We start from the raw sequence: 282,540 nt of genomic DNA on the forward strand, positions 1-282,540 counted from the left end.
AAGTCCGTAACAGTGACTCCAAGCATGGCAATTACAGGAGATCTATATCTTAATTTAGCTGCATTTCTGTATTCTTCAAATCTTTAGCAATGAGTGTGTACTACTCAGGGGAAGTGAAGTGAAGTCGCTCAGTCGTGTCCAACTCTTTGTGACCCCATGGACTATAGCCTACCGGGCTCCTCCGTCCATGGGATTTTCCAGGCAAGAGTACTGGAGTCGGGTGTCATTTCCTTCTCCAGGGGATCTTCCCGACCCAGGGATCAAACTCGGGTCTCCCGCATTGTAGGCAGACACTTTACCCTCTGAGCCACCAGGGAAATTCAGGGAAAAACCATGTAAAAGAGGTGGTTTGGGTGAAGAACTGAAAACGAAAGGGTACCAACATACTTGTGACCGATTCTGCCCAGGAAAAAAAGGAGAAGTAAACAAGCCCAACACTTCCCCACAAATGGGGTACACTTCAGCTGGGGGGCTGGCACCTGCCGGAATTGCAAAACCAGGGAGCAGCTCACTGTGGGTGGGGCCCTGGGCCAGAAAAGGAAACCGTGAAGCAGAGTCAGGACTTCGGGGAGCGAGCGGACTGGCAGCTCCTGACGGCGCCTTGGTGGTTCCCCACCCATCTCCCCCCAGCCCAGGGGCTCCTCTCCCACTTTAGAGAGTATTATTGCCACGTATTTTAATTCTATGTAAATACACACATTGCAAAAGACACGGACATGGTCACTGCCGTCTGAACAGTCAGCTCGTGTTTACACTGGCGGCCAGATGTGCCACTTTCATCACTCTTCACTCCTGCTGGCATCTCTGGGCTTCTACCGCAGGGTGGCTTTCTTCTTGTGCTCAGTGGGCTCACCCGTGTCTGACTCTTTGCAACCCCATGAACTGTAGCCTGCCAGACTCCTCCGTCCATGGGAATCGCCCAGGCAAGGATACTGGAGTGGCTTGTCATTTCCTTCTCCACGGGATCTTCCCGACCCAGGGATCGAAACTGCATCTCCTACGTTGCAGGAGGATTTGTAACCACTGAGCCACCAGGGAAGCCCCCTCGAATTTATCTTTTGAAAGTATGCTGTGTCGTGTACAGTTCTAGTTTCCCACCAGAACTGTTAAGCTTTGCAAGTTTCCCCCTTGAACGTAGTAAGCACACTTGTCTGAGCGTCTTGGACTTCCCGGGTGGCGCAGTGGATAAGAACCTGCCTGCCAGTGCAGGGGACGGGGGTTCCAGCCGAAGCATCTAGAGCCTGTGCTCCCCAGCAAGGAGAAGCCCTCCTCTCGCTGCAACTAGAGAGAAGCTGGAGCAAAGCAACAAAGACCCAGAGCAGCCATAAATAATTTAAAAAAAAAATTTTTTAAGAGTCTGTGTCTCATATATTTCCATTATCCAGAGCCTCCAAGGGAATGTTTTTCTTGTTTGTAATGTCTGCCGAGTTCGTTCTTTTGCCTCACCTCATGTCGTGCTTATCTTTGATTACATCCTGGACGTTGTATCTGAAAACCATTACAGAAGTGATTTGTGGCCTAGGGTGCTCTCTTCCTCCAGGCAAGGTTTCTGTTTGCGATGCTCGTCTCCTTGGGGCATCAGAAGCCCTTGGCCGTCTTGATCCACGCCCCGCTTTTGGAGTCCTCTGGACCACCCATTTCAGCGGGCTGGGTTACTTCCAGGTCACCCTGGCCCTGAGGTGGAGAGTGAACTGACTGGGACCCCAATCTCGGCATGCCCTGGACCAGGCTTTTGTTCTCCGAGCCCCGGATTAGTTCAGCCTTTCAGGAGTCTCAGGGCTCCCAAGCCCCTGAACAGGAGCAGCCCTGGTGTCTGGCTCACCTCCCCAGGTCCCCCGTGCCCTGGCTTTCAGTTGCTCACTCTCTCGACACGTGTTCATCAGGAGGGTAGTGCACCCTTGCTGTACAGGGAAGTTCCTCCTGTAAATGTGAAATAGGATGCTATTGAGGGTGGTCATCTTTCTGTTATTCTTTTTATCATGAGTGCCTCTGTGGCGTAAACCCTCCTCCAGTAAGATGCTGTCTCTGGGTAATAAATGTATTTTATGATGCTAAAGAAGTATTGACTGATTTATAGTTTACCCTTGAAAAACCATAGGGCTTCCCTGGTAGCTCGCTGGTAAAGAATCCACCTGCAATGCAGGAGACCCCGGGTTGATTCCTGGGTCAGGAAGGTCTCCTGGAGAAGGGCTACACTACCCACTCCAGCATTCGTGGGCTTCCCTGGTGGCTCAGCTGGTAAAGAATCCGCCTGCAATGTGGGAGACCTGGGTTTGATCCCTGGGTTGGGAAGATCCCCTGGAGAAGGGAATGGCTACCCACTCCAGTATTCTGGCCTGGAGAATTCCATGGACTGTATGGTCCATGGGGTCACAAAGAGTTGGACACAACTGAGCAACTTTCACTTGAAAAAACATGGGTTTGAAATACATACGTCCACTTATATGTGGATTTTTTGCAATAAATACTACAGCATACATGGTTGATTGAATCCATGGATATGAAACCACAAACATAGATCAGAGGACTATAAAATTATATGCAAATTTTCAACCCCACCCAGTGTTGCGAAAAGGTCAACTCCATTTTATCAACTATACAAACGTGGGTTGAATTTGGTCAAATGCCTTTATGAAAATTACCTATTTTTCCTTTGGATCTATTAACATGATTTATTATGTTACTGGATGTCCTGATATTGAATCATCCATATCTTATTAAAATAAACCCAGCATTTTGATGTGGTACTTTATAATGTGCTGCCGGATTCTGCTTGATAATATTTTAAGGCTAATAAATATTCTGTTCCATAATATTTTAAGGATAATGTGCTTAGTTGCTCAGTCGTGTCCAACTCTTTGTGACGCCATGGACTGTATGCAGCCTGCCAGGCTCCTCTGTCCATGGGGATTCTCCAGATAAGAATACTGGAGTGGGTTGCCATGCCCTCCTCCAGGGGATCTTCCCAACCCAAGGATCAAACTAAGGTCTCCCACACTTCAGGCGGATTCTTTACCATCCGAGCCACCAGGGAAGCCCTCTAAGGATAAGATTCTGGTAATATTTTAATGACTTTGTATTAATAAAAGACAGTGGTATAGACTTTCCATGTAAGGTCTTTGGTAAGATTTGGGTGTCAATTTATACTTGCTTTATAAAAAGGAGTGGGAAGTTTTCTTCTTCTTCTATGTATTCTCTGGAACATTTAAAAGCCATTGACATTTATCTGCTCCTCAAAGGTTTGCTAACATTCCCTGTTAGATCATCTGAATCTGGTGATTTTCTGAAGGGTAGCACTTTGGCAACTTCATTTCTTATCCTGAAATTTGTCTAGATTTTCTATTCTACTTATGGTTAATTTTGGTAAATTATGTTTTCCTAGAAATGCATTTCATCCAGGTTTTATGTTTATTTTCATAAAATTGTACATAGTATTCTGTATCTTTTATTACCTCTCTGATTTACTCCTCTTGTAACTTTGTGTATTTGTATTTTCCCCTTTTGTTTTTCTTGATTAGGTTAGATATTGATTTATTTTATTGATTTTTGAGAAAAAATGTTTTATCATTTAAGCTGTAGTTTTTCTCTTTTATAGCTATTACTTTCTTTCTTTTTTTCTGCTTTTCCTGAATGTATTTTTCAATCCTTTTGAGTCAGAGGCCAAATCCATCTATTGGGGCACTTAGCTTTGCTGATATTAAGAGCTGTACATCTCCTCCTGGAGCACTGCACTTTAGGTTTATCCCACATCAGGCACGCGAGTCTTGTTCTCATTTCTCGAGGCTCTGCAGCTCTGCATTACATCACCTCCTTAGCCCAGAGGACTTCGTAGAGGTTATTAGCCAGGGCCTTTTTGTTTTCCGATTTTGTTATTAATTTGTAGGTTTATTGCATTTGTAATCACATACTCTACTATACTTAAATCTTTTCAAATTTTTTGTTAGGATTTCCTTTCCCCCTTTTTTTAATGAGGATTTTCCAGACCAAGTCCCTGCTATTTGGTTCAATTCTCCGAGGTCTGGACCTTGGATCCCACACAGCAGGTAGCAAGAGCTTCCCAGCGAGCCAGAGAACAGTGAGGGTGACTGACCATGAACCCAGGGCCACTGGCAGGGTCACCGGACCCAGGAGGCTCCCACCTCCTCCCCCAACCAGCTCTCCCCGTTACCTGGCGCTCTGGCCCCGGGAGGCCCTGCCAGGGTGGCACATACCAGGCCACCCCCCTGCCCAGCTCCAGCACCAGCGGCTCTGGGGACCCAGGCCCGGAGACTCACAGACATGCTTCCAGCCTGACAGCCACGCCCTGACCTCAGGGTCCTGAAAACACCCTCTTTCCAAGGGCAGACAGGAGCGCCCTGAGATGCCCCACATACGGTGGGCGGCAGAATCTCAGCAGGAGGCACGGGAGCTAGGAACACGAATGCAAACGGCCAAGACCTGCTAACCCATGCTGACGCCCACCCACCCACACCCAGAGGAGCTCGGGGGGTGCCTCAGGTGGGTGAGGAGCAGCAGGGCCCCTTCCAGGCCTCCCCTCCCCTCTCTGTGGGGACACGCCACAGGGCGTCCACACCCGGGGCCTTCCGGGCATCCCAAGTCCTCAGGTGGCCTTTTGTTCAATCCACCTTTAGAGAAACACCAGTTCAGGCATGAACGCAGAAAGTGGGACAGACTGCTGAGCCGTCGTGAGGTGAGTCCCACACGTTTATTACAGGTCGCAGATGGGATGGGCCCTGGCGCGTGCTCCCGTGTGGTCTGGCCGCGCAGCACGTGCTCACCGTCTGGAGGACACCAGCTTCTTCTTGCTGGAGCCGGCGTTGAAGCAGCCCTGCAACACAGGCAGAAGGCTGGTCAGGGGCTCGCTTGCCTCATGTGTGCGTGTGTGTGCAGGCATGTCTGACTCTGTGACCCATGGGCTGTAGCCCACCAGGCCCCTCTGTCCATGGGATTCTCAAGGCAAAAATACTGGAGTGGGTTGCCATCTCCTTCTCCGGGGGACCTTGCTGACCCAGGGATGGAACCTGGGCCTCCTGCACTGCAGTAGAGTCTTTACCACTGGGCCACCGGGGAAGACTTAAGTGCACAGAAACTGTGGGGAGGAAGTGCGGACTTCCAGGCAAGCAAAACCTTTAACCGTCCCCTCCCACGTGCTTCACGTGGTGAGGATGCTCGATTCAGCAGAGATGGGCGCCGGTGTGTCCCACTCCCCCGACTCACACAGCTCGCCCCATCCTGCGCCCACTGCCCACTGAGCGCCTCTGAGCAGGCGGGGTGGACAGCTTCTTCCTGTACGACTGTGTGGAGGGTCCCCCTCACGGTATGTGAGGCCCCCACAGCATGGACTCAGCAACGACTCCCACTGAGCGACGCGAGACACGCAGAGGAGCTCAGGTTAACTGCTGCCCGGCCCCGCGTTCTAAGAGGAGACCTGGCCACATTCTTTGGGTTTACACTGAGACACGGTGGATGAGATGTTCAGTGGATGACCGAGGCAAAATCCCTCTGGAGCGGACAGGGTATACGGCAGGATGACCCACTGGTCCAAGGAGGCCTGAAACCATTCCTGAGTTTAATGCTACCACAGAAAGCCTCTCCAAACACTCTTCCACATTCAAAGGAGAATCAGCTTTCCCTGTGATCGCGGGTGAATGACGCAACAGCTCTGAGAATCAGAATAACACCAGGCAGAAACTGAAAGGACTTTCATTCTTTTACATTGGTTCTTCACAATGCTTCACGAGCCTAGTGCGGAACGCGTTCTCATGGACAGCGGGGTCTCTTTTCAAGTGCTGGAGCCATTTCTTCTTTTGCGATCAGGACAGAGTTCATACCAACGGCAAACACCCCTGGGAGGGCTCTTCTCGCCGGGCTCAAACACACCGCATGGGTAGCTTGCACACTGTATACAGCCCCTCCTCACACAGCAGGCACTGCAGAAAGAGCACTGAACAAAGAAAGGTCTGCCGTGGTGAAAGACACCTTGTAACAGGTCACATTAAAGTAATAACAACACAGCGACCGCCACCCACCTCACACAACAGGCACTGCAAAAAGAATGCTGAACAAAGAAAGCTCTGCCGTGGTCAAAGACACCTTGTAACAGGTCACATTAAAGTAATAATAACACAGCGACCACCACCCTTACCCCTCTGGAAAAGAGTCTGTAGAAGAAGCCTCTCTTCTGCCTGGGAACTTGCTGATCTGTCTTCTCATCTGGCTCTAAAACCACAACTGGCTCGTTTTCACTTTCGTTGATGTCCTTGAAACATTCAGACTCGATCATCTGCACCCACAGAAGACCAGGACAGAGAAGTGACGGAGGTCCGCGTCCCCCCCGGTCCCCAGCCCAGCGTTCAGCAGCCACTCTGCTCCTGTCCCCGGTTCCCACTACCCCCTGCTTCCTGACCTCCTCCTGGGGTAGGTCACGTGTCTGCCAGTGTGACCCCCCGCCAAAGCATGACCCGTGGGAACTCAGAGAGCAGCACTCAGGTTGGCAGGTACCCAGCGGACCCCAGAGCCACCTCTGTCCCCTTCCCGAGGAGCCAGGGGCAGCTCCTCAAGTAATTTTACCTCCAAATATGCGCACATGCGCACACACACACACATAAATGGATGTGTGTGCAGAGCAGCTAAAGAGCTATTTCAAAGCAGAAGCTGTTCACTTCTCGGGGGCAGTAAGTAGCTGCGGTCTGCACCGCGGGAACAGTACCTCGTTCTGCCAGGGGATGGAGACACAGCCTGTGACGAACTCGCTGTAGAAGCAGCTGTCGGTGCTGTCCAGTTGGATGCCCCGCACCGTAGAGAACTGCTCGATGTCCAAGATGTCCTTGCAGTAAACTGCCTGCGGCTGTCGGCAGGAACAGAGGCGTGGCTGAGAGTTTCCCCCATCACGCTCATGATGCCCGAGGCTCACACAGCTGCGCACCTCCGCTCCGCGCTCTCATAACTCTCAGAACCACAGGCCCCTGCTCACCCACCGCGCCCGGCCACGAGGCCCCGGACGGCCCCCCTCTCTTTCCTGCATGGAAGCTGGGTCACAGCAGAGGCCGGGGATGGAGGAGGCGGACAGGGTGCTCTGGCTGGAGCACCAGCCCCGAGCTGGGACAGGAGCCAGGCCCGCAGCCCCACCCGCACTCATAGCTGGGGGCGCGTGGGAGCCAGGCCCCGCCTCTGGAGTGGGAATCGAGGGCAGGACCCAGGGCCCCTGGTTAGGACTTGGCCATCCCACCAGGCAAGGAGCTGGGAGTCCCGGGCGGGGCGGCCCTCAGGGGGCTGTAGAGGGGACTAAGGGGAGCACTGAGGTCGTAGGTCAGAACCCTGTCCTGGCCCCACACCAAACCGCCCAACACTTGTCTCGGACGCCACTGTTCACAGCCCCGGCCCCTGGTTACATGCAGGAGCTGCCCCAGGACAAGCCCGGCGCCTCTGCCCCTTGGTCCAGGCACCACCCGGCGTGCCCTCCCTCTGCCTCGGGATGGCCACCTTCCCGGCCTCCACGGCCCGCAGCCGGCAGTACCCAGTGCCCGGTGGGAAAGGCTCCAGGAGGCCCCACCACTTTCCTCATCCTGCAGCCCATCTGGCTGCCTGGCTCAGCGAGTCCAAGCAAGTTCTCCCGAGATTCTCGGGCCTGGAACCGAGGCTCAGGAACCACATTTTGCGAGGACTCACTCAGAGGACCAAGCTGTGGCCACAGCACATTCCACATAAACACTGAGTCCTGACTTGCAGAGCCAGAACGATTTTAATGGCACGTCTCAGGTTCATAACAGAATATTTCATGCAAAGTTGGGCACAATAAAGGACTCAAACCGTATGTACTAACAGAAGCAGAAGAGATTAAGAAGAGGTGGCAACAATACGCAGAACTGTACAAAAAAGGTTTTAATGACCCAGATAACCATGATGGTGTGATCACTCACCTAGAGCCAGACATCCTGGAGCATGAAGTCAAGCCTTAGGAAGCATCACTATGAACAAAACTAGTGGAGATCATGGAATTCCAGCTGAGCTGTTTTAAAGCCTAAAAGACGATGCTGTGAAGTGCTGCACTCACTATGCCAGCAAATCTGGAAAACTCAGCGGTGGTCACAGGACCACTGTCAGTTTTTCATCCCAATCCCAAAGAAGGGCAACGCCAGAGAATGCTCAACACCCGCCATCCCCGCCCCCCGCCCCCCGCCACAACTGCACTCATTTCACATGCTAGCAAGGTAATGCTCAAAATCCTTCAAGTCAGTCTTCAACAGTATGTTAACAGAGAACTTCCAGTTGTACAGGCTACATTTAGAAAAGGCAGAAGAACCAGAGATCAAATTGCCAACATCTGTTGGATCACAGAAAAAGCAAGAGAGTTAGTTCCAGAGAAACACCTGCTTCTGCTTCATTGACTTCCTTTGTTGTGGATCACAACCAACTGCAGAAAATTCTTCAAGAGACGGGAATACCAGACCACCTGACCTGCTTCCCGAGAAACCTGTATGCAGGTCAAGAAGCAACAGTTAGAACTGGACATAGAACAACAGACTGATTCCAAATAGGCAAAGTAGAGCATCAAGGCTGTATCTTGTCACCCGGCTTATTTAACTTATATGCAAGGTACGTCATGAGAAACGCTGGGCTGGAGGAAGCACAAGCTGGAATCAAGATTACCGGGAGAAATATCAATAACCTCAGATATGCAGGTGACACCACCCTTAAGGCAGAAAGCGAAGAGGAACTAAAGAGCCTCTGGATGGAGGTGAAAGAGGAGTGTGAAAAAGCTGGCCTAAAACTCAACATTCAAAAACCTAAGGTCATGGCATCTGGTTCCATCACGTCATGGCAAATAGCTGAGGAAACAATGGAAACAGTGAGAGATTTTATTTTCTTAGGCTCCAAAATCACTGCGGACAGTGACTGCAGCCATGAAATTAAAAGACGTTTTCTCCCTGGAAGAAAAACTATGACAAACCTAGACAGCATGTTAAAAAGGAGAGACATCACTTTGCTGACAAAGGTCTGGACAGTCAAAGCTATGGTTTTTCTACTAGTCATACATGGATGTAAGAGTTGGACCATAAAGAAGGCTGAGCGCCAAAGAATTGATGCTTTTGAACTATGGTGCTAGAGAAGACTCTTGAGAGTCCCTTGCACAGCAAGGAGATCAAACCAGTCAGTCCTAAAGGAAATTAACCCTGAATATTCACTGGAAGGACCGATGCTGAAGCTGAAGCGCCAATACTTTGGTTACCTGATGCAAAGAGCTGACTCACTGGCAAAGACCCTGACGCTGGGAAAGACTGAAGGCAGGAGGAGAGGGGACGACAGAGGATGAGACGTTTGGATGCCATCACCGACTCAGTGGACATGAGTTTGGGTAAACTCCAAGAGTTGGTGATAGACAGGGAAGCCTGGCATGCTGCAGTTTTTGGGGTCACAAAGAGTCGGACACGACTGAGCACCTGAACAACGACAGGTTCATCATATCCCACAGAATGAGCGCATCGCCACGCTTCCTACTTCGTCTTCGGTAGCCCAAGGCCACCATGGGGACGCTCCTCCCAGCTCCGAGCTTGAGGGCCCCACCAGGCTCTAGGGATGTAACCCTCCACGGCTCCACAGCACACTCACCAGGGCCGCTCCACGGCCCGCAGCACAGAGCCAGGACCCGCTGAGACCCAGCGTGGGGAGGCACATTCAGGGCTACAGAAGCAAGGGTGCCAGCTGTGACAAGGGAAGGGCCCTTGCAGGGTAGGTGGGGAGGGTCAGGGCTGCCGAGGTTCCTGGCAGGGCAGTGACCCGGGGGGGTGGCTGCAGCTCAGGCAGAGGGGCCAGGAGGGCTGGGGAGGAGGCCACCCCGTTGCCCTTGACAACACACTTACATCAGGGTGGAAAGGCGGGTCTAACATGTGGGCCTCCAGCCGCCTGAAGTTGATGTCCCTGAACACAGGGTGTCCCTTGACTTCAGCCGCCCCTTCGCCCCTGCAGCCCAGGCGCTGCTTAGGATCCTTAGTGAGTAACTGTGGAGGAGCACAGATGAGTCAGCCAAAGCTCCAAGGATAAAAGAAAACCCCTGAATCTCCACAATCATGGCCAAAGAATTAGGGAGGCAAAGAGCACCTCCAATGGAACAGTCACTCAGATTTCAAAGAATCAGCCAAACCTCATCACTGCAGATTTTACCGATTTCAAATACGTAATGCTTCCAAAAGGAGTTCAAACTAAAGTTCTGCCTCTGAGCTATCAAAAAAACTACAAGTTGACTAAATAAATCCTTAAGGAAAGTTTAACCCTGTAAAAATTAGGGGATGTTTTCTCAAGAAATAGAAGCTGTCTGGGAACTTCAAAGACACCACTTCCATGCCAAGTGACATGGATAATTAGAAACCATTTTGATTTATTCATTAAACAGATCACTAAGGACTTCAGATGAGGCAAAAATTTAGCAAACCTAGTTCTAAAAATTGTATATTCTTAAAACTAATAGTGTTTCCTTCAAAAGTATTCCTTACTTATACATTTACGCAGGCAGACCTCTGACAATGGCAGGGTCGGATCCAGGCAACAGCAACTGAAGTGAGGACTGCAATAAAGCAGGTCATGCAGGCTTCCTAGTTTCCCCCGTGCTTACACAAGTTCTGTTTACACTGTTGTTGTTGTTCAGTCGCTCAGTCGTGTCCAACTCTTTGTGACCCCATGGACTGCAGGCAGCACGCCAGGCTTCCCTGTCCTTCACCATCTCCAGGAGCTTGCTCAAACTCATGTCCATCGAGTCAGTGATGCCATCCAACCCTCTCATCCTCTGTCGTCCCCTTCTCCTCCTGCCCCCAATCCTTCCCAATCAGGGTCTTTTCTAGTGAGTTGGCTCTTCCCATCAGGTGGCCAAAGTACTGGAGTTTCAGCTTGAGCATCAGTCCCTCCAATAAATATTCAGGATTGATTTCCTTTAGGATTGACTGGTTGGATATCCTTGCTGTCCAAGGGAGTCTCAAGAGTCTTCTCCAACATCACAGTTCAAAAACATGAATTCTTCAGCGCTCAGCCTTCTTTATGGTCCAGTTGTCACATCCATACATGACTAATGGAAAAACCATAACTTTGACTAGACGGAGCTTTGTTGGCAAAGTGATGTCTGCTTTTTAATAAGCCGTCTAGGTTGGTCGAAGCTCTTCTTCTAAGGAGCAAGCGTCTTTTAATTTCGTGGCTGCAATCACCATCCTCATTGATTTTGGAGCCCAAGAAAATGAAATCTGACATTGTTTCCACATTTTTTCCAATCTATTTGCCATGAAGTGATGGGACTGGATATAGTCTGTTAAGTTTGCAGTAGCATGATATCTAAAAAAAAGTACACATTTAAAAGATAATGCTGCTGGGGAAACAGCAATAGGGGCTTCCCTGGTGGCTCAGTGGTAAAGAATCCGCCTGCCAATGTAGGAGATGCAAGAGACGCAAGTTCAGTCCCTGGGTCAGAAGATCCCCTGGAGGAGGGCATGGCAGCCCACTCCAGTATTCTTGCCTGGAGAATCCCGTGGACGGAGGAGCCTGGCGGGCTGCAGTCCGTGAGGTCGCAGAGTCAGACGTGACTGAGCACACACACATGCCTATGCAGACTTTAACACAGGGTTGTCACAAACCTTCAACTTGTAAAACCAAAACACACACACACACTATTTGTGAAGCACAATAAAAGGGAGGCATGCCCGTCATTGGCAAAAACCAAATGGCTTTCCTCCAGTTTCCAACCAAAGAGATCTGCCTCGGCTCAAAGGCACACGACGACGATCTGGGCCTTGGTAGCCCGGCCGGGGCCCGGGGCTGGGAGGTGCTGCCAAGGGCTGGGCCTGCCCTGTAAGCGGGGTCCTGTGGGGCAACGCCGGCTGTGAGCTCAGGCATCTGGGTGTTGGCAGCGCAGGACAGCGCCACAGACACCCGCATCCGGCGCCTCCCAGGGAGGCCGCCTGCCCCGCGGCCTCGGCTCTCAGCCGGAACCCACGCCACTCCCTTCTGCAGACGTGAAGAGCAGGCCTGCACACCTCGGAACACCGAGGCTTTGTCCCAGCCCGTCCCCCTTCCTGGACCCCCCCCACAACCTCTCCCCAGCTCCCAAACCCTGCAGGTGATGCCTCCCCAGCCACCCAGCCTGACCGCTCCTCACCCACCCTGCCAGCACCCAGGGCCCAGACCCCCAACCGAATCACCGCAAAGCCCTGGCTGGCCCCCGCTTTGTCCCCGCCCATCGCCCCCTGCCCTCTGCCCGCAGCCCACAGCCAGCCCCTCCTGTTGCTCCCTCAGGCAGAGCCAGGCCTCAGTCACCCACCCCAAGCAGATGAGAGCACCGGGCGTGCGCATGGAAGGGGTTAGTGCTCACTGCTGGGGAGGGGCCCGACGGGGATTCTCAATAAACCCTCCTGAATGCAAACCAAGTTTAAAGTTCGCTCGGGAAACCCTTCATGTTGGCTTAAGAGAAGCAAGTGACAAGGAGAGCGTCTCTCTCTCCCTTACTGCCGGGACGTTCTTGAGGCTACAGGGGCAGACACGGAGTCAGGCGCTGCAGAGTGTCCAGAAGGGCCTGTTGCCTGTCAGTGCCCCGTGAGGTTGGCCAGGACCCAGCACTGTCCTGCCCTTCAGCAGCGCCTTCGGGGACAGCAAACAATGGCCTCTGCTCTGCTCTGCGGGATCAGGGACCCTGAGAGGAGGCCCCTGCTCAGCCCGAGCGCACTGGGGACGGCTGCGTTTCCCTGCCCCCTACCCCCGCCCAAGCCGACCCACCATGCTGCAGATGGACCTGGCGTCCTCGGAGAACTTCTCGGAGTACTGCTCTGCCTCTTTGTTCACTCTCCGCTCCACCTCCTCACGCTTAACCTTCTCTTTGTATTTTTTGAACGGAGAATGTCCCTCAATCATCTCGTATATCAGACAGCCGAGCCCCCACCAATCAGGACTGAATGTATAGCTCTCAGAGTTGATAACTTCCGGAGCTGCACAACAAATACAGGAAATTTAAGTTAAATCTCCTTGTGCTGAATGGCAAACAACACAATTTAAAGTTAATGCTTGTTACTATACGGATGAACTCAGGAAACACGACGCTAACGAGGCAGACACAAAAGGCCAGACAGTGTGTGATTCCACTTAGATGAGGTAGAATAGACAAGTCCACGGAGACAGAAAGCCCATTAGTGGCTGCAAGGCTGGCAGAGAAGGTGAGGAGCTGGGGTGACTGCTGGCGGGTGCGGGGCTTCTTCTCTGCAGGGATGGGAAGGCTCTGAAACCAGGGGCGGTAGCTGCACTGCTCTGCCCGCACTGAGAGCCCCTGGACGGCACACTCCAGACCGGTGGACTGCGTCCAGGGGACACGACTGTGCTCCCACCGCAGGCAGCGCCGGTTTGACTCCTGGTTGAGAACTAAGATCCCACATGCTGCTGTGGAATGCCCAAAATGAACATTCGTGGATTTTATGGTATGTGAATTATATTTCAGCAAAGCTGTTATTAGAAACAGTTCCTACTGTTCAGAGCACGAAGTGAATCACGGCAGAGTTAACTACGGTGGGAAACGGTGCTCTGTGGGAGGACCCCCGCCTCTCCACCAGACAGAGCCAGGTCTCCAGGCTCAGGCCCCAGCAGCCACAGTGGACGCGGGGGTCAGCGCAAAACTACCCCCGCCTCTCCACCAGACAGAGCCAGGCCTCCAGGCTCAGGCCCCAGCAGCCACAGCGGATGCGGGGGTCAGCGCAAAACTCAGCAGAGGCTCCCGGCTCACTCATATCAGGCGGCCCCTACTTGGGCAGAGCCAGGCAGGGGTCCCTGCTCAGAGCCGACCCAAGGCCAGGCCTCTGGTTCACGAAACCTTCAGAATGACTTGGTCACCTTCAGGAGGGGTGTGTGGAGCCAGGAGGAGCGAGGAGGCCACTGTCCTGTCCTGGTTCTTCTGCTCTGGGCAATAAGGGCAGGTGGGGGCGGGTACAGACCTCAGATACCACTGCGCTACCCCACAGCGGGCCAGGATGACCCCAGGTCCCTCCACACGGCCAGCTCTCTGCGTCCTGAGGCCAGGAGTGCAGGGAGAACTGGGAGGCCGGTCACGTACCCATGTAGCCCAGCGTTCCGACTCTTCCACTGATCTTCGCCCCTTCTGGGATCTCCAAGGCCAAACCAAGATCTGAAATCCGGATGTGTCCTACATGCGGCCAAACACACGATACAAATCATGGGGGCCGGCTGACACTTTGACAATAAATAATGGAAAAAAATCTAAAACACAGGGATGGAAGTTACAGCAATTCCTACTTGGAAACATTTACATCTAAAATTACATGACGCTTGTTCCTTGGAAGAAAAGCTATGACAAACCTAGACAGCATATTAAAAAGCAGAGACATCAGTGTGCTGACAAAGGTCCAGATAATTAAAGCTGTGGTTTTTCTAGTAGTCATGTATGGACGTGAGAGCTGGACCATAAAGAAGGCTAAGCGTTGAAGAATTGATGCTTGTGAACTGTGGTGTTGGAGAAGACTCTTGAGAGTCCCTTAGACTGCAAGGAGATCCAACCAGTCCATCCCAAAGGAAATCATTCCTGAATATTCATTGGAAGAACTGATGCTGAAGCTGAAGCTCCGCTGCTTTGGCCACCTGATGCAAAGAGCTGACTCACTGGAAAAGACTGATGCTGAGAAAGATTGAAGGCAGGATGAGAAGGGGACGACAGAGATGAGATGGTTGGACAGCATCACTGACTCAATGGACATGAGTTTGAGCAAGTTCCAGGGGTTGGTGAAGGACAGGGAAGCCTGGTGTGCTGCCGTCCATGGGGTCGCAAAGAGTCGTACATAACTTAGGGACTCAACAATGACAACAATTATAGAATATGCAAACATAATGCGGTTTTCTTCATCAACTCAACCACCAGCTTCATTTCATAAAACCAAATCCTCCTTAAAGTTTGCAAAACAAACTGTCCCATATTCAGAATGGGCAAATGGTAAATGTGCCTTGAAATGTAGAAGAACAGGCGACAGCTTTTTTTTAAACCTAAATTCAATACAAATATCCAGTCGTACTTGACACATGAAAACAGAAAACCTAACAAGCTGTCTATAACGAAGAAGTACTTGAGGACAATGAAGAAGTACTTGAGGACAATCCTATTACTCTTACGGTCTATGGCTCACTGGTGGAAAATTAGTTCTTAAGAAGTTTAATTCCATAACAGTAAAAATGCTAAAGTCAATTGCATTTTTTAAGTCTGAGAAACTATAGGTAGAATTACATTGTTAAAAATTAAAAAACAGAAAAACACAAAGAAAAGATTTAAAGTCTCCGGAAATCAAGACAAGCACAACAAAGCCCTGTCACTTCCTTCTGTTCTTAACGGGAGCGGGACCTGGCTCCGGCGCATAAAGAACAGGCACAGCAGCAACTGCCGCAGGAGCCATGCTGGCTGCCTGCACGTGGGCAGGACGGGGCACATCTGCACCACTCCTGGCCACAGCTGGGAGCCACAGGACCAGCCAGGATGGACAAAACATCTGAGCGGGAGACCCGCGCTGAGGCGCTCTGCTGCGGCAGCAGGAGCACTGGCAAAGCCAGGTCAAGCCAGACACTGCCGACCGGGAGTGGGGAACGCACGGAGGCTCCCCAGCCGCTCCCACCAGGACACTTTCCAAGGCTGGGAGCAGCTGAACCCAAGAGGGGAGACGTCTGGACCCCTAGTGGCTGCCGTGTGGACACGGACACCCGGACAGGTTCCGACGCTTGTGCAGAGCCCGACGGAGAGACTGTGCTGGAGGTGCGCTTCCTCCTGGGACTGTCAGGTGCCAGAACCAGCCACCCAGGCAAGGGCAGCATGATCTGCCCAAGCGGGACTCATTTCAGGAATGACAGATTCGTTTAACACTGGAAAACCAACTGGTGGATTAACCATATTAAAAAACAAACAACATATAGTCATTTGGGGAGAAAACGCACTGACAAAATTCAAGTGTTATTTTTTAAAAAGAAAAAATTCTTAAATCTTAATGTCTATAAACGTACTAAGCATGGATTTCCCTGGTGGTCCAGTGGCTAAGACGTCACACTCCCCTGTATTGTTAATCCCTGGTTTGGGAAAGTGGATCCCACATGATGTGACCAAAGACCCCACGGGATGCAACTATTAATACAAGATCCGTGTGCTGCAATGAAGACCCAGCACAGACATACAAACAAATATTTAAGTACGACAGCAGATTCCATACTTCATGGTGATATACTAAAAAACTATCCCTGAGATCAGAAATAAGCAAAGAATTCCTGCTGTTACAACTTCTGGTAAACACTGGGTTGAACGTCCCACCTGGTGTCCTGAGGCAACAAACAGAAACCAAAGGGTCAGGAACTGGGGAGGCAGAGAGAAAGTGGTCATCTGCCACAGGTATGCGGGTATATGCACAAAGCCCAGCAAGTCTACACCCTTCCAGAATTCAGTGGCGGTAACACGGTCACAGCCATGAACTCAACTGCGATTGTAACTGCAAGTACAAACCATGAAAGAAAAAAATTAGAAGTTGACTCACTAACTTAAAACATTTATATTTTATAAAGGACTGGCGTAACAAATATACAAAGAACTCTTAAAACTCAACAATAAGGGGAAAAAACAATTAAAAATGGGCAGAAGACTTGAAAAGACACATTACCAAAAAAGATAAACAGATGGCAAGTAAGCCCATGAAAAGTGTCGTCAGGAAAATGCAAATCAAACAAGAGCCCACGCCGCACCTGTGAGAACGACCGAGCAAGGAGGGCATGGACTCAAGCCGCTGAGATTAAAGCATGGTGAAACAGGAAAGAAAGAAACAGAAGAGAAGACGCCGCTCTTACTGCGAGTTAAACTGCAAATCAGAAGCACCTCTGCTCCCTGCCTAGACGAAGGGGGATGACGGTGAGAGCCCCGTTCTGTTTCTAGGAGGGCATCTCCTGCTGCTATCCCCTGGCCTCACTAAGTGGTAGGTCCACCCTGACTTGAGTCCGTCTGAACAAAGTCTACAGTTGGCGGGAAAGGCTCGCTCACCGTTATCATCGAGGAGGATGTTCTCGGGCTTTAAGTCCCTGCAAGGCAAGGAAACAACACCACAAAGTCAGTTATTTGGGGCGGAACACTGGGCTCCACCAGTTCCAGCGGAAAGACCCGCAGACACTTCCCCGCTCTGAGAAATGGCGAGGTCGGCAGGTAACGGCGCCTCCGTCTGTGGGTCTGTGGGAGCCCTCGTGTTGCCACAGCCTCCAGTGGCCATGAGGAGGAGCCGGGGCAGGGGGGCTCTACAGACGGCATGCACGGCGAGGGCGCAGAGCTCACCGCTCCGTGTGGGGGCGTGGGCTTCGCAGGAGGCGATCCAGCCGTGAAACGTGCAGCTCAGCGGTGAGGAGTTAGTCCTTGACGAACTCAGCTCCATTTCTCTCACCATTAATAGACTGTCAAAAATTTCAACGACTGGAAATCCCCGGCCAAGAAGAATTCCATCTCAGGGTCAGATCCTGGCTCTGCCCACCGTCCTCACCTGGAGGACCCGCGCGCAGAGCCTGCTTCCAGGCTGGGCAGCATTCAGGGAGGCCAGGCCTTGTGGGGGAGCGTGTGACCCGTGGCACTAACTGTTTATCACAGTTCACGGCCAAGCAGGGCAATGCCAAACTTCAAATACGTGTGTGTCACCAAAGACTAAAATATCTAAATGTGATATCTCAAGCTACTTGTTTTTTTCCTTGGCGAGGAAAAAACCTAGTTTTCAGAGGATTTCTATTTAGCTCTGACTTCACGTGTGGTCCTGTCACAGTGACCCATCTCCCTCAGCACAGCCGCTCCATCTGCAGCCACGTCTCCAAGAACCTGCAGAGGAGACCGAGGTCAGCACAACGGAGCAGCCGTTCCGAGGCACTGGTCCCAGAAGAGCCCCGCAGAACCCCATGCCAGCGCAGGGGGCGGGGGCCGCAGACACTGAGATGCCCTGGGGTAGAAACCGCACGCCCAGAAGAGAGCAGAGCGAGAACGTAGGCGTGGGGCTCTGCGCGGAAACCTTCCTGGGCAGACATCCCGACACTGTTGCTGGTGGCCCTGGGGAGCAGGGGGCGGGAACGGGTGCCCTCTGCTTGCCCTGCCAGCCACAAGCAGTCTTGTTTTCTCTCTGTATTTAAAGAGTCCTGGTAAATGCTGTTGACAACAAGGTAACCCTCCTTGACATGGGACGTTCACAGGCACGGCCACATGCACAGGACAGCCGCCCGCCCGCCTCACCGCAAACGTCTCACCAGGCGCCCTAAAGCCCCACTGCTCCACGCAAGGCCAGCACCGCTCCAGGGCAGCCAACCCAGGGCCCAGCCAGAGACCCACCGACTCCCGGCCGCCTCCTTGCCTGGTGTGGGAAGCTGCCCTAAACCACTCCCACCGGCTCTGCCGTCAGCTGTCAATCAAGCACCAGTCACCTGCTCTGAAGGGAGACCCGCAGCATGTACTGCACAAAATACTAATCTGTAGCAGTAACGATGGGCTTCCCAGTGGCTCAGTGGTAAAGAGCCTGCCTGCTAGTGCAGGAGATGTGGGTTCAGTCCCTGCGTCAGGAGATCCCCTGGAGGAGAGCACGGCAACCCACTCCAATATTCTTGCCAGGACAATCCCATGGACAGAGGAGCCTGGTGGGCTACAGTCCACGGGTCTTGAAGAGTTGGACACGACTGAGTGACTTAGCACAGTGGTAATGACATCAGCCACCCCCTGGCGTGCTCACTGGATGCCAAGACACATGCTTAAGCGTGTTACACACAACGCCTCCTGGGACTGTCACAGCGTCTCCGGAGGGTGTTTAGACACTCTTGGGTGTAGGTGCCACTCTTAGGGTGCAGCCATGTCACTGAATCACTTGGATGCCAGGCGACAAGCTGAGACCAATTCCAAAGCGGCCTGCTCACACCCTGCCCCACACCACACACTGGCATCTGCCAGGGCAGAACGCCACAGCTCAGGCTACAAAGTGTTGTCCTTTCTCGAGCCTTCCCTCAAAAACCACTCCCCAGGAAGGAGCCTGTGGTCCCGTGGCTAAGACTCTGAACTCCCACAGCAGAGGACCTGCAGTTCCATCCCTGGTCAGGGAACTAGGTCGCATACACTACAAACAAGGACCCTGCCTCCACTACTGAGACCTGGCGCAGACAGAACACGCAAATAAATAAATATTTGAAAATGATAAACGCCCATCCTGTGTGTCTCTTCCTTTTTGATTTTGGAGCTGCTAAAATAGGAGAGCATTTTTATTTGTACTACCTCTGTGCAAAGAGGAAGACACTCTCTCTAGGACCTGGTCTGACGAAAGCTGTCAGTGGTGGTCTCTGAGGAAAGGCAAGGGGACACGGGCACCTTCCCCGTGAAGCGTGTGTGCAGTGCCTTGGAGGCGGGACAGGCCGTCAGAGTCTGAAGGCCATGGCTCATGCGTGCAACAGACGCTCAGGGGTGCCTCCTGATGGCAGGTCTCCTGGACGCAGCAGGCACAAGACAGACCTGCTCAGTCAGAGGGCAGGCGGGAGCCCAGGGTAGAAGGCTGGGGAACGGAACCGTCTGACCAGTGCAGGGAATGCATCTCAACACGAAGCAGGCCAAGGCGGCTCAGCTGGACTTAACTGTAACAAGCTCACTTCCTCCAGCAGCCACGTAGCAATCAGAGCTCCTCCAGCCGCCCCCGTAAGTCCCAGAGTAGCAGCCTGTGCCCCCACCTTCTGCACAACTCATGGTAGGTGGGACCGTCACCCATCAGCCCAGCCTGCTGGGAGCTGATCCTCAGGAGATACTCAACTTGGCTCTGGGCCACAAAAGACAAAGAAGAAAAATCACATCAGAATTGGGATGGAGAAGAGGAAGGTCTTCTCGGAAGTGAGCCAGCCAGGGGGACCGGCCCCAGGATGGGCAACACGGAGCACTCTGAGGACCAGCCAGGGAAAGGGGCTTCTAGAAAGTGGGTGTCTGTGCACTAATTCTGCGTGACGGCAGGAGGGGGCCGGAAAGAAAGGCCCCTGAGAGGGCAGACGCACGAGCAGGGCAGGCAAGATGACGCCAGACAAGCTCCGGGAGAGCAAGCCCATCTGAGGAGGACGTGACCTCGGCCACTGACCACGGGAAACACAGAGGGATCAGACAAATATGCTGGACTGATCTGGGGACCAGATTCAGGGAGGATGTGGGCTAGAGGGGAAGGAGTGGGCAGAGCCCTTGGGAACTAAGAAGGCCAGCTAGACGCACCCACTAGGGGATGAGCGCACACGGCCCGCAGGTGGATGCACTGGGCTGAACGCAGGGAGTGGCCTGGGGCGGCCCCGAAGAGTGTCAGCGCTCAGGACCCCCAGCTTCTAAAGGTGGAAGAGGGACTGCTGTCCCTAGAACCCAGATTTATGCATCACACAAAATTCCATCCACGGCACTTAATTTTCTCTACTGAATTCTAAGATGAAAAAAGTATTAAAATAAGTACAATTATTTCAGAACATTTGTTATTTTGTTGGAACATCGTCCCCAATCCTCGGAACAACTATCGAAATATCTAAGGACTTTGGAAATGGGTTCCTCTCGTGCTTGTGAGCAGCACGACCAACTTAAATGAAAAGTACTTACCGGAGAGAGAAGAGAACTAAAAAGAAAACCGAGGTCTGCCCCTGATTGGCCATACTTCCAATGGTGAGGGCGCGGCCCCAGGGATCAGGGCCAGGGCTCCCCACTGGCCCTCCCGCCCCAGCCCCCACGTGGCCCATGAGAGCCGCTCAGGGCGGACAGGCCTCGAGGCCCCGGGAGTCCTGTGCCCCTACCTGTATACAATGCGCTCCCGCTGCAGATCCTCCAAGCCACAGCACAGCTCGGCCGCGTAGAAGATCGCTCTCTGCTCCTCGAAGCCGGGGTCGCCCAGGTTGTGAATGTGAAACTTCAGGTCCCCTCCGTTCATAATGGTTAGCACCAAGCACAGGGACTTTTTGGTTTGGTATGTGTAACATAAGCTAACCTGAGGACAGCAGTGTTGTAGGAAAGAAAATGCAAAAACCTGCTCGTTAATTGGCGATGCACTCTATTTGTGAGCAACAGTCAAAGAGTCCGTGTACACAGTGAGAGCACCGAAACGCGGCCTGCTTTGGGGGAGAAGTGCACCAGCACCATCGCAAACCTCTACCTGATGAAGCGCTAGCAGCTGCTCAGCGCTGAAAGCAGAGAACTTCCCAAGTGCGTGCGCGCTCGGTCACGTCCAGCTCTTTGTGACCCCATGGACTGCAGGCCGCCCGGCTCCTCTGTCCATGGAATGTCCCAGGGAAGAATACTGGAGTGGGTTGCCATTTCTTTCTCCAGGGGATCTTCCCCACCCAGGAATCAAACTCGAGTCTCCCACGTCTCTTGCAGCAGCTGGTGGATTCTTTGCTGCTGAGCCACTGGGGGAGCCATGTCTAAGTGAGTAGGTGTCAACCTTCACAAAGAACTTGGGGTGGAACTCCTCAAAGCTACATTCTAGCCGTCGAGCACTGGCACCCCATGCTTGCGGACTGTCTGCGCTCGGCATGGGAGTCGGACGCCTCCGGCGGAGCAGAGGGGTGCAGAGCTGCTCAGCTCTCCCAGTGCCTGTGCCGCCAGCCATGCCCTGAGGCTTCGGCACTCTCCTGTGGTCTCGCCGCTCGCTCCTCTGCACACGCAGGGGACACCTCTCAGCCATGCCCAATACTGGTTTTGTGAGCCTCTCTCGTGAAGTGCCTGTTCAAGCTCTTCACCCACTGTCCTGCTGGTCTGCAAGTCAGTTTATACCCGTGAGTACACACATACACGCCCTTCTGGGATTCTGGCTGGGCTGCATTTCACTTGTCTTACGGCCACCACAGTCCTGAGGCTCCCACCCGTGAGCAGGGCACCCCACCGTTTGTTCAGGGCATCTGTAGTTGTGTGTAAATATTGTTTTACAGTTTCCAGTGTAGAAGTCTTGCACATTTCACTGGATTTTTGTCTAGATTCTGATGTTTCTTAATGCTATTGTAAATGGTTTCAATCAAAGTTTTTCAAACTGTTTCGTATCTAGTTGGTGCCATATCTAATAACTTGGCCAAATTCTCAACCAGTTATCTAGAGAGTCTTGGACTGCCTTCACACAGTCATGTTGTGGTGGGGGGTTGGGGAGGGGCTGTGAGTAGGAAGAGGAGATGAACTCCACAGAAGTACCAGTCAGGACCCCCTGAGATTGGCCATAAGCAGGAAGTAATGAACAGATCAAGGGCAAGGGAAAGTATTTCCAGGATCCTGGCAAGAGGCCAGGAGTACAGAAACCAAAATATTGTATTTCAGTAGAACAAACCATAACTATTATCCATGTCCCTTTTGCAGCGCTAGACTGTAGATTTTGGTGTTTGGAGATAGTTACACAAATATGTTTAAAGCGACGCTAAGATAAGCCCATTTTATCAAAGGTTTTCTTGTAAAGCACGTACAGAAGGCTGACACGTCGCACACACAGCAAACCCTTGCTGTTAAACTAGGTGACAGCTCTGAAGGCCTGTCTGTCTTGGAAGCTTTGTGCCCAGCACGAAGTGCTGACCTCAGAACTGAGAAGTAAATGACACCATGAAGCCTTTTATAAGTCGTCTTTCCCTCTCTTCCTTCAACATGTAATTAGGTGGAGGAAGCAGCTGTGGAGATGAAAACCCGCTACTTAACGCACAGCCTGGACCCAGGACCCCTGGGCTCAGCCCTGACCCATACAGTGAGGGTGGAGTCAGGCCTCACACAACTCGGCTCGCTGGCTGAGGGCGAGTCGTGAACCTGCGCCGTCAGAAAGAGGGCGGAGGCGGACACAGACGAGGCCCGAGTGAGGGGCCGGGCAGAGAAGCGCTTCAAGCCTCTCAACCAGCTGGGGCTTCGGCCAACCGCAGGGTGAGCCCAGCCACTGATGCCACCAGAGAGGGCAGAGGGTCAGCGCCAGACTGGGCAGTGGGGACACGGGCGGATTCATCACAAACCACCTGTTTGAGTCCAGGGAGGGCTGGGCAGGGCAGTGGAGGGCTGCTCCTGCTCCTCTCCCCTCAGCGGCGGGACAGTGAACCCCGAGCACACTCGGCTGGGGTGGGCTTGTGTCCAGCAGCACACGCACTGGACAGACGCCACTTGCCCAGCTCGCCATCCCAGGGAGGACAGAGAAGATACTTACTACAAACCTACTGTGCACTTTCTCTAGGATTCTCTTCTCGCTCAGGGCCATGGCCTCCCCTTTCCTCCTCTTTATCCTTTTCTTCTCCAGCTTCTTACAGGCGTACATCTTTCCTGTAGCTCGCACTTGACAGGCACAGACCTAGTTTTTAAAAAAAAAAAAAGACACAACACAACAGTTCATATCCACTTGGCAGTTCTCAGGCTGCCAAGAGAAAAAGAGTGTTCTCCATGACAGTTCCCTCTGGTCAAGAGCAGCGTGGACTCTGTGGGGCCAAGACCACGGCCATCACAGCCATGGCTGGGTCCCCCTGGGCACTTCCCTCTGACCCTCGGGTCCTTGTTGAAGAAGGGAGCTTATGAACCGAGCACAGTGCCGGCAGAACTCGCTCTGTGAGATCCTGCTGCATCTGCTTAAATATATCTCCCTGTATCTTTCTACTTTCTGTACAAAAACAAAAGTTTCTGACAGTAAATATTCTTGATTACTTTTAAAATTCAAGAATATGTGTATTTCATAGAATCCATAGGCTTTCATACCTTTATTTTACTTAATTAGTTCTTAAAGTAATATTTATATATTACTTCACATTATGAAAATTTCCAAACCAAGGTAAGTGAAGAGAACAGTACAATAAAGCTCCCAGCTTCCAGCCTTCCCTGGTGGCTCAGTGGTAAAGAATCTGCTTGCCAATGCAGGAGCTGTAGGAGACATGAATTCGACCCCTGGGTCAGGAATATCCCCTGGAGGAGGAAGTGGCAACCCACTCCAGTATTCTTGCCTGGAAAATCCCACCGACAGAGGAGCCTGGCGGGCTACAGTCCATGCAGTTGCTGAGTCGGACGCAACTGAGCAACTGAACAGCAACCAGCCTTCCAGGTTCCAGGCTATCGACACAGGCTGTCATGGTTCCTGACTGCCACCTGCCCACACCCCACACCTGCACACACACACGCCACACGCATGCACAGAGGATTACTTTATTTTTTAAATTTTAATTAAATTAATTTTAAATACTTATTTATTTGGCTCTGCCAGCTCTTAGCTACAGCATGTGGGATCCTTGTTGCATCATGCAGGATCTTGAGGTCAGATCAGATCAGATCAGTCACTCAGTCGTGTCTGACTCTTTGAGACCCCATGAATCGCAGCACGCCAGGCCTCCCTGTCCCTCACCAACTCCCGGAGTTCACTCAGACTCACGTCCATCGAGTCAGTGACGCCATCCAGCCATCTCATCCTCTGTCATCCCCTTCTCCTCCTGCCCCCAATCCCTCCCAGCATCAGAGTCTTTTCCAATGAGTCAACTCTTCGCATGAGGTGGTCAAAGTACTGGAGTTTCTGGGGTGTGTGCAATCTTGTTCCCTGGCCAGAGACTGAACCCGGGCCCGCTGCACTGGGAGCGTGGAGTCTCAGCCATGGACCACCAGGGAAGCCCCCCAGAGGACTACTTTAAAACTGAATACAAGACGTGATACGATTTTATCCATCGCCCAAAATAATTTTGATGGTAAAATATAAACCTCATTGTGAAAAATATTGAAAGTATTAATAAAGACAATGATAAAAAACCCCGATTCTAAGATAACTCTCACTGATACTGTACTGTATAAGCTTCAAAGTGCCCCCTTTGTACATATATCTGCAAGGATATATAGCTTGCTCCCCCTCAACCTCTGGCTTTTAGGGGAAATTGGGCTTATGTTACAGAACAGATAATATTTTATAACTTTTTCATCTTACTGTGTGACTATCTTCTCAACATTAAACGTTCTACAAATACGTGACTATTCCAAAACGCAGTTCATCATTTTCCAACCACGAAGTCTTGGCACATAGTCTTCGCACATCTCTTTTATCATGCATGCACTGAAGACAAATTCCTTCAGGTGGAGTTGCCAAGTCAGAGAGCGAGAAGGGAGAGGGGGTGGGGTGGCTCTGCAGCCCCTCAGCTGCTCCTCACAGAGATGGTGAAGCAGGGCTCATGAGGCCTCTGCAGGAGACCACCGCGGGCTCCCCGATCGCACAGCTGGAAGTGGAGGCACAGGAGCCTGACCTCAGGGTGCGTGGGTCCCAAGGACGTGCTCTCTCCACCGCCCATCAAGCAGGCAACGCTGCTCACCCAGCCCCTGCCCATTGCACCGGCCTCAGGACCCACCAGGGCTGCCTGGAGGGCTCAGGGCTTAAGTGAAAGCACTGCTGTTGACCAAATGAGACCAAAATGTTGGCCTTTCACACTGCCAGAAGAGGTGCCGGCATTTAGCAAAGGTAAACGCGCTGCCAGCATTTGGACTGGAAGGGCCCCAGGCATCTGCCTCAGTCACAGGGGTCTAACTGGCATTCCCGAGAGAAATGGACCACCCACTGACCCCTGCCCCGGGCCTGGCGCAGCGCAGCACTCCCAGAACACGTCTGTGAAAAACCACAACCGTTTCTCTGTCCTCCCAGCCGATTGTTTGGGAGCACCAGTCGATGCATTTAAAAAGTGCTGTGAGATCATAAGCAAACCGAGTCTTTTCACGACAGTGAAAACTTGCCGACGTGTTTCTGCTGAGTCCATTGTTAAGACCTCTGTGTGGCCAGACCGCGGGCTTCACTGCTTTGTAGACACAAGAGCCCGGTGCTGGAAGCTTCCTTCCTCTGTCCTCACGAAGTCCGAGCTCTGTCCCTGGAGGCAGTGTGGGGCCGGCGGCATGGACCGAGCGCTCCGGAGGCGCGTCAGGAGATGGACTCCTTGCAGATGCGTCTCCCGCCGAGGGCCCAGCGCGCTGGGGTGGGGCTCACAGAGCACCAGGCAGCCTCCAGGGCCACAGCGGGCACCCCACAGGCTCTCCGGAGGCTGGCACACTGACCAGTCCCTCTCGTGGCCACTGCGAGTGATGACAGGAGGCCCCAGCAGTGTGACTCCTCCCGGGCTGGCGCTGGCCATGGCTCTGGACTAGAATTTGGGAGCACACGCCATGTGAATCTCACGCAGACGGTGGCCCGGCTCTGACCCGGCTCTGGGACTTAGGAAGGCTTGAACTCAAAGTGACTGCTCCACACACTCAACGAGGCCGTTAGTGTCTCCTTCAGCTGCTCCAGAGAGCGTGACGGGACTCTGAACACCGACCACAACCGTCTCCAATCCCATTTAAAGACCATCTCTCGTGAACCTGTGGGTAGTGTCTTTAGGATTTTCCCCAATTTCCATATTTTCTAACACCTTTCGAAGTAGGTGTAAGGTACATACACATCCAGAGTTGAGTTAAATAAGCATATTCAATAATATTTAACAAAATTTAGTAATATACTCTGTACTAATGTGAACTTCCAGGCTAGTCCTCAGTGATAAGAATGGAATAACAGAAACTCCACCAAATGGAAACAGAACAATCTTTTCAGTCAGGATAACCTTACTAAACTTGAACACTGAAAACATGAACTAAGAACTGAAATGTAAAATCACAAAGATAGTGAATCATTCTCCCCACTGCATCTCTGAATTTTTTAAGAGCATGTACCTTTTGCTCAAAGTTCAATCTTAATTCTCGTGGCTGCTAAAAGTATTCTTAAAATACACAGTAAAGAAATAAATGGATTGGTAGAGTCGATACATTACCTGAACATCTCGCCTTTCCGTGACCCCCTTCGGCTTTTCTAGAAGTACTGCTCACAGCTGTCAGGTACGACTTACCTCTCCAAACCCGCCTTTCCCCAGGACTCTGTAGTGCCTAAATGTGCTCTTTGTCACCGGTTGCCTAATTAATGACAAGGGAAAAAGAAAGCCTCAGGTCTCACATCACATTGCTATTTGGAAAGAGAAAAACCTACCTAGCCGCTGGCCTGGCCTGAGAAGGGGACCCTGGGGAGGGTGCCCAGGACCAGCTGCCTGTGCTCAGAGAGGGGCTCCTCAGCGGGACAGCTTTCAAGAGACAAGCACGCTAACATTTAAAACTGTGAAAACACTGAAGACAGACGCAGAATGATCCTGCTATCCTTACTGACTGAACTAAACACAAGTCTGCGGCCAGCCCACACTAGGAGAGCCCTCTGTGTTCTCTTTGGCACAGCTCCTGGGCCTCTCAGAAGGCTGGGGAGGGAAATGACATTGACAGGGAGCTGCTCTTTGAAGAAAGAGCCTCAAAGGCGGTGTTGACACCGTAGCAAAAGAAACCTGTATGAGCTAGAACTGAAATTTAATAAATCAACAATCATTGTAACAACGCTGGTAGCAGCTAACACAGAGGAGGAGACAGCTGGAAGGCATCACCGACTCAATGGGCGTGAGTCTGGGTGAACTCCGGGAGTTGGTGATGGACAGGGAGGCCTGGCGTGCTGTGATTCATGGGGTAGCAAAGAGTCGGACACGACTGAGCGACTGAGCTGAACTGAACACTTCCTGAGCATGTGTGTTGTGCACCGAGCCCTGTGCTGAGTGTTCCACACTCGTTCCTCCGGTGACTCCAGCGTCCAGGGTGGTGGTGGTGGTTTAGTCACCAAGCCATGTCGGACTCTCTGTGACCCCATGGACTGTAGCCCACCAGGCTCCTCTTGTCCACGGGATTTCCAAGAATACTGGAGTGGGCTGCTATTTCTTTCTCCAGGGGGTAGGTCACCCAAAGCCCATGCAGGCCACGTCACTGAGGACACACAGCTAGTAGGCGTCTGGGTAGCGGCTGAGATGGCAAAGAGCCGAGCACCACGTCGGGTTCTGTCTCTGTGAACCCAGGACACGGTTTACTGTCCCACGGTGGCACCAGCAGGGCTAACTGTCATTTTAACAAGAGGAAACAGGGCCCACTGGATCAGAAGAAATTGTACAATATTAATAATAAGATTTCCAATAGTATTTTGACAGAAAGGTATACATCGGTCAGAATGCAAATGGAAGTCACGATTTGTTCACTGAATGTCAGAGGAGAACATACCTTTCCAGCCATTTCCACTGTAAAAATCGAGAAAAATATGCACTTTCTTGGTATTCTTCAAATGCTTCTTCACTTAAATGGTCATGGACAATTCTAGAAAGAGATTTTATGCAACTATGTACATCTGGCTGCAGTACAAAATGAAGACAACTCTGTGATTTAATGCATGAGTGAGCGCAGGATACGGGAAAATGAATCATTACCCACAATTCAGTATATTGAATTTTGCAACTACAGAATCTCACACTAGTTTCCAATGCTACCAGTGAAAACATGACCGCAAGAATTCAAAAGAAATAAAACCAATTTACCTTTCTAAAATCAGAGGTACTTTTTAAGTATTAGAATATCAGTGAAGTAATTACTTGATAAAAATAATCTTCCAGTAGAAAAACAATAGTTTAAAATATACTCAAGGTGTGTGTGTGTGTGTGTGTGTGTGCGCGTGCATATGTGTGCCTGCACACATGGAGGCACATGTATTTCAGGAGGGAATGTAAACAGTTTGCAATTACTATTGGTGTAAATGTATAAGTGATAACAGTCATAGGGTAGAAACTGTTAATATGTGACGTCACCTTTTTTTTAAATATTAAAAATAAAGCTCTCGAGGACTTCCCTGGCGGTACAGTGGTTAAGAATCTGCCGGCCAGTGCAGGGGGCATGGGTCCGACCCCTGGTCCCGGAAGGTCCCACACGCCGCAGGGCAACTAAGCCCGTGAGCCACAGCACGGAGCCCACTGCACTGCTGAGCCCGGGTGCCTAGAGCCCGTGCTCCACACAAGAGAGGCCAGCACCGCGAGAAGCCCGGACGCCACAACGAGGAGCAGCCGCCTCCCCGCAGCTAGAGCAAAGCCCCGCGCAGCAAGGCCCAGCGAACCAAAGACAATAACACAATTAGCCAATCAGAGCACTCGATACATCGTTTGATGCTACACGTTTCTTGAAGAAATCTTCTGCAATGAGCCCTGCCTCTTAGGTTTATTTATGACTCTGTGATAGTAGGAATACAATTGGTCCTTGGGGAGTCGGTGAGGAACAGGACGCAGCCTGCCCTTTAAAACGGCGCTGCAGTGGATCAACATCTACGGAGCTGACGCTGGAGGGACCATCCACAGCCCGTCCTGACGACCCTGACCGCTCAGTCAAGGACACAGGTGAGTTGGTGGCGTCCAGCTTGGGACGGGGGTGGCCAGGGCCCTGCGGCTGCAGCGCACTAATCCTGGGTGGGGAGCAGACGGAGCCCTCCTGAGCCGCAGTGGAGTCACCGACAGAGAGAGAGGAAGCCATCCCCTGGGCGTGGTGGAGTTTAACCGGGAGTGACCACAGCCTATCTGAGAACTGCTAGTAGGTCGTGAGTGAGGAGGCTGTGAGAATAATCCCAGCACCATACTGGTTTCAGACTTCTGAGCAAATCACTTGATTTGCTTCCCTTTATTTTGTACAAAGAGGTTATTTAGATGTTCCTGGATTGACTGATGTTATAGCACAGCACTTCTCAACTTGTGTTCTGAGGCTCCCTACTTCCGAGACCCTGGAGAGGGAATCGGGGCTTCCCTGGTGGCTCAGCTGGTAAAGAATCCGCCTGCAGTGCAGAGGACCTGGGTTTGATCCCTGGGTTGGGAAGATCCGCTGGAGAAGGGAAAGGCTACCCACTCTACTATTCTGGCCTGGAGAATTCCATGGATTATATAGTCCATGGGGTCGCAAAGAGTCAGACATGACTGAGTGACTTTCACTTTAGAGGGAGTTCAGTAATGACGTGTGTTTATAAATGCACTAAGTCATCCGTTAGCGTCTTAAACTCTCATTCTCACGGAAGGGCCTACCAGAGGCCACAGGCCAGGGGACCACGTCACTGCTCTGCAGGACAGCAGAACATCGGTGCCGTCACATCCCACATCAACACGAACTCCGTCAGTGACACTGGGTGCTGAGAGGCTGCCACTGCAGTCCTAGAACTAAGCCTGTCCCGGAGGCCGGGCCCTCACACCCCCACGTGTGAGCAGGGGTGGCCCTGCCCTGGGGCTCCTGTCCCTGGCGAGCACGTGGGCAGCTCAGCTCCAAACACCTGTGACCAGTCAGGATTCTAACACCGTCGGCTCAGTTAATCCCCTTTATAAAGGTCCCTCGGTGTCTCCGTGAAAGAACACAAACACTGCCTGATTCTAACTCGTTTGTGTGTTTCACGGTCTGTATAAATTAGTAAGGTCAACGGCTAAGTCAGCTTCCCAGGATGTCAACTTTACTTCCCAATACTCCTTGCCTCAAAGCAGCAGACTCTGCGCCACTGCCCTAGCCTGGCACATGAACCCACCGCATACAATCTGTGAATTCATGACACTGAAAACCGCGCATCAGCTCATCACTGGTTTCTGATGTGTTCATCTTCACACTCCCACTAACCGTCACGTGCGGACTCTCACCAGAGCTTCGTGTGGGAAGCAGAGAGGACCCACTTAGCTCACTACGCAGGACCAGGATTCTGGGAACCAAACTGAGAAGGGAGGGCTTGGGGGAAATAAAGGCCATGACAAGACAGGGATGAGGCAGAATAACAAGAACCCAAACTCCTAGAGGCCACACGATGTTGTGCTGCCGTCTCCAGTGCCGATGCCACGTGCAGCGGATGGTAAATGACAGTTAATAAACATGTAGGAGTGGAGAGCCACCTGTCAAATGAACTAACCAAACAGATGTCGGAATACCAACACCTGTTTAAAGATTATCAGCTGTTATGTCCATCTCTTGAAGTTTCTGCACAGAGAAGGCAGAATTTCGGACCAGTCTCTTCAGTCATGAGCAACTCCCACGGTTTTCAACATCAGAACAGAGTTTCAACAGCAGAAGCAGGAAGGGCAAAGAAGGAGCCTCTCTGGGGTGTTCAGACACTCGGCCCTGCTAACAGCCTGCCCTCAGCTCCGGGCTCCTGGGTCAGCCTCACCTTATGGCCGCCACAGGGAGCAGACTCCCGTCCCGACAGGGCAGGGCTCAGCGGGCGCGTGTTGAGGGAATGACTGACACCCGTCTGCTTACAAACAACTCCACGCCTGGGGCCAGGTCACTTCAGCTACCACTCTTTCCTCCTGAGCACGCGAGGAAGCTGAACTCAGGTGACTGCTTGGACTCGGGATGTTCCTGTCCTGACTGCAAAGGTCTGCAGAAGAGATATTTTCAGTGCCCGCTCTATGGGGCTAGGCAGAGGGGCCGGGCAGGCAGCAAAGCCACGCTCGCGACCTGGCGCTTCAGGGTGCCCCTGTGCATGTGTGGTCATCACTCCTCATCCGCCTGACGGTGGAGGGGACCGCCCTAATCCAGCGAGGACACGCCCCCGCGCAGAGGCTGCGGGACCCCGGCCCTGGCAGAGCCCCCGGCCGCGTGCACCCACTCACCTGGTGCACTCCTCGAAGATGTCTTTGGATGGGTCCTCCCACAGTCTCTGCCTGCACTTGAGCACCACGTGTTCAGGTATTTCTGGAAGAGGGGCTGGCGAACCCTTCAGACGGCACAAACCAAACGCGACAGTTAGTGATTTCATGAATGACCAGCTGAAGGCAGAATCTCGTGCTTATTGACAACAGCCACACCGTGAAGGGGATGAAGGGACGGTCTGGGCGCCCCCTCTGCCCCCACCAGCCTCGCTGTCTGGAGTGCCGTGTCAGCTGCCTCTTCCAGCCATCCCCTGCAAGCCCCAAAGACGCCCGTACAGGCATGTGCGCAGCATGGTCCCCGACACTGGAGGCACAGGAGCCACCCAAGTGCCCAGCAGTGGGGGATGCAAACTCAGACACTGATATTGTTCAGCCTCAAAAAAGAAAGGAATTCTAAGACCTGTTACCACATGGAGGAACCTTAAGGACACTACGCTAAGTGACATAAGCCAGTCTCAAAAAGAAATATACTGTATGATTCTCCTTACATGAGGTCCCTGGACTAGTCAGATTCACAGACAGAAAGCAGATGGTAGGGGGCCAGGGGCTGCGGGCAGGGGCAGTGGGAGTTAGTGTTTAATGGGGACAGAGCCACAGTTGTGCAAGATGAAAACCGTCCAGGAGACGGGCGGTGGTTGACAGTCTGCACGTCAGTATGAACGCACTTAACTCTACTGAACTGTACGCCTCGAAATGGTTACGATGGGAAATTTGGTTTTTTTTTAATCACAATTGAAAATGTAAACACACACACTCAGAAACAGACACATCTTCCCCCCTCACAGAAAAGGGATAAATACATGTATAGCGCGGTAGGTATATGCTGACACCCACAGAGCTACCCTGCTTCCTCAATGACTGCATGGCTTCTAGAGAATGGGCTTCTGCCCCCTCAACAGTTCGTTGCCAGTTCTCGCCACGGCAAACATCACTGCTGTGAACGTTTTCCACAGCTGTGTTTTATAAGGTAGATTCCTAGAGGGAGAAATACTAGCTCAAAAGATACACACATTTATAACACTGGTATTTATTGCAAAACTGCTCTGCAAAAAGGCTCTAGGAGTCTATATTCTCAACAACATCCCCACACACCAGCTCTCCCCTCTCCTGACCCTCACGAAGAGGATTCTGGAAAAAGAAAACACACAGCAAAACTGCTGTCCTGATTTATTGAAAAAAAATACACAGATCACATTCAACTGTACATTGAACTTACTGATTTCTGGCTGTGGGGTAGCTGAATAACCACAATACAACTTTTTGTTTTCTACAAATCAAAGTTCATTATCAAAGATGCTGAACTGCTGCCGCTGCTAAGTCATGTCAGTCGTGTCCAACTCTGTGCGACCCCAGAGATGGCAGCCCACCAGGCTCCCCCGTCTCTGGGATTCTCCAGGCAAGAACACTGGAGTGGGTTGCCACTTCCTTCTCCAATGCATGAAAGTGAAAAATGAAAGTGAAGTCGCTCAGTCGTGTCCAACTCATCATGTCCGACTCGTAGTGACCCCATAGACTGCAGTCAACCAGGCTCCTCCATCCATGGGAATCTCCAGGCAAGAGTACTGGAGTGGGGTGCCATTTGCCTTCTCTGCTGAACTACTGGTAGACATATATAAGAAGTAAACTCACATTTCCCCCCAAAACCAATAATACTGTTATAACTAATAATGATTAATAGCTGTCATTCAAATTGCCTAAAACAACTGATGCATTATGTCATTTAGCCTCATAACAACCTGATGGAAGAGGCTTGACAAACTACGGAACGTTCTGGTGCAGCCACAGAAACAGCAGTGGAGCCTCACCTGAGCAGTGTGCCCCCAAGGCTACTTTCTTCCTACACGGAGAGGCTACGATGAGGGTAAACAAGTTTGGTCACTCACTGACTCATCAAATGCGCATTGTTCCAGGCACGGGGCCAAACAGAAAACAAGACAAAATTTCCAGCAGACAAAGCCATTAAATTCCAACACTTGTCTCAAAAATACACGTTTTACAGACATAGCTCTTAGGGTTTTCCATAGTATTATTTCCCCTCCAAAGGTCTCAATTTCCTAAAGCTAAATTAAACAGCAGGTTAATTCTATGAAGACTATTTAATGACTTACTCCAAATAGAGATCCTTCCTTCAGTGTCTTAGAAAACACACTAACAGAAATCTATTTCCACAGGAAGGAAAAGCAGTGCTCAGATCCCCCATGAGCAGAGACATGAGGCAAGCTAAGTGCAGCAAGCTAAGGATGGGACCACTGGCCTGATACCAAGCACAAGGAAAGCGGAATAGAGATTCCTTCTGCGGCTTTAAATTAAGGAACAATACTTATTTTTCAGGAAAGGTAATTGCCAGCGAAAATTTACCAAAGGACCCAGTGCCTTACTTTTTAAAGTTTTGGACAATGAGAACTCTGATGGGAAGGTCCACCAGTGGGGACGGAGAGGGGGTAGATTTTGCAGATATATGCTTATTATCCTCTGTTAAAAACACAAACCTGCATTATTTTTAAACTCGGGCTGTCTTCTACTGTTGGACTCCAAGAGCTGCTTACGCATCTTGGGTGCCCGATCCGAGTCCGACACTGGCCTGCTCGTATGTCCCCCACTCTCTTCCGCCTCTCTTCTTCACGGTGCTCTTTGAAGCACTGTACTTTGATGAAGTCCAGTTTATCTGTTGTTTTCTTTTGTTGCTGTCCTTTCAATGTCACATGAGAACCCACCGTCTAAATTGAGGTCGTGAAGCTTCACACCTGAAGTTCTACAGCTAAGAGTCACGCCTGAGAGGCTTCCTCTAGGAGCAGTACGGTGTTCACAGTCAAGTTACTTTTTGTATACAGTATTAAATAAGGGTCCAACTTCCTTCTTCTGCACATGGGTACCCGGCTGTCCCGGCACCATTTATGGAAAAGACTCTCCTTTCCCCGAATGAATAGTCCTGGCAGCCTTAAGTCAACTGACAGCTTCCAGACTCTCAGTTCTGTTCTGTTGATCTATATGTCTGTCCTCATGCCAGGACCATACTGTCCTGTAGCCTTGTAGTAAGTTTTGAAATTGAGAGGTGTTAAGTCCTCCAACTTTGCTTTTTAAGATTGTTGTAACTATTCATGACCCTTTCAGTATGTGTATGGATTCTAAGATCTACTTGTTAATTAATTAACTTGTGAACGCAGGATGCCTTTCCATTTTATTACAGTTCTGCTTTACTTTCTTTGAATGATGTTTTGAAGTTCTCGGTGTGTTAAATGTTGCACTTCTTTCGTTATAAACAATCACTGCTAACTCGTCTACTCTTTTTTATGCTGTTGTAAATGGAGTTGATTTAGTTTCATTTTTGGACTTTAAATGATAGTGTATAGAAACACAATAGAAGTTTGTTTAGTGACCTAGGATCCTGCAAGCTTGCTGAATTCATTTACTAGCTCTCGCAGCTTTCTTTCTCCCTAATGTGTATAAATACTCAGGATGTCCTATATACGACTGCTCCAATCTGAATGTGTGCCCCAAATATGTATGTTGAATTCCTAACCCCCAAAGTGATGATACTGGGAGGCAGAGCCTTGGGAGATGCTTAGATCAAGAGGATGGAGCTCCTGTGAGTGGGGCTGGAGCCCTTATAGTGGAGGTTCCAGAGACACCTCACACCTCTTCCACCACTTAACGACACAGCAAGGAGGTGCTGGCTATCAGCTTCCAGATGTGTGAGCAATAAATTCTGTTGTTTGTAAGCCATCCTGGAGTGTGAGGTCAAGTGGGCCTTAGGAAGCATTACTATGAACAAAACTAGAAGTGATGAAACTCCAGCTGAGTTATTTCAAATCTTAAAAGATGATGCTGTGGAAGTGCTGCACTCAATATGCCAGCAAATTTGGAAAACTCAGCAGTAGCCACAGGACTGGAAAAGGTCAGTTTTCATTCCATTCCCCAAAAAAGGGCAATGCCAAAGAATGTTCAAACTACCACACAGTTGCACTCATCTCACACACTAGCAAAGTAATGTTCAAAATTCTCCACAAGAGGCTTCAACAGTATATGAACAGAGAACTTCCAGATGTACAAGCAGGATTTAGAAAAGGCAGAGGAATCAGAGATCAAATTGACAACATCCGCTGGATCACAGAAAAAGCAAGAGAATTCCAGAAAAACATCTACTTCCGCTTCATTGACTATACTAAAGCCTTTGACTGTGTGGATCACAACAAAATGTGGAAAATTCTTACACAGATGGGAATACCAGACCACTTTTACCTGCCTCCTAAGAAATCTGTATGCAGGTCAAGAAGCAACAGTTAGAACCAGACATGGAACAACAGACTGGTTCCAAATTGAGAAAAGAGTATGTCAAGGCTGTATACTGTCACCATGCTTGTGTAACTTTATATGCAGAGTAAATCATGCGAAATGCCAGGCTGGATGAAGCACAAGCTGGAATCAAGATTGCCCAGAGAAATATCAATAACCTCAGATATGCAGATGACACCACCCTAATGGCAAAAAGCAAAGAGGAACTAAAGAGCCTCTTGATGAAGGTGAAAGAGGAGAGTAGAAAAGCTGGCTTAAAGCTCAAAGTTCAAAAAAGTAAGATCATGGCAACCGGTCCCTTCACTTCATGGCAAAGAGAAGGGGAAAAAGTGGAAACGGTGACAGACTTTATTTTCTTGGCTCCAAAATCACTGTGGATGGTGACTGTAGCCATGAAATTAAAAGACACTTGCTCCTTGGAAGAAAAGCTATAATAAACGTAGACAGCATACTAAAACACAGAGATATCACTTTGTTGACAAAAAGTCTGTATAGTCAAAGGCCATGGTTTTTCCAGTAGTCACATACAGATGTGAGAGTTGGACCATCAGGAAGGCTAAGCATGAAAGAACTGAACTGTGGTGCTGGAGAAGACTCCTGAGAGCCCCTTGGACAGCAAGGACATCAAACCAGTCAATCCTGAAGGAGATCAACCCTAAATATTCATTGGAAGGACTGATGCTGAAGCTTGATCTCCAATACTCTGGACACCTGATGTGAAGAGCTGACATTGGAGAAGACCCTTATGCTGGGAAAGATTGAGGCAGGATAAGGGGCTGACAGAGGATGAGATGGCTGGATGGCACATGAGTGTGGGCAAACTCCCGGAGATAATGAAGGACGGGGAAGCCTGGCAGGTTGCTATTCATGGGTCGCAGAGAGTCAGACACGACTGAGCGACTGAACAGCAGCAGGAGCAGGCACCGCTGCCCCTCCCGCTTCCGTACTTGTTGTGTCGACCAGGGCAACTCTTCACACTGCACCTTTCTCCTTGACAACTTCCCTTGCTATTTTAGTTTTTCTTCAGAGAAGGTGAGGAAGAAAAAAGAAATTAATAAAAAAGATTTAAAAGCTACATAAATGCAACCTCTCCTCTACGCTCTCCGTGGAACGTCTAGTGGGCACAAAGATAGTCCCACAGTGAGAGAGTGGCAGAGGTGGTTCAGACCCAAATGGGCTTTGACTCCAAAGTAAAATGGAGTCATTTCATTACTTACTTATTCCAACGAAGTAAACATGGCCATGTGCTCTAATTATTTAAGTCATTTACAAATCTTTATGCTAAAGAAGGGAACGCACCTTTCCCCCGAAGAACTTGTCCAAGACCAGGAGCCCACAGTGTCTTCGGTCCTCATCAGCGGCCACTTCATATTCTGCCTGATTGCAGAGACAACAGAAAAGAAAAATGTTAGTTAAGCTTCTTTGTGGACTTTTTAAGGTTTCAAAAATCCTCTGACTTGTGGAATTGACTTGGTGCCTTGAGAACCAGTGAGCAGCTCTTTTGATCAAGTATCTGCAGCTCTTCTTTGTAAAACTGATGGCCATGAGGGGAAAAACCGGCCTGTTTTTAAAGGATCGATAATGTAGTAGGCTTCCCTTGTAGCTCAGTCGGTAAAGAATATGCCTGCAGTGCAGGAGACCTGGGTTCAATCCCTGGGTCGGGAAGATCCCCTGGAGAAGGAAATGGCAACCCACTCCAGTATCCTTGCCTGGAAAATCTCATGAACAGAAGAGCCTGGTGGGCTGCAGTCCATGGGGTTGCAAAGAGTCAGGCACGACTGGGCAACTAACACAGTGTAGTAAGGAACACGTGCACAGTGCTCCCTGTATCCTACTGCATTTTCAGCCCTTAAGTGTGGCCAAATAGAATGGAGTAAGATGAACAACTTGGGCTGGCCTAGGCAACGGTGTTTCAGGAAAGCCCAAGAGGCACTCAGACACCTATGTGCAGTGCTCCCAAGGAAGTCAGTCCGCAACACCTGAGCAGGAGCCATTCACACACACGTGTCAGGGATCAACCGGAGGGCAGGTGACAGCACCCAGGCCAGAAAATGAAGTCACAGGCAGCACCTGATCAGTATCTAAACACCCATCGAGGATGAGCAAGGAACAAGGAATGGGAAGACAGAGAGGAGAGAGAGAGACAAGAGGGAGATTGCCAAGGCCGAGATAAGAGAATTTCAACAAGTTGTTCCGCAGAGTCCCCAGCCAGGCAGACAGGAGGATGCAGAGGCCTCACGAAGCCCAGGTTCTGCAAGTGGGGCCCTGAAGAGCAGTGAAGCCGAAAGCCAGATGGAGTTGAGAGAGGCGGGGAACGAAGACCCAGGGAAGCTGCTCTACTGAATGCACAGAGAGGACTCCAGGATGGAGGGCTCGTGCCAGCAAACAGCCTCCTCCCTCGCACTCTGCTCAGGCCTGGCACAGGGGCCGTGGCCTCGGCTGGCTGCCCTCCCAGAGCCGACTTCACCCTCTCCATTCAGGGCATCACACTCACCAGCACACTGGCTGGCACACTGTTTATGCAAAGACTGCTCGACTCAAGCTCCAGGAGCTCCAGATACGACACAACGGGCAATCGATGGGAGAGAAAGTGCTGCGACTCTGTTCACGCACGGACTGCTCAACTCAAGTTCCAGGAGTTCTGGATGCAATACAATGGACAACTGATGGGAGAGCAAGTGTTATGACTCCGTGATGGCCTCTGACGTGCCAACCAGACGGGTGGCCAACTCTAGGTACTCAAACACTAACCCAGTGTTGCTGGGAGAGAAAGTGTTGTGACTCCATGATGGCCTCTGACGTGCCAACCAGATGGGTGGCCGTCTGCAGGTGCTCAAACACTAACCCGGTGTTGCTGGGTGTTTGTAGATGTGGCCAAGTCTCTCTCGGTTGACTTCAATCCCAGGTAATCTGGGAGGGCCTTGTTCAACCAGCGCAAAGGCCTTTCAAGCAGAGCTGAGGCTTCCTCGAGAAGTTCTGCCTGAGGAGAGCAGTTTCACCCCACTGCTGGAGAGTCCTATCCTGCCCTTCCTGATGGTCTGAGCAACGGATTTCCCACCTCCAGCCAGATCACACCGTCATGTATGCTGATTCCTTGCAATAAATCTCTCAGCCTATCTGTTACCATTTCCATGTCTTTCCTTGGCCCCTGACTGATATAATTCATTCAACAAACACTGACACCGGAACAGAGCGAAAAACCATGTCAGCGGCCAGGGGAAGGAAATGGATAAGATGCCATCTGTCCACTCAAGGAGCTCAAAGAACCTGGCATCACCCATACAAGGAGAGACGGAGCCACAGTGATGCCTGGTGGCATACGCTGGTGTGGCTTATGCACCACAAGGCTACCATCGAAAGACTAATCCTGCTGCCACAGCCAGCAAGCCAGGCACCTAGAAGCTAAAGGGGTCACGATTCATCGGAAGACTCGGATGCACACCTGAAACTAATGCAGCGTTTGCATCGACTGCAGGCCAGGACAAAAGAGAGAGTTTAAAAAAGGGAGCACGCATGCTCAGCCACTTCAGTTGCGTCCAACTCTGCACAACCATATGGGCCCATGAACTGCTGGGCTCCCCTGCCCATGGGACTGCCCAGGTAAGAACATAGGAGTGAGCTGCCACGCCCATGAACTGCTGGGCTCCCCTGCCCATGGGACTGCCCAGGTAAGAACATAGGAGTGAGCTGCCACGCCCATGAACTGCTGGGCTCCCCTGCCCATGGGACTGCCCAGGTAAGAACAATGGAGTGAGCTGCCACGCCCATGAACTGCTGGGCTCCCCTGCCCATGGGACTGCCCAGGTAAGAACACTGGAGTGAGCTGCCACGCCTTGCTCCAGGGGATCTTCTCGACCCAGGGATGGAACCCGTGTCCCCTATGTCTCCTGCACTGGCAGGCAGGTTGTTCCTTACCACTAGTGCCATCTGAGAAGCCTTCAAAAGGAAGCTCTGACTGTCTCCCTCACAGCCATCTCTCAGCCCAGTCCAGGCACCAGAGAGGAGAGCCGGGGAGCTCCCAGAGCACGAGCAAACAACAAAACAGGCAAGGGCCCCACACAGTTTTCCGAAAGAATACATATAGGTACGTATTTCTAAAAAGCTAAGTCAAGGGGGAAAAAATGACTAAAATCCCCATGATATAGGCTAGTCCTTTGCATACAGTATGGAGTCAATACACATTTGCTCATGTGACTGGGACAGGCCAAAGCAGCGAGGGAAGTGTCATAATCTGGGCACAACTCCCAACTGTCCATTAAGCCGCTTCTGAATTTTATAGTGTTGAAGCTTCTAGTCTTGCCGGTGCTATCTATATGGTTTCAGAAACACAACATCTCCTAACCTAGAAGGAAATCAGGGTGAACGTCGAGCTGGAGACACAGAGATGTCAGGCAGACTTAGAAGGACGGTCAACTCCATTCACTGTGACTCTGCTTCCTGCGCTGGCTTCTTCCCTGTGCGTGCTCTGGGTGGAAGCGTCTCCAAGCACTCAGGGCGCCTGGAGGAGGCGGCTCTCAAGCGCTGCCTTCACCAGCTCTTTAGCCTTCTTGCAAGGGAAAGCAGCACGCTTCAAAGCTACATCGTAAACACCTTTGACTCTCCGAAGCTTGGGAAGCAATCTGTATGAACTACGACTTTATCCGCTTTAACCCAACAGGGCGCGCCGTCAGGACCGCTAGTCTCTGTGCCCTCACCGCGCTGCAGGGTCTGATCGCCTGAGAGAGCCCTCAAGCGAGTTTTCCATTTTTTTGAAAAGCCCGGGCTCGGGCGGCTCAACGCGGCGATAAATCACTCACCACTGCATCCAGGAACTCAATCCGCCTCTTCAGATCCCCTTTCGTGTCGCAGAACTGCCTGAAGAGGAGTCTTCCGATCGGCTGCTTGTCACAGAGGCTGCTGTAGTCCTTCTCTGGGTGAAGAGAAGACAACACACACAAGCTTTTCTGAACCTCACTACTTTTACTTGACACAGTGCACAGCAGAAACAGCACTCGCAGTGTTATTGTTGAGACCACAGTTTTGTTTACTAGTTCACACTGGGTTATCACGGATATTTAAAATTAAAGTGCCAAAGGCAGTTGGAAGAACAGATGAAGAAAGGTGTGTGGAGACGGACTGGGAATTCCCTGCTCCCCACCAGAGGAAAGGGGGGGGTTCCCTGGGGAACCCAGGGGCAGGAAAGGGCGCTGGGTCGGTCCTCCCACGACTCCACCCACTCCGTGTGTTAGGCACAAATTACACGCATGTGAAATTCATCACAGGAACATACTACTTTAGATTTTTGAAAACTTTTTTGTTTTGATACATTTCTATTCTTTCACAAGTTAACAAATATATTTTTAACGATTTTTTAACCATTTTTTTTTTGCTCTCTGGTGGGATAATATATTGTATACCTTACCTTACCCCAAACACTCATATTATCTTGAGAACAAGGCACTAAAATTTGGCAAAAGTGTCACAAGGACTATAAGGCAAAATCCTATGTTCAAAATAGGTCGATTTAAACTTCAGCAAGAAAATCAGTTGCTCTTTTAGCAGTGGCTCTGAACTTGAGCATAATTATGTTCAGATATTCCTATGGCTCAGATGGTAAAGAATGTGCCTGCAAAGCAGGAGATCTGGGTTCGATCCCTGGGTCGGGAAAATCCCCTGGAGAAGCGTATGGCAACCCACTCCCATATTCTTGCCTAGAGAATCCCATGGACAGACAGTCAGACAGAACTGAGCAACACCTTCACTTTTTTCACATTCCTAAACCAGCTATAAAGGTGAAGAATTAAGTGAAACTCATGAAAATCAAGCAGGCCCTAACAAACTCTTCAACTGAAGGGTTTATTAATGCCAGGTATAAGTAGGAACGAAATCCTGTTTAGATCACTGAGTCTGCATGTGGGGAATGCAGCCAAGGATATAAAACCATGTTTCCCATTGCACAACTGCTTGTTTCAACAAATGTCAGCAGCAGTTTGGCAAAAATTCTGCCACCCACTTTATCCAACTCAGCTACCACATTTTATTTAGGGATACTCACTCATTTCATTTAAAAAACACAGGATATAAAGTAGTTAAAGGGGTGATGTTTTTAAAAGTTGAGAGGTTTTTTGGTTTGTTTTTTGTTTGTGGCTGCACCTCGCAGCAGGTGGAACTTCTTTGGGGGACTAGGCTTCCAGCCCTCGCCCCCTGCAGTGGAAGTGTGGGGTCCTCACCACTGGGGGACCAGGCATCTAACCCGTGACCCCTGCAGTGGAAGCACGGAGGCTTAACCCCTGGACAGCCAGGGAAGTCCAAAGCTGGGAGCTGTAAAGGCTTTGCCCCCACACTCGGAGGTTCGTAGATCTTCCCGGTTTCCAGCGGGGTGGCAGATGGAGCACGGGTCTGCCGGCCTTCTCACCCAGGCTCCTCCTCCAAGGACCACAGACAAAACCACAGCGGAGGATGAAGCCTGACGCGGAAGGAAGGATGCAGGCGTCCCGGGGGTCAAGAGACCTGACGCGGAAGGAAGAATGCAGGCGTCCCGGGGGTCAAGAGACCTGACGCGGAAGGAAGAATGCAGGCGTCCCGGGGGTCAAGAGACCTGACGCGGAAGGAAGAATGCAGGCGTCCCGGGGGTCAAGAGACCTGACGCGGAAGGAAGAATGCAGGTGTCCCGGGGGTCAAGAGACCTGACGCGGAAGGAAGAATGCAGGTGTCCCGGGGGTCAAGAGACCTGACGCGGAAAGAAGAATGCAGGTGTCCCGGGGGTCAAGAGACCTGACGCGGAAAGAAGAATGCAGGTGTCCCAGGAGTCAAGAGACCTGAGCACTGCATGGGCTTCCCACGTGGCTCAGCGGTAAAGAAACCGCCTGCAATGCAAGAGACACGGGTTTGATCCCTGGGTCAGGAAGATGCCCTGGAGGAGGAAATGGCAACCCACTCCAGTATTCTCACCTGGGAAATGCCACGGACAGAGAAGCCTGGTGGGCTACAGTCCATGGGGTTGTAAAGAGTCAGACACACACACACAACAGTAGGACCCGACTGAGCAACTGAACAACAGGAAGAGAGAAAGCCAACAGCGCAGGACCGATAAAGGAGCCACCAGCGAGTCCTCAGAGACCAGGAAGCCCGCCCAGGCCTGAACACAACTGCAGTCCAGGGGACTTCAGGCTGAAGCCACTTTGCAGAATGTGGGTATCTGACAAGAGAGACACTGAGACCCCAGGGAGGCAGAGCCCGGCTGGAGGAACTACACGCTGAGCTGGTAAAGTGGGGCAGCGCTGTGGCCCCTGGAACACAGGCTCCGTCCAGATGGACCTCGCTGACCCACCCACCTTCCAGAACCCCATGCAACAGAGGGGTGCCCAGGAAAGTCGAACCACGTGACCACAGAGGAAGCCCCTCTCTTAAATTAGACACATATTAAACTTTATAATTAAGCATACATAAGTTTTATAATTAAATATACATTAAATTCTCCCAGGCCCAAGATTAAAGGCTCCAGTAAATGCTAAACATGACAAAAGAAGGTTGATTCAGAGGTAGGGACGTCTCAGAGGCATTCCCAGCAGCTAAGGAGAGACAAAACCTCTAAGAAAGAACAAAAAATTAACTGCAAAATGCAAAGATCCAGAGGGACACAGTAAGCAGTAACAATCACTTGAGGGGCTGTAATAAGAGAATAAGAAAGAAATCGAAGAGGACAAAATGGAAACCAAAAAGGATGACTAGTGAGTACAACGTAGAAGGAGCAAAAAACAGACAAACTAGAAACCAACAGCTCCATGCTCCTCGGCGGAGTGTGAGTTCAGGTCAGAACAGTTTCTTCTTTCTGGCTCCAGCCACACTGAACAGCTTCTAGATCGCATGGACTACACATCCCCTATAATGCTATGCTACTGTACCAGATTTTAATTTGTTAGGACCATCTATGGACCAAGATACACAGAGGCAAGCGACTAACCCCACAAGCAGTTCAGAGAGGCTGAAAGACGACACGCAGGGAGGCCAATGTGGAGGCAAATGAAGCTTCAAGGGGAAAAACAAAGCTCACAGCTTCAAAAGGCCTAGATGCTATACCAAGGAGTCTCCCTCCTTCCTGGAAGGAGCAGGTAAAAACAAACAACAGGAGAGAATTTCCTCCTCTCACTGTGTGCCAGGGCACCTGTAAGTCCTCTCCGTGGATCGTCGCGTTTGACCTTCACAGTTATTCTTACAAGTCGGGCATTTTGAAGACATCTGTGGGACATGCTCATGTCCGAGGGCCATCTGGAAGGACCCGGGCCGTGGACAGGGAGAGGGGCAGTGCACTGGGGCCGGGGCACCAGCCTGTGGAAGAGCACTGGTGACCTGAGGGAGGCGGCAAGCATGGGAAGGAAGGGCCTGCTGCTGCTAAGTCGCTTCAGTCGTGTCCGACTCTGCTCGACCCCATAGACGGCAGCCCACCAGGCTTCCCCGTCCCTGGGATTCTCCAGGCAAGAACACTGGAGTGGGTTGCCACTTCCTTCTCCAATGCATACAAGTGAAAAGTCAAAGTGAAGTCGCTCAGTCGTGTCCGACTCTTAGCGACCCCATGGACTGCAGCCCACCAGGCTCCCCCGTCCATGGGATTTTCCAGGCAAGAGTACCGGAGTGGGGTGCCATTGCCTTCTCCGAGGGAAGGGCCAGTTTCTCACAATAAAAGTGTCTCAGAAGGCAACTGGTTCCAGTTCCAAGTCCCTCAGCGGTGAGGAGGCAACGACAGGGAGGGCCGCTCTCGGGGACGTTGAGGAAATCGAGGGCTCAGAGCAGCTAGCCCCGAGCTGCAACAGATCTGCGTCATGTAGGCAGCACAGGGCAGACAGAGGTCCTTCTCAGACACACGTACAATCTCCAAACAAACACCACTGAACTTCACACTTCAAAACGGTTAAAGTGGCCACTTCTGTTACGTTTATTTTACCACAATTAAAAAAGACTTGTACATGAATAACTTTGGCCACCTGATGTGATGAACTGACTCGTTAGAAAAGACCATGATGCTGGGAAAGATTGAAGGCGGGAGGAGAAGGGGAAGACAGAGGATGAGCTAGCTGGTTGGATGGCGTTACCGACTCAATGGACATGAGTTCGAGTAAACTTCGGGAGTTGGTGATGGACAGGGAGGCCTGGCGTGCTGCAGTCCATGGGGTCGTAAAGAGTCGGACACAACTGAGCAACTGAACTGAACTGTAGCCATATTATTCATAACAGACAAAAAATGGAAAACAACTCAATGTCTATGAAATGATGAATGGATAAGTATAACATGTACAGTGGAAGAGTATTTGACAACAAAAGGAGGTAAGTACTGATCCACGCCACACAGCGCAGGAACTCTGAAGAGATGAGGTTAAGTGAAAAGAAGCCAGTCACACAAGCCCACAGAGTGTACAGTTCCCATCTATATGAAATGTCCAGGATCGGCAGATCCATGGACACAGAGGTGGATGCGTGGCTGCCCGTGGCTGGACGTGGGGGCGGGAACCGGGAGCACTACCAGGGAGCACGGGGTTTCTTTCCAGGTGATGGAAATGTTGTAAAACTGAAAAACTGACTGTGGTAATGGTTGCACAACTCTGTGAATATATTAAAAACCACTGAATTATACACTTTAAACAGGTGAATTATAGGGTATGCTAATTATATCTAAAAAAAATTGTTGTTTTTAAAACATAATGAGAAAAAAGATGTATTGAGGTTAAATAATAAGGTTGGATATGTTTTTCTAGGGGAAAAATACTCTGACTTTATGCTATCTGAAGTTAATTTTGATAGTTAAAATATTTAAACTTTCTTTAAAAGGAATTATAATGGTACTAAAGAAAAAACAGATTAAAAAAAAGTTATCTTGGAGTAAAGGTGTCTTCCCTAAATACAACAAAAAGTTCAGAGGCTAAGAAGAAAAATATTGATATATTTGTCTACATAAAAAATTAAAACGTCCATATTGAAAAAATACTGCAAGTCAAAAGGCAAGAGCAGAAATAGAAAATGTATTCACATTGAATATAAAAGGATAACTCATTTCACATACAAAGAAATTTTACAAATGAATTAGAAGAAAATAAAATTGAAAAACCCAAGGAAACTGCTCAATTCCATCCATAATTAAAATGAGACCATTTTTCAAATTACAATTTGACATGAATCTGAGCAAACTTCAGGAGACAGTGACGGACAGTGAGCCTGGCATGTCGCAGTCCATGGGGTCACAAAGAGTCGGATACAAATAAGCGACTGAACAACAACAAAAAGATGAAAAACACTGGCAACAATCAGTGTTAGCAAAGTCCCAGGCAAGGGAAAGGTGACAGAGTTTGCAGAGGCAACTTGGGAACATCAACACTTTGAATGTATATCCTTTGAACTGGAAATCACATCTCTAAACAAACAGTGATGGCTGCCCTCACGCACGGCTCTGCACATGAGTTCTTGGCTCACGTCAGGACCTGTGGCTAACACTCTCACAGCTGTAGAGTGGCCCATGACACTGACGCATCTTATTGTTTATCTGACCACTCTTTTCCTGAAGTTCCCATCAAGAATTCCTGTCCACACGCATAGAGAACTGTTTGGAAGAAGAATGGAAAAGGGTTACCAGCGTTCCCCTCTAGAGGGGATGATTGCCACATTTCTCTTCAGTTCTATCCAGAACAATGGGCCTATACTACATCTTACAGAATGTTCTTAATTTTATTTATTTATTTGGTCGTGCTGCACAGCTTGTGGGATCTTAGTTTCCCGACCAGGGATCGGAACCTGGGCCCACAGCAGTGAAAGAAAGTGTGGAGTCCTACTCACTGGATCACCAGGGAATTTCCAAGACCTTTTTAATGAAAAAGTCAATAGCCATATACTTTATGTTTCTAACGCACATTAGAAAACCCATGCGGTTTCTTCCTGTGAAGAATCCCGATGGTATAAGGAGAATCTATCATAGAGGATTTGAAACAAACAAGGCACTCAAGAGAAAATAACATCCAACAGAGGGAAACATCACGCACTAGACGCGGCCTCCGGAGAGGCAGGCGCGCCTCCGTACTCACCGACAGACTGGCGAAGCTCGCTGCACTGGCTGACCGGGGGAAGTCTCAGCATCTCCCTCCATTTCTTACTGCGGCCACTTTTCTTGTTAATCCCTCCTAAAAAGAAAAAAAAAGGATTTCTGTAACATTCAGAACTACGCATTTCTAACAGCTACTTACTTCCACTCAGGTGATCCCTGGGTTGGGAAGATCCCCTGGAGGAGGGCATGGCAACCCAGTCCAGTATTCTTGCCTGGAGAACCCCATGGACAGACGAGCCTGGTGGGCTACAGTCCATAGGACTGCAAAGAGTCAGACGTGACTGAAGTGACAGAGCACACGCGCACACGCACACGCACACACACACAGTGATAAATGGTGTGAAACAAAACCAGGCCACGCAAAGGCGGAGGGTGCTCGTCGGGCTGAGATGGGACCAGGAGAGGCCTCTCTGGGCCACACATGAGCAGAGACCTCGGAGGTGAGGATGCAAGCCTCTGAAAGGCCTAGGAGGACTGTCCCTAGCAAGACAAGAATGGTAGGAAGAGCAATTAGATAATAGTTTAGAAAGATGTTTTTATTTATTATTTGGCTGTGCCAGGTCCTAGCTGCAGCCTGCAGGCTTCTCTCCAGTTGCAGTGCCCAGGCTGCAGTGAGCAGGCTCAGTAGCTGAGGGGCAGGGGCTTAGCTGCCCCAGAGCATCTGGGATGGTAGTTCCCCAAGCAGGGATCAAACCCCCATGCCCTGCAATGGAAGGCAGATTCTTAACCACTGGACCACCAGGGAAGTCCCTTTCATCTTTACTGTTGATGACCTTCCTTCCTCTGAAGTTTCAGCTGTGTGGACGGATACAGGCACTCCTGTTGTCTTCTTGGGGCAGGGGCAAAGAACTGTGCTATTTGAGTACAACTGAACACCACCTGCAGCATGAACGGATTTCAAAAACAATCCTGAGTAAAGGAAAGTGAGTGAAAGTTGCTCAGTCGTATCCGACTCTTTGAGACCCCGTGGACTATTATACAGTCCATGGAATTCTCCAGGCCAGAATACTGGAGTGGGTAGCCTTTCCTTTCTCCAGGGGATCTTCCCAACCCAGGAATCGAACCGGGGTCTCCTGCATTGCAGGAGGATTCTTTACCAACTGAGCTATCTGGGAAGTCAAAGGAAGTTGGACACAAAAGAATTCAGACAGTATAATTACACTGATATCAATTTCAAAAACAGCTGAAACTTACATAAATCAGAGTAATAGTTACCTATGGGTAGGGGCCTGGTGTGCTGTAGTCCACAGGGTCACAGTCAGACACGACTGAGCGACTGAAAAACGACGATGACAACAAGGAAGGTAGGCTGATGTTTTTATTGGAATATAACTGCTTTACAATGTTTTGTCAGTTTCTGCTGTATATCATCAATCAGCCACGTTGCATACACACATCCCCTCCCTCGTGAACCTCCCTTCCACCCCACCACCCCACCCCTCCAGGATGCCACAGAGCACTGAGCTCAGTACCCTGACAGAGGAATGGATAAAGATGGTGTGGTATATACATACAACGGCGTATTACTCAGCCAAGAAAAGGAACGCAATTGAGTCATTGGTAGCCATGTGGATGAGCCTCAAGCCTGTCATACAGAGTGAAGTGAGTCAGAAAGAGCAATACACTGTTATTATTCCGTTACTAAGTCATGTCTGACTCTCTCTGCGACCCCATGGACTACAGCACGCCAGGCTTCCCTGTCCTTCACCATCTCCCAGAGCTTGCTCAAACTCATGTCCATTGAGTCAGTGATGCTATCCAACTCTCTCATCCTCTGCCACCCACTTCTCTTCTTGCCCTGTCTTTCCCAGCATCAGGGTCTTTACAATGATAGGCTCTTCACATTAACACATATATACGGAATCTAGAAAAATGATGCTGATGAACCCATTTGCAGGTCAGGAACAGAGGCGAAGATTCAGAGAATGAACTTGTGGACACAGTGCAGGAAGGAGAGGAGACAAGCTGAGAGAGCAGCATTGGCTTCTGAGCACTATCACGTATGAAACAGACAGCTAGTGGGCGCCGCTGCGCAGATGAAACGGACAGCTAGTGGGGCGCCGCTTCGCATATGAAACAGAGCTAGTGGGGCGCCACTGCTGCGCATGAAACGGACGCTAGGGGGCGCCGCTGCGCAGATGAAAAGGACAGCTAGGGGGCGCCACTGCTGCGCATGAAACGGACGCTAGGTGGCGCCGCTGCGTAGATGAAACGGACAGCTAGTGGGGCGCCACTGCGCACTGCTGTCTTTCGACAAGTGTTGGCACGGTGCATCTTTCTCCGTCTCTGTCTTTAACCTAAATGCATCTCTGTATTTAAGATGGCTTTCCTGTAGACAACATAGAGTTGGGTCTTGTTATTTCTTACACTCTGACAACCTCTTAGAATCGGCATACTTAGACCACTCACATGAAAAGTGATTACTAACATAGTTGGATTACCATATACAATATTAGTCACTCTTTTCTATTTCTTGCCCTTGTTCTTTGTTCTTGTTGTCTTCCATTCTTTTTTTTTGCCTTTCAGTTATAATTGATATTATGAAACAATTTTCTCATCTTTCTTAGTATATAAATTATACTTCTCTTTAAATTGTTTTTAGTGGTTGTTTCAGAGTTAATAATATATATTTATGACTAACCCAAGTCCACTCTCAAATAACACTATGCCACTTCACAGGCAGTAAAATTACCTTATCAAAAAAACTGCAAAGTAAAGACTGAAGTCAGGAGAAGGGGACGACAGAGGATGAGATGGCTGGATGGCATCATCAACTCGATGGAGTTTGAGCAAGCTCCAGGAGTTGGTGATGGACAGTTAAGTCTGGCGTGCTGCAGTCCATGGGGTCGCAAAGTCAGACATGACTGAGCGACGGAACTGAACTGGAAAGTCTATGTTCTTCATTTTTGAGGGATATTTTCGTAAGAAATTCTGTGTAGTTTCTCGGAAGTCAGATGCAATTCCTATCTTTCATCCTCTGGAAGTAAGGTGTTCTTCTCTCTGGCTTCTTTCTGGTTTTTTTCTTTACCTTTGAATTCCGTATATTTGGGGTTGTTTGTTTCTTGGTAGTTACCATTCTTATTTTGTGTGTTTGGTGTGATTTCCATGTCTTTGAATGTGATTTGCCTAGGTGTAGTTTTGGGGGACATTTCTCCTATTTGGTGTTTTCTGAGCTTCCTGGATTTTGACTTGATGTCTGACATTAGTTTGGGGAAATTTTCAGTTATTATTGTTTCAAATCTCTTCCACTTCTTTTCTCTGTTTCTTCCCCTTCTGGTCTTCCCTTATATGCATGTTACACTTTTTGTAGCTGTCTCACAGTTCTTGGGTGTTCTGATTTCTTTTGTCTTTTTTTTCTCCTTTTCAGTTTCAGAAATTTCTACTATCACATCCTGAAGCTCAGTCTTTCCTCAGCCCTGTTCAGTCTACAAATGAGCCCACAAAGGCATTCTTCATTTCTTTTAAAAAAAAAAAATTTATTTATTTTTGGCTGTCCTGGTAATTCCAATGTTTCTACTTTTACTCAGACTGCAAAGCCATGAAGAAGGTAGAGAAGGCTGACACCCAACATGAACTTTAACAGAATCACGCTGGCTGGTGTGTTGAGAACAGACCACTGGGTCAGAAAGGCAGAAGTGAGCCGAAGCAGCAGCAACTGCAGTCTTCCAGATGGAGGTGGCAAGAGGTCAGAGTCGATTACATTTTGAAGAGAGATATGAAAATAATTGTCCAGTGACTGGAGATGCTGTATAACAATCAAGGCAATTCTAGGATTTGGGGCCTGAGCTTCAGCTGAGATGCTGAAAGGAAAAATTGGGGCAGGAGAATTAAGATTCTAGTTCTGACTGTTTTGTGTGCACTGAGGTCTAGGAGCACTGATGCCTAGTGGGCAGGTGGAGAGTCGATTTGCAGATCCATACCACTGAGGCTGCCTCGACAGGTCACCACAGGTGGCACGACTCGGACAACAAGCACCCATTTCTTAGGGCTCTGAGGCGGGACATCCGAGATCAAGGCGCCAGCAGATCTGGTGCCTGGTTTAGATATGCCTGTCCTTGTTCTGTCCTCACACGGCCGTTCCTCGGTACATGCTCTCTGTTTATAAGGGTGTTAATCATCAAAAGCCCCCGCTCCCACAACCTCGTCCACACACAGTTACCCGCAAATGCCCTGCCTCCAAATCCCTTCCCAGTGGGCCCCCGAGCATCAGTAGGTGACAGTAGGTGACTTTGGGGTGGGGGCAGGGAGCAGGCATTGCGTCCACAGCAGCAGGCTGGAGACACAAGCTGGAGAACCGTGATGGCCACCCAGCCTGAGAGTGCAAGATGACACTGAGACAGAACAGAAAACCAAGGCATTTTCCAACAAGGCAAAACCTGCATTTTTGAAAAAACTTATTTGGCTGCATGAGGTCTTAGTTATGGCATGTGGGGTCTTCAGTTGCAGCAGGTGAACTCTCGTTGTGGCATATGGGATCCAGTTCCCTGAAACCCGGGCCCCCTGCATTGGGAGCTTGGAGTCTTGGCCACAGGACACCAGGGAAATCCCGAGGGAAAAATTGCTTTCTCCCACGGTACCGGCTCCAGAGGGCCTCCCAGATGGCTCAGTGATAAAGAATCTGCCTCTGAATGCAGAGACTCGGGTCAGATCCCTGGTTTGGGAAGATCCCCTGGAGAAGAAAATAGCAACCCACCTCAGTATTCTTGCCTGGAGAATTTCATGGGCAGAGGAGCCTGGCGGGGCGCAGTCCATGGTGTCACAAAGGGTCAGACACGACTCAGTGACTGAGTGCACACACACCAGTTTCAGAGGGATCACGCAGATACAGTGAAGTTATCGTCACCTGAGGAAACTTCCCCAAACGTCCTGGACCATTCATCAGCTCAGTGAGGATGAGAGTTGGGAGGAGGCCTCGTCAAACAGGGGAACTGATCTCTCTCATGCTGTGTCTTCATGCTGACCGTTTGCAGCCAGGGCAGCTACCCTGCCTACTGGAAGCACTGTCTGTGGTCCCAGACCATGGAGCCCTGCATCCAGGTCTCGCCTTTCAGACAGCAGATCTGCTGCTAGGTCCCAGGGGATGAAAATGACGTGGAGTTAGATGAAGTGCTTTACAAAGATTCCTGAGCATCTTAGGTCCTGATGACCGCAGCCAATAATCAAAGTTTCAGGCTGGAGAAAATGTATTTTCCCTTGTCAGAAATTAGTGGGAATTTCACATTAATGTGAATATGGCCAGCATTGTTTTTAGTATACTTAACATGAAACTATTTTTAAAAGTCAATAGCAATGAGTAATAGAACATTAATTAAAATGGAGGCTATCACCAAGAGTTTCAGCTTAACTCTGTGTTTCAGCTATTCCTCCCCCAGGCTGGTCTTTCTGCTTTGCAGTTTAAAGTAAAGTTAATCAACATGAAATATTATGTCAGACACTGTAGCTTTTGATGGTTAATGGACTAAAGCCTTCTATATAGGATTGAAATGTTGTAATTCAGCTGATTTGTTCCCATCTCTGTTGTTCGGTATATCCCTCACTTATGAGCTTAAGATCCGATAATCCGTTAAGTTAGAAATTACTTGTCTATTGGTGGCGTCTGCTCTGGAAATGAAATTTGGGCTGAAGGTTGGCAGATGATATCGGTTAGAAACAGGATTTTTTTTTTTTTAAGCAACAGGAATTTAAAATTTATTTATTTGGCTATGCCAGGTCTTAGTTGCAGCATGCGGGATCCAGTCCCCTGACCAGAGATCCAACCCGGCCCCCGCATGGAGAGCACGCAGTCTTAGCCACTGGACCACAAGGAAGCCCCACGGAAAACGGCACCCTGTGGGGGAGGCCTGGTTATAATCAGAGACCTGGGAGGCTTCCCAGGCCCTGCTCTCTCTCTCACATCCCACAGCCTGCCTGCCGCCAGGTCCCATTACTTCCGCCCCCAGATCCTCTAGCGTCTGCCCCCTCCTCTCCTCGTCCTGTCGTCCCTTTTGTCCAGACTCAGCATTTCTCAGGTGAACTGGGCAAAAGCCCCACCCTGACTTCCCTTGCCTGCAGTCTGTCTCTCTCAGACTACGCCAAGGTGATCTTACCGAACACAAAACTGGCCGTGAAGCCCCCTCCCCAGTTGGTGGTTTCCAGCCTCTGCTCTCCGGGACTCTCCTCTGTACCACCTGTGTGGACGCCACACGGCTCCCTGAGCACGGCCGGCTTCTTCCACCCTTTGCACCCCGTGTCCTGCTCTTCTCTGGCTGCAGGGCTCCTTCCTCTCTGTTCGTCTGGGAAACTCCTGTTTGTCCTTCCAGGCTCAGCTCGCCACGATCTCCTCCTCTGTGAAGTCTTCTCCGTGTTCCCAGGCAGAGTGGGTCCCTTCACCTGTTTAAGCAGCTCTGGCCACGTCCTCCTTGTCACATTGCCCTGCATGTCAATTATTGTCAACCTACCCCTTCACCAGCCCGTGAGCTCCAAACAACGGGGACAATCTTTATACTTCTCACACTTTAGTTCAGTTCACTTCAGTCGCTCAGTTGTGTCTGACTCTTTGCGACCCCATGAACCGCAGCACACCAGGTCTCCCTGTCCATCACCAACTCCCGGAGTTTACCCAAACCCGTGTCCACTAAGTCAGTGATGCCATCCAACCATCTCATCCTCTGTCGTCCCCTTCTCCTCTTATCCTCAATCTTTCCCAGAATCAGGGTCTTTTCCAATGAGTCAGTTCTTTGCATCAGGTGGCCAAAGTACTGGAGTTTCAGCTTCAACATTAGTCCTTCCAATGAACACCCAGGACTGATCTCCTTTAGGATGGACTGGTTGGACCTCCTTGCAGTCCAAGGGACTCTCAAGAGTCTTCTCCAACACCACAGTTCAAAAGCATCAATTCTTCGGTGCTCAGCTTTCTTCACAGTCCAACTCTCACATCCATACATGACCACTGGAAAAACCTTGACTAGATGGACCTTTGTTGACAAAGCAATGTCTCTGATTTTTAATATGCTGTCTAGGTTGGTCGTAACTTTGCTTCCAAGGAGTAAGCGTGTTTTAATTTCATGGCTGCAATCACCATCTGCAGTGATTTTGGAGCCCAATAAAATAAAGTCAGACCCTGTTTCCCCATCTATTTGCCATGAAGTGATGGGACCAAATGCCATGATCTTAGTTTTCTGAACGTTGAGCTTTAAGCCAACTTTTTCACTCTCCTCTTTCACTTTCATCAAGAGGCTCTTTAGTTCTTCTTCACTTTCTGCCATAAGGGTGGTGTCATCTGCATATCTGAGGTTATTGATATTTCTCTCGGCAATCTTGATTCCAGCTTGTGCTTCTTCCAGTCCAGCGTTTCTCATGATGTACTCTGCATATAGGTTAAATAAGCAGAGTGACAATATACAGCCTTGACGTACTCCTTTTCCTATTTGGAACCAGTCTGTTGTTCCATGTCTAGTTCTAACTGTTGCTTCCTGACCTGCATACAGGTTTCTCAAGAGGCAGGTCAGGTGGTCTGGTATGCCCATCTCTTTCAGAATTTTCCACAGTTTATTGTGATCCATACAGTCAAAGGCTTTGGCATAGTCAATAAAGCAGAAATAGATGTTTTTCTGGAACTCTCTTGCTTTTTCGATGATCCAGCGGATGTTGGCTCACACTTGGTAGACACCAAGACATAAAGTGGGTGTTAGAGAATTATATTTTTAAAATCTAAGGTACTGAAATTTATTAGATTGCTAATGGTAATTTATATTGACAGAAAATAGTTTAGCTTAAAAATTAATATTCATTTGGAGGACTTTACTTCTTTAGCACTTTTTTTTTTTTTTTTACTTTAGAAGAATATTTTCTCATTTGTGAAGGAAACACTTTATTTCAGGACCTACGTTTCTCCTCATCCAGCATGCAGCGACATTATCATTGTTTTCTAGAACTGTGCTGTCCAGCATGAGCACGACGAGTGGCCGCTGGCCGGACACACGGCCAGGCTGAATGGGGAAGTGCTCATTCAGATTCTATTTAGTACAACAGTGAGAATTTTTTTGAATGAATTAGTTGATTACATTCAGATGTGTTTCATTTGAAACATGGATCCCTCTTTTTTGGGTAACAGAATATGATTGGGATGCTTTATGCACAAGAGTAAAAACACTGAAAAGTGTCAACTGGGCTAAAATTGGACATCCCCACTCATATTGTATATTCAGTGAGAAATGGGAGGGAAACAATATCAACAAGGGGTGAAACAACATTACTGTCCTGGTGAGAAACCATAAGGGTTACTTCAACCTGAGTGTTAAGGTGAATATTAATACAGCTGACATGTCTGCTGGTCCAAAACAGTTCAACAGTAAAATTCCTGAACTTCTACAGGTCCAGGAGCTTGAGCACTGTAGAGCATTAGAACTCCCATCTCTGTTGTTATTCTGTCAAAGGAGAGCATTTAAAAGGCACTCCCCAGCTCTTCAAGTGTAAACAGAACACAGAATCAACTGGCAGAAGACCCAGGATAAGGTTCTACAGTTCAGGGCAGTCAGGGGGCTGTAGTGTCTCAGGCCTGGAAGAGGGCCTTTCCCTAATGACCAGGAACAGGCAGCGACCACTGTGCAGGGATACTGGAAAGGGGAAAGCCCTCACCATGCCAGTGACGATGACAGAAGGAAGGCCTGGAACCCAGGAAGTGAGCCAACACAACACGAGACAGTGATCGTCTGGTGAGGGCACAGTCCAGGCAGAGAAGAAATAGTTGCCCAATCTGAACAGAACAAGCCTTACTACTGGGGAACTGGAAACACATGACTGCTGCCCATTCTATACAACTGTGCTTAATTTAACCAGAAAGTAACCTGTCTGAAGCCTTAGCTCATCCAAGAGCAGTGCACTGATCACAAAGTCCTACTGAGTAAGAGACTGATAAATAAGTCTAGGCGTGGGAGACTGGATGCAGACGCTCATTCGTTTCTGGTCCCAGATCTTTTACTTCTTTCAGAGATGACTTTCTATTAATCAGAGTGCCTTTAGTCTCAAGTTAGGACACTAATGTTCAGCATTTGCCTGTCACCTCCTCAAAGGCAAATTTTCTGCTGAGTTCATGGTTTACTCACAGTACCAACCACAGTCTCTAGTATAAAATAAAATGGTCAATAAATTCCTGATGAAGGAATGGAAGAAAAAAGAAGAAATGGATTAAGCATTCAACTCAAGAAGCTAGAAGCAAATCAAAATCAAAATAATAATATAAGTGGAAATTAGTAAAATAGAAGGCAAACATACAACAGCATATGAAACCAAAAGCTGATTCACTGAAAAGATTAATAAAATAGAAAACAGAAAAATCTTTTGCAAGTCTAATTAAAAATGACAGGCACACACAAATAATACTCCAAATTAAAAAGATCACAATTGTAATTATAAAATAGTATGAAAATGTTACAAATAAAATTTATGCCAAATAAGTTTGAAAATGTAGACAAGAATTTTTTTTTAGAAAATATACATTACCAAACATAAGAAGAAACAGGAATCTTGAATATCAGAATAACTATTAAAGAAACTAAACAGATAATAAAAAGAACCAATGCCAGCCCTTCTTCCAGAGAAGGGACAAGGCACCAAACTCAGGCATGTTCACAAGCAAAGCTAACCAAGCCTTTAGGGAACATGTTTTAGGGAAGATCACGCTGTTGACAGGATTTGTGTCTTTAACCTTCATGGTGACCTCTGACACTTGCTCACCTGGCTGCCCTGGTCTCACAGAGGCAGGGAGGCTCCGTGGCTGTGTGTGGCTCTCCCCTGTGGCTCCCGGGCTTCTCCTGAGTTGCAGTGCACGGGCTGAGCTGCCCTGCGGCAGGCAGGGTCCTCGACCAGGGATCAAACCCATGTCCCCTGCACTGGAAGGTGGATTCTCAACCACTGGACCACTAGGGTAGTATCAGAACATTCTATAATTTTTTTTCCTCTAAAAACAAAACTTGTACCAGATATAATTTGCACAATAATATGCACTAATCTTAAGAATATTGTTTGACGAATTTCTATGAACGTATGTGTGCAATTACCACCCAGATCAATAAACAGGGCGTGCTCACCATCCCCCAAAGCTCCTCTTCTGTGTCAGCCCCTCCCCTTCCTCCAGGCAATCACCACTGTGATGACCATGGATTATTCAATTTCTCTTCAAGCTCAGGAAATCATGGAGGACTGCAGCTTCTCCTGCTCTTCCCCTCAACACACGCCTAGCTGTTGTGCGTGTCAGTAGTTCTCTCTTCTAAGGCAGCACGGAATTACGGAGCTTCATGGCTTGTTCATCCATTCTCTTACTGATACCCTTTGGGTGGAAAGGTTATTTCCAGTTTGAGACGATTATGAATAAAGGTACTATAAACATTCCGGTACTAGACTTAACATTTACAAGTATGGGGTCAACTGATGCCCCAAAGTTGAATAAAATCTCAGGTCTCGGTCCCTATTTCCAGACTGCTAGTCTAAAGTGAAGTTGCTCAGTCGTGTCTGACTCTCTGCAACCCCATGGACTGTAGCCTACCAGGCTTCTCTGTCCATGGGATTTTCCAGGCAATAGTACTAGAGTGGACTGCCATTTCCTTCTCCAGGGGATCTTCCCAACCCAGGGATTGAACCTAGGTCTCCCGCATTGTACAGACGCTTTACCGTCTGAGCCACCAGGGAAGTCTAAAAAGACAGCTTATTTTGAAATCTCAATTTCTGGTTCTTACCAGTACTGAGGGACTTTCTGAGACGTGCTCTTCTGTCCTCAGCCAGCATTTGGCATTTGCAAAGAGACTGAGCGCTAGCACAGTGCTGGGTGCTGGTGAGCCAGGAGAGGAGACCCAAAGCTGTCCCAGGCATGCCCAGCGCAGCGAGAGTGTCTCCTGGGCACAGCAGGGGCTGGAGGGAGGCAGTGACCAAGCCTTCTGCACAGCCTCGGACATTTCCCAGAACAGACTTCCTGGAACAGGAAGGAAGAAGAAGACTTTGCCAGGCAGGAGAGAAAAGCCCAGGGGCATGAACTGGTGTGACCCACAGCTGCTATGCACAAGGAGAGGAGAGCAGGCCAGTGGTCAGGCAGGACCCTCTGGGCCATGATGAACTAAGGCATTTGGATGTGACCCGGGATGAAGCTCCAGGGCCAAATTTTAAACAGGAGATTATTAAGGAGAACAACTCTGTGTTTTAGAAAGAGTGTTCTAGCAGCCTTGGGGATTATAAAAGAGAAAAAACTCTGAAAGTAGAGACCAGCTAGGAAACCACTGCCCTCAGTCAACTTAAGAGGTGTAGAAAATCATCTAAGGGGGTACTGGGAGAAGACACAAATGAAAAATGAACAAGACAAATAATAAAGCTCAAGAATAAATGAGATTCAAGGACCTCCTGCACGTGGGGACTCAGGAAGAGAACGCCGAAGAATGAGACAAGGAGCCAGGTTCGAGGTCAACTAAATGATCACAGGTGCAATGTGTCAGCTCATCATCAAGGTTCTGGACATAACAAACCTACAACCACAACCACCATGATTATTTACTGAGCACTTTCTAAGTACCAAGCACTCTACCACATTAATCCACGCAGCCCTCCCGCCAACACTGTGAAGGAGGGCTGTTCGAAGTCCCAGCTCTGAAGAACAGGAGAATGAGGTCTAGGCCGAGCTTGGGTAGCGCCCAGAGAGAACTGAGCGCGCTGCCTGGATGCTGCAAACCCCCACTAACGCTACCTGTTCTCAGCTATCAACCATCAGGCTCTGCGATCAAACCTGAACACGCCTTAAGCCCTCCGTATCAAGCCAGTCCTTTAGTTTTCAGCACAAATTTCACCTTCTCTTTTTTGAAATTACCAAATTGCCCCCCTTAATCTCCAACTGTCGACTAAGTGCCAATTACATGGCCAGCACAGAAAGGGATAAACAATAAAAGTAAGAGTTTGTCCTGTTCTTACAACAGATGACAATTTAGCCGAGAACCACTGGCTACCCCGTGCTGTGAGCTCCAAGTTCCAGATTCCCAGCGGGCAGAGAGTGCCTCTGAGCTGGAAGACCAGAGACACGGACAAGGAGGATGAAGGTAAAATGGCCCTGAAAGGAGGAAAGAACCAAACGAGAAAATAAGAAGAGCCTGCTGCACAGAAAGTTTGAACAGTAAGCATACAAGAGCATGTCCAAACCAATTTCTGGAATTGGAAGGTATATAAGCTACTTATAGAAACTCCTTGCAACCAAAAACCCTGATGAGGAAGCTTCAGCAAGAGATAGCATTAATGATAAAAGGTATATCAACTATACGTCAGGTGCTAAACAAACCTGTAGATAAAACTACAACCTGAAACCTCAACAGAATTGCTATCAGTTCAGTTGAGTTCAGTCACTCAGTTGTGTCCGACTCTGCGACCCCATGGGCTGCAGCACTCCAGGCCTACCTGTCCATCACCAACTCCCGTACACATGACCAAAATCCACGTTTAATGTTCATATCATATCCTCCTCCCTGCGCGTTTATAAGGTTAATTTCTGTAAGAAGACAAAATAGAGTTAGTCTCCTAAAAGCATGATGTGAAACAATTTCAGCTTCTCATTCGAAACAATTAAAGGCCATCAGCTGCTTCACAAATGTCCCGCATGGGGAAAAATGCTGAGTTTCCAAAGAATCGGTGACTTCCGTACTTTCCTATATGAATAACATGCTCCTTTCATACCTCCTCAGGGTGAGCCTGGCATAGTGACACACACACAGTTCTTTCCAATGAGACATCATCTGCCGACACTCCTGAGAAAGGTGAAAAGATCTCAACAAACCTGAGGCCAAAAAAAGAAAAGAGACTGATTTTACTTGAAATAAATCTAAGAAATGACTGGACTGACAACACTGCAGTTCCCAGGGCCAACATGTGACTGCAGGCTCCGTCCACTCATTTCAGAAGTTAATCTCCTAATACGGAGCCAGAGGAGCTAACGGAGGAGTAAGCAACCATGAACAGACAAGTGTCCAAGAAAGTACTTTCTGAGAAATACTCTACAAGCTCCTAAAGCAAATAAACAGTTTCCAACTTGGGTAAACAACCCTAAATCATAACCAACATGCAGCACTTAATATTCGCATCTTTCTGACATTTCCTATTCAACTTCTCTAAGCATTAACCACACTGACGTAGCGACTCCTTTACCACAGGAGGAAACACTCCTGCTGCTGGGGGCAGGCCTCCTCAGAGTTATAAAACCACAAGTTCAGAGTTGCGGGAACAAACTTAATACAAATTCCTTAAGCAATTATCGACATGGTCCTAGGCTTTATGGCAGAAAACAGTGGTTTTATGTTATTTAGCATTTATAGCACGCTTACATGTGCCTCCTTACCTAAGCTCCACAGCACTGTAAGGCAGTCTGTTTGGTACAATATTCTCTATTGTACAATATTCTCTATTCATTCATTATACCCAGATATAAAAGCAGAGCAGAAAGAAAACAGGTTTAGCCTCAGTCAGATCTGATTTCCATGGAGCATGGTCCACTTCTACGATCAGTGTTGAGTTCAGAGTGAGGGGCGCCAGATGACAATCAACACCCCATCTTACTCAGGACTCCCCACGGCCTGAACGGCAAAGCAGGACCCGGCTTCTCCCTACCCGTCTTCCGTTCTACGCAGAGGGGTTCAAGTGAGCACACAAAAATATTGAGGTCTTGATTTTCAACTCCTAATACAGCAAACACTTTACATAACAAAGTTCACTACGTCTGAACTCAGAATCCCTCCGTTGTAACCCCTAATTCTCTGCATCACTCACTGTGACTTCAAGAATTTCCTGCACAGTGTTTCTGATGCAGTCTCCAAGGTGTGAAAAACCATGCACATTTTAATCAAGATCTTTCTTCTTGAACGGCTGAGGATACAAATGGGAAGGAGGTGGCTTAAAAAGAGAACTCCCCAAGTCTGATATTCCAGTTTAATTTCTCTTACACAATGTTAAGCACTAATCACAAGATGAACTGATTGATGCTTCTCAGCAGCATCACAGGTCACCAGGACTTAGCCAACATGTGCACCCAGGACTGGAACTCTGAAGCCCTGGGAGACAGAACACAAAATACTTCTTCCAGATTGTATTAAATACACATCCTTAGGAGGGCACGTACTCTGTTGCCAGCACAAAGATGAAGCGGCTGACCCCACACCGAATCCCTAAGAGCAAAGGGGCTGAAGAACTATGGGTGGGCTCTGCCTCCAGCTCTCCCATCTCTCCAGGAGCAACAGAGGGGTCACCTCCCCAGAGAACTATATTCCTAGGGTCAGCAAGCAGAAGGGCTGGCCCAACTGCTGCTTCTACATGGCGACCAGCATGAATTCTTCCTAATGTGTTCAATCTCTCCCTAAAGATTTAGCCCTAAGCCGGGCTAAAACCCACTCTACACAAGTCTGGACACCATCAAACCTCAAACCCAAGAAGAGATGCTATGGTAACAGTCCCCCGCTCTTGCCTGGGAAATCTCATGGACAGAGGAGCCTGGCAGGCTACAGTCCACCGGGTCGCAGAAGAGTCGGACACGACTGAGAGACTGAACAACAACAATAGACACTTAAGTGAAGGGTCTCCCAGGGTGGTTCACAGGATTCCCTTCGGGGGCCCTTTGAAGACCACAAAGGCACGGTTCTTTGCCGCTGGCTTTACTGGTTGGTCTGGCCTCCTCTCTTGGGGACAGATCACACTGCTAGCCCGACGCTGAAGCCACACTGCGTCCCGAGGTTCCGGAAGGAGGGCAGGACAGGGGATCAAGAGCAGACTGACTGGAGAAGCGCGCGGGCTTCCTTCACGCGGGTCCCGAGGCGGCGCCGAAAGGCGACGGAGCAGCTTAGGCGTTAGGTGCCCGGGCTGACCACTCGCTGACCGCGCACTCCAGAGAGTCAGGCTGCGCGGGCCCGGGGGTCCGATTCCGCGGAAAATCCGGGGGCCGCGGCAGGGTCGGTGTTCCCGGCAGGGCTCGGGCTGCACGGGCTCAGGACCCGGGCGGGGTCGGGGCGCCGCTGTGCACCCACCTTGGCGCGCTCTCAGCAGCATCGTGTTGGCCAAGAAGTTCTCGAGCTCCATAGACGACCGCCGTCGTCTTCGCCGCCGCCGCCGCCGCCGCCGTCGCCTGGCTCTCTCGGCGGGAGGAGGCGAGGGCGAGGCGGGGGCCAACCGCGGGGCGGCCCCCGAGCATCGCTCGCCCGACTCCGCGTCGGGTCCCGCCCTGGGCCGCCGCTCCTGCACCTGCTGCTTCTGCCACGGCCCCGGCCACGGCCACGGCCACCACCCTTGCCGCCGCCTCTGGGTCCGCTTTCGACGCCGACGCCGCTTCGTACGCTGAGGGCGCCCGGCCGCCTTGCCTCCGGGGCCGGGGGCTGCGGCCGCGGAGCTAGAGGGCCGGTTCCCCGCGGTCACCGCCGCCGCGCCGTGGCACAGGCTTCCGGCCCCATCGCCCTGAGAGCTGTTCACTGGCCGGGGCACGGCCCCCGGCGGCGACGGCTACTGCCGCCGCCGCCGCCGCCGCCACCTACTAGCACAGCGGCCGGCTTCCCCGCCAACGGCTCTCCAGACGAGGGAGCCAGAGCGCCCTGAGGCGGGGCTGGCGCCTCGCGGGCCACGACCGCTCCCAGAAGGCCCCGCGCGGGGCGGAGGTGCCGGGCGCGAGCGCGGCCTGCTGGGAGTTGTAGTCGCTCGGCCTGTGGGCGAGAAGGCTGCGCGGGGGCGTGGCAGTATTTTACCCAACGTTCCTACTTCTCGCTGCCTCAGTGATCGCGAGATGCGGGCGGCTGTCTCAGGCTGCGAAGCCGCACGTGTCTGCTGAGGGAACCCGAGCCGCGGCCGCCTTCTCTTCCTCGTCCGCACCCTGAGGTGTGGCGTGTGTCGTCATGGGGAAGGCCAGGTCCGCGGCGCGCGGGAAGGCCTCTGCGGCCCCGGCGGGCGCGTTGGGGGGCCGGGCGAGGCCGAACCCCAACCCATTCGAGGTGAAAGTAAACCGGCAGAAGTTCCAGGTTCTGGGCAGGAAGACGCGCCACGACGTGGGCCTGCCCGGGGTGTCGCGCGCGCGGGCCCTTCAGAAGGTCAGCGGGGAGCCGGGCCTTCCGGGGAGGGGGCGTCCTCCGAGGGGTCCCCTGCCCTGCCTGCCGGCCCGGACCAGCCGCGCGGCCCTGCTGTCCCAACCCCCTGCGGCAGCGCGCGGGCGACGGTGCTGGTTCCCCTTGTGTACATAGGATGTGCCAATGGTACCTACCTCCTGGGCGGGCGGCTGGAAGGGTGGGACGCGTCCCCTGAGAGATCCCTCAGGACAGCCCGGCGCAGTTAGACGCCGTGTGTGCGTAGTGTGTCGGCTGGAGTGTGTGCACCTTCTTGCCTCTGCTTCTGCGTGTGATGGGGCGACATCGCCCTGCAGAACCGCTCTCGCTCCTTGGAGCCCCAGAGCACAGGTCCAGCCTCCTCTGACATAGCTAATCACTTCTGTGCCGCCCTGGTCACCGTGGGGCCAGCTTAACCGCCTTCCTTGAGACTGAGCTCTGCTGGTTTAAGGATAAGGGATTACACAGGCTGCTCAGTAGATGCTTGGTGAAGGAATGCATCAACATAGGACTTCCCTGGTGGGCTCACACGGTAATAATCCACCTGCAGTGCGGGAGACCCGTGTGCGAGCCCTGGGTCGGGAAGATCCTCTGGAGAAGGAAATGGCAACCCACTCCTGTACTCTTGCCTGGAAAATCCCATGGACCAAGGAGCCTGGTGGGCTACAGTCCATGGGGTCGCAAAGAGTCAGCACGACTGAGCAACTTCACTTTTGAAGCACATGACTGTCCTTTGCAAGGTAACTGAAATGCTAACCTTTTTGGAAAACCTCACAGCCATCCCTTTTCTTGTGTTTACTGTCCCAGACTATTCTGTACTTTCAGATTCCATTCTACTTGCATTCTCTATGTAGCTTCTGAGACATGCTCATTGGGTGGTTTTAACTATTTATTGTCATCCTGAGGAGGAGACATTAGTAGGTTAGTGAAAAAATGAAGGCACGGAAAGGACAAGTAAATTTCCTACAGTCACACATTTGGTAAGGGCTAGGGTGTGCACTGGGTTTAAACACCTGGGAAAGCTTGGCACACCACTGAGCGCTCTTGTTTAGGCTCTGTTCTGGCAGGTGAAGGGGTAAAGGTGGAGTAACCCCTGACCCTGTCTTCATGGGCTCATAAACTGTGCTGTCCCAGTGTGCGATCCGACTGATCTTTGAATGGAATCAGACATCATCCTGACTTGAAGGAACTGGCAGTAGTGGAAGACAAGACAGTTTTACCGCTGACTCCGCCATGCCCCCACCACACACCTCAGGGCAGGCTGGGGCAGGGTGGGGGCAGCAGGAGCTCCAGAACAGACAGATGTGTCTTCCCTACTTAAGCCTCAGTGTCCTGTTTTCTCCTTAGGAGACTGAGGTAGGAACTGCCATTCTCTCCTTTTCAGATGAGGCTGTAGGCGCCTCCCGGAGCCCGCACTGGGAGGCGGTGCTGCGGTGGGGTCCCAAGTCCTCACTCTTGTCTCCACCTCCTGGGCAACACATGCGTGTCCACGAATGACCCAGAGAGCACTGTGAGTTTTGGTTTGGGAGCTCAGCGGTAACGAATCTCTTTGCAGTGCAGCAGATTCGGGTTTGATCCAGGTCTTCCCTTCCCATGGAGGAGGAAATGGCAACCCACTCCAGTATTCTTGTCTTGAGAATCCCATAGAGGAGCCTGGCGGGCTACACTCCGTGGGGTCTCAGAGAGTCAGATGTGACTGAAGCAACAGCACACACACACAGATTTTAGCAATCAGTTCAGTTCAGTTGCTCAGTCGAGTCCAGCTCTTTGCGACTCCATGAATCACAGCACACCAGGCCTCCCTGTCAACCATATATACAGATACTGGCACGTATATGAACATAACCAGCCGAAGACAGGCAATGCTGCCGCAGTCTCTGTAATTGATGGTGGTGGTGGTGTTGACATAAAGAGCTACTCAGCTCCTGGTTCCCTGGCTTCTCTTTCTCTCAGCTACCAACCTCAACTCATCTGGCTGCTTCACCTGGCAGAGTGACCTCTGAGCACTCGTTTGTTCTGCTCTTTTCTGGTTGCTGTTGTTTTGCTGTAACCTTGGGTGTTAGGCACAAGGTACCAGCACTCCCTAGCGAATCCCCTGGGTTCCTGGTCTCCTCTTGACTCCATTGTCTGGCAGTTTCCCCTCAGTAATTGAGATCAGTTTTTGTAGCCAATAGATTGGTCTTTCTTGGACTGTTAGTTTCAGTGGCCTGAGGCATAAAAAATGGTGTCTTCCAGTTCATTAGACCCGTCAGTGTGTCCCATTGCGGAAGTGGCTCCATTCTGGGGACCCAGATTGCCAAGCATCAGAGCTCAGAGTTGCCAGGACCAGTGAGAGACAGTTCTGTGATCTGCTTTTCAGCGCACCCAGACTCTGCTGAAGGAGTACAAGGAAAGGGATAAGTCCAACGTGTTCCGAGATAAACGCTTTGGGGAGTACAACAGCAGCATCAGCCCGGAGGAGAAGATGATGAAGAGGTTTGCTCTGGAGCAGCAGGTAGGGGAGACGGGGGAGGGTCCCCTGCTGTCTCCTTGCCCAGAAGTCAGGAGGAGGAGGCCAGTCCCCCTCGTTCAGTTACGCTTCTGTGGGTGACAGCGGGGAATCATGAATGGTGTGGCTCGCCTGGCTAGGCCCAAGGGGAAGCAGCCTTCTGCACACACCAGCTGGGCGGAGAGATGCCTCAGCCAGAGTGCACAGCAGTGACGCATCCTGGAGGGGGTCCGAGTGTGGTGGTGAGGTCCTAGTGCCATTTCCCAGCGCCTTAGATGGGCCGGTTGATTTATTTACCTTCTGTAGGTTCTGTTTCTGTCTGAATCATTGCTCAAATGACCCAGAATCATCTTAAAGCAGCATTGACGCATTGCACAAAAATGAAAAAAGTAATTTTTTTAAAACTTTAAATGAATATGGAAATTTTAGGAGATGGACTTTTTTTCTGTCCTGTTAGCGACAACATGAAAAAAAAAGCATCTACAACCTAAATGAAGATGAAGAATTAACTCATTACGGCCAGTCTTTGGCGGATATCGAAAAGCACAACGACATCGTCGATAGTGACAGCGACACTGAGGGCCGGGGAGCGCTGTCAGGTGAGGCCCGGGCACCCGCGTGCTCTGCTCCAGGACGCTCTTCCTGCCATTCCTGCCCAGACTCCGAGAAAATGCAGCTGCAGACCTTTCAAAAGGTGTATGCGTCCATAAGATATACAGACTTCTGTAAGCTGAGAAGGCACTTCTGTATGCTTTCTCTTGTTCAAACTTTACCCCAGCTCATTTTACCCATGAACTCAGAGAATTGGGGAGATTGTCCATCCGTTGTAGGTAAAACCCACCGTGCTAATCCCTGGACAGCACTTCTGTGCAAACCCACTCTGCTTTGCTACCACTGAGTCATTGGTTCTGACCAAGTGTGTTCCAGGACAGTGTTTATCTAGTTCTCTTAGGCTTTGTTTACTCCAGAACCAATTGTGGCAGTTTTGTGGAGAAAGGAACATTGAGCTGCTTATTTATAGGTAGTAATGAAGGAGATATACATTGAACTGAGTTAACATTGACATGCAGCTGAACTGAGTTCGGAGTCAGCTCAGGTCTGATCATCTTGGGCCCTTCTATAAGGTCGGGGTCGTGTCACTAGGATTTCACCCTTGTAGATTAAAATACCCTCTGTTCAGCATCTTCAGAAAAGCTGCTGCTTCCTGGTGTGTGGAAAGCCAACACATTAAACCCATGACCGCCTTTTGGTTTGTGGGTGACGCGGGGGCAGGAGGCCTGGGAATGAGGGTGGCCCGTGGATCATCCACAGTACCAGGAGGTGGGCACGACTGCTGAGGCTCTGTGGTTGAGAGAGAACGTAGTTCATCTCCAGAGCCTTTCGTTTTGCACTTTCTGTTGTTCAGAGCTCTTCACACTTCACTGTTAACGCACACTCACCTGCACTGTGGGTGAAGGGCCCGTACGTTTGATGGCATGACCTTTATCACATAGTCGGCAGCCCCCCGCCATGTTGCTTCGAGGAGCTGTGGTGTTAGGTGGCTGGGGAAAGTGAGCGTCCAGCTCCAGGTGTTGGTCCTGGGGACTCAGCTGTTCCTTTGAGGCTTCCTGTCCTCTGGTTTTTATAGCAAGCTCATCAAAATCTAAGTAACTTGTACGAGAAAAGCCTGTTAACTTCTAAAAATATATTTACTGTACCTTTAACAATGAACCATTAGGAAACATTCTGTTTTGTTCAACTACATAATACGTGTTCTCCTTGCTTAGGAGAATTCCATCTTAAAAGTCAACTCAAATTTTCTAATTAAATCCTGTACTAAGTGCGCCAACAGATTTTATTTTTCCTTTGAGAATCCTTTCTGGGATCTTTCATGTCCTAGCACCTTGTTTATAAATTTTTATTTTCAGAAAACATTGTGAACAATCTTGAGTTAGTAGAACACTACGTGACTGTGGTTTCTAATGTGCAGAGCATTCTGGGAAGCAGAGGGACCAGTCAGTCACTGACCCATTATTATGTGCAGAGCATTCTGGGAAGCAGAGGAACCAGTCAGTCACTGATCCCTTATAATGTGCAGAGCATTCTGGGAAGCGGAGGAACCAGTCAGTCACTGACCCATTATTATGTGCAGAGCATTCTGGGAAGCAGAGGAACCAGTCAGTCACTGACCCCCTTATAATGTGCAGAGCATTCTGGGAAGCAGAGGAACCAGTCACTGACCCATTCTTGTGTCTCTGGGCTTTCTCAGAGGGGCTCGTCTGGTTTAAGTGCCGCTGTACCTATGATCTCAGTGACCACCCAGTGAGAATTTCCTCTTGAACGTGGAATGGGTTCTCAGGACCGAGCTCGGAGAAACACCGGCAGAGCAACTACAAAACCCGCTTCTGGGGGGGCCTGGGCTTCACGGGGTTCTCTGCTCCATTTGCAGCCGAGCTGACCGCGACGCACTTCGGAGGCGGAGGCGGGCCGGTCCCCGGGAAGGCCGCCCAGCAGCCCAGCGGGGGCGAGGAGCCACCCAAGTCCCGCAGGGAGCTGATTGAGGAGCTCATCGCCAGGTCCAAGCAGGAGAAGGTGAGCAGCTTCCTTCGTGCCAGGGCAGCTCTGCCCTGGGACTCAGCGCTGGGACGCCCCCGCCTTTTCTCGCTGGGCGGTTTTAGGTTGTATTAAAACTTTCTGTGAATGTAATGAAAGTGGTCACTTGACTAGGAGCACAGGATGCGTGGTAACGCCATCGGGCAGGTACCCTGATGGTTTCTTGTGTTTGGGAGTTTGATTTGGGGGACGGGTGTTTTGAGTTGGTTTTGGCGCATATCAGGAGTCGAGGAACAGCCTCACAGCGGGGACTTGGTTCTGCCTGGTGGGCTCCTGAGAGGCTCCTTTCTCATGGTCTGTTTGAGTCGGCAAGGTGGGTGTTGGCTGAGCGGTTGTCCAGTGGGGCCTGGACACCGACAGTAATGGGGTGTGTTCCATCTGTGTTTTTTCCCCAGAGGGAGAGACAGGCTCAACGGGAAGATGCCCTTGAACTCACAGAGAAGCTAGACCAAGACTGGAAAGAAATCCAGGCTCTCCTGGCCTGCAAGACGCCCAAGTCTGAGAGTGGAGGCGGAAAGGAGAAGCCCAAGGTGGGGCGGACACGTCTCGCTTGGCCTGGCCTCGAGCCATGCACTTCTTCCACAGATAAGGGGGAGCCGGGCATCTGCTCTCCTTTCTAGGACCTGAGTGTTTTGTTGAACTTTGATATTGAGGTAGTTGATGTGTGTTCCGTTGGGGTGGAAGTAAAGTGGAAGTTATTTCAATATTTACTCCAGAAAAATGACACTAAAGAAAATGGTGGTTTCTTGGTATCAGGAAGACTTGGGGTGGGGGAAGACCTTCAGGGGGTATCCGAATTTTAGTGTAAGTGTTGAAAAAGCTGCCGTCTTCTGAGTCACTGGTTTCTAAGAAATAGTAGTATTTCACCAGCCTCCCCTGTGGCCGTCTGCACATCTGTGCGTCGACCTCCCTGTTCTTTCCTCAGGACCCCGTTTGGGGACTTAATGCCTAAATGGGCAAGGGTTAGTTTTCTTAAAGCAGATGTATTTGGAGAAGAATTTCTGTATGTGGCCCAGAAGTGTCTGCCAGGCCCGACCAGGACCAGTCACACAAGCAGAAAGACTCAGGACACAGTTTGGCCTCTTCCATAGCAGCGCGCAGCCACGGTCGGCACGCGTGCGGAGCTAATCGTGCACGTCTTTTCTATTTAAAAAAAATTCTTCTGTCTGCCCTAGCCTGATGCATATGACATGATGGTTCGTGAGCTCGGCTTTGAAATGAAAGCGCAGCCCTCTAACAGGATGAAAACGGAGGAGGAGCTGGCCAGGGAGGAGCAGGAGCGTCTCAGACGCCTGGAGGTACTGGCGGGGCTGGGGGCACTGCCCTGGGAAGCCTTTTATCAGTGGGCTCTTTATAGCCTACGGATAAGTTTCTGTTTGTTTACTGTGGTGATGAGGGTGATGGTTTAGTCCATAAGTCCGACTGTTGTGACCCCATGGGCTGACCCTGTGGACTGCAGCCCTCCAAGCTCCTCTGTCCATGGGATTCTCCAGGCAAGAATACTGGAGTGGGTTGCCACACCCTCCTCCAAGGATCTTCTGACCGAGGGATGGAACCGGGTCTCCTGCACTGCAGGCAGATTCTTTACCAACTTAGCTATGAGGGAAGCCCTGAAATACTGTTTTACTATATTTTTGACTATAAGCAAAAAAAAAAAAAAAAAAGCAGATAATACCCAGTATAACAAAAATGACATTTTTTCCTAATTCATTTACCTCAAAACAGCTGCTGGCGATACAGTGCACTCCTGTCTCACGTTTTTCTCTTAAAAGTTTTTTAAGTTTTCCGTATGTTACAAACAAACACAAAATAGAGGCTTGCTCCTGCGCTTCTGGCTGTTCCTGCTCCCACCGGGGGCCGCCTGCGGTGTTTGCCGCTGGTGCTCAGGTGTAGACGGAGCCGGCCACTTGTGTCGGGCCTCAGCGTGGGGTTGGGCTCCTCTCCTGGGGTCTGGCGGCGAGTGAAGTTCACTCTGGTTGGCGGGCGTCACTTGGCCAGAGAAACCTCAGTCTAACAGGGTTTTTTCTTCCTTGTGCCAGAAGTATTTCTGCTGCGATACTTGTTTTTATTTTTGTTAAATAAGTGTTCCATACGATGCGTGCCGAGGGCTGCCTGTCTGGCTGAAGACAGAAAGCAGAGGGCAGGCCTGATGCAACTGCGAGGCCGGGGGCGCTGGGCGGCCTGCGTCCCTGCCCGGCGCGCGCTCAGCAGTGACCCTCCTCCTGCTCAGGCCGAGAGGCTCCGGAGGATGCTCGGGAGAGACGAGGATGCGCACAGCAAGAGACCAAAGCACCTGTCGGCCGACGACCTGAATGACGGCTTCGTGCTGGACACAGATGACCGGCGCTTGCTTTCTTACAAAGTGAGGTGTTTGCCTTCTTTCCTGGTTTTCATTTAAAGCGGCAGATTTTCTGGTTTCTCACCTAATAGCTTTACCACAGACGGAAACTGTCTTTCTAGAAACAGCTAGCTTCTCTGCCCAGAGTTCTGGTGGCAGGGACCACAGAGCGCGGGTCCCAGGCCTTGAGCCCACGGACGCGCAGCGGTCTCGAAAGGGTGGGAGAGGCCCGGTGCCCCCAGGCCCCTAGCCCTCGGGCACGGCCACAGCCATACTGGCTGCTGTACCAGAGTACTGATGTGTCTGGTGTCCGCGCTCTGTTCGCAGGATGGGAAGATGAACGTCGAGGAGGAGCCAAGTGGGGACTCCAGTGGTGGGGAGAGCGGAGAGGAAGAAGAGGAGGAGGGTGAAGGCTGGAGCGAGGGGGGCCCGGAGGACAGTGACAGCCCGGACGGCCACTCAGACCTGGAGTCTGACGCCAACAGCGAGGACGCCCGCAGCGCCGACGGCCTTGTGGGCCGGGAGTCTGACGCCGACAGCGTGGAAGTGCGCACGCAGCTCCAGGGGGATCAGCATCCAAGCCCTAGAGAGCGGCTGCCAAGGGACGACCGGGCGGCAGCCAGGGCCCAGCTGCCCTACACCTTCGCAGGTTGGCAGACCCCTGGCGTTGAGGTTTCCGAGTAGCAGGGGGACCTGGCGAGGCTGCCCGGCTGGGCTGTGTTAGCAGGGGGGAGGAGCCAACCCGGCCACACCCCCACCCTGCCTGTCTGTGCCAGCCTGGCTCGCAGAGAGACTCGGTCATCCTTCTCCACAGCGTCCCCCGGGCCTGACCCCAGGGCTCCGGGCGGCCTCTTGGCCGTTGTGTGACTCCGCAGTGCTGAGGGCTGCCAGGGGAATCTGTCCTCCAGGGAGATCTGTTGGAACTCGTGATACTCACATAAGAAGAGGGTTTCTATGATGTGGGCGGAACTGTCTCCGTGGGGGAAGCAAACGGAGTTCTGTTGCTTAGTTTGTGTTCAGTATTCCTGTTTGTGTTACCGGAAATGTGAGTAGTTCTCATTTTACAAGATAAGTGTGGAGCGTGTTTTGTGCTTTTTGTTTGTTATTTTGATAGTTCCCGAATCCTGCGAGGAACTGAAGTCTTTACTGTCCGGAAAATCGATGGAAGACCAGCTTTTGGTTGTGGAGAGAATTCAGAAATGCAACCACCCAAGCCTCGCAGTGGGGAACAAAGCAAAGCTGGAAGTACGCTGGCTGTCCCCCTGCGGCACCAGGAGCGGGCAGAGGCCTGGCAGCCACGGCACCGACGGCCACCGAGCGCTCGCCGTATTCGCGGCCGGCTACTTTCCATGGGGGCGGGCCAGCAAGCAGGGCCTGGATGGGTGTCGGCTCCGGGTCCGTGGCAGGCCCGGGGGTGTGAGGGGAGCCCCGGCACTACCCACCATGAGTCTACCCCGCACGAGGGTTCCGGGGAGTGGATGCTGGGCGTGTGCCTGTCCTCTCCCAGTAAAGCCGCTCCCTGACCACAGCGGGGCTGGTCACATTCTCCATCCAGGAGTCTGGTGTTGCCTCCCGGCCGAGGGAGCCACACCCGGGCCCTGCATGCCCCGCCCTGCAGCCTGCCTCCCATCTCGCACCCATCTCTGCAGCCCTCGACACCGCCGGCCATTCGAGGGTGTGGGGGCGGGTGTCCTGGGTGGGGCTCTCTGGGCTCGCCCTGGGCGCTGACCTACCCTGTTCCTGCAGAAACTGTTCGGCTTCCTTCTGGAATACATTGGAGACCTGGCTGTAAGCGACCCTCCAGACCTCGGCGTCATCGACAAGCTGGTTGTGTGAGTGAAAATTGGGGGTTATCTGGAACCAGGGGCCAAGTTGAACAAATTCTGTGCCATTTAGCAAAGTCGTAAAGTGGCTTCGGCAGCGGGGAGGCCGCCTTGGCCCTGCACCCGCAGCGAGCTCCGGCCCTCAGTCCTGTCCGCGTGTTCCCCACCGCCCTGGACGGTGGTGTTTTAAATGCCGAACAAATGGGCCTGTGACAGCTGCGCCCCTTCAGGCTTGTTTGGAGTATTTGCTGGCTCATCTGTTCCATTCGCTGTCTGCTCCTGCCCCCGTGGGAGCTCTGGGCTGGGTCTACACCCTGTGCAAAAGGGCCCCTGCGGGCAGAGCTACTGGCTCCGGGGCCCTGTTGGCTGGAGCAGGGTGCAGTGGCCAGGGTGCTGAGTCGGGGGCGGGGGGTGATGACAGCAGATACCCCAGGCCGGCCTGGGCTGCACGCCCTCCCCTGTGCAGCCTCTGCCCCCAGGAGAGCTGGCGAGGCATCCGTGGGTTCAGGACGCGCGGGACCTGCTCCCCGGGCTGTGACTTGGGCAGACGGGACTCATTCTGCCACCACTGCCAGAAAGTCACAACCAGGATTCTAGGACAAGGTGAAAATGAGTCCAGGTTATCACAGACACTATTGGAAAAGTTCCTGGGTCACCAGCACGGCCTGTCAGGCATAAGAGTCAGGGCTTCCGGCTCCAACGTGGTAGGCAGCTGACGCCACAGCAGAATGGTGAATGTGAGGTTTCTTATCTTTGTTCCCTGCAGACATCCTCCCTGACCTGTGTTTCTGATTAACAGGCCATTGTATAACCTTTGCCAGATGTTTCCTGAGTCTGCAAGTGACGCTGTGAAATTTGTCCTCCGAGACGCCATGCACGAGATGGAAGGGACCGTTGAGACCACAGGCCGGGCAGCCTTCCCAGGCCTGGACGTGGTGAGCGGGGGCTTGCAGACATCGGCCGTCCTGTGCGGTGTCCTGGCACGGAGGGGTGGGGGCTTCTAGGGGGTGTCTGCCCAGCGCCTCCAGGGCCATCCGGGGATCGCACAGGACCAGGCCCGGGAGGAGTGCTGACCGTTAACAGTGAGCTGCCGTGTGCTTGGAACAGAGTTCCTGGTTTGCTTTCTCTGTGAACAGAGCCGTTCACACTGGGTGCGTGTTTTTCTGAGGACGCTTTGACGGCTCTGAGGTTTCTGAGGTTTCACACACTCCAGGGCTGTTGTCCTGTCCGCTCACTGGAGGGATCCTGCTCAACTATCTCATTCTTTGCTCTCTGGGTTGAAAATGAGCTAACGGTGCTGGCAGGAACCTGCGAGTCCAGGCTTCATGTTGGTGGTTAACAGGCTCCTCAAGCAGGGGCCTGAGCCAGGGTCCGTGGCTTCAGTCCTCCTGGGAGCCGCGGCCCCTTCCCTGTGGAGCCGTGTCCGAGCGGACCCAGCTGGCCTCCCTGCAGCGACTTCCTGCGGGGCAGGCCGGCATTAGCCGGCCACCTGGGCTTCACCCCAGTCCCCATCTGGGCTCTCGGGCCGGGCCTTCCCCACTGCGGGCAGGAGCAGTGGCTGCAGTGCTCCATGACCTGTAGGCTGGCGTGAGGGTTTAGGAGTTGATGTCACCGAACCAAATGGGTCCACGCTTGTCCTATGCTCGCAGAGCCAGTGAGCGGTTGTGGGTCCTGGGGAAGGACAGCACAGCCTTTACTGCAGGCGCCGGACAGGGACGGGCTGCTCATGCTCAAGAGACCCAGACTCCCGATGGGTTTCTGGGGAGGGGTTTAAAGGCAACTTTGAGGTGAGGGTCGCGGCTGTGTGACCAGCTCGTGGCCTTTCTGCTGACTGGTTGGTGGCGAGCCTGAGGTGTCAGCCTCTGCTTCCCGCCTGTCTGGGGCCTAGTGTCCTGGCAGCGTGGGTCACTGTCCCCAGCGAGTGGGGTCTGCTTCTGTGATCAGCACAGAGGCGCACAGCAGGCTGTCCTGTGCGTCCCTCCTCTAATCTGGGTGGTGGCCTGCTTCTCCAGCTCATTTACTTGAAAATTGCTGGGATGTTGTTCCCAACCTCTGACTTCTGGCACCCGGTCATCACGCCTGCGCTGCTGTGCTTGAGCCAGCTGCTCACCAAGGTACGTCAGACAGTCCTCATCAGAGCCTGCTCCCCTTGGAGTGTGCAAGGGCCGTGACTGAACAAAACCCCCCTGCAAGGGCCTGCGAACACAGCAGGCCGGCAGTGCCCCTCCCAGAGCCCCTGGACAGGGTGACAGGGCGTGGCATCAGGCCGGCGGTGCCCCTCCCAGGGCCCCTGGACAGGGTGACAGGGCGCAGCATCCCGTCAGACCCCTGCTGGCTTTAAGAGTCCAAACTGTTCCTTCTCCTCGATGGGCATGTGGTCGGTGCCCGCTTACTGTGGGGGTTATAACTGGTTCCCCACGAGCGGTGGACCTCGTGGTCACAGAGCCCCGTCTCCGGGGCCCCTCGTCCACCTCTGCTCCACCGCGGAGGCCAGAGTCCTAGGGAAGCTGGGTGCCTGCCAGCAGGCGTTCCGGAACATTCCTGACCAGCCCTGCACTCCTCACCAGTGCCCTGTGCGGTCACTGCAAGACGCTGTCAAGGGGCTCTTCGTGTGCTGCGTGTTCCTGGACTATGTGGCTCTGTCCCAGAGGTTCATTCCTGAGCTCATCAATTTTCTCGCTGGGATTCTTCACATGGCAACTCCAAACAAGCAGAGCCAAGGTGAGTTGGTTCCAGGAAGCTTTTTCAAGTATATTGTGCTTCAGAAATTTAAAGTCTTGGGAAATAATTCACAGTCAAAAAAGTAGAAAGCTCAGAGCGTGGGAAAGTTAGAAGACAAAAGCGCTGTCGTCCAGAGCAGCCTTTCCGCTCGTGCGGACGCGCGCACACAGCCTCACTGTGAAGTCAGGATCACACTGGGCGTGCTGTGCACAGTAGCCGCTCTCCACGTGGCACAAGTGAGCCGAGTGCGGGTAAAGGACCCCCAGGTGGCAGACTCTGCGCCAGAAACGCGCGAGCGTGGTGTTCCGGGTCGGTCGTGAGTGGAAGCAGTATTGGGGGTGGGGATGGAGTAATGGTTACGGTTTATCGAGCCTTTCACTTGTTTTCATATGGTTAACGCCATCCTGCCCCCGCCCGGCCGGCTCTCCTGAGGGGCCCCTCACCCTCCTCTGCTTTTCCTTGGTCTGTCGCTTCTTGCTGATGCTCAGTCCAGCGTGCCCACGAGGGCAGGGACTGCCGCGCTTGGACTTGGCCCAGGTGCCCCTGCCAGAGCTGCCCCTCATCTCTGGTGGTAAACACAGTGCATGCTTGTCCAGTGAACTTCCGCAGGCTTCACCCTGCAGAGCCTGCCTGCAGCCCGTGATCTCAGGCCGTCTCTCCCTGTCCCACCCGGAACCCAGGTTACACTCTGGTGCACCCTTTCAGAGCACTTGGGAAGAACTCGGAGTTGCTTTTGGTTTCTGATGAGGAGGACATGGCCACGTGGCAGAGGAGAAGCCTCCCCCTCCAGTGGGCAGGCGGCCTGAAAGCCCAGACTGAGACGGAGGCCAATCACACCAGGTACATGCAGGCCCGGGGCTGTGGGCTGTGGCACCAGCCTGGACTTCAGAGGCCAGGCCAGGAGCCGGACAGCACCCAGCACTGTGAAGATGCCCTGCGTTACCGCTGCTCACTGGGTTTATCTGTGGGAAATCCTCAGGGTTCCGCAGAAAGCTATTAGATCTAACAAATGAGTTCAGCAAAGTGAGGTTTATTTAAGATGAGGGCTTCAGCCGTCATAGTGAGTGAGTCAGTTTTCCTGGGTCTCTCTCACGTATGTGGGTTGTTCAACTTGATACCAAGGTGGAGCCACTCTTCTCAGTTGTCACTGCGTGTCCCGAAGCCTTCTTCCTGCTCGGGAACACAGGATGTCATCTTCAGCTCCTGCCGTCCCCCGCGGCCGCTGCTCAGGGCACATGTCTGACCTGGAGGCCCTTGGCCCGCGTGGGGGAGGCCTCCACCTCCAGGGAGCTGCTGGCTCTGGGTGATGGGGCCACTCTCGTCCTGCAGGCTGTCCTGCCTGGCCGTGTGTCTGGCTCTGGTGAGGCGCTGTGTGCTCGCCTATGGCGCCCTGCCCTCCTTCCACGACATCGCGCGGCCCCTCCAAGCCCTCCTGACGGAGCACCTGGCCACCCGCTGCTGCCCGCCCACGCTCCAGGTGAGGCCAGGTCTGGGTGCGGGCGGGTGGGCAGGTGTTTCCGCTCAGAGGCTCCAGGGGGCTGCCCCTCGCCACATGCTCCCAACAGCCAGAGCCCCCGGCCAGCGGGGTTCTGCGCCTGCCGCTGTGCGACAAGCAGCTGGGAGAGGAGCCCTCCTGGCCCGGGAGCGCCCGCGTGTGAGTGGGGTCGGTCCCCGTTGTGCGCTCCCCACGGGCCACCCCGCTGTCAGGCTCCTTGGGGGACAGGGTTCAGTTCTGTTGCTCTATGGGTCTCAGTGGGCCCGAGGTCCCACCAGGCCACGCACTGAGGCCGCCGTGGCCCACAGCCCCGAGGGGCTCAGGGAAGGGGCGGCGGGAGGGCCGAGCACCGGCCCATGGGTGGGCCGCCTGAGTGAGCTTCTCGGCGTCGCAGGAGCTGAGTCGGAGCATTCTGACAGAGATGGAAAACCAGCCGAGGCACTATCGGCCACTGGTCTGCGAGAAGAGCAAGCCGGTGCCGCTGAAACTGTTTACCCCCCGGCTCGTCAAAGTGTGAGTGCCGAGGGCCCAGCACCCCAGCCTGGGGAGGCCGGGGGTTTGGGGGGGCCCGGGCGCCAGGACAGCCTCCTGCATCGGTCTCTGCACCCTTAGCCTGGAGTTCGGCAGGAAGCAGGGCAGCACCAGGGAGGAGCAGGAGCGGCGGAGGCTGATACACAAGCACAAGCGGGAGTTCAAAGGCGCCGTCAGGGAGATCCGCAAGGACAACCAGTTCCTGGCCCGCATGCGGCTCTCGGAGATCATGGAGCGGTGAGCGGGGCGGGCGGGGCGGGCACTCTGATGGGGGGAGGCCGGGCCCTCCCGCAACCCCGATGCCAGCGCCCCGTGGCCAGGCCAGGGCGGAGGGCAGCCTGGGGGTATGTCCCACTCACTTGTCCTCCACGTGTCCTGGACTGAGTCACCAACCCCACATGGATCTCACTTGCTGGTTCAGATGTGAAAAAGGGCAAGATGTTCCCCAAAAAGTAATCAAAAGGTGGGTTTTTTTTTTTAAGGGATGCGGAAAGAAAACGAAAAGTGAAGCAACTTTTTAACAGCCTGGCCACACAGGAGGGTGAATGGAAGGCTCTGAAGAGGAAGAAGTTCAAAAAATAAATTATATGTTATAAAAAGACAAGGAGATACTGTATACTGAACACCGAGGGGCTGCTGTCTGAAACGCAGTTTTCTCCTGTACTTCGTTCCTGTTAAAAAGCCTCTCCTGACGAACTGCACTTGTGGAAGTGGGACCAGGCCTCCACGGGAGCAGCGTGCCGATAGACTGCGTGGTTACACAGTCTGGGCATGGTTACAGACAGTCCTGAGCTCCATCATGGGGCTCGGGGCGGCGGGGTCCTGGCCAGCATCTCTGCTCAATCAGGCACACGCGCCTCTGTGTGCAATTTGCCGTGGTATTTATAACGTTACCTGATTTTCAGTTATCAGTGAAACAAGTGTGCACACAGTTTGGAAGTCAAAAAAGAAAGAAGTCACCTGTTTCCTGGCACCCAGCAGCTGTGATTGGTGTCACCCTAATCCAGCCTTGGGTGGCTGACCACTGGGGAAGGTGGAAGGGGTTGGGCTGTGTCTGTAAGGACACAGGAGCTGCCTGCCAACCCTTGTGGCCCTGGGGCTGCAGCCTTGCACAGAATGCTGCCTCCCTGCCCGCCCCAGTCCCCCAGGGTCCTGGCTCCCCACGTGGCCCCAGGGCACGTGGCGGAGGCCTTGGAGCTATAGATGGCCCTAGAACTCACATCGGAGTCTGTCCCTGAGGTCACGAGCCACAGAAGTGACCACGAGAGATCTGAGGATCAATCGGCCAGACTGGGCATGTGCAAGATGAGAAAGAGGGTGACCAATTCAGACCTCCCCAGCGGAGGCTGGTGGGAGTCGAGTGATTTGTGGAGCTGTAGGCAGTGTTGGGGCCAGAGCGCCCCCTGGGAGCAGGCGGAGGGGACTGGGGACGGCCTCAGCAGATAAGCCTGCGTCCTCTCCGCTGTCCCCCCAGGATTGTTCCCGTAGGTGTCCGCCAGGTGGGCGACTCCACAGATGTCAGGCCCTGGTGGGTGTCGGGGCCACGGGTGGGGCTGGCTTCTCGCTGTGTAGCCGGCCGGCTGTACAGCCTCAAGGTTCCACCTCATGTAAACTTACACTGCTGTCGCTGCTATTTCGCTGGGCGCCGCTGGGCGCCCAGGTGCTGCTGCCGAGTTCTGTGGGGAGGGGGAGCGGCCCCAGCTCCGGGTTCTGTGTCACCCTGCATCCCCACCTCGGCCCGTCCCGGGCTTCTGCACCCCGTTGCAGCCCTTGCCCTGGAAAAGGTTAGTACCAGGCAGAATGCCCGCCTCAGCCCTGCCTCCTCGGGCCGAGGGGGAGCTTAAGAAGCTGGTGGTGACAGCAGCTGTGACCGCCTGGCCAGGCGCCAGAGAGGGCTGCTCTGAGAGCCAAACGCTCGGCCGCTTCCCCAGCCACCTCAGCTCCGCCGCCACGCCTCAGCCGCGCCTGCTCCTCGGGGAAAGCGGACTGGTACTCAAGGGGAACAGCTGTACGCCGGGCAAAGGGACTGCCGTGAGGCTTATTTGAAGTTCGTGTCGTCTACAGGGGAGTGCATTAGTGTTGAGCGGACAGGACGGGGTGGCCTGTCCTGGTCGGCTCGACCACACACGCCTGCATTTCAAGAGTCGGAGGGGAAGCGGGAGGTGCAGGCAGGGCCTCCGGCTGCCAGGGGAGCCCAAGCCAGGTCCGCAGGCGCCATGCGGGCAGCTGCCCCTCCCCGGTGACCCCGGGCAGGCGGGGCGCCGGGCAGTCCCGCCTCCACGCCTCACCGTCCCCGCCGCGGCCCGAGTGCGGGCGAGCCCGCGCCCCCGCGCCGACTGCGCGTATCCGCAACTGTATTTCGGCCGCAGGCCTCTGGCCGGGGCGGACGGCGCGAGGAGGGTCCGGTCAGGATGGACCCCGCCCTCCGGACGGGTCACCCAAAGCCCTGGGGTCCTCAGCGGGCGGGTCGTCCCTCGGGCGCAGAATCTAGGGGCAAATGGGGCTGCGTCTGTCAGGCGCCCCCGATCTGATCAGTTCCCGCCAGGACGCCAGCCCTGGCCGGAGCCGGTGAGGCCAGGCCCAGTAGCCGGAAGAGGGGGCGCGGCGGCCCGCCCACTTCCGGATTATGAAACCACGCCCACTTCCGAGCGGGGAACCACGCCGGCTTCCGGGTGGGCGGGGCGGGGTCTGCGCGCCCGCCCCTCCCGGCGGTCCTCTGAGCGTCTGTCCGTCCGTCCGTCCGTCCGTCTGTCTGTCCATCCGTCCACCCCCTGGTCTGTGCTGCGCGCGGCCGCGGCAGGGGCGGGGTGGGAGGGGGTCGTTCTCCGGCTCGCCAGGCTGCCCCTTGCTTCCGCCTGGGCCTGGGTTTCCCCGACCGCTCCTCCCGGGGCCGTGGGGCGGGGGCCGGGAGGTGCCGGGGCCACGATGCCCCGCCCGGCCCCCCTCGGTCGGCCTCCCGGGCTGGCCGTTTCTTTGCGTAACTCCCCCACAGCTTGCGTTTCCTGCTGCCCAGGGTCGGGGGCAGGGCGCACAGAGCGACAGCCGGTAACGGGGCAGGCAGATCCTTCAGGGGCGCTCTGGCAGTGAGTGGGTTGGGGACACTTCGCGGGCGGAGGGATCCTCTCCTCCCGAGGTGGGTGGGCGTCAGTCCGGGTAACCGGACGTGCCTTCGTGCACCGTGCCCTCGTGCAGACCTGCCACACGCTCAGCCGGGCCTGATCGGAGCCGCTCCCATCATGGGCTGTGGAGCCGGCGGGAGCTGCACGCCGCGCCCGCCCATCCGCCAGCAGCAGGCACCAGAAACCCGCGTGGTCGCTGTGGTCTTCCTCGGCCTCTTGCTGGACCTCCTGGCCTTCACCCTGCTGCTGCCCCTACTTCCCGGGCTGCTGGAGAGCCACGGCCGTGCCCACGTGAGCCCCTCCCCGCCAGCCCCATTGCCCCTGCACCCCGCCATGGCTGCTCCTGGCTCCCAGCCCCTCAGAGACGCCCGAGTTCGCCACGCCTCCTTGTCCCCCAGGACCCCCTCTACGGCTCCTGGCAGCGCGGGGTGGACTGGTTTGCAGCAGCCATCGGGATGCCAGCGGAGAAGAGGTACAACAGCGTCCTGTTCGGAGGTAGGGTCCCCAGCTGGGCCGGGGCCTCCCCCACACCTTGGTTCTCACCTTCTCGCTCTGGGGCATGGTCCGCCCCCTCTCCCCGCGGAGCGTCCACTTCCCTTGGGGCCCCCCCGGGCCGAGTGGTGACCGTGAGCTCTGTCTCTTCCAGGTCTGATCGGCTCCGTTTTCTCCCTCCTGCAGTTCCTCTCCGCACCGCTCACTGGGGCCCTGTCTGACTGCCTGGGGAGGCGCCCGGGGATGCTGCTGTCCCTGGTACGCGTGTCCACCTGGCAGCCCTCTGGGAGGCAGCTGTGGGCCCTCCGTGGCCCCTCACTGGCCCTCACTGCTCCCTGGGGGAGGTGTTTGGGGGGAGCGGGGCTTCTGGAGCTAAGCCAGGGTGTGGCAGAGCTGCTCCTGCCAAGGGGTCACTGGGCATACAAGTGGCCTTTGGCTGCTGCAGAACAGGGCAGGGTCCCAGGAGTACTGTTTCAGCCTGCCAGCCCCACTGTGGGCCCCTCCTGGCCTCAAGTGACGGCACCTGCCCTGGGGTAGGCAGGTGTGGCCACCTCGTACGCCGTGTGGGCTGCCTCGAAGAGCTTTGCGGCCTTCCTGGCCTCCAGGGTGATAGGCGGCATCAGCAAGGGGAACGTTAGCCTCTGCACCGCCATTGTTGCCGACCTGGGCTCACCGTCTGCCCGCAGCAAGGGCATGGTGAGTGGCCCTGGGGCTTAGGGGTGGGGGTCTCTGGGGCTCGTGTCTCCCTGCTCGCTCAGGCACCCTCTTTTCCCCAGGCAGTCATCGGGGTGGCCTTTTCTCTGGGCTTCACTCTGGGCCCCACACTGGGAGCCTTCCTGCCCTCGGATACAGTGCCCTGGCTGGCCCTGCTCTTCGCCGTCTCCGACTTGCTGTTCATCTGGTGCTTCTTGCCAGAGACGCTGCCCCCAGAGAAGCGGGTAAGATGGGAGCCAGACAGCGCCCGGGCTGAGAGAGGTGGGGATGCCCATCATGTGTCCCAGCTCCAGGTGCTGGGAGGCCAGGCTGCGCCCTCCTGGTGTCCAGATGCTCTTGAGAGCACAGCGCCTCCTGGGACCCCGTGGTCCCCAGACCCCCCCGGCCTTGCTGGGGCCCTGCAAGGTGCAGGGGCCGAGCAGGTTCGTCAGGCCCACCCCCAGACCCCCTAGCAGGCCCTCAGTGCTGTCCCCCGCAGGCGCCCTCCGTCACCCTGGGGTTCCGGGCCGCCGCGGACCTGCTCAGCCCCCTGGCCCTGCTCCGCTTCTCCGCCGTGGCGCGGGGCCGAGACCCGCCCACTGGAGTCAGTAAGGAGCCGGCCCTGGGGGGTGGGGCTGGGGGGGTCCCTCAGGCCGCCTTGGGGGCTGCATGCGCGTCAGGGCCACTGCCCCTCCTCACCGCCCCCCAGGGCTTGGCAGCCTGCGCGGCCTGGGCCTGGTCTACTTCCTCTACCTCTTCCTGTTCTCCGGCCTGGAGTTCACACTCAGCTTCCTGGTGCACCAGCGCTTCCGGTTCAGCAGGTGGGATGCCCCGCACCCCGGTGGATCCCCATCTCGGCACACGCGTGCCCCGGGCCCCGCCCAGAGTCCTGAGACGGACTGCGCAGCTCCCAGAGGACGGGGACCGAGGTCACCCCGGCTGCCTGGCCGTGTGAGGGCAGCACCGGCAGGGCAGGGGTGCTGACGGCTCACCCCTTGCAGGGTAGAACAGGGGAAGATGTTTTTCTTCATCGGTCTCACCATGGCCACCATCCAGGGCGCCTACGCCCGGCGGATCCGCCCTGGCAGGGAAATCGCGGCTGTGAAGCAGGTATGGAGTTCCCCGGGGCTGGGGGCAGGCGGTGCCCGCGCTCTGCGGAGGCAACAGGGGCTCTCAGACGGGCTGTACCGCCCACAGGCCATCTTGCTGCTCATCCCCGCTTCCCTCTTCGTCGGCTGGGGACACACGCTGCCCATCCTGGGCTTGGGGCTGCTCCTCTACTCCTGGGGTGAGTGGGCCGGCGGGGCGGGGGCGGGGCCTGTGGGGTGGCGAGGGCGGGGCCTGTGGGCGTGAGGGCCGGGGGCGGGGCCGGCGGGTGAGGGCGGGGCCTGTGGGCGTGAGGACCGGGCGGGGCGGGGCTTGGCCCCTCCCCCCACATCCTCTGGCCTCTCCCCCGACTGACCAGCGTCTCCCTGGTGTCCTCCCAGCCGCAGCCGTCGTGGTCCCCTGCCTGTCCTCCGTGGTCGCCGGCTATGGTGAGAGGCCCTGCCCTGGCGCGAGGCCAGCCCCTGGGAGGCGGTCTGAGGGCCCCTGACGGCTGTCCCCTGTCGCCCACAGGCTCGCCCGGGCAGAAGGGCACGGTCATGGGCACGCTGCGGAGCTTGGGCGCCCTGGCCAGGGCCGTGGGGCCCGTGGTGGCCGCCTCAGGTGAGGCCGTGGTACGGCACTCGGGGCATGCTGGAGGCCCGGCCAGACCGGGGCTGGGGGTGTTGCTGGGCGAGCTGGAGGGGGCAGGTGGGCCCGGGGCACCGTCACCTCCCCCGTTGTCTCCACAGCGTACTGGCTGGCCGGCGCCCGTGTCTGTTACACCGTGTGCGCGGCGCTCTTCCTGCTCCCCTTCTCCATCCTGCGGACCCTGAGCCCCCCGGCGCGGACACTCAAGGCCGAGTAGCTGGGCCGCCCGCCTGCGATGATGTGAGGATGGGGGGCTGCGCGGTAAGTGCGGGCCTGGGCCAGGACAGCTTCCCACTGCCCGCCTGACCCCCTCCAGCCCCCTCACCCCCGCCCCCGGGGTCCGGGGCTTGCAGCTCTAGGGTGCAAGATACTCCAGCACGGACCTGCCTGTCAGGATCAGACTCTAAAACCTTCCACACTTTCTTGTCTTCTGTTCTCAGTGACACAGGGCCTCAGCCCGGCCTCAGCATGACAAAGCAGCTGTTACAGACCAAGTGCCTTCCTGCAGCGCACATCCCGTCCCCCCACCTCCCCCAGGCACCAGGGGCAGCAACTGGAGTGACAGCTGTTCCAGCTGCACTGACCACAGGGTGCCAGGCTCTGCCCGGTGGTTTCCCGTCTGCCCTGGGGTGGGGGTGGGGAGGCCGCCTGACGCCCCTCCCCTCTCCCAGGGCCCTGGCCCGAAGCCCCCAACACCGCCCTCTGGGGAAGAGGAAGGCACCTGGGGCAGGGTGCTTCTCAGACTGTGTCCCCCATGGTACAAAGTGACAAACTCTGCTGGATCAAGAGATAAGTGCTCACTTTGGAATCTTTGGAACATTAAACTTATGAAGTCCTATTTTAAAGGAGCGAACAAAAGGAATTTAGATGCAAGACTGCTTCCCAAGATTAGACAAGGAAACTGCGTAAAGAATTTTATTTGTGAGTAAAACATGTTACAATGAAGAAAGGCCGTAGGACCTGTCCTCCCAAGCCTGTGTCTGTATATGCAACTAAACTTCATGTTGAGATACAAAGAGTTAAAATAAACTACAAAAATGAAATTAAAGTCATTGCATATGTGGGGTGAGAGGAAGAGAGGGCAGGAGGAGCCTGTGGTTAACTGAGTGCAGGGTGAGGGTGGGGAGCTCGACCACCACCAGGACAAGACAACACAGAGAGCAGCTTGCCAGGAAGCTCTAAGCGGAGGTCAGCGCCATGCAGGCGGCCTCAGGTCCCCTCACCCCAGGGGCCTGTCGGGACAGGCTGGCTCTGGAGCTCCTGGGACAGCCCACTGTCGAGGAGACCCCGGCCACCCCAAGTTCCAGCCAAGCAGCCCCCGGCTCTGCTCCACGGATGCGGCGCTGGAGGGCGGGAGGGGCCTTGGGGTGACTGCAGGACGTCAGTGGACCTCTGGGGCCTACCCCCACCCTGAGCTGCCCTCTAACCAAGGGAATGAGCCTCCCAGCCAAGCTGAGCTCAGGTGCAGACCCGCCTCAGTGCCAGGCCCTCCCCAGGACAGAGAGCAGAAGCAGAGTGCTGCCCGTGCATGCCGTCGGGGCTTCGGGAGCTGCAGGTCCGCAGGACCACCCCCCGGAGGCGCCATCCCTATGACGACGGGTTCAGGACGCTTCAGGGGGGAAGCGAGGCCCCTGGTCTGGTTCTGGCTGAGGGGACCGGGGACCAGCACCAGCTGCGCCATGAGCTACTGGGGCGCCGGCTCAGCCCTGACCCTCTCCAAGGCCATCCCGGGGGCCTGGGCTGTTGGGGCGCTTTCACAGGACTGAGGCTGTGTATCTGAACAAGGATCACCGAGCAGGCAACACCAGCAGAAAGCTATGGGTCTGATTCAGTCACCTGAGACCTAGGGGTGAAGGGAAGCCTAGCAGAGATGGGGCGCGGGTTACTTCACGAGAGGAGAGCAGGAGGGGTCAAGGCCAGAGTGGGCAGGTCTGCCCCCGTCCAGCTGGGACCCTGACTCGGCTCCCGGGGGACAGTGTCCTTGAGGAGCTACAAGAGGGGCCGAGGTGCTGACCCCTGCAGGGCAGGGCTGGCTCCGAGGTGGATGTGGAGGCCGCGTCTCGCCCAGAACCCGAGGCTGCGGGCCAGGCCGCTGCACACACGCGAGGTTAGCACCGGTCTACGTGGGGGTTGGTCACACCGAGGGAGGCGCTGGCTACACGGGGGCGGGGCGGGGGCGGGCCTCTGCATTCCATTACACGGGACGGGGGCGCGACCGGATGGGGGGCGCGGCGCGGCGTGTGCAGGAAGGGCCTTCAGGAGTCGCTCCTCTTCTTGCTCTTCTTCAGGAAGGAAGGGGTGCGGAATTTCTTCTTTTTTTTGGATGGGGACTTGCCCGGAGACCCATCACTGCCAGCGTCCTCGGCTGCTGGGGAGGCAGCCTCCTCAGCCACCTGGGCTGGGGCTGGCTCGGGGCTGGCCACCGGGGGGGACCTGGAGGGGGACCCGGAGGGGCTTGGAGGGCCCCCAGCTTCACCCAGCCCCTCCTCCTCCTCCTCCTCCTCCTTCTCCAACGTCGGGAAGCCGAGTGCTTCTGAAGGCTCATCGGGGGACAGGTCGGGCAGAGTCGGCTTGAAGGTGGCAGCGTCACTGTCGTCTGCAGACGGAGGCTCCCGCGGCAGGTCTGGTGGGGGGGCGGGAGAGACACGGTTACAGAGCCACCGCCCGGCTCTCCGGGCCTCCCAAGGGCCCTGCACAGACGCTGCCCTGGAAGTGACTCTAGAGCAGAGTAAGGAGCTCTCACCAAGGTCTACTTTACTCCAAGGCTGGATGCAGCCCACAGTGTGAGACGTGGGCTCGGTCTCACGGTGATTTTAGCTCCTTCTCACGGACAGCGGGCTGACAAAACCAGCCTCAGTCCCGGGGCTCAGTCCCCAGGCGTGGACAGAGTGACGAAAGCCCGTGGAAACAGTCTCAGGACTGCAATGTTCTGCCTTAAACACTTGAACCATTAGAGGACGAGCATTAGTGGTCCTGAGCTTACGCCTAAGCGTGCATCCATGACACGTGGTCCCCCAAGGACAGCACTAAGCCGTGGCAGTCCACGGAGAACCCGAGTGAGCACTAAGCCGTGGCAGTCCACGGAGAACCCGAGTGAACACTAAGCCGTGGCAGTCCACGGAGAACCCGAGTGAGCACTAAGCCGTGGCAGTCCACGGAGAACCTGAGTGAACACTAAACCATGGCAGTCCACGGAGAACCCCAAGTGAACTCCCAGACTGGCGTCAACATCACCACCAAAGGCCACTGTAGGCTAGAGAATTCAAAAAGAGATGAACTCCGAAAATAAAAAAGAGAAAAGGGGGGAAAAAAAGAGAGATGAACTCTAACGTAAAGGACAGGCAAAAAATTCAAGCCATTTTAAGAAGCTGAACTTGGAAAAGTGAAAGTGACGTGTCCGTCACTCGGTCGTGTCCGTCTCTTTGTGACCTCACGGGTTGCAGCCCACCAGGCTCCTCCATCGATGGGATTCTCCAGGCAAGAGCGCTGGAGTGGGTCGCCATTTCCTCCTGCAGGGGTCTTCCTGACTCAAAGATCAAACCTAGGTTTCCTATACCGCAGGCAGATTCTTTACCAAATGAGCCCCCAGGGAAGCCCCTCAACATGGAAACATAAACGTAAGCCAAACGGCACTGACTTTAGAGAAACAGTCTGAGGCCTGCTTTCTACACGGGCCCTAGGGGAAACCAGTTTCATGGATTTTTTAAACATAGTCTACAAAGTTACAAGCCACTGGGAGGTTAGGCAACACTGGCAATCTAGCGAAACCTCAGGAGGTGACAGGGAGCAGAGGAGCAGGAGGAGTGCGGGCAAGGGCGGCTCCGGGAGGCTGGCGTGCCCCTCCCCTCCGCCAGCCCCTCACCCCGGGTCTTAGGAGAGCGAACCGCGTGGCTCAGCTGCACACGAGGCACTGGGGATCCGCTCTTGGAAACAGAGGCTCCTGCGGGTGCGCGGGGCGACTTTTACCGCTGGACCAAATGCCACGTTAAACAAGAGCAGTGATGTCTCCCTCCCACCCCCTCAGATTTAAGCTTAAGCACCCAGCTTAAGCAAAGATCAAAATACATGCAACCCCCATGCAAAATCCCAGCCTGTCTGAGTCTACTCTAGACTCAAGTCTGGTCTGACAGAGCAGAGCTCTCCACTGAGCAGCACCAGTCTCGAAGGTGAATAGGACAATGTGGTCCCTTGGGACTTCTGAGGCCCAGAGTGGTCTGAGCAGCCCCACCTGGGATCGCAGGACTCCAGGACAGGCTGCCCACCACACAGCTCAGGTGACCCAGCCCTTTCCAGGAGGGTCACTACCCACAGTGCAAGGACAGGGAATGGGGGGGCGGGGCGTGGGGGGGGCTCTTTTTATTTTGAATCAACAGAAAACAAAACTTAACAAGCAACAAAGAAGCAGAATGAGGCAAAGCACAGGGAATTCCGATTACCAGCAGAGGGCCAGGCGGCAGGCGGTACTTACTATGGTAACAGGTACTCTTTAGCACATCCACCTCCTGCTTGTCACGCAGCCACAGGAAGAGAAAAGCACAGGTAGAGAGTCTGCGCATCAGTCACGGCCACTGGGTTACGGACAGAGGGCGGGGGGGGGCCAAGGCCCCGGACAGGCAGGGGAAGCACCACGCACACGATGGAGGACAGACACGGAGGCCATGGGCCCCAGACACAGGCAGGTGGTCTGGGAGACCGCCGGGGCCCAGCACTCTCCATGGGCTCTTCGTACGGCCAGAGAGTGCGATCCAGGGGCCTGGACATGACGGAGGACGCTTCCGGGGCAACCCAAGCACAGGAGGGTGGAGGAAATGTGCAAGCAGTGGGCAACACTGACGTCACGGACGCAGGCAGGCTCTGTCCCCGACCACGCGCACCGCACTTATGGGTCTGCGCCGCCTGCAGTTCTCAGCGCAGAGCTGGCACGGCACAGAGGCGTGGGCGCGCAGAGCCAGCAACGCACTGGCCCCATGCAAACGCATGCTGGCCACTGGTGTCAGCTCAGCTCCTGCCACACTCAGCTGCTCTTCTTCCACAAAGTCAGGACACTTGCCCCCTCCCAGCGAGGGCGCCCTGGGCAACCATGTACCCTCCCCCCGAGGGGTGGCCTCAGGCCCACCCCCAGCCAGCGCTCACCTTCCTCCAGCTTGACAGGGGTGCTGGGGGGCGTGTGCGGCTCCGGAGGGCTCTTCTCTTTCTCTTCTCTTGCCTGGTCCAGATTCTCTGCAGATGCACAAACCACGGGGACAGCGTGTGAAGAGCTGTGAACCCCAGGGCCTCCCCGTCACCCTCCTCCAAGGCAGCCGGGCTGGCCTGCCCTGCCCATGGGGCCGCCTCCAGGAGGGCACAGGCCGGAGCCTGGAAGACAAGAGCTCGCAGCCACTGTCCTCAGCTTTTCCCAGTCGCTGTCTGAAAGAGGATGAAGGAAGCCCACGAGGACTGGAGTGTGGACCTGCATCTCGGGATCACCAGAGCTGCCTCTGTGCTGTGCTGACCAGGGACCCCTGGCCGGTCCCCCAGTGAGGAGCCCCCTCCCCACATCCTCAGCATCCCACTGCTGAGGAAGAGCCCAAGGTCCCAAGCACCCACACCCTACCTGCCACTTCAAGGGACACTCCATGAGCACAATCTTGGTTTTAATCTTTTATTTAGAGCATTTTCTACCAATACTTTAAACCTGGCAGCTGTAGGGACTGCCCTGGTGGTCCAGTGGCTAAGACTCCACACTCTCAATGCAGGGGCCCAGGTTTGATCCCTAGTCAGGGAGCTAGATCCCGCATCCCACACGAAGCCTGGTGAAAAAGTGAAAGTGTTAAGTCGCTCAGTCGCGTCCGACTCTGCGACCCCATGGACTGTAGCTTGCCAGGCTCTGACCATGGAATTCTCCCAGCAAGAACACTGGAGTGGGTTGCCAGGCCCTTTCTCCAGGGGATCTTCCAACCCAGGGATCAAGCCCAGGTCTCCCACACTGCAGGCAGACTCTGAGCCACCAAAGAAGCCCCACTAAGACTGGCACAGTGAAATAAAATAGGTATTAAATAAATAAAATAGATAAGAAATACATAAAACAGACATTAAAGAGGAATAAACTTGGCACTTGTAATGCGTATTTTTTTTCCTAAAGTAAAATGCTCTAAAACCCAGAGAAAAAAATCACAGGAACTAGGATCCAGAAAATTCCAAGTCTACCTCTCATTTAGGGAAAAGTGTATACCACTGTTACCCTAGTTCCTAGAATCTCCCGTCTCACTGTCACTTTTCACGTTAATAGCTTAGGGCTAGTAAGTGCCGTATTCCCTACACCTCCTAAACCTACAGCTCCCTTCCTGAAGCCAGGTGTCTACGCACAGAGGCCGGCACATCTCCTGCCGGAGGACACAAATTCCTTCCACCAGGAAAAGAGGCCAGAGGCTTTCTTCCCTGTACCTGAAGTGCTCACCTTTGACACAGATGCCTGAGTCTCACCTGCAGCACGCGCTACCGCCTCCCGCCACGCCAAGGGCTGGCAGCAGTGCTAGGCAGGGGTCTCCTGGCAGGGCCCCTGGCTGCCACTCCCATGCTGACAGGTCTGTGAGCACACAGCATGCTCACAGCTGTCCCCACACACATCCACCCACTCACTCCCTCTAACATCCCTCCTGACAGAGCCTTCACGTGCGGAGAAAGCTCTCATGCCTTGTGGTTAAACTAAAAGAAAAAAAAAATCCGGGTTTCCCAGACACCGGGAGGGGCCAGAGGGCAGACACACGGCTCTGTGCACAGGAGCTGGGATTAGGCTACAGGACCGGGGGCTCAGGCCCACACACGAGCTCTCCTTCTCAGTCCGTATCAGGGCTGTGGCTCTCACAGAGCTTCCTGCAGGCCGCCTGCACTGCCCAGGAGGCAGTCAGAATCAGCGCTGTGACCCGAAGATCAGGCTCCCCCTGCATCTATGTGTACGGAGTCTTAACTTGAACGCACACAGAACAGAAAGCGACAGGCACCGAGGACTTAACAAGCTGAAAGGCAATTCCACAGCAGCCTTTTTCACAACTCAAATGTCAACAGCAGCCACAGATGCATATGCAGCTGACCTAAAACAAGACTAAAAAGAAAAATTAAGTTGGGGGAAATCAGAGAAAGTGTTTGAAGCAGAAATGGCTCCCAGGACGGTCCCTATCGACCCTGGAGGGTCACCGCGGGACGTCCCCTCCAGGAGGGAGCAGTGTGCACACTGAGGCCAGAAAGGGCGGCACGAGCCTCCTGGAGGGGACGTCCTGCCCCAGGGGCTGCATGGCAACCGACCCAGGGCACTCTGGGAGAGCGGTTCAGACTCCTGAGCCTTCGTGTCAGACACAGTGGAAGGCCGGTTTCTCTCCTGGCCATCACGATGCCTGAGTCTGCTTTTAAAAACCTGAAGTGTGAAAAAAGCTGCTCCAGGAGGCTCTGGCTCTCAGAGCTGTTTACTTTCCTCTGTTGCAAAGTAGTCCCAACATGTTTTACAAAACCATGTCCTCCTAGCCTGTGAGCTGCCAACAGGAAGACAGCCCCAGCCTGGGCCCCCTCTGCAGGGTGGGGAAAGGGGCCACTCGAGGCCCTGGGCCTGTGACCATGCCCGGCCAGGGAGCGCTCGGGGCTTAGAGAAAACCCTGGGCCGTGACTGTGGCTGAGATGAAGGTGCGGAGACTGGGTGCCGGGGTGTGGGTCAGCCCTAGGCGGGCCTCTGCCGCACCCGGCCTTGTTCTGGGGAACAGGTGTCTCTGCTCTAACCAGTGAGAAAAGACCCAGCTCTCAGGGTTACTGTGAGCTAACAGTCCTGAAACACAGGAACGCACAGCACTCACAGGGCCTGCCACAACCTAACTGCTCAAAAACGACTGGAGCGTGAATGAGACCAGACGGTTCAGAGAAGGCCCCTCCTCGGGGAACTGTTGACAATGAAGTACTACATACATCAAAGGCGGAATGCATCTTAAAAGTAATACTCAGACTGGTCTGCCCACCAGCTATCCCAGGTTAATTGATGCATTCTTCTTTGGCCGTCCTGAGCCCTCAACACAGACGGCTATCCAGCTAGGAGACGGAGCACTGGCTGGCACGGCCCGGAACCTGGACGGGAGCGGGCCTGCCAGGGCTCCCGAGGCCACAGAGGCCCACGGACTCCTTCCCTCCCTTCTCGCCCACAAGAGGCTTCACAGCAGCACTGACAAGCAGGGCTCTTTTCAGGCCCTGCCTCGTGCTGGTGCGGTGCTCAGACCAGCGGGGGTTCCCCCCGACCGCGTCTGACTGCAGGCAGGACCTCTCTCACGCGAGGACTCCGGGCCCTCCCGACCAGATTAATTAGAGCCGTGATTACCCTTGACGTCCTCCAGGACTAGCCCGGGGGAGGTCAGGACGCGCACCTGAAGTCCCCTCAGGACAAGGCGCCCGCAGGGACAGCGCCTCCTCACCTTCGGGGCCCTTCTGCTTGCGCGCCACCTCCCTGCGGTACTCCTCCAGCTCGCGGTCGGTGAGCGTGGTGAAGGGGTTGGGGCCGGTGGTGCTCACGATGACGTGGGGCTGGTATTCCTTCTCGATGATGGCCTTGGAAGCCGTCACTAGCTCACCCTGCAGACAGAAAGGGACAGACGGTCTGCAGGGACCCCCAGGACTCTCCCTCCTCCCAGGCGGGGCGGTGGCGGCGGACAGACAGATGACAGGGGACACAGCATCCTGAGGGGCGCCTGAGGCTCAGGTGGGGCAGCAGCCTGCAGCGTAGAGGAGAAGCAGGACTTTGATGCTACAGACTGAAGGTGCCGAGAGAGCGGATCCTAAGGAAGCCTCCAGACTTCAGGTGCAAACGCACCAAGGTGCAGCCGGAGCGTGGAGGGCGCCCCAAGGGGGCCAGGTCCTCAGACAGGGATGCAGAAGGATTTCTCCAGCCCGTCGCCCTCCTCCCCGCTGGACGCCGTTCCCCACAGCGCTGGGGCAGGTGTGCTCGGAAACGAGCGTCTGCTCTAAGAGCACAGACAAGCTCTGCTCCTTCGTACGTCTGCTGAGTAACTAAAGCCTGGAACTTGTTTCCAGACACGAAGAGATGACAACGTAACACACAACACCAGTACTTGTCTGAGGAACCTGGAAAACTATAAGAACTTACACAAAGGAAGAAAGAAAGCTTAAGCACAGTGAAGCCCACGGCGGCCCCGGCTGGAAGGAGGCCAAGCGGACAGGCCCCACGGGCAGCAGCAGACAGGCCGCCCCCAGGGACGTGGGCGGCAGGCAGGCCGCCACACAGCCTGCCTGCTTGGCCCCACATGCTCTGCAGCTCATGTCCGAGAGAGGCAGGCAGAACCCAAACACGTCCGGTGACTTAACAATAACTTTGGAAACAAGTGAAGACAGGAGGAGCTGCACTTATTCAGACGTCAGGCCCAGCCTGGCAGCACTCTCCTCAGGGGCGACACCGCAGGCAGAGGGCATGCGAGCGCCGGGCACAAGGGACAGAGTCAGGCCAGCCCACGACTTTCAGCTCACCAGCCAACCGCTGCCCTGGGAACCTGGGCTGAGGGTCACTGTCCAGCGACATGGACCCAGAAGGGGAGAAGGACTGGGAGCCCACAGCCTGTGCTCAAAGAGCCTCCAGATTCGAGATCAGCTGCCTAGATGGGGGTGGGGGGCTCCTCCTGAGCAGGCCTGACCCTGGGGTAGTCCTGGCTTTTCACCCAGAAGGAGCCTCACCTCCCAGACAGTGATGGGGTCATCGTCTGCCCTGAGTCAGCTCTGTGCCCTGAGACAAGTCCCTTCTTGTCTACTCTCCCTGAGAGGGGCCTGCAGTCTGACCGAGGCTGAGACAGGCTGAGCCCTGACGTCCTCGAAACTGCAGCAGCTAGGGAGTGGCATCTGCATCCTGGTATCACTGCCAGTGAGATGAGTGAGAGTCAAGCTCTCAGAGGAACACTCACATTCATTTAACCTTATGTTCACAATGAGTAAAGGAATAAAATATCAAGAATCAAGCCTGGTTACGCCCTGCGGTCAAGCAAGGCCCTTTCTCCGGGACACCTGGTCCTCCAGGTGCAGCACGGCTGGGTCCTGCTCCACCGGCAGGAAGCTCCCTCTTCCAAACTCCTCAGCTGAGGGCTGAGCTGCCTTCTGGAAGCTCTGACCAGACCCGGGGATAGGGGACCCTGTTACTCCAGAGGGAGGGGACGCAGAGAGCCCCAGGCCTGCTGCTGGGCAACAGGGTTGAGGAACTGGGATGTGGAAGGGCTGCTCCCTGCAGCAGCCCCGAGAGGTTCTCACCCCTCCATCCTGGGAGGCACCACGCGCCCAGCAGTGATGTCTGCACCTGACCGATGGGGTCTGGGTTGGGGGACAGTTCCAGCTCCAGAACTGTGCAAACCTGGCCCAGTGCCCTGACCTGAGCACAGGTTTTCACCAGTGAAACCTGTTCAGATCTGAGTTCACATTCCAGGTGCTGGGCCACACACACGGTCAACACCAAGTTCCTGAGCGAGTGCACCGGGCGGGCTGCAGGCGCCTCACGTCTGCAGCGCGCAGCGGGGCTGCATATGCACGTGGGCACAGGGAGCCTTGTGTTGCACAAGCCAGACGGCATTCAGCAGATGCACACCCCCTGGCCTCTAACAACTCAACTCATGACAAAACCCAGAGGGGAGGGCTGGCCCACCCAGCACTGGAGCCAAGTGTGCCTGCAGTCGGGCTCCGCGGTCCCGAGTGTCGGGTGTGGCTGGGACCCGCTGCCCTGCTCACCAGGGTGTCAAAGACATTGGCGCCGTGAAAATGAAGTACACTGGGTGGGAAGAAGACCAGGGTGCAAACGTGAGCACCAGGAGAGGACGGTGGAGGAGAAGCAGAACACACACCTGCCGCCGGGAGCGGCGTCCTCGGCCACCCGCCCTGAGGCCGCACTCACGGGTGAGTGTCTGCCACTGAGGCGGGGACTCCGGAGCAGCCAGGAACCTCCTCTCACAGACTTTCAGCTTCCCAGCCAGGCATCCAACTCTTGACGAAGCAGCCACAGGGCACTGTGACGCACTTCCAAGTCTGCGAGCACCACTGGGCACAGCGAGAGCCAGACTACACCCGGACGAGCGGCTGGCCACGAGCGTCCTCTAACACGGCTCACAGGTGCACCCCCAGACAGCCCTCCCAGGGCACAAACAGAAGCCACCAAGCACAAAACAATGCCAGAGAGACAGCACAGCAATGACTGCCAGCTGGCTTGAGCCCACGAAGCCAGAGGGAGATTCGGGTTTTCATGGTTAAGCGTCCTGGGCTCATGGACTCAACACACTTTGATGTATCTGAGAGAAAAAATTATGAACTAGTAAGATCACAACAGCTTATGGCCCAGATGAGCAACATGAAAAACAGCTGGGAGGGATAAAAAGACAACTGTTCTTCCTCGCCGGGAGAAGCCCCTCCAAGTACCTGGTCCTTCATTCTAGGGACAAGGAGACTGGGCCGTGGGGTCGACGTGCAGACATGCGGAAGGGCTGCACCAGCAGGCGAAGTGGTGCGAATCTGATTTCAACTGGAGCACTAATAAATATCTGCATCTCATTAGAGATGTATTAATTCAAAAAGGCCCTGAAAATTCCCTTTGCACACAGGGTACACACAAGTCAGCGGTGTCTGTCCTTGACACCAGCAGCCTTGAGTGCGCACAGGCAGTTTCCTTCCACCTGGGCAGGTCATACAGGATACATTCCCCACTGACTCTACGTACCACATACACAGAGAAATTACAATTTGGGATTTCAAATTTTGCTAAGTCCTTTTCCCCCTTGCAACATTCAAAACAATTATCTAGGGTTTTTTGGTTTTGCTTTGTTTTAGGTAAAAATACTGATGGCTTAGATGGTAAAGGGCCTGCCTGCAATGTGGCAGACCCAGGTTCGACCCCTGGGTTGGAAGATACCCTGGACAAGGAAATGGCAACCCATGCCAGCATTCTTGCCTGGAGAACTCCATGGACCGAGAAGTCTGGTGGGTTATGGTCTATGGGGTCACAAAGAGTCGGACGCGACCGACACTTTCATTTTCACATTTCATCAACAAGGGTTGGCAAAGACTGTCTTGTTTTATTTACCATTCCTCTGAAATGACATTTTTCAATCATACAGCCTTTGACTGCCATGTTCATTACATTCGGATCACAGCTGAGCAAGCCGAGAGGGGAGGTCTCTCGGGAGAGCCGCCACACTGCTCGTGGTCGACCCATGAGCCTTCTGCAGCTGGCACCTTGTAATGTAGGCAAAGTCCTAAAATATGCACCGACCAAAGTCACATGCAAATCTCGAGAAACATCACTAAGATCAACCACTTCTCAGCACAACATAAAAATGCTGAAAAGTATAAAAATAACCTCATACAAAATGTTAAATTAAAGAACAGAATGGACAGAACAGAACCTCTTATACAATCTCACAAATAGCTCAGAGACTCCTTTAGAGCTCCTTGGTACCTAAGACAACACCAGGCGCAGCGACAGGAGGGGGTGGGGCGGGTGACAAGCAAGGGGTGCCGGCAGGTAGCGGAGGAGGGGCAGTGAGTACCTTTCTAAAAGAGAGAGACTTAGCGGGACTAAAGGTCTGCTCTGTACGCTCGAGCCCTTCGATTCTTTCCGTACAGTCAGAGAGGGGTGCGTCCTGCAACAGTAAACTGAGTGGTCAGAGTCCACCAGGCCCAGCCGAGCACCTCACCCAGAGCGCAGCACGGAGCAGCAGAGAGCATGCAGCGAGACGGTCGTCAGCAGCCTGGGCAGGGGGTGGCGCTGCGACGTGCAAACACGGGCCACAGAGCCAAGCGCTGGCCCACACCGCAGACAGCAACCAGTCACCTACCCTGGCGAGTCGAGCCTAAAGCATCGGGCGGCAACTTAACTGTCCGAGATAACTACTCACACAGTTATCTTCAGGGTGCCACGAAGGGCAGTCCTTCTACAGAAGTGAGTGTACATGTGCATCACATTTACAGGGACCCGCTGCACCTTTCCCAAGCAGCACGCTGTCGTGGACAGCAACAGACAAGAACCACCGTCCACCACAGCCACCCTCCTCCCGCGTGTCCCACAGCTCCTGCTGGAACCAGGTAAACCCGGGCCCCAAGCAGGCAGCCTGCATTGCCCTCACCCAGGCGTGCACAACGCAGAGCAGGCTTGGGGGACACAGCCCTGGGCATGCTGATGCTCGGTCTACAACTCAAGGAAAAGGGGCCGATTACTTCTTACCACGAAGACTCTAAACAAAGGGAACTGGGTGCCTGGGACACTTACCTCACAGTCATCCTCTCCCAACTTAAGAGTAACTTGGAGTAGGCGGTCAGTGCCACCCACTAACGGCAGAACCGTTCTGAGCGCTCACCTGGACAAGGCTCCTGTCCATCACCACACCAGACAACACCTGGGACTGGGGTCCAGCTGTCTTAATGTCCTGCAGGTTCTGCTCTCGAATCTGAGGATGGCAAGGAGAGAGACATCAACAGTACAGAGACCGTTCGCTATGCCTGAAGCTGCTGTGTGCGCTCAGCCCCAGCCACGCACAAGCTGCTCTTCTGGGCTGCCCTGCTCCCCGGCGGGCCCTGCACGACTACTCTGCCCGCCTAACACTGCTCGTCCAGCCTGATTAGTAACTCAAGACTCAGAGGGTTAGACAGACCCTCCAGACTTGCTGCTTCTTCCGGACAAGTTCAGCAGGCATGGCTCTCACTGCCCTCGCTAACTTGAGGGGAGACACCCTGTGTGCCCATTTCTAGGGACCCTGTGAACACTGGTGGGTCTCACGTTCCAACACACCAAACATTCACAACTCTTCAAATGGACCTGGCAAGGCAGGGGCAAAGGCTCCTCTCGCCAGGGACTCTGCCGTGCTGAGGGAGGGGTGTCGTTCAAGCATCGGGCCCAGAAGCGCCCGCTGCTCACCGCCGTGCACGGCACAGCAGGTGAAGGGTGGACCCGGCAGTCATGGGACAGCCGCCGGCCGCCCAGGGCTGGCGCTCTCCCCGCAGCCACAAGCCACCTCCTCCCCACACGCGTTTCCAGCGAGTGCTGGCAGCGGTCAGTACGCACCTTGTTCCTCATCTCCTGGACCTCTTTGGGGTTAGTGTTCAATGGAACAAACAGGTTAGGGACAGCAGAGGTGGAAGTTCTGTGTCCATCCTCTTTAGTCCACTAAAACATCAAGAACAGTTGAGAAGTCAGAATCGTGACAACAGTAAGTGACACCACAGCACCCAACTTGTCCAACTCATCTCACATCTGGTCATGCACTGACCCTCACAGAGGATGAACCAATGACCACACCACAGTGTCACTGCAGTGGCTGGAAACCAGTCATGCAGGGAGCCAGAGTTGTGACTGACGGGCAAGGCCCGTCAATAAGCCCAGCTGAGACCCAGGCATGACACAGGCTGCTGACAGAGCTACACCCATGACGGCCTCGGACTAGTCGTGGAGGACCCCTCAGAGCACATTGGTTCACTGCTCGGAGAGACCCCAACACCAAAGCCGGAGGGAAGCATGAGATGACAGGGTCATGAGAAGCGGTATGATGCGGCTGGCCCGGTGAGGGAAGACTGTGCGGTGAGGCAAGAGTGGGCATCACCAAAGTTGGCATTAAAATAAACTCCGCATCAGAATGCACTGTTTGCGTAGCTATTTCAACCCAAGAAAATTACTGTTATGAAGACTTATACAGTAGCTACTGGTGGAAGAGTTTGGTGATGTCAAGTACTTTATATAGTTAATGCTTCTCTGGGTGTTACAACAATGTCCCACAAAAAAATAAAGCTCGCGAGCCCTCACTGGAAGGCTGTTTTAGATACCAGTGCACGTCACCAGCACATGCGCCTTCCGTGCATAGTTTTTTTGGGACCTCCAATCAAATATGAGATTTTTAATCAAATTCTAACCCTCAGGCATGAGTTGGCACTGAACACTAAAACAAGCCCGTGGTAGAGAGCAGATGTTATGCCTTTCAGAGTATTTTCAAGAGGCAATAGAATAGCCATAAACCAAGAGATTCTGAAGAAAGCAGCAAAACTGTCCAATGCTGGGCCGCTGTGCAGGCAGCGTGGGATGGGCATGGGCTGCGAGGTACTCACTGCCGTTATCTCCTCAGACAAAAACAACTCCAGCTTCTTATCAAACATAATGCTTAGTCAAACATTAAAACAATCACCTCAGAAGCTTGAACACGTTAAAAAACTTAAGAACGATTATTATAAATTAACATACCAACCTGGGAACACTGCAAGGAATTCGTATTACTCCAGAACAGTAAGAAACAAGTTTAAAAGCTGAACAAAGTCTCCCCTTCAACTTATACAGTGACTAAAATACCTAAAGCAAGTTAATATTTTTTCAAGCAAATAGTAAATAAGGCTCAAAGCTGCTGTGACATATACACTTAGGAAAAATTCCTCACAGCAGTTCAGCACTCTGTATGTATCTGGTCAGCAGAAAGTCATTTTTAGGCCCACTCCCTTTAACAAGTAAACTAAATTAGAAACTAAACAAATAAAATAAAAATAGAAAAAAAGGGACAGAGAGAAAGAGAAGGAAGGTGAGGAGGCAGGAAAGAGGAGACTGGCTCCAACTTGGAGCCCGGCCATGTGCACGCAGAGTCTCTGCCATGTGACACGCTCCTCAGGAGCACAGAGGCTGTCTCACCAGCTGTGCCTCAGGAGACACCAGCCCCACCTGGGGAGACAGAACGTACTTCTTGTAAATAAACTATGAAGCAGGAGCCCTTTCACAAGGGAAGCAGGATGGCCCGCTGGGCTTGCGTGGGGTCCCGTCTCGGGACGTCTAGGTTGGTTTCCCCTCTGCTCCTGCGGAACTAACCACGCAGAGACGCGTGCATCCCGGCCCGCGTCCTCGTGTGAGGCCCCACCTAGGCCTCACCTACCGGGATGCAGGGCCCAGTGGACCGTCCAGGGCCAGGGCTGCCCAGAGACGTCTGAGCACCAGGACCGCGGAGCAGCCTCCAAGGCAGCGCTCCTCCTGACACGAAGCTCACCTCCCAACGACTGGGGCTGGCGCTGGCAGGTGGCCTGCTTGCCCTTGGGCCATGCCGCACCCAGCAGGAGCCAGAGACTCCACTGTGGCTGTCTACTCACATGCAACAGTCCATGCAGAAGGGGGCTGGCTGAGAGCGTTCGGAGGCTCTGGGACCACAGCAAGCGGGGAAGGAGGCGAACGAGAGGGCCAGCTGAGAAGATGCCCGTGAGCCGTGAGGGAAAACTGCTTAAGAAAACACTAGGACTTTAAAGAACATGCCTGAGTTAGCACCTAAATCAAATAGCTGAGCTTATGACATTAAAACAGCAGGCTATGCTCCAACTACATCTGTGTCATGAAGTATTAAAGATTCTTCAAATACGGTTTGAACTGAACGACAGCTCCCACTCTCAGGTTAATCCACGCAAGTGACGTGGTATTTCTGCTGTGCACAGAGTTAGGTAATGCTGGAATTACTGCAGAAGCACAATACATCTTAAGCAGTTTCAAGCAGAGTGTATTACTTGAATTATAGCTGAAGCAAAAGTGGATTTGAATTCAGGCTGAAGAAGGTTAACGAGGAAGGTTTGCCTAAAACCTAGGTCAGAGGGTGAGAGTCCCAGAGCCTCCGAAGCCCCAGCGAGCCGACTTGCTCTACGTCATCTAACTATGAACAGTAAGTAGGCACAGACCAAGCAGTTGGTAATACAGCTTGGCACGCAGACACCGGACGAGAGAGACTGCAGCAAGGGTTTGACGTGATCGTGTGTAATGTTCGTCCACACCTTAGTCTTCGCCTTGGGACTGCTTCCGTTCTGCCCTTCCTCAGAAGCATCGTCGCCCCGGCCAGAGTTCAGCCACCTTGTCTTCTCTCGCTGTTGCTTCTGAAAACTGTGTCTGAGAGGGGAGCAAGTGCCCGAATCACCGTCACTAGCAAGCGAGTAACCTGTGACACTGGCAGGAGCCTCCACATCGCTGTGCTTTTTAGATTTCTCTCTCAGAGCAGGGTATCGGTAAGGGTAGCCAGTTCTATAACCCTAGGGGCCGAAAAGAAAGAGACAGTCACTACTCCAGGTCTCAAAATCAGTGCTTCACTTGAGAAAGCTGGAAACGCCTATACAAGCAGAGTATGCACACCCCATGGACAGGGCTGCCCAGGAGAACTGCAAGTGTGTTCACAGGTACGAAAATGCCAACAGCAGCAGGATTCCCAACGCCCCAGAGTAAAAACCCACGAGTCCACCACCAGTGGAAGGGGTGAACTGTGGTCCATTCACACAGCAGAACGGGACACAGCAGGGAGAACACACTGTTACCAGGGGAGACATCTGCACGAATCTTCACCAACTCGACACTGATGAGAGAAACCCAATGTGGAAGAACAGCCCATGCGACTCCATTCACAGAAAGAGGAAAACCAGTCTGCGCTGTTAGAAGGAGGGACCGGGGTCACCCCTGGGACGCAGTAAGAGACTCAAAGTGGGGACAGGAGGTTCTGGGTGCTGGAATTGGATATAGGTGCTGCTTACACAGTATGTTCAATTCTTAAGAATTAATATAGGTACCCTGTTGTTTATATATATATATGTATCAAGAAAAAGTTAAAATTCAAAAGGCAACCTGGGTTTACCTGCTGTTGGCTACAGAACAAGTTATATTAATCAACGTACTTAACACTTTTTTTTTAACCGTTTCAGTCGCAGTTGAAATACTGTGATAATCTTTCAGGAAGACCAAACACCTCAGACAGCTGGTACCTGGCAAAATCGCTTCATCCCTAAACGCAGCAGCACTGGAGTGAGCCTTCAACCCCGGGCTCCTGCACTTCACAGCCCGCAGCCTGCTAACTCCCACCTCCGTAACAGCACCAAGCCCGTGTGCCCGCTGTGTGCTGAGCCCACAGACAGCATCTCCAGGCCAGGATGATGCCTCACTCACCAGTCTCCAGAACTGAGTGTCCGGGAGCCTGACCGACACGACTGGCCCCAGGGCCCCCACCGCCATAAACCCCTTCCCCTGTGCTATCAGCGGGACCAGGGCCTGCTTCAAGGCAGAAGCATTCGGCCAAGGTGACAGGCTTGCTGCAGGAGAGTGCAGTGCTCACCCTGAGAGGGTCTCCGGGTCCACTGCTGGCACTCAAAGAACAAGCTGCCCTGACGCCTGAGCGGCAAGAACATCAAGTCTGCCCACCATGTGCAGAGCCCGGAAGTGGATCCTCCACCATGAGAACCTTCTGCTGAGAACCCAGCCCAGGCCAACACCCTGACTGCAGCCTTGGGAGGCCCGACGCCAAGGACCTGACTCAGCCTGGACTGTGCCTGGACTCCCTGTCATACCTGAACCAGGTGAGGACACCTTCACTGTGAATGATGCCTTCACTGTGAATGATGAGGGGGTTCAGGTTTGAAAGGATCACACAGGGCTGGTAGCCAGGATGAGTCAGTGGCTACATGCCACCTGCCAAGCTACTTCAGAAACGTTGCTCTCAATGTGGGGATTCTCCTTCCCCTCTGGGAGCTCCTCCTCGTTGGAGGCCGCCTTCATTACAACCATTCCCTTAAAACAGTCAAAGCGCGGTGGTAATGACCCGAGTGCAGTTGGCCGTTGTTTACTTTTGTTTTGTAACTACACTCAGGAAGACAGGTAAGTGTCTTCCCTTTTTAACACGCTTTTTTCCCATTTACGAACATGCTTTGTTGAAGAATAAAAAGTAACACTGTCTTCTGAAACATACAGTTCTTAATTCATTCAGGTTTCCTCTTGCTGAAAGTCAGGGCTCTTGAGTAATCTTCAAGAATTCCAAATAAACCATCCAGGACGTCACTAACTTTTATTCTGAGGGGGTGTGGCGTGTCTTTCTTTATTCTTCCCCTTTAAATGCCAGACCAAAATCAGAGCAAAACTCAGACCTGAGATGTGCTGTATGTTAAAAATCGGCTTTATTCCTTCTTTTGAGAAGCTGGAATTATATCTTGATTTTCTGGGTAACAAGTTAGCATTTCTTCTGTGTATGCCAGAAATGTTTATGACTATCATATGAAATATTTCCTACAGTGTGAGAATCTTCAACTACTCTCTACTGACTGAGTTATTAGCAAACATATACAGTTGATCAGATGATAAACTAAAACACAGACTACAGTCAGTGATTGCTGTTGACGTTTATTTCTCATAAACCACAGAGCCTCTAATATTAAGGATAACCTGTGCACATTAAGGGCACCAAATAAATATCCTTGCTGTAATCTCGCTTATCTTCTTTCATCCTTTATCTCCGCCCCCCTCAAATTAGAGTTACCAACTCTAATTCTCTCTCTCTGCACCTTCCAGAATGTACTGAGTGCAAAAGATGTGGCAGGCTGGTGTTCTCTTGACTTTTACTTCTCCCTCCCATTCCCATTTGGCTTGTAGGTGTAAGAGCAGGGAAAGGTCAAAGTGTCTGCCCGAGGGAGAGAAGGCGGCATGGTGAGACTGGAGCCCCCACGACCCCTGCTTTGCCCGGCTCCTCTGGTGCCGGACCATGGGTCAGATGCCAGGGTTACGTCCCCACTCTCAGCCTGCTCTGGGTGACTTTCCTGAGACTGCACTACCCTCCCTGCCACTTCCACTGATCACCTCCATGAGCTCAATTCCCTTCCTGTCCCCGGGCCCAGTCCTGGCTCAAGCCCCATCTCTGTCCTGGCAACTGCCGTCGTGCTCTGTCAGGCACACGTCGAGGTCTGGGCTACATGTGGGATCTGTCTGTCCATTTCCCGACAAGGCCATGAACTCCCCGAGGGCAAGACTGTGTCCCCGCTCACGGCTAGAGTAGACAGTCCGTCAGCACAGCCCACCCTCCCTGAGCACACGAGCTCAGCAGTCAGGAGAGTCTGCTCTCCAGGCACCACCCTCCTCAGTGATACCCACGCTGTCGTCATCACTGCTTAGCCGTTCACTCCCAGCCCTCCCTTTACAGCAACATTCTCCTAAGTCGGAGAACTTCAGGGAGAAGAACCTTCTGAGGACACTTAGCACACGCTGAACCAGATCCATGAGTTGTTCTCTTCAGAAAAGTGAAACTTCCTGCCTCCTGAAGCCACCCATCCCCACCAAGACCTGGTCCAATGGTGGGAACTCACGTGAAGCCGGCACCAGCCCTTTCAATGGCTTCTCTGCCCCACACGCCCACTACTTTATGTCCATGTGGCCGCAGGACGGACCCCTGAACCCTATCTAAGAGATGTGACGCTGCAGCAGCAGAAGGGCCCAGCACCGAGCCATTTACCTTTACTGAGGTTGCTTCGACCCTAACATTTAAACCGACTGGTGAGATCAGAGACGGACCAGAAAGGCACGGTCCTGCCCCTTGGCCAGGCTGTCCATCGTGCCCACGGCTGGGTCTCCGGCTGTGCCCATGGCCATGTTACAGTTGCCTCGCTTTTCCCAGTATAAGCTGTCACACTTTGACCTCTTCTTTGAGGTCACTCTCAAGGGTCACCCTCTACAAAAATTTCCTCTATGATCCTTGCAAAAGGATGACATCCCTCACTGCAACCAGACAGGCCACATCCTGCCACAGACTACTTTAACATGCCTATTAAGCTGAGAGCCCCATGGTCGCACTCTGTACCACACTGGGCTCCCTGTCCCTTCAGAAGGCAGCAAAGGGTCTCCCATGTGACGTATCGGCAGCAAAGTATGTGAAACACAGCAGACAGGCCCCACGTGGCTAGAATTTACTGTTATAACAAACAAGACGCTCGGCTAACTGACTGATGCAGAAAGGCCCCCTGGACAGCTTGCTTTCGGACTGACGGGTCCTGAGCTGACCCTGCTACTCAAGGACTCAGTTACTGAGCAAAGTACACTATCCTCTGAGCTACTATCCCCACACAGTCCAAATGATGCTATCTTTAAAAACAAAAGGAGACAAGAAACCCTCACCTGTGTATTCAGTCACAATTTAGCTTAGAACTTAAACTGCCCTGGTACATATTCATGGTTCTGGAGACACAGCATTCTGACACTGCCTGAAAACAGTAATTTCATAACACCATCCACTAACTCTAGAAACCCCAACATTTGTGCTCTTAGGATGAAAGCAGTACCATCGAGCGGTGACCACATTCTTACCAGATTATCCAGCATCCGCATGAGGGCTTCAAACTCCTGCTCGCCAATCTGCCACTTGGGCGGTGATCCGCTGCCTTCCCCTGCCGGGGACCCAGGGGCCCGGGACTTGGCTTTGTACTTCCCAGGATCCAGGAGGACTAAATTGTCTGGCCCTCCCGCACTCGCCAGAGTTCGAACCTTTTCCAAAACAAGCAAACACAACGGTTGGAGTTCCTTACTGATCAAGCAGGTCAGATGACTATGAGAGATCACTTCAATAGAAATGGAGGTGTCAAAAGAAACCAAATCACTGCAAGAATAAAAAATGCAAGATGGAAGTGACAGATAAATCACAAGACTATTTTCAGAAATTTGTCTTTAGCATGAAAAAATACTGGGCACTCATACTTGAAGAATAAATGGGAAAACAAAGCCCCTTCCAAGGTCATATAAAGGAGACTGGCAGCTGCTACTACACAGACATACGTCAGGGTAAATACACAGATGTAAGCCGGGTAACAATGAATAATGTGCAAACGGGGAGCTTGGCAGACCTGGCATAAGCAGCACCTAGAGCTGTGAGACTGTGGGCAAAGCTCTACTCCCTGCGCCTACTTCTCAAAAGAAGTGCCTGGGTTCAAACGAAAAGACCCATAACAACATAAATAAGCACCTGATATCAGGGCCAGTATATGCTAGCCCTCCATAAATGGTAGTGACTTATGTATTTGAAAAATTAAGTTAGAAATGACCAGACCACATGGAACGGCCACTGCCTACCTGGATCTCACAGGCAACCACAAGGTTGTGGATGTAATAGAAGGCCTCCTCAACGCTCTCTCCAACAGACACAAGGCCGTGATTCCGGAGAATAAGAACCTAAGGGAAGAATCAGGAAAGTTCTAGGTACCAGGCAAGAAGATAGATATGTTTTCTTCTTCCCTCGATAATTTAAATACCAGATTAGATGCCTACTGACCTTGCTTTTAGGCCCCAAATTTTTCTGAATTAAAATTTTTTCTTCCTCATCAACCAGAATCCCATGATAATCGTGATATGCCACTTCTCCAAGGGAAAGTGCCTCAGGGGAGATGGGCAAGAGGCCACACTTCATCGCAGAGACCTAGAGAACAAGAGGCAGCATCAGTGCAGACGAGTCAGGAGTGCACACAGACTGACAACTGGCAAGCGCGTTCCTCAAACTGTTCTTTCAGAAATAAAGGAGCCCATGAAATTAAGATAAGCCTTAAGATTACTTCTGGGTCTTATTACCAATCCATACTTTAAAAAATCAAAGCCACCACTATCAAGGAAGACTTCAAAAAAATTTCACATCTTTCTGGATTTCTCCCACACGGACTGTAAACAAGAAGTGAGCTCAGATTTAATAAGATTAGTCCCAAAGCTGCTGCAGGGAGAGACAGTGGCCTCCTCTAAATGAGGCACAGCGCTGCAGAGAGAGGTTTCTGAAGAGCCGAGAGGTTTTGTGTACTTTTCACCTTAGTTCGCAGGTGCGGTAGAACACCTGAAAATCAGGTAAAAGGAAATTTATAAAGGTTTAGGACAAGTATACTGTACAACTTCTCTACATTAAGTGAAAAATCTAAGTGTCCATATAGCCCTTTAGTTTCCTTAAATTTTCCAAACTGACCTTAGAATATGCTAATTTTAAATGTCTTCTACCTAGACGAACAACCTCCAGAGATTTAAATTATAACTGTAATAATTTCTTACAGAGAAGTTAATCTAAAAACACAATACCCCCAAAAAAGGCAATATCATTATTTAATTCCTTTCACAGTAACAGTTTTTCTATAAGTATTTCATTACAAACTAAAGTTACTTTGTTAAGTTTTAAAACAAATTACATGCTAGATATTTGTAACAACCATATTCTCAAAGGTACCTCTAACAGTTCCTTTGAAAGCATGGATTTTTCTGGGTTGGAAGACCTGTATCACTTGGAGAATGATATCTAATAAACTGATGCCAACATTAAGACCTGTATCTTCAAAGTAAAGCAAACAAACCAGATTCTCACATTCATCCATACAAGCAAAGATCTATGACATTAAAACATCCAGATAGAGTAAAATCCAGTATTTCTTAATCAATGAGGTCATCTGTCAAAGAAACCAACCCAGAAAGTCATTAAAATACAAAACTGGTGATAAAAAGCCAATTCCAGCTAGCTCTTGAGTGTTTGGCTCTCACAGGGCTGTCAGAAAGCCTATTTTTCATACTGAGGGGTCTGAGGCTTTGTCAGGTGGCTTGTTTGTACCAGAGGGCCCAGACTTGGTCATCAGCATGGGGAAGGCTCCTGGCCAGCTCACGGCTGGAGCTGAGTCTCCTCTAAGGGCCTGGACCAGTTACATCACACAGCTCACAAGATCTCAGCTCCCCAACCAGGGACTGAACCCAGGCGACAGCAGTGACCACATGGCGTCCTGCCCACTGGACCAGCTAGGACCTCCCTTCCCTTGGCTTCTTACTCCTCCCAAGTCACAATCAACCTAGGTTCCGCTGACTCCAGGCAGGTTACCTGTGGACCGCTGGCTGGGTTTGTCTCTAGGCCTCAACCTCTCCACCTATACGGGGCTCCTTCCCACAGTCCATCAAGCAGGCACAAGTCTCCTATACCCTACTGGCCCTTCCACAGGGAGGAGCCCACAGCTCCTCCCCCCACCACCCCATCTCCCCCACTCCTCCTCTCAAACAAGGAGCCTCCACTCACTGCTGTCACTCTGCACTTCCCACACAGCCTCCCAGGCACCGAAGTCTCACTCCCCTCTTTAACACACCGATTCTCTGTTAAGTCTTACGACATTTTCAGATTTATTACGTTTTTCAAAATTAAATAGCTGGGCCTCCCTGGTGACTCAGTGGTAAAGTAAAGAATCCAACTGCTAACACTGAAGACACGGGTTCTATCAGGGAATTCCGACACCACATGCCTCCGGGCAACGAAGCCCGTGAGCACAGCTCCTGAGCCTGTGCTAGGGGCCTGGGGGCCACAACTAGGGATGCCTGCGCGCCGCAGCCACAGCCTGTGCGCCTAGAGCCTGCGCGCCACAGCAAGAGAGGAGCCCCCAGTGCGCCTGGAGAGAAGCCCACGCAGCAACGAAGACCAGCACAGCCAAAAATAAATAAAGATAAAATTACAAAAAATGAAGTTTAAAAAAAATTAGTAAATGGACCCCTTAAATACATATACATATATATAATATATATATATTCTCTTAATAAAGACACACAGTAGTAAAAGAGTTTTCTAATCCAACGAGATGAAGGGCACTGACTTGCTGCGACAAGGGAGGGCAACTCGGAGGAAAGGTGAAGCCCTGCTCCCCGAGCACCCTCTGACCTCAGGCTCTGCCAGAGCAGCACACACTCACCGCAGCCCCGGCTGGCGTGTGGATGTGCACGACACACCTCACGTCCGGGCGTGCAGCATAGATGGCCGAGTGCAGTGTGAAGCCAGCCTGGTTCACACCGAGGTTGGTGCTCCCACGGTCCACTATGTCTCCTTGCAGGTTGACTTTAACCTGCAGTAAGAAAACAGACCAAGTATCATGAGGATTTCAAGTTGTCCTAACTAGAAATTATTTAAAACAAAGTTTAAAGTGTTAATACCTAAAAGTTTTCCCGTGAGTTAATCACACAAAACAGACTTTGCCCTCTTTCTTGAATTTTATGTGTATGCCCAAGAAGCCAAGGACATTCTTACCAAACTGGATGCAGTCACTTCACTGTAGAGAAGTCCAAAAGGTACAATGAGGAAATGCTCCTGCTCCGAGCTCACTCTGGTCTGTGGGGAGAATTACCAAATTAGCTCAAAAATCCTACTGAAATCATCTGCATCTCTTCCTGTCCATAGACTTACAAGTTTTCTGTGAACATTAGGTGTGCTACACAGGAATGCACTTAATTATAGGGCCTATCACAAAGCTAAGAGGTGATCTGAAAGCTTTCTATTATTACACTGTAGTAGCTTATTAGGTATATAAAGTGTGCCTTGATCATATTCATGATAATTAACCTTATGAAGAGAAAAACCTATAGGCTACCAAACCAGTACCATGTATAAAAAGCTGATCTCCTCAAGAGTGTAATAATGAAAACCAAGAGTTTTTTTTTTTTTTCCAAGAGTTACTTTTTAAAACTCAAAAAAAAATATTTTTTTTTTAAGTACTCAAAACCTAGAGGGTAGCGAACAATCATAAAAATCATGAATAAGAGGAAGTTGTTCTCTGCTTGATGAAGAGTTTCTACACATCGCACCCTCACTCCTCAGGTCTATTTCTGCCTTCCACAATATAGTTCTCTTTCAACAATTCGTTCAGTACAGATCTGTCACATATGATGGATTTGTGCGAGATGCTAGTTATGTAGTTAAGAAAGGGAAAAAAAAACGAGACCTGTCCTAAGAGAGGAAAAAAAGAGTCCTGTCCTAATGAAATGTAGTCAGATTTTTAATGATTTGGGAACAGACTCAAAAGACTTTGCAAACCTACTGGGATGGAATACGTTTACTCCTGGGCCAAGAATTCTAACTAGCGTCAGACGGATGGAATTCAGTGGTTGCTGGAAAGGCCTCACGGCATTTGGTCAACTTCCTCACCAGCACAGTGACTTCTGCAGGGGCCCAAACAGAAATACACGTGGGGTCTGTGTGGACAGTGGCAGCGACATCCTCATATGGCCTGCCTCGCTCCTTCACTCTGCAAATAGTCCCTGGTGGGCTACAGTCCATGGGGTCGCAGACAGTCAGAATGAAGTGACTTAGCACACACGCACACCCTTTTCTTACTGATAGTTCTGTATCTAGTCTGGATACTAATTTTTTGTTAGCTACCCATGAGGCAGAAGCAGAAGATATTAAAAGAGGTGGCAAGAATACACAGAACTATACAAAAAATATCTTAATGACCCAGATAACCACGATGATGTGATCACTCACCTTGAGGCAGACATCCTGGAGTGCCAAGTCAAGTGGGCGTTAGGAAACATCACTATCAACAAAGCTAGTGGAGGTGATGGAATTCCATCTGAGCTACTTCAACTCCAAAAAGCTGACGCTGTTAAAGTGCTACATTCAATATGCCAGCAAATCTGGAAAACTCAGCAGTGGCCACAGGACTGGAAAAGATCAGTTTTAACCCAATCCCAAAAAAAGGCAATGCCAAAGAATGTTCAAACTATTGCACAATCGCACTCATTTCACACACTAGCAAAGTGATGCTCAAAATTCTCCAAGCTAGGCTTTAACAGTACATGAACTGAGAACTTCCAGATGCTCAAGCTGTATTTAGAAAAGGCAGAGGAACCAGAGATCACATTGCCAACATCTGATGGATCATAAAAAAAGCAAGAAAGTTCCAGAAAAACATCTACCTCTGCTTCATTGACTATACTAAAGCCTTTGACTATGTGGAACACAACAAACTGTGGAAAATTCTTCAAGAGATGGGAATACCAGACCACCTTACTTGCCTCCTGAGAAACCTATATGCAGGTCAAGAAGCAACAGTTAGAACTGGACATGGGCAACAGACTGGTTACAAATTGGGAAAGGAGTTCATCAAGGCTGTATACTGTCACCCTGCTTATTCAACTTACATGCAGAGTTCATCATGCGAAATGCCAGGCTGGGTGAAGCACAAGCTGCAATCAAGATTGCCAGAAGAAGTATCAATAACTTCAGATATGCAGATGACACCACCCTTATAGCAGAAAGCAAAGAGGAACCAAAGAGCCTCTTGATGAAGGTGAAAGAGGAAAGTGAAAAAGCTGGCTTAAAACTCAACATTCAAAAAACTAAGATCATAGCAACCTGTCCCATCATTTCGTGGCAAATACTTGGGGAAACAATTAAAACAGTGAAAGATTTTATTTTCTTGGGCTCCAAAAACCCTGCAGACGGGGACTGCAGCCATGAAATTAACAGACGCTTGCTCCTTGGAAGAAAAGCTATGAAAAACCTAGACAGCACCTTAAAAAGCAGAGACATTACTTTGCTAACAAAGGTCCATATAGTCAAATCTATGGTTTTTCCAGTAGTCATGTATGGATGTGAGAGTTGAACCATAAAGAAAGCTGAGCACTAAAGAATTGATGTTTTTGAACTGTGGTGTTGGAGAAGACTCTTGAGAGAGTCCCTTGGACTGCAAGGAGCTCCAATCAGTCAAGCCTAATGGAAATCAACCCTGAATCTTCATGCATTGGAAGGACTGATGCTGAAGCTGAAGCTCCAATACTTTGGCCAGCTGATTCGAAAACCTGTCTCATTGGAAAAGACCCTGAGGCTGGGAAAGACTGAAGGCAGACGGAGAAGGGAACAGAGGATGAGATGGATGGATGGCATCACCGACTCCATGGACGTGAGTTGAGGAAGCTCTGGGAGATGGTGAAGGACAGGGAAGCCTGGTGTGCTGCAGTCCATGGGGTCACAAAGAGTCGGACACGACCAAGCAATTGACAACCACCAGCACCCGTGAGGCAAAATATTCTAGACTGTAACCTTTATTTTCATTCTTTTTATGGTGTCTTTTAATGACAAGGAATTTGTTTAACATAGTCAAATTTATCCATCTTTTCTTTTTTTTTTTTTTTTCATCTTTTCTTTTATGATAAGTGCTTTGGTGTCGTAAGACAACTTTCCTTTGGCCAGAGGTTAAAAGTCAATTTTTTCATTTATATTGATCCTAACCTGGCATGCTGAAGTCCGTGGGGTCGCAAAAAGTTGGACACAGCTAAGTGACTGAACAACAAAATGATTAAAGTATTATTTTTCACGTGTAATCCTTAAATCACTGGAATTGCTTGTTAAGCCTGTACTGTATAAGGGAAAAATCCGATACAGCTTTCCCACTCTGACTTCTCAAGCCCGTTGTGCCGGCACCAACCATAGCCTGGTCTATCACTCCCTTGCCGATCTGCAATGTCAACTCTTGTGTATCTGCTTTCAATGGACACAGATTCAGTTCTGGGTTCTGTCTCACTGATTAATCTGTTTTTTCTCTTGCCTAAAGAACACTGTTTTCATTATCATCATAAGTTTGACACTTGATAGGAAAAAGCACATTACCTAGTTTGTCAGGAGTGCTTGTCTCTTCTAGGCCTTTTCCCTACACATAAATTTTAGAAGCATGATGTCAGGTCCCACATTAACAAAAATACTACACAGCCAGTTGTAATCACTTCTTTTCTCTTTGTGTGTATGTGTGTGTACAGACACATAATTCATATAGGTATAAACAGTATACATTTTATACTTTCATAATATTCATGTTTTCACATGGTCTTTATAATTGTTTTTCGTAATATGTAATAGTCTCTCAAACTGATGTTTAATAACTGAGCCATTTCCCACCCACTGCAGGATATTAAGACTCAAATATACTTATACTGTTTTCTTCCTTTTTTAAACTTCTGGCTGTGCAGCACACAGGCTTCTCTTCACTGCAGTGTGCGGGCTCTCAGGGCGCAGTGTCTGGGCTTAGTTGCCCTGTAGCATGTGGGATCTGAGTTCCCCAACCAGGGATCGAACTCCCATCCCCTGCATTGCAAGGAGGATTCTTCACCACTGGACCACCAGTGAATTCCCCGTGTTTTCTTCTTTGACTTCTTTCCTAACCATATTTTTCCAAGAGTGAGTTCAACAGATCTACACATTTTAATGGAAAAAGCTTAAAACATACAATTTTCTGAATTGCAAACAAAAAGGAGAAAATGCTAAACACTAAGCCCCAGAATGAAAAAAAAAAAAAAAAGACATTTCAAAGAAAGTTTTCTAGTCCCCAGTGGACTAGCACTGGTCTCACTTCATGTCTCCCACAGTAAATACCCCTTTTCTGTGCACAAGGAATGAGTGTTAAAGTCTTTCACTCAAAACCAAATACACCTGACTGTTTCCGCCCCCACCCTGAAGCTCCCCACCTCAGAGGGTTAACACATTTCGTGGAATGCAGGATGGAGGTGAACCCAGCACTCCACTGACACCAGGAGGCATTCAGGGACAGAAAGGCCCTGCCATCAGCTAAGTGCCAGCAAGAGAGGAAGCCCAGCTGGGCCATCCTGGTTTTTGACACCCTCCACCACCCCACCAAAAGCTTTTCTAAATCCAAAGCAATCTTAAGATAGCAATGTAATTCAGACAATCATCCCCAATCCTCTAACACCTGTTAGCACTTTTAAATCCCTTTAGCGGGTAATCGCTATTGCCCTCTTTCAGAGAAAGGGCACAATGACCTCTGAGGGCATTTGGTTGTACTGATACTGTTAATATGTCTTTTCTCTTAAATCTCTGTATGAAAATACCTAGACTTTGAAATAAAAAAAGGCATGCCATAAATAGTTAGAAAAACAAAAACCTTCTTTCTTAAAGATCCTATAGCTCACAAGCTATAAGAAGTATTTTTTGGTAATTTCAATTTCTTTTTTTACTCAGTGTTAAGTCCCAAACAGAACACTTATAGAAAAGTTAAACAACTAATGTTTTAATTCTGCCAAGTCCTAAATAATTAAAGGGGGAAAAAGGAGCAATTTAAGCAATTCAAACTTATTTAAATAGCATTCATAACAGGACTAGCAGTAAACAGTTTTTAAAGACCCAGAGGATGTAAGGTGGCATTAAGCCAAGGGTCACAGCTCCTATTAGTGCTGCAACGTTTCCATGGAACTAATTTTTAGGCAACCATTTAGCAGTACATCTCTACACAAAGCATTTTGTCAAACATGATTAGTCACAGAGGCCAGCAATTTCCACACAGGCACAAGTAAGAGAGCCGGCACTTGTGGGAGGCTAACTGGATCCACTGATCAAACACCAAAAGACGCTGTGGAGGGCCTGTTTCATAATTTTACTGAAGCAGAATTTCAGTTCAACTGCAGATTTCACTGCATCATTCCATCCGAGAGTTCACCGCATTCCTTCCTCAGGTGCCCAGCACAGGAACTGGTCCTAGGGACACAGCCAGAGGCTCCCGTCGTGGAGCTGATATAGACACACAGACATGGACGACAAGCAAGCACAGTGTGGACGACAGTAACTGCCGTCAGGGAGGCAAAGCGGGAGTGCCAGGTGGAGGAAGCACTGCGCAAGCGTGGCAGTGTGCATACAACAGGGCCAGATTCGCGTTGTCAAAGGTTCACTTTGCAGCAATGCAAAGAACAGACACAGGGGAAGTTGCCTCAGTTTCTCTGGCACAGATCCCTATTGCAGCCCAGAGGCACAGTGCCCTGCTCACAGAGGTGGGCCTCAGGCCACCACCATAAAGGCTACTGTTTTCCGGAGTCGAGAGTGGAGCAGAGGGCTTCTCTGACGGTCCAGTGGCTGGGGGTCCACCGTGCAGTGCAGGGGAGATGGATTCAACCCGGGGCCCCAGAAGATTCCACACACCACACGCTGAGCCCCCATGCCACAATTACTGAGCCTGCGCTCCGGAGCCGCAACCTGAAACCACTGAAGTCCGCACGCCCGTGCTCGGCAGCGAGAGAAGCCACTGCAGAGAGAAGCCCGCACACTGTGACTTCAGAGCAGCCCCTATTCTCCACAACGAGAGCAAAGCCTGCATAGCAGCAAGGACACGGTGAAGTCAAAATAAATAAATAAATATTGTTTTTAAAAAAATAAAAAATGCAACTATTAAAAAAAAAGAATAGAGCTGAACTAAATACCAGTGGTTATGAGACCACAAGTAAAACACACCTACACACGTGTGTTAAGTATTATTTCCTGAGTGTGTTAAACATGCAGAAAAGGGTAATCTAAATACATCTAAATACCTGTTAATGCCGGTTATTTCAAGGGGTTAAAAGTACTCAGAAGACTATAACTTCTTTTATATCTGTGTGAGGTACATTTGCCACAATAAATATATATATTTAAAATATTCAATGAAAGAAATTATAAAAAACAGATGAGATCAAGTGGTTCAAACAAAGAGATCACCTCCACAAGAGAGACAAGAAACAAGAGAGAAAAGGGGAGGGAAAGGAGGGGATGGGAGAAAGCCAGAAACCTCACAACACACTGCTGCCGTTCAGTCACTCAGTCCTGTCCACCTCTTTGCGACCCCATGACTACAGCACGCCGGGCTTTGCTGTCCATCACCAACTCTCAGAGCTTGCTCAAACACATGTCCATTGAGTCCGGGGTGCCATCCAACCATCTCATCCTCTGTCATCCCCTTCTCCTCCCGCCTTCTACCTTTCCCAGCATCAGGGTCTTTTCCAAAGAGTCAGGTCTTCGCATCAGGTGGCCAAAGTATCAGAGATTCCGCTTCAGCATCAGTCCTTCCAATGTATATTCAGGACTGACTTCCTTTAGAATGGACTGGTTGGATCTCCTTGCAGTCCAAGGAACTCTCAAAAGTGTTCTCCAGCACCACAGTTCAAAAGCATCAGTTCTTCAGTGCTCAGTTTTCTTTATGGTCCAAGTCTCACATCCATACATGACCACTGGAAAAACCATAGCTTTGACCATAGGGACCTTTGTCAGCAAAGTAATGTCTCTGCTTTTTAATATGCTGTCTAGGTTTCTCATAGCTTTTCTTCCAAGGAGCAAATGTCTTTTAATTTCATGGCTGCAGTCCCCATGTGCAGTGATTATGAAGCCCAAGAAAATAGTCTTTCACTGTTTCCATTGTTTCCCCATCTATATGCCATGAAGTGGTGGGACCAGATGCCATGATCTTAGTTTTCTGAATGTTGAGTTTTAAACCAGCTTTTTCACTCTTCTCTTTCATAATGCATTAGGAATCTAAAAAAAGTAGGAAGCAATGGAATTCCAAGCCAGGAAACAAAGTCTGACCTGTAGGCAGGAGTCAGGACACTGCAACAGGTGGTCAGGAACAAACATCAGGAAAGAGGTGCCATTTTCTTGGCAAGACGACATGGTCACTTGTGGGGAGCAGGGGTCAGGAGGTTTGAACAAAGGAAAAGACAGTGGAGAAATCTTAGTGAGGTTGTAAGAGAAACGTCCAACAGCTGTCAGATAGCAGTGTGGGTCTAGTTGAGCCTGAGGTTGTAAACCTACGGAGAAAGCCAGCAGGCTCTGTTTTGAGGCTCTCAGCACAACCGGATCTGGCTTCTCAGGTACAGGGAGGAAGAGCACAGTGTCAGCCAAGAGTGTTACTGAGATGATGGACCCTGAGAGCCAGGCTGGACATAACGGAGAGAACATGGCTGATGGGCTGAGAGACAGAAGGAAAACCCCAGAAAGGCAGGACTTGTCTCCTTTACTGATACATCCCCAGAGTCAGAAGCATGCCCAGTACAGAGCAATAAATAGTTACAGTAGGTGCCCAGTAAAAACTCACTGCAAGAATGAACTGAAGAAAACAAGAGGTCCTAATAATGTTGATAAATGGCTAACTGGAATTGTTGCAAGAAATAAGTATGAAAGACAGAAGGCTTTTGTCAAAGTAGGAAAGAAAATATCTTCATTCTTGGCATTTTAGTCATTACAACTTTTTGTTGTTGCCCTAAGGCACTAAGTTGTGTCCGACTCTTTGCAACCCCACGGACTGCAGCATGCCAGGCTTCCCTGTCTCTCACTATCTCCTAGAGTTCGCTCAAACTCATGTCCATTGAGTCGGTGATGCCATCCCACCATCTCATCCTCTGCTGCCCTCTTCTCCTCCCACCTTCAATCTTTCCCAGCATCAAGGTCTTTTCCAATGAGCTGACTCTTTGCATCAGGTGGCCGAAGTGTCAGAGCTTTAGTTTCAGCCATCAGTCCTTCCTGTGAGTATTCAGGACTGATCTCCTACAGGATGGACTTGTTGGATCTCCCTGCAGTCCAAGGGACTCTCAAGAGTCTTCTCCAACACCACACAGTTCAAGAGCATCAGTTCTTTGGCATTCAGCCTTCTTTATGGTGCAACTTTAAAGAGAACTTTAGGAACTGCCTATAATTTGGTTAACACTCATTTATTAGGTTATCATCAAGAAAAGAGTTTTAAACAACTACTGTCCTCATAACTTTAATTCAAACTGGCTAAATCTCCGATTAGTATACGGTGCCGTCAGGAATCAGAAGGAAGGTATCCCAAGACTTACTCTGGCTCAGCCAGATTCCCTCTTTCTTTTAATGAAAAGAGGTTGTGCAGACACATAATATTCCACTTTTCGTTCAGTTATGACCCATTCAATACTCACTGTGATATGATTGTAGATAAGCTGAGACCATCCAAAGAGATCCGCTAGCCTATAAAACGCTGCCAGTTTACACCGCAGTAACTTCTCCCCTTTGTCATAGGCAATAGAATCAGACCCTCTAAGGTCATTCACAGGAGTCACCATACCAAGACCTGGAATATAAAAGAAAAAAAAAAAAAAAGATTCAAAGTCTTAACGTTTCTTGTCAAATGTAACTCAAACAGTTGAGATACTAATCCTCCCACAATGGGTCAGGAGGTAAGTCTTGAAAATGTCCAAGACTATTTATAAAGGCTATGTTCCCCAAAATTAATACAAAAGTTAGGGTAGAAATCAATAACAAAAAAGTATCAAATCTGTGAGACGCAGTAAAGCAATACTTAGGAGAAAACTTACACTATTAAATATATAGATTAGAAGGGTTTTTAAAAATGATCTAGGTTTCTACCTAATAAATCTGCAAATTAAGCCCCAAAAGAAAAAAAGAGCAATAAAGATCAAGCAGATAGGAATCAAACAAAAACATAGAGAATAGCTGATTTAATCCTGAGAAGGTTAAAAAAATAACAAAATGAAAAACAAAAGGAAATAAAATACATTTCCAGCCCAGACTCATCAACAAAACATAGCAAAGACAGAAATTACCAATAAGCAAGAGGGAATATCACTACATATCCTACAGACATTAAAAGGATAATACGAACATCTATGACAGCAAATTTTTAAACTTAGATGAAACAGACAAATTCCTTGAAAGACGAAAGTTTTTAAAGTTCACTCTGAAAGAAATAGACATACTGAACAGCCCTATTCATTAAGCTGAATTTGCAAGAAAAAACATTCCTCTAGGGAAAACTCTGGGCCTAGATGACTGTGGTGTCAATTCTATTGCTCACTTAAGGAAGAAACAATATCAATTCTGTACTAATTCTTCCAGAACACTTCCCAACTCATTCTCTGGCCCAGCATTACCTTGATATCAAAACCACACAAAAACATTATAATACAAGATATTACAAGAAGAAATAGACAAATATCCCTCATAAACACAGACCAAAAATACTTAACAAAATTTTAGCAAATAATCCAGCAACATATAAAAAGGATGTGACTTCTCAAAGTGGTGCAGTAGTAAAGAATCCACGGGACAATGCAGGAAGCACAAGAGATGTGGGTTCAGTCCCTGGGCTAGGAAGATTCCCCTGGAGTAGGAAATGGCAACCCACTCCAGTATTCTTGCCTGGTAAGTCCCATGGACAAAGGAGTCTGTCGAGCTATAGTCCACGGAGCCACAAAGAGCCAGACACAACTGAGCATAAACACACACATACACATATAAAAAGAGTAACACCTCATAACTCAGGGAGTTTATCCCAGAAAGAAAGACTGGCTCAGTATTCACAAACCAATCAATATAATCACCATATAATCAACTAAAATAGAAAAATCATGGAATCACTTTAACAGATGCAGAAAAAGTATTTTGCAAAATTCAACATTCATTCGGGGTAAAAGCTCTCAACAATTTAGGCATAGAAGGGAATAACCTTAATTTGATAAGGGACATATACAAAAAAACTACTAAAAATATCAAACAAAATGATGACAATGTTCACTCCTAAGATCAGAACAATGCAAGGATGTATGTATACTCCTGCATTCTTAATAAATACCATACTAGGGACTCTAACCAGTGAAATAAGGCAAGAAAATAAATAAATAAAAGTTAAAAAAAGAAGAAAATAAAAACACACACTGGAAAGGAAGAAAAAGAAAGTATTTGACTGCATGATCATGCTTGGTCATGACATAATTATCCCTGTTATATACTGTCTGCTAAGTCAATTCAGTCATGTCCAGCTCTTTGCGACCCTACGAACTGCAGCCTGCCAGGCTCCTCTGTCCATGGGATTCTCCAGGCAAGAATACTGGAATGGGTCACCATGCCCTCCCTCCAGGGGATCTTCCCTGTTATATACTGCTGATTTGATTTTAATCAGGAATTATGAACTGTCTCAAGCAAAAGTACAGAGAAAATAATCTGTGGAAACTGGAACCCAAAGTGAATAGCACAGGACTCTCTAAAGGGGCGGGGAGTGTGGGAGTGAGAAGAAAAGAAAACAAAAGAAAAGATCCAGATAAAAAGAGTAAGGAGAATTGAATAAGCTGCCATATTTCAGCACTTCACAAAAACAACAGAAGAGGGAGCCCTAGAGTCACGATTCCTGAACCAGAGTCCTCCAGGAAAATTAATTTAATGTAAAAATAAACAGAAAAATACCATGATCAAATACCACACAAAAATTATTAAAATAAAAAGGAACAAAATCACATTCCTACACATAATGAAAGCACACAAGAAAGAAATGTCCACAAAACAAATGAAAACTATAACCTATTATTTCATAAAAAATAAAGAAAAGCATTAATAATGAAAGTCAAAGCATTAGTTGCTCAGTCATGTCTAACTCTTTGCAACCCTTCAACTATAGCCCACCAGGCTCCTCTGTCAATGGGATTTCCCAGGCAAGAATACTGGAGTTGGGTTGCCATCCCCTTCTCCAGGGGACCTTTCCAACCCAGGGATCAAATCCAGGTCTCCTGCATTGCAAGCAGATTCTTTACCATCTGAGCCACTAGGGAAGGTATGAAAAAATTTTAATATAATTGGAAAAATTCAGAAATGAGGGATGGAATGTAAACGTAATTAGATATAAATGAAAAACACTTTTAAAAATAAATACTAAAAAGGAGCATAAAGGTGAGAAAGAAGAAAAACTTTTTAAATCATAAAGAAATGAAGAAAGTAATATAAAAAAAAAAGACCTGAAAAAAAGTGACAGTTAAGACAAAAAAAATCCAACAAACAAAATCCAGTGGGTATACCAGGAAACAAAAGCAAGTGAACAGAACAAATATTAAAAACTAACTCAAGAAAACACTCTGAAAATAACAGATTCGGAAGAGAAGGGCACATTATTGAGAAAACTGGCAAAATTTCTGGACTCTAAAGAAAAAAAAAAGGCAACCATCAAGGAAAGAAATCAAGTAACTTATACAGAAACACTGTCTTCAAATTCCAAGAAAATGAATTATGTATTTAAGATACACAAAATAGGAAAGGAGAAATATCAATAACCTCAGATATGCAGATGACACCATCCTTATGGCAGAAAGTGAAGAGGAACTAAAAAGCCTCTTGATGAAAGTGAAAGTGGAGAGTGAAAAAATTGGCTTAAAGCTCAACATTCAGAAAACGAAGATCATGGCATCCGGTCCCATCACTTCATGGGAAATAGATGGGGAAACAGTGGAAACAGTGTCAGACTTTATTTTTGGGGGCTCCAAAATCACTGCAGATGGTGACTGCAGCCATGAAATTAAAAGATGCTTACTCCTTGGAAGGAAAGTTATGACCAACCTAGATAGCTTGGTAAAAAAGGGTTGGAAAAAAAGGGTTTTTTCCAGCAGTCATGTACGGATGAGAGAGCTGGACCATAAAGAAAATTGAGCACGGAAGAATATATGCTTTTGAGCTGTGGTTTTGGAGAAGATGCTTGCGAGTCCCTTGGACTGTGAGGAGATCAAACCAATCCATCCTACAGGAGATCAGTCCTGAATTTTCATTGGAAGAACTGATGCTGAAGCTGAAGCTCCAATACTTTGGCTACCTGATGAAAAGGATGGACTCAGTGGAAAAGACCCTGATGCTGGGGAAGATTGAAGGCAGGAGGAGAAGGGGACGACAGAGGATGAGATGGTTGGATGGCATCACCGACTCGATGGACATGAGTTTGAACAAGCTCCAGGAGATGATGATGGACAGGGAAGCCTGGCGTGCTGCAGTCCATGGGGTCGCAAAGATTTGGACACAACTGAGCAACTGAACTGAACTCTTCCTATATGAACTGTACCATGGAGTAAGCAAAAGAGCTGAGAGGAAGCTTCATTCTGTGTGCGGACTGAGCGCTGATTCCCAGTAGACTGCATCGAGGAGGCTGCTCTGCTCCGTAAGAAACCCTGACCAAGAAGCAGGCCACCCATGAGCGGCTGAGCACCAAGCTCCCTGCAGTCATGTGCTGAGTGACAGAACAAAGCAGCGCCCTTTCTGCTCACTCACCATTTCCCAGGGAAGTTTCTCTTTACAGAGGTATTCTAACTAGTAAATACAGAAGAAGGAATGACAGAATTGAAACACCACCATCTTGGAACTTTTGTTAAATTAATGGGTCCAGGCACTGAGCACGCACGGCTGCTCCAACACAAATGGCAAGGAGCAGACATACACACCTGCTGACGGGACGCAGTGACGCCCATCTGGTGGGCTCAGCAAAGAGCAGAATCCAAACATACCCAGGCTTGCAGACCCAGTTACCAATTCACCATAAATATAAGGACAAAAGGCACGTGTTAGCACCACGGAGATGGAATCAGCAGAATTCAAGCTGCAGTAAACTCTACACGTCAATGAATCCCATTTTCTTTAAAGTGTGAGGAGAAAAAGAGAGATAGAGGGGCAATTTGCAGCTTTAAAAACACTTATGAGACAATAAGTAAAAAAGACAAACACTAAACCATCGAGCCAGAGAAGGCAATGGCACCCCACTCCAGTACTCTTGCCTGGAAAATCCCATGGATGGAGGAGCCTGGTAGGCTGCAGTCCATGGGGTTGCTGAGAGTCAGACACGACTGAGCGACTTCCCTTTCACTTTTCACTTTCACGCATTGGAGAAGGAAGTGGCAACCCACTCCAGTGTTCTTGCCTGGAGAATCCCAGGGACGGGGGAGCCTGGTGGGCTGCCGTCTACGGGGTCGCAAGGAGTCGAACACGACTGAAGCGACTTAGCAGCAGCAGCAAACCATCAAGCTTAAGGATAACCATTTGGGTGATAAAACTATAAAGAAAAGAAAAGCAGTGACACCATTCAAGTCAAGATGGTGATTAATTCCTTTTAAGAGGGCTAACAGGGGCAGGGTGAGCCACCGATAAAACTTTAAATCTTAACCAAGGTATTGGTTATAAAGGAGTTCACCTAAAAACCATTCATTAATTATATATATTTTTGTCCTACGCCATCCACATGTGCTATATTCCACAACAAAGGTTAACATTTGCATAAAAATTTCATATTTAAGAGACAAACTATTAGATACAATTAAAATTAGAATTTTTTCTTCCTTCTTTTTTTGGTGTAGCACTATTAAAATTTCCTTTATTTCTGTCTATTAGTAGACAATATATGCTTTTCTGGTAAGCAGCCTGAGGTAACCTCTAAAAATGGTTCCCTATTCATTTGATTCAAAAAACCTCACAAAATCATTCAAATCAAGAGGCTCAAATCTTCATGTACTTTGAATAGTCATGAAACTGCCCCAGCGATTAAGGGCACGCATATCCGAAAAGCCACAAAGTATCTGAAAGATGTCCCTTTAAAGAAGCAGCATGCCATTCTGACGTCATCACAACGATGGAATTGGTAGGTGCGCACAGGCCAAAGAGTGGGGCTGGATCCAGGGTCGGTGGCCCAGAAAGAGTGCTGAGTTTTTCCCGCTCAAAACTGCAGGGTGTGATGCTGAACTTAAGGTGCTCGATGCAGAGTCTCTGGTTACTGAGCACATCCAGGTGAACAAAGCCCCCAGGACTTCCAGAGCTCATGGTCGGATCAACCCATGCACGAGTTCTCCCTGCCATACTGACATGATCCTTACTGGAAAAAAGAGTACACTGTTCCTAAACCAGAAGAGAAGGCTGCACGGAAGAAAAAGATCCCCCAGAAGAAACTGAACAAGCAAAAACTTAGGGCCTGGGAACAAATGCCACAAAAAATAAATGCAAATAAAAGAAAAAAAATATGTGAGTAAATATATTAATTGTCCTTTATAATCCAATTCATATAAATATCACTAGACTCTCTTAGAAATCCATGTGAAAACATGGAAACCTAATGACTGTCATTCGACTTCGGGATGGAAGTGTGAGTTAGTAACTCATGTGTGATTCTTAACACTCGGTGGGTATCAACGATGCAAACACTTGCGTGAAAGTCAATTAACTTCCAAGAAGAGAGAACGGACAGGAAACCAGCAGGTGGCTCGTGACCCAATGGAAACCAAACCCTTCAGTCAGTCAGAGCTCATTATCCAGCGCATCAAACGGATTCTCGCACAGTGCACGGAGGCTGAGACAGCTGACCTGCAGGGTGCCCAGGCTCCACCTGGCCTCGTGCATGCTCACAAATTCAACAGCCACAACAAAGCGCCATCTCTGCACAACTAACCATTCTGTGCTCACATGTACCCACCCAACATTTTCCTTCTGACTTTCTATTGGAATTTCTCTGTTTCTCGTTCATTTGCAAACAGCAGTGAAGAATGGTAAATAAGAAAGGCTGGCTTGGCTGAAATAAGTTCAGGCAAAATCAACATGCTTCTCCGCAAGCATTATTTCTGATTAGTTTTTTTCTTTTTAATTCACAAAGGGTCTGAGAAGCCACATATTAATAAAAAGCCATCTGCCTAAGAAATAACAGTCTCACTGGCTCCTAACAAAAGGAGCCCTCTGCAGTCTGGCTGATGCTCGGTCAGTAGAGACGCCTGCAGTGCAGAGACCCAGGCTTGGTCCCTGTGTCAGGAAGATCCCTGGAGAAGGAAATGGCAACCTACTGCAGTATTCTTGCCTGGAGAATTCCATGGACAGACAAGTCCGGTGGGCTAAACTTCACGGGGTCGCAGAAGAGTCAGACACGACTGAGCAACTAACACAGAGTTAAGATATTTTCAGGCCTATCTTTTATTATAACTGAAGTTCAATTTAAAAGAAAAACAAAACTCAATTCCATGCGTTACACTATGAGTGCTCACCTATTTGACTTAACAAAGACCTAGGAAATTCGACCTGGAAAACGGCAGAGCATGTGCACAGTCAGAAAGTACTCACTCATGTTCAAGGCCGCCATCCCTCCTTGTGGAGCTGCCGGGTAGACATTGGGTACGTTTGTGGTCATGAAATCTGCAATCTGCTGCAAGGCCAACAGGCCTGTGGGATTCTTCCCCTTCTTGAACTGTTCCTGTATCATTGACTCCAATTCTTCACAGAAAGCCTAATAAAAGGCAAATTAAAACAATGAGACACCTTGAGACACACAGCAAGGCTCACTATCACACAGATCAACTTTTTTTTGTTTTGTTTTCATCCACTGCTGCAAAGGCAGATGGGTATTCTCACACATCACTGCTTGGAACAGAAATTAGTACATTCTTTTTGGAAAAGTAATTTAACAAGGTAAAAGCTAAACAATCTGAATAAACACTCTATTCCTAGGAATCATTTCTAAAGAACTAATCAGAGATGTGCTCAAAGGTTTATTCGTAAGGATGTTCATTCCAGTATTACCAATAAAAGGGAAAAGAGGTAACAGTCTACATTTTAAACAGAAGAGAACTGATTAAATACACTCAGTCGCCTTACAATGTAATTCTATGCACACATTCAACATGAAAGGCCAAAAAATTAAAGACAGCAGGCACTGAGAACATACAGATACTGGGGGGAAAAAAACTGCTTTGTCATCAAGGAACTTAAAGCTTAGTAAGGGAGATGCAAACAGAAAAAGTCCCTAGTACAAGGGACCGACCGTCTGTCTCAGCAGCATTCTGGATGAGCCGTATGTGCAATACAGGGCCGAGCTTAGCTGTGAGCAGTGAGCCTGGAAACACCCACCTGGATCCCAGCCTCTGGTCCCAGTAAGCAGTCACTAGCAATGAGCTTGTCTGCTGGCTTGGTCCTAACTCCTGATGGTCCAACAGGCACACTCCCGCCTCTCAGCCCTCTGACAGCCTCTCCCCAGTGACCACGTCACTCAGTTCACTGTGGCCTATTTCCACCCTCATGCCCGAGACCTCCTCATTCCTAGCAACTGCGCCCCTCTTTGACCTCGGAGCCAAGCACGTGCTCTCCACACACCCTCTCCTAGTGTCTAGCTCACCCTCCTTTCAACCCCATCATGGTCCTAAGACCTCATGGCAAGCCAGCATCGTCCCCTCACTCAGCTGAGGCCCTTGGTTTAACACTCTAAGCACACCCTTGCTTACAGCTCTGATTCCCTGCCATTTCATCTGGCAAAATCCCAGCCCCAGGTAAATTCAACTCTTCACCCTTTCTATTCATGAGCACTGGCCTGAGCGCATCCTTTTGAGTGCGTTCCCAGCTTCTCTACCGCCTCCCTCATCTACTCCTCTACACCACTCCCCGTGCCCACTCTGAGCAGATGACTTCCATGGTTACTCCGAGGAGAACAGAGAATCCTGAAGGCAACTTCACAGGTTCCCTCTCACAGCCCCCAACTGCTGGCATCCGCACGCACAGAGAGGGCCTTCCCACCCCTGGCTGCAGCTCCTAAAACGCAAACACCAACACTGGGTCCACACTACCCAGGGACCTCCGGACTTACCAGCCTTTTCTCTAGTGTCCTCCTCTTTCCGGACCTCACAGGGCACGTGGGTCAGCAGCGCTCTAACATTGACTGTGTTCGCAACACCCCCGGTGCCCCGCATGGTGCCTGGCACACACCCGATGTTGAAAGTTTAGTTTCTTCACTCTCTCCTCAGTGATGTTCACTTAGTTACTTATTCTCAAGCCAGGTCTAGATGTTGTCCTGATTCTTTCGTTCCCTCTCTCAGCTCTTCCTCCACGTCCATCAGCAAGTCCTACTTATCCCACCTTCGAAATACACAAAGGAGCCTACCTCTCTCCACCTCCACCACCATCGCCCTGGCCAAGCTACCAGACCTCCTGTTTGAAGACAGCTTCCTCTCTCGTCCTGTACGATGCTCTCTCTCTACCAACCCAGAATGACTCAGACTGAACATCGCCATTCCCACCTGCAGCCCTCCAGTGACCCTCTGCTGTGCTCTGAATGCAAACACTTCTGAGCTGAGCTTACAGGCCTCCTAGGACCGTGCCCCGTGCCCTCCTCCCCTCCAACCACATCGCACCTCCTCCTCCCTCTCGCTCCCTGTGCCCACACCGCACCAACTGCCCTTTCACTCCCCAAACTCACTCCTATCCTAGGAATTTCATCTCTGCTGCTCCCTCAGCCTGAAATGCTGCTCCCCCTCCCTGCAGGCTGGCTCCTTCCTGTCATTCAGAGTTCAGACTCCAGACTCCCTTACTCAGAGAGGCCTGTTCTAACTGGTCACACACAATCTAATCAGCCAACTGTTCCCTGCACTGCGTTATGCTTGTTGCTTCTTGGTTATCTCCTTCAACTAGAATGTAAAGTCTGAGACTTGCTCTGGGTGTTTACACAGGTGTGACACAAATGTCACAATTCACCAAGGTGTGTACTTAAGACTTGTGTACTTTATTGTAAGCTATATTATTGAGGAATTATATATGAATAATAAAAATCAAACACAAAAGCTTTACATGCCTTGTTTATTGCTAAATGCCCAATTCCTTGCAGATAGAGATGATCAACATATAAAAAAAAACTCAGTGAGTTATCTGCCAAGTGACAGCTCAAATACTGAGGAAATAAAACAGTGGACTAAAATGATAAGACGAGTGACACACACACAAACGCAGCGTCACCGACACGAGCAAACCGTGAAAACGAGACAGAGCAGGCCCGCATGGCCCTCGCCCCCACCGTGTCCTCTGCCTGCCTCAGCCAGTGGGAAACTTTAGCCAAAGAACAAGTTTAATCAGAGATGGGAGAAATGCTGAAACCGAGGAAAACAGTCAAAGGAGACTAACTAATAACAACATAGTCATTAAGCATAGTCAAGGACCTTTAGCTGTTTCTCAAGGGCTATAGATAATACCCTGTGAGCTGTCTTATAGATACTAAAACCCCAGGTGGAGAAGTTAACTACATGATAACCAGACTGTACCCAGGACATGAGCTGCCAATTTCAAAACGTGACCACAGAGAAACGGGAACCAGTGCGCCCCAGAACTGAAGAGGAGCTGCACCTACAGCAACCAAGATGGTGCTAATCTGACCACTGACTACCAGCTGAACATGACTGTTAGAGATCACTGCTGTTTCTGCATATAACCTCCCCTCACTCTATAAAAGCTCTCATCCCCTGCTTGTGGGGGGCGGGGCAGGAGTCAGCCTTTGGACAGATGTCCACCACTCTCCCCACCAGTTGCTGGCATCTGATAAAAAGCAAACGTTCCTTTCCACCAACCTGGCCTGCTTATTGGCTTTGGAATGGCGGGCAGCCAGACCCCCCCCCCCCCAACGCATATGTTTTGGCAACAAAAACAGCACTACTTTACCTAAAGATGCAAAAAGGAGACACTTAGTTGGGTGTGATTGTAGTTCACATGCCGACCATAATTAAAGGTAAAACCAATCAACAATCAGATACTGACTGCTAAGGTCTACTAAATGCCCAGCACGAAGCCAGGTGTTTTGGAGGAAAGGCTAATTTTTAAATGGTCCCAATATATATACAGCCTTCCTGGAAAAGCAGAGAGAGTATAAAAAGGAGAAATAAACATCTCCTATCTTTTATGATATTGAAACTTTTTCATTTGTTTTGTCTGATAACTTGAACTAAACTTAACTCTTCAACAGCCATACATATACATACATAAGGCACTAACTCCTGTGTTCAGATAAATGGACTTCTAAAAAACACAACAGAGCAGACGAGCTGAAGAAGTGGAAGCAGACAAGGGGCCCAGGGCCAAAGAAAAGCCTTACGGGACTCTGCAGGATCATGGACACCCGCTTCTTCTGCTCCATCATGTTGAAGTCCTGGCGAAGGTCTGGCGCCATGTTCCTTTCTCGCAAGTATTCTGGATTGTTCTCATCCACTCTGTCGAAATACCGCTCTTTGTGAGGGGCTGTGGTCGGGGGTGGTGAGGTCACCACTGCAGCCTGAGTGTCACCATTCATCGCACAGTCCTTCTAGGTTCCTACAGAATCAAACAAAAGAAAGCACTGTTTTGCATGCGTGCCCAGCAGCATTTCATGACAGTGCGTCAGCCTGATAAACGGTCTCCAGCACGAGGGCACCCCAACTGACCCACCAGGCAGTCATGACGGGCGGTGCTTGCTCATGGCTTCGCACGCCCATGGCTGGCCATCATCCCCCACCCTCCCACCAACCAGGGGCAGTTTTGTCCTTACCACTGTTCTTCAGCAGACAATAGGAGAACAACCTAACAAAGCTACCGTATCCTCTGACAAACTCTTTAGATATTAAAAATTTGACCCCAAGATAAAGTCACCACACTGTCCCAAACAAACAAGATCTTCTAATAGCAGCACAGTTAATTTCCAGAGACATTTGATTCCTGACATTTTCCCCAAAAAGTACTGGTGGCGACTCTGCAAAGGATTCTCCACACAGGTCAGAGGGAAGCTGCTTATCCATCTGTATTCACACAAATGGGAAATGGTCACCACCACCACCTTCTCAGTTCTGAGAACAGTAACACTGGGCTCTGAAAATGTCAATATGTCCTTGAGTTGGTAAGTAACCTGAAAAGATGCCCAAATGGCTCAAATTTAACAGTTTGCTAATATAGCTACTTACTTTACACTCTTTTTATCCCAATCCTTTATTTGAAATGCTGTTTGAATGCATAATTTAATATTCATCTTTTAACTACTAAATCTCTAAACAGCACCTTTACTAATCATACAGACAGTTCAATTTCTCTTCTGCTTCTATAACCCACTGGCTCAGCGGTACAGAATCTGCCTGCCAATGCAGGAGATACTGGTTCAGTCCCTGTTCCAGGAAGACCCCACATGCTGTGGAACTAAGCCCGTGCACCACCACCACCGAGCCCATGGTCTGGAGCCTACAGACTGCAACTACTGAGGCCCATGCGCCCGAGGGCCCACGCTCAGCAACAAGACAGCAGCCCCTGCGAGCCACCACCAGAGAAGGCCCATGCAGTAGCAAAGCCCTAGCCCAGCCAAAAATAAATAAAAAAGAAGAGGCAGCAGAACCAGCATCCAGCGGTTTTCAGCATATAGCAGGTATATAAATTAAAATTTCTGTATAAATTACAAAGAAGGAAATAATCTCAGAACCCACGGGCAGAGTTTTAATGGAGAGTGAGCGAGCAACAGTTCCTCAAGCCACAGAGGCTAAGCAAACTAGGGATTTAAAAGAGGTGATTAAATCAGCAACTAAAAAAGTGAATAGTGCCCCTTTCTTACACTGTATAGAAAAAATCATTCCAAATGGAACACAGATCTAAATGTAACAGCAAGACCATACGATTCTTACAAGAAAGTGAATAAATCTTTGAGACCTTGGCTTAGGCAGTCTTATATGACACCGAAATAGCAACAAAAGAAAGAAAAAAAAAAGATAAACTGGCCTTCCTAAAAATTAAACTATTTGTGCTTCAAAGGATATATAAAGTGAAAAGACAACCCATAAAATGTGGAGAAATTTACAAACCATGTATCTGAGAAAAGATTTACATCCAGAATATACAACTTACTTCAAAAACTTGAAAGTCATCAAGCAACCTCAGTAGATGCCACAATGAACAGAACTGCCCGGTTGAGCCTAAATTCCTGACCCTCAAAATCATGAAATATGAATAATAAAGCAGAGATTTTAAGCTGCAAAGTCCTGGAATGGTTTGTTGTGCTGCAACAGATACCTATAATAACGTTCGTGATACGGGGAAGGAGAATGAAAGCAGCCAGAACTGCAAGGGAGACACTGTTCTTTACTCGTATTTGAGCCTCTCGCCTCCCCTGTCTGATTGTCCTCCTTACATTACAGGTCACTCAGCTAGGAGGCCAACAGGGCTAGGGTTGTAACACCGGACTCCTGGCTGCAGAGCCCATGTTTTTAACCTCTAAGCTGTACTGTAATTGATGATGACCACAGGGAGGGAAAACAATGTCCCCAAAGGACGGCACGGGGTGGAACTGAGGGCACAGATGCCTTGAACAGGAGGACCCAACCTTGGGAATCTGGGGCTGGCGCCGTTAGCTTTTTAATGTGCATGTGAATTGCCTAGAATCACGTCAGGGCACAAATTCACAGCATGAGACAGAGCCAAGATCCTGCGTGTCTCGTGAGCTCCCTGGTGACACCAATGCCAACGGACCTGGACCGAAGTTTCAATGTGTGTGTTAGTCGCTGGGTCACGCCCGACTTAAGACCACAATTTCAACAGTAAGTCTTCAAAGAATAACCAGTTGAAGAAAACATCTTTTTTTAAAGAGAAAGATCAATTTTGATACTGCTTTTCTGACATCTAAAGATATGACAGCATACTTAAAGTAACACTATTTTGAGGACTTCAAAGTATAAAAACAGTGACTAAAAGACAATAAAACATAAGGGAACCAATGGCCTACAAACTTACTCTTCTCTGAACATATCCTTTAAAATGTTTGTTTCATCTATTTAACCTAGTTTGTTCTATAAGAAGGACCCAAAAAACAAAATATTATTCATGGTTGTCTGACATTTCTTCATTAGATATAAATGGAAGCTGACCATTCTGAGCCAATGATAAAAATGTTCCGCTTGAATGTTTCGGGGAAAAATATACAAAAGATTACACAGTATTAAGAGTTCTCTATTACCAAATGAGTCCCAATTTTAAATCATTTTCATAGGTAAATAAGAGAGGGGAACATTTTAGTGGCAACTACAGCTGCTTCCTGGTTGCAGAGCTGACTTAAAGAAAACAATCTTTGTAAAACCAACACGTTAAAGATAAGGCAGAGATTGCTCTGAATTTATTACAAATTGCCATGTGAATGGGATAAGATAAAAAACTGAAGACTAAATGTACATGTGCTCCATTCCTTCAATAAGGAAGACTATAAACTTAAGTCAAAATATACATACTCTGAGCCCAAGAAACAAGAATAAACATAATTCCACTTTTAAAGTACAAAACCTGTATTTTTTTTATCAATTATAGCTTCAAGTTTCATTGATGCAATTTTTAAGCGTGTGTTAAGACAGCAAATTTTTCTAGGAAAATCTCTACGAAGAAGTCATTACTTAACCCAAATTTTTTAAAAAGAAATGGAAAACATACAGATTAAAAAAACTTCCTGCAACATTAGAATAATTTTTAAATAGTTTAAAAAGATCAGTGTCCAACAATACATGAGTGGTTGTAATGTAATCTGTTCAACACAGTACTATGAAACTACGAATATTCTTTAGCATAATGTACCTGAGATTATATAACATGTTTAAGTGAAAAACTATAATTTCCTATTCTACTACATAAAGTTGTCAACATTATCACTGTAGTCACACACAGACAAGATGATACAATGGCAAGTAAGCTGAATAAACTGATTCAAGAGAAGTGAGGATTAATGCTCCCCTAAGGATAATGTTCCCCTATCGCAATATTATAAAGTTGCTATAATTCAACCTGTGTAAATATTTTAAGATTTCACCAATCTTAAAATGTTGATACCCCAATCAATGAAATCTGAGAACAATACTTTCAAATAAACAAACATACACACCCAACAGAATCCAAAAGTCTGGAAGACCCATGGAGACAAGTGTGGCCTGCCCACAGGACCCTTCATACTCATCCACTTCTCTCCATCTCTACCACATGGCTCTAACCTAGACAATTAGCACTCACCTCCTGGACACACAGTAGCCTCCTCATTAACTTCTCTACTGCCCGTTTCTTTGACATTGCCCCCACCAACCCATTTTTCACAGTGAGTACAGAGTTTCAAAATGTAAATCAAAGCATGTTATTCACCCCTCTACTTAAAACCTGACAAGGTCTCAGGAGGAACCTTTGCCAGATCTTGCTTCAAATAAAGTGTAAAATAAAAATCTAAAAATAACATTCAAGGCAATTAGAAATTTGAACAATAACAGGAATTGGATAGCTTTAAGTAATTACTGTTAATTTTAGGTCTAATATTATGGTTATATTAGATACATATAGAAATGTTTACAGACAAAATAATGACATATGGAATTTGCCTAAACTGTGCATGGGATAGAGGGAGAGTAAGGGTTACACAAAATAAACAATACTGGCCAGGGGTTAATAACTGCTGAGACCGGACAAAGGATAAACAGAGTTCACTATACTGTTCTACGCCGTGCGAGGCTGAAATGCTCCTAGAATAAAGTGCCTCCAGATCTTACATAAGCTGCTCTCCATCTGCCTTCAGATGAGCACATTTCAGCATGCTCTTTCAGACAGATATGACTGATATTGGGATGAAAGGACATTTTAAGATTAACTTTCCTTTTCTACTAACATCCCATCTAACCACTCTGCCGAGAATGTTATTCAGGAAATAACAGAAAGTGTGCCCTGGAATATTCTTTCCTAGCAAAGGTGTTCCAGCTCCAGTATGATTCACCTGCACTAATGTGTAACTAAACCTCAGATCAGAGACCAAACACATTTCTGCGTCTCTAAAACATCTAACGAGCTAATTCTAAAGCTCTGGGGGTAGATTCAATTACTTCTTGGCATCTCCCTTCTGGCACACACATTTTGAGAACTATTCCAACCATTCACATGATTTACTTTTGAAGTCCTAAAAACAGAATACTCAAAGCAAAGGCTGAAACAAGAAGGTGGCCATGAACAAAACTCTCCAGGTAAATCGAATGCCAGAAGACCCAGAGGGTCTTTTCAGTTTCTCACTGTTCTTAAAACGAGCTCAGAAAGCATGAAGACGAGGCAAATACACCCGGGGGAGCAAACACGCTCACGCAGTGTGGCCGCGGCGGCCTCTGCTGGTGCCCGAGGCCCCTCACCCCCAGCTGCAGACAGCCTTGGGAACTGTCAACAGGAAAACAAGGAAAGAGGTATCTGTCTCTGCAGTTTCCTCCTTCACGGCCACTCCCTCCTGAGGCTTCATACATCTCATCAGAGCTGCTTTCCACACCACGTGCAAGGCACCAGAGACAAAAAGTTACAAAATGAGCAGATTATAGACAAGTAAATGCAACTAAATATCCTTCATGCCATGAGAAATCTACTCATGTGTCAGCAGGGCAAAAGTGTCAGGGGAGGTAGAAAAGCAGAGCAAGGATGTTACGAGTTGAATCGTATGCCCCTAAATTCATGCTGAAGCCTTAACTCCTACTCCTCAGAATGTAACCTTATCTGGACACAAGTCACTGCAAACAGAATTAGTTAAGACAATGTCATACTGGAACAGGGTGCGTCCTGGATTCAATACTGATCTCAATACCGATCTCGGGTGGCCTCGGCCAGCAGCGGCCTGAAGCAGTGTTTTGGTCCCTAGCCAGAGACTGAGGTTAGACCACGGCAGTGATAGCACTGAATCCTAACTTCTAGACCACCAGGGACCAGTGGCCAGTGATGAGGCCCTGGCCCATCAGCTGTGTAGAAATGAATTTCCACATAGAGACAGAGGATAGTGAGACAAGTATAGTGTTTATTAGGAGAAAAAAGAGTGCACGTGGATAGACACACGGGTAGGTTCAAAGAGACAGTCAGGCCCTCACGAGAGCTGAGTCACTTTTACGGGGCACTTCTTCCGGGTTTCCTTTGGCCAATCATCTTGCTTTGCCTGGTTCTGAGTCCATACCTGGTTTATCTTTGGGTCCTCCCATGCGCAAGAGCATCTTTCAGTCAAGGTTGTTGCTACTGCTGCTGCTAAGTCGCTTCAGTCGTGTCCGACTCTGTGCGACCCCATAGATGACAGCCCACCAGGCTCCCCCATCCCTGGGATTCTCCAGGCAAGAAAGAACACTGGAGTGGGTTGCCATTTCCTTCTCCAACTCAGTCAAGGTAGATTTTAGCAAAGAGGACTGTGGGTGGGCTGACATCGCTTACTGTAGAGGGGAGGCCCCCTCCCTTTTGACCTCCAAGGAGCCCTTCTGGGCATGTGCAGTCAGGGAGGTTCCCCTGACTTCGAAAAGGAGGGATATGTGGTCTCTCTCTCCTCTGGACAGGCCTCCGCTCTCCTCCTTCTCGCTACTTTGGAATGTCTGTCCACAGGGGAGGAACTCCGGCCCCTCAGCCTGGGGCCCATCCAGCCCCCGCCTCAATCTGACTGGCGTCCTTACGCAGGCGGGACCTCGGGACACAGACATGACTACAGGGGGAAGGCCACGTACAGAGGCCCCCTCACTGTCTCAGAAGGAACCTGCCCTGCTGACACCCTGACTGGGCACGTCTGGTCTCCAGAACTGAGACGATAACCTCCTGGTTCAAGTCACCCAGGCTGCGGGGCTATTCATGGCAGCCCCGGGACACTGAGAGAGAGGGCCGCCAGGAAAGCTTCACAGGAGAGACGCTTTTAGAGCTAAGTGGCACTTCCAGGCTGGCCTGGGGCAGGAGGCGGTCAGTTAGTCAATGAACATCTCTGGGAGGGCTCCGTAACATTTGCACCCAGAATGAAACGACACACTCCGTTAAACAGAAGCTGGTCTCACCAAAGAAAAGGGAGGGGGTGGACAGCTAGATGAGGTGATGTGCATGTTAAATAACTGGATTGTGGGAATCATTTCACAATGCATATACACATCAAATCATCACGCTGTATACTTTAAACATATTACAGACAAATGTACCTCAATAAAGCCAGAAAAAAGCATAAAACAAAACAAAAACAAGTGGAGCCTTCACTGGAAAGAGTGACAAGATTTTAAACAAGTTTGGCGGAGCTAACACTGAAGGCTGAGCCCAGGCAAAGCGCTGAGAACAGTGCGGCACAGAGAGTCCACACCCTGCCCGGCGCCTCGGTGGGGAAATAGAAGGGACAAAGAAGTCCCCATCAAAAATTCATTGCAAATTCTCAGAATCCTTCCACTGTGGAAGGGGTGCTCAGCCAGGCAAGGAAAGGGGAAGTTCTAACATCTCCTGACAAAGGAGCCCGGCACTGGAGCCCCCTCCCAAGAAAGATAGAGCACCACCACAGTGAGCTACACCTCCCACTGCCTATGCTACTACCGGCCCACCCACACAAAGGACAAACACCTGCCTGTGTTTAAAATTCCTCTTCACAGCTTCAGGAAGTTCTGTGCCCTGCCTGGGGCCCCGCGGCTCACCGAAAGCCTTTAAGTACTCTGATCAGATCCCTTCTATTTCTGGGTCTCCAGATGTTCCCATGGAGACGGAACTGCTCAAAAGTTCAAGATAAGCTCTGCTTACTAAGTGGTAAGTACTGATCTAACTCATTTCTTACGTGTATTAACTCATCTTCCCTACAGATAAGGAAACTGAGAGGCACGAAGCAGTGAAGAGCCGACAGCAGGGTTACTGGGATCGTAACTCAGGCTGCCTGGCGCCAGGGCACCTGCTTTTAACACTAGCACACGTCACCTCACACCCTCACGTGTCCACAAGCTCAAGGTAGAAAAAAATGGAAAGGTAAAATTGAATCAAAGCAGTGCTGCCTAGCCGAGCTACCTACTCTCATGCTCCTTCCAGTGAGGAACTATATGGGTGGGCCCTCTTGCTTCTCTCCTTTAGGATGAATGATTTAACAGGTTCCCAGCTTAAATCTTCCACACTTTGTAACATTTCTACAGTTATATAGCTGCTGTTTTCCTTAACTGTAGCATTTAATCAATTTTTTGGTGTATTACAGAGATTCCAATTACTTGCTGAAGGTTACACAGCCATGGTGGGAAAGCATGACTCTTAAATTAAGACTATGGTTTAGAGACTGCACTCTTATTGCTTCTACTGAACAGCCCCTCTGTGCTGAGGGAAGGCTTCTTCCCTCTGTGGACAGTAATGGGCAGAGGACAGACCCCTGGGCTAGGTACCAGTGGTTAGTCCCACTCGTTCCACCGTATAATTTCAACACTTAGGGAGTCCTCACCCATGAAGTAAAAATACCTTCTTAACCTAATGGTTAAATGAGAAAATGTATCTGAAAGCAATAAAACAGGATAGAGGCTAGTCACCATCTCCATGACTCACAAACTCCATCATATTCCCCAAGCCCAGCTGAGGAAATGCAGCTAGAAAATGCAAGGGATGAGAAGAGTGACTGATGCGTGAAGGGGACAAGGACAGCGCCACGGGCCACTGCGGAGGACGCACTCCCACAGAGACCAGCTCACTCCAACAGCCCTGCAGGAGTTCCTGAGGCCTCCGCTAAGTAGACGGCCACTCAGGACCTAAACCCAAGACCACCGGCTCCAAACGCCACGCTCACCCACAGCTGCCACACAGGAAGTCACAAGGAGGACACTGGCCAAGGGCAGGCAGCACACTGCAGTCTAGCCCCCCCAGCGACGGCCACACGACAGGCCTCAACAAAACCTAAGTGCGTGGATGGTGGAGAGGCATATAAAATCACTTTCCATTACTAATTTCACAAAATTCTGCTAAATTCACTAAATTACTAAACTCACAAAATTCATCCAAGCAAACAAAAAAACGCTATTTCAAGTAACACCCATTACTTTCAGATAGCACGTACAGCAAATATTAGCCAGCATACTCTTAAGCACTTTCAAGAAGTAACTTCACAAAGCAAACTACAATTCAGATTTCATGAGAGGAATCCAGGAGAAATAATTTTATGTGTTGCTGTTGTTAAGTCGCTAAGCCATGTGCGACTCTCTGAGACCCCATGGGCTGCAGCATGCCGGGCTTCCCTGTCCTTCACTACCTCCCAGGTATCTCACAAACTAGCAAATACCTACCCCTCCACAGGACGGTCTCCACCAGTTACTATACCGATGCACATATTCTGAGATGTTCATGCCCAGAACACATGCAGAAAAAACAGAATTCAATTTTATCCTCTGACCACGTCAACCACTTTCTCTATTTTAGTTCCTTCATGATACTGTTAACCGTCCTTCAATTACCTTACTATTTTCATTTTTTTAGCTATATTTTTCCTGAATCAATGCCTTTCAAAATTTACAGCTTAACTGAAACAAAACATTTTCTCAATTTCATTCCATGAGGGCAACTTACTTTTATCTTTCTGGGAAGGAGGAGGAAGGTACCAAAACTTGGCAGGGCTGTAAGCAAGGAAGGTTAAAACACCACAAAAACAAGCAAGCAGCTTTTTCAGAATTTAATGGTAACTAAATGTTCCAATTTGTGAACTAACTGGTTTTGTGGAAGACAAATGATAAAAGAAAGCTCTGAAGGCATGACTCAGCCAAGACTAATAAACCGAGAACAAAACTGTTGAGAATGCTAACATATGCATACTCTGTCCACACAAACACTGGGACTTCTGAAAACGGTGTCAGCTTTCCCACTTTAGAGCAAGAGAGGAAGTATTTAAAATCACAATAATCAGTCTCAGTAAAAATCTGCCACAGGTTTACTCTCTGAAAAGTATTAACATTTACATCAGCTGATGGAGATTGGAAACCCTTTATGCTATGAAATAATTATGAGCACACAAATTCTTAGTGGTCTCAATTTCACAAAAATAAGGATATACTATTAAGTGAAAAAAAGCAAGGTACAGTGCTCACTTCAGCAGCACATATACTAAAACTGGAAAGATACAGAGAAGATTGGCATGGCCTCTGTGCAAGGATGACACACAAATTCATGAAGCATTCCCTATTTCAAAAAAAGCAAGATACAGAGAACAGCGTACCTAGAGTTCCTCTTGAGGCGGGAGGAAGGATACAAAAAACACTCATATTTGCTTGTATTTGCATAAAGAAATGTAGGAACAAATGTACTAGAAATTTAAGATGGTGGTTTGCACTTCTAAGGAATGGAGGGATCCGGGTAGACGGAGGACAGAGAAAGCCAGCAGAGTCCTTGTTGTACAAACATACATTTTTAAAATTAAATTCATAAAAAGAAAAAGTTTAAAAATAAAACACCATAAAGCACATAAATAAAATCCTAAGCATCCCTGAAGGTATAAATCAACAGCATACACAGTATCTTGTCCTTCCAGCAGGGTAATGACATCAAGCATTTGTCTTAAAGTTTTATAGTTTAATATATAGTCTGTTGGGCATCTACCGACCTGGGCAGTTCATCTTTCAGTGTCATCTCTGAATGATCATGACTAGGTCATGGCATCCGGAGAAATATCAATAAGCTCAGATACACAGATGGCACCACCCTTATGGCAGAAAGCGAAGAGGAACTAATAAGCCTCTTGATGAAACTGAAAGAGACTGAAAAGGCTGGCTTAAAACTCAACATTCAGAAAACTAAGATCATGGCATCTGGTCCCATTACTTCATGGCAAATAGATGGCTAAACAATGCAAACAGTAGAGACTTTATTTTCTTGGGCTCCAAAATCAGTGCAGATGGTGACTACAGCCATGAAAATAAAAGACGCTTGCTCTTTGGAAGAAAAGGTATGACAAAACTAGACAGTATATTAAAAAGCTGACAAATCACTTTGCCAACAAAGGTGCATCTAGTCAAGGCTATGGTTTTCCCAGTGGTCATGTATGGATGTGAGAGTTGGAGCATAAAGAAAGCTGAGCGCCGAAGAATTGATGCTTTTGAACTGTGGTGTTGGAGAAGACTCTTGAGAGTCCCTTGGACTGCAAGGAGATCCAACCATTCCATTCTAAAGGAGATCAATCCTGGGTGTTCATTGGAAGGACTGATGTTGAAACTCCAATATTTTGGTCACCTGATGTGAAGAACTGACTCATTGGAAAAGACCCTGATGCTGGGGAAGATTGAAGGCAGGAGGAGAAGGGGACAACAGAGGATGAGATGGTTGGATGGCATCACCGACTCAATGGACGTGAGTTTGAGTGAACTCCAGGAGTTGGTGATAGACAAGGAAGCCTGGCATGCTGCAGTCCATGGGGTCGCAAAGAGTTGGACACGACTGAGCGACTGAACTGAACTGAACTGATATATACCGTTAATAACTTTAGCAGGGTGGCCCTATCCTGACTTTCAGGTGATAAATGTAGGCTCTAAAGAGACTATCTTATCTCAAGGTAGAAATATTAACCAAACTTTCAAGTGAGTTAAGAAAGTATTCAGTTAATGAGCCCCTCATAGTCAGTCTTCCAAAATGATTCTGTTCCCATCAGAAGTATTTATGACTGAATATTTCTTTAAATCAGTACTGGCTCCACTGTGCAGCCACTGCATATTTCCAACTTACCAAAAGCAATGGAGTTCTTGGCCTCTAAGCACAACAGGGCATTTCATCCCATAAGGAATCCAGGGAATATGAAGTACCTCCCTTCCCAAGTTAGGGAATGACAGGCAAGGTTTACTGCTGAAGCACAGGGCACTCAGCACACACCTTGAAGTCCAAAGTTACGAGGGAAATCCAGTCATCTTGTTCATTCCGAAAGCCGACCGGGCTTTCCACGGGTCCACAGTCTGAGCGTCTCACACTGCTGTCCGGTGCTCAGGAGGGGCTGGGAACAGTGTGAAAAGCCCGCAGAGCTGCAGGCAGCACAGCAGGCCTGAGGACCTTGAGAGCCGTTCTGACGCAATGCTATGAAGACCTCCGTGGTAGTTTAAACCTAACCCCTTCATTTCAGAACTATGAAAACTGAGGCTCAGAAACAGCAGAAGATGGACCTGGGCACACTGGGCATCACGGGCAGAGAACAGCAGCCCGGTGTGTCTGAGGTCAGGCTGAGGGCAAGCCAGAGGTCCAACGCGCAGCTTGCCGCTAGATCCTGAACTTCTGAAGTCGCTTAACTTCTCTCTGAAAATCAGTTTCATCACCTATAAATGAATGCTGTCATGGAAACCTCAAGGGATATTATAAGAATCAAAAATGCTACTTAGACAGCATTTAGCAGTGTTTGCCAGTGGACACATATTAAAGGGCGGCTATGATTACTGGACAAGGCTGGGTCCAAAGTGTCCTGGTCAGGTTTTATGGACATTCCACAACACCAAATTCCTTCTTGCTTGCTTTATTTTTACTATTGGTTAGAAATAACTGAAAATTTCAGACATCTATCACAACTGCAACTGGTTTCAAAAACATATTAAAAGATATTTTCTTGTATGTATAATTTCTCATTATTACCACCATAGGAATTTCCTATGTTAATATCCAAAATACTTCTGAAGGCTTTAATAATCCAAATGATATTTGAAAGGGAAAACCATGAAGGTCTTAAAGTGAATAAAATGGCCTAATTTTCATTTTCTCACAATAAGGGGAAATGGCCAAAACCAACTGAAACAAAGGAAAATTATGCCTCAAACTGCATATATTTTATTAGTCTTTATTTAATCAAAATGTGCCATTTCAAACAAACATGACCCTACTGAGGTGGGGGCAGATTTCAAACTCTCAAAGGCTCCATCCACACTTGGGCCACAGAAGCGACAGATCCCAGAAATAACTTTTCAAATGCAGCTGAAGCAGAAGCTGAAGGATATCCTCCGTGAACGCCTACCGAGCTCCTCCTGTTGTCGTTCAGTCACTAAGCCGTGTCCGACTCTCTGCAACTCCACGGACCGCAGCATGCCAGGCTCCTCCGCCCTTCACCATCTTCTGGAGTTTGCTCAAACTCATATCCATTGACCTGGCAATGCTGTCTAACCATCTCATCCTGTCGCCCCCTTCTCCTCCTGCCCTCAATCTTTCCCAGCATCAGGGTCCTTTACAGTAAGTCGACTCTTCACATCAAGTGGCCGAAGGACTGGAGCTTCAGCTTCAGCATGAGTCGTTCCAGTGAATATTCAGGACTGATTTCCTTTAGGATGGACTGGCTGGTCTCCTTGCAGTCCAAGGGACTCTCAAGAGTCTTCTCCAACCACAGTTCAAAAGCATCAATTCTTTGGCACTCAGCCTTCTTTACTGTCCAACTCTCACATTGATACATGACTACTGGAAAAACCATAGCTTTGACTATACGGACCTTTATTTGCAGAGTGATGGATGCCTCTGCTTTTTACTATGCTGTCTAGGTCTCTCCTATCTTTTTTCCCACAGAGCAAGCGTCTTTTAATTTCATGGCTGCAGTCATTCTCTGCAGTGATTCTGGAACCCAGGAAAATAAAATTTGTCACAGATTCCATTTTTTCCCCAACTATTTGCCATGAAGTGATGGACCACATGGCATGATCTTAGTTTTTTGCTCCTACCATGAAGCTAACGCAGGCTAGGCACTGTGTTAGCTTCAATCTGGATGCTTGGAGACTCAATGCACAAAACAGAGATTTCTGCCTTCAGCAAACATATACACATAGCAGAGGGGGCCAGGCAATAAGTGAGCTACATAAATAACTTACACAGTGCCATGGGCAGGGGACTGGGAGGATGGGGGTGGGGAGGTCAGTGGCAACATTAAGGAAGGGATCCTGAGGTGGCATCAGAGGTGGTGAGAGTGACAGGCACTCCAGCAACATCTGGAGCCAGGCCAGGAGTGAGGAGTGGCTTTGTTTGGGAGTGGAAGAAGGGGATGAAACTAAATCTGCTTATCATCATTTTCTTTAAGAACTGAGATATTTCAGTTACGTCTTGGTAAATAAGCAAAAAAAGATATTAACACTAGGAGGGCCCTTCATACCCATGTCCAAAACAGAACTCTTAATCATCCCCCAGCCTAGTCTCCCTGCTTGGACTTAAACTCCTATAACACATTCTCCATAAAAATACAATCAAATCAGGTCCTCCTCCTACCTGATTCCTATCAGTGACTTCCCACAGTCCCTGAGTAAATCTGAACTGCTGATACCAGCCAGCAGGGACCTTTCCAGCTAGGGCCCAGCAATCTTTTTGCCTCCTTGTCCCAGATAAACTGGCCTCCTTCTTCTGCAAAAACACCCAGCTCCTTCCTGCCTCAGAACCTTTAGACCCTTCTCTGCCCAAAACAAATTTACTTCAGCTACTTTGAGCACCTTACTCCTTATCAGTCAGGTTTCAGGTCATGTTTCACATCCAAGTTTTGAGAAGTTTCCCTCACTGCGAGATTTAGAGCAGCCCCTCTTCCCAGCTCTCTCACATCACCCAGGGTTTTCTTCCCTTTCGAGGCATTCATTTGTACTTTCAGAGTACAGACTCTGGACTTAAACTGCTTGAGTTCAAACTCCAGCTCAGCCATTTACTGGCTCTGCAGTTGTTCCAGTAGCTAAGTTGTGTCCAACTCTTCGCAACCCATGGACTGCCAACAGCACACCAGGCTTCCCTGTCCTTCACCACCTCCCTGAGTTTGCTCAGACTCATGTCCATTCAGTCAGTCGTTGATGCCATCCAACCATCTCATCCTCTGTTGTCCCTTCTCCTGCCCTCACTTTCCCAGCATCAGAGTCTTTATATGACTCTTCCCATCAGGTTGGCCAAAGGATTGGAGCTTTAGCATCAGTCCTAACAATGAATATTCAGGCTTGATTTGCTTTAGGACTGACTGGTTTGACCTCCTTGCTGTCCAAGGGACTCTCAAAAGTCTTCTCCAAAGAAGAAAATTAAAAAAAAAAAAAAAAAAGGTGGGTGGGGGGAGTCTTCTCTAGCACCACAATTTGAAGCATCAATTCTCGGGGCTCAGCCTTCTTCATAATCCAACTCGCATGTCTACAGGAAAAAGCACAGCTTTGACTAAACAGACCTTTGTCATTAGAGTGATGACTCTACTTTTTAATACACTGTCTAGACTTGCCATAGCATTTTTCCCAAGAAGCAAGAGCCTTAATTTCATGCTTACACTCAGCATCTGCAGTGACTTTGGAGCCCAAGAAAATAACATCTGTCACTGCTGCCACTGTTTCCCCTTCTATTTGCCATGAAATGATGGGACCAGATGCCATGATCTTCATTTTCTTTTCAATTTTAAATTTATTTTTTAAACCAAAGGATAATTGCTTTACAGAACTGTGCCGGTTTCTGCCAAACATCACCATGAATCACCCATAAGTATATATATGACCTCTCCCACTTGAACCTCTCTCCCATCTCCCTCCCCATCCCAGACCTTAGGTTTTTCGAATGTTGAGCTTTAAGCCAGCTTTTTCACGCTCCTCTTTTACCCTCATCAAGAGGCTCTTTAGCTCCTTTTCGCTTTCTGCCATTATAGCAGTATCATCTGCCTATCTGAGGTTATTGATATTTCTTCCAGCAATCTTGATTCCAGCTTGTGGTTCATTCAGACCATCATTTCACATGATGTATTCTGCAAATAACTTAAATAAGCAGGGTAAACTCCTTTCCCAATTTTTTTTTTCTTTCCCAATTTTGAATGAGTTTGTTGTTCCATATCTAGTTCTAACTGCTGCTACTTGAACTTCATACAGGTTTCTCAGGAGGCATGTAAGGTGGTCTGGTATTCCCATCTCCTTAAGAATTTCCCATAGTTTCTTGTGATCCACATAGTCAAATGCTTTAGCATAGTCAATGAAGCAGATATTTTTCTGGAATTCATTGCTTTTTCTATGATCAAAATGGATGTTGGCAACCTCATCTCTGGTTCCTCTGCCTTTTCTAAATCCAGCTTGAACATCTGGAAGGTCTCAGTTTACGTACTGTTGAAGCCTAGCTTGAAGGATTTTAAGCATTACTCCCCTAGCGTGTGAGATGAGTACAATTGTGCAGTAGTTTGAAAATCCTTTGGTACCACCTTTCTTTGGGACTGGAATGAAAACTGACCTTTTCCAGTCCTGTGGCCACTGCTGAGTTGTCCAAATTTGCTAGCACATTGAGTGCAGCACTTTCACAGCATCATCTTTTAGGATTTGAAACAGCTCAGCTGGAATTCTATCACCTCCACTAGCTTTGTTCATAGTGACACTTCCTAAGGTCCACTTTTCTTCATATTCCAGGATGTCTGGCTCTAGGTGAGTGATCACACTATCACGGTTATCCAGGTCATTAATACCTTTTCTGTATAGTGCTTGCGTGTATTCTTGCCACCTTTTCTTAATCTCTTCTGCTTCTGTTAGGTTCTTGCCCTTTCTCTCCTTTATTGTGCCCATCCTTGCATGAGATATTCCCCTGGTATCTCCGTTTTCTTGAAGAGATCGCTAGGCTTTCCCATTCTATCCTTTTCCTCTATTTCTTTGCATTGGTCACCTAAGGCGGCCTTCTTCTCTCTCCTTGTTATTCTCTGGAACTCTGCCTTCTGTCGAGTGTGTCTTTCCCTTCCTCCCTTGCCTTTAGCTTTTCTTCTCTGCTCTCTGTAAGGCCTCCTCAGACGGCCACTTTGTCTTCTTGCATTTCCTTTTCTTGGGGATGGTTTTGGCCACCACCTCCTGTACAGTGTTACAAACCTCCATCCACAGTTCTTCAGGCACTCTATCAGATCTAATCCCTTGAATCCATTCATCACCTCCACTGTATAATAAGGGATTTGATCTAGGTCATACTCAGTCTAGTGGTTTTCCCTACTTTCTTCAATTTAAGTCTGAACTTGGCAATAAGGAGCTCACGATCTGAGCCACTGTCAGCTCCCGGTCTTGTTTTTGCTGACTGTATAGAGTTTCTCCATCTTCAGCTGCAAAGAATATAATCAAGGCAATTTCGGTATTGACCATCCAGTGATGTCCATGTGTACAGTGATCTCTTGTGTTGTTGGAGGAAGGTGTTTGCTATGACCAGTGGGTTCTCTTGGCAAAGCTGTTAGCCTTTGCCCTGCTTCATTTTGCACTCCAAGGCCAAACTTGCCTGTTATTCCACGTATCTCTTTTCTTCTACTTTTGCATTCTAGTCCCCTCTGATGAAGAGAACTTCATTTTCTGGCATTAGTTCTAGAAGGTCCTGTAGGTCTTCACAGAACCAGCCAACTTCAGCTTCTTCAGCATTAGTGGTTGGGGCATAGACTTGGATTACTGTTGAATGGTTGGAATGGTTTGGATGTTGAATGGTTCAGAATCAGTGAACTACAATGGATGGGAATGGGTGAATTTAATTCAGATAACCAAAACATCTACTACTGTGGGCAAGAATTCCTTAGGAAAAATGGAGTAGCCCTCATAGTCAACAAGAGTCTGAAATGCAGTACTTGGATGCAATCTCAAACACGACAGAATGATCTCAGTTTCCAAGGCAAACGCTCTGTAAGCTTGGGTAAATTTCTTAATTTCCCTGATCTCACCTCCCACATCTGAACTAATGAGGCTAACAAACGTGCCCCTCATAATGAGTGCAAAATGTCTAGCACGGATGTCTAACTAACCACATACTAACACACCAAGTGCCAGTTATCAGTACTACCTTCAGAAATCCACTGTCTCCCCGGTTAGAATGTAACCTCTCCAGAGAGCAGGAGGCTTACCTCCCTCACTCACTACTGTTTGCACATGGCTAACACCTAGTAGGCCCTCGATAAACATATACTGAGGAGCAAATACACACTCAGGTCTCACATTCTGGACTGGCAATGCTAATCTAAGTCTGGATTCCAGAGGCATCTGACTGTAAGAAAAGTCATCACTTTGCCCCATCCAATCAAAACTGACGTATGACCAAGAGACTCTGGGGATACAAGCAGTTAACTAAACAAACTCCAAATCTCAGTCCACCACTCACAAGGAAGTTCCAGGCTGCAAACCAACAATCTGTGTGTCAAACTGGGTTTTATATTTCAAGTAACCTGGGTATTATGTTTCTAAGAATTACGTCAATTCCCAAAGTTGGTAGACAAGACTAAAGCTGCATCCGTCTCTAGCTGACTGAATTTGGAGACTCAAGCAAGGATAACTCCCAAGGTCAGGAATTAAGAAAAGGAGAATTCTAGACTCATGGTACCAGAGGCCCAGAAAGACCCAGACAAGCAAGTCAGGAAGCACAGGCTGACCAGACATATGTGAGTATAGAAAATTCTATACAGACTTCATATGGAAGTTACTCTGCAATCCAGTTAAACACATGAGGAAGGACTAACAACATGAGCCTAAGACGAGAATGTTTTTACCTTGAATCGACAGTTAGCCAAGCAATACTATCACTGTTAACCAGAATGTGACCCAGTTTTAAAACGATCAAATAAACTGTTCTTTCCCAAGTATGTTATACTGCGGGTCTAGGAAAACCTAGGCACCTTGGCCTTGCAGCCTGACCTTCTAGGGTTAATAAAGGAGAGAAATGGTCCATTTAGTCAACTGTTCAATCCCAAGCCTCATATGAATAATCATGCTTCCTTCATTTACTTAGGGGAGGCAATTCTCCTCAGGGCCCAAAAGTGTGACAATACCTCAAACTGATTTCCACACAACAGTTCAGAACATTCTGAAAACCTACAGCATACTTTCGAGTGAACATCAACATTTTAGGATTCAGTGAACTAAAATGGACCAGAGTAGGTGAATTTAATTCAGATGACCAGTATATCTACTACTGTGGGCAAGAATACCTTAAAAGAAATGGAGTAGCCTTCACAGACAACAAGAGAGTCCAAAATGCAGTACTTGGCTACAAACTCAAATACGATAGAATGATCTGTTCATTTCCAAGGCAAACCATTCACTATCACAGTAATCCAAGCCTATGCCCCAACCAGCTGAAGAAGCTGAAGTTGAACGGCTCTATGATGATCTACAAGACCTTCTAGAACTAACACCAAAATAAAAATGTCCTTTCCATCACAGGGGACTGGAATGTAAACGTAGGAAGTCAAGAGATACCTGGAGTAACAAGTTTGGTCTTGGGAGTACAAAATGAAGCAGGGCAAAGGCTAACAGAGCTTTGCCAAGAGAACCCACTGGTCATAGCAAACACCTTCCTCCAACAACACAAGAGACGACTCTACACATGGACATCACCAGGAATCAGCTTGATTATACTCTTTGCAGCCAAAGATGGAGAAGCGCTATACAGGCAGCAAAAACAAGACCTGGGAGCTGACTGTGGCTCAGAACACAGACTCCTCATTGCCAAATTCAGACTTAAATTGAAGAAAGTGGGGAAAACCACTAGACCATTCAGGTATGACCTAAATCAAATCCCTTAATGATTATACAATGGAAATGACAGATTTAAGGGACAGAGTTCCTGAAGAACTAAGGATGGAGGTTCGTGACACTGTGCAGGCGGCGATGCTCAAAACCACCCCCAAAAAAAGCAGCAAAAGAAAGCAGAACGGCTGCCTGGGGAGGCCCCGCAGACGGCGGAGCAAAGCGGAGAAGGAAAGACGGCTGCCCGGGGAGGCCCCGCAGACGGCGGAGCAAAGCGGAGAAGGAAAGACAGGCTGCCCGGGGAGGCCCCGCAGACGGCGGAGCAAAGCGGAGAAGGAAAGACGGCTGCCCGGGGAGGCCCCGCAGACGGCCGAGCAAAGCGGAGAAGGAAAGACGGCTGCCCGGGGAGGCCCCACAGACGGCCAAGCAAAGCGGAGAAGGAAAGATGCACCCATCTGAATGCAGAGTTCCAAAGAATAGCAGGGAGAGATAAGAAAGCCTTCCTCTGTGATCAATGCAAAGAAATAGAGGAAAACAACAGAATGGGAAAGACTAGAGATCTCTTCAAGAAAATTAGACACTAAGAGAACATTTCATGCAAAGAAGGGCTCAATAAAGGACAGAAATGGTATGGACCTAACAGAGCAAAAGATATAAGAACAGGTGGCAAGAATACACAGAACTATACAAAAACGATCTATATGACCCAGGTAACCAGGATGGTATAACTCACCTAGAGCCAAAAGTCCTGGAATTTGAAGTAAAGTGGGCCTTAGGAAGCATCACTATGAACAAAGCTAGTGGAGGTGATGCAATTCCAGCTGAGCTACTTTCATCCTAAAAGATGCTGCTGCTAAAGTGCTGTGTTCTATACGCAAGCAAATTTGGAAAACTCAGCAGTGGCCACAGGACTGGAAAATGTCAGTTTTCATCCCTATCCCAAAAAAAGGCAATGCCAAAGAATGTTCAAACAACTGCACTCATCTCACACGCTAGCAAAGCAATGCCCAACATTCTCCAAGAGAGGCTTCAACAGTATGTGAACCGAGAACTTTCAGATGTTCAAGCTGGATTTAGAAAGGGCAGAGGAATCAGCAATCAAATTGCCAACATCCAATGGATCATAGAAAAAGCAAGAGAATTCCAGAAAAACCATGTACTTCTGCTTCATTGACTACACTAAAGCCTTTGACTGGGTGGATCACAATAAACTGCAGAAAATTCTTAAAGAGATTAGGAACACCAGACCACCTTACCTGCCTCCTGAGAAGAATCTGTATTCAGGTCAAGAACCAAATGTTAGAACCAGACAAGGAACAATTGACTGCTTCCAAATTGGGAAAAGAATACATCAATGCTGTATACTGTCACCCTGCTTATTTAACCTCTATGCAGAGTACATCATGCAAAATGACAGGCTGGATGAAGCACAAGCCGGAATCAAGATTGCTGGGATAATATCAATAACCTCAGATATGCAGATGACACCACCATTATGGTAGAAAGCAAAGAGGAACTAAAGAGCCTCTTGAAAGTGAAATAGGCGAGTGAAAAACTGGCTTAAAATTCAATATTCAGAAAACTAAGATCATGGCATCTGGTCCCATCACTTTATGGCAAATAGATGGGGAAACAATGGAAACACGAGAGGCTTTATTTTCTTTGACTCCAAAATCGGTGCAGGTGGTAACCACAGTCATGAAATTAAAAGACGCTTGCTCCTTGGAAGAAAAGCTAAGACCAACCTGCTGCTGCTGCTGCTGCTAAGTTGCTTCAGTCGTGTCCGACTCTGTGCGACCCCATAGACAGCAGCCCACCAGGCTCTCCCGTCCCTGGAATTCTCCAGGCAAGAACACTGGAGTGGGTTGCCACTTCCTTCTCCAATGCACAAAGTGAAAAGTGAAAATGAAAGTGAAGTCGTGCCCGACTCTCAGCAACCCCATGGACTACAGCCCACCAGGCTCCTCCGTCCATGGGATTTTCCAGGCAAGAGTACTGGAGTGGGTTGTCATTGCCTTCTCCACGACCAACCTAGAGAGCATATTAAAAAGCAGAGCTATTACCTTGCGGACAAAGGTCCATGCAGTCAAGGCTATGGTTTTTCCAATAGTCATGTATGGATGTGAGAGCTGGATCATAAAGAAAGTTGAGTGCCGAAGAACTGATGCTTTTGAACTCTGGTGTTGGAGACTCTTGAGAGTCCCTTGGACTGCAAGGAGATCAAACCAGTCTATCCTAAAGGAAATCAGTCCTGAATATTCATTGGAAGGACTGGTGCTGAAGTTGAAGTCCCAATACTTTGGCCACCTGATGCGAAGAACTGACTCACTGGAAAAGATCCTAATGCTGGGGAAGATTGAGGGCAGGAGGAGAAGGGGACGACAGAGGATGAGATGGTTGGATGGCATCATGGAATCAATGGGCCTGAGTTTGAGCGAGCTCTGGGAGATGGTGGTAGACAAGGAAGGCTGGTGTGCTTCAGTCCATGGCGTGTAAAGAGCTGGACACAACTGAATGATTGAACTGAACAGCATATTTTAACAAGCCAATAAAAATACAAAGCACTCTCAAATAACTGCAACAGCATAAATAAAATAAATAACCCTCCAAACGTTCAGTTCAGTTCAGTCGCTCAGTCGTGTCCGACTCTTTGCGACCCCATGAACCGCAGCACGCCAGGCTTCCCTGTCTATCACCAACTCCCAGAGTTCACTTAAACTCACGTCCATCAAGTCAGTGATGCCATCCAGCCATCTCATCCTGTGTCCTCCCCTTCTCCTCCTGCCCTCAATCCCTCCCAGCATCAGACTCTTTTACAATGAGTCAACTCTTCGCATGAGGTGGCCAAAGTACTGGAGTTTCAGCTTTAGCATCAGTCCTTCCAAGGAACACCCAGGACTGATCTCCTTTCTCATGGACTGGTTGGATCTCCTTGCAGTCCAAAGGACTCTCAAGAGTCTTCTCCAACACCACAGTTCAAAAACATCAATTCTTCGGTGCTCAGCTTTCTTCACAGTCCAACTCTCACATCCATACACGACCACTGGAAAAACCATAGCCTTGACTAGATGGCCCTTTGTTGGCAAAGTAATGTCTCTGTTGTTGAATATGCTATCTGGGTTGGTCATAACTTTCCTTCCAAGTAGTAAGCGTGTTTTAATCTCACAGCTGCAATCACCATCTACAGTGATTCTGGAGCCCCCAAAAATAAAGTCTGACACTGTTTCCACTGTTTCCCCATCTATTTCCCATGAAGTGATGGGACAAGATGCCATGATCTTAGTTTTCTGAATGTTGAGCTTTAAGCCAACTTTTTCACTCTCCTCTTTCACTTTCATCAAGAGGCTTTTTAGTTCCTCTTCACTTTCTGCCATAAGGGTGGTGTCATCTGCATATCTGAGGTGATTGATATTTCTCCCGGCAATCTTGATTCCAGCTTGTGCTTCCTCCAGCCCAGTGTTTCTCATGATGTACTCTGCATATAAGTTAAATAAGCAGGGTGATAATATACAGCCTTGACGTACTCCTTTTCCTATTTGGAACCAGTCTGTTGTTCCATGTCCAGTTCTAACTGATGCTTCCTGACCTGCATATAGGTTTCTCAAGAGGCAGGTCAGGTGGTCTGGTATGCCCATCTCTTTCAGAATTTTCCACAGTTTATTGTGATCCACACAGTCAAAGACTTTGGCATAGTCAATAAAGCAGAAATAGATGCTTTTCTGAAACTCTCTTGCTTTTTCCATGATCCAGCGGATGTTGCCAATTTGATCTCTGGTTCCTCTGCCTTTTCTAAAACTAGCTTGAACATTTGGAAGTTCACGGTTCACGTATTGCTGAAGCCTGGCTTGGAGAATTTTGAGCCTTTTAAAAAATCCTAGTGTGGGACCTTGCCTAGAGTGGGAGCTCAAAAAACAGTTGCTAAATCAAACGGTGTAAATTGGAAAAGAAAATTTACAGCAAAAATAACTCTCCACATGGGTTAGGATGAAATAAAAAGTTTCAGTTCCTTTTAAGCTCACATACTCTGAAAAGGAAGCAGAGGTATCAGAAAAATGTCCCTTATTTGATGGATCGGAAGTGGCTGCTTTATTTGGTATTTCTCTGATTAGCAGGAAAGGATGAATGCTTTTTATATGTTTATTTACATCTGAAATTTCCATTACTGTCTATTAATTTCTCTGTCCACCTGCCTATCTATTGAAATCTTGATGTATTTATTCCTACAAATTTGAATTAAACTGTATATTTACAATGACCTTTTGTCATATTTGACATTTCCAGAGTATTATCTTCCATAGTTTTATTTTTCAGTGAGCAAACATTTTAACATTTTAATATTCTGGTCTGCAAACCTCTTCCTTCGAATTCTTCTCCTTTTAAATAGAAAGTTATTCCTTCATTGGCACATGTATGAGAAACTGTTCCAAGAAAGTTTTAGGAATTATCTCTAATAAACATTACTTTGCTTTTTCTCTACAGTCCTTGTAATTTTAAACATCTTTCCTGAATCCATCTGGAATTTACTGGGATGCTCTTTTCCAGTTATCTCACTGCCTTCTCCCTGGACACTGAGGGGTGTGTTTCTCCCTCCCCACCAGGCCCAGTGGTGAACGTTTCAACTGTGCACCAGCAGCACCCGCTACCGCCTCACATCCTCACTGTCATCTTTTTCACCTCAGTTTCCTCATTTGTAATAAAATATACTCAAATCACGTTTCAAGGCTGTGTGGACAATTAGAAACAGCGAGTGTAAACCATCTAGTGCAGTGTCTGGCACGGTGAGTGCCCGACAAGCAGGGAATATTGTGATGATCTAGTATCTGATGAGAATGTGAAAGCAGCTGCTAAAAACGTTCATTTCAAAAGCTTCAAGAACATTAAGTTTAACCAACTAAAAGTTAAAATACATTAATTAAAAACATTCTATTAAAAGTACTGTGTTCTATCAACACATGGAGCACAAATAAAGAAGTGAAGTTTCTCTAACTCAATTTCTAAATCAATACTGTAGTGTAGGTTACTGAAAGAGATTTGGGTGTGGTTTTAAAAACAACTCTGGGTGAGGCAGCCAAAGATAAGCCAACCAACCATCTGTTTAACTGAACAAATTTAAGTGAACTGTAATGCACCCTATTGTGATTATATTTCCAAAATCTGAGAGATAATATTGATACACAAAACATCTGGCTTGGGTCTTCATAAAAATTCCGTTAGCCTCTCATTGCTGATTAATAAATGTGCTCAATTCATATCTAGAGTAGAGACCCTCAAGCCAAGCCTCCTGGGTTCTGATCCCAGTTTACCATTTTCTAGCTGCATAACCTTAGCCACATTTTTAATCTCTCTATAAACTTGTGGCTCAGCGATAAGGAATCCGCCTGCCAATGCAGGAGACACAGGAGAGGTGGGTTCGATCCCTGGGTGGGGAAGATCCCCTGTATAAAGAAATGGCAACCCACTCCAGTATTCTTGCCTGGAAAATTTCATGGACAGTGTGCAGGCTACAGTCCACGGGGTCGCAAAGAGTCCAACACAACTAAGCACACACACGCGCACTCTATGCGTCAGTTTCTTCACCTGTCAGTGGGAATGATATTATTATTTACTTCCTTAAGATTAAATGAGTTAATTTACATCAAATGTTTCATACAATGCTTGGCACACAGTAAACAGAATAAATGGTGGTTGTTGTTGCTCATCATTATTATTATTACAAGCAGCATTAGCATCTTTAGACTGAGAGCCTCCTTGGTAGCTCAGTGATAGAGTCCACTTGCCAATTCAGGAGACAGCGGTTTGATCCCTGGTCCAGGAGGATCCCACATCTGTGGAGCAGCTAAGCCCACACACCACAACTACTGAGTTTGTGCTCCAGAGTCTGGGAACCACAACGACTGAAGCCTGCGTGCCTTAAGAGACTCCAACAAGAGGAGCCACTGCAATGAGAAGCCTGCCCGCCACAATTAGAGACTAGTTCTTGCTCGCCACAACTAGAGAAAAGCCCTCGCATCAATGAAGACCCAGCACAGCCAAAAATAAATAAATAAAAATTATATACATATATTTTAAAAAGAACACTAGAAGAACATTCTATGATGGGCACTGTGTTCTTCAATACAAGCACAGGGAAAGCACAGCAACACCACTTTTTGAGTTCCCTCTTACAGATATCTCACTGCTCTGTACTGTCAATTTTCAATACAATTCCTAGACTTCAAGCTTACTGAAGCAGGGAGCTATTAAATGCTTCACCTTCCAAAATTCCCAACACAATTCTCTAAACACAGATTTTAAATAATGCTGATTAAATTAACGTAACAGACATAAAGAACAGTGAGACAAAACCTTATAAGTACACATTTTTAGCACCAGAAAGAACTTGAGAAACCACGTGATCATTTTATAGATGAAAAAACTGTGCACATGACTTTAGCCAAGTCTCATATGCTGGTCAAGCTGTAGCTCATTCTTTTCTGTACCAAAAACATTAACTCCACTGACCTTCAAACTATGCATTTTAGAATCACCTCATACTAAGTTTTACTAAGTTTTATACCAATACACAACCACTATTCCCATTACTAACAAATACCATTTGGAGAACTCAAGTAAGAAATAAAATTTTAGAGTCCCCACCACTCAAATAAGATGTTCTATACTGTTATTTTCTAAATATTATTTGCATGTAAGAAATACATAAAACTTCCAAGGGCAAAACAACAACTACAGCAATAACAGCCAAAACCTTGAGACTGAAACCAGAACTCTGAATTGGAATTACTCACAGAAAGTGACATGGCCAGAAGTCAGATGACAAAATCTCAGTTGGCAGAGGCAAAAAAAGGAGCAGCTGATGAGCTGAGCTCTATCAGGGGTGGGAATGGTCTCAGGCTGAATAACTCTGGGTCACAGTAGAAGACAATAAAATCATCTCAGGGAAAAACATCCTCAGGTTATCCCACAGGTTGTTGCTGCTGCTGCTAAGTCGCTACAACCAAATATGGGGTCCAAGTTAAAAATTCAATAAACCCAAAAACAATCTCCATAAGTGACAATCACTGAAGAAATAAATATCTTATAGGTCAGGGCCTCAAAGACTTCAGATACTAGAATTACCAAGCAAGACACAGAATAATTATGTATGAAGTGCTTTAAAAATAAATTAATCATAAATATGACACTCCCCAGGGACTATCTAAAACAAGCAAGAAGAGCTGAAAAAGAAACCAAACAACTTTTAGAAATGAAATAATTTAGAAACAAAGTTTAATCAACAATGAATTAATAGCACCTTTCATTCAAACAGGAATCAGTGAATTAAAAGACAGATTGAAAAGAAATTAACCAGAGAACAAGCACAGAGAGACAAGGAGATGCAAATTATGGCAGAAGACAGAATGAGAAATGGAGAGGGAATGGCTGACAAGCCTACGTAACTGAAAGACCTGAGTCCACAAATGTCAAGCAAAGTAAATCTCTGCCTCATAAATACTGTAATCATTTTGCACAATAGCTAAGGCAAAAAAGTTTTTTCTAAAAGCAGACAAAGGAAAAAAAAGACATCACCTACCTAGGAATAACAGTCAGACGATCAGCAAACTTGTAACAGAAACAACAAAAGTAGAGAACCTACTGCAAGGGAAATACCCGGCAATCTAGATTTCCATACCAAGCAAGACTGTTTTTGGAGAATGCCTATGAGATAATGTCATTCCAGATAAAAACAGAGTTACTACCTATAAACCTACAGTAAAGGAGTTTCTAATGAAGAAAAGGGATTCCCTGGTGGCTCAGACAGTAAAGAGTCTACCTGCAATGCAAGAGACCTGGGTTCGATCCCTGGGTCAGGAAGATCCCCTGAAGGCAATGTCAACCCAACTCCAGTATTCTTGACTGGAGAATGAAGAAAAAAATAATCCCAGGGTAAAAATGAGACTAGTAGTAAGCATCATGAGTAAAGAAACTGCTAAATGTGAAAGCGAATCTAAACATGTTTTTGAAAAATATAATGATGCTGTTGTCCAATCTAGGAGTTTAAAAAAAAGGCTAGACTAAAACACTGGACAAAGTAACAAGTAACCTGATCACTGGATTTAATTGGAATTAAAGTATTTTAATGTCTTTGTTTTGTCTGACAGTGGAATATGAAACTAATTTCACTTTGTTAAATACACATGGCAAAATTTCAAGGACAACCATGAAGAGAACATAACAGATTATGTAATCCAAACCAAAAAGGAGAATACATGATGAAAAACAAGCCAAACAACCTGGTTGTTCAAAAAGGCAAGAATGGAGGGGGGAATTACAAATAGAAGACAAATTGTAAGATGACAGAAAAAGTACAAATCTATCAGAATCACAATAAATGGAAATGTTATTACACCAGTTAAAAGACAGATATAATAATACCCACTGTGGTAGGTTTGGTGACGATCCCCAGAGAAATCAGTCCTAATCCCTGTTACCGATCAGATCAGATCAGTCGCTCAGTCGTGTCCAACTCTTTTCGACCCCATGAATCGCAGCACGCCAGGCCTCCCTGTCCATCACCAACTCCCGGAGTTCACTAAGACTCATGTCCATCGAGTCAGTGATGCCATCCGGCCATCTCATTCTCTGTTGTCCCCTTCTCCTCTTGCCCCCAGTCCCTCCCAGCATCAGAGTCTTTTCCAACGAGTCAACTTTTTGCATGAGGTGGCCAAAGTACTGGAGTTTCAGCTTTAGCATCATTCCTTCCAAAGAAATCCCAGGGCTGGAATGTCAGGTCCATGAATCAAGGCAAATTGGAAGTGGTCCAACAAGAGATGGCAAGAGTGAATGTCGACATTCTAGGAATCAGCGAACTGAAATGGACCGGAATGGGTGAATTTAACTCAGATGACCATTATATCTATTACTGCGGGCAGGAATCCCTCAGAAGAAATGGAGTAGCCATCATGATCAACAAAAGAGTCCGAAATACAGTACTTGGACGCAATCTCAAAAACGACAGAATGATCTCTGTTCGTTTCCAAGGCAAACCATTCAATATCACAGTAATCCAAGCCTATGCCCCAACCAGTAACGCTGAAGAAGCTGAAGTTGAACAGTTCTATGAAGACCTACAAGACCTTTTAGAACTAACACCCAAAAAAGATGTCCTTTTCATTATAGGGGACTGGAATGCAAAAGTAGGAAGTCAAGAAACACCTGGAGTAACAGGCAGATTTGGCCTTGGAATATGGAATGAAGCAGGGCAAAGACTAATAGAGTTTTGCCAAGAAAATGCACTGGTCATAACAAACACCCTCTTCCAACAACACAAGAGAAGATTCTACACATGGACATTACCAGATGGTCAACACCGAAATCAGACTGATTATATTCTTTGCAGCCAAAGATGGAGAAGCTCTATACAGTCAGCAAAAACAAGACCAGGAGCTGACTGTGGCTCAGACCATGAACTCCTTATTGCCAAATTCAGACTTAAATTGACGAAAGTAGGGAAAACCACTAGACCATTCAGGTATGACCTAAATCAAATCCCTGTTACCAATAACCTTACTTTATGTTGCAAAGATTCTGGAAATGTAATTAAGGTACTGAGAATGGTGAGATTATCCTGGATTACCCGGATGGACCCTAAATGCAATCACCAGCATCCTTACAAAAAGGAGGCAGACAGAGATGCTGGCTACAAAGACAAGAGAAGAGGGCAATCTGACCAGGCCCTCAGAGAATGGAGTGATGCCACTACAGCCAAAGAATGCTGACAGCCATTAGAGTCAAGAACAAACTCTCTCCACTACAACTTGAGGGGAAGTACGCTCCCATCAACACAGAGATTTTGGCCTGGTGATACTGGTTTTGGATTTCTGGACTCCAAAACTGTGAGAGAAAATCTCTCTTGTTTTAAAGCACCAAGTTTGTGGTAATCTGTTAAAGCAGCCACAGAAAAAACAACTAATATAATCATAAAACATAAGAACAAAACATAAAAAGTTTAAAAGTAAATGGATGAAAATATGCATACCAAGCAAACAACAACCAAAAGAAAGCTGGAATATCTATATTAATGTTGAGATAATAAAGACCATGGAAAAGAAAACCATTTCTTTAGAATGGTAGCGCCATTCTAAAATGTGATAAAAAAAATTTTCAAGTTAACAATAAAATATTCATATATATATGCCTAATAAAATGGTGTCAACACATATAAAGCAAAAACAGAAACTGAAAATCTACCATCATAATGGTGGGCTTCCCAGGTGGCTCAGTGGGAAAAGAATCTGCCTGTAATGCAGCAGACGTGGGTTCAATCCTTGGGTTGGGAAGATCCCTGGAGGAGGAATGGCAGCCCACTCTAGTATTCTTGCCTGGAGAATCTCAAGGACAAAGAAGTCTGGCGGGCTATAGTCCACAGGGTCACAAAGAGTTGGACATGACTGAACTGACTGCACACGCATGCATGCACCATCATAATGGGTAGTTTAACCCATAATGTAGAGATTAATACCAAATCATTAGCTAATTGTTAACAGGCAAAACAGTAAAAAAAAAAATCAGCAAACAGTAAACAGAAAAAAAGAACAATGTCATCAAAAGATCATGAGAATAGGACCTTGCAGCTCCCTACTTTCCAAAACAATTACATTTCATGGGAGTCCCCTGGTGGTCCAGTGGTTAGGATTCAGCACTTTCACTGCAGTGCCAGAATTGAGTGGGGGACCTGAGATCCACGAGCCTCACAGCAGGGTCAAAATAAATAAGCAAATATTTTGAAAATGACATCCTTAAAAAAATTCTTCTCTAGAATACTATGAATGTTTATTAAACATTCACCTCACATCTGGATGGAACTAAAAATCTCAACAAATTCCAGCGAATTGGTACATACAAACATCACTCTGCTCACAATGTAATTAAAACAAGTCGATAACAATCTTTTAAAACATATATTTGGATATTTAAAAGCATACTTTTAAATAATGTCAGGCCAAAGAAGAAATCATAATGAAAATCTGAACACACATAATAAAAATATTATACTTTGAAACTGCTGGGTTTACTAAACACCTACTTCTAGACAAATATACAGCCTTCAACGTTTCTACATAAATGGATAGCCCTCAACACCTCTATTAAAAATATGTGATCAACTTCTTACTAAGAAGTTAGAAAAAGAATAAACTCCAAACCACTTAGCAATCAAACTATATATAATTTCTAATCCTTGAAACTACTCTGAAAGTTAGATTATAGCTCAGATTATATAGCTACAAATGTTCTGCTTATCTGAATTTAAAAGCACCAACCAAATTCGCTGACCATCTAGTGGTTAGGACTCGACGCTTTCACTGCTGGGGCCCAGGTTCAATCCCTGGTCAGGGAAGTAAGATACTGCAATTCATCAGATGTGGCCAAAAAATAAAAAATAAAAGCACAATCCATACGCTCGTTCAGGGGGAAAAAAACATACATCACATACGATGTAACTCATGTATCCTTGCAACTCTCATTCAGTCTTGATTTTTACTGAGACTAAAGATGACATCATGGCTGTTTTCACAGCACAATAAAATCTGGGGTCAACAGCTGAAATAACATACAAATAATTCATTTTAAAAAGGTACTGGCAACCTTCCATAGCTGTAGTCAGCAAATTGTGCACTATTTTCCTGAGGATTCTACTTCACCCCAGGGCATTATGAAGACATCAAAATGGAAATTATCCACCAAGAAAAAGTAAAACATACTTTAAAACTGCTAGCTTGATTTTTATAAAGTAGAAATAATAAAATAACTGTGAGTGAGTGATATGTAACATTTCAGTGATCTGGAGAGCGCTCCTGTGCCTACAGAGAAGCCCCTAGCAGGAGTCTCCGTGTCCTCATCCTCATGGGCTTCCACGCTCTCTGATCTGACGAGCCACGAGCCCTTGAAGTGGGCCCTCTGTTCCTGTTGTGTTTGATGCCCAATGTCCACCCAGTGCAATGCCTGGCACACTGAAGGCCTTTCTAAAAGTTCCATGAATTAATAAGTCTCCTAAATGTGACTACTATCATTACAAACTAGAGACAAACAAAATTCATACTATTACTGTCTGACAAAAAGCCGGAAATGTTTCCCTGAAGAAATTCCCTATTTTTCAAAATAATCAAACACCCTGGGCAGAAAGCGGAGCACATTCAGTATTCCAGACATTCTAGGTCAGGGACATTCCTGGTGGTGATGCTGTCAAAGTATGGAGTGTTTCAGTTCCCGGGGACAACTCTCAGAATAAACTTAGCATGTGGATGACCGGGTCACCCAGCTCCCCAACAAGGGGCAACTATCTTCACATCTCTCCTATGGAAGCAGACACTCAGTCCTAAAGGGAGTTCATTCCATGAGACTCAGCACCATTTCTACCCTCCCTTCTTGACTGAAGGTCTGTGCAATAATAACCTATCACCTGTGCAATAATAACAAGGCTGGCCTCTTAACTGAAATATTCTTAAATCTTGGAAAGGACGGTTAACCACACCACAAAGTTCGTGCTAAGCTGCAAAAGCTTACAGCTGAAACAAAGTTATCTCTACACAGAAATTTACTTAAAAAAGAAACAGCTGGGAGTAGCTAGTAAGCGGGGCTCTTTGCTGCCTGTCTCTGCCTCCCCTCCTAACACCTGCTTCTCCCTGGTCTGTGCCCTGGGAGAGGAAGGAGAGGACATGCACGCTGACAGCAGCCGACACGCCACACGTGCTCAAAAGCCCCACTGCGGCCCCACAGCAACTCCAGGTGGACAAGACTGCTGTGATCACTGTTTCTGTTTCAACAGGAGAAAAAAACGAGTTCAGAGAATTTCATCAACTTGATCAATTTCATCAACTCTAAAGTTTAAGTGGCAAAATACATCCAGATGCCATACCCCTAACACCCAGCACTGTCCTAACAGCTGACAATTTAGTTACTTCAGTGAGAATAAAAATGCCTAATGCAGCATTCACGTTTTTACAGCTTCACTGGTGTGTATTCACATATCACACAATTTACCAACTTAAAGTGTGCAGTGCAGTGGGTTTTAGTATATTCAGACACATACAACCGTCACCACAATCTAATTTTATGACATTTTCATCACTGAAGAAGCCCCACACACACTGGCAGTCCCTCCCCATTCCTGTTCCTCCCCTCCCCCACCACCCCTTCCCTGGCTTCTTTCATTTAGCGCAACATTTCTAAGTTCAGCCATACTTAGCACGCATCAGTATTTCATTCTCTATTATTAGGTTTGTTTCCACATTTCAGCTATTAATAATAATACTTCTATGAACACTCATGTACCAATTTTTGTGTAAATGCTTTTTCATTCAGCATTTGCATTTTCAAAGAGTTTTCACAACATGTGACAGAAAAATCTGAGGCTAGGCGCAGTTACGTGAGTTCATCACGCAGTGCTGGGTAACCCTCAGGGACCCTGCAGTAAACTCACACCTCCTGACTGAAGAGCTGCTCCCTCCTTAGCACCACACTGCTGGTCTCCTCTACAAGGAAGGTCAAGCAACAGCATGCAGATGAGAAAACCTGCTTCTCAGGTGAGGCGCTCCCTGAATCATTCCCAATGAGCCAAACCATAAGGCAAATTTAAATTAAGCCTTACCAAATTAAGAGAAGGGGAGAACAAGTGTCAGAGGCAGGATATTCTAAAGGGCCCTCCCAGAGGACAGCCTCCTCCTCCTATGGATACACAGAAAGTTGCCAGCTGCAGAGACACACAGGGAGCCAGCATCTACTGCCCCTGGCCCCTGAGGGCACCCCGGCTATTATCTGCATGTGCCTGTGGGACTGATCCCAACCTCAGCCTGAGGCCCACAGGCCCCCAGAGCTCCCAAGGCCTCGGTGCAGAGCTGAAAAGGGGACAGCATTTGGGGGCACATATTTCTATGGTTAATTTTATAAACCCCTTTTCCAACCTCCTGAAATAATTTCTAGGCTTATAATATTTTTGGTAATAAGGTTCAGAAATATGGTTAATAATTATATTAGTAATATATAACAGCCACTTCCTAGGTAGCATTTAATTCATTTAAACCTCATCAGTTCAGTTTAGTCACTCAGTCATGTCCAGCTCTTTGCGACCCCATGGACTGCAGCACGCCAGGCCTCCCTGTCCCTCACCAGCTCCTGGAGTTTCCTCAAACTCATGTCCATCGACACAGTGATGCCATCCAACCATCTCATCCTCTTGCGACCCCTTCTCCTCCCGCCTTCAATCTTTCCCAGCCTCAGGGACTTTTCCAGTGAGTCAGTTCTCACTGACTTTGGCCACATCAGGTGGCCAAAGTATTGAAGTTTCAGCTTCAGCATCAGTCCTTCAGGAGTGATTTCCTTCAGGATTGATTGGCTAGAGCTCCTTGCAGTACAAGGGACTCTCAAGAGTCTTCTCCAGCACCACAGTTCGAAAGCATCAATTCTTCGGCGCTCAGCCTTCTTTATGGTCCAACTCTCACATCCACACATGAATACTGGAAAAACCATCACTTTGACTAGACAGACCTTTGTCGGCAAAGTAATGTCTCTGCTTTTCAATATGCTGTCTAAGCTGGTTCTAGCTTTTCTTCCAAGGAGCAAGCATCTTTTAATTTCATGGCTGCAGTTACCATCGGCAGTAATTTTGGAGTGCAAAAAAGTCTCTCACTGTTTCCATTGTTTCTCCATCTATTTGTCATAGAGTGATGGGACAGGATGCCATGATCTTAGTTTTCTGAATGTTGAGTTTTAAGCCAGCTTTTTCACTCTCCTCTTTCACTTTCATCAAGAGATTCTTTAGTTTCTCTTCACTTTCTGCCATAAGTTCAGTTCAGTCGCTCAGCGTGTCCGACTCTTTGCACCCCGTGAACTGCAGCACGCCAGGACTCCCTGTCCATCACCAACTCCCGGAGTCCACCCAAACCCATGTCCATTGAGTCACTGATGCCATTCAACCATCTCATCCTCTGTTGTCCCCTTCTCCTCTTGCCCTCAACCTTTCCCAGCATCAGGGTCTTTTCAAATGAGTCAGCTCTTCACATCAGGTGGAGTTTCAGCTTCAGCATCAGTCCTTCCAAAGAAACCCCAGGACTGATCTCCTTTAGGATGGACTTCTTGGATATCCTTGCAGTCCAAGGGACTCTCAAGAGTCTTCTCCAACACCACAGTTCAAAAGCATCAATTCTTCGGCGTTCAGCTTTCTTTATAGTCCAACTCTCACATCCATGCATGACCACTGGAAAAACCAGAGCCCTGACTAGACAGACCTTTGTTCGTCTCTGCTTTTCAACATGCTGTCTAGGCTAGTCATGACTTTCCTTCCAAGGAGTAAGTGTCTTCTAATTTCATGGCTGCAATCACCATCTGCAGTGATTTTGGAGTCCAGAAAAATAAAGTCATTCACTGTTTCCACTGTTTCTCCATCTACTTGCCATGAAGTGATGGGATCGGATGCCATGATCTTAGTTTTCTGAATGTTGAGCTTTAAGCCAACTTTTTCAGTCTCCTCTTTCACTTTCGTCAAGAGGCTCTTTAGTTCCTCTTCACTTTCTGCCATAAGGGTGGTGTCACCTGTGTATCTGAGGTTGTTGATATTTCTCCCTGCAATCTTTTTTTTTTTTTTAGCTTTATAATAGTCTGTTTTAATATAAACAATTGTTGGAATCAATCAATGTCCACTTCAGGAAGCTTCTTGCCTGAACCCGAAGGCACAGCTTTGTCTGTACCCTGCTCAGCAGCCTGAGGCCCCGGGTTGTCTCCTTGTCCATCCCCGCAATCTTGATTCCAACTTGTGCTTCACCCAGCCCAGCATTTTGAATGATGTACTCTGCATATAAGTTAAATAAGCAGAGTGACAATATACAGCCTTGACATACTCCTTTCCCAATTTGGAACCAGTCGGTTGTTCCATCTCCTCTTCTAATTGTTGCTTCTTGACCTGCATACAGATTTCTCAGGAGGCAGGTCAGGTGGTCTGGTATTCCCGTCTCTTTAAGAACTTTTCACAGTTTGTTGTGATCTACACAGTCAAAGGCTTTGGTGTAATCAATAAAGCAGATGTTTTTCTGGAATAATCTTGCTTTTTCTATGACCCAGCAGATGTTGGCAATTTGATCTCTGGTTCCTCTGCCTTTTCTAAATCCAGCTTAAACCTCATAATAATTGTAAGACAGGTACCATGATGTTACACATACACACTTTCTTATGTGGGGAATACAAGCAGTTGGTGGGTGTACAAACTGGTACAGCTCCTTAGGAGGGTAATTTGGAGACAGCTATGCAAATTAAAGGGAGTCTTTTGGACAGCAAAGAGATCAAACCAGTGAATCCTAAGGGAAATCAACCCTGAATACTCCTTGGAAGGACTAATGCTGAAGATGAAGCTCCAGTATTTTGGTCATCTGATGAGAACAGCTGACTCACTGCAAAAGTCCCTAATGCTGGGAAAGATTGAGAACAGGAGAAGAGGGCGTCAGAGAATGAGATGGCTGAATGGCATCATCAGTGCAATGCACATGAACTTGGGCAAACTTTGGAGATGGTGAGGGACAGAGGACTCACATGCTATAGCTCATGGGGTGGCAAAGAGTCAGACATGACTGGGCGACTGAACAACATGCAAACCATCCTTGGGCCGAGCAGTTTCATTTCCGAGTCGATATCTACACATATACTTCACAGTGCCCAAAGACACGGAATACTAACCTTAGAAATCTCATAACAGTAAAAATCTGGAAATAAATACCTATCAATACAGCAGTGATTACATAAATTATATAAGTAAAAGAAAAAACCTGAGCCTATTAAAAAGAATGATATAGATTTGTGTGCTGCTATTGAGCATTTGCCAAGATGTATTAAAGAGAAACAAAATCAGTATAGTTATGTATAACAATTTTAACAATTTATTTTTTAAAGGAGGTAGGTACAGACCACTACTCCATCTGTGTGCTCTTGGGCAAGTTTCTTAACTTGCCTCATGGCTTCCTCGTCTGCAAAATGGTACAATAATCCTCCCCACAGAGTGCACAATAAAAATTACCTGTGGCTATGGCTATAACTTAATAATTATTTAATAATGATACTACCACTACTAATTTTGTCATGATTAGATGGGCTCCACCAAAAAAAATTTACTTCATATCTGCACTACGCAGTGCCAGGCACTAGGCATGTATAAAGGGCACTGGCAACAGCACCTGCCCTGCTCCCTCATCTAGTTCACAGCCCATAAGGGCTCTCTTTTCCCAGATGTCTAGCCTACATTACCTGCCCCCACCAACCGGCAACAAGAAACCGTGGACAGTAAGATGGGTCTCCACTGCCCAAACGCTCTCCCCCAGATGCACAGATTCCATCTCTAACCAAATGCCACCTCCTCAGAGAAGCCTCCCTCACTCTCCCATCTACAACAGACCCTGCTGCCATCATCCTCCATCCCCTGTTCTGCTTCTGTGCTCTTCACAGCAGTTATTACTACCGACAGTCGACCTTTATTACTTCATCTCTCACTCTAGAACCGAGGCTCCCAAGACAGGGACATGCATCTTACCCCCTTGCTCTGTTCATCGTGCCTATAGCAGTCCCCAGCACAAAACAGGTGCTCAATAACTATGCGTGAAGAAACGGGATCCAAGTTAAAGAACGCTACAGGATGGAAAATATCCTTGCAAAATAACATTTTAAAGATTACTGTTGTCACTTTATCCTGGCAGAGTAGGTTTTCAAGATACTGTTCACTTAAAATTTAAGTGTCCTCCAGACTCCACTCCTACTGCATTTAAAAATGCTATTTTTTTCCCATGTAGGAAAAATGCTATTTTTTTCTTATGTATATTTTAAATTAATATAAAATCATATCAAATTATGCTCAACACTTTTAAGCTAACAGATATCAAAAACAATGTTATACATTAGGCACAACAATTGTTTAAAAAGGTACTTCTGGAATAAAGCTCAAAAGACAAATGAAATTAAACCTGCTTCCCTTCACTCCTTCCAACTCAAGCCTCCTGTACGTAGAAGGTTAGAACAAGCATGAACTATTAAACAGCTCTGTTAAAGTTTAATATTATGCTATGTCAAAGTTCCTAAATATTTTAAATATTTGAAAGAGCCATGTGACAGCTAGTAAGCACTGAACAAACTGAGCAGGTATCAGCATATTTAATCTGCTACTTAACCCAGTCTCAGATTCAGCTTTTAAAACCTCAGACTAAAGGAAATTCAAAAAAGGACAGCCCTCTACTTACCAAAATAACTTGCCAAAGCATAGGGGAAAATAAAAACAAAATGTTCTATCAGATTCACAGGTAAAGCAGGTAAAATTTTGCTGTTACTGTTGCTTCAGTGACTTTCCATTCTCAAGGAGGCTAAGTGAAGTTGCTCAGTTGTGCCAGACCCTCTGCGAGCCCATGGACTGTAGCCTGCCAGGCTACTCCATCCATGGGATTTTCCAGGCAAGAGCACTGGAGTGAGCTGCCATTTCCTTCTCCACAGTAGGCTAGGAGTTTATGTGTAAAAGAAAATGTTGCCATTCACCATCTACAACATAGTAAAATTTTAAAGTCCTACTGCTAACAAAATAGAGCAAACAAGGCTTAAGAATGTTTATAGGAAGAAATAATGATTCAGAACCCAACAATGCAAAATTCACAACATCTGCAATCCAATAAAAAATTACCCAACAAGCAAAGAAGCAGAAAAACAAGATCCATATTGGAGATATAAATCAATCAAACTAACCAAGAACTGAAAGTCAAGTTAAAATTAGTGGACAAGGTCACTAAAACAGTTAGTACAACTATATTACATACATTCAAAACCTCAAGTAGAAAGATGGAAGATATAAAAATGACACAAATCGAAATTCTAAAGATGAAAGCTACACCCTGTAAGATGAACATTTACACTGAACAAGATTAATGGTAGATTAAACACTGTACAAGAGAGTAGTGAATTTGAAGACAAAGCAATTAAAAAAAAAAAAAAGGCAAAGGAAAAAGACAACCAAATAAATGAACAGAGCATTCCTCAGCTGTTGGTCAACTTTAAATAGTCCAACATGAATGGAACTGGAGTTCTCAAAGACAACATCGAGAAGCAAATATACATGAAAAGATAATGACCAAAATTTTCTCAAGTTTGATGAACAAACCCACAGATCTATAAATCTGGATCTATAAATTTGGTTCTATAAACCCAGAGATCCAAGAAAGCTGGTCAATGAACCCCAAGCACAAGAAACATGAAAAAAAAAAAGAAAAGAAAAACCCACTGAATTCAAAAGCACATCAAGGGACTCTCCTGGTAGTCCAGTGGCTAAGGTTTCTTGCTCCCAAGGCAGGAGGCCCGGGTTCAACTTCTAGTCAGGGAACTAGATCCCACATGCCACAACCAAAGATCCTGCATGCCACAACTAAGAACTGGTATGGTCAAATAAAGAAAGAAATTAAAGAAATAATTGAAATTAAACTGTTTTAATCAAAATCAAATTGCCAACATCCGCTGGATCATGGGAAAAGCAAGAGAGTTTCAGAAAAGCATCTATTTCTGCTTTATTGACTATGCCAAAGCCTTTGACTGTGTGGATCACAATAAACTGTGGAAAATTCTGAAAGAGATGGGAATACCAGACCACCTGACCGGCCTCTTGAGAAACCTATAGCAGGTCAGGAAGCAACAGTTAGAACTGGACATGGAACAACAGACTGGTTCCAGATAGGAAAAGGAGTACATCAAGGCTGTATATTGTCACCCGCTTATTTAACTTATATGCAGAGTACATCATGAGAAACGCTGGGCTGGAAGAAGCACAAGCTGGAATCAAGACTGCCTGGAGAAATATCAATCACCTCAGATATGCAGATGACACCACCCTTATGGCAGAAAGTGAAGAGGAACTAAAAAGCCTCTTGATGAAGGTCAAAGAGGAGAGTGAAAAAGTTGGCTTAAAACTCAACATTCAGAAAACTAAGATCATGGCATCTGGTCCCATCACTTCATGGGAAATAGATGGGGAAACAGTGGAAACAGTGTCAGACTTTATTTTGGGGGGCTCCAAAATCACTATAGATGGTGATTGTAGCCATGAAATTAAAAGACGCTTACTCCTTGGAAGGAAAGTTATGACCAACCTAGATAGCATATTGCAAAGCAAAGACATTACTTTGCCAACAAAGTTCCATCTAGTCAAGGCTATGGTTTTTCCAGTGGTCGTGTATGGATGTGAGAGTTGGACTGTGAAGAAAGCTGAGCGCCGAAGAATTGATGTTTTTGAACTGTGGTGTTGGAGAAGACTCTTGAGAGTCCCCTGGACTGCAAGGAGATCCAACCAGTCCATTCTGAAGGAGATCAGCCCTGGGATTTCTTTGGAAGGAATGATGCTAAAGCTGAAACTCCAGTACTTTGGCCATCTCATGTGAAGAGTTGACTCACTGGAAAAGACTCTGATGCTGGGAGGGATTGGGGGCAGGAGGAGAAGGGGACGACAGAGGATGAGATGGCTGAATGGCATCACTGACTTGATGGACGTGAGTCTGAGTGAACTCCGGGAGTTGGTGATGGACAGGGAGGCCTGGCGTGCTGCGGTTCGTGGGGTCGCAAAGAGTCAGACACAACTGAGCGACTGAACTGAACTGAACTGAACGTCTCATTTGTCCAGATGAGCTACAATATGTATAGCATAGCTTTTTCAGCACAATCTTTCACACCCAAAGGCATGAGATAAGTAATAGATGGGGGTGCATTTAAGAGGAGTTAATGCACCATTAGTAATGATTTCTCTCTCGTTTTTGCCCTCAAGTATATTCTAAATATGTGATAATAACACACTTAAGCAGCACCTATAGCTTACAAAGTACTTTTTAATTTAATCATCATACCAATTCTTTTTTTTTTTAATATTTATTTTTATTTATTGGCTGCATTGGGTTGTGGTACACAGGCTCTCCACTTGCACCTCCAGAGCATGCAGGCTTAGTTACTATGCGGCATGTGGGATCTTAGTTCCCTGACCAGGAATTGAACTCATGTCCCCTGAACTGCAAGGTGGACTCTTAACCTGTGGACCACCAGGGAAGTCCCAAATCATCATACCAATTCTTTGACGTACTTATGGAGGGCATTACCATACCCACTGTACAAATGAGGAAACTGAAGTTCAAAAAAGGGAAGTGATGTGTCCAAGGATGTGAGGTGGAGAAAGTGATGGAGGTGAGGGTAGAAAAGGAGCTTTGCCATTTCCTGGGTTCTTCCTCTGGGCCAGGTACAGTGCTAGCTTAAGATTAACCTAGCAAAACTTGCAGCAACAGGGAGGGACCTAGAAATGATCATACTAAGTAAGGTTAAGACGGAAAGACAAATACCATATATCACTTATACGCAAAATCTAAGAAGATAATAATAATGAACTTATTTACAAAAAAGAAACAGATTCACAGACTTCAAAAACAAACTTACAGTTACCAAAAGGGAACGGCGGGAGATAAGTTTGGAGTTTGGGATTAACATATACACACTACCATATATGAAATTATCAGCAAGGACCTACAGTATGACATAGAGAACTTACTGAATATTCTGCATTAACCTATATCGGAAAAGAATCTGGAAGAAAAAGGATATATGTACAACAATCATTTTCCTGTACACCTAAAACTAACGCAACATTGTAAATCAACTATACTCCAAAATAAAATAAAAATTAAACGCAATGAAAGACCTATTTAGTGAAGAAAGTTAAACAACTAGGTATAATCAGGTCTTTCTAACTCCAAGTAGTGCTCACTATTAAACCACAGCTGAAATGTATTATCTAAAGGACAAACATTCATTGTGGGTTAGAACTAGAATAATGAAGCTGAAACTTCTACTCAAAGAAAAGTAAAGCAGATTTCCTGAACAATGGGGAGTCTTTATTTCATTTACTATAATGGATAAAGCCCACAACGGTAGCCCTGCAGCCAATATCACGTGGCATCTCAGGACAGTGCTTCTCCTCCGTAGTTCCTTACCGCAGACCAAAGCAGGAAGCAACAAAACAAAGTCCACTGGCAAACAAAACAAATAAGGGCAGAAGGCAGATGTCTAACTTGGTCTAACAAAAAAATTTAAACTCCAGGCAGAAATCAGCAAATGATGCTCCACCTGAAGCCAAGTCCAGCCCACTGCCTATTTTTATAAGGACCACAAGCTTTGATTTTTAAAGGCTAGAAAAAATAATATACGATGGACATGAAAATCAATTCAAATGTCAGCATCCATAAATAAGGTTTTATGGGACAGCAGTATCACATACAAATGACCTATGGCTGCTTTCACGCAACAGCAAAGCTGAATAGTTTAGCTGCAACAGAGACCATATAGCTCTCAAAGCCTAAGGAAAGGCCTGGCGGCTTGGCTGGTAAGGACTCTGCCTGCAGCGCAGGAGACCTGGGTCCCATCCCTGGATCAGGAAGATCCCCTGGAGAAGGGAATGGCGAACACTCCAGTATTCTTCCCTGGAGAATCTCCTGGACAGAGGAGCCTGGTGGGAGCTCAAGTCCATGGGGTTAAAGAGAGTCGCACACGGCTGAGCGACTAACACTCACTCAAAGCCTAAAATATTTATTATCTGGCCCTTTACAAAAAGTCTGTCAACTTCTGCTTTGAGGGAACATATGAGCCTTTAATAATTTGCCATGAACTTTATTTCCCACAGCTAAGCTTCTAAAAAATTAACTGAAGATCACTAATGCAACAAATATTTCTTAAGGACCTGCTCTATTCCAGGCACTGTGCTGGCCTCAGGAACAGGAATAAACAAGGCAGAGCCTCTGCCCTCACAGGGAAGACGGGAGCCCACAGTCATAACGAGGCGACTGAAGCGACAGGACTGAGGCAGTGCGCACAAGGCAGGCAGCACAGCCTGGTGCTGCAGAGCGTCATCTCCAGAGTCAGACATCCTTGGTTTGAATCCCAGCTCCACCACCTCCTATGTGACCTTGGCAATCACTTAAACTTTCTTGGTTTTCCCATCTGATGAGATGAAAATAGTATCCACTCAATAGGATTGTTTTAAGGATTAAATTAGATAATATTGGGCTAGCAAAAAAAAAAAAAAATACAGGTTTTTCCATAACATCTTACGGAAACACCTAAACAAACTTTTTGGCTCCCACACATAAAAAGTACAATGGCTAGCACACAGTATTTAAAAAGATAAAAATTTAAGCTTATAAACTGGATTTAGAAAACCTGTGTTGCCACTTAAAAGCATATCCCTATTTTGAATAGTCATTTAAACAGAGGGAGTGACAGATATTGAAGGAAAGTCCAAAGGCATTTAACCACAATGTATGCACTCAATATGGACTGTAACCCCACCTTCACAAGCTCAGTAAAAAAATAATAATAATAATAAGAGCTAGACAGGTTCTAGAAGGCCACGTAAATGCAGCAAAAATGGGCAAGTGGAAGAACGTAAAAAAGTGAGCTGGGCGATCATCCTAAGAAATCTGGGGGAGCTCTCCGACTCGGTGGTTAGGACTCAGTGCTCTCACTGCCAGGGACCGGGGTTCAACCCTTGGTCAGGATCATTCCCCCAAGCCATAGGGCCACAGACAGAAAAAAAAGAAGAAATTTGGATTTTGTTCTAAGTATAAAGGGAAGTCATTGGATTGATTTGTTTGTAAAATTGCTTAATTTATTCTGAGTACATAATCCAATTACATGAATCAAAACTCAAAAAGTTTATTTATGAGGTAATCCAGTAAAATGTAAGGCTTCTTCCCACTTCTATCCCACAGCCACATTGTTACCTAAAGGCAACTGTTAATACTTTACCGGTCTTTGAGCAGTTTTAGCCAGGCAGACCACGATCTAATTTCCATTGTATGTACATCACTCTGGCTGCCAGGTGGAGATAAAGTAGAAAGGACGGACCTCGGGGGACCAGCTGCACGCTGCTGTGGTAGTCCAAGAGAGCAATGACAGCCAGTGGGCCCCAGGTGCTAACAGTGGTGACGGGACAGAAGGACTGATGCAGGACGTATTCTGAAGGTAGAACTGAAAAAACTGACGTCACCAGACAGCATTAATGACTACAGCTGTAAGCACTGGTTTTCACACACTGAAGTCTGCGGGTCTAGTATTTTAGACTTTAATGGCTAAATACTCAAGAGTTCAGTGATTATGAAGACAGGTAATACATGAGAGAATAGATAACAGAAAAAGATTACTAAAACATGATATTTACAATATTGGATTAATATTGTGTCAATATGAATTAGATGATTTTATGTTAGAAATGACATTTTTGAAGCCAACTCCAAACTGTATTATTGCAGCTGAGGGACTGAAATAGCAACTATTAAAAAACAAACAAAAAAAAAAGTAAAAGTATAACATCAGTATTGGCTAACTACCACATGAGAGAAGGCTGAAGTCTTCTCAACAGAACAGAATTCAAGAGTATGACATCACACTTATGTGAAGTACTTCTTACCATTCTGATCACTTCAAATGCATCAGAAAAATTTCACCAAGTTACAGTATAAGTGAAAAAAATAGCCATTAATTGACAAGAACATTCATTAAAAAGCAGTCATATCTTCCTGAATAAGTATGGCACACCATATACAGGAGCACAATGCAACTGAAAGGAATGAGAAATACGTCTATACTAGAGTCTGGCGCAGATGCCACAGGTTAAGTGGGGAAAAAAGCCTGATGGCATCAGGGAAGCGCAAATCAAAACTACAAGCGACCACCTCATGCCCATCAGGACGGCCACTGTGGCCACGATCAAGAAAAGGAAACAAATGTTCCCAAGGATGTGACAAAATTGGGAGTCCTTTTGCTCTACTGGTGGGAATGTATCAATAAAATGGTACGGCCGTTGTGGAAAACAGTACAATGGTTACTCAAAATTTTTTAAACAGAATTACCATCTGATTCAGCAATTCCATTCCTGAGTACAGACGCAAAGAACTGAAAGTAGGGTCTCAAGGAGGTATTTGTACATTCATGTTCATAGCAGCAGTATTCACAATTGCTGATTTATGGAAGCAAAACAAATATTTGCAGAGGGATGAATGAATAAACAAGTGTGGTATTTACATACAATGGAATGTTACTCAGCCTTAAAAAAGAAGAAAATTCTGATACTTTCTATAACATGCATGAATCCTGAGAACACTATAAGTGAAATTAGGTCAGACAGAAAGACAAATACCACATGATTCCACTTATACATGGAACCTCAAAAGAAGACAAAAAGCAATTCCTTAGCCAGTATTTTATAATAACTATAAATGGAGTATAACCAATATTCCAACAATTATTAAATAATAATTTAAAAATTATTTATCACTACACTGTATACCTGTAACTTACATGATATTTCTTCAATTTGAAAAAAAAAAAGAAAAAGAAAAAGCAATTCCTAAACATTGAATACAAAATAAAAAACAAAAGAACACTACACATCCAGTGGTAGCAAAATCATGCAGTAACTACTACTCTAAGCAATTTTAAAACACAGTAATTTGACCGACTACGTATTCCAAATAAGAATACAAAAAACCCTCTTAAACACCTTTTATTAGTTGGTGGTAGTGTTCATATTATTCTTCTGATACTGAAATACAGTGCATGATAAAACAATGAGTAATTAGAGTCAAGACGTTTGTCTTAGAAGAAAAAAGAGACACATATAAGATTAAAAAGGTTAAACAGAATTCTGTCATCTTGCTTTACAACTAAAAGTGTCAGTAATCCGCCATGTGTGCACTGAAAAGACCTACAAACAATGATCAACTTAGCAGCAAGAAACAACTCCACGGCACAGACTGTAATTACTAAATATTATTTATTCATTAAAAAAAATCAAGGACGCTTGGAGAAATGATGATTCCAGGGCTGGGACAAAAAATGTACAACATGAGCCTGGTGTGGTTTGTCATACCAGAAAAAAGAGCAATCAAAGACTTGTGTCTAAAGGATTTAGGAGCCAATTTGAACAGATTTCTATTACACAATGATGGAACAATTTGAGTCTCAATAAGGATCTACGATGAACTGAACCATATAAATACGTTTAAATCCATGAATTCACAACGACACAAATACATATACACAACTCACTGGCTACTTTCGGAGGATGCCAACTCATTATTTTGAAAACTAATATAAAATGTAGCAGGCTTTAGCATTTATCCTGCCTTTCCTAAGAGAGTTACAATTCAAGGTAACCAAATAATGAAGGAAGGGAAATTGCTCTTTATAGAAATACTCCAGCTAATAAATGATGAAGTTATATAATTAAAATAGCAACATTTTTAATACCTAATGAAAGAATGACTCTAAACATTGAGCATTAAGGGATCCAAACATGAAGAAAGACTACTTGCAGCAATACTGATTGACCTAAAGATTATCATACTAAGTGCAGCAAGACAAGGAAAGACATTGTATATCACTTCCGCGAAATCTAAAAAATTATACAAATGAACTTATTTACAAAACAGACTCACAGACTAAACAAATTTATAGCTGCCAAAGGGGAAAGAGGGGGCAGAATAAATTGGAGATTTGGGATTAACAGATACACATTACTATATAAAAAACAGATTTAAAAGTACCTACCATATAGCACAAGGAACTATATTAAATATCTTCTAATAACTTATAATGGAAAGAAGGTGAAGAGAATATGTATTTGATATACACATGATATATATACCTGAAACACTATAAATCATCTATACTTCAACTTAAAAGACTACTAATCCTTATCTGTTACTAACCTATAAAGTCTTCTTGCCAAAAATAAATCAAACCTGAATCTGATAATGCCTTTAGCTCTAACTAAATTACATTATGTTTACAGCAAATACTATGTAGATAAACTACAGAACAGAATAAAATCCAGACTGGGAGTAATTCCACAGGACAAACCAACAATTTCAGCAACAAATAAATCACAAGCGACAACAAAAGATGGAGGAGGAGCCTATAGATTAAAACATGTCACAATGTACGCATTTGGATCCTGATTCAAACTGTTAAAAATCAAGAAAATATTCATACAGAAATATTTAACAGCTAAAATCATATGACATCTTGAGTATGAGGATACAGGTAAAGCAAAATTAGCCATGAGTGAAGTAACTACTGAAGCTAGATGAGGGTAGAGAGGTTTATTATACTAGTCTCTCTACATGTGGTGGGAAGAATTAAACATGTAAAAATAAATAAATAAATAAGTCCAATTTAATCTCTAAGTTTCATATAATAAAATGTCTTTTTGATATTAGCTCTCAAACTGTTAAAAATTATGACAATCAAGAAAATGTTAAACCGGTTGGGTATCTGATTATTTTTTTTTAATTTTTTTAAAGTATCTTTTAAAGCACTTCAGTATTTACTGATTCAATACAAGGACAACTTGAAAGAACTAACTAAAGACTAATAATCATCTAAAGAAACACCTTTTATAGCAAAATCAATAACAACTGAATACCAAACACAACCTTACCAATATCAGACAACATCAAAGAGTTAAAGGAAAAAATGGCTAGCTGTATAAATTATATTTTAGAGAGGAAACTATCCCACCTTTTGAAGACTGGGTAGAATTTAGCTTCACGTCTTTCGGTAAGCCTCTGTAACTGAAACCACACAAGTAATTTGTCCTGCTGTAAACCACATCAAAACTCTGAAAAACAGTTGGGACTGCCAAAACCATTCACTTCCTTAAAAAACAACTTTACCATTCTAGTGTAACCCACAATCAGAATACCAAGATTCTGGATTTAAATAACTAATTTACACGTGGGCTGGCACCTGCCCGCTAACTAAAGACCCCAGCTGTACAATCCCACCCTCATACAATTCATCTTTGCCTGGGGTGCCCTCCCCTCTATGGCGCTCATCGACTCCAGCTTCACTGGGCGCCTTCACTGATGTGTTTAAGACGACAGAGTAGACCTTTCAACAGCTTATTTCCTATCATTAAGAAGTAACATTTTTCACCCGCAAAAAAAAAAAAAAATCCTTCTGTAACAATTTACGAGCAGCATTGCATACAAAGCTCAGCTATGTTTTTGGCCCGTGCGGATATGACAAATTGCTTTCTGTCATTTAGGCACAAAATCATGTGGTCACACCACTGCTGGCAGTTTCAGGTTAACCAAAAAAATACTTATTTTAAGGTAAGAATGCATGAAGTGAACGCAAAAGCTTACGAAATCTCCTGACCATGAATTACTCGAGCAAAAATACAACGGTTAACAGGCAAGAGACCCTCTGACACTCCCCGAGACGAAAAAGAAAGAGAGGGCGAGGAGGAGCAACAGTCCCTTCCCTAATCAAGTTGCAGGACAGCCCTATTACCGTCCGCAGGCAGATGTGGCTTCTCTCTCACGGCAGAAGCTGTCGTTTTCTTAAAAAAAAAAAAAAAAGAGCAGACAGCTGGCACGATCCGGATGCCCGCGTCTGCCTGCGTCTGTGCACGAACCCTGGAGCCGTTGGCACCGCGGGGCCACGGGCCGGGCCACCGTCCAGCCCGCGCCCTCCTTCTCCACAGGGACCCCCGAAGCCCACCACCCAGCCCACCGACAAGCTGTCCAGCCGTCTCCACAGACCAGCCCCTGGGGCCAAGGGTCTGCAGGATAGAGGCACCCCCCACCCCGCCTCCGCCCTTCAAGGCCGACGGCCGAAAGGCGGGGACCCCTCCCAAGGCGGCCCCCGCCCTCCGTGCCGCAGCCGAAGGCCCGCCGCTCTGCCTGCAGCCCCGAGGCCGCCGCCGCGCTGCGCACCAGCCTCACCTCAGAGGCGAATGGCGGGCAGCGCGAAGGCTCCTAGGTCCCAGTGCGACAGCCGCCCGTCCGCTCCGGCGACTCCGGCTCCGGCTCCGCCCCCTGTCCGCCGCGCGAACCCCGGCCCGCAGCCCCGGCCCGCCCGGCCTCCCGCCCCCTCAGCCCTCCTCACAGCCCCAGCCGCCCGAGCTGGGTGCGGCCTGCGGCGCCGCAGCCCATCAACGCGCCACCCCATAGGCCCAGCCCTTGCCGCACCTCCCAGCAACCCATGCTGCTATTGGCTGGGCGCGGGCGGCGCCGCGGGGCGGGGCCGAGGTGGCGAGGGGCGGGGCCTGAGCGGGCGGGGTTGCCGCCTGTTGGCAGACTCGGACTTAGGCCGCCCAGCCCCAGCCTGGACCGGGCGGGGTCCAGCGCGTGGGGACGGTCGCTCGCAGGCCCACATGCCTCGTCGCTGAAACAGGTCGGGCCGGCGTGCCGGTGGCGCCTGCTCACCCGAAGCCGCTCGGCCACTCATTCATTGTCGATGGTGAGGCTCTTGGAAGCCTCATTCATTTGTCGTTGGTCAGGCTCTTGGACGGAGAAGGCAATGGCACCCCACTCCAGTACTCTTGCCTGGAAAATCCCATGGATGGAGGAGCCTGGTGGGCTGCAGTCCATGGGGTCGCGGAGAGTCAGACACGACTGAGCGACTTCACTTTCACTTTTCACTTTCACGCATTGGAGAAGGAAATGGCAACCCACTCCAGTGTTCTTGCCTGGAGAATCCCAGGGACGGGGGAGCCTGTTGGGCTGCCGTCTATGGGGTCGCACAGAGTCGGACACGACTGAAGTTACTTCACTTCACTTAGGCTCTTGGAGGGCAGGTTTGCAGGAAGCGCAGGAGCTCGATCCAAAGGATCCGTTCCAGGCCCTTCTCGGCCTAAGGCCCCAGGCCTCTCCCTGCCCGACTCGCCCACTCTTCCAGTGGACGGACTCTGCCCCTGTGCCCAGTCTGTGCTCCTGTGCCCAGAGTTTGGGGCTGGGCTGGCAGCCAGGGTGGGGCCAAGACAGCGAGACCTGTGGATCCTGATAAGGCTCTGTCGATGCGGCCACTGCCTGATGCCCGGAGCCTGGCGTGCTGATGCTGGATGAGCGAGAGCACCAGGGACCTTCGCAGAACCAGGGCATCGGTGAGACCAGGCCATCTGCCAGTGACCTGGAGGCACCTCCCCAAACTGCCCCTCCTGTTGGTCTTATAGGAGTCCTCAGAAGACGCAGGAGCCATATGGGCCAGCTCCCTTTATGCCCATAGAAAGTTGAGGCCCAGAGCTGGGCAGTGAAGGAATAGTGTGGAATCCAGGCCTGCCCTCCCAGCAGGGTCCTCCTTGGCCTGACCTGCAGAAGGGTCAGGGACACTCTCCGTGGATAAGAGACAGCGACCTCTGATCTCCTGGATGTGGACTTGTCTCAAGACAAGACTCAGAATTCTGCATCACTCACTTTGTTTTCCTTTCACCCAACAAAAGAGCCTGGCCCACAGGAGATGTCAGTGGGGGCTTGCTGAAGGGAGGGGAGTAGATGACCACTGAGCACGTTAAGTGGTGACACAGAAGATATGAAAAAGACCCAGGTCAAACAAAGGTGAAAACTATAAGGTGAGGCACAGCAACATGGCTTGATAAGCACAGGGACCGGACTCCCAGAGGAGAGGGCGAGTTGCGAAGAACAGTCTGGAATGCGTGGTGGGAAAGGGAGTATCAGTGTGGCTTTGAGGCCAACTGCAGCAGTGGGGGCCACACAGTTTATCCCTCTATCCATCGTCCGGAAGTTCTCCCAGGTACATGGACCAGTGAAAACACTGAAGAGTCCATGTCTCAATGGACTGAACTGAATCTGAGAAACATTAAGTGGATCTGAGCTCTTCAAGGGGTGGACTTAGTCGCCATTGGTGCCCAGCCCACATCCCTGTTCTGGGTGGGTGCTCCAAGTGGTCCACTCTCCAGGCGCTGTGAGTGTGAGCTGCTAATTGCCACGGACCCCCTTTCTCCAGAGTGCTGCCTCGCCCAGGAGGTTATCTCCCTACCTGAACAATACCTGGCTGACCTGGGGTACAAAAGGCTGGTCCCTTCAAAGCAAAACCAACTATGTAGAACAGTCATACTCCAGATTCCTTTGCTGCTGCTGCTGCGGCTAAGTCGCTTCAGTCGTGTCCGACTCTGTGAGACCCCATAGACGGCATCCCCGTCCCTGGGATTCTCCAGGCAAGAACACTGAAGTGGGTCCAGATTCCCTTAGGTCCAGGTTAAAGCTACCCTCCAGCTGAACCACCTCTTCCCCTTGTTTTTCCCTTTGCACTATGCTAATTCCCCCATTCAGCTTATCCTGAGAACATTCCCTCAATAAATCACTTGCACAAGATTCCTCTTCAAAGTTTTGCTTCTGAAGAACCCAATCTTAAGAAAACTGCATATAAGAAACACTATCTACACGTTAACACCAAAAAAGTATACAACCCAATTAAGGAATGGGCAAGAGACTTGAATAGACATTTCTCCAAAGATAAGCACATGAAAAGATGCGCAACATCATTAAGCATTAAAAAATTGCAAATCAAAACCACCATGAGATACCATTTAACATCCATTAGGATTGCCATTTTATTTTAAAAAAAGAAAGTAAGTATTGACAAGGAGTGGAGAAATTGGAATGCTTGTGCATTGCTGGTGGAAATGTAAAATGGTGCAATCAGTGGGGAAAATGGTGTGGTGGTTCTTCAAAAAGTTAAAGAATTACCATATGCCATAGCAATTCCACTTCGTGGTATATATGAGACTAACATTTGTACATGCATGTTCACAGCAGCATTATTAACCATAAACAAAAGGAGGAAGCAGTTTAAGTGTCTTTGATAGACTGATAAACAAAATGTGGTCTGTCCATACAGTGGAACAATATTCAGCCTTAAAAAGGAAATTCTGCCATCGGCTACAATATGAATCTTAAAAGACATAATGCTAAGTGAAACAAGTCAGTCACAAAAACACAAATTATGATTCCACTTGTATGAGGGCCCTGCCAGTGGCCAGTGAAAGTCAGTCACGTCCAACTCTGCGACCCCATGGAGTATACAGTCCATGGAATTTTCTAGGCCAGAATACTGGAGTGCGGGACTTGAGTAGTCAAATTCATAAGACAGAAAGCAGACAGTGTTGCCAGGGGCAACACTGGAAGGGGAAATGGGAAGGGAGGAGGGGGAAAGGGGCGTTCCTATTTAACACATAGAGAGTTTCAGTCTTACAGGATGAAAAGAGTTCAGTGGATGGATGGTGGTGACGATTCACAACGTGAATGTACTGAATGCCATGGAACTGTATGCTTTAAATGGTTAAAATGGTAAACTTACGTACATTTTATCATCATAAAAAGTTTAAATGCTATTAAAGTACACTTTGCTTTTCCAGAAAAAAAAGAATAAGGGAGGTATTGTGTATCTTGTGAGTGATACTGTCTTGGGAGTGAAAATCGCTCACTCGTGTCCGACTCTTTGCAAACCCATGGACTATACAGTCCATGAAATTCTCCAGGCCAGAATACTGGCATGGGCAGTCTTTCCCTTCTCCAGGGGATCTTTCCAACCCAGGAATTGAACCCAGGTCTCCCACATTGCAGGCGGATTCTTTACCAACTGAGGTATCAGGGAAGCCTCTATGTAGGAGCTTAAAAAAATAAAAATACAATATTAGACACAAACAACAATGAATATCAATATCAAACAATGAGATCAATGAAATAAGCCACCTGCAGGCAGTTCTCTGGCAGTCCAGTGGTTAGTACTCGAAGCTTCCACCGTAGGCGGCATGAGTTCGATCCCTGGTCAGGGAACTAACATCTTGCATGCCACAGAGTACAACCAAAAAAGTCACCTGTACTCCTTGTGTTGAGCAGGACAGTAAAAGTACTGACTGCTCTAAATTTAGTTAAGAACAGAAATACACTATATAACTTTCAAACTAGAAGAGGGAAAGTGGCATGCTTGAAAAGAAAAAAAAAAAGGTTGCTCAATCCAAAAGCAAGAAAAAACAAGAGAAAAAGAAAAACACCCGCACAGATGGAACAATACGACAACAGATTTAATTACATGGAACACAAATGGACAAATCGCTGCAGTTAAGACAAAGTGTGTCCTATATGCCACCGTCACATAACAAAGAATTAAAACCATATACGATAAAGGGAATACGAAACACCTATGAATCAAACCTCCCAAAAGCTAAGCGAGAACACAAAGGACAAATTATAAAAATCCCATCAGTAAACCTTAAAGACAGACCCAAATGAAGAGAGAGACCCACGTTCATGAATCAGATCAATGATTTCAAATGTCCACCAGTTGATTGATAGCTGTAATGAACTCCCAGTCAAAATACCAACTGAGTTGTCATTAATGGAACTGACTAGATGATTTTAAAACTTAAACATGTGAGAAAAAACTTACATGGAAACACTAAGAGCCAGAACAGCCAAGACACATTCAAAGAAAAACATGGACTTACTTTACCAGATATGAGGACTAATTGTTGTTGTTGTTTAGCTGACGGGTTGTGTCTGACTCTTGTGATCCCATAAACTCCAGCCCACTAGTCTCCTCTGTCCATGGGATTTCCCAGGCAAGAATACTGGAGTGAGTCGCCATTTCCTTCTCCAGGGGATATTCTGGACCCAGGGATCAAACCTGCATCTCCCACATTGGCAGACAGCTTCTTTACCACTGAGCCACCAAGGAAGCCCAAGAGAACTAACTAAACAACAGTAATTAAGACAGCCTGGTATTGGCATCAGTTCAGTTCGGTCGCACAGTCATGTCCGACTCTTTGCGACCCCATGAATTGCAGCACACCAGGCCTCCCTGTCCATCACCAACTCCTGGAGTTCACTCAGACTCACGTCCATCAAGTCAGTGATGCCATCCAGTATTGGCACAGAAACAGACAAACGGAACAGAACAGAGGCCAGTCACAGACCTACATGTGTACAGATAGATGGTGAGGGGTTTGCAGATGCGTGGGGAAGGGACAGACTATACGTAAACAACGCAGGGAAAGGTGGGGAAGCCCTCTGTGGGGAGGCAGGAAAGTGAATCCTTACCCCGTGCTCCGTCCAAAAAACAATTATAGAGTTGGAAAGATATACATGACACATGTTACTGACAGTATCGAGGCTATATAAAGAATTATTATAGATTAATAGAAAAAGACAAACAGGAAAATGGGCAGGAGAGTTGAATAGACACTTCACAGGAGACAAAATCAAAATGGCTAATAAATATGTGAAAATGTGCTCAGCCTCATCAGTAATTGTTTAGTCACTAAGTCGTATCAGATTCTTTGCAACCCCGTGAACTGTAGCACGCCAAGCTTCCCCGTCCTTCACTATCTCCCAGAGTTTGCTCAGGGCCTTCCACTGTTTCCCATGAATTCTTCGGTAAAAGATCTGTGGTTCCACATCCTTATTAACACTCGGAATTGTGTTAACTCACTCAAGCTCACGTCCAATGAGTGAGTCAAGTTGCTCAGTCGTGTCCGACTCTTTGCGACCCCATGGACTGTAGCCTACCAGGCTCCTCCGTTCATGGGATTTTCCAGGCAAGAGTACTGGAGTGGGTTGCCATTTCCTTCTCCAGGAGATCTTCCCGACCCAGGGATTGAACCTAGGTCTCCCACATTGTAAGCAGATGTTTTACCATCTTAGCCACCAGGGAAGTCCGGTAGTAACTGGCTAAAAGCAAATTAAAGCCATAATTATACACCCACCAGATTGGCAGAGATGGAGAAAAGTCTGACAATTCCGAGTGTTAACAAGGATGTGGAACCACAGATCTTTTACCGCAGAATTCATGGGAAACAGTGGAAGGCCCTGATGCCCTAGAACTCGAGTCCTGAGTACACACCCCAGAGAAACCTGTGCACGCATGGGTCAGAAACACAGTTAGGACTGTTGCTAGCAGCACTGTCTGTGATTGTCCCAAACTGCAAACTAAACGTCCGTCCACAGTAAAATGGATCCATGAACTACGCTACGATCAACAGAAGAGTTTTCTGCAAGAAACTACACCTATGCACAGCAACCTGGAAGACACGACACACAGAAGCCAGATGCCAAAGCTTGCATGGGTATGACTCCACTCACGTAGGTGCGCAAACAGCAAAGCAGAGAGACAGATGCAGGCTTCATAGTAAAGCAGGAGCCCCCCACAAGCCGGGGAGACGGGAGGGGTGGCGCTGAGCTGGGGAGGGCACAGGGGACTGGTCCCCCTCATAGCAATGCTACACTGTACATCTGTGTGTGGTTCTCTTTTCTGAATGCGTTTTATTCCACAGGAAATGAAAGGGAAAAGGAGGCGCCTCAGCTCTGAGTAGCTCAGGGTGTGGCCAGGATGCAGCTGGAGGGTGACACAGGGGCAGCCATCAGGCAGCCTCTGAGGTTTCTGAGGGCGGCAGATGGGTCAGGGCTGCTCTATGCCCCGTGACTCTCCCTCCCCAGAGTGCTGGTAGCCTGACCACCAGCAGCTATCTCTAATGTGTGTGCAGGCTGCCCGGCCAGGGGCTCCCTGCTGCCAGGTCACAGCCAGAAGGGGGCTTCGGTCCTCCCCTCACTGCCCCTCCTCTGGGGATGCAGGTTTGTCCATCACCAGCTCCCTCTCCTGATGTTCCCTGGGTGGCCCTGCCATCCCCTCCAGAGGCCAGCCCAGTGCCGCCCAGCTGGACAAGAAGCCCCTTGGCCCCAAGCCGAGACCCCTGGTGCTCAGCGGGGGCTGCTGGAAGCACTCCCTACCCCACTCCCCGCCCAGGCCAGCAGGGGGCGTCCACGCCATGTGACCCAGAGTTGCAGTGGGGGCAGGGAGCAATCCCGGTTTGTTTCGTCAGGTCTCTTCTGGTTCTAAAAGCACGTTTTTGCAATAAAAAATCACTATTAACAGAAGTTACAGGGGCTCTCTGTGCTCTTTCTGATCAACTGCAGGAAGAGTAAAACCAGGCTCAGTGCTTGGCTTGGAGGAGCCCTCAAAGCAGCTGGGGCCTCTTCCCAAGGGCAGGGACTGAACCACCTCTGGACTCAACAAACGGGCTGGGCAGGTCAGCGGAGCCTCTCTGAGCCTCAGCTTCCCTGTCTGTAAGGTGAGGGGCAACATGGCCCCTCGGGTGGGCCTCCTGGCGGGTCTACCCACAGACTGGGGCTGGGAGGGCAGAGAAGCAAGATGGGTCGGTCTTGTCCTCCGCCACCCCAGCAGCTGTGTCCCCCTCGCTGGGTGAAGGCAGGTCTGGAACCCTGGGGGGTGCAGATTAACCAGACACTCCACAATGCCTATCCAAGGCTGCTGGGCAGATGCCAGGGTCTGGGCTCAGCGGCTAAGGGCAGATCACATGGCTGGGACGCAAACCCAGGCCACTCTGCACCTCGGTTTTCTCACCTGTGAAACGGTCTGCCTGGAGCTGGGAGAGCAGCGGCTTAAGTCGTGTGCAGCTTAGCGCCTCGAGTACAGGAAGTGCTCGGTGCTAACCACCCTCCAGCCGACGTGGGGAATAGAACCTTCTGGCACGTCTGGGATGCCCCCACCTCCACGTCAGAGAACCACATCTGGTGCCCCATCCACTGCCCCCAACCCACACACTCTAGCAACCGAGGCCCTGAGCTTGCGTGGTCCACAGAGCTGGGTAGCTGTCCCAGCAGACCCTGTGCTGGGTCTCCAGCAGCAATAGGCCCCATCTGTCCAGGCAGCCAGAAGGACCTGTCACCTGGCTCTGGACGCCAGAACCTCCACACCTTCCAGCTCGGGGTCTTCAAACACGAGCTGGCTCCCAAGCAGCTGCACGCCAGCTAAAAGCAGTAGCCTCCTGCGGCGGTCCCCAGCACAGCAGACCCCGAGCCCTGCTGGAAACTGCGTCTCTGACCCCAGTCCCCACTTGAAGCGACGGCCACGCGGGAACGGTGTGCCTCTGGGGGTTCAGGGCAGAGCGGGTGAAGGAGGGCAAATTGCTCGTTGCCTGCAGATGCTGGGGGAGGAACACCAGGACTCCAGAGCCCCAGACCCCCAGAGTGGGGGTGTCCCTAAGTGACCCCCAGGTCACCCAGAGGCCGTGACCGCCTCCCCACCCCCATCCCCGGGGGCTAAAGTGGGAAACATCTGCAGAGCTGGTGCTGGACACCCAGTTTCTGGAAGCAGACGGCCGCGGTCTTCCCCACCAGAGAGCCAACATCTCTGCCCGGCCCCCTCTCTGCTCCTCTGACCACCACCTCACCCAGGACGTGCCCCAGGGCAGAGGAGGGGATGCGTGAATGACTTTCTCCTGGGACCTTTAATCAGTGCTAGTGGGCACAAGTGCTCTCATGGCCTGGGTTTTACACAGCAAATTCCTCTTTCCTAGCAAAAGAGGGCAGTGCGGAGAATCAAATGGCCCTGGGTTCCCTGGCAGCCCTGACACCAGCTGAGCTTGTTTTTATGGAAAAGAAATTCACCCCAGATGGTCACGCCAGGGAGACCAGCCCTGCTGGAATTCACGACAGGAAGCGCGGAGGTACTCAGGGCTGGGCCTGCGCTGAGTACGGACTGAAGCACCTGGATGTCTGGTCCCATCGTCCCCACCCATCCTTGGCCTACACGGGGCCCACTTTTCCCACAGCACAGTCGCCATCACCTCCTCCAGGAAGCCTTCCTGGAGCCCCCAGCTGGGTTCCAATCTCCCAGCCCCTGCAGACCCTTCTGCCACGGACAGTGGACACCGGGAGAGCCTCCCACCGGGCTGTCTCCCAACTGCTGGTTAACCCAGCAGATGACTCAACTAGAGACATGCGGGGCCTTCAGCTCTGCAGCCTCACTGCCCTGGACCGGACTCACAGCAGCGGAATGTGGCTCTTCATGTACAGGTTTGGAACACAGACTATCCGACTCTGGGGTCCTGTCCTGTGACCAGCTGTGCACCCAGAGCAAGCCATTTAGCGACCTGTGCCTGGAAGACAAGACCACCGTTTAGGGCGAGCTGACCTGCCGAGGTCACTGCTTGGACCCTGGAGTGGGTACTCAGTTAACCTGGCCACGGTGCAACGGTCATCTGTGCTTTATTGCTCAGCACCGGCCCCACATGGAGCCTGTGTTGTAACGTTCCTGGGGGGTCCAGCCCCTGTCCTCCCACCCCAAATACGCCAGCCCTGCCGAGCTCCCAGCCCAGTGCAGGGTGGGTGTGCTGGGGGACCTCCATCCCTGTCCATGAAGTCCAGCCCGGGCTCGGTCCTGGGCCCCTGGGCAGTGGGCAGGAAGAGATGGGAGAGCCCCACCCCATCCTCTGGGGCCCAGGGCCTGGCCTTGAGATTCCTCTGGAGAGGCCCCGGGTCAGAGCTCGCCGCTGGCTCCACTCAGCCTCCTGTGCAGGTCAGCCTCCTCCTGCGCGGCCTGGGGCCGGGGCCGACGGGGTGGCCTCTGCGCAGTGCCGAGCAGCAACAGGTGTCACCTGGGCCTGGCGTAGCCGTAGGGGTGCTGCAGCAGCAGGCTCTGGTGGCCGGGCAGCACGTGCGTATGGTAGTGTTCCACCAGGCTGCCCACGCCCACAAACAGGACTTCACCCTCCAGGTAGAACTTCGAGTCCTGGGGTGGAGGGGGCCAGGGTCAGGGGGGCTGGCCCACCTGCCTGCCGTGTGAAATGGGGCACTCGGCAGCAACGCCCACCCAGGAGGTGCCGGCAAGGTCTGCATATAAGCCGAGGGTCGGGGGCAGGTCACCCCATCTCCTCTGGGGTCCGTGGGGGACACAGCTGGGCCGGGAGAGGGGGGAGGGGAGGGAGGAGGGGAGTCTGGAGGCACGGGCCTCTGAGTGCCCACGGCTGCGCTCCACCAGGGAGACTCCTGGGACCCCAGCCAGGCCCCAGGGCAGGCTTACCCCCTCTCCAGGGGCCCTCAGCGAGGCCACCTGCTCACCTTCTCAAAGATGCGGTAGTTTCTCACTTTGCTGGAGGTCTCATCCCACACAACCAGAACCTGCAGGGAGAGAAGCACGCAGCACAGGGCTCGCTCATCTTGGGAAGACGATGACCCTTAGACCGAGCGGGCCCCTCAGAGACTAAGTGGGCCCCTCAGAGACTGAGCCGGTGGGCAGCAGAGTCAAGGCTGGGTCCGTGGGGGAGGGCAGCCCTGCACACGGAGAGCAGCGTCGCGACGGGCAACCTTGCCCTGGGGCTCCTGCCCTCAGAGTCGGGTGAGACGTGAGTGACAGCAGCGTGTCTGGTCCACGCTAGAGCCGCCCCTGATAGTCACGGGGCAACTGAGGCTCAGTGAGGTCACACAAGTCACCCTTGGAAGGGCCTGGGCAGAGCCAGCAGACGTCCCACCAGGCTCACCGCCCCCAGGAAGTCCCCCTTCAAGGTGCAGGAATAGGAACCCCACCCCTTCCTTCCTGCCTCATGCCCGTGCTTGGGGGTGGGCATCACTCCCGATGGTGACGGGACCCCAGGCCCAGCTCCCTGGGTGCCTACCTTCCCCGACTTGGTGGAGGAGTTCCGGATGCAGTAGAGACCGTCCTGGGGCACCCCCCGGGGGCTCGTGGCCTTGAAGAGCCTACGGCGACATGGCTGCGTGGAGGGGAGCCACCCGCCGTGGAGGGGAGCCGCCCGCGGGCAGCTCTCAGAAACCCTCCAGGCCCACCTGCCTCCCCCATTCCGAGAGCACCGGGGGCCACGGCGGCAGATGCACAGAGCCCCGGGAGTGGGGGGACAGAAAGGCGGGGAGACCTGAGGCGGAGGGCCCCGGCAGAAAACCTCAGGTCTGCCAAAAAAGGCCGTGGAGAAACGCAGACTGCACACTGACCTCTCCACTTCGCAGGACTCTGTGGTGTTGATGAAGACTGAGCTGGGCAGTGGCACCTGAGTGGTCATTGTCAAGGGTCAGGGTCAGGGTCATGGCCCAGGACCGGGGGTGGGGGTCCCCTCCTCCCCGCTGGCTGCCAACCTGTGCTGGGAACCAGGAGTTTGCACTAGGTTTGACCCTCTAGCCCCAGAGCCCCCAGCTTTCCGGCAGCTCCCCACTCCCCCGACAACTGAGACGTGGGCACCCCCCCACCCAGCCTCGCCTTCTCATAGTCATCGTCAGAGCCCTCCCCGCCAGCGTCCGCCTGTGACGTGTCAGTCTGCACGGGTTTCCGGGGTTTTTCAAAGGAGAAGCTCCTGAAACTCTGCCCATCAGGGGGTGATCGCCTGGGAGTGGGACAAGAAGAGGGAGGCTGCGGCTCCATTGGACGTGGGACAATGCCCCACTCCCCTCGGTGACCCGCCTCGCCCTCCGAGCTACCACACCAAGCCTCGGAACCCAGGGGGCCTGGCGCCTGAAGCCCCAGCAGCCGTCAAAGGCTCGTGACCGTGGAGCTCCAGGGCGGGGGCAGTGTGTGTAGGGGGGTGTCCGTGCTGACCGCCCTGGGACAGCAGGAATCGCCTGAGGCCCAGAAACCTGAGCTGGGATCGCTGGCCCAGGGCGTCCTGAGCTCTGAACGCTGCGGTTAAAGGCCCCGGTCTGAGGGCGGTCTTCCTGCCACGGGCCAGCCCTGTGGCCTCAGCCAAGCCATGCTCCCCCGACAACCCCTGGGAACAGATGCCAACAGCCCGAGCCAAAGGGACACACCCTCACACGTGGCCACGTGCTCCTAAGCCTCCAGGGCTCCAGGGAGGATTCAGGGAGGCCACCCTGGACGGGCCACCAGGCTGTGCGTGTGGCTGTGCTGTGGACGATTGGCTATGCCCCAGGCAGCCCTGTGGCGCTCGGGACCAGGCCCAGAGCCTGACACAGGGACCCGGCCTGCGACTCTGCAGCCCCTCACAACACAGAACCACCAGGGACGTCCTGATGGGCACGGCGCTGAGAGCCCTGGGGGGAGCAGGACACAGTCAAGGGCACCTGGGGAGAACCGGGCAGGAGCATCCACTCGGGGCTCGCCCCGTGGACCCAGAGCCTTCACCGCTGAGGGCCCCACAGGCTGGGGCTGCCATGACACACGCATTTCCTGGCATTGCCCGGCAATGAAGCCCATGGGGTCTGGAGCAGGCCTCAGGGGCAGCCGGTCAGTCCAGGCAGGTGGGCGATCAAGGAGCCTTGCTCCCCCGTGCCAGGGCTGCCTGGCACCCACGTGGGCTGAGAGCCAGGGGCAGGGAGAAGGGGTCACCAGAGGGTAAACATGCCAGGGAGGGGTATCCCAGGGCAGGGAGGGTCCTGTGCCGCACAGACTCACTGGAGGTGCGGGAGCGCCGGCTTCTCTGGCCGGGGCAGGACGGGAGGCCGGTCTGCGGCCTCGGGCATGGGCAGTTTCAGCGGAGGTGGCCGGGGGGCCACGGGGGGCACACGGGATCCAGGCCTGGCCGCCTCCCCCGGGGGGCTCTCTTCCACCATCTTCAGGAACTTGGGCTTGTTGGCCGGCACAGGTGGGGGCTCGGGGGCAGGCGTCCCCCGTGGGGACAGGTGGAAGGACTTGAGCTTGTCACAGTTCCGGGAGGCAGCCGTGGCTGTGCTGGAGGGGCTGACCCCGTGCGCAGGAATCCGGGGCTCCAGGCTGGGGCTGCTGTTCTCAGGGAAGCAAGGGGCTTTCCGGAGGCCGGGCCCCGGGGGCAGGATGTTGGGCGGGGGGTCGCTCATCCTCCGGGAGACGGCTGGCACTCTGGAGCCGGGCTCCACCCACCGCAGGGGTGGCGGCTCCCGCCTGGAGTCCTCGGGGGCCGGGCCGGTGTCCGGGAGGCCACGCTTAGGGGGCGGGGGTGGCAGCAGGGGGCCTGGACCCTTGGAGGTGAAGGAGTGGGCGCGGGGCACCTCAGAGAAGACTGGCTTCCTGGGCGTGGGCACGGGGGGCGGAGGGTAGGCCGGCGGGTGGATCAGGGGGTCTGCAGAGCAAAGACAGCCATGTGGTAAGCGGGCGTCCCCCTCTGGAGGCTGCAGCTGCACCCCCTCAGTGGGCGGCAGACAGCCAAGGCCCCTGACCCTCAGCCTGGCTGCCCCACAGCCCCCCACACCTGGCACTCCTGGTGTGGCCTTCCTTCTGGGTCTGGCCCGCCTCACGCCACTGGGCCCACCCCAACTGCCCTCCAAAGCCTGGGAAAAACTTCCGGAAGCCCAGGTGCCACATCAGGGTCCCGGAGGGGGTGCAAGAGAGAGAGAAGACACCAGGAAGCCTCCCAGGATTGGGCTCAGAGGGCGGGTGGGACTCCCACCGACAGGCGAGGAGGAAGGGTGGGAGCTGGCTGGGGGGTGACAGGTTGGGTCTGGTCATGACACGTTCAAGCTGCTATAAGACATTTAGTGGATGCTGAGTGGACTTGATGCTTTTGAACTGTGCTGTTGGGGAAGACTCTCTAGAGTCCCTTAGACTGCAAGGAGATCCAACCAGTCCATCCTAAAGGAAATCAGTCCTGAATATTCATTGGAAGGACTGATGCTGAAGCGGAAGCTCTAATACTTTGGCCACCTGATGCGAAGAGCTGACTCATTGGAAAAGACCCTGATGCTGGGAAAGATTGAAGGCAGGAGGAGAAGGGGATGACAGAGGATGAGATGGTTGGATGGCATCACCAACTTGATGGACAATAGTTTGAGCAAGCTCCAAGAGATGGTGATGGACAGGGAAACCTGGCGTGCTGCCGTCCATGGCGTCGCAAAGAGTCAGACACAACTTAAGAGACTGAACAACAACCACAAGAGCTAAGAGGAGGCTGTGAGGGGACTAAGGAAGGCAGAAGCCAAGGTCACTGGAGAAGAGGTCAAGGAATAGGTAGGCGGGGGTGGAAGAACTGGGCCAAGTCCCCGGGGATAATGAAAGTGACAAGGACAAGAGGAGCTAGGGGTGGAGAACGGGGTGGGAGAAGGACTAGCGAGCAACGAGACAGAAGGCAGGGGACGGAGAGATGGGGACAGACGGCAGAGGCAGAAGTGACAGGACAGAGGGTAGGACAGAGGTGTGGCCCTCCCACACCCCTCCCTGTGTTCCCAGGGATGCGGGTACAGGCCTGTCACCCTGGCTGTGGGAGGCGGGTGGGGCAGGGAGTGACCACATGGCCACCAGAGGTGCTCACAGAGAGCTAGCCTTCCTGTCCCCGGCTCAGCCAGGGCCTGGCTAAGTGTAGGGCCCCCCCAACTTATCCCTGAACCACCCTTCTCCTACCCAAGAGTAACTGGAGGAGATCAGAGACCAGAGCCAGCCCCTCCTGGTCTGATCCTCCAAACCCTTGAGCCAAAGGAGGAAAACTAAGGCCTAAGGTAGAGAAGGTCAGGCCGGAGGCCACCCAGAGCCGTACCCAGACAACCACTCCCAGCTGGGGCAGCTCTGTCCAGTCCCCAGGCCCTGCTCCCCGCCCCATGCACTGCCCAGGCCGCAGGCCTGCCCCACCTACCCTCGGGCCTCCCGGGCTCGGGGGAGTCGGGCTCCAAGTACGAGTCGTCCTCGTCGTCATGCTCGTAGTCTGCAGGGCGGACGGGAGTCAGGCCCGAGGATGCTGGGCGTCACCCTCCAATCCCACCCCCTCAGGGAGGCAGGGGCCAGGATGGGGACCCGGGACCCAGGACACTCAGGCTGCCTGGGAAAGCCCAAGGGGCAGAGCAGGCAGGCCAGTCAGCTATGCCTCCCTCCTGCGCAGCTGCCAGCTGTGCAGGGGCGCGGGCTGGGCCCCGGGATGCGTCTCACCTTCGCTGTCTGTGGGGTGCGGAGACAGGCTGATGTCCACCGGCCGCTCAATGGCACCATAGAAGCTATCCGTGTCTGAGCTGGAGTCGCTGAGAGTGGGGCAGGCAGTGAGGACGGGGCAGGGGGCCGCCTGCACTCACACACGCGGACACACGACTCTCGGGACACGCAGACAGACGCAAACGCAGGCGTGGGCACGGAGACACAGAAGAGTACACGAACAACATGCACAGAGACGTGTGGACACAGGAAAGAGCTGGACACGCAGACACACAGAGAACAGGAGACTGCAGCGGGCGACGACTGCCTTCTCAACCCCACTATGGTTCTTGCCACTGGCGCACTCCGACTGCCCAGCCTGGTGCCAGGCCTCAGGGCTGGGCCCAGGTCCTCGCCTGCTCCTGCCCTGGGTGCTCAGGCAGGGGTCCCCTGGAATCCTCATCTCTGAAAGGATCGGGCAGATGCTGTTCCCTCGCAGAGAGCCCCTTTTTCTGCTGAGCCAGCCTCCCCATGCAGTCAGCAAGACCCAGACGGGCTGGCCCACTGCCCTGGGGACTCACTCCCCCGTGAAGGGGGGTGGGAACCCAAAGGACTAAGCCGTTATAAAATCAGGCCTCCTGGCTGGACAGGTAAAACTACATGTCACCTCCCACACAGACGCCCCCGACAGGGCGCACGCACACACAGGCTTACACACTCGGGGGCACACCCCACACACGCGGCCCAGGTGGCACCTGGAGAAGCGCCTTCAAGGAGGAGACCCTGGGCCCAGCCCCCAGGGGTTTGTGGGCCAGCTCACAGTCCTGGCCTGGCTGAGGGACACCCCGCCCACCCCCAGGCCCCGCCCACCTGGCGTCCAGAGGCAGCTCCTTCTTCTCCTGGAAGTGGCCAATCTCCTTGCGCAGCAAGGCCATCCAGCTCTGCAGGTGAGCCAGGGCCTCAGTGGGCAGGACCCGCCCTCACCTGCCCTGCCCTCCCCGCTTGGGCTGGTCTGCATTGACCCCCAAGGCTGGCTCTTCTGGTGCTGCGGCCCTCCACGGGCCCACCCAGGGCTCCTCCTGAGACCACCACCCTGAGCCCACGTGGGGGTCGCGCCCGTGCCCGCCCCCAGCACCTTGCGCTCGTCCTCAGAGGAGGCGGAGAAGAACCACGTGCGGTGCTTCTTGCTGACGTGGATGATCTTGAAGGGGAAGACGTTGTTGGACGTCGTCTCCTCAGCCGCCCGCATCACCCTGCGGGCAGTACTACCAGTGGTCACCATCTGCTCCCCGCCCACAGGGAGCGCCTGAGCACAGACCGGCCCCTGGACAGGCCTTGGCCCCCAGCACCACGTCCCGAGGGACACGGTCATTCTTCCCCCGCCCCCACGCTGTGGCCTGAAGGCCTGGGTGCTTGCAGCAGAGGGAAGCGTGTGGGCAAGGGAGGGCGGTGAGAGACAGTGCCAACCCAGGAGGGCTTCCAGGAAGCAGTGGTGCAGGGCTCCGAGTCAAGGACACGCCACCCTCGCTGGCCTCCCCCCAGCAAGACTTTACTTGGATGCCTGGGGCCCCGCCTAACCCCTGGCCTGCCTGCTGGGGTCCCTCACAGGGCTTGGGTCAGCCTCGGCCCCACCCCTGTTCCCAGGCAGCGTGCCCCAGAGCACTTCAGAAAAGTGACCGTGGCTGTTTCCGCAGCCAAGACGTGGGGTTCAGGGAATGATCACATCTGCCGGGGGCATGCGGTCAGGCTGGGCACCCGGGCAGGTGCCATCAGAGGGCCTGGACCATACCCTGGGGCAAGGTGGCACCCCCACCAGGCTCCAGGCGGTTTGTCTGGGGAAAAGAAATGTCCCTCTAGCTCCTGTCATTATGGCACAGAGACATTTAGAAAGAAGAGCACTTGGAGAATCTGAGTTTCTGGCTATTTCCTGGCTAACCTGCGCGAGCCCCTTAACCTTCTGAAGTCTCGGTTACTCTATCTGTAAAATGGGGACAGCAACGTCATCCCTGATCATCATACAGGACTGCTGTGAGGACGAAATAGAACGTGCAAAACGTGTATTTAAATACCTGACCTGATTATTGTTCTTCCCGTGCTATGGGTTTGTACTTTATGAAACACAGTTGTGTGAAAAAGAAAGATTCATACCATAAAAAATATTTCAGGTGCAGGAAAAAAAAAATGTCCTTCTTCAGAGGACCCCAGAGCCCCACGCCCCCTGTGCTCGCTGGCAGCCACAGGACCCTGGAGCCTCCCTGCCCTCCGCCTGCAGACCTGGCGCTGCGCTGGAAGCCAGGATGCACACAAAGGCCAGAAGCACTCCCCAAGGGTCACCGTCCTGCCACTGACACCACAAGACCCGCGGGTTCCCCCAGGCAGGAAGAGCCAGGCCCTCCTCAGGGGACCGGAGTGCTGTGACCCCAAGGCCTACAGCCAGGAATCATACCCTGCAACGCAGGTCTCCGAGGCTGAGGGCAGGCCCGTACACGCCAACATGCCCCATCCCATCCGGGCGCCTGCTCCACGGCCCGGCGGACCATCAGTCACACAGCCCCTGGGGGGCAGGCTCATGGCCGATTAAAGCCCCAGCGCACAGCCTGGGCCAGCAGGCTGGGCTCCTGGCCAGAAGGCGGCGGCAGTGGGGGAGAGGTCGAGGCGTGGGGAGGAAGGAGGGCTTGAGGGAGACTCTGGGAGTTCCAACCCTGGTGGAGGCCCTCGCTTCCCCCCCCAGGCCCTTGGCCAAGCCTGAGGGCTGGTTTTCAGGAGAGGAGGGACTGGCAGAGGTGGGGCTGGTCCAAACGGCTGGGGTCACAAACAGGAAGGCCTGGACCTACCTTAGTGGGAGCCAGGGGGAGCCACTGGCCGCGGCGGCCAGCACCACAGTCAGCAGGGCACTTACCGGTTGTAGCCACTCAGCGAGAAGGCGCCCTGCGGCGAGGCGGATGTGCTGCTCTTGAAGTAGTAGATACAGCGTTTGTGGATGACCACAAAGCGCAGGGGCCCTGCGGGCAGGGCAGGGTGGGTGAGCCTCGGCCCCGGGCAGGCCCCACTCTGGGGACCATGCCCAGAGGCCCAGGATGGCTCCACGCCAGAGTCTAAACAAGCAGCAGGCTGATGGGCATGCAGGTCCCCCCCAGGCAGGGGGAGATTCAGGGGGACTGTGTGGTGCCTAGGAACAAGGACTAAAGCTGGCTCAAGGAAGGGCAGAGACAGGGCCAGCAGCCAGGGAAGCCAGAGCCACCTTGCTGGTGCTGCCCAGCTGCTGGGAGGTGGTGGAATGAGGGTGGGGGCAAAAAAGCCCAGAGATGCAGCCAACAAGAGCGCCCCCCTCCCCCGCCCAACATGGAGCCGACCCCAGGTAGTGATGGTGAGAGTCCCATCCCTGAGCACCTCCTCCTAGGCCCAGGAGCAGCTCAGCTGCAGGCCCTCATTGGAGCCTCCGGTTCAGAAGAGGAGGAGGGAGACACCAAACCAGTCAGCCTGGGGCACCTCAACCAGGCAACACAGGGTCAGGGAGTCCCTGGCAGAGGGCACGGCTCGAGCAACCCCATGGGACCTCGCAGCTGGTCAGAGGGCTGGACAAGGTCCTGACGCTCTTGGGCCTGCAGTGTCTCAAAGCCCAGCACCTCCCAGGCCTGGGGCCTAGGGACCAGAGCCCCAGTCTCATGAAGCTCTCCAGAGACCCAGCACACAGATGGGTGTTGGCTTGGCACATGGGTTCACTACGGACAGAGTGACTGTCTGGCTCATTGAACACCGAACTGGTACGGTGAGGGTACCATCCAGGAGCCAGACCTACCAGACCAACAAGGGCCCACAGCTCCTGGCCACGGGGAGTCAGCACTGTGTGTCCGATGCCCTCCAGCCTCCCCCAGCTGCACCACCCCAGATCCTCCCACAGCCCTGGGGGCTAGAAAGGCCAAGTTCAGGGCCCGAGGGTGCATGAGCAGAGACAGAAGGGAAACTCCAGAGGGCCCATGGCAGGAAGGAAGCAGAGGCTCAGGAAGGCAGGTTACCTGCCATAGAGGCCCAGGGAGGCTCAGCCCTATCCCCGGGGCCTCCTTTCATGCCCCTCACCCCCACCTAGGAGACTCACATTTGAGTAGCTGCAGCTGGGTCCCGCCCTTCTTGTGCAGGTAGCCGGCCTTGGCCACACCCCCAGGCATGGTGAGCAAGTTCTGCGCACCGATGGCCTTCATAGGAACAGGCCAGTGTGTCTCTTCGGCCGCCATGAAGCTACAACACAAAAGGAAGGGGACATGTCTTAGCGGGGGATGGGAACACGCTATCGCCCACCATGGCCACGACAACCATGTGTTGGCTTGGCTGGGATACACCCCGTCAGCCTGGGGCATCACTCAGGCAGGGACCACGCAGTGCAGTCACCAGGGACAGGCTGCCTGCCTGGGGTTAACACATGACCCTCCACTCCAGGACCCCACTCCACAGCCTCCTCCTCCTGTTCCAGCCGCTCTCCCAGAAACCTGGCAGGCTCTTCCAGTCTCACACTTCCAGCCTGAGCCTGGAATGACTGCTACCCCTCCTCCATGAAGAACTCCTACTCATCCCTCAAATCGCAGATTCAGAGCGCGCTCCTCTGTGAGGCTCCTCAATGCCCAGTTACATTCCGGCCCACCGTCCACTCCTGGTCCCTCTGAACTGCACCCCCGACCCTGTGCTGCCCCCATCCCACCTGCGCCTCATCCCTCCTGGGTCCACAGTGAAGCTGGAGGAGTCAGGGTCAGACCCAGAAGCCCAGTCTTGCTGGAACAGCTGCCCCATCCCCAGACACACACACACACAGAGAAAACCACTGCTCTCGGCAAGCCAGAGTGCTCCACCAAATGTTCGCTGCCTTCCGTCTGCCCGGACGCCTACTCCTCCCTGGGGCCCCGGCCTCGCCCTCTGCCTAGGTCCCGAGGGCTGCCCCCTCCAGCTTCCCCTGCACACAAAGCCAGCCCTCTGGTCTGCGTCCCCCAACAGCGGAGACTATGACAAAAGCGCGCCACCCCCGTGCCCGCCCGGCAGGCACAGGACAGAGCACCGCGGACATAGGGAGAAGAGGGCCCAGCGCTGGTGCCTGCCCAAGGAGGTGCCGGCAGACAGACGGGCCCCCGCCCCGCCCGGAGCCCCCAGACCCGCGGGGGGCCGGCCCCCGCCCACCAGCCCGCCTTTGTTCTCGCCGGAAGCGCCGGCTCGGTCCCGCTCTGTACTCACGATGTCCACGCGGCGGGCCCGGCTGGGATCGGGGGGGCAGCTCGCACCCGCTTCCCCTGTGCGCACCGACACGGCCCCGGGCCGCGCGCCCCAGCCGCCGCTTCGGCCCCAGAGCCAGCCTCCCGGCGGCTCCAGGCCCGCGGCCACGGCCCGGCGCCCGCCATGCCGCCGCGCCCCCGGCCCGGCGCCCAACCGGGCCGCCCCGCCCGGCCCCGCCCGGCCCCGCCCTCGCCCCGCCACAGTCCGGGTCGCTCCGCCCCCTGGCTCCTCCCCGCGCCCCGCTCCCAGCCCGGCCGCCCCGTCCGGCCCCGCCCCTCGCTCCGCCCCAGCCCGGGCCGCCCCGCCCCCGGCTCCTCCCTTCGCACGGCCCGGGGCAGGTGAGGCACCGCCCCGCCCGGCCCTCCGTTTCTCCCCCGGCCGCCCCGAAAGAGGAGGTGCACGGGCGCAAGGAGGACCCCCGAGGGGGCCGCCCGAAGTCAGGAAGCCTCAGAGGCGAACGGGCAGCCGGCTTCACGGCCCCGCGGCTAGAAGGCCCCCGCCCCACCCGGCTCCGCACGGCGGAGTCCTTGGGAAATTGCCTTCTCCCCGGACCTCACCTTGAGGGGTTCTGGTCAGTCGGGGCGAGGGCCGCCCTGCCCCTCGGCTCAGGCGGGGCTGGTGAGCGACAGTGCCCCCTCCGGGGAAGGCTGCGGCGCCGGTCTGACCCGGGATTCCCCGCAGGAGTCAGGGGTCTGGTCCTGGGCAACTCCCACCTCCTTGGAACCCTCCACTCTCCCAGGAGACCCCCAGGCTGGCGGAGGCCTTTGGTGGCCTCCCCACCATCCTGCCTCCTCTACTGCTGATTAACATGGGCCACGGGCAGCAAGGGCAGGTCTAGCTTCAGCCCTGCTCCCACCTGGCTGCCTGCCCCTGGTTTCCGGCTCCCCTCAGGCCAGCGCAGCCAGCCCTGGCCTCTCCCAGCAACCTCCCTTCGCTCCGTGCCCATTCACAGTGCCCTTGCCAACCCCTCCCAACAGCATTCCCAGCCCCCCAGGTTGCCTCCACCCCAGCCCCCCTGCCTGTGCCACCACCACCTCTGGGTGCCACCACTTCCTCTCCTCACTTCCCTTTGGGCCTCCAGTCTCTTTCCTCCATCACCCTCCCCTTGGCACATTCTCTAACACACACCCAATGTCCATGGCTGCTCTGCTCACATCCCACCAGCCCTTCCGGATCCGGCCCCTGTGGACCTCTCTCACGGGCTCTCCTCCTGCCCTCCACCCACCACGTGCCTGCACCAGCCAAGCCCAGGGCTGGCGTTACTCAAATCCACCACGCTCCCACCTTCAGGCCTCTGTCCACTGTGTTTCCACTGCTTCCTCTTACAACTGAGCTAACTTAACCCTCAAGAGTTGGTCCAAACGAACACTAGTCCTTCATACACTCTGCCAAAATCCAGAGGAAGGCATTCATTCTAAAAGGCCAGCATTACCTTGATACCAAAACCAAGTTTTCTCACAAGAAAACTACAGACCAGTACCCCTTATGAGTGTAGACATAAAGTTCCTCACCAAAACACTAGCAAGCTGAATCCAGCACCACACACAATGAATTCTAGACCACACCTAGTGGGATTTAACCTAGGAATGCAAGCTTGATTTAACAGTCAAAATTCAAAGAATGTAGAAGATTCCTTGGTGGTCCAGTTCTTAAGACAGCGCTTTCACTGCCAGGGCCTGGGTTCAACCCCTGGTGGGGGAATTATGTTGAGGCCAAAAAAACCCTCAAAAAGCAAAATTCAAGCATGTAATACATTATATCACCCTGCTTATTTAACTTCTATGCAGAGTACATCATGTAAAATGCCAGGCTGGGTGAAGCACAAGCTGGAATCAAGATTGCTGGGAGAAATATCAATAACCTCAGACATGCAGATCACACCACCCTTAGGGCGGAAAGCAAAGAGCCTCTTGAGGAAGGTGAAAGAGGAGAGTGAAAAAGCTGGCTTAAAACTCTACACTCAAAAACGAAGATCATGGCATCCGGTCCCATCACTTCATGGCAAATAGATGGGCAAACAATGGAAACAGTGAGAGATTTTATTTTCTTGGGCTCCAAAATCACTGCAGATGGTGACTGCAGCCATGAAATTAAAAGACACTTGCTCCTTGGAAGAAAACCTACAACAAAACTAGACAGCATATTAAAAAGCAGAGACATTATTTTACCGACAAGGTCCTTCTAGTCAAAGCTATGGTTTTTTCAGTAGTCATATCTAGATGTGAGAGCTGGGCCATTAAGAAGGCTGAGTGCCAAAAAATTGATGCTTTTAAATTGTGGTGTTGGAGGAGACTCTTGAGAGTTCCTTGGACTGCAAGGAGAGCAAACCAATCCATCCTAAAGGAAATCAGTCCTGAATATTCATTGGAAAGACTGATGCTCAAGCTGAAACTCCAATACTTTGGCCACCTGATGGGAAGAACCGACTCATTGGAAAAGACCCTGATGGTGGGAAAGATTGAAGGTGGGAGAAGGGGACGACAGAGTATGAGGTGATTGGATGGTATCACCGACTCGATGGACATGTGTTTGAGCAAGCTCTGGGAGATGGTGAAGGACAGGGAAGCCTGGCATGTCCATGAGGTCACAAAGAGTTGGACACGACTGAGCGACTGAGCAACAACAATACAATATATCAGTCTGCTGCTGCTGCTGCTGCTAAGTCACTTCAGTCGTGTCCGACTCTGTGCAACTCCATAGACGGCAGCCCACCAGGCTCCCCCGTCCCTGGGAGTCTCCAGGCAAGAACACTGGAGTGGGTTGCCATTTCCTTCTCCAATGCATGAAAGTGAAAAGTGAAAGTGAAGTCGCTCAGTTGTGCCCGACTCTTCGAGATCCCATGGACTGCAGCCCACCAGGCTCCTCCGCCCATGGGATTTTCCAGGCAAGAGCACTGGAGTGGGGTGCCATCGCCTTGTCTGATTTATCAATCTAATAAAGTGCAAAAACCACACAACTGTCTCAGCGTGCTGTGCTTAGTCGCTCAGTCATGTCTGACTCTGTGACCCCGTGGACTGTAGCCTGCCAGGCTCTTCTGTCCATGGGGATTCTCCAGGCAAGAATACTGGAGTGGGTTGCCATGCCCTCCTCCAGGAGATCTTCCCAATGCAGGGATCAAACCCAGTTCTCCTGTACTGCAGGCAGATTCTTTACCATCTGAGCCACCAGGGAGGCCCAAGAATATTGGAGTGGGTAGCCTATCCCTTCTCCAGGGGATCTTCGGACCCAGGAATTGATCGGGGTCTCCTGCATTGCAAGCGCATTCTTTACCAGCTGAGATACTAGGGAAGCCCCAACTGTCTCAATAGATGCAGAAAAAGCATTTAACAAAATCTGGCAATTCTTCACGATAAGAACACTCAACAGGGATTTCCCTGGTGGCCCAGTGGCTGATCCTCCGCCCTCCCAGTGCAAGGCGTTGAGCTTCAATCCCTGGTCGGGGAGCTAGATCCCACAGGCGGCAACTGAGAGTTCGCAGGCTGCAACAAAGACTAAACACGCCGTGTGCCGCACCTAAGACCCGGTGCAGACAACTTTTTTTTTTTTTTTTTAAGAACATTCAACAAACTAGGAGTAGGAGGAAACTTCCTCAACCTGGTGAAGAACATCAATGAAAAACCCTGAGCTAACATCACCATCAGTGGGGAGTGACCGAAAGCTTCCTGTCCAGTGAGGAACAAGGGAAGGACATTTTTATTCACCACTGAGCCAGAGTTTCCAGGACAGTTATACAGGAAGAAGAAATAAGAGCTATGCAGATTGGAAAAGAAAAAGCAAAACCGTTCAGAGATTAGGTGGTCAGGAAAAACCCCAGGGATCCACTAAAGAATGTTTAGAAATAGCAAACCAGCTCAGCAAGGCGGCAGGACAGCAGGTGCACACACAAAACTCCGTCGTATTTCTCTCTGCCAGCAACAATCCAAAAATGAAACAGGAGCTAGCTCAGCTTGCCCTTCTTCAGGTGGTCCTCCCCGACCTAAGAGGGGGGAACCCGGGCACAGAAGGGGCACCGGGCTGTCCCACGGGAGGAGCAGAATGCTGCTGCCCTGGGTGGTGGGGACTGCAGGTGGCCTAGAAGCCCCCAGCCCACTCCAGCGCCTCCTCCCAAGTCTGTAAGGAGACCTGGAATCTTTGTGGGGGCGGGGGCGCTGGAGGCAGAGCTGAGGACTGACGGGGCCCACCCCTCCTCCTGGCTCCACACCTGGAGGGGAAGAAGCTGGGGCGGCCCCGCAGTCCCACCCTGGTCGGCTCGGCGGCCAGGCGGGCACAGGCCTGTGAAGGGCTCGGTCTCACCTGGCCACGGCCCCCTCTGCGGACTGGAGGCGCACTCCTGGTGTCCACTGGTTGGCCCGGCCGCAGGCCTGCCTGTGCTCCACCGTCACGTCCCCTGGGAGCATCCCTGCTTCAGCGACAGACACCCATGTTCTGCCGCCCCTCTCCAGAGGGTGGACCGTGGCAGGGCCAGCTTGTCCTGACGCCCCTGCATCCTCTGGGCCCCCGGCCCTGCCCCGCCATGCCAGGACCTGCCCAGGAGCCCAGCGCCAGGCAGCTCTCTGGTCTCTGCTCCGCGCTCACCCCCACCTTCTCTGAAAGCTGAGACTGGTCTGTGGGACCGAGGCCCGAGGCTGCAGCGCAGGCAGGTGAAAACCGCTCCTCCTCGCAGAGATAGCCCCAATGGGCTCCAGGAAGTGCAGGCTCTGTGGCTCCCCCTCCCCCTGGGGTGTGAGTCCCCAGGGCATGTGGTCATCCCCTGCAGAGGCCCACACACCCAGCCACCGTCATAGACTGCGCGCCCAGGCAAAACGCGTGCGTGAGCCACACGGTGCGGGCGAGAAGGTTCTGTGCGTGCTCTTTGGCGTGTGTGCACACACGTGTGCACTGTGTGAACCTGTGCACGAGAGCAGAGCTCCCTCGGCTCCCCTTCCCGACACCTGCAGACCTGCGGCCCTGGCTGTGGCGAGGGAGCCGGCGCCTCGTGCGACCACAGCGCTAGGGGTTCCTGTCGGTGGTCACCGGCTGCCCTTCTGCGAGCACTGCAGGAAGGGGAGGCCTGGGCTCCCAGGGTCCCAGAGGGGAAGAGACCAGGTCCCCAGGGCGGTCATTCGCACATTCACAACCACGCACACACTCACTCATCACAAGCTCATGTGCGTGCTTATACATGCATGCCTGAAGATGCACACTCACACACACCTACCTGCACACGCTCATACATGCCACATCCACACATGCCCTCAAATGCACACACGGACTCGCTCAGCTGCTCACACTCACACATAGGCACACACTCATCCACACGTGTGCATGCTCACGTTCATTCTTACATGCGTGTTCACCCTCACACACACCAGTTTGCACTCAAACATACTCACAGACACGCACCGACTCCCACGTGGTGTGCTCACACACACAGCCTCCAGGGGCTGAGAGGACCCTCTGTGGGGGACCCCGTGCCCTGGGCAAGGCAGCCTGGGTGCAGATGAGAGCCATCAGCACCGCCCCACAGCCCTGCACCCGTCCAGCACCGGGCCTGACCACTCCTTATTAAACTGCACAGCGCTGCTCTACCCCCAGGTCACGGGCTCGCACGGGGCACCCCGGGCACACACTGTGTGCCAGGCTCCGTGCTTCTCAGGGATCGCCCACATCACCACCCCACCCCAGCACCCCGACGTGTGAACCGGCATCATGCCCACTGGTGAAGACAGCGAGGGTCAGAGATGCTGAGTAGCTCCCAAGCAACATGGCCCTGCCACCCCTACCCGGGCACACAGCAGGCGCTAGGTGGCGCCTGAGGGGCAGGACCCAGCCCCTCTGGGTTCAGTCTCCCCTTTCAATTGCTCCTCCCCCTTCCTCTTCCCTGAATCTTTCTCTGTAAAAGAATGGAAACCAAAAAAAAAAAACCATCTCCCACGAAGGCCAGTGAGCAGCCGTGCCAGGGGAAGGGAGGGAGCACGACCCGGGGTGGGGTCCCTGAGACCCCGAGGCTCTTGAGCACCCTGCCAGGTGCCCCTGCATGGGGCATAGCGCTCCAGGACGTGGGGGGGGGCGTGGGGGGGGTAGGGTGGGGGGGTCAAGCAGCCAACGGGGCTCACACGGCTCTGCATTACCCCAGTGCAGGCACACTCACACACACTCACAGCATGTGCACCCAGGACCCAGTGACCACACCCCCTGGGCAGGGCAGGATGTCCAGTGGAAGGCCCACGCCAACCCAGGGCCTTCTGCAGGCTGCCAGCCGAGCGGCGCAGGCCCTGGGCTCCCACCGGCTGCCCCGTCCACCCCTGGCTTCGCCTGTCCTCCTGGGGCTCGGGGCCAGGGTTCTGTGAGTCCTGCTGCCGCCGCCCCAAGGAGGGTGGGTGCAGGCTCGCACGCGGGCCCCCCAGAGCAGCTCTACAGGTGCTGGGCTGGCTCGAGCTCCCAAGTCCCCTGGCCCGGGGCCGCCCCACTGACCTGGTGGCGCTGACCCAGCACATGGCTCTCTTCCTGCCTGCCGACGGCCTGGGGGCAGGTGTCCTGGGGTCCAGGAAGGCCATGCGGCTCAGGGGCCATGGGGCGGGTTTTCGGCCAGCATCCCCAGGCAGGTGAAGTGCCTGCTTGCTCCTGCTGACAGCCGCCCGCCGCCTGTGTCTGGGACCTGTAGCCGCCGGGGCTCCTCCCCGCCTAGGACTTCCTGTTGCCGGGTCCCTGGGCAGCCCCGGGTAGCCAGCACTTCCTGTGAGGCCCAGTGCTGACTGGCCTGCTGACTTTCAGCCGTGCCCACTGTGGCCAGAGACTACACTCGCCAGGCCCCAGGATGAGGCCAGCTGTGACCACCCCCCTGCCTCAGGGAGGAAGCCCCTTGCCAGGGTCCCGCCCCCACCCGACAGCCACCTCTGCAGATTGGGCTTCTTCCCAGCTAATCACGGGAGCCCCAGATTCCAGGGCGTCAAGCCCAGCTTCCCTGGCCCCAAAAACAGCCGAACACGAGGTTACGACCTCCCCGGGGCGCCCCACGGGCCAGAATACAGAATCTGCCATGCGGCTCCGCCTCCGGAGGCCACCGTGACACAGGGGCCCGCGCCTCTCGCACCAGGAGACCTTCACGTGTTGAGGTGGCTGCCTCTCTGTCCTTTGACCCCAAGGGACGAAGGACGGATGGGATGCCAGCCTTCCCTCCTGTCCCCCAGGCCTCTCTGCCCCTCCCGCGCGCACGCCAGGCACAGCCTCTGTGACACAGCTGGGCTCACACACCCCCACGGGGCGCACTCGCGGCTCCCCAGCAAACACCTGGCTTGCTAGAAAGCACTTCCACCCCGAGTGGCCAAGCGCGCTCCATCACTGCCTGGTCCCCGCCCAGGTCCCACTCACAATGCAGCCCACCCACCCCTCCCAGGCCTGCTCTGCCCGTCCAAGCTGGGCTCCCTCCTCCACCCAGGAAGCTGGGAGCGGGGAGTCCAGCCCAAGTTGCTGGGCACTGAGCCCTGTGCCCACTGCCTCCCCTCCCCTGAGCTCCAGTCTCAAGGTCCGCTCCCCGCCCCAACTCCCAGCACCAGCTGGGGGACGAAGCACTTTGGGGCCATGCGGCTGCAGCGTCTGAGGGTGCCAGCAGTTCCTCAGACGCTGCACAGGCTTGTTCTGTCCTGCCCAGCAGCTGCCCCAGGGCGAGCACCCACAGCCGACCTGCCGGCACCTGGTCACGCACACATCTGGGTGTCCGGCTCGGGCCTCAGACACACACCCCGCCCCGCCCCGCCGTCTCCTGGATGGGGAACTTGGTTTTGTGCATCCTCACTCTCCTCAGGGGGCACCCTGGCCTCCCCCGCCAGCGTCAGCCTCCGTGCCCGCCGGGGGCCGTGGGCAGACGACACCTACGGCAGACAGCTGACTACAGCCCACAGGCAGGGGGTGGCAGGGAGGTTAAGGGGGGCCTCCTCCTGTCCACCCTTGCAGCATGCCCAGAGTGGGGAGGGGGCCCCAGCCAGCCTCTGTCCTGTGCAGGCAGAGGTGGGAGCAGACAGAGGACCACCCCTGCGGGAGCCGCGGAGTCTCCATGGAGGTCAGACCACGCTGGTCCCTTTCCCACCCAATTCCCTCGCGGAGGCTGAGGCCAGGATTCCCGAGGCCCCCACTCCAGGCCTCCTGGCTTCTCCCAGTGACCTCCCATCTCTCCCCACTCCAGGCCTCCCAGTTTCTACCAGTTTCTCCCAGTGACGTCCCATCTCCCCAGGCAGCAATTCATCCTTGCAGCAAATAACGCTGCTTTCATTTGGTGGCTCAGCTGGTGAAGAATCCGCGTGCAATGTGGGAGACCTGAGTTCGACCCCTGGGTTGGGAAGATCCCCTGGAGAAGGGAACGGCTACCAACTCCAGTATTCTGGCCTGGAGAATTCCGTGGACTGTATGGTCCATGGGGTCGCAAAGAGTCAGACACAACTAAGCGACTTTCCCTTCATTTCACTTCATGTTCCTGAAACAGGGCGTTCATGGCCCCTCCTCCTATAGTGGGAACCGCCCCCTCTGCCCCACTAGACTGGGAATAACCATCATCCAAGCAGTAAGATGGGTGGGGCTGGGGTCCCAACTCTGGGAAGCTCTGGTTTCCACCCCACCTTCCCCAAGTTGCAGCTCTTCCCCTAGCCTCCCAGGGCGGCTGCCTCTAAATTCCAGGCTTGGGGACCACCCACTGAGCCAGACACTTACCAGGGTGGGTGGGACTAGCCAGCTGCTGGGCAGGGGCCCGGCGTCAGCCTGCGAGAGAGCCTTCTGGGCTCCAGGGTCCTCGGCCTGCTCTGGAGCGAGGCACAGGCCGGCACAGCACCGCCCCTGCCGCAGGCCTTGAAGCCTGTCCCGCCCTGGTGGTCAAAGCCCACTCACCCGTGCTGACCACGGGGACGCGGGGCTTCACAGAGCAGGGCGCTGGCCGAGCCGACAGCCAGGGAACAGAGGTGTGGGGACTGGAACCACAGCCCTGGCAACCCCAGTCTCCCAGGGCCCCTGTGCCCAGCCCGGTGCCCACCTGCCGCCTGTGTGCCAAGGAGAGCCTGCAGGCTCAGGGAGGGCCCTGTGCCCAGGGTAGGGTGACTGGCACCTCCACTGGTGAAAACCTCAAGCTCTCAAAATAAGACACTTTGCATCAGTCCCTGCAAAGGGCTCGGGGCCACCCACAGCCAGCCTAGGGCCCACCTACTTGGTCCCCACCCTCCAGGACCACGGCCCCCGAGTCCTTCCCCTCCTCTCTGAGCCCATTCTTCTCTCCGCCTGGCACTGTAACCTGCCTTCTGGTGTGGGAATGCAAGGAGTCCCGGGAACTCGGGCCAGGGTGCCATCCAGCTGGGCAGAGGGAGTGGGTGGCGTAGGGGCAGGGTCCTGCCCAGGGTCACCCCATGTCATGGGCTGAATGGGGGCCTCCAGAGATATATGTCCAAGTCCTAGTCCCTGGGAACTGTGATTGACCTTAATTGGGGAAGGATCTTCGCATACGTGACTGAGAATCTCACCCTGGTTTAGCCAGATGGGCCGTAAATGAAACAGCAAGCATCCTTGTAACAGACAAAAGAGGAAGAACTCGAGGAAGAAGTCAGGTTTGTGTCATCAGAGGCAGAGAGTGAAAAGAGAGGGAATTGGAGGAAGGCGGCCAAAAGGTACAAACTTCCGGTCATAAGATTAATAAATCCTAGGGAAGCGATGGACGACATGGTGACCCGCAGGCACTGCTGTGTGATACACAGGAAAGCTGGAAAGAGAATACATCCTGCGAGTTCTCATCACAAGAACACAATTTTTTCTTCTTTTGCTTTTCATTGTATCGGTATAAGAAGACAGATGCTGGCTGGATCTATTGTGGCAATCCTCTCACAATATACGCAAGTCAACCATCATGCTGTGCCTCCGATCCAAAAATAAAGGGAGAGAGAGAGAAGACAGAGGAGAAGGGGCAGGCAGAGGCAGAGTGTCCATAAACCAAGGAAGCCCAGGCCCGTAGGCAGCCCCCCGGGAAGCTGGAGGACAGAGAAGGAAGGGAGGATTCGCCCCTCGAGGGAGCAGGGTGCGGCTGACACCTTGACTTTGGAGTCTGGCCTCCAGGACCCTGAGAACACATTTCTGTGTTTCTCAGGCCCCAGCCTGCAGCGCTTGTTAGGGCGGCCATGAGAAATTATTTCACACGGGGACAAGCCCTTATCCTTCCCTGGATGAAGTAAGTAACAGTCAGTTAGAAGCCCGGGGCATGCCCTGCAGGGTGAGGCTGGCTCTGTGAGGGCCCCCTGGGCATGAGGCCGGACGGGGTACATCTGAGCGGCCTCCCTGGACGTCCACGGCCTCCTGTGGGCCTGGCTCACCACCTCCCACGCCCGCCGTGCACCGGCTCAGAGGCCAGGCCTGGCCCACACTCCCCAGACCTGTGGGGCCCACCTCCCGGCCCTCCCCTCCTTGGCTCTGTCCAGCCATCTCCCCCGCGGAGCAGAGGTCAGGCTGGCCCCTGGCTGAGTGTGCGGGGTCTGGCCCCTGCTCGCTGCCCTGGGCCCTCAGCTGTGGGCCTGTCACGAGGACCATCACGCTCCGTTCTCAGACTGCGATCTGCTCTGCTGAAAACTATTTCCTCTCCCAAAGGCCCCCGCACCTTTGTGAGAAGGACGTTCTAGAACATCAGCCCCTTCTCTGCAGTCTCCAAGTCAGTGGCCCAGCCTTGCGTATCAGGGTGTCACATATGTAGCCCCAGCGTTCCCCACAGGCCTGGGTCCCCCTCCATGCCCCACCAAAGGGACCGAGAGACCGAAGGACGCGTGGTCAGGTGGGCTCACTGTTGCGTCTACGCATGCGGCCACACCCCCACGTGGTTATACCAGTGCACTCCTGGGCTGTCCCCCAGAGCCAGAGTGAGGGACTAAGCTGACCCCCAGTGAGAACTGAGGCCCAGTGGCTGCCGCAAAGCCCCATGGCCCCAGGACCTCTGCCTGGTGAGTGAGCCGTTGGCCAGCACTGGGTGAGCCCTGGGGTCTGCTCACTGCAAAACAGAGACCAGGCCAGCACCCCCCAGAAGGCCATACGTGCCGGGGTCTAGGAGGCCCCCCGGGGCTTGTTAGGGCTGCCCAGGGTGGGGTCGCAAGGCAGTCCAGCTGCTGCTGTGGGCGGGGACAGAGGGAATTGGGGAAGTGCAGAAAGGCTGGCACGCACAGCTGCCCACACGGAGCCGGGGCTTCCGAGGGCGGTGGCCAAATGGGGGCAGGAGTGTGGTTTCGGGACCCTCGCCTCGAGCTCTGTCCCCACAGACAACTCAAGGGAGCCCACGTGCCCCTGTGTGCCCCCCACCCCACAGCCAGCCGGGGCTGCCTCTCCAGGCCTGGCCTCTGCCTCTAGCAAATATTCCCAGAACAGACAGCATCTCCCAAGGGCCAGGGTCAAGGGTTGGGTGAGCCTATGAGGGCAGAGCTGGGGGCCCCCAAAGAGAGCCGGGACCCCTCAGAAAAGAGCAAGGGCCGCCCACAGGCCCTGCATCGGGTGCAGGGCACCCTCATCGGAGCCCTGGAGAGGGCAGGGCTCCCCAGGAAGAAGCACGTGGACGGGTGGGGGACGGCTGGGCAGGGGTGCCAGGCCCAGGGCCCCCAACTTCTGGACCAAGTCCGCACAATAGGCTGTCGTGGGGGGCCGGGGGCTGGGGGAAGCGCGGCTTGGCATCGTCACTCTCTCGTCTCAAACCACACGCCAGCAGAGGCGTTCCAGGATTCACACTTCAGTTCATCATGACACTGACAAGTTTCCACTTTTTAATTGCTTGATAAAAAAAACTCTCCAAAGTGCTGACGTGTGGCCAGGTCCACCCCCACGTTCCTGGCCCATCGCCCACAGATGTTCACTGCTGTGCACACAGCCGGCGCGGGCACCCCAGCCCCCCCCCCACCCCCGCCAGGGCAGGGCCACTCCACCACGGGACCCTGGGAGGCAGGACAGCGCTGGTGACGCACACGCTTCCCTGGGGACAGGCCAGGCTCCACCCTAACCTCGAGGCCCGCCCTCGGCCTGCTTTCTCGTGAGAACAGCAGGCTGTCGGCGCCTGCGAGAGGCTGTCCCGAGGATCACCGGGCATGGCTGGGGGACGGGGGGCTCCAGGGGTTCTGCCGGCCACCCCGTTGTCACGGGCACCTCGGGAAAGGAAACCGTCCTCCCGAACCGCCCTGCTCAGAGCCAGACCACGCCCTCCCAGGCTGCCCCTGAGGGTCTGCACCCCCCAGCACTCCCTGCCCACTGCCGCTGGCCCCATTCTGAGCCACGGCCCCGGCGTGGAAACAACACCTTTGTCCAGTGCAGGGCTCGCCCTAGAGCAACGTCTCCCGTCTCCCCAGGCTCCACGCCTTCCTCCGCAGCCCCGAGTCCAGACCCACTGCCCACACACACAGCCCCTACCCACCTACACACGCTCTGCCCACGAGCAGGGCTCCTAGGAGAGGCTCCGTGCCCCCACCAGCTGCGCTGACCGCAGCGTTGCCAGTCTGTCTGTTGACTGTCTGCCTCGCCCTCGACAAAGCTCGGGGTTGAGGGCGGGGAATGTAGACGGCAGTCATTCCGTGCGTCCGTCCCCTGCAGCGTCCCCAGCACAAAAGGGACACCAGGCACTTCTCGCAGCATGAAGAGATCTCACCCACTGGCCAGACACTCCCAACTCCACGTGGGGTCCAACCACGGAGCTCATTTACTGAATTAAACCATTCGCCTCGCCCCAAACATCCCCATTTCTTCATCCCTGGGTGGGGGGCGGGGGTGGATTGTCTGGCTGCAAGGATGGACGCCTAGTGCAGGGGGTCTGCCACCCACTGAGCAAGGCCCGGACACCCCCAGAGTGACCTCGGTCATGCTCTTGACCGCTCCCAGCCTCACTGGTCCACAAAGCAAGGCCAGCAGTCCTCACGGGCAGAGCAGGTGTGGGGCCTAGACAAGGTACTGTCCCCCCCTGCCCACCTGGCCGCAAGTACCCGGTGGGCCGAGCCCCAGGCAGACCAGGCTGCCCAACACTGCCGCTGACCCTCCAGGTTTGGGGCTGGAACCTTCCGAGCCCCTCTGTCGGGTCACCCAGAAGGGGACAGACCTTCTGCTCTGAGATCAGAGTGAGGCCGACCCCTATTGAATGAGGAACCCATGGACTTCCCCAAGCCCAGTCTACCCCAACGTCTTCCCAGAAACCACGTGCACTCTCCTTGGGTCACTCCTTGGCACACCAGACAGAGCTCGGTCCTGCCCTCGGCGGAGGGCCTGGTCCCGGTCACCAGCCCCCGGCCTCGAGAGCACAGGCGACCACCAGCCAGACCCTCCTGGGGACACATGAGTAGGTCACAGGCGCCTCCTTTAGGGACACATCCCGACTCGCTGGAGCCAAGGCTGGGGGGCAGGTCTCAAAGGCTGGGGGTGCTTTCTTGCCTACAGTCAACCTCTTGTGACAGAGGGCCAAGCCAGTGGGTCACGGCAGGGAGCGGCCTCCGGGAACGTCCCCCCAGCGCCAAGGTGTCAGCCCCCAGGGCCCACTCATTCCCCGCCGCCTGTCTCCGGCTCCCGATGAGGAAGCTGAGGCTGAGTGGGCTGCAGCAGCAGCTGCTGCGCCAGCACCGCCCTCGCGGGCCACCTCACCCACCCCACACTTCCTGCCAAGCCTGGCTCCAAGGGATGTGAGGAGGGCAAGGGGCCCTGGACCTGCTCTCCAGACAGACAGACGGACAGAGCTCCCACAGCCCGGAGCGCAGCTGGAGGAGGCCCTCAGGCTCCGGGCCGAAGGCTGGGGCACACAGCGCGGGGGTGCAGGTGCGTGCCAGCCTGCCCTCCTGATTTCAGGGTCTGCTTCTGTTTTGCGCGCCCCTCCAGAGCCCAGGGGAGCCGGTCAGGAGACTGTCTCAGAGCACAAGCCCCACCCTGAGGCCCACTTGCCACTGCCACTGCTAATGAGGCAGGAGGAGACAGTCAGGGCATTTGCCACCTGCGAGCAAACACCACACCCTTCACCCGGGGTCCACGCTGGCCTTGCCCTCCGTCTGGGATGCCCAACTGCTGGGGAGGTAGCCATCGCTGACTCACATCCCTGTGACAACACTTCCACCCAGACACAGTGACACGTCAGCCAGCATCCACATGCCGCAGTCAAGCAAGGTCACTCGGCAAGTGTCCCAGATAGGAGAGAGCTTGTGCAAAGGGCCTGGGGCTGGGGCGAGAGGAGGCCAGTCCGGTCCAGAACATGCATGAGGGCCACGTGCCCAGCTGAGCGTGGAGAGGGTCTCAGACCTGCCCCAGGGTGAGCACCCAGGCCAGGGCACCACCTCCAGCTTTGCTTCTCTGTGCCGACAACCTGGTGCAAGTCACTTCACTCCTCCCCAAACGGGCTTCCTGATAAGAGCACCTTGACGACCAAAGGTACCGAAGAACGCTCAGATACCGCACAGTGCGCTCCTCCCACACGCCAGCAGAGTCACGCTCAACATTCCCCCACACGCCAGCAGAGTCACGCTCAACATCCTCCCACACGCCAGCAGAGTCACGCTCAACATTCTCCCACACGCCAGCAAAGTCACGCTCAACATTCTCCAGGCCAGCCTTCAGCAATACACGAACCATGAGCTTCCAGATGTTCAAGCTGCTTTTAGAAAAGGCAGAGGAACCAGAGATCAAATTGGCAACATCCGCTGGATCATCAAAAAAGCAAGAGAGTTCCAGAAAAACATCTATTTCTGCTTTATTGATCGTGCCAAAGCCTCTGACTGTGTGGATCACAATAAACTGTGGAGAATTCTCGAAGAGATGGGAATACCAGACCACCTGACCTGCCTCTTGAGAAACCTGTATGCAGGTCAGGAAGCAACAGTTAGAACTGGACATGGAACAACAGACTGGTTCCAAATAGGAAAAGGAGTACGTCAAGGCTGTATATTGTCACCCTGCTTATTTAACTTCTATGCAGAGTACATCATGAGAAACGCTGGGCTGGAGGAAGCACAAGCTGGAATCAATATTGCTGTGAGAAATATCAATCACCTCAGATATGCAGATAACACCACCCTTATGGCAGAAAGTGAAGAGGAACTAAAGAGCCTCTTGATGAAAGAGGAGAGTGAAAAAGTTAGCTTAAAGCTCAACATTCAGAAAACTAAAGATCATGGCATCCTGTCCCATCACTTCATGGCAAACAGATGGAGAAACAGTGGAAACAGTGGCAGACTTTATTTTGGAAGTGGAAGTAGAGTCGCTCAGTCGTGTCCAACTCTTTGCGACCCTATAGACTGTAGCCCACCAGGCTCCTCCAACCATGGGATTCTCCAGGCAAGAATACTGGAGTGGGTTGCCATTTCCTTCTCCAGGGGATCTTCCCGACCCAGGGATTCAACCCACGTCTCCCACATTGCAGGCAGATGTTTTAACCTCTGAGCCACCAGGGAAGCCCAGACTTTATTTTGGGGAGCTCCAAAATCACTGCAGATGGTGATTGCAGCCATGAAATTAAAAGACACTTACTCCTTGGAAGAAAAGTTATGACCAACCTAAACAGCAAGTTAAAAAGCAGAGACATTACTTTGCCAACAAAGGTCCGTCTAGTCAAGGCTATGATTTTTCCAGTAGTCATGTATGATGTCAGAGTTGGACTGTAAAGAAGGCTGAACGCCAAAGAATTGATGCTTTTGAACTGTGGTGTTGGAGAAGACTCTTGAGAGTCCCTTGGACTGCAAGGAGATCCAACCAGTCCATCCTAAAGGAGATCAGTCCTGAATGTCCATTGGAAGGACTGATGTTGAAGTTGAAGCTCCAATACTTTGGCCACCTGATGCGAAGAGCTGACTCATTGGAAAAGACTCTGATGCTGGGAAAGATTGAAGGCAGGAGGAGAAGGGGATGACAGAGGACGAGATGGCTGGATGTCATCGCCGACTCAATGGACATGAGTTTGAATAAACTCCGGGAGCTGGTGATGGACAGGGAGGCCTGGCGTGCTGCAGTCCATGGGGTCGCAAAGAGTCGGACCCGACTGAGCGACTGAGCTGAACTGAGGACCAAGAGAGGCGGGTCTCCCAGGCTCCTCCAGGGCCACCTGGCCCAGTGCTGGGCCCAGAGCCTCGGGGTGGCAGGCACCCCACTCAGCCCAGACCCCAACCCCAGGGCGAGATGATAACAGAGGACTCAGTGAGGATACAGAGGCCAGGAAGTGCATGCTTGGCGGGGGCCAAGGAGAGAGATGGGCCCCACTGGTCCTTGCAGGAGCCAGGGCCGGAGGCTTCAGATCGGCCATAAAACAGGCTCGTCGCAGGGACACTTGCTGTCGGCCAGGCCAGGGCAGTGCACGAGCCCTCCATGCTGGGAACCACCTGCTGGGGCATCCCACAGTAGACCACGGGGGACACTGGCCTTGACCCCGGTAGCATCCGTTGCTTCTCTCATCTCTTTAGGCTCTTTTGCACCTCGGTAGGCTCCCTCAGGCCACAGGACCCACACGGCTCCTGGGTACCTCGCAGCATTGCCACAGGTCAGAGAGTCAGGGTCCAGGGGCGTGCGGTGTGGCCCTCATCTCGGCTCCTCCTCGAGCTCCTCTTGGGGGGGTATTCTCTGGACCAGTCACCCACCCAGGAACCTGGCTCACCATCCGTCCAGCAAGGTTTTGGCTTTCCACCCACCCTGCCACAGGCCGGAACCATCAAGGCCAAGTCCATACCACGGGGCCCTTCCCGTCTCCTTCTCACTTCAGCACAGCTTTAACCCATTTCTTTGTATCCTGTTATCCCTAATGCTAATATTTTTCATACTTTTTTTTTTCCGTTCTTTGATGTTGTCGGTTAACCCTCACTCTCTTGAGAGTGTCTTATTTTGTTGCCTCGCTTCCTTCTTGGGGTCCACCTTGTATTGCTCGGCCAATTTTTAGGTTGGGCCTTCTCCCTGGCTTCTTCCCGGGGTCCCTCACAGGCTGGGAGAGGGGAGCAGCCCACGATGGGGCAGGCGACAGCCACTGCCAGGCTGGGGCAGAGACCAAGGCAGAGAGACAGCCAACATGTCCCGAAGGGAGGGAGCCAGAGAGGGAAGGGGGAGGCTCAAGAGAGAAGGAGGAGCCGACCAGGACCCCAGGGTGCAGGCTGGGGAACCAAGGGCTGGGCAAGGGTCTGATGACTCACCGCTGGCCTCCCTCCTCACCCCTCGGCCTGGGCCGGCAGGGGGCCTGGGGGCCGGCTGGTTCCCAGGAGCGCTGACACTGCCCCATTGTTCAGAGGCCCAGCGAGGGGAGGGTCTGGCCAGGGGCCCGGGTTGGCGGGAAAAGTGCCCAGTCCCAGCCCCTCCCTCTCCAGCAGCCTTGACAGACAGGACAGGAGGGGGCAGGGGGGGGGGGGTCTCCATCCTGCACATTGTCCCTCCCCAAGCCAGGGGTCCTGCGGGATCCTGGATGCCAGCCCCTCACCGTGAGCGCGGTCCCAGCCACAGCCGGCAGGCAAGTCTCGGCTTCAAGGCCCTCGCCCCGCTGGTACTCCAGCAGGACAGCCTGCCCTGACCGCCGCCCGCTGTCCCCACCCTGCCGTCAGGTCACCCCAGGACACCCCGACGGCCCAGTCAGGCCAGGGAGCGGCGCCCTCAGGGGACCTCAGGGCTGGAGGAGCGGGCCTCTGCTCCCTGGGGACGCCAGACCCTGCCCTGCCTCGCGGGGTGGGCAGCTCCAGGCAAGGCCCCCAGCCACCACAGCCTCGGGCAACGTGGCCTGAGCTCTCTGTCCAGCCCCGTCCCCCGACCCCCACCGCGGGTGCAGCAGCCCTGGAGAGCCTCCTCAGACCCCCACAGGCCAAGTGCCCATCCAGCCCTGTCGTCTGCCTGCAGGGCCACCACGCACGAGGCAAACGCTCTCCTCCAGCCTCCGCCCAACCGAGGCTCCCAGAGGCGAGGTGGTTCCTGAAGGTCAGCAGAGCTCCCGAGGGCCGGCCTCGAACCTCCTCCTGGCTGGGGACCTGCCACCGCCTGGGGCAGCCCGTCCTGGGTGCGGGAGGGGCATGGCTCCGTGGTGCCACAGGGACACCCTCTCCCTCCCTGGGGAGACGGCCAAGGGGGTCACTCCTCTGTGGCCAGAAAAGCCAGAAGAGAGGACTGGGCGGCGGGGGCGGGGCGCTCCCTGGGTGGGGGCATGCTGCCCCAGGCCCAGGCCCACCACGTCCGCCTCCCCTGGCCCCAGGGTGCGGGTCACCGACTCACCCGGGTCCACTGGACGTCCACCCCCACCGCACACCGAGCTCTCCTGTATGTCCTGCTTGCGCCCAGGCCTCCTTACGGCTGCTGCCGCAGTCGGGGTACTTGTGCGTGCGTGGGAGGGCGGTCTCAAGACCCAGAGTGAGCTCTGCAAACACAGAGCGGCCCTGGGCCTGGCTCCTCCTGCCTGTGTCTTCCTGCTCCCACCCACAAAGGCCCTACCTCAGGTGCCCCAGTGGTACCTCCTATGTGGTTCTCAGGGACTGCCCACTGCGAGGACAGTGCCTGCGCTCTCCCCACACGCAGCCCCGAGCCCAGCCCCGGGGAAGGGCCCCGGGGTCCTTCAGGCAGCGGATAAATCAGTGTGGAGACCGCCAGTGTGCGGTGTCCCACCTGCTTCCCAAGGCCTTGGCCTGGAACAGCTGCCCGTGGGTGCCTGGCTGCTTGGGGAACCTCGGGCCTGGGGCAGGGCCTGCTAGGGTGTCAGGGTGAGCGGGTATCTCTTTCTCAATCCTCTTCCTTCCCCAGAGCAGGCCCAGCCACTGCTGACCACACTGCTTCACCCTCCTGCTCACATTCTCAAGACGACAGACTGCTGGTCTCGGAGAGCTCACGTCCCTGCTGGCAAAACTCCCCAGGCCCGTGCCAGGAACCCCAGGACGGCCGGGGAGCTCGGAGGGGGGAGCGGGGGACTCCGTCCCTTGCTCCAATTTTAAACAAGTGGACACCAGCCTCAGTGGAATTGAGGCCCCAGGAGGGCCAGAACCAAGCCTGCAGCCAGCCTGGGGCTCTCCCTCACCCTGCCCTCAGCTCGGGGATGCCTCCTCTGCAGCTGCAGCTCAGGGTCTGGAGCCAGATGAGATGGGGTCCTGGGTCTCCCGCCCCCGTCCCCGAGCAGCTCTCCTGTGAGGCCAGGAGCCAGCCACCCACTGGGGGTGCCCCAGTCCTGGTGCACGCCAGGCAGCAAAGTGTCGGGCCGGGGTCCCCCAGAGTAGAGGGGAGATTCTAGAGAGGTCAGGAGGTAGGGGGTTGGGGTAAGGGGCCATGGGGTGCAGTGCATCACCCACAAGCCCCTGAGACAGGGCGGGGTACATGGTGGTGACCCCCCACTGCAGGCTGAGGCTCTCCCCGCAGGCACCCTGGGCTCCGAGAACAGCTGGGTGGGCCAGCAGGGAGGCCATGGGGGCTGGCCACGGTCCACGGGGGCCCTGGGCCCCTCTACTGCATCCAGCTCACAGCATGGATCCCGCCCAGCCTCCAACGGCCACCCTACACTCCCAGCAGCTTCGAGCCTCTCATCCTGTGCGGAGGAGCTGGGGCACGGCCACTCCATCTCTTCCGGTTGGGGTCAAACCCGCCAGGGAATCCCAGACCTGCCGGCCGGGGCCCCTCCCTGAGCCCGGCGGCTGCCTCGCCATCAGGGGGCCTAGCGGCTCAGCGCCAGCTGCTTGCACCCCTGGGAAAAAGGTCTTCCTTTTCTGACCTCAAACAGGAGGAGAGGAAGCAGCTGGAGTGAGGGAGGAGGGGGCAGGGTGAGTCTCCTGGTTCGCCTCCCTCCCCTGCACCTGTCCACGCAGGGCTCCCGGTCTGGTGATCTGGATCCTTCTCCACCACTCTCCTACAGGGCCCCGTCTGGCGGGGCTGGCTCTTTGGGACACAAAGACCAGGTCCCCCTGTGGCTGGTGGCTCAGGGGAGCTCGGCCAGACTCCAACCCTGGTCCCAGTGTACGTCTCCAGGGAGGAACAGCCACAGAAAAAAGAACGCCTTCCACTTAGGGCAGGGGGCCCCGATCCCTCACCTCAATCTCCCGGTGTGAACCCCTGCGGGGGCCCCTACATCCAGGCGGCTGGAGTGGTGACAGTGGAGGGCACAGGAGCTGGAGCCCAGAGCCGGGGGCTGTGGTGGAAACACAGAGGGGCCCCAGCAAGACCCCCGCAACGCTGCCCTCTGTGATCCGATCGGGAGCTTCACCGCCCGGCAGCACAGGCCTCTCGGGGTGACAGGGCACCTGTGTCTCTGATGCCCAGTAGGAGCTAAACATGCCCGGGCTGCAGGCCTGCTCTACTGGGGACTTCCCTCCTCTGCGGCAGGCCCACGGGGACATTACTGGGCATGGGCACTCAGGTGGGGCCCCGTTCTTCACCAGGAACGGACTGAGCAGGAAAAGCAGACAGGGAAACACGGAGAGCAATGTATGGGCTGCGGGCCTGCACCTAGCTCTGGGAGGTGGGGTGGGGGCCAGGGAGGGTCCCTGAGCACCAGGCAGGACAGACACTTAGGCCTTTTATTAAGCCACTCCTGAGGGAGGCAGCAGTGGGGGAGTCCCAGGCGGGCCGAGCTGCTCCCGGTCCACACCTGGCCCAGGGCTGGGTACACAGGGCGCCCAGGATGAATGGGAGGCCCGGGGGGCAGCAACTTTCCGAGGGGGGCCCACCCCTGCCCCAGGGGCAGGACTCGGAGTGGGGTGGCATAGCTTCCCAGCCAGGGCCCTCGGTGGAATGTGGGTGCCGCCCTGGCTCCTAAGGCTTCAGGGTCAAGCCAGGGTCTACCCTGGCATCCCAGGCCCTGAGGTTACCCCCCGACCTCCCGTCACCTTGCTGGGGAGCGGGCAGCCAGCAGTGAGGGAAGGGGGTTAGGCTGGCTCCTCCCGGGCCAGGGGCAGTGGGTAGGGGCCGCGGAGGTCTCTAAAGCCACAGAGGAGCGAGGCTGGATCACAACACGGAGTGGGGGAGACTGGGAGGGGGTGGGAAGGGCCCCCAGATGGAGCTGCAGCGTCTGCACAGGGTCGGGGGTAGTGGGGAGAGGCCCCACCCTGGGTCTGGGCTTCGTGTCCCAGTGCAGGCTCCTCTGCAGCGTCTCACTTAAGTTCCCCGAGGACTCCCGGAGTTAGAACTGCTTTCCCTCCCTTTCCCGAGGAAGGAACTCAAGTCCAGAGAGGCGCTCAGACATGACGAGCACATGCTGCTGCTCCACGCTGGGAACACCGCCCTCCCTCCTCGTCTGCCTCCTGGGAGGAGCCGTGCTGGCTCAGAGAAGCCACCCCAGGGAGGTCTTCCCCGGGACTGGCTCAGCCCCCCCGCCGTGGGGGGAGCCCACCCTGGTCCCAGCACTCAGGGCGGTCACCCGTCAGCCTGGAGACTCGGGGCAGGGCCCGCCCTCCCTCTGCAGGCTCCAGCAGGCAAGACACACACACCCCACCCAGCGGCCTGGGACGGGCGTGCTTAGCAGTGGGCCGCCCCGACCCTGGGCTCAGCCAGCACACGATGAACATCTGATTCACACGGAAGCAGAGGGCACTTCTCGGAATCGGAACGTGGCCGCGGCGGAAGAGGTATGGACACCACGAGGGTGCCCTGCCAACCCCTCTCAGGCCATCACCTCGGTGACGGGGCCCACACCTTTCTAGGGCAAGGGGCACTGGGTCCCACTGTGGCTAGCCCACAGGGGCCAAGGATCAGTGAGGCCTGGGGCCAGGGGTGAGAGAAGCCCCAGGTCTCAGCGTGGTTCCTGACCTGGGGGGATGGGCAAGGGTCAACCTACAGGTGGCCCCAGAGCCAGAAGCTCAGAATCTCTGCTGTCAGGGAGAAGAGGGCGGTGGGGAGACTCAAGTCCCGTGGGGCCCCCTCCCCACTCTGAGCACTTCATTCCCACGGAGCCTGGAGTTGGCGGGCAGCTCAGGAGCCTGGCCCCCGAGCCCTAGTCCATCCGTGTGGCCCAGAGCTGGGGCCTTCTAGCACAGGAGTCAGGAAGTGTCATTCACGAAGGAGGCGCAGGTCTTCTGGCCGTGCTGGGAGGCAGCCCCATTTCTCCAGGCATCATCCTGCCTGCCCTCTGGCGCCCAGGCCCAGCATGGGGAGCAAGGTGGCCAGGCAGAGCAGCACTCCTGGGCCTGCCTGTCTGAAGCTAGAGTCCAGAACGCTCCCCACCCCTCAGCCACTGCCTCTGGGGCTTAGGCAGCCCACGTGTGGGGATGACTGGTCAGGACCACTGGAGAGAGTCAGAGGCCTTCTGACGACAGGCCACCTGCCTGTGGGTAGGATTTCAGCGTCCTGACCGCCCCTCTACCTGCCCCCCAGGCCCCTCTGCATGGTCATGCACCCCCTCATCCATACTCTCACTACATCCGACGCACACCAGCCACTCTGGTCAAACTGGTCTGCCACCCCCTGCACTACCAGCCTCTAGCTCGGTCTGTTCCTACCTTCATGGCTGCCCTCGTGGCTCAGACAGTCCTCCTCCTGACGGCAAATACTTCCTTCACCGGCCACCTGCCACTCACCTCCCTTGGCCAGGCTCCCTGGTACTGCCTAGAGAACTACGTATGTGCATGCCCAGGCCTCACTGAGGTCACCTAACGAGCCAGCCAATGAGAGGAGAGTGGGGCCTGCCAGTCGTTGACCCTCGGAGTCTCCAATAGAGCATCAAGGACGGAAACCAGGAGGACCCACGTGGCTCCCTGATCCTGGCCACTCCTGAGAGACTTGGGCCTTTGCCACGAGACCCAAGCAGCAGGGACCTGGAGCCTGCCCTTTGCCCTCGGCCTCTCCAGGCCCCGCCCCTCCCAAGCAGCCGCTGCCCAGCTATCCCTGCTCTCTAGCCCCAAGGGCTGCGGACAGCATCCGCACTGGCCCACAGTTGCTGGACACCAACCATGTACCACCACCAGCCCCTGGACCTTCACAGCCACCTGTGCGGTGAAAGCGGTTCACTGCCCCACTTTTACAGAAGCCTCCTGGCCAAGACCGCACAGCTGGTAAAGAGTGGCAGCCAGATTGGAAGCCAGGACCCAGCCCCTCTGTGTCTCTCTGTGCACCCCAGGCCTCCCACATGCAGGCCTGCAAGCTTGCAGGTTTCCATGTTGGGGGAGAGACACTGGGGGCTGACTCAGCACCTCACTTTCTTCTGTCCACATGAACAGAAAAGGCCAAGGGAGGTTTGGAGTCACCTACTCTCCTCTCTCCCAAGCTGGCCTCCTTGGTGGGCTCCTCCTTGACTCTGCAGGCCTGAGGGGCTCCCCAAAAAGGGCAGACCCTCTGTCAGTGCCCCTTTTTCCAGATGGCTAACAGGGATCAGTACGGGCCATCTACTCCTCTATCCTGCCTACTCCTCTGGCCAGGGTGCACCCCAACACGGGGCACAGAGCCAACTAATAGAGTGGAAGGGAGGGGAATTTGACAGAGCTCTCATCCTGGAGCCCCCATGTTGGCCCCCGGCCTAACTGACTGCTGGATACGGTGGGATGAGGGCCAGGAGGTATCGGATCCCAGCCCCCTCCTCGAGTCTCAGGAGCCTTGGCCAGAGAGAGCAGGAGGCCAATCCAGGGTCACACTCATTCACTGCGGGGCTAAACGTAATCCTAGAAACCTACCCTGACTCCAGGATTTGCCCTGCCCCCTTGGCTGTCAGACTGTCCTGAAAAAATTCTACACATGTTATCATCTTCATCACAGCAGATAACATTTCCTGAGCCCCCTCATTAGCAAGATCACATGCCCCTCGTCCATACAGAGCTCTTGTCTGAGGCCAGGGCCATTTAGGAGTGTCTCTTTACTCAGCATGGCCACCTGGCCAGCCGGCACGGACGTCACGGGTGTTGACAGATGGCAAACTGAGGCAGAGAGAGAGGATGTGAGGCACTGGGGCTCCAACAGGATGGCAGAGGGGGTGGGCCCTGGGCCTGCACGCTGCTGCCGGGCTCAGGCCCAGCAACACGCCCAGTGGGAGCCACTGTCAACACTTCACCAGGGGCAGGCGAGGCCCAGAGCAGCAGGAAAGAGCTGGGGAGCAGGGCTGCTGGGAGGGGCCCTCATGTGGAAGGAAGGCTGTCTTGAACCCCCAGCTCTCTGACACTCGCTGTTCCCCAGAATACAACTCGCAGACACCACCAGAGCCACGGGGCTATCAGTCACTCACACTTCAGTGTGAGTCAGCTCCAGCGGGCAGCTTTTCTCCACCCTTCGCTGCGCGGGCCAAGGGATCGAAAAGTTCGCCAACTCGCCGCCCGGGGCCTTCGGAGGTAGGACCCACCGCGAACCCCTGGAGTCTGGGGAAGCGGGGGCCAGAGGAACGAGGGGGACTCGGAGCAGACGCGACGCCCCGGCCCCGGCTCCTAGGCCTCCAGAGTGCACCCTGCGCACCCCGAACTCGCCCGCTTCCTCGGGCAGCGTGGCGCCGGCCGCCGGGCCTGGCGCGCGCTGGAGCTGACCGGCCCCCACCCGCCCTCTAGCTAGAACCCCGGTCCCGGAGTCTCCAGCCAGCCCGGGAGACGCGATCGCGCCCCGCCCGCCTGGGCCCCGCCGCCGTGCCTTACCTGCCGAGGCTCTGCTCCCAGCCCGTGCGCCCTGCGTGCCTGCGGCGGCTCCCGGCTCGGCGGCGAGGCGCTCCCGCCCGCCGGGCGGCTAGCCACGAGCCGGGTCCGGCCAGGAGCTCTGCCCGCCCCTTCTGTCTGGCCCCGCCCCCGGATGGTGCCCGCCCCTTTGGTCTGGCCCCGCCCCGGCGTCCTGCCCCCGCCCCCTCAGGCTCCTCGCCCGGTCCCTGTCCTCCCGGCCCCGCCCCTTCTGTCTGGCCCCGCCCCAGCTTGGGCCCGCCCCTTTGACCTGGTCCCGCCTCGTCCCCGCGCGCGCACCTGGCCCCGCCCCTCCGGCTATCTGGCCCCGCCCCTTCTGCCTGGCCCCGCTCACAACTCGTGCCCCTTTGATCTGGTCCCGCCCCGTCCCTGTCCTCCCGGCCCCGCCCCTCTACCTGGCCCTACCCTCACCCAGCGTCACCTCCCCAGACTCCAGGCCGGTCGACGGCTCGTCTTCACTCCCCTCCCCGCGATCTCGGCCTCGCCTCCGCTGGCTCTCCGGGCCCACCCCACCGACTCCGTTTGCCGTCTGGAGGTCTCCGAGCGCACTAGCGGATCTCGGGGTTCGAGGTTGGGTGCAGGGGGGTGGTCAGGACCTCAGAGCCCAGGAAACCCCCATCTTTCCCCACTCCTGGTCTCGAGGCGAGAAGGCTGCGGGGTTGGCTGCGGGTGTGGACGCCATCCCCACACCTCACACAACAGATGCGCAGTAAATGCACGTGTGTGTCCTGCCCAGGGGCCCCTCATGGCTCCACTGTGGACGGCGCTGCCCCCTCCCCCGAACCCACTGATCCTGATCCTGCAGGAAAAGGGGCGGTCGACTCAGGTCAGGAGGCCAGGGCCCTCGTCATGATTCTCTACCCACCACCCCCCTCACTCACCGGGCAGAAGAGGGCTTGCTGGGAACCGAACCTCTGGAATCTTGCCCTTGTTCCAGAAGAGTCTCAAAGGTCACTTTTCAGCCACTTCCAAGCCGAGACACAGACCTTGTAGCAGGTCTGGACTCCCGGGATCCAGGGGTCTTGTTCCAGGATTGGGAGGCCCAGAAAACAGTAAATGTATTTCAGGTTTTACCTCCTGGGAGGCTCCCAACCAAGGCCCTTCCCCACAACCCTGGGGGTACAGGAGACACAAACCCGGTTTTAGACCAAGATTACCCTGTTTAAGGGGAGAGGGCCTAGGCGAAAGGGGGCTTGTCAGATCTTGTAGAGAAAGGGGTTTTCTGGGAGGAGATGATTTCCTGAGAGGAGCCCCAAGGGGCGGTATAGGGGGTAGAGAGACAGTGAATGTGTTCTTGGGAGAGGGAGCAAGGCCAGCAGGCTTATGGGGACTAGAGCCTTCCCAGGCAGGGCAGGGGTTCGTGGCTCAGACACGATGAGGTGGAGGGGGTGGGGTCCCTGGTCCCAGAGCTTAGGAGACTGTGAGCAGGGGAAAGACGGGGTCTGGCTAGGGGCTAAAGGGACTGGAGGGGAGAACAGAAGGCCAGCCCGCAGAGGCTGAACCCTGTCCACGGGAGAGGCCCGCGCCTGCCCCTCTGTGCTGTGCTGGGCACCAAGGGCCAGCGTCCAGCAGGGCAGCCATGGCAGGGGCTGGGCCAGATACTCCGAACCAGGCAGGGCGGGGGACAGCCAGGCACTGGATGTGGTCATGCTGAGGCCGAGGTCCCTCGGAGCCCAGAGGAGGCATACCCAGGCTGTGGGGGTGCGCAGAGCTGGCAGCTGGACAGAACGTGGGCCCTGTCAGTGTCCACTTGTCCCAGAGCAGCGAACGGGTTCCGGGCCCCAGGAAGACCAACCTTGGCTGCAGAGCATGCTCGGAGTCAGAGGAGATAACTGAGTTGGGGGGAAGTGGGAAAGGCCGGAACCAAGGGGCTGTGCCCACTGGGGAAAGACCAGGACCGAGGGGGAGCACTAGAGAAGGACGCACCCCCAAGAGGAGCAGCTGGAGGCAGGGGGAGTATCCAGTCAGCAGGGCCTCAGTTTCTTCTGTGAGACCAGGAGGGGCCCGTCTGCTGGAGAGGCGGCCAGGGAGTTCTGGTGGAAGATGGGAGCGAGCAGAGCTTCCCACACCCCAGCCTTTCAGGCCCCAGGGTTGACAGACACTTGCTCAGCCTGGCCCAGCCTCAGGGCTGGACTTGGGCCCCAAAGACCCTGCTTGCCTGTCCCTCCCAGCCCACAGAGGCTATCGTGGAAGTGGCCGGGTTCACCTGGAACAGTCCCTCCTGGAACAGGGCTTTCGGTGGAAGAGGCTGGGGAGTCCCTGACAGAGTGCTCACTGCCTCGAGGCTGGACTCATGTGCTCCCTGGTGCCTGGTCCAGCAGACCCTGCGCAGGGGACCCTGGGTACCTGAGATGCTGCTGGGAATTCCGCAGCCTGTTGCCCATAGGAGGGAAGAGAGACACACGCGAGCAGACTCCGCCGTGCCGCCGTGTCCCAGGGTGGGTGGCCAGGGAGGGGTAGTGGAGTGAAGCCGGACGTCAGTGCCTCCAGCCGGAGCCTGGTCACAGCGCAGGGCAGGCGGGGGCTGGCTTCAGATGCCAAGCTCCAGGCAGACAGGGCAGACCAGGACGAAGAGGCCTCGCTGTCAGCGTCACTGCAGACAGTGCGGCGGGCCAGGTGCCCCAGAGGGTTAGCACCCAGCGATGCAAGTCCATCTCCAAATGGGAATGCGAGTCTGGCCGCCTCCTGGAGAGAACCCGACAAGTCACATCGCGTGGCTCTTGCACACAGGTGGCACTTGAACCAGATTCTCGGGACAACAGCCCAAGAGCTGGACCTGCCGCCTGCCACACCCACCACTAGGGCCGTGCCAGAGCCCAGCACATTCAGAGGCAGCTGGGGATGGGGAGACAGGACCCTACTAAGACCCTGACGGGAAGGGCACGGACTGTTGCCAGTCTAGGGCTCACTGCCTCCCCAAAAGCCCCGGGTTGTACGTAGCACGTGGTGAGCCCTGACCAGGCCCAGCGTCACCTCTGGCCTCTCTGCCGACTGTACACTCAGGCTCACGGCGCACCCACCGGCTCTCCCTGGTGCCTCTAAACGTCACAGGCTTAACAGATCCATAAGCACCTCATTTCCCCAACTTCTCCTTCTCAGTGACCACTGAGCCATCCTGGCCAGCCGTCTGTCTGGCAGTCCTGGCGGCTCTATCTGCAAAGTGTGCCCCGAATGCTGCCCCTTGCCCTCCCCTCACCTCCCCAGCCCCTGCCTGGCAGTATCTGTGGTCACACCAGCAGCGGGTAACCCCATGTCCGCTCATGTCACCTCTCCGTGCTGGGCCCGAGCCCTCCCCAGGGGCACACGCCCACACAGTTCTGCCCTTCCCTCGCTGTTGCCCACGCGAGGCATGGCCCGCCTCGGGGCCTCCGGGCTTCCTGCCCCAGACTCCTGTGTTTCTCTATCATGCCGTTAGACACCCCTCGCTTCTGTAAGGGTGTCCACCGCCCTCCAGCTCCTCCTCCCCGCCCCACTTTGTACCCACGCATCTTTGTACTTGTTGTGGCTGTGTCCCCAGGGCACTGGTACCTTCTGGGCATGGAATAGATGCTCGCTAACAGGCTGGTGAATGAACAGACCAAGGTCTCAAGGGGCAGCCCCAAGGAAACGGCAGGTTTAGGCAGAGCTGCTCAGCTGGCCCCCGTGTCCAGAGGCCCCTGGAAGCTTCAGCCTTCTGGCCCATCCTGGCCCCAGGGCCCACACTCAGGGTACTCCCAGCCACTCCTCTCCAGGCTGGCTGTGGGGGGCGGGGGCTCTGAACCCCTCAGCGGGCTGCTCCGGGCCAGGGCCGGAGCCGGGGCCAGTCTATGCCGCTGGGCCTCTGTTGGCTCCCTCTGAACCCCAGGCCCAGCCCCGGCGCTCTGTGCCCTGTGCGGGAGGTGGGTCTGAACCCCAGGCCCAGCCCCGGTGCTCTGTGCCCTGTGCGGGAGGTGGGGTCCTGTGCCTTTGCTGGGACCAAGAGGGGAGCGGCAGAGTGGGCGCCAGGACCAGAGAGGGGGCAGTGGTGGGTGGCTCCCAGGACACCGGCCAGGCTAGAGGTGAGGCGACTCCTCCGGACTCCGAGCAAGAGCTCCTGAGCTGGTCTTGCCTCTGTGCCTCTGCCCCACCCAGCATCACTCCTGAGATGAGCTCAGGCTCCCCACCCCAGGAGGCCTGCCTGCCCGGGCGCCTACTCACCACACTGCACAGAACTCCTGTACTTTCTCACAGCGGCCCTGCATCCCCCTAGACTGGGCTCTCTCGGTCAGTGCTGGGCCCCAGCACAGGGTTCTGCTCAGGAGCTGCCCTCGGTGGGTAGGGGCCAGGCTGTGGGCTTCCAGCCGGGTGGCCCACTGTGAGTCCTGAAAGGGCAGGGCCTGCACCGCCTTCCCCACCACCCTGCCCTCCTGCCCAGTGCAGGCCTGGCCTGAGAGTATGGGTCAGCGTCGGCTGCCCATTGGTCAGGGGGGTCCTGAGCTGGGCCTGATGACCTGGGAGGGGTCTTCCGGGCAGGGGCACAGCCTGCACACAGCCTGGGGCAGGAGGAAAATGAGTCATGGGCTATGACGCCAGCTCGAGGGCCGGCCAGTGCCCTCTGCCCCGCGGCCTGCTGGGCTGAACCTTGACGGCGGCCCCCATCAGTACCCCCTGCCCGGATCAGCGGCAGCCTCAGCTCTCCGAGAAGTCTGTTTGGGTAAATTTTCTCCCAAACGGGGTCAGGCAGTCCCATTAGCAAGATCTATTTCAGAACACCAGCACTCGGCTCCCGCCTCCGTGGGTGGAGGAGGCCAGCCCACGCAGACACGGGTGTTTCTATTTTTACATCCAAACACGCCTGCCCACAGCCCCCGGTGCCTGATTTGGAACTTGAAAGCGACCTGTTCTATTCTGGGTCTGCTTCCGCCCTCGAGGTGGGGAGGAGGCAGTTGTTTGTACACAGAAGGCTTCTCGCCCCACTCCTTCCCAAAGCCTTGGGTCCTGGCAGCCCTTGCCCGGCCCCCCCCCCCCCCCCCCCACCCCCCGCAGGGCCACGTGACCTCCAGGAAGGCGCTGGGGTCGGGAAGGGGAAGCCCGCGGGAGGTTTGGGAAGGGGAAGCTGCGGCCGGCCGTCAGGATGCAAAGGGCTCACATCACCCCCACCCCACCCCCGGGGCCCCCAGTGACCGGCCCAGGGAGAGGGCTAGCTGGTCCTTCCCCGGCCAGCAGTGGACGCTGGGCTGAGGGGCTAAGATGAGAGGCAGTGAGGTGGCTGCTGTGGATGTGAAGCCCCCTGGACCAGAGGTGGGAAGAGGGAGGGGAAGCTTGGGCGGATCCCCGGAGGGGGCAGGCCTGCCCTGCAGACGAGAGGAGGCTGCCTGGGCAGAAGCCAGGGAGGGATTTGCGCACCAGGTTGCCAGAACCTGCACCTGGCTGGGCCTCTCCCCGGGTTCCCGGGGGATGTCCCCAGACCTGCAGCCCCCTGCCCAGCCCAGCACCCCGGGGGACCACTCTCTCTCCACTTCCACTTGTCCTTCCTCAGGAGTGGACTTTAGCCTCTACCGCCACTCCTTCGGGTCCCCCAAGCTACATTAGGCCACCTGAAGTCCCCTGGGTCACTTCCCTATTAAATGTGCCTCTGTCTGGCCCATCAGCCCGTTGTGTGAAATGCACGCTGACACCACGATGCCCTCCTGTGCTCCCGTCCCCCCCTCCCCTGAGCGGGAGCCCCGGGGGAGGAACCCAGACCAGCACCACTGCAGTAGCTGAGGATGGCTCCGTCCAGCCTGCTTCTGAGCCCTGCCTGCAGCACCCCGCCTCCGACCGCTGACCTTGGGATGAACAGGGTCCACCCACAGTGAGCTTGTGAGCAGTGCCCAGCCAGGCTGGCCTGGGGTCGGGGGAGGAGGTGCAGCCCAAGGGGGTCCGGGAGGTTTCTGCCCCACCGGGAAGCTGGGATCGGCCTGTGAGGAAAGCGCTGAGGGGAGTGAGGTGGGGCTGCGCCGGCCCAGTTTGGGGGCGCATTCTTGGCCTTTCCAGGGACTCTGTTGTGTGTATGTGAGGGCTCTTGCCAAGCAATCTAGCTGCAGAGCCCGTGTGCCACTCCCATGGAATCACTCAGAAACACATGGCTTGCCTTTTTTTTTTCTGTTTCCTGTTTCAGAAAATTAAGGGCAAAGTGGTACCTGCTTATCTCAGCTCATTTGTCAACAGTGCTGGAATGCCTGGCCAATCATTGGAGGGAGAGAGACCCTACTGCACGCCTTATGCCAGCATAAGTTTCAGTGAGACTACAGGCTTGACATGCAAAGGAAAAAAAAACCCAAAACATATTAAAATGAAAATGTAGATGGTTATATACTGTGGACATGGTACAGGATTTCTAGGTACAGTACCAAAGGTAAAATAATCAGCTTTTGAGTATATAAAGGCAAGAACCAGTCGATATGGTGACACACCCCAGAAGGTGACTGTCAAAAACATAATAGTGAAAGGGAAACTACACACTGGGAAGGAAGAGGTGGAAAATGCATGCGTTAACAAGGGTTATTTACAAAGTTCTACCATTAGTTGAAAACGGACAGAAGTAGCAATTCATAAAAAAAGAACTATATGTGACCAATAAGAACGTATTTAAACATGTTCTGCTTCACTAGAGGTGTTGGAGAAGACTCTTGAGAGTCCCTTGGACTGCAAGGAGATTCAACCAGTCAATCCTAAAGGAAATCAATCCTGAATATTCATTGGAAGGATTGATGCTGAAGCTGAAGTTCCAATACTTTGGCCTCCTGATGGAAAACACTGACTCCTTAGAAAAGACCCTGATGCTGGGAAAGATTGAAGGTGGGAGAAAGGGACGACAGAGGATGAGATGGCTGGATGGCATCACTGACTCAATGGACATGAGTTTGAGCAAGCTCCGGGAGATGGTGACGGATAGGGAAGCCTGGTGTGCTGCAGTCCATGGGGTCGAAAAGAGTCGGACATGACTTGACTGAACAACAACTTCACTAGTAATTAAATAAATACAAATGGGAAAAGAACCACTTTTTGTTTTTTGAAGATAAAACTCTTTCATACACCTCAATGTCCAACAGCAAGTAAAAGCAGCATTTTTTCCCTACACATTCATGTATTTGATTCTCTGGTGGCTCAGTGGTAAAAAAAATCTGCCTGCCAATGCAGGAGACACAGGTTCGATCCCTGGGTCGGGAAAATCCCCTGGAGAAGGAAATGGCAACCCACTCCAGTATTCTTGCCTGGGAAATTCCAAGGACAGAAGAGCCTGGTGGGCTACAGACCATGGGATCGAAAAAGAGTTGGACACGACTTAGCGTCTAAACAACAACAACGAAAAAGCATTTGTATTCACTCTTTCCAGGGCTGCACAAAAGTGAGTCCACGCTGAGCACAAGTTCACATCCTGCTGATTTACTGTAAGATAAAATCAGCATGTAACTTATTTGTGTGGGGTCATTGTTCTTGCTGTTTGAGGCCACCTGGCTTATAGGGTTTCATTCCCCAGCAGGAGATGGAACCTGGGCCCCGAGCAATGGAAGCATGGGACACTAACCTCTGGATCACCAGGGAATTCCCTAGGGTGTGTGTTTTAAGTTTTGGTTCTATTCATTATCAGATTTATACTGACATGCATGTAATTTAAAGAGCTAGCTTGACAAACCTTCCTACAAAACACAGTGGTCCATCTCCCTCCGTTTTCCGTCACAGCTTCTAATTCACTTTTTGGGTTTCACCTCTGTATCCCCAACCCAGCACTTACGTTAGGACTTCCTGACCTCCAGTGTCATTTTGTTCAGATTGACGGCGCTGGTTGACATCATGATGATGCTGCAGAAACAGTGCTCTTGCCTGAGCCACACAGTGTATCAACATAACTTTTCCTTTCTTGCTCAACTTCTCTTTTCCCCTGGAGTTAATGTCATCTTTTTTTTTGTTTTTGCTAAATTCTCAATACTAATTCAACCCCCAATTCAACCAAATGTCCACGTCTCCCGCAAGACATCTGTGTATCAGGTAGATAAAGTGACAGAATATTTATCACCTTGAAATAGACTCTGCTTCCTCGGCTGGGGCTCAGCCGACCCCAGGACGGCCTCACCAGCGCCCCGAGGTCCCCTCTGCTGCTCTCAGCTGCAGGATCCCCTGTTTCCTGCTTCCCACGCCTCGCCTTTCTTTCTTTCCTCCCTCTGGTGGGGCTCATCAAGTCACTTCCTCAGAAAGGGTTATTTAGTCGCTAAGTTGTGTCTGACTCTTCTGTGATGCCATGGACTCGCCACCAGGCTCCTCTGTCCATGGATTTCCCAGACAAGAATGCTGGAGTGGGTTGTCATTTCCTTCTCCAGGGGATCTTCCTGACTTGAGGATCGAACCCGTGTCTCCTGGTTGGCAGGCAGATTGTTTACCGCTGAGCCACCTGAGAAGCCTGCAGAAAGGGTGCAGGAATGTGAATTGTTTGAGGCCTTGTCATTCTCAAAGTCTCTCTCTTCTCCCTTCACTCTTTTTTTTCCCCCTGAAACCTTAAATCCCACAACATTTTGTATTATAAAGGTGAACCCTGATCCTCATGATGTCTTGTCAGTGGGATTTCTGGTATCGAGCATAAGCACCAGGAGCCCCAGACTTTTTGGATTAGAAGCAACGGGGATCAGCTACCAGCAGGGTCAGGTCATACTGGATGAGGGTTTGTTGATCTCCTCGGAAGCCTCACGCACACGTTTCTGATAATAGGCTACCGAAGCTTTGGAGATGGACTGGTGGACTGCCTAAATCGGGCTACGTGGCTACCACCCTTCACTGAGACGCGGATGTCCACACCAGCAGACGCCCAGAAGCGGAAGAGGCTCCAGTAGCTCGTATTGCAGCCTGCATGGTTCCGTCACCTCCAGGCCCAGTCACCTTACCGAGGCTGTGGCCTCGTTTGTGGCCATGGCTGCCTTCTCATGTCCAAAGAAGACTGGCTCTGACTGCAGAGGGCCCCTGGGTGGCATGACTGCAGGTGTGGGCAAGGGCTCCTCACCATGCGGCACCACAACTGGAAAAGCTCCCCTCACTCTGGATGGATATAGAATTCTAGCTGTACAGAATCCGCCAGTCCATCTCCAAAGCCCTCTATTGTCAGGGCTTCCCTGGTGGCTCAGCTGGTAATGAACCGCCTGCAATGCAGCAGGCCCCGTTCAATTCCTGGGTCAGGAAGATCCACTGGAGAAGGGATAGGCTACCCACTGCAGTATTCTTGGGCTTCCCTTGTAGCTCAGCTGGTAAAAAAAAATCCACTTGCAATGTGGAAGACCTGAGTTTGATCCCTGGGTTGGGAAGATCCCCTGGAGGAGGGCATGGCAACCCACTCCAGTGTTCTTGCTGGGAGGAGAATAGGGTTGCAAAGAGTCTGAGCACAGCACACTGAGAGGCTTTACCCCGTCTTCCAGCTGTGGGGAGTCTAGGCGTCGTTCTGCCCCTGGCCCCTGGTACGTCACCTGTCCTTTCTCTCTGGACCCTCGTCTGATGGTTCTTTGTTCTTTTTAATGTTTATTTATTTGACCGTGCTAGGTCTTAGTGGCAGCATACAAGATCTTTTACCTTCATTGTGGCTTGAGGGATCTTGAGTTGTAGTGCGTGGGATCTAGTTCCCCGACCGGGGATGGAACCCCAGCCCTCTGAATTGGGAGCATGGAGTCTTAGCCACTGGACTGCCAGGGAGGTCTTTCCTCTTTGTGTCCAGGGCTCTGAAATTCTGCTCAGCTGTGCCTTTACTATGCATCTATTTTCGTGTTTGGATCTGGGCATTCAGTAGCTCCTTTCAATCTGGAGACTCGGGTTTAATTTCTGTGAAAAAGCTTTTTTTCTTTCTTTCTTTCTTTCTTTCTTTTGACCTCACAACTTGTGGGAAATGGCAACCCACTCCAGTATTCTTGCCCAGGGATCCAGAGAATCCCAGGGGCGGGGAAGCCTGGTGGGCTGCCGTCTCTGGGGTCGCACAGAGTCGGACACGACTGAAGCAACTCAGCAGCAGCAGCAGCAGTTTCCCAGCCAGGGATTGAATCCAGGCCCTCGGTAATGAAAACATGGAATCTTAAACCCTGGACTGCCAGGGAATTCCCAAATTTCTGTGAACTCTTTTCCACTATTTCTTTGATTATTTTTTTCCTTCCAGTTCTCTTTCTAGAATTTCTTTTAAGCAAATGTCAGGTTTCCTAGCTGTGCTGTGCTTAGCCGCTCAGTCATGTCTGACTCTTTGTGATCCCATGGGCTGTAGCCCGCCAGGCTCCTCCGTCCATGGGATTCTCCAGGCAAGAATACTAGAGTGGGTTGCCATACCCTCCTCCAGGGGATCTTCCCAACCCAAGGACTGAACCCAGGTCTCCAGCATTGCAGGAGCTGAGCTACCAGGGAAGCCTCAGGTCTGCTAGACAAGTTCTCTAATATGGTACTTTCTTCTCGTTTTTTTTTTTCTTCTTATTTTAACTTTTCCCCCCTAACTCTTTGCTCTACTTTCTCCAAGATTTCCTCAACCTTATCTTCCAACTCTTCTACTGAATTTTCAATTTCTATGATGGTCTTTTTAATTCCCAAGAGCTCTTTATATTCTGTAACATTCCTTCTTCAAAGCACCTGGTTTTTGCTTCATGAATACATAATTTTCTCTTTCCTTCCTGAGGATATTAATGAAGGTTTTTTTAACAGGAGGGAAAGGGGCAGGGACACCTTCTGAAAGAATGACACAGCCTGAGGACGCAACATGAACCAATTAGAATCAAATGGGTCCAAGACGGCAGACAAGTCAACTTTGATTAGACCTTGAACCTCAATCAGCAAGCTCAGTGACACACAGAGATGCATCATGACAGTTCCAAGGCGAGGTCATAGGACCACGGAGTGGGCGGTGGCCCAATTTCTGGCAATCTGCACTCCTTCCCCAAAATAATTGAAATAATCCCCCCACTCATTAGCATATGAAATTACCTAGTCTATACAAACTAAAAACTACGCCAAAGCTTTTGACTGTGTGGATCACAAAAACTGGAGAATTCTTAAAGAGATGGGGATACCAGACCACCTGACTTGCCTCCTGAGAAATCTGTATGCAGGTCAATAAGCAACAGTTAGAACTGGACTTGGAACAGTAGACTGGTTCCAAACTGGGAAAGGAGGATGTCAAGGTTGTATATTGCCACCCAGCTTATTTAACTTATATGCAGAGTACATCATTTGAAATGCCCAGATGGATGAAGTGCAAGCTGGAATCAAGATTGCTGGGACACCACCGTTATGACAGAAAGCAAAGAGGAACTAAAGAGCCTCTTGATGAAGGTGAAAGAGGAGAGTGAAAAAGTTGGCTTAAAGCTCAACATTCAAAAAACTAAGGTCATGGCATCTGGTCCCATCATTTCATGGCAAATAGATGGGGAAACAATGGAAATAGTGACAGACTTTACTTTCTTGGCTTAAAAATCACTGCAGATGGTGACTGCTGCCAGGAAATTAAAAGATGCTTGCTCCTTGGAAGAAGAGCTATGACCAACCTAGATAACATATTAAAAAGCAGACATATTACTTTGCTGACAAAGGTCAGTACGGTCAAAGCTATGGTTTTTCCAGTAGTCATGTATGTGAGAGTCATGTATGTGAGAGGATATGAGAGTTGGACCATAAAGAAAGCTGAGCACCGAAGAATTGATGCTTTTGAACTGTGGTGCTGGAGACTCTTGAGAGTCCCTTGGACAGCAAGGAGATCAAACCAGTCCATCCTAAAGGAAATAAGTCCTGAATATTCATTGGAAGGACTGATGCTGAAGCTGAAACTCCAATACTTTGGCCACCTGATGCGAAGAACTAACTCACTGGAAAAGACCCTGATGCTGCAAAAGATTGAAGGCAGGAGGAGAAGGGGACAACAGAGGATGAGATGGTTGGATGGCATCACCGACTCAATGGACATGAGTTTGAGTAAGCTCCAGGAGATGGTGATGGACAGGGAGGCCTGGTGTCCTGCAGTCATGGGGTTGCAGAGTCGGACACGACTGAGCGGCTGAACTAAACTGATAAAAACTAACCAGGCCACATTTCACGGTCTCACTTGCCCTCAGCAGTGGCCCACACTCTGTCTGTGGAGTGTGCTTCTCTCTGAATCTGAATAAATCTGCTTCTTACCCATCATCTTGTCTCTCACTGAATTCTTTCTGTGATGAGACATCAAGAGCCTGAGCTTCATTAGGTCCTAAAAGCAGGTTCTGTGGGTGTCATCCGGGTTCAAGTCCCAATCTGAGGTGAACAGTTTCAGTTTTTCTAAGCTGTCTTCTGCCAGTGGTCTCTGCTTCCTCCCAGTTCCCCTTTTCCTATTTGTTTGTCCTGATCTTCACGTTCCAAGGGCCACTGAGACTTCTGGGTCTGGGTAAAGTGGCCGAGTGCTCGGGCAGGAGGGTGGGGATCCCGCACTGCGAGCTTTAGCACTCGGTGACCTGGCAGGATCTCTAAATGATCAGATTCCTTCAAGAAACCCCCCTGACATCCTGCCTGGAATGGAGACCCGGTTTCCAGTGTTCTGGGCTCTGAGGGTGGGTGGTTGGGACACAGCTGGGGTCTCAGGGTCCTGTAAATGGACACTGGGCCCCCCTGCTCCTGAGGGTCCCCCAGTCCAGAGACCCTCTGTGAGCCCACCCCAGGGAGGGAGCCTGAGGTGTGGGGAAACCTCCTTAGGGCCACGGCAGACTCTGGATTGGACCTCACTTTAGAATGATGGGACGGAAGTGGAATTCTACCCCAGCACACCTGTGCCAAGGAGGGGGAAGCAGGGTGACGTCACTGCCTCTGAGATGACCTTGGAGATGAACAAGGCAGCGAGCGATGTAAGGAGGGGTTGGGGCCAGCAGGGGTGGATTCGTGTGCCCAGGAGCAGCCAGGAGTGGGGAGCGGGCTCGGACGCGGGGAGGGCTGTTCCCACGCCCTCTGGGTTCCGCCGCAGGCTGCGGTCGGCCGCCTGGGGCCTCGGAAGCGCTAGCCCACACCGCCCCCTTGCGGACACTCACGGGAGGGCGCCTGGCCTGCCACCGCCGCCCCAGCCGCCCTGGGCCGGGAGAGCGTCTCCGGAAGCAGGCCCGGTGCCCAGGGTCTCCCGCTGTGCTCGGACCCCTGCGTTGCTGTCAGATGCCCCTGAGCTCTGCCCTGGGGCGCCCGTGCTCACCTGGAACTGAATAGGAATCCCACAGAATTTGCATTTTTGATCACTCAAGAAACGAATTGTGGGCCCCTTGTCAGAGACTGTTCCTCCAGGTGGGCCATTGGTCGGCCCGGGCGTGGCGGCGGTGCGTCCAGAGGTCGGGCGGCCAGAGGGCCCTCCCAGGGCCTGCACCCACCGCGAGGGTCTGGTGCTCCCGGGTCCGGCTCTCCCTGCTGACTGGGAGAGGGTCTCCAGCTACCACCGCCCCTCACCCGGCGCGGCGCCGGGGACCTGGGCCCTTCGGCAGCCGGCATCTCCTGTCCTGCCTGCCTCGCAGGGGGCGTCCAGCTGCTCAGACACAGCCCTGGAGCGATCTCCGCGTCCTCCCTTCCCCTGCTTACCTGGGAACCACCCGCTGGACAAGGCGAAAGTGGCCTTGTTAGAGCCCCTGCTCTGGAGCTGACGGCGGGAGAGTGGAAGCCAGGAGCGAAACGTTTACCTCAGACTGGGACGCGAACCCAGCCACAACCCACGGAACCTGGTGTCAGGGCCCAGTGAGGCTCAGGTCTTGATGCCTCATTGCAGAAAGAATTCGGTGAGAGACAGTGACAGGTAGGAAGTGGATTTACTCAGACTCAGGGAAAAGCACACTCCACAGACAGATGGTGGGCCATCGCAGAGGGCCAGTGAGGTCGTGAAATGAGGCAAGGTTAGTTTTTACAGGCTGGGTAATTTCATATGCTAATGAGTGGGTAACAGAGTTTTGCCAAGAGAACGCACTGGTCATAGCAAACACCCTCTTCCAACAACACAAGAGAAGACTCTACACGTGGACATCACCAGATGGTCAACACCGAAATCAGATTGATTATATTCTTTGCAGCCAAAGATGGAGAAGCTCTATACAGTCAGCAAAATCAAGACCAGGAGCTGACTGTGGCTCAGATCATGAACTCCTTATTGCCAAATTCAGATTTAAATTGAAGAAAGTAGGGAAAACCGTTAGACCATTCGGGTATGACCTAAATCAAATCCTTTACGATTATACAGTGGAAGCGATAAATAGATTCAAGGAATTAGACCTAATAGACAGAGTGCCTGAAGAACCACGGACAGAGGTTTGTGACATTGTACAGGAGGCAGTGATCAAGACCGTCCCCAAAAAAAAGAAATGCAAAAAAGCAAAATGGTTGTCTGAGGAGGCCTTACAAATAGCTGTGAATAGAAGTAAAAGGGAAAAAAGGAAAGATATATCCATCTGAATGCAGAATTTCAAATAATAACAAGGAGAGATAAGAAAGCCTTCCTCAGTGATCAATGCACAGAAATAGAGGAAAACAATAGAACAGGAAAGACTAGAGATCTCTTTAAGAAAATTACAGATACCAAGGGAACATTTCATGCAAAGATGAGCACAATAAAGGACAGAAATAGTATGGAGCTAACAGAAACCAAAGATATTAAGAAGAGGCGGCAAGAATACACAGAAGAATTAACTATACAAAAAAGATCTTCCTAAAAAAAAAAAAAAAGATCTTCATGACCCAGATAACCACGATGGTGTGATCACTCACCTAGAGCCAGACATCCTGGAGTCTGAAGTCAAGTGGGCCTTAGGAAGCATCACTGCGAACAAAGCTAGTGGACGTGATGGAATTCCATCTGAGCTACTTCAAATCCGAAAAGATGATTCTGTGAAAGTGCTGCGCTCAAATTTCAAGTATGCCAGCAAATTTGGAATACTCAGTAGTGGCCATAGGACTGGAAAGATCAGTTTTCATTCAATCCCAAAGAAATACAATGCCAAAGAATGTTCAAACTACTGCACAATTGCACTCATCTCACACACTAGTAAAGTAATGCTCAAAATTCTCCAAGCCAGGCTTCAACGGTACATGAACCGAGAATGTCCAGATGTTCAAGCAGGATTTAGAAAAGGCAGAGGAACCAGAGATCAGATTGCCAACATCCGCTGGATCATGGAAAAAGCAAGAATTGCAGAAAAACATCTACTTCTGCTTTATTGACTATGCCAAAGCCTTTGACTGTGTAGATCACAACAAACTGGAAAATTCTTATAGACAGGAATACCAGACCACCTTAGCTGCCTCCTGAGAAATCTGTATGCAGGTCAAGAAGCAACAGCTAGAACCAGACATGGAACAATGGACTGGCTCCAAATTGGGAAAGGAGTACATCAAGGCTGTATATTGTCACCCTGATTATTTAACTTATATGCAGAGCACATCATGTGAAATGCTGGGCTGGATGAAGCACAAGCTGGAATCAAGATTGCCAGGAGAAATATCAATCACCTCAGATATGCAGATGACACCACCCTTATGGCAGAAAGCAAAGAGGAACTAAAGAGCCTCTTGATGAAAGTGAAAGAGGAGAGTGAAAAAGCTGGCTTAAAACTCAACATTCAAAAAATGAAGATCATAGCATCCAGTCCCATCACTTCATGGAAAACAGATGGGGAAACAATGGAAACAGTGACAGACTTCAGTTTCTTGGGTTGTAAAATCACCATAGATGGTGACTGCAGCCATGAAATTAAAAGACGCTTGCTCCTTGGAAGAAAAGCTATGACACACCTAGACAGCATATTAAAAAGCAGAGACATCACTTTGCAGACAAAGGTCCATCTAATCAAAGCTATGGTTTTTTCATTGATCATGTATGGATGTGAGAATTGGCCCATAAAGAAAGCTGAGTGCTGAAGAATTGATGCTTTTGAACTGTGGTGTTGGAGAAGACTCTTGAGAGTCCCTTGGACAGCAAGGAGATCAAAGCAGCCCATCCTAAGGGAAATCAGTCCTGGGTGTTCATTGGAAGGACTGATGGTGAAGAAACTCCAATACTTTGGCCACCTGATGTGAAGAACTGACTCATTTGAAAAGCCCTGATGCTGGGAAAAACTGAAGGCAGGAGAAGGGTTGTCAGAGGTTGGATGGCATCACAGACTCAATGGACATGAGTTTGAGCAAGCTCCGGGAGTTGGTGATGGACAGGGAGGCCTGGTGAGCTGCAGTCCATGGGGTCACAAACAGTTGGACACGACTGAACTGAACTGAACTGAACTAACATCTTAAAGATTCTGAGTCCTCTAAACCATGACCATGGCCTCTGTGGGTGCTGCAGTCGGAACGTGTGTGTCCTGCGCTGGCAGTGGGGGCAGGGATGAGGAGGGGGCTGGGTTCGGCGGCGGTCTGCAGAAATCTCCTGGGTTCCTGCTCCTGCCTCAGGCCAGTCTGTCTTTGGGCCACAGCACGCGGTCCTTGCCCTTTGTGAGACCGGCCAGTGTCTCAGTGCGCCCGGGGAGGAGGGCCTTACTGCCTCCAGCACCGGTGCACACTCAGAGCCCCTTGTAAACATTCCACCCAGAGGCTCGCTTTCCTGGACGGTCACTCACTCCATCTGCTGCTAGAACACAAGTGCCCACAATCCCCACGGATGGAGGAGCCCGGCAGGCTACAGTCCACAGGGTGGCAAGGAGTCAGACACGCCTGCAGAGGCCGAGCACGCACGCGGAACGCTGATGGACACGAGTGCTCACAGAGCCCCGTGATCCACAGCTGCTGTTAACTCGCTTCTCATTCCGAAGAGTTCTTGTTCTCTTGTTTTCCATTTGAACAGAAGGACATGCCTTCCAGATGCTTGTGTATTTTTTAAAGACCAAACTCTATTTTAATTGGCAAACACATGAATCTACTGCTTTTATAGATCAGAAATTGCAAAATATCAACAATTTCTTTGGGAGTTCAACCTAAAATCACTTTTACTTTTACTTTTTATTTTTTCACTTTTACTTTTAAAAAAATATTTAAGAGCAGCGTTAGGTTCAAAGCAAAATTGAGAGGAAGATATAGAGATTCCCATGCACCCCGTCGCCCCCCAACCCCCACCATGAATATCCCCCACATACCCTCATCAACATGCCCCGCCCCCACGGCCACATCAGCATTGCCCTCCCCCCACCCCCTGGGATCCGTCCACTGGGAGCTGTGATGACGGAGCCCTGCCTCGTCCAACACGTTTAGGAAGGATTTGGCTTGAACGATTTTTCCGTTTTTATTTAGTATTTATTTGGCTGCATCAGTTCTTGGTTGCAGCGTGTGAGCTCAGGGATCAAACCCAGGTTCCCTCTATTGGGAGCCTGAAGTCTTAGCCATAGAACCACCTGGAAAAGTCCTTTAAAAAATGGTTTTCTAAAGTACAATAAAACTAAAGTTATTATCATCTGCAGTTGGATGCCCTTTTGCTTCCTAGGGGTAATTATTCATTCTAGGTTTTCCACATTTCACACTGTAACTCCTTGTTTTTGTTTTTAGGCTGTGCTGGGTCTTCATTAGTGTTTAAGGGCAATTGCCAGCTACTCGTCACCGAGGTGCTCAGCCTTCTCACGGTAGTGGGTTTTCTTATTGCAGAGCACAGGCTCCGGGCGTTTGGGCTCAGAACTTGCGGCCTGAAGGCCCTAGAGCGCGCAGGCTCGGAAGTTGTAACACACAGGCTTAGCTGCGCTGCAGCATGTAGGATCCTGCGGGACGAGGGATCCAACTCGCGTCTCCTGCGTCGACAGGCAGATTGTTAACCAGTGAGCCACCAGGGAGGCCCATAACTCCTTGCTTTCTGATATTTTCATGCTAAATCACCACTGCACGCTGACAGGTCTGTTTATTTTACTCACTTAAGCTCACACGCAGGATTTTACTGAGAAAATCTCTTTAAAGCACTAATAGTAATTTTAAATTCCTTTATAGAAAATATGAGACAAAGAAGGAAAGAGCTGAGCTGACAAAGTCAGTCTCCCAGGTCCCCTCTCCCGTCTACGTGTAAGCCCCCCTACGCGTGCACAGATGCTCAGTATCTTTAAGATGTTAGTTCAGTTCGGTCCAGTCGCTCAGTCATCTCCGACTCTCTGCAACCCATGGACTGCAGCCCACCAGGCTCCTCTGCCCATGGGATTCTCCAGGCAAGAACTCAGGAGTGGGTTGCCAATGCCTTCCCCCAGGGGATCTTCTCAAGCCAGGGATCAAACCCAAGTCTCCCGCATTGCAGGTAAATTCTTTACCATCTGAGCCACCGGAGAAGCCCAGGAGTACTGGAGTGGGTAGCCTATCCCTTCTCCAGGGGATTTCCCTGACCAAGAAAACAAGCCAGGGTCTCCTGCATTTCAGGCAGGTTCTTTACCAGCTGAGCCCCAAGCCCTGCCGTACTGATGGTTAATTCAGTTTATACAGCCCTTTCTTACTGGGAAAGTGACCCTGCGCCCAGCGTGGTTTGCACTCTCGCTGCTGAATGGAGGCACCCCAGACAGCATGGTCCTTGGTGTTCATCTCAGGCCACGCCTGCCCTGCCCCCCAGACCCCACTGCAGATGCTCACAGCCTCAGAACCCCATCACCCACCCTGGGACACTGTCTTCCAACACTACTATTCAGAACTCATACACATGGTGAAGGTCAGGCCAGCTCCGCCCCCGCTTCCAGGCCCCCTTCCCGGGGTTGGGGGGCACTCGGACGACCGGCCTTCGTACTGTGAACCTGTCAGGCTTCCAGGAAGCCCCGGAAGTTGAGGAAGAAGCCCTCCAGCTCTCGAACCTGTGCCTCCTGCCGCCCCAGGTGCTCGGCGTTTTCTTGTGGCGCCTCCACCTCCCCCTCCAGGTGGGACAACCTGTCCCCAAGCAGCCCCAGCTCGGGGCTCTGTGCGTGGGGCCTGGGGCTCTCCGGGACATGGCCACGGGTGCCCTGTTCAGCGTCAGCCACGTCAGCCAAGGACACCTGTCCTTCCCGGGACAGCTGAAACAGATGTTTCCACCTTTGGTTGTTTTCTTTAGACATTCTGAGCAATTCCTTCAGTTCAGACACTTCCCTGGACAGATTTTTAATAATGTCCCCCTTTCTGTGAAAAGCTGTCTTCGCAGATTTAAGTTTCCTGTCAAACTCATACAAAGCTTTATCCATGAGTTTCAGTCCTGTCGGCAGCTCTTCCAGCTTCTCCTGTTCTGAGGCAGGGAATCCCTCTCACCCGCTGGAGAGAACTCTCCAGAAAACCAAGACACGCTAAACCTGGTCCTAGGCCAGAGGTCTCCAGGCCCGCGGCCCATCAGCGCCTCGGCAGAGACCCACCAGGGGACTACACCCTTCATGGCTCCAAGCTCCGGCCACGAGGTGCTGGCTTTCCCCAGCCTGTCTCCCAGGGACGCAGCCACCACCAACGTCTGCACAGACAGCCGCCTACCCAGCCCCCACGGTGGAAGGCCGAGGCCTGCCTAGGCCAGTGGTCTCGGATTGCTCCCGCCTGGGTGAGGACCTGGATCCCGGGCCTAGGGGCTGAAGTTGGCATTTTTCTCCCTGGGAGCCCTAATGTGACGTGGCCCAGCAACTGCTTGTAAGTGCATCCTGTTTCTGTTGTCTTCCCTCTGCCAGAGCTAGCTTTGCTCCCCACTTCGGCATTTCGGATTGCCAGGGAGCTGGCCGCTGCCCTTGAGGGGGTGAAGGGTCAGTGTTGGAAGGCCTGGAGGGAGGGTCTACAGGGCTGTGGAGATGCAGGTGGGCCTCTTTGCGGGAGAGAGGTTTCCCTTGGCTGAGTGGGGAGCCCATCTTGGGAACAAAGGGGCTGGAGAATGCAGGTGGGCGAGCGCACGTGGCGTTCCGAGGGCAGGCCAGGGGCAGCCCCCCGCCAAAGGCATTGCCAGGTGCAGAGAGGTTGGAAGGAGGCCGTGCAGGCAGATGGAGTTCGGGGGGCCCTTAATGTGAGGGGACTGTTGCTCTCTGCTGACCAGGGAGCGCTCGGCGCAGACCCCAGCTTCACGGTCCATGAGAAGATGAGGGTCTGTGGGCTTCTGTCTGCTCCTGCTGGATGGCCCTTGGCTGAGAGGGGCCTCAACTGCAGGCAGCTTGGTGGGCAGCGGGCAGGAGCCCGCAGGGCGCTCTCAGCTGCATGTGAAGGTGGCCCCTTGTCCTGGGGGGAGACTGAGCCAGAAACCTTGGTTCCCCAAGTTGCGGGGCACCCAAAGGCCTCTTGGTGCTGGTGAGTGGCAGTCTCCTACTCAGCAGGGCATCCAAGGTGGGGACCCTGGATGGAGAACATGCAACTGCGCACATGTTGCGGAATGGCGGACTGTGGGATGGGCCTTTTCCGGCCATGGGAGGACACTCAAGCGCAGTAAGATGAGGTGTAGGGCCGCCAGGCTCAGTGGGGGCCAGGGGCATCCCAGTGTGCATTAGTGACTGACCTTTGCCGGGCCTGGAGCCCAAGGGGACCTTGGTTTTAAGGTCCCTAGGTGGGTCACCACAGAAAAGCCTGTGGCCACTGGTCTGTGGCTGCCCTCGGCTCTGCGGGGAGCCCACTGAGAGGTTTGCTGGCTGTGGGCAGGAGTCCCGGGAACTCTCCCTAGGAGGCAGTGGCGGTCCTTAGTGGAGCAGGACGTCCCAGGTAGGGACCCTGTGAAGGAGTAAACATAAGGGGCTCTACCTTGAAAGCAGGACGCCATCTTGGGTCGGACTGTGGACTTTGAGCTATATGCCCAGTACCCATGGAAATGGCATAGCAATGGAAAACCAGACCCCTGGATGAAGGAGCCTCGGGACTCGTACCTAGACTGTTCCTGTCTAAACGAATATGCTAATTATCTCTAACAGAACAAAGTCGTAAACCCCATTATGCTTAGCGGGGTATGACCACAGGTCTATTGATCAATGCCCACTGTTCAACTATCTAGGCTTATGACACATGAATCATGGCTTAACTTCGATGGTATCTCTCTTTTACCTTGTCCAGACTAGTTTCAAGGAATTTGGGGAGGTCGGTTTGGGCACGTACACTTAGGGTATCTAAGGTTTTCACAAACACTGGTCGGGGTCCTTGGCTAAGAGGAGACTCTGCTTTGGGCCTGCCGGTGTAATAATCTGCACTCCACCATCTGCACTGTCCTTCTGAGTTGTTTCCCGGAACGCGTGGCTACAACACCTGGACCTGTTGTACGGCGCTGCTCCAAGGTCGACGAGCGTCCGAGTCGGGGATGGAGGCCGCCCTCTGCTCAGTGTTGAGCTGGAGGCCAGGCGCGTTTCGGGGGCGCTCCGCCGGACTGTGCGGAGTCGGCGTGCGGCCCCGGAGGCCTGAGGGTCCTCTGCGCTCCGGTTCTCGGCGCCCGATCTCCCGCTGCTTGGAGGGGGATCACCAAGGCGAGGAGTCGGGCCAGCTCCGTCCGCGGGAGCGGGTGCGCTGACTCGCAGGCCCACAGAGCCGAGCCAAAGTGGCCGCGAACATGAACGTGGACTGCACGGTATGGCCAGAGGACGGAGCAGGAAGAATGGGCGCTGGTCGCCAGAAGGGCGGCCGAAGAGGCGGCGAGGAGGAGAAGCAGAAGCGGCAGCACCCACGGAAAAACCGCTTTCTCGCCTCTCCGCTCTCCTCTCCCTGGGAGAGGACAGCGGCGCCCGACCTTTATACACGCCCCGTGCGTCACCCCGCCTCTCTGTGACGTCACGTACACCTCCGGCCAGTCGCCAGGCGGCTTTCACCGCTTCGCGCCGCGGGCCAATTGCGGGGCGGTTTTCGCCTTCTCCCTCCAATCTGGCCCCGCCCCGCTCCCCGCGGAGTCCCTGAGGCCCTGGGGGGCAGGGCGGGGCATCTGAGAGCCGGTCGGGGGAGGGCGCTCCAGGGGTTGCCATGGTGACGTTAAACCTGCCTAGATCCTAAGGCTCCAAAGGCTCCCTTTGGTGTCTCAGCTTCGGATTGCCTCTGATAGCGGATGGGGGACAGGCGGTCAGCGAAGGAGAGGTGGCGTGCAGGGGGTTGGGCCGCAGGAGATATGGAGAAGGATAGAGGAGGTGAGATGCTGGGAAGGGGGCGGGGGCTCCCACCAGAGGGTCCGGCAGCAGAGGAAACGGGCGGTCCATCTGGTCAGGCGGGTGTGTGCTCTCTAGACGGATCCCAGCACTCCTGTGCGGGTGAGTCTGTGTGCCACTGGCACAGCGAGGCCAAACGATACTGAATCCTCGGAATCTGGAGCAGAGAAAGGTTTATTGCTGCACGATGCGAGGAGACGCGTGGCTCCCACCTTAAAAACCCCAAACTCCCCAAAGGTTTCAGCAAAGCCCTTTCCTGGGAAAAGTGAGGTGAGTCGTTGCAAACTTCCTGGTGTCAGATTCTTTGTTCTTGAGGTCAGGTCATGGTCAGGTAACAGTGTTCCTGTAAATGTCTCTAAATGAATGCCATTCTCTGTTCTGACAAGAAAAGACAAGGTCTCAAGGCTCAGCTTTCACCCTCCAAGGTCCATGTCCTGGCTAAGGCGGTGGTGGGGGGGGCGGGGGGGGGTTGGCGCTCCCTGCTAGGGCCAGTCAGCCTGCCCAGGAGTCTTCGTCCAGCACCCAGTCTGGGTCCTCCCACTAGCACCCAGGCCGGGCTGAGGAGGCAGATCTCAGCTGGTGGTGCCCTTGGAGCCAGGTCCCCAGACCCTGTCCAGCTGTCATCTCTGAGGCAGCTAGGCGCCCAGGACCCAGCTGGTCCTCAGTCTCCTCAGGCCCCCCAAACAGCAGGGGGTCAGGTCCCTCGCACGGCAGCCAGGCAAACCGCTGCTGCCCTTAGGTCCCAGTGTGGGGACTGGGGAGACCTTCACTGCCTCTCGGCCTGGGCCCGGCCAGCGGGCAGCATTGGCAAGGGCTGTGGAGCCCAGCAGGACAGAGCCCCTAGCCTGTCCCCCCACCCCATCCACTGGCCTGAGGCCGGGTGAGCAGGAGGGCTCCGGGGTGAAGGCTGGGGTCCGCCTCTTACCTCCCTCTCTGCCTGACTACCACCACTCCCCTGACCGCTGGCCTAACAGGCCTTTAATCACCACCCTGGCAGTTTCTCAGTAGCGGCCGCCTGGTGACTGCTGCCTGGTAACGGTAGCTGTACTGGCCGCTGCACCCAGGCCTGTCCCCACCACACACTTGTCCTTTCTCTGTCACGCACTCATCCTTGGAGACGTCAGCCCCACTTGCTGGCACCGCGACCCTCCTGTCTGTATTTTCCACCGGACAGTCTGTTTTGTCGGCTTCTGGTGCTTGAACTTCTTGCCTCCTGTTGCAAACACTGCTGCTCTTTTCCCCAGCAGCTGTTTCTTCTATGCTGAATACAATAAATACGAATACATAAAATGTCAGCTGTCCTGGTCTCCAGGTGAAATGGGCTCACAGAAAGTAGGCCCATCCCCAGGGGATGAATCTTGACTGGAGGAAAGCAGGCATGGCCCTCTCTTTCCTCTGCTGGAATGGTGGGAGTGGGGAGAACACATGACCCAGTTCTGCCCAATAGAGCTGAGAGGAGCCCTGTTTCGGAGGCAGGTGGTGTTTGGGAAAGTTTCATCTCTTTAAAGGAAGGCGGGTGGTGGAAATCAATCATCACTGTTTTCCTTCGACCTGGTAGGGGGAATGTGATGGGAGGAGATGTAGCAGTCAAAGTGAGGCCGTGAGGAAAGAGCTAAGGAGAATCCCAGAGGAGCTGGTTCAAAGACCTGCCCTTGCTGACCAAATAAACTAATCAACCCCATAGCCTCCGGACTCTGGACTCTTGTTGGCAAGATCATCGCCCCTGCACTGAAGCCATGTTGGGGCAGAAGTTCTGTTATGGGACCCATTTCATTCATTAATTCAGAATAATTAAGTACCTTATTAAATATTTCTTGTGCTGATTCCACTTTCTAATCAGCAAAATCTGACGTGCACAGAGATGATGAGGGGCAGTGGAGAGGATGAAGGCGCAAGGAAGAGGTCCCGGAGTGGACAGCCTGTAGACAGAGCCTGAGGACACGCGGACCTGGGGCGCCACAACCGCCCTGCAGTCCACCCCAGTGGGCTTGTCCACAGCTTGCTAGCGGGTGGGAGAGACGCTGGGGATTGCTAGGCGGCCTGGAGGTGGTGCTGGGGTGATGCACCCTGGGAGAGAGACTGGGGAGGGTCACCAGGTGGCCCTGGAGACCAGCCCAAAGGCTGAAGAGGGCAGCCTCAGGGCCGACCCTTCAGGGCGCAGGTGAGGTTCTCCTTGGTAATAAGCCCTTTCCAAGTCCGCCCTGTAAACACTCCTGCTGGGATTTCAAACCAATGCAGGCAGCGCTCCTCCCTGCCCTCCCAACACTATGCCCTCCAGGCATATCAGCCTGGTCCTCTGTAGACCCCACATAGGGTCTAGCGGGGGTCAGATGACCACATTCTGCCCACCACTGCTGATCTCTGGCTAGGAAGAGGCAAGGGTTCATAGCCTCCATTTTCCATCGCCATTTCACCCCCTCCTGTTCCCCTCCCCCTGGCTCCATTCAAAAAACTAAGATCATGGCATCCAGTCCCATCACTTCGTGGAAAATAGATGGGAAAAAATGGAAACAGTGGCAGATTTTATTTTCTTGGGCTCCAAAATCACTATGGACAGTGACTGCAGCCATGAAATTAAAAGATGCTCGTTCCTTGGAAGAAAAGCTATGACAAACCTAGACAGCATATTAAAAAGCAGAGACATCACTTTGCCGACAAAAGTCCATATAGTCAAAACTATGGTTTTTCCAGTAGTCATGTACGAATGTGAGAGTTGGACCATAAAGAAGGCTGAGTGCCGAAGAACTGATCCTTTTGAACTGCGGTGTTGAAGAAGACTGTTGAGAGTCCCTTGGACTGCAAGCAGATCGAGCCAGTCAATCCTAAAGGAAATCAGTCCCGAATATTCATTGGAAGGATTGATGCTGAAGCTCCAATACTTTGGCCAGAAGAGCCAGCTCATTGGAAAAGACCCTGATGCTGGGAAAGATTGAAGGCAGGAGGAGAAGGGGCTGACAGAGGATGAGATGGTTGGATGGCATCACCGATTCAATGGACAGGAGTTTGAGCAAGCTCTGGGAGTTGGTGATGGACAGGGAGGCCATGTCAAGTGCTACAGTCCATGGGGTCGCAGAGAGTCGGAGATGACTGAGCGACTGAACTGAACTGAACTAACATCTTAAAGATCCTGAGTCCTCCAAACCATGACCATGGCCTCTGTGGGTGCTGCAGTCTGAACATGTGTGTCCTGGGCTGGCAGTGGGGGCCGGGATGAGGAGGGGGCTGGGTTCGGCGGTCTGCAGAAATCTCCTGGGTTCCTGCTCCTGCCTCAGGCCAGTCTGTCTTTGGGCCACAGCACGCGGTCCTTGCCCTTTGTGAGACCGGCCAGTGTCTCAGTGCGCCTGGGGAGGAGGGCCTTACTGCCTCCAGCACCGGTGCACACTCAGTTCAGTTGCTCAGTCAATCCTGTCTGATTCTTTGCTACCATCTCATGTCCATCAAGTCGGTGATGCCATCCACCAAGGAGCTCTGGAGTGCAAACCACTGGACCTGCACACAGATCCCAAGGGAAGAGATTCATCCTGAGGAAGTGGCAATACTTCACCACCAGCAGGAGGAAGAGGGCAGGGAGAGGCTGCAAAACCCAGCTGTGCATGTGCGTGCTTATTTGCTCAGTCATGTCCAACTCTTTTCGACTCCATAGACTGTAGCCTGCATGGCTCCTCTGTCCATGGAATTCTCCAGGCAAGATACTGGAGTGGGTTGCCATTTCCTTCTCCAGGGGATCGTCCTGACCCAGGGGTCGAACCTGGGTCTCCCGCATTGCAGGCGGATCCTCCACTGTCTGTGGAGAAGGAAATGGAACTCACTCCAGTACTCTTGTCTGGAAAATCTCATGGAAGGAGGAGCTTGGTAGGCTACTGTCCATGGGGCCCCAAAGAGTCGGACACGGCTGCGTGACTTCACTTTCACTTTCATCTTTCTCACTGTCTGAGCCAGCAGGGAAGCCCCAGAGCTGCGGTACATGGGCTTAGTTGCTCCGAGGGATGTAGGATCTTCCTGGACCAGGGATTGAACTGGTGTCTCCTGGATTGGCAGGGGCATTCGTTACCACTCAGCCACCAGGGAAGCCCTTGAGGAAGATTTTAACATTGCTTATTCAAACCTATCAACCTGGTTTCTCATATCTGCATCAGATAGTCTACGTGCTTTTTGGTGAGGCCCAAACAACAGGTGAAAGTAGCCCAAAGGAAACACCCTAGAGGGGATTTAAAAGAGCAAACCCCTAACTTCTGGCAAGAGGCTGGAACCTTTGCTGGGAGATTCCACCAGCAATCACAGTAGCTATTCAGAACAAAACTAACGCACACGCCATCGCATCACACAGGAGCTCCTCCGCCCCACGGAAGAGTGTCGCGGAGGCACGAGCCTTAGTGCTATTTAAAAAGTAGTGAAATTCTTCAATCAGCAATAAGTTCCAGAGAAGAGTTTTGAAGACCGAGGGAGGCGGGTTGTGGGGTGTGTCATCAGCTGGTGGACATGGTTCTGATGGGTTGGTGGTGAGGCCATCGAGGGTCAGCATCATGCCCTTTCTGGCTCCTGCCACTCTGGGCTCTGTTTGTGGGCAGCACACAGGTTACTTCTTCCACCGGCTGGGGTTTCAGTATCTGCAAAACCGCCCAGAGGACACGGCTCAGGACGGTATCTACAGTGTTTGAGAAGGAACTAAAGGTCTTTGACTTTAGTGGCTAAACTATTTTGTTTTGCTTGACTGTTTTCCTTTCTCTACATTTTCCCACTTCTATGATTAAATCTCTTCTTTGGGATGGGGGTGGGGGAAGGCCTAGGAGACTAACGTTCTTTCTTCTACAAACAGGAGGCGGGTGGAGAAGGCGAGGGCGAGTGTGTCCCTGGAAGGCGGGTATGATGTGCTCCATTACACATCAATGCTGTTATGAAGAACTTTCCAGCTCCCCAAACTTAACTCTCTTAAAACCATGTCAGATTGCCATGGTTCGGAAAGAGTCTACACAGAATTGGATGCCTAACTTGACTGGTATTTTGAGGTTTCCGACCATTCTCAAGAATTTAAAATGGACTTTCTATAAAATGCCACAATTAAATTACCTGTGAATCAAAGAAAGACAAGATGGCTTTTCACATTCGTCTGCCTCAGACTCCACTCCGGCGTGTCTTCCTCCTCTGAACCTGTCAGGATCTGCCTTAAACACCGGATTACATACGTCCTCTGGCCTAAGGCTGAATTGCAAGTCATAGTTAAGAACTTCTGAAAGTAGCTGAGAAAGACCGAAGGCAAAAGTGTAGGGCGTCAGAGGATGAGACGGTCAGACGCCATCACTGACTCACTCCGTGGACGTGAATCTGAGCAAACTCCGGGAGATACTGAAGGACACGGTAGCCTGATGTGCTGCAGTCCATGGAATCGCAAAGAAGAACTGGACACGACTGAGCGACTGAACAACAACAGAGGAACTGAGGACCCCTGGGTTTGCTGAAGATATTTTTTTTGGCCACTTTACAGAATGTTGTTTTCTGTCAAACATCAACAAGACTCAGCCATAGGTCTGCCCGTGTCCCCTCCCTCCTGACCTCCCTCCCATCGCCCTCCCCACCCCACCCTTCTAGATTGTCACAGAGCCCCTGTTTGAGTTCCCTGAGTCATACAGCAAATTCCCATCGGCTATCTATTTTACATATGGTATTGTAAATTCCCATGTTACTCTCTCCATACATCTCCTCCCACTCCCTCATTCCGTGCTAAAGATTTTTTTAAAATATTTATTTTAGGCTGTGCTGGTCTTCCTTGCTGCCCTCAGAGCGACGTTTCTAGGTGTGGCCCGTGGGTTTCTCACTGTGATGGCTTCTCTTGTTGGGGGCCACTGGCTCCAGGTGAGCAGGCTTCAGTAGTGGCAGCTCCCAGGCTCCAGAGCACAGGCGTAATAGTTGTGGACAGTCTTAGTTGCTCTGTCCTGTCCGACTCTTTGTGACCCCGTGGACTGCAGCCCACCAGGATCCTCTGTCCATGGAATTCTCCAGGCAAGAATACTGGAGCGGGTTGCCATTTCCTTCTCCAGGGGATCTTCCCGACCCAGGGATCGAACCTGGGTCTCCTGGGCTGCATGCAGATTCTTTCCTGTCTGAGCCACCAGAGAAGCCCCAGAGTTGTGGTGCACGGGCTCAGTGGCTCCCAGACATGTGAGATCTTCCTGGACCACAGATCAAACCCACGTCTCCTGCATTGGCAGGGGGATTCTTTAGCACTCAGCCACCAGGGAAGCCTTGAGGAAGATTTTAACATGCTTATTGAAACCTATCAACCTGGTTTCTCAGATTTGTATCAGGTGGTCTACATGCTTTTTGGTGAAGCTCAAACAACAGATGAAATTAGCTGTAAAGAAACACCATAGAGGGGATGTAAAGGAGCAAACCCCTAACTTCTGACAAGAGGCTGGAACCTTTGCTGGGAGATTCCACCAGCAATCACAGTAACTATTCCTAAGTCAGAACAAAACTCAGGCTTGAACACAAAAAACGCTGATGAACCTATCCATGACTATTATAATCAACTTCAGATTACTTTTAAAGAAAATTCTGTCCTCCTTCAGATGTCAGGTCCACTGAGGTCACCTTTAACTAACTCCATGAACTGGGACCTTGTAGTAAAAAAGACCAGGATAGGGAATTCCCTGGTGGTCCAGTGGTTGGGACTCTGCCCTTCCACTGCTGGGGAATGGGTTCGATCCCTGGTCGGAAATTAAGATCCCATAAGCTGCAGGTACAGTAAGGAAGAAAAGGATGGAATGTGAAACTAAACCCATTCCATATTTAGTTAATTTGGCAAATCAGCTCTCTCAAACCCTAGTGTGTGTGTGTTGAGTCGCTTCAGTCGTATCTGACTATTTGCGACCCCAAGGACTATAATCCACCAGGCTCCTCTGTCTATGGGATTCTCCAGGCAAGAATCCTGGAATGGGTTGCCATTTCCTCCAGGGGATCTTCCCAACCCACAGATGGAACCCGCGTCTTTCACTTCTCCTGTATCGGCAGGCGGGTTCTTTACCACTAGCGCCACCCGGGAAGCCCTTCGAACCCTAGATGAGTCACCAAAAGGAAAGAGTGCTGTAATTCAATACCAGCAAATGAAGGCTGCTAAACAAAACCAAAATTTAAGTTTCTGCTGTAATTGCAAAGAACCAGGACACTGAAAAAAGACTATTATAAATTTAAGCATTTCAGGCAACTTCAGCTCTTTCACCGGTCTTTCCAACGTCCTCCTAGCGATGGGGGCTCTGAGGAGCTCCAGGGGCCCATCTCACCCTCCCTGGTAACCAGCTCAGGAAAGCCACTCTCCCGATCTGGGAGCAAGGCCTCTGTGAGCTGAGTGACACCAAAGCTACTCTCCAGGTGCCCAGGCCCCTGCTGTAAAACAGCCCCTGCCTGGAAGTACTAAAGGGCTCAATGTGGGGTCTCCTCCAGGCATCAGTAGGTTCCTGCGTCTGCCCTCTTCCCTTTCTCTCAGGCCCTCTGAGAGGGACACACCCCTCTCCTCAGCTCCTCTGCCCCTATTAATTTATTTGGCCGAGGTTTTTTTTTTTGGCTGCACTGGGTCTAGCTGTGACACATGGGATCTTACTTCCCTGACCAGGGATCGAACCTGCACCCTTTGTGTTGGAAGGCAGAGTCTCAACCACTGGACCTCCAAGAAAGTCCCTTGGCTAAGACTTGGGAAAGTATCATGCTGAATTTCTTTCCCCCGAAAGGGAAAAACAATTCTAGAAATTGACAATAGCCATCCAAACAGCCAACCAGGTGAATTAAATGACCCTTTGACATCTTTTATCTGGAGCTAATTCTGGAAACATTGATCACTGATCCCTATTGAATCAGCTACCAACCTCCTTATGGGCAAAATCTCCAACTGATATTGGCAAAATCCACATTAAGATTTGAATAGACTACCCCTCCCCCACCGCCAAACCAGCATTAATCATTACCCTGTAAGAAAAGAAGTCCTTCAAGGTATAAAGCCCATAATAGAAGACTCCAAGGCTCAAGGTCTCATGACCCATGTACTAGTCCCTGCAATATTTCTATTTTAAGAGAACACACAAGGGTGAGGATGAAGGTTTGTCCAAGAACTCCAATCAGTAACAACACTGTTTGCCCTCCGTACCCTGTGGTTCCCATCTCCCCCAGACTGCTGACGTCTGTTCCCGCTAGAAGCAAGTTTTTCACTCCAGTTGATCTATGCAGTGATTTTTCAGCATTTCAGTTGATAAGGTTAGCCAGTGTCTTTTTGCTTTCAGGTGGAAAGGATGACAATACACACGGACAGTAACGCCCCAGGGTTTCACAGAAAGCCCTTCCTACTTTTCATAAGTCTTGAAAAGTTGCTTTGAATGATAATAAAGTTTTCTGCAGGTTCTACTTTGTTACGATATACAATTTGCTTCTATGTTCACCTTCTCAAACCTCCTTGTAGGAAGATGGCTTCCACCTGCTAACACTTTTGGCTTTAAAGAGATGTTGGAGAAGACTCTTGAGAGTGCCTTGGACTGCAAGGAGGTCCAACCAGTCCATCCTAAAGGAGATCAGTCCTGGGTGTTCATTGGAAGGGCTGATGCTGAAGCTGAAACTCCAATACTTTGGCCACCTCATGTGAAGAGTTGACACATTGGAAAAGACGGGATTGGGGGCAGAAGGAGAAGGGGATGACAGAGGATGAGATGGCTGGATGGCGTCACCGACTCGATGGACATGAGTTTGGGTAAACTCCAGGAGTTGGTGATGGATAGGGAGGCCTGGCGTGCTGCGATTCATGGTCACAAAGAGTCGGACATGGCTGAGTGACTGAGCTGAACTGAAAGTAAAAGTGGGGCTTATCTGGTGGCTCAGACGGTAAAGCGTCTGCCTGCAATGCAGGAGACCCGGGTTCGATCCCTGGGTCGGGAAGATCCCCTGGAGAAGGAAATGGCAATCCACTCCAGCACTCTTGCCTGGAAAATCCCATGGACAGAGGAGCCCAATAGGCTACAGTCCATGGGGTCACAAAGAGTCGGACACGACTGAACAACTTCACTTTCACTTTCAAAGTAAAAGCTATGACCAACCTAGACAGCATATTAAAAAGCAGAGACATTACTTTGCTGACAAAGGTCTGTCTAGTCAAAGCTATGGTTGTTCCAGTGGTCATGTATGGATGTGAGAGTTGGACCATAAAGAAAGCTGAGCATGAAGCAATGATGCTTTCGAACTGTGGTGTTGGAGATGACTCTTGAGATTCCCCTGGACAGCAAGGAGGTCAAACCAGTCAATCCTAAAGAAAATCAGTCCTGAATATTCATTGGTACGACTGATGATGAAGCTGAAGCTCCAATACCTTGGCCACCTGATACAAAGAACTGACCCATTGGAAAAGACCCTGATGGTGGGAAAAACTGAGAGCAGGAGGAGAAGGGATGACAGAGGATTAGATGGTTGGAGGGCATCCCTGACTCGATGGACATAAGTTTGAGCAAACTCTGGGTGTTGGTGATGAACAGGGAAGCCTGGTGTGCTGCAGTCCATGGGGTTGCAAAGAGCGATTGAACTGAAAGTCTCCAAAAAGAATTGCGGTTTGCTTGAACCCAGGATGGATTTTTAGGGGACCTGATCTCAGAAAAAGGATGACATTTAGATCTGGAGAGGCTTCCTGGCATCCTTAACTCCCCCAAACCTAAAACTAAGTGCCAGTTACAAGGTTTTCTTGAGCAAGCTGGCTCCAACTGAAATTGGGTTCCAGATTTCTCTCTGATGGCTTTGCCCTTGTATGCTTTGTTAAGACAAAGCAAGCCTAATTAAGGGATCAAGATACACAGCTTTTGATACCTTAAAGGAAAGCGCATTGAGACCACCTTCTTCTGAGCATCCTAATTACCAGCTTTGTTTGTCCTTTTTGGATGTGGGAGAGAAGGGAATGTCTGTGGGATCCTCACCCCAAAACATGGGGACTGTCATCAGGTATTACAGCTGACAGCTGGACCCTGCAGTGCGGGGACACCCCCTTGCCTCAGAGTCATTCTTGCCACTGCCTTTCTGATCTAAGCCACCCTATACATAATCATGGGATCCTTTTGAACCTTCTACATCCCCATGCCATAGAAGCCCTCCAGAATCCTCATCACACTGCCAAAAGGCACGCCTACCTCCTCTGTCTCCCCTCCCAAAACGCAACCCAGGGAAACCTGCTCCGGCTGCTCCCCTCTTGATCTGCCTAACGGCTTACTGGAGACTTGGCAGATGGGATGCTCTTCAATATTGTAAACACCCAATTGCTTCTACTAAAAATAACCAGGCCCTAGTAGAGCAATTTTTGCAGTCTCAGGAGATAAGGCCTTAAACATAACACGTTGCAACCTGGAGGCTTCTTCTATTGGAAAAGACACCTCCGAAAAGGAGGGACACTTTTTGGGTACGCTGGAAAAGCCCTCATCAGGTGCTGCTAACCCACCCTTGTGCCACCAAGCTCCAGGGAATAGACTCTGGGATAAAAGAAAGCATCAGTTCTGACTGGACCTGCACACTATCGGTGACCTGAAGGTAGATTTCCTGGAGCTGCAGCTGATGATATCCCATGACACATCTTTCACAAGATGTCTAGATCAGGCCTCTTGGAAGGTTCAGGATTCACAGAAGTCTGTTTCATCCAGATTATAAACTGACTCAGGATTTTCATCCAAATTCATAGACTTTGATTTTGTGACCCACAGGCTGTATCATTTGATAAAACAAGTAGCTCCAGTCTTTCGAGGTAAAGATACTATTTAATTACTCCCTGTTTCTTCCCCTGCAGTCTTCCCAAAGTGCTGGTTTGGTTCCTGCAGCTTTGCGTGTGCCCTTGCTGAACTCACCGCTCTAATAAACAGATTTTAGATGAGAACTACCTGAGAGATCTCCTTCCCACCTATCCTTGTCACTAAAATGTAACCACAGTAGGTTTCTCATCTGTGCGCTTTCCCTCCGACATGGGACACAACACCCAGGAAAGGTCCTTCCTGGTATCAGGAGTCAAAAGGCCACTGAGTATTGGTAAAAGACAGACAACGCCTCTGACGCTTGCTCAGCCGCTGTCAGAGAGAGATGCTGATGAGAGGGGGAAGTGGCGAGAATTAATAAAATGAAACCTTCTAAAATGGAGTCAGGAAGATAGAAGGGGAAGCCCACAAACAAGTAACGCCTAACATCAGTGCAAGCAGACCTTGGAGACAGCCTGGGTCTGGCCATAAACCAGAAAGAAAGCATCACGACAAACAAAGCTAGTGGAGGTGATGGAATTCAAGCTGAGCTATTTCAAATCCTGAAAGATAATGCTGTGAAAGTGCTGCACTCAGTATTCCAGCAAATTTGGAAAACTCAGCAGTGGCCACAGGACTCGAAAAGATCGGTTTTCATTCCAATCCCAAAGAAAGGCAAAGCCAAAGAATGCTCAAACTACCGTACAATTGCACTCATCTCACACACTAGTAAAGTAATACTCAAAATTCTCCAAGCCAGGCTTCAGCAATATGTGAACTGTGAACTTCCAGATGTTCAAGCTGGTTTTAGAAAAGGCAGAGGAACCAGAGATCAAATTGCCAACATCCACTGGATCATTGAAAAAGCAAGAGAGTTCCAGAAAAACATCTATTTATGCTTTATTGACCATGCCAAAGCCTTTGACTGTGTGGATCACAATAAACTGGGGAAAATTCTGAAAGAGATGGGAATACCAGACCACCTGACCTGCCTCTTGAGAAACCTATATGCAGCTCAGGAGGCAACAGTTAGAACTGGACGTGGAACAACAGACTGGTTCCAAACAGGAAAAGGAGTACATCAAGGCTGTATATTGTCACCCTGCTTATTTAACTTATATGCAGAATACATCATGAGAAACGCTGGGCTGGAAGAAGCACAAGCTGGAATCAAGATTGCCAGGAGAAATGTTAATAACCTCAGATATGCAGATGACAACCACCCTTATGGCAGAAAGTGAAGAGGAACTAAAAAGCCTCTTGGTGAAAGTCAAAGAAGAGAGTGAAAAAGTTGGCTTAAAGCTCAACATTCAGAAACCAAAGATCATGGCATCTGGTCCCATCACTACATGGGAAATAGATGGGCAAACAGTGTCAGACTTTATTTTGGGGGCTCCAAAATCACTGCAGATGGTGACTGTAGCCATGAAATTAAAAGACGCTTACTCCTTGGAAGGAAAGTTATGACCAACCTAGATAGCATATTCAAAAGCAGAGACATTACTTTGCCAACAAAGGTCTGTCTAGTCAAGGCTTTGGTTTTTCCTGTGGTCATGTATGGATGTGAGAGTTGGACTGTGAAGAAAGCTGAGTGCCGAAGAATTGATGCTTTTGAACTGTGGTGTTGGAGAAGACTCTTGAGAGTCCCTTGGACTGCAAGGAGATCCAACCAGTCCATCCTAAAGGAGATCAGTCCTGGGTGTTCATTGGAAGGGCTGATGCTGAAGCTGAAACTCCAATACTTTGGCCACCTCATGTGAAGAGTTGACTTATTAGAAAAGACCCTGATGCTGAGAGGGATTGGGGGCAGGAGGAGAAGGGGATGACAGAGGATGAGATGGCTGGATGGCATCACCAACTCAATGGACATGAGTTTGGGTAAACTCTGGGAGTTGGTGATGGATAGGGAGGCCTCACGTGCTGCAGTTCATGGGGTTGCAGAGAGTTGGACATGACTGAGCAACTGAACTGAACTGAACTGGTCATAAACCACCTCAATAAAGCAAATGTCATAATAAAATGAATAATATGAATGTTTTTGTTTCGCAGCACATATAAAAGTTGTGTTTACACTGTGCTATAGTGGCTCAGACGGTAAAGCTGCTGCTGCTGCTGCTGCTAAGTCGCTTCAGTCGTGTCCAACTCTGTGCGACCCCCTAGACAGCAGCCCACTAGGCTCCTCTGTCCCTGGGATTCTCCAGGCAAGAACACTGGAGTGGGTTGCCATTTCCTTCTCCAATGCATCAAAGTCAAAAGTGAAAGTGAAGTCGCTCAGTCATGCCCAACTCTTAGCGACCCCATGGACTGCAGCCTACGAGGCTCCTCCGTCCATGGGATTTTCCAGGCAAGAGTACTGGAGTGGGGTGCCATTGCCTTCTCCTACGGTAAAGCATCTGCCTGCAATGTGGGAGACCTGGGTTTGATCCCTGCATTGGGAAGATCCCCTGGAGAAGGAAATGGCAACCCACTCCAGCATTCTTGCCTGGAGAATCCTATGGACAGAGGAGTCTGGTGGGCCACAGTCCATGGGTCGTAAAGAGTTGGACACAACTGAGTGACTAAAACTTTTTTTCAGTTTCATAGTCTATTAGGTGTGCCACAGACAAGAATGTGTCTCTGAGCCCTAACCATGCGGCCTGCGGGCATGTGGGCACAGGCCCTCTGCACTCCATCCCCCAGTCCCCACAACACACCTGTGGAGCGGAGAAGGTGTGAGCTGGTTACACTTATAATTCTGATTATACCAGCCTGTGAGTGTCTTCCCTGGGCTCAGCCCAAGCTCGAGTATGGATTATGTAGAGGGGAAAAAACGCCACACTGCTCTCAGGGGACTCAGGGACGAGGGCAGAGGAGGGTGTGCCAGGGAACCTTCGAAAGACCGCAGGTGTGCTTGGGGATCACTGTGGAGGACGCTCGGAGTCTGAAAAAGGAAACAGCCGTGGAGCCATAGGAAAACCCTGGGAATCAGGCCGGCAGATGGAGGGGATGGAGAAACAGGGCGGGAAAGGGCCAGCTCCCTCCTGCCTTCTGCCCTAAGAGCAGTTCTTACACCTCGGAGACGGGGTGCGGGCTTTGGAATCTCGCTGGTGGGCTGGGTACCTCGCCAGGCTCAGTTCCTGGAAGGTCGCCCTTTACGCCGTGGCAGCCGGCCTGCAGCCGGCGGGGGGAGCCGGGTCCACGCTCGGGGCTAACACTCGGGGTCGTCTCTGGCCACTTCTTTCCCTTCTATCAGTAGCGAAATAGAGGCCCTTTGACCCCTCTTCTTGTCCGGGCCTGACTTCTCTGAAAGCTCCCGCGACACGAGGCGATGAGGCTGCTGAGACAGGCCAAGAACCCGCGGGTGGAGCGGCCGCAGGACCCGGGCGGGTGCGGACCCCGCAGGCGGGCCCCAGATCTCCTCGGGGGCGGGGCCTGGCGGCTCGGCGAGGGCGAGACCAAGCTGTCTGCGGGGCAGGGCCTGGCGGCTCGGCGGGAGGCGGGAGCACCTTGCCCGTGGGGGCGGGGCCTGACGGCTCGGCGGAAGGCGGGGCCAGGCTCTCCGTAGGGGCGGGGGTCTGCCTCTCGGCGAAGGCGGGACCACGCTGTCCGCGTGGGGCGGGGCCTGGCCTTTCGGCGGGAGGCGGGTCAGGCTCTCCGTGGGGGCGAGGTCTTGCGGCTCGGCAAGGGCGGGACCAAGCTGTCCGCGTGGGGCGGGGCCTGGCTTCTCGGTGGGAGGCGGGTCAGGCTCTCCGTGGGGGCGAGGTCTTGCGGCTCGGCAAGGGCGGGACCAAGCTGTCCGCGTGGGGCGGGGCCTGGCCGCTCGGCGGGAGGCGGGGTCAGGCTCTCCGTGGGGGCGGGGTCTTGCGGCTCGGCAAGGGCGGGACCAAGCTGTCCTTCGGGGGGCGGGGTCTGGCGGCTCACCGAGGGCGGGACCACGCTGTCCGCGGGGGGCGGGGCCTGCCTCTGGGCGCCGGGCGGGCTCGGGATCTCCGCGGAGGGCGGGGCGCGCCGGGAAAAGTTCCGGGAAGCTGGGCCGCCCCCCCTGCTCCCCCGGCCCAGACCCGGCGCGGAAGTTGCCGGCGGTCCGCGCCTCCCGGCCAGGCCCGCAGCCATGTCGTCCGGGGATGCGGAGTCCGGGGGGCGGGAGGGCGCCCCGCGCGCGGCTGCCGCGCTTTGCGGCCTGTACCACGAGGCGGGGCAGCGGCTGAGGCGCCTGCAAGACCAGCTGGCGGCCCGGGACGCCCTCATTGCGCGCCTCCGCGCCCGGCTGGCCGCGCTCGAGGGGGACACGGCGCCGTCGCTCGTGGACGCGCTGCTGGAGCAGGTGGCGCGCTTCCGGGAGCAGCTGCGGCAGCGGGACGGCGGCGCCGCGGAGGCCGCGCTGCGCCAGGTGCGGGGCGGCGGGGCCAGGCTTCCCGGGGGCTCCCTGGGGGCGCGTGTCCCCGGAGGCTGCGTGCGCCCGCCGGGCGTGAGGCGTGCGTGGTCTGCCGCGGCTGAGCCGTTGTGTCTGTGGGTTCTGGGCGGTGCGCGCCGCGAGAGGTGTCAGGGCTGTGCGTCGAGCCGGGTTCCGCCGTGCGTGTGCGCGCTGTGTTCTCGGGCTCCGCACCCGCGTTGGGTCTGAGGGCTGTGTCTGCCGGTTTGAATTCCGAGGGGATGTGTGTGCGTGTGTTGGGTTCTGAGGGGTCTGACCCTGTTGCGTTTGAAGGAGTGTGTCGCTCCCTCACGTTCTGAGAGGTGTGTGTGCCAGGGCTCAGTCTGAGGGCTGTGTGTCCCTGTCGGTTGTGAGGGGTGTTTGTCCTTTCTGATTATATGGGATGTGTGTCGAGTTGGTTCTGAGGGGTGTGTGCATGTTAGTGTGTGTGTGTGGCGTTACCCTGTGGGGCCTGAGGGGTGTGTGTCCATATTGGTTACGAAGGGTGTGTTTGTTCCCACGTCGGGTCTGAGGGGTGCTGCGACCACGCTGTGTGTGTCTGTTATTTCTCAGGTGAGTGTGTTGGCTTCTGGGGGATGCGTGTGGCTTGTTGAGGCTGATGGTTGTGTGTCCTGAGGGTTCTGAGGAGTGTGTGCCCGTGTTGAGTTGCGGTGTGCTCGCGCATCTCCTGGGTTCTCAGGGATCTGCGCTCCTGTGTTAGTTAGGGGTTGTGTGGTTGTGAGGGTGTGTACGTTTGGCTGTGCTGAGCCGTCTGCCCCCGGTTGGCTTCTGAGGGGTGTGTGTGCCTGTGTGGCTCTGTTGGGCCTAAAGGGCGGATCTGCCCATCTTGGTCCTGAAGGGTGTGTGTGTCTGTGTTGGCTTTGAGGAGTGTGTGTTTCTGTGTTGGGCTCTGGAGGGTGTGTGTGTCCATTTCTGTTCTGAGAGGTTGTGCGCCTGTTGGATGTAAGGGTGGTGTGTCCCTGCTGGTTCTTGGATGTGAGTCATCTGCTCCCACGTGGGATCTGAGGGCTGTCTACCTGGGCTCAGTTCTCAGAGGTGTTTGTGCCTCTGTGGATGCTAAAGGCTTTGTGTCTGCAGCAGCTCTTAGTGGCGTGTGTGTGTTGGTTTGGGGTGCTGTGTGTGTTTTCCCCTGCTGGGTCTGAGCCGTGTGTGCGCCTGTGTAGAGTCTGGGCTGTGTCTGCTCCCGTGATGGGTTCTGAAGGGTAATGTTCCCTGGTTGTGTCTGAGGGTTCTGTGCACCCATATTAATTCTAAGGAGTATGTGGTTGTGTTGTTTTTAATAAACTTATTTACAGTTTATTTTTAATTGGAGGATAATTGCTTTACACTGTTGGGTTGGCTTCTGCCGTAAGTCAACATGAGTCAGCCGTGGGGATACACATGTCCCCTTCCTCCTACCCACCCATCCCCGCTCTCCAGGTCGTTACGGAGCACTGAATTTGAGCTGTGTTGTACAGCAGCTTCCTGCTGTGAAACAGTGGTGGCTGTTTTACACACGGTAATGTATGTGCTACTCGGAATCCATCCCACTCTCCTTCCCACTTTGTGTTGGTTTTCAGGTGTGTTTGTACATGCGGGTGTCTCAGCGGTGTGTGTGTGTGACTAGGATCTGCAGGTTGTGAGTCTGTTCTGAAGGGTCTGTTCCTATGTTGGTTTTGATGGTTGTGTCTGCATTGGTTCCGAAGGGTTGTGTGTCTGTGTTGTTTGTGATGGGTGTGTTCATGGTGGGTCTGAGGGTTATGTGTCCTTGTTGGCATTGAGGGCTGTGTTTCCTAGTTGTGTTCTAAGCAGCGTGTGCCCATTTTTGGAGTAAAGAGTATTTGTCCATGTTGGTTCTGAGACATGTGTGGGCTCCCATGTTGGATCTGAGGAGTGTGTTTCTGTTTTGGGTTGATGAGTGTGTGTTTGTGTTGTGTCTGAGGGTGTGTTGCACATACTGGATCTCAAGTTTTTGCCTCCATGTTCAGTTCAGGAAAGTGTACCATTTTGGTTCTGAGGAGTGGAGTCTGCGTTGGTTCTCAGGGATGTGTGTGTCTGTGTCGTGTCTGGGTGGTGTCTGAGTCATTCTCAGCAGCATGTCTGTCTGTGTTGGGTGTGAGGGCTGTGTGTGTGGGCTCTGAAGGGCATCTGCATTTGTTGGGTTCTGAGTGGAGTGTTCCCACGTGAGTCTGAGGAGGGTGTGTGTCTCTGCTGGTTTCTGAAGTGCATGTGCTCTGAGTGCTGTGTGTGTCTGTGTGTGTGTTTGGGGTTCTGAGTGCTGTGTGTGTCTGTGTGTGTGCTGGGTCCGAGGGGTGTGGGCGCTCGTCTGGGCTCTGGAGGCGTGTATGTGTGTTGGGTTCTGTAGGTTTTCTTGTCTGTGATGGTTTTGAGGGTTGTCGTGTGCCGGTATTGAATCTGATGGTTGTGTACCAGCTGAATTCAGAGGGGTCTCCTCCCACGTTGGGTCTGAGGGGTGTATATCTGTGTTGGGTTCTGAGGGATGTGTGCCTGTGTTGGGTCTTAGGGGATGAGTGTGGGTGTTGTTTGTGTCTGGAGTGTGTGTGTGTTCATGCTGAGTCCTGCGCTCCGTGCACAGGCACTGGGCTGGGTGTGTGTAGTGCATGCCTCTAGGCTCCTCGTGTGTGTGGGTTGTGTTAGGTTCAGGGCCATGTGAACCCTAATGTCCGTGATCTCTGTTAGCCCTCGTTGTGAATGTATCTTTCAGTAGTAACACCTCTGCTCTGCAGGGAGTGATAACAGAGTGGGACGCTGCCAGAGTGCCTGAAAACAGACTTAAATCCTTACTTTCCCACTTTCTTATCCTTGTCTTTGACATCATAAGACATCTTATGATGTCTGTCTGCATGAAATATTATTAAATACTCAAATCAGGAGCAAGAGTAACAGTGTTTTCCTACAATAGCTGTTTGGCACTGCCCCAGACCTTTTGGTGAACTCTGATCTATTATCCCATTTGGCGCATCACTATTATCCAGGTTTCCCAGTAAAGAATCTAGGCCTGCAAAAGAGAACTTTTACTACCAGGCTTGGCCCTGCAGCCAAGAGCGAAAGACAGACGTGTTTTGTTTTGTTTTATAAAAGTAATTTTGAATATCTGAGCAACCGAGGAAAGACTAAAGAATAAGATAGCCACCGTAATGGCACTGCAGGGAGATAACCAGTGTTAATCTCTTGGCATGCCTCTTCCCTGTTTTTCCTTTAACTATAGGGTTTGTATACATTTGGCACCATTGAATTCATGCTGTCTTCTACAGTTTTACTTAATATCATGTGTTTTACTGAAAGTTTTCCTTCTGTTTCAGGTTTTCAGGATTCATTAACAAAAGACACCAATCGCTACACACACAATGCACGCTCAGTCCTTCACACACTGCTGTTCGTTTGACTTTGTGAATCATAAGGCTTCTTGAACCTCAGGGCCTAGCCAGACCTCCAGGGTCTCAAGAAATTCCAAGACCCTCTCCCTGTCTTATCTGAAGTGCCACTTGGCTTGCTGGTAACAACCGGTGTGCTAGTGGGTAGGCACGTAACCCAGGCGGTGACCAGGCAAGTCAGGAGCAGGTCAGGGGCTTGCTGTTCTGCACCTGAAGCCTGGAGAAGCCTACTTCCATTTTAATTCCCTAACATCATGATGTCAATATTTTCTTGTCTGCATCGTTTTAAATGCCTTTGGGAGATAGACGTCTTCCTCAGTCCAGCTCTCTCCCTTTTTTTGGGGAAGGTGGGTTGTAACATACCAGGGTAGCAGGAAGTTTCGTGGTCTGCACCGCTGACCTTATGTTGTGGACACCAGGAGTGATAGGTGGGTGCAGAGCGGGGACTGGAGCACATCGCTCCCGAGCAGGATGCTGGTGGCCACTGGTGCTCAGTTGCCATGTCTCCCCAACGTCCCGTGGCCCCCAGCCTCTAACCGAAGCTCAGGTAGAATCAGGTCTGTAGTTCTGGGACTACTGGTCCTTTGACCTCCGACATGTGCTTTTTGTTTTAGGATTTTAAATTATTTAAAGAGAAATTAAATGATCTGGTGTCTTACGGAGTTATACGTTTGTTGCTTACCCCTACATATCTCTGGGGTTGGTCAGAGCCCGTGGAAGGATGCAGAGGTGTACACCTCGCAGAGACCCTGGGGTCACTGAAGTGGCCGCAGAGTGAAAGCAACCAGAGGAATTGGTTGACTCACGCGTCTCATCAGTGGCCACGTCAGCCAGGTGCTTCGGAGCGGGGCTGGACCGTGTGAGCCAGGTCTGGGAGGACCGCGGGCTCCCGGGGAAGACGCTGAGGCTCACAGGTGTGGAAGGACGGCCAGGTGATCAGAGCATCTGTGGCCAGGCTGCAGTTCGTGTGTGGTGGGGCCAGATCAGTCTTGAGAATTCTGATCTTTTTTGCTGCCACAGTGGGGCTCAGACCATAGCTTATTTGTCACATGAGCTCTGGACGGAGGACTTTGCATAGCTCTTCCAGTTAAGACTTTGTGGAATAATGGCGCTGACTCACTGTGCGGCCTGTAGTTACTCAGCCCTGTCGCTAGCCTCATGGGCCCTGCTTGCTCCTGATAGATCCGGTTGCGCCTTTCCTTCTGCTGTGCTGTTGATGAGTGGAGGAGCACGCACACTTTCAAACAGGTTATATTAGGTTTTGTGTGTGTGCTGGGTGTGTGTGTGTGTTTATTTTTTTACCATCTGTCTCCATACCTCTTTTAATCTTGTGCAACAAACTCTGTATCCATCAAACAATGATTTCCCATCTCCCGATTTTGTCCCCCCACCCCACTGGCAGCCACCCTTTTACTTTGTCTCTATGATGTTGACTGCTCTGGATACCTCCTATAAATGGAATCAGATCAGATCAGATCAGATCAGTTGCTCAGTCGTGTCCGACTCTTTGTGACCCCATGAATCGCAGCACGCCAGGCCTCCCTGTCCACCATCAACTCCCAGAGTTCACTCAGACTCACATCCATCGAGTCAGTGATGCCATCCAGCCATCTCATCCTCTGTCATCCCCTTCTCCGCCTGCCCCCAATCCCTTCCAGCATCAGAGTCTTTTCCAGTGAGTCAACTCTTCACATGAGGTGGCCAAAGTACTGGTGTTTCAGCTTTAGCATCATTCCTTCCAAAGAAATCCCAGGGCTGATCTCCTTTAGGATGGACTGGTTGGATCTCCTTGCAGTCCAAGGGACTCTCAAGAGTCTTCTCCAACACCACAGTTCAAAAGCATCAATTCTTCGGCACTCAGCCTTCTTCACAGTCCAACTCTCACATCCATACATGACCACAGGAAAAACCATAGCCTTGACTAGACAGACCTTTGTTGGCAAAGTAATGTCTCTGCTTTTGAATATACTATCTAGGTTGGTCATAACTTTCCTTCCAAGGAGTAAGTGTCTTTTAATTTCATGGCTACAGTCACCATCTGCAGTGATTTTGGAGCCCAGAAAAAGAAAGTCTGACACTGTTTCCACTGTTTCCCCATCTATTTCCCATGAAGTGATGGGACCGGATGCCATGATCTTTGTTTTCTGAATGTTGAGCTTTAAGCCAACTTTTTCACTATCTACTTTCACCTTCATCAAGAGGCTTTTTAGTTCCTCTTCACTTTCTGCCATAAGGGTGGTGTCATCTGCATATCTGAGGTGATTGATATTTCTCCCGGCAATCTTGATTCCAGCTTGTGTTTCTTCCAGTCCAGCGTTTTCTCATGATGTACTCTGCATATAAGTTAAATAAACAGGGTGACAATATACAGCCTTGACATACTCCTTTTCCTATTTGGAACCAGTCTGTTGTTCCATGTCCAGTTCTAACTGTTGCTTCCTGACCTGCATACAAATTTCTCAAGAGGCAGATCAGGTGGTCTGGTATTCCCATCTCTTTCAGAATTTTCCCCAGTTTATTGTGATCCACACAGTCAAAGGTTTTAGCATAGTCAATAAAGCAGAAATAGATGTTTTTCTGGAACTCTCTTGCTTTTTCCATGATCCAGCGGATGTTGGCAATTTGATCTCGGGTTCTTCTGCCTTTTCTAAAACCAGCTTGAACATCAGGAAGTTCACGGTTTACATATTGCTAAAGCCTGGCTTGGAGAATTTTGAGCATTACTTTACTAGCGTGTGAGATGAGTGCAGTTGTGCGGTAGTTTGAGCATTCTTTGGCATTGCCTTTCTTTGGGATTGGAATGAAAACTGACCTTTTCAAGTCCTGTGGCCACTGCTGAGTTTTCCAAATTTGCTGGCATATTGAGTGCAGCACTTCCACAGCATCATCTTTCAGGATTTGAAGTAGCTCAACTGGAATTCTATCACCTCCATTAGCTTTGTTCATAGTGATGCTTTCTAAGGCCCACTTGACTTCACATTCCAGGATGTCTGGCTCTAGGTCAGTGATCACACCATCATGATTATCTGGATCGTGAAGATCTTTTTTGTACAGTTCTTCTGTGTATTCTTGCCATCTCTTCTTAATATCTTCTGCTTCTGTTAGGTCCATACCATTTCTGTCCTTTATCGAGCCCATCTTTGCATGAAATATTCCTTTGGTATCTCTGATTTTCTTGAAGAGATCTCTAGTCTTTCCCATTCTGTTGTTTTCCTCTATTTCTTTGCATTGATCGCTGAAGAAGGCTTGCTTATCTCTTCTTGCTATTCTTTGGAACTCTGCATTCAGATGTTTATATCTTTCCTTTTCTCCTTTGCTTTTCGCTTCTCTTCTTTTCACAGCTATTTGTAAGGCCTCCCCAGACAGCCATTTTGCTTTTTTGCATTTCCTTTCCATGGGGATGGTCTTGATCCCTGTCTCCTGTACAGTGTCACGAACCTCATTCCATAGCTCATCAGGCACTCTATCTATCAGACCTAGGCCCTTAAATCTATTTCTCACTTCCACTGTATAATCATAAGGGATTTGATTTAGGTCATACCTGAATGGTCTAGTGGTTTCCCCTACTTTCTTCAATTTAAGTCTGAATTTGGCAATAAGGAGTTCATGGTCTGAGCCACAGTCAGCTCCCAGTCTTGTTTTTGCTGACTGTATAGAGCTTCTCCATCTTTGGCTGCAAAGAATATAATCAATCTGATAAATGGAATAGTACGCTATTTATCTTTTCGTGACTAGTTTATTTCACTTAACATGATGTCCTCAAGGTTCATCCATGTTGTAACATCTGTCAGAATTTCCTTCCTTTTTAACGCTGAATAATGCTCCACATTTTGCTTTTGTCTATTCCTCCGTTGATGGACACTAGGGTTTCTTCCGTGTTTTAGCTTTTACAAACATCACTGCTGTCATGAACATAAGTGTGTAAATATCTCTTTCAGATCCTTCTTTCAGTTCTTCTGGGTCTTTATCCAGAAGTGGAATTGCTACATTGCTGGATCGTGTGATATTTCTATTTTTAATTTCTTGAGGGACTTCCATACTGTTTTTCCACAGTGGCTGTACCATTTTACATTCCCATAAATAGGGCAGAAGGGTTCTAATTTCTCCACATCCTAACCAACGTTGCTATTTTCTGTATTTTTGTTAGTAGGCAGCCTAATAGGTGTGTGGTAATTTAGTACAAGGGCTTTGCTGGTGGCTCAGTGATAAAGAATCCACCTGCCAATGCAGGAGATGTGGGTTTGGTCTCTGGGTCAGGCAGATCCCCTGGAGAAGGAAACGGCAACCCACTTGGGTATTCTTGCCTGGGACATCCCATGGACGGAGGAGCCTGGCGGGCTGCAGTCTATGGGTTCACAAAGAGTTGGATGTGACTTAGCAACTAAACAACAAGAACAATTTAGTACAAAATTATTGTAGTTGTGAAAGTGAAGTCTCTCAGTCATGTCCGACTCTTTGCGACCCCATGGACTGCAGCCTACCAGGCTCCTCCGTCCATGGGATTCTCCAGGCAAGAGCACTGGAGTGGGGCGCCATCGCCTTCTCCTTCACTTTCACTTTTCACTTTCCTGCATTGGAGAAGGAAATGGCAACCCACTCCAGTGTTCTTGTCTGGAGAATCCCAGGGACGGGGGAGCCTGGTGGGCTGCCCTCTATGGGGTCGCACAGAGTCAGACACGACTGCAGCAGCAGCATTGTAGTTTTGATTTGCAATTCCTTTTAATGATAAGTGATGTTGAGCATCATTTCGTGTGCTTATTGGCCATTTTTATATTTTCTTTGAAGAAACGTCAAGCCTTTTGCCCATTAAAGGTACTTACTTAGTTGGTTGCATCAGGCCTTAGTTGCGGCGTGCAGGCTCTTTGGTTGTGATGCACGGGCTTTCGTTGCAGCGCGCAGGCTGCAGCGCATGCAGGCTCAGCAGCGGCGGCACCCAGGCTCTCTAGGTGTGGCTCGTAGGCTTAGTTGCTCTGCGGTGGGGTCTTAGTTCCCCAACCGGGGATTGTACCTGAGTCCCCTGCGTTGCAAGGTGGATTCTTAACCACTGGGCCACCAGGGAAGTCCTTGTCTGTTTTTGAACTGGGTTATTTTGTTGAATTTCAGGAGTACTCTATATATGCTAGATGCTAATCCCTTAACAGATATATAATTTGCAAATATTTCATCTCATTCTGTGGGGAAACAGTAGAAACTGGCTGACTTTATTTTTCTGGGCTCCAAAATCACCGCAGATGGTGACTGCAGCCATAAAATTAAAAGACGCTTACTCCTTGGAAGGAAAATTATGAGCAACCTAGACAGCATATTAAAAAGCAGAGACATTAATTTGCCAACAAATGTCCGTCTAGTCAAGGCTATGGCTTTTCCAGTGGTCATGTATGGATGTGAGAGTTGGACTGTGAAGAAAGCTGAGTGCCGAAGAATTGATGCTTTTGAACTGTGGTGTTGGAGAAGACTCTTGAGAGTCCCTTGGACTGCAAGGAGATCCAACCAGTCCATCCTAAAGGAGATCAGTCCTGGGTGTTTATTGGAAGGACTGATGCTGAAGCTGAAACTCCAGTACTTTGGACACCTGATTCGAAGAGCTGACTCATTAGAAAAGACCCCAATACTGGGAAAGATTGAGGGCAGGAGGAGAAGGGGACGATAGAGGATGAGATGGCTGGATGGCATCAGCGACTCAATGGACATGGGTTTGGGTGGACTCTGGGAGTTGGTGAAGGACAGGGAGGCATGGTGTGCTACGACTCATGGGGTCGCAAAGAGTCGGACACAACTAAGCGACTGAACTGAACTGAACTGAACATCCCATTCTGTAGGTTGTCTTTTTGCTCCACGGATATTGTTGTTTCGTGTGCAAAATTTCTAAACTTTCATTTTAAAAATTGCCAATTTGTCTGTTTTCTTTTGCTACCTGTGCCTTGGATGCCATAACCAAGACATCGTTGTCAAATGTAGTGTTACCAAGTGTTTGCCCTATGTTTCTTCTAAGAGTTTTATAGCTTAAGGTGTTACGTTTAAGTCTTTGGTCCATTTTGAGGTCATTTCCATGTATTTGAAAACATTGTCTATTTTCGGCTGCGGCAGTTCTTTGCCGCGCGCTGCTCTGGTGGCGGGTGGACTCCTCGTCGCAGTGGTGTCTCTTGTGGAACACGGACTCCAGGGCGCGTAGGCGTCGGTACTTGTGCCACGTGGGCTTAGTTGCTCCGCATTATGTGAGTTCTTCCCAGGCCAGGGATCGAACCTGTGCCCTCTACATTGGCAGGTGGGTTCTTAACCACTGGATCACCACGGAAGTTTTAGATAAAGGTCCAACTTCATTCTTTGGCAAGCCGATATCCGGTTTTCCTAGCACCATTTTTTGAAAAGCCTGTCTTTCCCATCGAAAGGTCTTAGCGCCCTTCTCAACCCGTCTGTCAGGCAGGGTCTGTTCTGGGCTCTGTGTAGTTTTCTTTGGTCTGTATGTTTGTCTTTATGTCAGTGCTCACTGTTTCGATTACTATAGCTTTGTAGTAAGTTTTGAAATCAGGAAGTGTTCTCTCTTTTTTTTTTTTTTAAATATTGCTTTGGCTATTTGGGGTCCTTTCAGATTGCATATGAATTTTAGGATCAGTTTTCCTATTTCTGCAAAAAAAAAAAATTGAGATTTTTCAGTTTTTGTCTGGGCTGCACAGCTCGCAGTTTCCAAAGCTCCAAAGAATAGCAGAAAGAGATAAGAAAGCCTTCCTCAGTGATCAGTGCAAGGAAATAGAGAAAAACAATAGAATGGGAAAGACTAGAGATCTCTTCAAGAAAGTTAGAGATACCAAGGGAACATTTCATGCAAAGATGGGCACAATAAAGGACAGAAACGGTATGGGCCTAACAGAAGCAGAAGATATTAAGAAGAGGTAGCAAGAATACACAGAAGAGCTGTACAAAAAATATCTTCATGACCCAGATAACCACGACGGTGTGATTACTCACCTAGAGCCAGACATTCTGGAGTACGAAGTCAAGTGGGCCTTAGGAAGTATCACTGCAAACAAAGCTAGTGGACCTGATGGAATTCCAGTTGACCTATTTCAAGTCCTAAAAGATGATGCTGTGAAAGTGCTGCACTCAATATGCCAGCAAATTTGGAAAACTCAGCAGTGACCACAGGACTGGAAAAGGTCAGTTTTCAGTCCAGTCTCAAAGAAAGGCAAAGCCAAAGGATGTTCAAACTACTGCACAGTTGCACTCACCTCATACGCTAGCAAAGTAATGCTCAAAATTTTCCATGCCAGGCTTCAACAGTACATGAACCATGAATTTCTAGATGTTCAAGCTGGATTTAGAAAAGACAGTGAGAGTGAAAGTCACTCAGTTGTGTCCAACTCTTTGCAACCCCATGGACTATACAGTCCATGGAATTCTCCAGGCCAGAATACTGGAGTGGGTAGCCTTTCCCTTGTGCAGGGGATCTCCCCAACCTAGGGATCGAACGCAGGTCCCCGGCATTGCTGCTGGATTCTTTGCCAGCTGGGCCACAGGGAAGCCCAAGAATACTGAAGTGGGTAGCCTATCCCTTCTCCAGTGGCTCTTCCCGACCCAGAAATTGAACTGGGGTCTCCTGCATTGCAGGAGGATTCTTTATCAACTGAGCTATCAGGGAAGCCAGAAAAGGCAGAGGAACCAGAGATCAAATTGCCAACATCCTTCGGATCATAGAAAAAGCAAGAGAATTCCAGAAAAACATCTGCTTTATTGACTATGCCAAAGGCTTTGTGTGGATCACAATAAACTGGAAAATTCTTAAAGAGATGGGAATACCAGACCACCTTCCCTGCCTCCTGAGAAATCTGAGAAATCATGTGAAACACTGGGCTGGATGAAGCACAAACTGGAATTAAGATTTTGGGGAGAAATATCAATAACCTCAGATATGCAGATGATACCACCCTTATGGCAGAAAGCCAAGAGGAACTAAAGAGCCTCTTGATGAAAGTGAAAGAGGAGAGTGTAGAAGCTGTCTTAAAACTCAACATTCAAAAAGCAAAGATTATGGCATCCGGTCCCATCACTTCATGGCAAACAAATGAGGAAACAATGGAAACAGTGACAGACTTTACTTTTTGGGCTCCAAAATCACTGCAGATGATGACTGCAGCCATGAAATTAAAAGGCACTTGCTCCTTGGAAGAAAAGCTATGACAAACCTAGACAGCATATTAAAAAGCAGAGACATCACTTTGCCAACAATGGTCTGGATAGTCACAGCTATGATTTTTCCAGTAGTCAGGTATGGATGTGAGAGTTGGACCATGAAGAAGGCTGAGTGCCAAACAATTGATGCTTTTGAACTGTGATGCTGGAGAAAACCATTGAGAGCCTCTTGGACAGCAAGGAGATCCAACCCGTCCATCCTAAAGGAGATCAGTCTGAATATTCACTGGAAGGACTGATGCTGAAGCTGAAGCTCCAACACTTTGGCCACCTGATGCAAAGAACTGACTCATTTGAAAAGACCCTGATGCTGGGAAAGATTGAGGGCAGGAGAGAAGGGAGTGACAGAGGATGAGACGGTTGGATGGCATCATGGACTCAACAGACATCCGTCGATCAGACTCTGGGAGATGGTTGCAAAGAGGTGGACATGACGTTGCCACTGAACAACAGCAAGGTGGTGTTCGCTGTGGGTTTTTCTATGGTTTTACTCGGAGGTAGTTTCCTTTTGTTGCTGTTTGTTGCGTGTTTTTATTATGAAAGTGTTGAATTTTGTCGAATGCTTTTCTGCATCACTTGATATGATCATATGTTTTCTTCCCCTTCCTTCTGGTAATGTAGTAGCTTACGTTGATCAATTCCTTCCTCCCTCCCTTCCTTTTTTTTGGATGAAATATGTTTGTGAAGGTAACTGTACTTCACAGCACAGTACTGTTATTACCTAAATCTACATGTAGCAAATGTGGTGAAAAATGTTGTGATTAGAAAAGATTAATAATAGCACTCTCGTTTCATTGCAAGGGATTGATGCTGTCAGAGATGGAAAACAGACAAGGACACACAGGCGTGCCTTGTGTTCCTCGGAAGACCTCGTCTCATATGTTGTTGTTTATCAGATATTAATCAAGTTACCTGATCGTCTTCAGATACAGTGTGTGGGCTTGGAGGAGGGCATGGCAGCCCACTCCAGTGTTCTTGCCCGGGGAAGCCCATGGACGGAAGAGCCTGGTGGGCTGCAGTCCATGGGGTCACAAAGAATGAGACACGACTGAGTGAGCATGCGTGCACATACTTCATGAAGATGTTTGCATCGGTGTTCATAAGGGACATCAGTCTGTTGCTTTCTTGCCTCTGTCTGGCTGCTGACCTCACAGAATAAGTTAGGAAATGTTGCCTCCTCTTCGGTTTTTTGGAAGAGTTTGGGAGGAATTGGTATTATTAATATTTCTTAAATACTGGATAGAATTCACTGATAAAATCTTCAGTGTCAAGCCTTTTTTCTTTTTTTGTAGGGAGATATTTTTTAAAAATAATGTATTTTTGGCTGGCTGGGTCTTCGTTGCCGTGCGGGCCTTTCTCTAGTCGGGGGAGCAGGGGCTGCTCTGTCGCGGTGCGCAGGCTTCTCAGCACAGTGGCTTCTCTTGAGGAGCACGGACTTCAGGCACGTGGGCTTCAGCAGTCGGTATCCCCGGGCTCTGGAGCATAGGCTAATACTTGTGGTGCACAGGCTTAGTTGCTCTGCAGCATCTGGGATCTTCCCTGATCAGGGATCGAGCCTGTGTCTCCTGCACTGACAGGTGGATTGACCACTGAGCCACCAGGGAAGCCTGTGGGCAGATCTCTGATTACTGATTCACTCTCCTTACTATTGGTAGTTAGATGTCTATTGAGTTTTTGTTTCTGTGATTTGGTCTTGGTAGAAATTGTGTTTTTAAGAATTTGTTTCATCTAGGTTATCTCATCTGCTGGTTTATAATTGTTCATAGTACTCATTTGTATTTTCATAGAATTGGTAGTAACATCTCTACGTACATTGCTGATTTTAGTAATTAGTGTCTACTTTCTTTTTGTAATCTGTCTAGCTAAAGTTTATCCATTTTGCTGATATTTCTGAAGAGCTAACTTTTGGTTTCATTGATTTCTCTTATAGTTTTTCTGTTCTCTATTTCAATTATCTCTGCCCTAATCTTTATTTTTCATTCCTTTTGCTAGCTTTGGATTTAGTTTGTTCTTTCTTTTCTAGTTCCTTAACTTGTAAAGTTATATTGCTGATTGGAGATCTTTCTAGGTTTATTGTTGTTGTTCCCTCACTAAGTCATGTCCAACTCTTTGTGACCCCATCGACTGTAGCACACCAAGCTTCCCTGTCCTTTACCATCTCCTGGAGTTTGCTCAAACTCATGTTCATTGATTCGATGATGCCATCCAATCATCTCATCCTCTGTTGTCCCCTTCTCCTCCTGCCCTCAATCCTTCCCAGAATCAGGGTCTTTTTCCAGTCAGTTGGCTCTTCGCATCAGTTGGCCAAAGTATTGGAGCTTCAGCATCAGTCCTTTGAATATTCAGGGTTGATTTCCTTTAGGATTAACTGGTTTGATCTCTTTGCTGTCCAAAGGACTCTTAAGAGTCTTCTCCAGCACCACAGTTCAAAAACATCATTCTTCGGCGCTCAGCCTTCTTTATGGTCCAACTCTCACATTCGTACATGATACTGGAGAAACCATAGCTTTGACTGTACACCCACCATAGAGCCGCCTGGTGGGTGATCCACAAACTGGAGAACAATTATACCAAAGAGGTTCTCACACTGTTGCAAAAGTTCTAGGGGCCACAACAGACTTCCCAACCTGGCGATCTGGCAAAGGGGCTGGCATCCCAGGGAATCTGATCTTGAAGTCAGCGGGATGTGATTACAGAACTTCCAAAGGACTGGGGAAACAGACAAAACCTTGTGTGCACCAGGACCCAGGAGAAAGGGGCCATGACCCCACAGGAGCCTGAGCCAGACTTGCCTAGGAGTGCGTGAGAGTCTCTGGCAGAGGCGTGAGTCGGCAGTAGCCAGCTGTGTGCTCAGGGGCACTGGCAGCGGCAGTCCTGGGGGGTGCGGCCTGCTGGCCTCAGTCCTCTGGGCAGAGGTCACCAGTACCCCTGTCGTAGAGCCTACAGCCTGCAGTAGAGATGGCGACTCGAGGGCTGGACCGCCTCAGGCCGAACTACAGGGAAGAAGCACAGCCCCGCTCACCAGCAGAGAATCGGACCAGAGATTCGCTGAGCATGGCCTCGCCCACCAGAGCAAGACCCAGTTTTCCCTACAGCCAGTCCCTCCCATCAGGAAGCTTGCACCAGCCTCTCATCCTTCTCCATCAGAGGGGCAGACAGAATGAAAACCACAATCACAGAAAGCTAACCAAACTGACCACATGGACCACAGCCTTGTCTAACTCAGTGAAACTGTGAGCTGTGCCGTGTAGAGCCGCGCAAGACGGATGGGTCGTGGTGGAGAGTTCTGACAAAACGTGGTCCATTGGAGAAGGAAATGGCAAACCACTTCAGCATTCTTGCCTGGAAAACGCCATGAACAGTATGAAAAAGCGAAACGATACAACACTGAAAGAGGGACTCCAGGTTGGTAGGTGCCTAGTGTATTACCGGAGAAGAGCAGGAAATAGCTCCAGAGGAACGAAAAGGCTGAGCCAAAGTGGAAACAACGCCCAGTTGTGGATGTTGTCTGGTGGTGAAACTAAAGTCCAGTGCTGTAAAGAAAAAGACTGCAGAGGAACCAGGGATATTAGGTCCATGAATCAAGGTAAATTGATTTACTTTGGTCAAACAACAGTTGGCAAGAGTGAAATTGACATTTTAAGAATTAGGACACTAAAATGGAAGACAGTGGGTGAGATCAACTCAGGTGACCATCACATCTGCTACTGTGGGCGAGAATCCCATAGAAGAAACGGAGTGGCCCTCACAGTCAACAAGAGAGCCCGAAATGCAGTACTTGGGTGCAGTCTCAAAAACAACAGATTGATCTTGGTTTGTTTCCAAGGCAAACCTTTCAGTAGCACACTAATCCAGGTCTATGCCCCAGCCACGAATGCAGAAGAAGCTGAAGTTGAATGGTTCTATGAAGACCCTCAAGACCTTCTAGAACTAACGCCAAAAAAAGATGTCCTTCTTATCATAGGGGACTGGAATGCAAAAGTAGGAAGTCAAGAGATACCTAGAGTAACAGGCAAGTTTGGCCTTGGAGTACAAAATGAAGCAGGGCAAAGGCTAACAGAGAACACACTGGTCATAGCAAACACCCTCTTCCAGCAACACAAGAGACGACTCTACACGTGGACATCACCAGATGGTCAATACCGAAATCAGATTGATTATATTCTTTGTAGTCAAAGATGGAGAAGCTCCACACAGGCAGCAAAAATAAGACCAGGAGCTGACTGTGGCTCACATAATGAGTTCCTTATTGTAAAATTCAGACTTAAATTGAAGAAAGTAGGGAAAACCACTAGCCCATTCAGGTATGACCTAAATAAATTCTCTTGTGATTATACAATGGAAATTTGACAAATAGATTCAAGAGATTGGATCTGATAGAGTGTGTGAAGAACTATGGACGGAGGTTCGTGACATTGTACAGGAGGCAGTGATCAAGACCATCCCCAAAATAAAGAAATTCTACAAGGCAAAATGGTTGTCTGAGGAGGCCTTACAAATAGCTGAGAAAAGAAGAGAAATAAAAGGCAAAGAAGAAAAGGAAAGTCATCTGAATTCTGAGTTCTATAGACTAGCAAGGAGAGATAAGAAAGCCTTAAGTGAACAATGCAAAGAAAGAGGAAAACAAGAGAATGGGAAAGACTAGAGATTTCTCCAAGAAAAGTAGAAATAGCAAGGGAACATTTCATGCAAAGATGGGCACAATAAAGGACAGAAACTGTGGACCTAACAGAAGCAGAAGAGGTGGCAAGCACCCACAGAAGAACTACACAAGAAAGGCCTTCACGACCCAGACAAGCATGATGGCGTGACCACTCACCCAGAGCCGACAGCCTGGAATGCGAAGTCAAGTGGGCCTTAGGAAGCATCACTATGAACAAAGCTAGTGGATAGAGGTGATCAGTTTCCACTGAGCTATTTCAGATCCTAAAAGATGATGTTAAAGTTCTGCACTCAATGTGTCTGTAAATTTGGAAGACTCAGCGTTGGCCACAGGACTGGAAAAGGTCAGCTTTCATTCTAATCCCAAAGAAAGGCAATGCCAAAGAATGCTCAAACTACTGCACAATTGCTCATTTCACATGCTAGCAAGATAATGCTCAAAATCCTTCAAGCTAGGCTTTATTCAACAGTACATGAACCAAGAACTTCCAGGCGTACAAGATGGACTTAGAAAAGGCAGAGGAACCAGAAATCAAATTGCCAACATCAATTGGATCATATAAAAAAGCAAAGGAATTCCAGAAAAATATCTGCTTCATTGACTATGCAAAAGCCTTTGACTGTGTGGATCATCTTCAAGAGATGGGAATACCAGGCCATCTTACCTGCTTCCTGAGAAAGCTGTATACAGGTCAAGAAGCAACAGTTAGAACCAGACACGGAACAACGGACTGGTTCCAAATTGGGAAAAGAGTATGTTGAGGCTGTATATTGTCACCCTGCTTATTTAACTTATATGCAGAGTACATCATGTGAAATGCTGGGCTGGATTAAGCACAAGCTGGAATCAAGATTGCTGGGAGAAATATCAACAACCTCAGATACGCAGATGACACCACCCTAATGGGAGAAAGCAAAGAGGAACTAAAGAGAGTCTTGATGAAAGTGAAAGAGGAGAGTGAAAAAACTGGCTTAAAACTCAACATTCAAAAAACTAAGATCATGGCATCTGGGTCCCATCACTTCATTCATGGCAAATAGATGGGGAAACAATGGAAACAATGAGAGACTTTATTTTTTGGGCTCCAAAATCACTGCAGATGGTGATTGCAGTCATGAAAGTTTTTAAAAGACGCTTGGTCCTTGGAAGAAAAGCTATGACCGGCCTAGACAGCATATTAAAAAGCAGAGACATTACTTTGCTGACAAAGGTTCCTGTAGTCAAATCTATGGTTGTTCTAGTGGTCATGTATGGATGTGAGAGCTGGACCATAAAGAAGGCTTGAGCCCTGAAGCATTGATGCTTTTGAACTGTGGTGCTGGAGAAGACTCTTGAGAGTCCCTTGGACTGCAGGGAAATCCAACCAGTCCATCCTAAAGGAAATCAGTCCTGAATATTCATTGGAAGGACTGATCCTGAAGCCGAAGCTCCAATACTTTGGCCATCTGATGTGAAGAACTGACCTACTGGAAAAAACCCTGATGCTGGGAAAGACTGAAGGCAGGAGAAGAGGGTGGCAGAGGATGAGATGGTTGCATGACATCTTTGACTCAGTGGACATGCATTTGAGCAAGCTCCGGGAAATGGTGAAATACAGAGAGGCCTGGCGTGCTGCTGTCCATGGGTTTGCAAAGAGTTGGAGATGCCTGAGCGACTGAGACCTTATTTGGAAGTACGGCTTTTGCAGGTGTGATCAAGTGAGGTCTTCCTGGACTAGGGTGGGCCCCCGGTGCCTGGTATCCTTATAAGACACCCCGTGAAGATGGAGGCGGAGACGGTGTGACGCGTGCAGTTTCTAACGGTTACGAACTGGACTGGGACACGTGGCCAGACGGGCCAGTGTGCCTCCCACTTCAGAGCAACAAGTGCTGAAAACCTGGGGGCTGCAGGGGTCTGGGGTCTGCATGCGGCTGTGGGGCGGTAGGTCAGGTGGCCCTTGGCGGGCGGGGAGCAGCCTGCAGTGGCCTGCCTCATTCCTCAGGCGCTGGCTGGTTCCTGGTGGTGAGGCTGTCAATGTGGCAAGTCTGCACGTGAGCCAGGTCGGTCCTTCTTTCTGGGCCTTTGTTTACAGCTGTGCCGGCTCTTCATTGCTCTGGCCTTTCTCTCCGTCGCGGGGTGAAGGCCTCTCGCTGCGGTGGCTTCTCTGGCCGTGGAGCTCAGGTTCAGAGCGGGCGGGCTTCATCGTTGCAGCCCATTGGCTTAGCTGGCCCATGGCATGTGGGGGTCTTTTCCATGGGTCAGACCCGTGTCCCCTGCACTGACAGATTCTTAAGCTGTGGAGCACCAGGGATGCCGGAGCCAGGTCATTTCTAAACTGATGTTTGAAGGAAGATTTTTAAGACAAAACATAAAGTCATTGTGTCCTTCAGATCCGAGCAGTCCTCCCCCTCGTCGGCCAGGTGCGGTGCTCTGGGTCTGTGTCGTCAGCAGGTGGAGAAGGGGCCCCGGTCCTGAGGCGGCACCCCCGGTCTTCTTCGCAGACACCTCCTGGCCTCCTCCTGGGGTGGGTGCGGCGAGGAGCGTCTTTGGGAAACCCCACGAGCCCCTGAAGCCGGGGGACCCCCTGCTGCGCTGTTGCTCGGCCTGTCTCCATCTAGCAGCTCAGGACGCTTGCAGATGAGGTGCTGCCCGAAGTCCTCCGGCCTCACAGAGGATGTGAGGGGGCGGCGGGAGGTGGAGGCAGAGGCCAGGGCAGCCGGTGCCGCTGCCTCCTTACGGTCACTGACTTCCTGGCCACTCACCCCCGTGAGCCTTAGAAGCTGGCCCCACGGGGCCTGGCCTGCACTGGTGTCGCATACAGACTTCTGTCTGCATTCACAACATGCATATTTGTTTATGTATATTGATATCTTTCACATACAGGACACGTAAACACTTCTGTTTTACGTGAATACTCTTCCGTATCAGATAGAGACAAGGGACAGAGGCGCTCCTGCTGAAGCCACAGCTTCTGACCTGAGTTAGCTTTTCAGGGAGGTGACCGTCCCCGCAGGACAGGGCTCTGTGCTCTCAGTGATTCCTCCAGATTCGGTTTTGAGCGACTGGGAGGGGAACTCGGTGCAGTTGGGTATGTGTGGTCGATGTCCTCGGGCACATCCGTCCCCCGGCAGCGACAGGATCCCCGCAGGGCTGTGCTGCTGGACAGGGAGACGCGCCCGGGGAGGCTGGGCCGTGCTGGCCTGGGGCTGTGTCCCCTTGGAGGGAAGCCCCTGCCGTATTTCCCACAGGAAAGCACAGGACGGGGCCTTGATTGGCTGGTAGGCCTTCAAAAGTGGCCAGTTTTTAAGGAACACAGTCCAAGGCCGAGAACTGGGTCTGGGTTTGTGTTTTTAGGTTCAGTGCTGCCGGGACAGTCTGCAGAGAGAGCCTGCCCTCCCATCAGGGTTGGGCTTCCCTGGTGGCTCAGAGGTTAAAGCGTCTGCCTGCAGTGCGGGAGACCTGCGTTTGATCCCTGGGTCGGGAAGATCCCCTGGAGAAGGAAATGGCAACTCACTGCAGTATTCTTGCCTGGCGAATCCCATGGAAGGAGGAGCTTGGTGGGCTACAGTCCACAGGGTTGCAAAGAGTCGGACACGACTGAGCGACTTCACTTTCACTTTCTGGGGCTCACCCAGACCAAGTGCCTTGGCACCTGCCGGCGGCCCCAGCTGTGTGGACAGGCTCGGAAGGCCCTGGACGGGGCCTGCAGGGCCGGCCTGGTGCTGGAGGGCCGTGTGTTGGGAGGAGGTTCTGATGCCCTCTGGCCAGGTCCAGAGAGAGGCCTCTTTTCCTCCTTCAGCCCAGCGGTGAGGTCATCAGGGCCCAAAGGAAGGATGAAGTAGTGGCCTTCCAAGAACAGGCCTTGCCCGGCTTGGCTGTGATGCCCGTGAGGTCAGAGGGCAGTGAGGCATGATGGGCTGATGGCGCGCCAGCACCGGACGCCTTTGGGCAAGAGCCCTGCTGCTGAAGTTGATCCGCTGGCGCTTGTCACACCCGTTGTCGCCAGTCCTGATTTCCCGTCCACCTGGTGCTGGACATGGCCCATCTGCCAGGGCCTGACCTCACTTCCCCGCCCGCTGCCCTCACGGCCACCTGCTGTCCCCTCGCCACCTTCATGAGTGAGTCCCTGGCCTTCCCCGAGGCCTTTCCCAAGAGAGCTAGGCCGACTGATTCTTCTAATGGAGTTTCCCTTCTTGTCTTTCTGTTCACTTCTAGAGCAAAGTCCGAGGAAAACGGGGAAAAGGGTGCTCTTAAAGCTCCCTGAGGGAGCTCTGGTGGCCCAGTGGTTAGGACCCTGTGCTTTCACTGCCAAGGGCCTGGGTTCGATCCCTGGTCGAGAAATAGATCCTGTAAGGTGCGCGAAAAAACTTCCCCGAGAGAACGAGGACGAGGCTTTCAGAGTATTTTCTGGTCACCTGGTTAGCGCGCTGCTGTCACGGGCTGGGGTTATCTGTGGATGGGGCATGACCGATGCTGGGGGAGCAGCCCTTGCCTCATGGATGTGGGTTTGGGCCCAGGGAGGGACCCAGAGCCTGGCCGTGCTCCTGAGTCCCCCAGTTGTTTACTTTTATTGAGGTATAGCTGATTTACAGTATTTCATTAATTCCTACTATACGGCAAATTGAGTCAGTTATACATATATATATAAAACGGTGTATGTATACATACGTGTGTGTGTGAGTCGCTCAGTCGTGTCCAACTCTGTGCAACCCCATAAAGTGTAGACAGGCCCCTCTGTCCATGGGATTTCCCGAGCAACAATACCGGAGTGGGTTGCCATGCCCTCCTCTAGGGGATCTTCCTGGCCCAGGTCTCCTGCATTGCAGGCGGATTCTTACCGTCGGAGCCACCAGGGAAGCCCATGCATGTGTGTGTATGTATATGGTGTATACTCTTTCGTATTCTTGCCCGTGTGGTTTACCACAGGATGCCGAGTACACTTCCCTGCGCTCCACAGTAGGGCCTTGTCTGCTCCTTCTCTGTTAATTGTCCGCCTCTCCTAATCCCAGACTCCCACCCCAGCCCTCCCCACTCGCCCTCCCCCTGGGCAACCACAGAGTGTCCTCTGTTTCTGTGTGGTGGGAACACTGGTGTCATATTTTAGATTCCACGTATGCGTGATATATGGTATTTGTCTTTCTCTTTCTGACTTTAGTATGATTGCCTCTAGGTCCACCCCATCAGTTCTTTTTTCTAATATTTTATTTATTTAGCTGTGCTGGGTCTTAGTTGCAGCATGTCGGATCTAGTTCCCTGACGTGGAATGGAACCCAGGTCCCCTGCATTGGGAGCTTGGAGTCCCAGCCACTAGACCAACAGGGAAATCCCCACAATTACTTCCTAACCCCAGGCTTGGGCAGACCCAGCCGTGAGACTTCTAGGGATGTATCCCGTGGCTGTGTCTGCACAGGGCGTGCCTTCTAGGGATGTATCCCGTGGCTGTGTCTGCACGGGGCGCGCCTTCTAGGGATGTATCCGTGGCTGTGTCTGCGCGGGGCACGCCTTCTAGGGATGTATCCGTGGCTTGTCTGCACGGGACGCGCCTTCTAGGGATGTATCCCGTGGCTGTGTCTGCACGAGGCACACCAGCTGGAGGCGTGTGCTTGGTCAGCCTGCACTCTGGCTTAAGCTCCAGGCTGTAGTTGAAAAGAACAGGCAGGTTGTGCGCTGCTGTGGGACACAGTATTTTACCAAGGAGCAGAAAAGCAGGGCACCAGGACAGTGCTGTCAGACCCCTGAGTGCAAAATACACGTGCCACAGACGCGTGCCAGCACCCTGGCGAGACCCCTGGCCAGATTGTGAGTAGTGGAGGGGAGGTCCTGGGTCCCTCGTGTAAGCGTGAGCGTGAGCGGAGCTCCGATGCTCCCTGCCGCGCTCCCCGTGCATGCTCAGTCTCCACCCTGGCTTTCCAGAAGCTGTTTCCCCCGTGTAGGATGGACGGGCTCCTCCTGCTGCACCTCCCTCGCATGCTCGTTACGGTGGACGTTACTCTGAAAGTGGGACAGCACAGAGCCGAGTGCAGAACCCAACTGGGGGTGCTGAAAGCCAGCGGCATCTGAAGGACTGTGGTCGGGGATACTAGCTTCCCAGAGCTGTTCTAACATCAGCCGGGTGGCCTAAGGCAGTAATAGGCAGGCTTCCTGGTGGCGCTGGTGGTAAAGAACCCACCTGCCAATGCAGGAGACGCAAGAGACTTGGGCTTCCTGGGTCAGGCAGATCCCCTGGAGGAGGGCATGGCAACCCACTGCAGTACTCTTGCCTGGAGAACCCCATGCACAGAGGAGCCTGGTGGCTGCTGTCCCTGGAATCACAGAGTTGGGCATGAGCTAGTGTGCACAGCACAAAGGCAGTAGATCCTTGATCTTCGCTGCTCTGAAGGCCAGAAGCCCTGAACCAGGGTGTGGGGCGGGTCCTCTTCAGCTCCCAGTGGCTGCTGGCACCCTGGCGTCCTCTGGGTGTGGACAGTCCAGTCTCTGCCTTTCGCCACACGCAGCCTCTTCTACGTGTCCATACTCGCCTCTTATGAGGGCACTGGACGTTGGATCAGGGTCCATCAGATCCAGCATGCCTTCCTCTTAACTAATTACATCCTCACGGACTGAACAGCTCTTTGGAGCTAAATGAAGTCACGTTCCCAGGTGTCGGGGTGAGAACGTGGGCGTGGCTTTGGGGGTTGCCCACTGCGGGGGAGTTTCTGCTCTTTCTTTCAAGAGGTTTGCGATTGCCACACTTAGTAATTTGATGATGTAAAATCTAACCTTACGAGTTTGCTCTTGAAATCGGAATTTTAGATGACGTTTCAGGTATAACTTTTGGGGCTGAAACTCCTGAGTTAATCATCCATCCAGAAGCCAGCCTCCGAATGAACGCCCGTACAGATGGGCGTCTGTGCCTGTCTTCACTTTGTGAATGTTTATTTCTGATGCTGCTTCTTTCAGTCAGATCAGTTTAGTTTAGTTGCTCAGTCGTTTCCGACTCTTTGCGACCCCATGGACTGCAGCATGCCAGGCCTCCCTGTCCATCACCAACTCCTGGAGCTTGCTCAAACTCATGTCCGTCAAGTCAGCAATGCCATCCAAGCATCTCATCCTCTGTCGTCCCCTTCTCCTCCGCCTTCAGTCTTTCCCAGCATTAGGGTCTTTTCCAGTGAGTTAGTTCTTCGCGTCAGGTGGCCAAAGTACTGGAGTTTCAGCTTCAACATCTGTCCTTCCAATGAATATTCAGGGCTGATTTCCTTTAGGGTGGACTGGTTGGATCTCCTTGCAGTCCAAGGGACTCTCAAGAGTATTCTCCAACTGCAGTCAGATCAGTTGTGCTTTTAAATCTTCCCCTTAGGAAATCGAGAGACTCTCAGAGCAGCTGGAGGAGAAGGAGCGGGAGGCGCAGCAGCTCCTGAGCCAGCCGGGGCTCGAGCGGGAGAAGGAGGTGGCCCTGCTGCGGAGGAGTGTGGCGGAGAAGGAGCGGGCCCGGGCCGCCAGCCACGTCCTGTGTCGCTCCCTGGCCGACGAGACCCACCAGCTGCGGCGGACCCTGGCTGCCACGGCCCACATGTGCCAGCATCTGGCCAAGTGTCTGGATGAACGCCAGGGGGGACAGGGGACCGCGGGGGAGCAGAGCCCCGAGGTAGGCCCTGGGGTCAGCAGGCCTCGCCTTGCGCCACGGGGAGGGTCTCGGCCGCCCGCCCTTCTGGGGATTTCCTCTAGGACAGTGGGGCCTGCAGGATGTCACAGGAGAGCGGACCTGCAGCTGCCCCTGGGCCCAGTGGGGAGGTGGCCCTGAATGGGGCCTCAGGCCTGGGCAGGGAGGACACGGGGCCCCGCTTGGTGCTGTGCCTCCTGCCTGGAGCTACTTGGGACGGGGCCCATGGGGGGAGAGCAGTGTGGGTGCAGGGGAGTGGGTGGGTTTCAGCATCAGGAAGCCCCCACCTGAGAAATCAGGGGGCTCCTCCGGGGGCTGTGGGGTCGTGGTGGTGCAGGGGCTGTGACAGCTTGGTCGAGAACCGCACCCTGTGATGTAGGGCTGTTGGGACGAGCCCTGCAGTCCCCTAGCAGCAGCTCGGCCGGGTGTGGGGGAGGGCCTCGGTCTGAGAATCCCATGAAAAAGGAACCTCAGAAAGAACAGGGCACATCTGAGAAACCAGAGTGCTCTCCGGGCAGGCCATGGACTCGTATGATTCTGAGTCATGGGGCCCTTTCTCTCTGGGGATCTGAAAGCCGGTCGTGGTTGGCCTGGGCTGAGGCTCTAAGCAGGCGTCATTTCTCAGCGCTGGTCTTGGCCGAGTCAGCGGGGTTTCCCAAGCCCGCCAGGTTAGCACACGCAGTTCCTTTGTCATTCGAGGGGAATTCTCACAAAAATGTCACCGCCATCCATCCGGTTTGTTAAATGACTGAATTTCTGATGGCTTTTCGGTTAGCCCCGCCCACCCTGCTGGGACTGGGTCAGCACGCCTGGGCTTCTAGAGGTGAATCCCACCAGCCTCGAAATCCCAGGGGAGGTTGTTGTAGACAGTCAGCCCCTGAAGCTGACCGTGGTCATCTTGACACACCCAACGGGAGGGACAGCGGGCCCGAAGGAGGGGCCTGCTCCTGGCGGCCATGGGCCCTGGGCCGGGAAGTTCTTTGGTTACAGCGAGCTCGGCTTCCTGCCCCAACTCCACCCTGGCCCCAGCCCTGTGACGCTGGGCGGTCTCGGGCGTGGAGACGGTGCAAGGCTTGGCCCCTCTGTGGGGTGGGCTTGGGCGGGGCCAGGACCACCCTCCCCTCTGGAAGCGCCTGTCCTTTCCTGTCTCCATTGCACCTGCCGCAGGGGCAGGGCGGCTGCAGGGCCGTCTGCGACTCGGTGCCTGCACGGAAGGTGCGGTCACACGGGTTCTGGTCCCTTTCTCGTGCAGCCCAAGTGTACGGAAGGGGACGCCTCTGTGCACGCGGTGGTTGAGAAGTTACGGGAGGAGAACCGGGTGCTGAGGCAGAAGGTGACTCACGTGAGTGTCTGAGATCGCACTCGGGCCGAGCGCCCCGCGCGGACTGTGGGTGAGGGGCCTCCCCTTGCTATGCCCAGGGGTCTCCCCTGCCCTGAGGTCGCTTCGGCTGATACACAGGGTCCCCAAAGGCCCGACACGTTTGCCCAAAAGGACGTGTTGAGCACATCCGTTTGTCCTCCACTCCGAAGTTAATTCGCGTGTTGCTAAATGAGGTGCAGGGATCACTGTCAATCCAGCGTTCAGGCAGCGACTTCGCCGTCACCGCGTCCGGGTGCTTCCCCCCGTCCCGCCCCCCCGCCCCGTCCCCCCGTCCAGAGTGGGCGCAGCCGGCCTCCACGTGGGGACGGGTCTCGTATTCCGGGCGGGCTCGAGGGCGCTTTCCGGCCCCCAGGTCGAGGACCTCAATGCCAGGTGGCAGCGCTACGACGCCAGCAGGGACGAGTACGTGAGGGGGCTCCACGCGCAGCTAAAGGGCCTGCAAGTCCCCCTGGAGCCCGAGCTGATGCGGAAGGAGGTCTCCCGGCTCAACGCGCAGTTGGAGGAGAAGATGGATGACTGCGCGGAGGCGCGGCGGGAGCTGGCTGCGGCGAGGAGCGCACGGGACGCAGCGCTGGAGCGCGTGCAGATGCTGGAGCAGCAGGTGCGGCCACAGCGTGGGCGCCGGGGGGCGGGGCCGCCTTCTCCTCCTGAAGGGATAGTGGGGCGGGGCCTCCTCCTCCTGAGGGAATAGGGGGCCGGGCTTCCTCCTCCTGACACCGGGGGGCGGGGCCTCCTCCTCCTGACGCCGGGGGGCGGGGCCTCCTCCTCCTCCTGAGGGAATAGGGGGCCGGGCTTCCTCCTCCTGACGCCGGGGGGCCGGGCTTCATCCTCCTGACGCGGGGGGCGGGGCCGCCGCCTCCTGATGAGGGCGTGCCCTCTCGCAGATCCTCGCCTACAAAGACGACTTCACGTCGGAGAGGGCGGACAGGGAGCGGGCGCAGAGCCGCATCCATGAGCTGGAGGAGCAGGTGGCCTCGCTGCAGCGCCAGGCGTCCTGGAGACAGGTACAGCCGGGGTTTCC

General features: G+C 51.5%; 6 protein-coding genes, 1 long non-coding RNA gene and 1 other non-coding gene across 50 annotated transcripts in view; 4 read left to right on the forward strand and 4 right to left on the reverse strand.

Moving 5' to 3' along the window:
- Positions 1–3,864: 3,864 nt before the first annotated feature.
- Positions 3,865–62,406, reverse strand: GRK4 (G protein-coupled receptor kinase 4). 13 transcript variants are annotated; one of them, XM_061420995.1, is made up of 19 exons: positions 61,882–61,952; positions 59,273–59,648; positions 56,582–57,173; positions 46,848–46,943; positions 40,599–40,711; positions 37,102–37,179; positions 31,471–31,574; positions 28,079–28,171; positions 26,845–26,908; positions 23,169–23,309; positions 20,803–21,032; positions 17,033–17,070; positions 14,072–14,161; positions 12,751–12,959; positions 9,861–9,998; positions 6,710–6,847; positions 6,146–6,283; positions 5,218–5,944; positions 4,687–4,828 (listed from the first exon to the last, which is right to left on the reverse strand). In XM_061420995.1, the coding sequence occupies exons 3-18, from the start codon at positions 56,724–56,726 to the stop codon at positions 5,783–5,785; spliced, it is 1,977 nt and encodes a 658-aa protein (XP_061276979.1). In that variant the 5' UTR covers positions 56,727–57,173; positions 59,273–59,648; positions 61,882–61,952; the 3' UTR covers positions 4,687–4,828; positions 5,218–5,782. The 13 variants fall into 13 exon arrangements, with proteins under 13 accessions (XP_061276991.1, XP_061276979.1, XP_061276978.1 ...); XM_061420994.1 differs by lacking the exons at positions 59,273–59,648; positions 61,882–61,952 and having other exon boundaries at positions 56,582–56,766; positions 56,935–57,812; XM_061420997.1 differs by lacking the exons at positions 56,582–57,173; positions 59,273–59,648 and having other exon boundaries at positions 61,882–62,406.
- A 151-nt stretch (positions 62,407–62,557) lies between these two features.
- Positions 62,558–77,901, forward strand: NOP14 (NOP14 nucleolar protein). Of its 4 annotated transcripts, XM_061420974.1 has the most exons (19): positions 62,853–62,928; positions 63,491–63,680; positions 65,300–65,434; positions 65,886–66,027; positions 67,857–67,999; positions 68,416–68,550; positions 69,196–69,318; positions 70,251–70,382; positions 70,686–71,007; positions 71,473–71,753; positions 72,105–72,190; positions 72,981–73,116; positions 74,194–74,295; positions 74,749–74,902; positions 75,583–75,742; positions 76,232–76,379; positions 76,792–76,910; positions 77,010–77,165; positions 77,411–77,901. In XM_061420974.1, exons 2-19 carry the CDS (start codon positions 63,663–63,665, stop codon positions 77,508–77,510), a joined length of 2,592 nt encoding a protein of 863 aa, XP_061276958.1. In that variant the 5' UTR covers positions 62,853–62,928; positions 63,491–63,662; the 3' UTR covers positions 77,511–77,901. The 4 variants fall into 4 exon arrangements, with proteins under 4 accessions (XP_061276957.1, XP_061276956.1, XP_061276959.1 ...); XM_061420973.1 differs by lacking the exon at positions 63,491–63,680 and having other exon boundaries at positions 62,558–62,928; positions 71,473–71,603; XM_061420972.1 differs by lacking the exon at positions 63,491–63,680 and having other exon boundaries at positions 62,636–62,928.
- On the reverse strand, positions 75,917–76,232 carry LOC133249933 (uncharacterized). Its single transcript, XR_009737179.1, has 2 exons — positions 76,147–76,232; positions 75,917–76,072 (listed from the first exon to the last, which is right to left on the reverse strand). It is a non-coding gene; the product is annotated as an uncharacterized LOC133249933 (long non-coding RNA).
- Positions 77,902–79,467: 1,566 nt separating the features above from the next.
- On the forward strand, positions 79,468–84,014 carry MFSD10 (major facilitator superfamily domain containing 10). 7 transcript variants are annotated; one of them, XM_061421015.1, is made up of 14 exons: positions 79,468–79,702; positions 80,121–80,338; positions 80,446–80,542; positions 80,694–80,797; positions 81,077–81,235; positions 81,316–81,477; positions 81,732–81,840; positions 81,942–82,053; positions 82,234–82,342; positions 82,430–82,520; positions 82,698–82,767; positions 82,850–82,939; positions 83,068–83,227; positions 83,407–84,014. In XM_061421015.1, the coding sequence occupies exons 1-14, from the start codon at positions 79,555–79,557 to the stop codon at positions 83,407–83,409; spliced, it is 1,632 nt and encodes a 543-aa protein (XP_061276999.1). In that variant the 5' UTR covers positions 79,468–79,554; the 3' UTR covers positions 83,410–84,014. The 7 variants fall into 7 exon arrangements, with proteins under 7 accessions (XP_061276999.1, XP_061277001.1, XP_061277003.1 ...); XM_061421017.1 differs by having other exon boundaries at positions 82,720–82,767; XM_061421019.1 differs by having other exon boundaries at positions 80,446–80,519; positions 80,726–80,797; positions 81,145–81,235.
- Positions 83,855–174,850, reverse strand: ADD1 (adducin 1). 17 transcript variants are annotated; one of them, XM_061420986.1, is made up of 17 exons: positions 174,761–174,850; positions 126,920–127,134; positions 123,139–123,301; positions 116,202–116,353; positions 107,767–107,847; positions 107,435–107,584; positions 105,019–105,162; positions 104,820–104,918; positions 104,061–104,237; positions 99,734–99,985; positions 97,017–97,118; positions 96,313–96,402; positions 95,506–95,598; positions 91,393–91,549; positions 88,100–88,186; positions 87,435–87,468; positions 83,855–85,589 (listed from the first exon to the last, which is right to left on the reverse strand). In XM_061420986.1, coding segments are annotated over exons 2-17 (1,977 nt in total). In that variant the 5' UTR covers positions 127,115–127,134; positions 174,761–174,850; the 3' UTR covers positions 83,855–85,588. The 17 variants fall into 17 exon arrangements, with proteins under 17 accessions (XP_061276970.1, XP_061276968.1, XP_061276961.1 ...); XM_061420984.1 differs by having other exon boundaries at positions 99,641–99,985; XM_061420977.1 differs by lacking the exon at positions 87,435–87,468 and adding an exon at positions 173,550–173,602 and having other exon boundaries at positions 99,641–99,985; positions 174,761–174,849.
- On the forward strand, positions 136,633–136,739 carry LOC133250170 (U6 spliceosomal RNA). Its single transcript, XR_009737274.1, has one exon. It is a non-coding gene; the product is annotated as a U6 spliceosomal RNA (small nuclear RNA).
- A 3,987-nt stretch (positions 174,851–178,837) lies between the features above and the next one.
- On the reverse strand, positions 178,838–220,156 carry SH3BP2 (SH3 domain binding protein 2). 6 transcript variants are annotated; one of them, XM_061421013.1, is made up of 13 exons: positions 220,051–220,156; positions 193,501–193,640; positions 192,304–192,406; positions 190,540–190,657; positions 190,275–190,345; positions 189,426–189,514; positions 189,136–189,204; positions 186,990–187,632; positions 185,841–185,964; positions 185,579–185,634; positions 185,248–185,329; positions 184,694–184,753; positions 178,838–184,364 (listed from the first exon to the last, which is right to left on the reverse strand). In XM_061421013.1, exons 2-13 carry the CDS (start codon positions 193,634–193,636, stop codon positions 184,227–184,229), a joined length of 1,689 nt encoding a protein of 562 aa, XP_061276997.1. In that variant the 5' UTR covers positions 193,637–193,640; positions 220,051–220,156; the 3' UTR covers positions 178,838–184,226. The 6 variants fall into 6 exon arrangements, with proteins under 6 accessions (XP_061276997.1, XP_061276996.1, XP_061276993.1 ...); XM_061421012.1 differs by lacking the exon at positions 220,051–220,156 and adding an exon at positions 219,134–219,242; XM_061421009.1 differs by lacking the exon at positions 220,051–220,156 and adding an exon at positions 207,046–207,349 and having other exon boundaries at positions 189,426–189,505.
- Positions 220,157–255,790: 35,634 nt separating this feature from the next.
- TNIP2 (TNFAIP3 interacting protein 2) overlaps positions 255,791–282,540 on the forward strand; it is a 27,756-nt gene continuing 1,006 nt past the window's right edge. The window contains exons 1-5 of the mRNA XM_061421022.1: positions 255,791–256,254; positions 279,836–280,123; positions 281,391–281,480; positions 281,872–282,120; positions 282,404–282,523. Of these exons, the coding sequence (XP_061277006.1) occupies positions 255,976–256,254; positions 279,836–280,123; positions 281,391–281,480; positions 281,872–282,120; positions 282,404–282,523 (1,026 nt within the window). The 5' untranslated portion in view covers positions 255,791–255,975. The remainder of the gene's footprint in view (positions 256,255–279,835; positions 280,124–281,390; positions 281,481–281,871; positions 282,121–282,403; positions 282,524–282,540) is intronic.

The sequence above is a fragment of the Bos javanicus genome, chromosome 6 (assembly GCF_032452875.1).
Source record: "Bos javanicus breed banteng chromosome 6, ARS-OSU_banteng_1.0, whole genome shotgun sequence".
NCBI lineage: Eukaryota > Metazoa > Chordata > Mammalia > Artiodactyla > Bovidae > Bos > Bos javanicus.

What these genes read in the sequence shown, in the direction of transcription:
- GRK4 (XM_061420995.1), bottom strand. Translation starts at nt 56,726, where the DNA reads ATGGGTTTGATCCCTGGTCGAGGACCCTGCCTGCCGCAGGGCAGCTCA. An exon ending in CCATCCCCTGGCAGAACGAG is followed by an intron (nt 6,284 to 6,709) that starts GTACTGTTCCCG and finishes CTGTGGGTGCAG; the next exon opens with ATGATCGAGTCTGAATGTTT. An exon ending in ACAGACTCTTTTCCAGAGGG is followed by an intron (nt 5,945 to 6,145) that starts GTAAGGGTGGTG and finishes TTCTTTGTTCAG; the next exon opens with TGCTCTTTCTGCAGTGCCTG.
- NOP14 (XM_061420972.1), top strand. Translation starts at nt 62,737, where the DNA reads ATGGGGAAGGCCAGGTCCGCGGCGCGCGGGAAGGCCTCTGCGGCCCCG. An exon ending in GGTTTGCTCTGGAGCAGCAG is followed by an intron (nt 65,435 to 65,885) that starts GTAGGGGAGACG and finishes CTGTCCTGTTAG; the next exon opens with CGACAACATGAAAAAAAAAG. An exon ending in TGGATGGGTGTCGGCTCCGG is followed by an intron (nt 71,754 to 72,104) that starts GTCCGTGGCAGG and finishes CTGTTCCTGCAG; the next exon opens with AAACTGTTCGGCTTCCTTCT.
- MFSD10 (XM_061421015.1), top strand. Translation starts at nt 79,555, where the DNA reads ATGAAACCACGCCCACTTCCGAGCGGGGAACCACGCCGGCTTCCGGGT. An exon ending in GTCCATCCGTCCACCCCCTG is followed by an intron (nt 79,703 to 80,120) that starts GTCTGTGCTGCG and finishes GCCCTCGTGCAG; the next exon opens with ACCTGCCACACGCTCAGCCG. An exon ending in CGGGGATGCTGCTGTCCCTG is followed by an intron (nt 80,798 to 81,076) that starts GTACGCGTGTCC and finishes GCCCTGGGGTAG; the next exon opens with GCAGGTGTGGCCACCTCGTA.
- ADD1 (XM_061420976.1), bottom strand. Translation starts at nt 127,114, where the DNA reads ATGAATGGTGACACTCAGGCTGCAGTGGTGACCTCACCACCCCCGACC. An exon ending in CCATGATCCTGCAGAGTCCC is followed by an intron (nt 123,302 to 126,919) that starts GTAAGGCTTTTC and finishes GCCTTTTATTAG; the next exon opens with GCTTTCTGTGAAGAATTGGA. An exon ending in AGTCTCTCTCTTTTAGAAAG is followed by an intron (nt 91,550 to 95,505) that starts GTACTCACTGCC and finishes TTCTGTCTGCAG; the next exon opens with GGTGAGCTAGTGACGGCTTC.
- SH3BP2 (XM_061421008.1), bottom strand. Translation starts at nt 207,263, where the DNA reads ATGCTGCGAGAAGTGCCTGGTGTCCCTTTTGTGCTGGGGACGCTGCAG. An exon ending in CCAGCTGCAGCTACTCAAAT is followed by an intron (nt 192,407 to 193,500) that starts GTGAGTCTCCTA and finishes CCCTGCCCGCAG; the next exon opens with GGCCCCTGCGCTTTGTGGTC. An exon ending in GCACCCCACAGACAGCGAAG is followed by an intron (nt 189,205 to 189,425) that starts GTGAGACGCATC and finishes TCCGCCCTGCAG; the next exon opens with ACTACGAGCATGACGACGAG.